Below are 288,358 nucleotides of genomic sequence, written 5' to 3' on the forward strand. Positions count from 1 at the left end.
AAAGCCTTGTGGTTATAAACCACACACTCTGATGGTATTTACAGAAACAGTATGTTACCGTAACACAAACACACAGTGTTCAGCTATGATCCCTTTCCTCACAAAATCATACACCACGCATCTGAAAACAAGTTGCCAACTGAGCTTGAATTGTACAGTTTCTCTTTGTCTCTTGTTTTGTTCGCCCTGTTGGTACACGCAACCCAAAGAACCGCTATTTTAAACAAAGAGCGAGCGAGAGAGAACAAGACAGGGCACCTGGACCGTCCACAAGTCGTGAGACACACGAGCCCCCCGTGTTCTGGCCCAGAAAGAGGCGCAGAGCCTACCCACGAAGGCCGACCGGGATCGGAGGGTGTGGGACGAGCCGCCGGAGTCCCACCCCGCGCACTTCCCTGTGAAACGGAGAGCGAGGCAATGCCATGCCCGTTTAACTAAGAGCCTGAAACGTTAAATTATTAATCCAGATATTTACCTTAGTTCTTCACCACCCTTTGAAACACCATGCAGGGGTCCCGAGCCTATCTTCCTTCTCGGTCCTAGACGGAGGACGGGGCGCGAGGAGGAGAAAGGCGTGGAAAGAGTAAGCGGTCCTGAGATTCTTCAGAAAGTGCAGCAGCCGGGTCCGCCCCGCAGCCCGGGATCGCGGAGAAACGGCCCGAGCCTCCCACGCAAAGCAAAACAGCAGAGTTTCAGAGAAAGTTCCCCGGGCCCCGCCCCCGGCCTGGGCCCCCAGGGCGGCGTCCCTCTCCGAAGCCCCCTAACTCACGGTGTCCTCGGGCAGGGCTAAGCGGGGCCGCCGGCACTGCCGCCCGGGAGCTCCCAGGCCGGGCCGGCGACGGTCGTGGCTTTCGCCCGAGCCAAAGGAGGTGGTGGCCCGCGGAATGGCTAGGCCCGGCTCCGGCTCCGGTTCCGGCCCGCGATCTGAACTCCGGGCTCGGCGGCCCGGGCGGAGCGACACGACAACAGGCAGGGGCAGCACGGAGGTGGGAGGTTGGGGGCAGTGGCAAGAAGCGGAAGACCAAAAAGTCGCCGAAAGAGCGGCGTCCAAAGCCCTGTCAGAAACACCCGGAAGACCGACGTGACCCCGGATGGGAACAGCGAGCAGGGAGCAAGAGGTCACACTTCCGGCAGCCGCCTCGCCCTCGCCTACGAGCTCTGTGCTCCAATGCGCAGGCGCACGACTGCTGCGCTCGCGGCTGGGTGGAGGTGTGCGGTCAGCCGCGGTGAGCGCGAGCCGCGGGGAAGGTCTGGGACTGCCCGAGACGAGGGGACTTGGGCAGTCGGCAGACGGCCGGCCGCGGAGGGCTGCTCTGGGCCCTGGCCCAAGCTCATGCGCTGCAGCTCTTGTTCTCATCCACATGTTTTACTCGTCCCTTGTGTCTCCGCCAGGTGACTGCTCAGAGAAGCTGTTCCAGACCCAGTTTTTCCTCACTCTTCTGCGCCGATCAGTATTGATGTTTTTCTTCTCCAGTGACTTGAGAGCTGCCCGAGGATAAAAATGCCTGTTTTATTTCTAAGGCCCAGACTCAGCACCCTGCCCATAATAATAGCTAACATTCCCTAATTCAACAAATGTTTAGTGTTTCTTCTTGAGCGAACTTTTTTTTGTTTGTTGGGGATTTTTTGGTGAGGAAGATTGACCCGGAGCTGACATCTGTGCCAGTCTTCCTCTATTTTGTATGTGGCATGTCCCGACAGCGTGGCTTGGTGAGCGGCGTGTAGGTCCGCCCCCCGCCCCCATCCCAATCAGCCGACCCTGGTCCACGGAGGCAGAGCTCAGGAACCTTAACCCCTAAGCCGCTCTATCGGCCCCTTGAGCGAACTTTATTAGTCGTGGAAAGATCTAAGTTGTTGACTTTATCGATGTAAATCTGTTAACAATACTCCTTTATTGTCCTTTTAGTATCTATAGAATCTCACCCTCTCATTCTTGAAATTGGTAATTTATCTCATCTTTTTTCCTGATCAATCTGGGGAGAGGCTTATCAACTTTACTGATCTCAAATCTCAAAGCCAGCTTTGCTGTCATAGATTTACTCCTGCTTTTGTTTTCTAATTCATTGATTTCTGCTCTTAGATTTATTGCCTTTTTTCTGCTTTTGTTTTAATTTTTTAAGTTTTTTAAAAATGATTTTCTGGTTTTCTTGGAAACCGAGGTCATTCATTTAAGATCGTTCTTCTTTTGTAATATAGGCATTTGGTGGGATGTGTCTCTCAAAGTACTGCTTTGGCTGCATCTCACACATTTTGATTTACTGTGTTTCATTTTCCTTCATTTCAAAATACTTTCTAATTTCCCTAAAGATTTTTCTCTTTGATCCATGGGTTATTTGTAAATATGCCATGTAGTCTCCAAATATTGAGGGATTTTCCAGAGATCTTTCTATTATTGATTTCTAATTTAATTCCATTATGATCAGATAGCATACTTTGTATAATTTGAATCATTTTAAATTTGAGACTTGTTCTGTGGCCCAGAGTATGATCTGTCTTGGCAAGTGTTCAGTGTGCATTTAAAATAAATGTGTATTCTGCAGTTGTTGGGTGAAATGTTCCACAAGTGTCAGTCACATCAAGTTGATTGATATTATGGTTCGAATCTTGTAAATCCTGGAGGATTTAGAACATACTGATTTCCTGTCTACTCATTCTATTAATTATTAACAGAGGAGTGTTGAAATCTCTGACTGTAATTATGGATTTTTCTAGTTCTCCTTGCTGTTCTATTACTGTTTGCTTCATGTATTTGGAAGCTCTGCTATTAGTTGCGTAAACATTTAGAATTGTTCTGTTATTTAGATGAATTTATCCTTAATGAAATTGATTGTGAAAATTATTTTATCATTATGAAGTGATTCGCTTTATAAATGACTCTCTTTTTTCCTGGTAATATTCTTTGCTCTAAAGTGTACTTTGTCTGATGGTAGTACAGCCACACTCCAGCTTTCTTTTATATAGTGTTAATCTGGTGAATTTTTAAGGAAAAAGTAATTCCAATTCTACAAAAGTCCTCCAGAAAATTGAAGAGGAAATATTTCCTAGCTCATTCTGTAAGGCCAGCATTACTCTAATACCCAAACCCAAGATGTTACAAGAAAAGAAAACTACAGACCAATATACTTAAAAACATAGATGTAAAAATTCTTAACAAAATTCTGTTTTTCTTCCACAATATGTAAAATAGATAATACATTGTGACCAAATGGGGGCTTGTCCCAGGAATGCTAGGTTGAATTAACATTGGAAAATCAAACAATGTAATTTACCATATTAACTAAGACTAAGGAAAAAAACCTGTATGATTGTTTCAATAGATGCAGCAAAAGCTTTGGACAAAATCCAATATCCATCCCTAGGAATACAAGGAAAATTACTCAGCTTAATAGAAAGTATCTATAAAAAGCAACATACTTAATGGTAAAGAACAGAATGATTTCACTCTAAGATCAGGAACAAGGCAAGGATTTCTGCACTCATAAATTCTTCAACATTGTACTGGGGGGTCTAGCCGGTGCAGTAGGGCAAGAAAAAGAAATAAAAATGCATCCAAATTGGAAAGGAAGAAGTAAAACTGGCTTTATTTGAAGATGACATGATCTATGGTGAAAATCCTACAGAATCTACAGAAAGCTACTGGAAATAATGAGATCAGTAAGACTACAGGATATAAAAATCAATATACAAAAGTCAATTGTATTTGTATTATACAAACAATGAACAATCTGAAATTGGATTTAAAAATACCATTTAAGATAACATCAAAAACATGAAATAATTAGAGATAAGTTTTATAAAAGCCATACAAGTTGTACACTGAAAACATATGCTGAAAGAAATTTAAGAAGATACAGAAAGATATACCATGTTCAAGGATCAGAAGACTCAATACTGTAAAAATGTCAATTCTCCCCCAAATTGATCTATAGATTCAACACAGTCCCAATCAAAATCCCAGCAGGCTTTCTTTAGTAATTGACAAAATGATTGTAAAATTTATATAGATATGCAAAGCTTCTAGAATAACCAAAAAAACTTTGAAACAGAAGAAAAAAGTTGGAGAACATATACTACACTACCTGATATTAATATTCATTATAAAGCTACATTAACCCAGATAGTATAGAGTTGGTATAAAGAGAAAGAAACAGATAGGTGAAACTGAAAAGAGTTCAGAAAAAATCCCCTATGTCTCTATGGTCAGTTGATCTTCAGCAAAGGACAAAGGCAATTCAGTGGAGAAAAGAAAGACTTTTCAGCTAATACTGCTGGAACATTTGGGTATTCTTAGGCAAAAATAAATCAATAAAATCTCATACTATATGTAAAAACACAAAATGGATCATAGATCTAAATATAAAACAAAACTTCTGGAAGAAAGCAGGAAAAAATATTTGTGACCTTAGGCTAGGCAAGATTTCTTGGATATGATACCTAAAGCACTATCCTTGAAAGAAAAAAATGATAAATAGAACTTCTTCAAAATTAAGTACTTCTTTTCAATAGACACTGTTAAGAAATGAAAAGACTAGCCCAAAACTGAAAAAGATATTTGCAAATCACGTATCTGATAAAGAACTTGTGTCCAGAATGTATATTTTAAAAAACTCTCATATCTCAATAATAAGAAAATAAGTAACCCAATAAACAAATGGGCATAAAGTTTAAATAGGCACTTCACCAAAGAAGCCATACAAATGGCAAATAAGCACGCAGAAAGATACCCAACATTGTGAGTTATTAGGGAAATACAAATTAAAACCACAATGAAATACCACTACCTACCTATTTAATGGTGAAATAAAAAGACTATCCATACCAAGTGTTGGTGAGAATGTGGAGTGACTGGAACGCTCATACACCACTATTGGGAATGTAAAATAGTACATCCTCTTTGGAAAATGCTTTGGCAGTTTCTTAAAAAGTTCAACACATATTGACCTGTGACCCAGGCTTTCTACTCCTAGGTATTTATCCAAACGAAATGAAAGCATGTGTTCACACAAAGACTTGTACACAAATGTTGGTAGCAACTGTGTTTGTAATAGGCAAAAACTGGAAACAACATGAACGTCCATCAACAGGTAAATGGATAAACGATTCACGATATGTCCATACAATGGAATACTACTCAGAATAAAAAGAAATTAACTGTTGATATACATGCGACATGCATGACTCTCAACATAATTATGATCAGTGAAAGAAATCAGACCAAAGTATAGTACATACTATATGATCCCATTTATATAAAATTCCAGAAAATGCAATCTAATCTTTAGTGAGAAAAAGGAAGTCATTGGTAGCCCAGAAAATGGGAGAGTGGAGGTGGAGGGTGAGAGGGGCAGAAGGGAGAGGTTGCAGAGGAGTATAAGGAAACTTCTGGGAGTGACATTCATGTCCATTATCTTGATTGTTGTAATAGTTTCATGTGTGTTCTCATGTGTAAAAACGTGTGCAGCTTATGTGTCAATTGTACCTGGAAAAAGCTGTTAAATTTAAAAAAGAAGAGAAAAATCTATTGGTCTTTGTTGTACTTTGAATGAATCTTTTAAACTATATATGATTTTAACATCCTACAGTGGTCACCTGGAAATATTGGTTCACTGAGTTACACAGATCTTCCAAGTGTTGATCTATGTCATCCCACACTGTCAAAAAATCACATTTGTTAATATCACTTCCAATCTCATCAGAAGAATCTTTAAGTATTTGGAAGCTGTCAAGGTCATTATGATGATGTAACTTTTTAAAAAATTCTTACTTTTTTCTTGAAAACTGAATTACGTTAATGACAAACACTATCAGTTGTTTTCCCTGAACTGATAGTTTCACTTCATTTACTTTTGAGAAAATATTTGCCAGATACCCAAGTCTAAATAACCAGTTTTTCTGTCAATAGATGTTTTAATAAAAATCATGTTCTATGATAAAATCGGCTAGTTCAGCTTGCAACTCAAGCAATCCCACAAGCGCTTTTCCTGGAGACAATTATAGTTCCTTGGTATGCAGCAAAAGTGCCTTACTTGTATTTTCTCATACAGAATATTTTAAAAGATGTGAATTCAAGAGTGAATAATTAATTGAATCAATAATTTTTACTGCTTCATTAAAAACATTCTGAAGTAAAATTGTAATTTTTTTTTTAACTGCAAGAGAATGGCAGTGAAGAATGCAAGGACTGTTGATTTGTGCCAGTGGTATTCAACGGGAGGCAATTTGACCTCCAGAGGACATTTAGCAACATCTGGAGACATTCTGGGTTGTCACAACTTGAGAGAGGAGGAGGTTGCTACCTGTATCTAAGGAGTAGAAGCCAGGGATGCTGCCAAACATCCTAGCAATGCACAGGACAACTCCTACAAAAGTATTATCCGGCCCAATATTCCGTTGTATGGATAGACCACATTTTGTTTATCCATTCATAAGGTTAAGAACATATGGGCTTTTTCCACTTTTTTAGCTATTATGAATAATGCTGCTATGAACATTCATGTATAAGTTTCTATTTAAGTATATGTCTTCAATTATCTTAGGTATGTACGTAGGAGGAAGTTGCTAGGTCAAATAGTAATTCTGTGTTTAATTTCTTAAGGAACCGCCAACTCTTTTCCAAATTGGTTGCACCATTTACATTCCCATCAGCAGTGTATAAGGGTTCCAGTCTCTCCACATACTGGCCAGTGCTTGTTACTGTCTTTGATTGTAGCCACCTTAGTAGGTATGAAGTGGTGTGCAGTGATTTGCTTTTGAACCATAAAAGCAAATGTTAGAACAATGAAAAAGGTAAACACATTTTTTAGTGTTATTATGGGAAAACTTTTGACCTCATGACTCCTGAAAGTGTCTATTGATCACAGTTTGAAAATGGCTGGAGCAGGGTATTTCAGAAGTCCTAGCAAGAATTAAGAATAGAGAGATTTATTGGGAGGTTAACTATAGAGTGCTACTTTCATTATCCTCACTGAACAGGTGAGAAAACTGAGTCTCAGTGAGGTCAAGCAACTTGCTCAATGTCCCACAAATAACGACAAAGACAAACTGAATCTGGACAGCCTGACTCCAGCACTCTCTGCCTCCTCCCCTAGCAGTGTAGGCCCCTCCCACACTCAACGCCCAGCTTTGGGGCAGAGTCATGGAAGAAGGGCAGTAGTAATGGACGTGGGAGCTTTTGATGATGTGGTTTCTGTGATTGTTAATTTTATATCTGGCATGTGATTGGCATCTTGAGCTCTTCTGTGATGTGGAGTCATCTACAACTTCTAGGTTCCTTCATCCTTGCTTTATTAACTTACATCCCCATTCTCATGTCCCTAACACTCTCTGCTGTATCTGATGAAAATTTTGCTTTCTGGAAAGTAGATGGTGGCAGGGAAACAGGTTATTTAGAGAGAAGCTGACATTCACCAGCCTACACGGCAGTCTTGGCCCAGAAGAGAGACTCTTCAGAATCTACCCACTGAAGAAATGGAAGAATTTTACAAAAAGATGCTGGGATCTCTGCTTTCCTTGTGCATAAATGTACTTGAGGATATTCAAAAATCAATCTTTAAAGCTTCACCACTTTTGATTAAGCTTTGATATATATTAAAAATAAAGATGCAACCTCTCCCTAAGACAAATAAAATGAAATAAACATGCTCCAGAGAAAATAATAGGAAGCTAAAATCTGCAATTTATACTGCAGTGTGAGACTGCAGTAGTTTGGTTTGGATGTGGTAATTTGTGGAATAGAATAGAGAGAGTGGGTAAAAATAATGACTACTATTGTATTTTGTACCTATTATATGCCATATCATCTGGTACATCTTGGGGATGCAGTGGTAAACAAGACTGACCCAGTCCCTACCCTCATGTAGCTTACGGTTCAGAGAGAATAACCTTTACAAATTTAGAAAACAAAAACTTTATTTTAATGGTGGTAACTGAGAAAAGGAAAATGCGTGTTTCTATAAGAGCAAATAACCAGGGGATCTAACCTATTATGGAGGGTGTGATGGCCATGGATGTGAACTACTCAGATCTCCCGCGTGAGGAGCACAGTTGACTGACAACCCCTGCTGCTGCCCCTCCGGATCTACCACCACGTTTGTAGCTGAGGCCATGCCTCTCCAGAGCTGTGACCAGCCAGTGACTGAGCACAGCAGAGATACTAATGGCAACCCATTCCTACAGGACACAAGACTCCTCTGAAGGGCAATTCCAGCTTGGAATTCCCCATTGGCCTAGCCAGAACTTCCTCAGAAGAGTGCTACTGTCTCTTTGTACTCAGTTCTCCTTCCTTCTTCCTCTCCTTCAGTAGATGTCAGACTTGCACTGGAGTCTGAAGCTTTCCTGCTTACTCTTGCTTCCTCCCCTTTATCTTCCACAGAGATCTCCTCTAATCAATCTTTTGCATGTCTAATCCTATCTTGGCATTCACTTCTTGGAGGACCTGAACTGATACGGAAGCTTTCCCTGAGAAAGTGCCATTTAAGCTGAGACCTAAAGTAGTAGACGTCAGATGAAAGTATGCGGAAAGAAAAAGAACAGTCTTGAGTTAGACAGGAGCTTGGCACAGTGCCTGGCACAGGGTCGGTGCTCAGTAAATATCGCCTGACTGAATGGAATGCAGAGTGCTTTCTGTACGGCATGTAATAATTCCTCATAAACAACTTTACAAAAGGAGTTCTATTATTATCCCTATTTTACAAATGACAAAACTGAGGATCAGAGCTGTAAAGTAACTTGCCCAAGGTCAGGAAGTAGTTGAAAAGTACAACTAGGATACAAACTTAGGTTTGTTTGTTTCCAAGCCTGTTGTTTTTAATTGCTTAACTACCCGCTTATACTGGCTCCTTCAGAGGAGTTGATAATAGGCTTTGAAAGGAAATGTCTCTAATATAATTTTTTTTAAATTCATAATCCATCCAAAAGCAACTGTCTCTTCAAAAACCCAAAGCACAGACATCCTGATTACCCTGGTGATATGTATGAAAGTCCTGAGGTAACTGGGTAAGACTGCATTAATGGAGTCTATGCTGTAAACACGGTTGTATAATTAGAGAAACAGAAGGTTGAAAGAAATTCTGGGAAGTTCCTGTTCTTTAAGTAATGCCACATGGAGATACACAGAGGTTTTTCAAATTAGGAAGGAATGACTGAAACCAGAGGTATAAGATAGAATTAGATGATTATTATAGTGTTAAAACCCGTCAGCCTTAGCAACTTCTCACTATCCAGCGTGATCCTTTACATGTCATGGGTACTTTCATGCATTGATCTGTGAGCAATCTGAGAACATATACTGGCTATTGAGTTAATAGTATTCTTGGGAATTCGAAATACACTACTCCATAATTCTCTCTCTAATGAATTCATTGTAGAACAATCTGAACGAATGACTATAGAGTATTAGAACTAGAATAATTAACCCTGCTCCTCATTTTACATGTAGGAAAACAATGCACGTATTAAGATAGAAAAGGAAAAAAGTAGTATGTGCTAAATCATTTTGAGTATATCAGCATATAATTTCAACTAAGATAGTGCCTGAGAATTGACAGCACAAAGAAGGCAATTGCAAATTCTACACAAATACACCGTGAATGTCATTCTCTATTCATTCACCTGGATAGAGCCCTTAGAAATTTCATGTTGAAATTACTGCCATCGGTTCTCGTGCCTTCAGAAATTACTATAATAAAATTGAGTACCAATTTGCTCAGAGTGATAAATGGCTGTTTTGGTGAGGAGAGGGGGTAATGGAATTTATCGCTTTCTATGATTATAAAAGTAGTGAAGGCTTATTGGAGAAATTTTGGAAACTATAGAAATGTATGAAGGAAATAAAAAATTAAAATTCACAGGATACAATATAATTAAAGTCTGTAAGCGTGAAAGTTGCCTTTTAAAAGTTTAATTTTATGAAGACAAAAATAAGAATTAAAATAAAGTCCAATCAATATTTCAATTTTTGTCATTGTGAATGTTTAACAGGCATGATTCAATATGGCCCAGATTAATATCGCAGTCTTTAACTTTTATTACTTTGAAAACTAAAAAATCATACAATGTAAGATAATATCCTAGGAGATTCAAAGTAAAAGATAAATTCTGTGAATGGAAAAGCAATTTACTCGGCGACAAGGATCTAAAAATCTTTCTTAGTGGCAGGTTCCAAGTCGCTGGATAGAGTAACAACTGCAATTAAATCGGTCGATTAGATAAAGAAACTAATTTTTTTCATTGACCCAATAGTCATTTTTAGAATAGCATTTGATTTTTCTAAGCTGAGTCCTGAAATTATATAGACATGTAGACTTTTCAAGATTATGTAAAGGTTATAACAAATTCTAGGAAAATATAAAAGATTAAAATCAATACCACAACACTTCTTTTCAAAGTTCATCAGTAAGGATTTATTTCACATCTGCTCTCCTTGATCTTCTTTCTCTCCTTCCTAACAAGATTTTCACTCACTAATTCATACGTTCATTCATTTAATCAATCATTCAGCCAATCAACAAATATTTACTGAGCATTCATTATTTGCCAGATTCTCTTCTAGGCAAATAGTTACAACAAGAATGTCACTATTTAGGAGGTGGAGGGTGGTTGTAATGAAAACCTGAATGGAAAAGACAGCTAGTTAGAAAAGGAGCCCACGGGGCTGGGCCAGTGGCCCAGCGGTTAAGTTCGCATGTTCCGCTTGGGGGGCCCGGGATTCACCAGTTCGGATCCCGGGGGGGGGGGACACATGGCACCGCTTGGCAAGCCATGCTGTGGTAGCTGTCCACGTATAAAGTGGAGGAAGATGGGCACGGATGTTAGCTTAGGGCCAGTCTTCCTCAACAAAAAGAGGAGGATTGGCAGCAGATGTTAGCTCAGAGATAATCTTCCTCAAAAAAAAAAATAAAAACAAAAGAAAAGGAGCCCAAAGTTCAAAACCAAAAGAGCAGTATGTGAACAAGATTAAACAGCAGCAAGAGCTAGAAAAGTGTTACCGAGAAACAGGATTTCATTCAAAAGAGACTTTCCTCAAAAGGAAAAGTAAAGAAAAGGGCTGGAAGGAAAGTGAATTTATTGTGCAGAAGGGTAATTCTCGTAAGTATCAGAAAGTGATACTTCAGTTTCTAAATTTTTCTATTTGTATTCTGCCCGGATTTATGCCACACCCTCTTCTCTTACAATTTCTTCTTAAGAAGCTCCACTCAGAGAAGAATTTTTCAGAGTAATGTTAACCAGATGGCTTTTTCTAATATTCCCCAGGAAAAAAAGGCCAAGTAGGGTTTGAAAGGAACACTGCCACCTACAAGTAAGTACTTTGAAAAAAACAATGACTGAAATTCCAGTCATCTAGACAGATGTCCAAGCTGCCAGAAATCTAAGAATAAGGATTTGGGGTGGGGCTTCTGGTTTACAGAAAATAGAAATATGAACAAAATAAAATGAAAAATAACTTCAAAGTCTTGGCATCCTTCAAAACCAAAAAGTCTATTTGCCTATGTATTTTGTCTCCATATTAGCTACATCTTTCCAGTCACATGAGATCCTTGGCCAAGTTACTTTAACATCTCTGCATCTCAGTTTCCTTGCACACAGGGATGTTATAATCGCATCTATCTCTTTGTTGTGAGGATCAAATTCTTAGTATTTATTAACAATGCATAAACTTCAATTCAGATCCCTGTCCGTTTCATCTTTACTACCATGTTTAGCCTCAACCACTACAAGAGCCAGGATTCCTTCTCTCCCAACACCACCTGCCTCCAAAGTTACCAGAACCTTTGTTTTCAGGTGAGGTTGAGAATACGAATGGGACGACTGAGTAAGGAGCATCCTCTGACTCACCCTGCAATATGCACCTGACCATCTTGGTTGCTCCCATAAGGAGAGGACTCTAAGTTGAACTTCAGCATTAGTAATAATAAACTAGGTCTATAAAAAATAGTCACTGAATTGAATTTTTAGATTTTAGTTTTAGCAGTCACAGAATTCAGCAGGTAGCTCCAAATTCTAAATGCATAACAGAGGCATATATCTTGGTATTAAAATTCCTCTCTGAACTTGAGAGGCCAGCTTCTTTCAGGGATTGCAGCATGGCAGTCATGTGAGCTTGATCCCCCAGGCAACAACTTGGTGTTTTGGGGAAGCGGATGGATGGAACGAAGGGAAAGAGGATAGAAGGGGTCCTGACTAAGAAGTAGTAATTATCTTGACATGTCAACTCAAACTTCCAGTACCTCAGCAAGATCCCTATCTCCAGAATGTATTTATTAGAATGTCAGATTTAATGATATTAGCCAACTCATTTTCCTTACTGTGATTCCATACTCCCTGAGCAAACTTGTGGTTATAATTCAACTTCTGGTATAGCTTCCCCAGAGGAAGAGACTGGACAGACCTACCAGCACGGTGCTGTATATTTTCCTTATGCCCTGCATATCCATTCCACACGGCCTTCCACCTGAAAGTCTGACCTATATAGACTCTATCACCTGGCTCCCTTACATCTCTTGGGCTTCTCGTTGAGTTTGGCCAACACAAAGCCTCAGGAGAAGATCAGAGGGATGGAGAAAAGAGAGGTTGGGTTATTTGTTCGCCAGGCTTCTCCCTGTGGTGTCATTGTAGGCTGGCTATGTCCATGACTGGAGGTCTCAGATAGCCTTTTTCACACAGCCCTCCCCGTCTCTGAGTTCCAGTACTGCGCCTTCCCCTCACTTCTTCAGGACATCAGGCCGTCAAAAAGTCTGACCCCATGACCCTGCACTTGCTCCCAGAATGTCTGGAAGAGTTATTGTATAAAATCTATCCCCAGAAAGAACAGTCCTCCAACTAACCAGTCATGGGCACAGTGTCCAGAGGATGGTGCAAAACATTTCTGGACTTTTTCCACGAGATTATCTCCATACAGAGACAGCATCAGGTGGATGCCAGGGTCCGTCTTCGCTCTCATCTGTTCTCTCTTTCCTTTTCTTCCCCTGTGCTCTATCCCCAGGATCCTCTCCATCCAGTCAGTGCCCTATATGATCAAGTCCGTGGAGCTTCCTGTCTGAGCACAATCCTAGAAAGACAATTGTGAGAACCCACAATCCTTCAGTTTAATTACTTAGGCCTTTCAGAGTCTTTAGAGTGAAGGACCTACAAAACAAACACAGAAACACATTTCAAAAACAAGACTTTTTTCATGCAAATATTGTTCTCCTCTCATAGTACATTATTTGGCTTGGGTACATTATTTTGCTAAAAGACTTTCTTCTTACCTGGTGTGAGAAAGGGAAAGAGTGCGGGGGGGGGGGGGGGGGGGGTACTGAGAGGGCAGGGAAGATGAGGAAAGAATGCATGGTAGCTGGAGACACGAGTCGTGTCCAGGGAGGAGAAGAAAAAGAAAGAGAGCATTTCAGAAATGGAAACAGCATATTGAAGGCCCAAAAGCTGGGAAACTGGGACATTTGGGGAACTAAAATAAAACCAGTATAATGGGAGCTTTGCTAGGGTGGGAGAGAATGGTTTGTGAAAGCTGGGAATCAGAGAAAGCAGAGCATTGTGGGTCACATTAAGGAGCTCAACCTTTATCCTCAGTAAACAAAAGAATGGGTTCTTTGGGAAAAACTGGTGGAAAGCAAGTTAAGTAAATATTATGAAAGTTTGGTTGAGAAAGATTGAGAAGCTGATCCATGTGATCTATTGTAGATCACTCTATTTCTTGGCTTTCTTGTACTTAAATTTCCTCAAATTTAAATCACCCAAATAATACATGAACATTCTCTTTATGTAAAAATTTTCAATGACACAAACTGAAAACCCACCCTGATTTACCGTCCTTAATAATTTTTGAAACTTCCTCTCAGTTAACTATTACATAGAAGGCATATGTACACATACAAATACCAAGAAAATCTGACTATCGATAACCTAAGCTAATTGGAGTTTATTTGCCAGGCAACTGCTAGTATTGGTTCAGTGATTCAGTGATGTAAAGACTCTCCCTCAAGATGTCGAGATGGCTGCCGTAGCTCCAGGCTTGGTATCTATCATTCACAAATTAGTGTATAGTTATAGATAATTAATTTTCACAATTGTGCGGAATTCCATTGTATGACTATACTACATTGTATCCATTCTCCTGTTAGTGGACACTTGGGTTATTTCCAGTTTAGGGGGTTTTGTTTTGTTCAATTTGTTTACATTTTCTGTTTTGCTATTAAAAACATGAGCTGTTAATAGTCTTATACAAGCCTTCTGGTTTACAAATTGAACAAATTTCTCTAGGGTACATACCTAAGGGTGGAATTGCTGGGTAAGAGAGTTTTCACATCTCAATTTTATTATGCCCTTTATATAAATGATGTATGTCATATAGTACATATTGTTTTGTATCTTATTTTAATTCATTACATGACCTCAAAGATTTTGTGTGTCTTTCTCACTACTCTATCTCCAGCATTATTTATTCATTTAACAAATATTTATTCGATATCTACTCTGTACCAGGCTCAAGTTGGAAACATTTACTTGAGTTTTCCTCTGAAGTCTCTTCCCTCCGTATCCTCCAGTGTGGCCCTCAGTTCTGATTCTGCAGTTTGCTAGTTTATAAGCTGGTATGATCCCAAGAATAAGGCCATTGCTACTTCACAAGTTGCCTTTAGGATAGTTGGAAAAAGGCACAGCCCTCCCACGGAACCCAATCACAGGCTGAGGCGGCACCTAGCAGGCACTACACGATGTTTGGTGAGCAGAGCTCAGCCTGAATTTCAGCCCTCACTCCCTCAGCAGATGCTTTTATGTTATTTTTTTTTAAAGATTGGCACCTGAGCTAACAACTGTTGCCAATCTTCTTCTTCTTTCTTTGTCTGTTTCCTTCTTTTTCTCCCCAAATCCCCTCAGTACCTAGTTGTATATTTTAGTTGTGAATCCTTCTAGTTGTGGCATGTGGGATGGCGCCTCAGCATGGCCTGATGAGCAGTGCCATGTCCATGCCCAGGATCTGAACCGGCGAAATCCTGGGCCGCCAAAGCAGAGTGCGTGAACTTGACTAGCCGGCCACGGGGCCAGGCCCCAGCAGATGCTTTTATGCATGTACAACCTGTTCAACTGTACAGAGCAGCCATGGCCTAGAGAGCTGGCTAATAGATGCAAACTTCTCCTTAACTTTCTTCAAACCCGGCTCTACTCAAAGATGTTCTTCCCTGACCTCTGCTATTCTCTCCTTTACCCGTTGTGCTAAATAGACTGCGGGAGGAGTCCACACTATTTGCCGTGAAGAAAAGCGGCCCCAATGAGATCTCTTAAACACAAGCTCTGTCGCTCAAAGAGCATGCTTTGTCAGTAAACCGAATCCATATATCCCAGCCATAACAGCTCGGCTTGGCTTGGACACAGAACTGGCGCGCGAGCCAGAAATGACCTTCTCTGGGTTGGGCATAGGAGACACGCCTCAGGTACCTCTGAAGTGGCTTTACCCGATTTCTGTCCAGTAGCCCAGTTTCTGTTGATGCCGAGTGACAGCAGACTAGCCAATCAAATTCTCTCTTGGAGAATTCTAAATGACAGATGAATAAAGAAAGGACAGATTACTCCAGTTTAAGTAGCCCCAGTCATAGAATTTATGATTTTTAGTGATGCTCAAAGTTGCACTAGGTCCCAATGTAGGGAAATTTGGGACCTGAGGCATCTTCCCTGTACAAAATCTCCAGCCCCCAGAGAATGACATCTGTGTGGCTCTTCCTTACCGGTACCTGTTTGGTACTCTAATCCATCATTTCCCCCGCAGTTAAGTATAAACTGTCTACATCATTTCCTAAGTTCCCCTTTTTCTCTCCAGCCAGATGCTGACTTCCTCGGGAGAACTTCCGTGTAAGTTCTTTAACCCCCAGCAGAGTGCTGAGCACACACATGACAAGAATTCAGTAAATATTTGAGAGGCTGAATAACTTTTTAAAAAATTGTTAATAAATCAACTTAAAACATTTAAGTATAAAGTAACGTGTAACCATTATAAAAATGTAAACAATGTAAGTTGGAGTTCATGTGCCTTTTTTCTCCCCTACTCTCAACTGTCTCTACCCAAGGATTATCAGTTAACAGTTTATGTGTTTCCCGAGACTTTTTTTTTTTTTTTGAGGAAGGTTAGCCCTGAGCTAACTTCTGCTGCCAATCCTCCTCTTTTTGCTGAGGAAGACTGGCCCTGAGCTAACATCCATGCCCATCTTCCTCTACTTTATATGTGAGACTCCTACCACAGCATGGCTTGCCAAGCAGTGCCATGTCTGCACCCAGGATCGAAACCAGCAAACCGCAGGCCACTGAAGAGGAACGTGCAAACTTACCCGCTGCACCATTGGGCTGCCCCCCGAGACTTTTTTATATGCACAGACATAGTCATTTGTAAGTTTTTTTCCTTTCATAAAAATGGAATCACATATTGTTCTGAAACTTGCTTTTTTTAATGAAACAAATTTTTTGTGTGTTCTTCATGCGACTGTGTCTCTGTGTACCTCATTGTGTTAGATGGTTGCTTAGTGTTGCCCCTGCCATAGTACGGGTATGTCATAACTTTTAAAATACCCTTCTATAGCTGAATATTCAGTAGTTTGCCTGAATAATGCTATAATGAACACCTTCGTGCATATATTCTTGCACATTTGAGGAGTATTTTTGTGGGCTTCAGACCCAGATGTGGAATTATTGGGGAAAGATATAGTGATATTTTGAAAAGGACACTCAGAAAGGCCTGAATTCTAGGCTTGACTTTGATACTTCTAATCTGTGTTGCTCTGAGCGAGTCACTTCCACTCCCTGAGATTCTGTTTCATCTGTGAGAGAAGGGAAAACTCAGTATGTTTCATAGGGTTGTTGTGAAAGTCAAATGGCAGAACCAAAGCACCATGGGTGATTAACATTAGGTTTCAGTTTAGTTTTAGCAGAATAGGAGTATTTCCTGTGCCTCTTTGTAATCTGCTAAATCTCATTAGCTGACCTGCCAATTTTTAGTAGTCAGCTGAAATGTTTCTCTTTTCAATATAGAATAGGGAACCAAGGAGAAGAACATTGTTGAAATCAAATAAACCAATCAATGTGTTCTGTGGAAATAAGTCTTATTCTCTGGAAGGATGAATTCAGGATCTGAGACTTGATTATCCTTAGAAAAACATGAAAGTGACCCATAATGACCTCCAAAAAGGAACACAAAGAAGACATCTGCTCTAAAATCCTATAAGGTCGTAGGATCTTATGAGAATCTACAAGGCCTTTATAATCAAAACAGTCTATTTTAAAATACTTTTAACCAGTTAGGAAAGGAGTTGTGCCACTAATCTTGTTATCAATGACCTGAGCTCAGATTCTGGCTTTACCACCCACTGGCCTGTGAGCAAGTGATAAGCTCTCAGAGTTTGGTTGGGTTTTGGTTTTGGTTGTGGTTTTGGTTTTGGTTTGGTTTTTTTGCAAAATGGAGATAACAAAGACATCTACAGTACTTTAAGAATTATATGAGGTACTGTATGCAAAGAAGCTCAGCAGAAATCCTTGCAAATTGAGACATTCAGTAAGTGCAATTGACACAAAGGGAGGAAAAAGAGAATTCCCATGGAAATTACATTTCAAGGAAGAAATAGCTCTGAGCCCTTGAGCCAAGAAACTCTGTTTTCCTCACCTGCAAAATGAAGGGATTAGATCACCTTTAAGGTCCCTTTCCTTCAAACAGTAATAAAAATTATAACAGTTACACATACATAGTGCTTGCTGTATGTCAGGCACTGTTGTAGTTGCCTTGCACTTAGTGATTCATTTCATCTTCACAGCAAACGTCTGAGGCAGGGATAGTATTATCATTACCATTTTGCAGATGAGGAAACTGAGGGGAGAGAGGTTAGGTGGATTAGGTGACTTGCCCAAGGTCACAAAGCTGGGGAGGACAGAGGCAGGCCTTTGAGCTGGGGTTGTCAGAGTTCATGCTCTTGACCTTCATTCTGTGACTCTCTGATGTCCTCAAACACTTGAGCTCTTTGCTTGGTGCTGATATTTGGAGGAAATGTCTTTCCTAATGGTTTCTTCCCACTTTGCTTTATTTTGAAGCTTTATTGACATAAGCTTAGTGAGAAGTACTTTTTTCTTTTTTGAGAAAAAATTTGAATACAGAGAGGAACTTATGTTAGTTATCTACTGCTACATAACAAATTACCCCAAAATTCAGCAGCTTTAAATAATAGGCATTTCTTATCGCACATAATTTCTGAGGGTCTGAGTGGCTCAGCTGCGTGGCTCTGGGTCAGGGTCTCTCATGAGAGAGAGCAGGTTGTTGGCCAGGGCTGCTGCCACCCGAAGGGGCTGAGAATCTGCTTCCGAGCTCACTCAGACGACTGTTGATAGGAAATTACAGCTCCTCATCACATGGGCCTCTCCCTAAGGCTGCTCGTGTAACTTGGCAGCTGATCCCCCAGGGCGAGAAATCAAAGAGAGAGAGAGAGAGAGGACTCACGATGGAGCTGAAGTCTTCTGTCCTAGCCACTCTCCTAATCTTAGAGGTGACCTTCCATCACTTCTGCCACATTCTATTTGGAAGAAGCAAGTCACCACATCCAGCCCAACCTCAAGGGGAGGGAAATTAGACTCCATCTCTTGAGGGGAGGAATATCAGAGAAAGGATGAACCACAATGGATACAAAGAAAAATGTAACGAAGACTGTGTACTCACTACCCCAAGTTGGCAATTATTATCGTATCACGTTTTTCTCAAGAACATTTTCAATTAAAAAACCATTAGAAATGAAATCTTCTTTGTTCCCATGCCCAGTCCCAATCTCTTTCCTGCTCTCCAGAGGCAAAAACTCTGAGATTGGGTGGCATATCTTTCCAGTCCTTTTTATTCTCTTATGTACATGTAAGTATAATGAAAACAATGTGTAGCATTGTTTTGCGGGTTTTTAAGTTTTTCATAAATGGTATCACACTTACATATTCACAACTTGCTTTTTTCACTCAACGTTGTTTTTGAGATTTATGTATGCTTATATATTTAGACCTAGCTCAATATTGCATTGTCTAAATAGACCGTTTTCAATTCATCTGTTTATGGAGATTGTTTCCTGAATTATAAGTCACAACTGCAATCAATGCTACGAGAAATAGCTATATTCATGTTTCCTCGTGCATACGTGCAAGAGTCCCCCTAGAGCAGTGTTTCTCACAGATTTTGAGCCCACCCCAGAATGAGCAATTTCTTATTGTGACCAGCCTAGGTCTCATGGTGACCAGTCATATATATGTAACCGAAAACAAAGTTTCCTGAGAAACTATACTTACCCTTCCTATGAATAATGATCTCTGATATTGCCTATTTTTAATCTATGTTCTTTTAAATTGCCAGCTGAGAGCCACTAAGTTGATTTCTGGATCCACTACTGGGTCTCCATCTGCAGTTTGAAAAACAATCTTCTAGGTCTCTACCTAGCCATTGTAGCACACACGGTTTATGGTAGTTTAAACTTTCCAAGACATTGCAAACTTGCTCTTCAGAGTAGTTGTACTAATTTATGCTCCCCCCAGCAGCATGTAAGAATTCCCTTTTGCCCACACTGACACCCACACTCAATATTGTCAGAGTTTTCATTTTTGCCAATCTCATTATCGGATCTCATTTAAGGGATGGATGAAAGTGGGCCTGCATAAATGTATTATTTCTTTTGTCTGGGAGGCACAGGTGTAATGGGAGAATTCTCCTCTGCTTGTCCTCTTGGCTGCTGTGCGTCATCACTGAGTCCCTTGGAAAATGTAATAATGAAAGGGAAAAAGGGAGCACTACGGGATGTCCCTCAGGAATCACAGGGGCCTCTGGAACAGAGTGAAACCCATCTGCCGTGGCTCCCTCTGGTTTTTCAAGGAAGCCACTCCAATCCGTTTACCACTTCCCCCAAGCCCTCTACTCTACAGGCTGTCTGTGATACTCAGCAACCACTTCTCCTTCTGCACAGAGAACATGAGCCCACATGAGCCCATCACAGGAAAACACTACTATATCCTATTCCTCATCTATAAACTTACCAATATCTGCTTCCATTCCCTCTGCTTCCATCCAATCCCAGAGCAAGTGGAAAGCTTCTTCCTGCCCAAGGCTAATTCTTCCTCCCCAGCACTGGGCTCTCTCCCCTCCCAACCTCTGAGGGCTCTTGCTTCATAAATGATCCTCTCCTTTGCCTCTCTCTTTAGCTTCCTCCCAGCGCCTCATCCATCCCTTCAGCACATAAGTAGGCTCAAGTCTCCCGTTCCCGAATAAGGTCTTCCCATGAGTCCTGTTCCTCTCTGTCTGACTGACTCTTAAGTATCCTCAGATGCAAACATCACTTCCTCAGAGAAGCACTTCCTTTCATCCATAGTGTCTATCTTTTCCCTTTATACACTTATTTGTGGGTCTGACTCCCCTACTTTTCAGTCAGCCACAAGAGGTCAGGGACCTTGTCTCCCCAGCACCTAAGACAGAATAGGCATTCACTGCATAGCTGTTGAGTAAATAAATGGTTTCCAGCCTACAGCCTCTTTTACTCTCTACTCCTACACCAGATAGATATTTCAAAATGAAAAGCCTGTCACATCCCTCCCCAGCTTGAAAAATGCCTTTGGCTCCTCAGCCTGGGGAGTAAAGTCCAGTCTCCTTAGCACAGCATAAAATGGTTCTGTGAAAACAACTCTCCCCTCCCCCAAAGCAAAGCAAAGCAAGACCACCTCTTCTAGCAAAGGAAGCAGCAGAGGAAAAGCTCACATCAGCTAATGTTATTGTTAGCTGACAGCCCTGGTAAAAGAAGTCGGGGAGGAAGAGCTGAGAATCCACAGATAAAGGAAGTTATGTAATTATTTATAGATTTCATCCTGTTGTTGTTGTTTCTGTGTCTTCCTCATGCTCTTTTCCTCTCATGAGAAAACTTTTCCCTATTGTTTCAAAGGGAAGGGAATCTGACATTTCATAGAGCAGTTAGGATAAGCCAGGCATTAGGCTAAATGCTTTATTTACTTTATCCTATTTAATGCAACTCTCTTCAAAACCCAGAGGATGTATCACCTCCCCTTTCAAAAATAAAATGACAGAGGCCAAAAATATCAAATACACCAAGCAAAATGAGATGTTCTGGTGATTTCCATATTACAAGAAAATGCAAAAGGCTGTACGATACGTAAGCGTTTTATTAGCTAGTACGAGGTCACGAGTCCTTTCTGGAGTCTGTGATAATCTTAATGTGCCATCTTCCACGTAAATGCCCATCTCTATTTCTCTCTTCTCTTTCTTGTTCTTCTCTTCCTCTTGGCTTGCTCTTCTTTCCCTTCCTCTCACTTAATTCCATCACCTTCTGTTTTTTTAGTTTTCTCTCTGCCTACCTCAAGACCATCAACAGCTTCCTTGTTCTTTTAGGCCAAAAATTTACTGACCACTTGGCTAAGCTGAAGAGAAAGCAAACAGAAAGAAAGGCGTCTTTTAATTCCTGGGCTAGAATTGCAACAAGGGATAATGATGTTGCAGTACAGTATGTGACCCAAAGAGATAAAGCCTATATTTCAGCCAGGCTTTCAGCTTCTAATATGCAGGGGCAAGTTGCCCACTGAGCTCTTTGTGAGGTTCTCAATCATTGCTGATGATACGGAGGTTCTTGTGTTTCCATTTTGAAAGAAAGAACCTGTAACCAGAGGACATTAGTATTTTATCAGCACGTGAGAAGTTGCAGAGGGAAGTTTTCCTGAGATTTGGAAGGTAAGAATGGTAGCAGATGACAGCTTTCCTTTAAAGGACAGAGACCTTAGGTAGTGGAAATCTGAAAGTAGCAGCATGCGGAAAATTCAACATGAGACTGGTGGTCTAAAATTCTGCCCATTCGTTAGGTCCTGAGAATGCAGAGGGTGCTTTGGAAAACCAAAATGAGATTACTAATCTGGGAGATTTTATACTCTGAGTGTTTAAATCAAGGCTGGCGCAATGGATGCCCTCCATTCTGATGCTTTCTGATTCTCCACTTTCAGGCAAATGAGAAGGAACCAAGGAGATAAATCATTCTTTTGGTTCAATTTCAAGAAAAAGATATTTATTTATTTGCAAAACTTTTCAAATGCTTTCTGAATACCAGACTCCATATTTAAACAAACCAAATCTTGGAGATCAAAGCAGATGCTATAAATCATCAAAATAGTTCCCCGTTGCCCCACCTCCCGGACAAACAAACAAGCATTAAAAGAAAATTAGTGCCGAAGAACAGAGCTAGCGGGTAGGTGGTTTATAGCTTGTGGGCTGATGATCTGACAACATTTTAGCAGAGAACTTTGCTGACTGGCAAAAAGGCAGTGAGTTGCTAAACACTGACGGATTATTGTGAATACTTAAGGGTAAGGGTATTGTTTCCCTGAAATATGGGCAGTGTTTGGAAACTATAGCCCTACAACTTTCATGATCTGCATCTCATGAGGAGATATCTTTCCTTGATAAACAGCGTTTAGATTCCTGCCAGGAACCACCCCCTCCTCTTCAACAGACTCCTACCACCCCGAATTAATCACATACCTTGTAGGCTCATTAAGTCTTGGTGTCGTTTTGACGTATATATTATTACAATGATACATACAAAGCTACAGTATTCAAATTCTGCTTTAAGGATTTTAAGCCTAAACTTTAGAGATGAGAAGCTTTGAATCACCCAATTGATTCAGGAAATGAGTTCGCTGGCCTATTGCAGAGTCATTGGAGAAAAGAAAAAGAAGAAGAGAGCGGAAACCCCTGGGGTTTAAATCTCAAAGGAACTCAGCTCTCCACTATACTTTTAGGAGTAAAATAGCAATGGCAGTCATAGGGAAGGTTTACAAATTGGCACACCAAAAATTTCTTTTTTGGCTAACTGCATGTAACTGATTAATTGAATGATCTGGACTCAGTCAGGGACAAAAAAAAAAAAAGCAACTTTACTCTTTTTCTCCACTGTGCTTTCAAACCTCCTCTGTCAAATTATTCTTCTTTATCCTTGGATGAAATCTTAGGCAGAGATCCTAGCTTTTCTGGTCATGTTGGGGTATTAAAAAGTTCAATATATCTAATATTAAAACATTATGCTCTCGCTTGATTCAAAGTTTCTCTTCATGCCCCCATCCCTCCTCTCTCCGTCCTCAGGCCTGAATGGAGCTTACAAGCCCGAAATGGAAAGGCCAAGGTGGGTTTGTGGCATGAGGGGTAAGTGGGGGAGTACTCTTTCTTCCTCAAACCACCTCCTGCTACACTTTATAGCAGCTCTTTGTGGCTATTCTACGTCTGATCAATGAAGGAGGTGGATTAGAGGATAAAGACACTGCCCTCTGGCTGGTGCAATGGCCTTTGAGGTCCCGGCGCTGAGGACCTCCCACCTCCTGTTTCCTTTCATAGAAAATTATCTCAGGCTGACTCCTACTTTCTCCACCACTTCCTACTCCAACCACCGCATCTCAGCTTGAAGATTTAGACGGCCCACCACCACCTTTTAGAAAGACTATTTTGATTGAGTCCTTTGGAAGATGACCAAAATCCAGCTCTTTTTTTTTTTTTTCAATAAATTTTATTTTTATTGAGTTATTGATAGGTTACAATCTTGTGAAATTTCAATTGTACATTAATGTTTGTCAGTCATGTTGTAGGTGCACCACTTCACCCTTTGTGCCCACCCCCCACCCCACCTTTCCCCTGGTATCCACTAAACTGTTCCTGGTCCATAGTTTTAAATTCCTCATATGAGTGGAGTCATACACAGATTATCTTTCTCTCGCTGGCTTATTTCACTTAACATAATTCTCTCAAGGTCCATCCATGTTATTGCAAATGGAATGATTTTGTTCTGTTTTGCAGCTGAGTAGTATTCCATTGTATATATGTACCACATCTTCTTTATCCATTCGTCTGTTGATGGGCATTTAGGCTGCTTCAACGTCTTGGCTATTGTAAACAGTGCTGCAATAAACATTGGGGTGCACAGGACTTTTGGGATTGCTGACTTCAGGCTCTTTGGATAAATACCCAGTAGTGGGATGGCTGGATCGTATGGTAGTTCTATTTTTAATTTTTTGAGGAATCTCCATACTGTTTTCCATAGTGGCTGCACCAGTTTGCATTCCCACCAGCAGTGTATGAGGGTTCCTTTTTCTCCGCAACCTCTCCAACATTTGTTGCTATTAGTTTTAGATATTTTTGTCATTCTAACGGGTGTAAGGTGATATCTTAGTGTAGTTTTGATTTGCATTTCCCTGATGATCAGCGATGATGAGCATCTTTTCATGTGCCTATTGGCCATCAGTATATCTTCTTTGGAGAAATGTCTGTTCATGTCTCCAGCCCATTTTTTGATTGGGTTGTTCGATGTTTTGTGGTTGAGTTGCAAGAGTTCTTTATATATTAAGGCAAAATCCAGCTCTTTTTATGTAATCCACATGCAGCCCAGAGGAAACCTGTATGTTTGCCCCCTCAGACCCTTATTTCCAACTGTATTAATCGGGGTGCTCCAGAGAAACAGAACCAATAGGATCCAGAGATAGAGATATAAACATAGATGTAGGTGTCGATATAGATACGGATGTAGACATATAAAGAGATTTATTGTAAGGAATTGGATCACATGATTATGGAGGCTGACCAGTCCCCAGATTTGCAGCCAACAAAGTGGAGACTGAGGAGAGCTGATGGCGTAGTTCTAGCCTGAAGGCCGGTGGGTTCAAGACTCAGGAAGAATAGATGTTTCAATTCGGAGTCCGAAGGAAGGAAAAAACTACAGTTCCAGGTCCAAGTTAGGCAGGAGAAATTCCCCCTTACTCATGAGAGCCTCAGCCTTTTTGTTCTTTCCAGGCCTTCAACTGACTGGATGGGGCCCACTCACATTAGGGAGGGCCTAATTCAAATGTTAATCTCATCCAGAGACACCCTCACACACACCCAGAATAATGTTTGACCAAACGTCTGGGCATCCTGTGGCCCAGTCAAGTTGACACATAAAATTAACTATCATACCAACTCTATTCACCCTGCCACCACAGTTCCCTTCACCAAGCCTCTTCCCACTTAGATGTTTTCAGATGTGGGACAGGTATTAATTCCTGATTCCTCCCAATCACATGCCAGCCTCTCCAGGTGGTTCTCTGGAGCCCTCCTCATCTACCGTGAGATGTGGATGTGAAGTGCACAAAACACTACACAAAACACCCCCAGCCCAATCTCCCCCCTGATGGGAGGCAAGTGTAAGACTCCATGGAGAACTTAGTTAAGCTCCAGACTGATGTGAAACCCTGAATCCGTGGTGGAGTAACCAGACTGCCTAAAAGGGCCTATAGTCAACCCAATCTCTTCAATGTCTTCAGGTCCAGGTATGACCCAGGGTTCCCCCAGAAACTCCCCTACTCCCCTCCCCACCCCGAGCCCTGCCCTCAGGAACAGATCCCCTTAAGTTCAAATCTGAACTCATTGATCTGACTAGAATGAAAGCAGCTCCAAAATCCTACTGCTCTAAATAAAATCTAACTCTCTATATGTGGATTTTTAGTCATCAGTACTGTGGGAAGGAAATGGGTTTTTGTTCTTTATGAATCTTGTGTTCATTCATTCAACTGATATTTATTAAGAGCTTAATGTGTTCAATGCTGGGGAAACAGGTTAAAAAACCATGCTGTCCACCTTCAAGGGGTCATATCCTGGTGGGTTACACAGATCCTCGTGCTACAAGTGTTTTATATGGTGTGAACATAAGTTCTGATTGACCAGGATTACTCTGCAAAAACCTTGAACTAGTAAGAACTGGATCAGTTAGGATGGTCCCACCTGACAGACTGCTTATTCCCACAGGACTGCGGCAGCCGAGAATTGATCAGGTTTTGTGAGGCCATAAACTTGCACAATTTGGGACCCTATGTTAAGAGAATGAATGCAAAAATTATGCCTTTGTATTTTACAAGATCATGAGACCCTGTGAGCACATGGCCAGGGTCCTTCTGGACCGTGCAAGTGAAGGGCCCTGAAGCTGAAGTTCCACTGGCCTCATGTAAATCTGTCTCAAGCCTCAGTCCATGTATGAAAGTATTAGGTCTTTAAGGTCTGCTCTAGATTGTATAATGGGAAACTTGGCTCTAAAATCAGACAGATTTATATTCGACTCAGCCTCTGCCAGATACTTCCCATATATTTTGGGAAAAGTTACTTAAACTCTCTAAGCCTCAATTTCCTATGTTGGTAGACCCACTTCATATGATACTTGCAAGGATTAAAATATTTAAGCAGTAAGACATTTTAGCACAGCTCATAATTTGTGCTTAATAAGTGTTAGCTATTATTAGTAGTATTAAAGTCTGAAGTATCTGAAAGCTGCTCCTATATTTGCCTTTTCAAAACTCATGAATCCTTGGTTCCTCACAACAGAAAATTCCAGGGAGCATCTGCAAGGAAATAAAATCTGGAAATTTCAAGACTGGAACTGTGGAGAACTTCCTGGTGAGAAAGTGCCGCTGGACCCCTACCCTCCGATCTAAGGTTCCTCTCCCAGTGAATCATCTTGCCAACATCCTGGGTGGCTGAGAAGGAGTTGCTCCTTTTTGAACACACTGAAACCAGACTGGACTGTGAAAAAAGAATTGACTAAAATTTAGGGGATAGTTTAAAAAAAGAATTAATCAAAATAAAGTTATCCAAAATAGAATCTTCTTTCTCACAGATATCTCCCTACTCCACACGAGGCCTTAGGAAAAGAAATTTTGCTTGGAATCCTTCTAGCTTCCAATGTTCCTCATCATGGTAAACACCATAGACAATTACCCACCACATCACTGTACAATCCCAGACACAGAACTAACATACAGTTATGCAGGTTGGGCACTGTACAAAGATATATCTTAGAAAGCGCCATTCTTATTGCAAATATCATAGATTTCCATATTTATTAAAATAATTTTCTGTCAAACGGCAGCTAAGTGCCTTGCTACATATTCAGTATATTATGATAATTTTACAATCATTGAAAGTAGAGTATCTTGAGGAAGACTTGGGGAGACGGGGCCCATCCCACTTTGTACACATTATCACATGGGCCGTGGAGCCCTGACTAGACGTCTAGAATATTCAAAGTCTGGATCAAGAGGAAGAGAGATGCAGCCCCCTCGCCTATTACCCCAGACTTGGAGCCTGCCCTCTCAGTTCCTATTTGCTGTCTAAGGTCCTACCTCTTCCCATAGGAATTGACACAAACAATTGCTCCACCCTTCAGCCAAGAGGTCTGGACTTTGCTTTTGCAGAGTTTAACAATATAACTAGATATTCATATAATGCAATAATGTACAATAAAAAATACACACATGGTAACAGGGAATACTTTCTTTATAAAGTTTCTAAAATACGCACACATCCAGTTGTTTATTTTAAGGCCACATTAACTTCAGCAAAAACAAATTTCAGCCACCCATATGGCTGAAGATGTACTAAATTATAGATTATATCTGCTGATCTTTTTGACAACTTCAGCTTTTATAAAATCATGCCTAAAACAAAAGGAAAAAATTACCACATTGATTTGGTTTTCAACGTAAGGCTCACCAGATATGGTGCTATATTTTCTGAAACATCCATGAACAGAGGATGTTTAGTTTTTCAAATGTGTTGGCCCAATGTAAATATAGCTATACTGTATATGCAACAACATCAGACCTGGCCATATTTAGCCTATCCATCCTTAGCGTAAGTGTATTTCTTAAAACATGGTCCTTATTGCACTATTTTGTACTGTGTTTAATTCTCAATATGTTCTGAGACATAAGTTAAAACCAAGCTTTAATTCTAAATGAAAGAGTTTTTAAGGTGTATCTTTGTAACTACAATATAGAATTTCCAAGTTAATTCAGAAAATATTAGCTTTTATTATTTAAACTTTCTTATTGTGAAATGTGTCACACCTCCACAAGAGCGTACATATCTATGTATTGTTTAAAGAAGGAGAATAGAAGAAGAGCTGCGTACCTGCCATCCATCTTATGAACTAGAACATTGCCAGTACCTCAGAAGGTTCCTTTGTTCCTCTCCTTGATGATGTCCCTCCCCATCCTCCCATAGGTAACCGTGTGTTGGAACTTTGTTAATCATTCCTTACTTCTATTAATTGCTTAATCATATATGTGTGTCCCTAAGCGATGTATTGTTTAATTTTGCCTGCTTTTGCAATTTATGTAAATGGAACCATACTTATGTACGCTTGAGTGATTTACTTTTTGTTCAACGCATTTTTGAGATTTGTCATCCATTGTTCCACAGGCTGTAATTCGTTCAGTTTGGTTCTCTGTTGGATTCCACTGTCTGAGTAGACCACAATGCAGTTATCCATTTTACTGCTGGTGGATATTTGGGCTGTTCTCCATTTTTCATCTCTTTATGAACAATGCTTCTGTGAACATTTTGATTCACGTGTCCTGGTGTACACGTGCACAAGTTTCTCTAGAATATAAACCTGGAAGTGGAGAGGTTTAGTATTCATCAAAATAGATTAAGAAATCAAAGCAATGCCAGCCCACAGTATTGCTAGAACATATATTTGGTGTTGATGATGATATGACGCTGATGATTTCCTTGCTGAATAATGATACAACAGGGAAAGCTCGTGCTTTGATCCCTAGTTCTGGCTTCAAAACATTACTTAATATCATCAATCTCCCAAGAAGAAATTCAAAGAAACCTAACACAAGTTTCCCGGTTTTTCCAGATAGGAGACAAGAGCTGAGAGGATGGAAAATTCAACGAAGTCGTCTACCAAGTGATGGTTAATGTTTGACAAGTGATATAGAAAGAACTGAAGTCTGACTACCATCACGAATATGGGCTGGACAGGAGCAAGAAGCTTGAGTTCTAAGCTACATCTATTAGCTGTGCGATCTTGGGAAAATCAGGTAATCCCACTGAGTCTCAGTTTTTACATCTATAGAATATGAAGTTTGAATTCACTGACCTTTGGGTCGCTCCCAACTCTTAAAATTCCTATTCAGTGATTTCAAAATACTTTAGGAAATGACATCTTTGCTCGCCCCCTAGTGGTTTCCTCTGGCCTTGCAACTAGAGAAACCGGCTTAAAATGGTGGCTATTGTCCTTCAAAACCGCCCCATGCACAACATATTTGAGGTTATTACAATTAAAAGACATGAAAATTAAGGGAAGCTTTTTGTGAGTTACTAAATTTTTTTAAATACATACTTAAATAGAAAGTTATTTTTCTCATTGACAAGACTTAACATTTGGTTTTAACAGTCATGTCCTTGAGCTATACACTTAGAATTTTTGCATTTATTGTCTGGAAATGCAACTCACTTTAAATACAAAGTAAGAATAAAATAGGTTCTATTTCCTTCCCCAAAGAAGGGAGAAAAAAATCAGTTAATGCTTTTCCTTTCTACTAAATTAATGCCGTTGATCATTACCAAAGTAGGTAGAAGACTGGAAAATTCCTGAGGATTGAACAAAATGACTTACATAGTACCCAGCCCATCGTAGGCATTCAATACAGGTTAAATGAGTGTAAATTTGAATCTGAAAAAACCCAACACCACATTTTTTTTCAGCCTGGGTTATCTAGTGGATTGAAAGTAAAAGAGAATGGCGGTGTCTATTTCGTAAAACTCTCAGGAACAGACCTAACCACTTTAAGACTGAGTTTCTCTGTTTGCAAGAAGGGAATAAAATTCCAGATGCCTGGTGAAATGACAGGGACATCAAAAAGATGAGTGAGTTGAATGTTGGTAAAGAATATCATGTTCCTCAGAAGAGCAGCATTATGTAAAGACTCAGGTCAGGATCCTCAGAAATTACCTACAAGGGCACTCGGAAATGCATTACATACCATTTTTGAAATAGAGTATAAAATCGCAACAAGAAAAATAACCTTGTTCACAAAACTATAAAATGTCATTTTTCTTCAAAGAGAGGGAAATAAGAAAAATGAAGACTGTCACCTTTGAATTTAAAAATGAAATCAATATATAAAAGGAAGGAATCAAGTTCAGAGTCCTGAAGGTTTTCATTCTTTCAGCATTTTAATAAACAAATGAAAAATAAATTTAATTGTCTAAAAATACTTTGACAGAAGTTTAACTCTTTCGTCTTTTTTTGTTCTTGCTGCTGCCTTTTCAACAGTAGAGCTGCCTTGAGAAGTCTTTTTCTGTGCTCTCTTATCTGTTCACCGGATTTTCATAGAGAACAGCCCGACTGAGGGGGAAGAATGGACTTCAAGTCAGAGAAACCCCATTTTAGCTCTGGCTCTGCCTCTCAAAGTACAACCGACCTTGGGCAAGCCTCTTCAGCTCTCTGAGCCTTATTGTTTTCTATAAAATGGGGGTTTTCATAACAGCAGTAGCTCTCTCACAGAGCTGTTCGATGATTAAGAGCGTGTAAATTCTCTTTAGAGACTGCAAAGTTATTTGCAAATGTTGATGATTGTTTTTCTCATCTTTATTCTCTTTTTCTATGCAAACTATCAATCTTGTCTTTATCAGTTATCAAGTCTTGATGATTTTACCCCAAAACTCTCGTATCCAGCTCTTCTTCTATATTTCCACCTCTTCTGCCCTGGATTCCACAAGAACCATGTCCATTCACCACCACCCCCAAACCCCACCTCTGACTGTGGTCTGGCTCCAACCAAAATGTTCCACCCTTAAGGTGAAATTTCTCGTGTGCAAATGTAATCACGTCTTTCTAGCGCTTGGTGTTCTTTGTGGCTCCTAATCGTCTATAGAATAAAAACTCAATTTCTTCAGCATCAAATCCTTGCTGTCTATTCAGCTTCAGCTTCTGCTGGTGCTTTCTTGCACTTCACAGACTCCTAATTCCATGACTGTGTTTTTTCCTGCCTCCATGCATTTGCACATTTATTCCGTCTGTCTAAAATGCCCTCCTCCTCCCACTTAGCAACTCTAGTACAATTTTTCTGCAGAATCTTCCCATTTATTGCTGGCAAAATTTGACTTCCTCTTCACATATTAGTTCAAAATGTCTCCTTTTCACATGCCCCCTTGCCACTTCCTCGTACTTGCTGTGTCTCTTTCAGACTGTGGATTCCCAAACAGGGCTGTCTGTGTCTCTTCATGTTGCTGTCTCCAGGGGCTAGCACAACGCCTGTATCTACTAAACACTTTATGGTTTTTGTTGCTTGGATGAATGCTTTCTGGTTTTCTTAGCCCCTGGACTGATCTCATTGTCTAAATCTTATTTTTCTATTTTGACAAGTTTTAACTGTTTCTGTATACCAGCTGAGCATCCTTCTTGTAGTATCATGTAAGTAGTTATAACAATCTTATCTTGGGACATCATTACTGTATCAAATACAACATTATTGCTTAAGTTACGGCTTTTGTAATGAGAAGGAACAGAGAATTGCTCAAGCTACCTCAAGGGAAGGGGTGGGACTGGGGGCTCTTTTAATTCACTGAGGTGATACTGTGGGGATCCACGCACAGGAAGCTTCATGGGAAATGAGGTTGGTACAGAGCAGAGTCTTGGTCTCTTGTCAGGTCTTGGCATCTTTCTATATATGTGCTCTATGCTCTCTCCCAGCTCCATCTGTTTTCAATTTCCTGATAACTTGCCCATGAATTTTGGCTACAATTCAAGTCCCTGACATCCTTTCACCCTTTGCCCCCACTACTTCCTCTCTTTTCTCAAATTTCACATCCACAAGAGAGGACTCTCATTAACACCGCTCATCTACTTGGGCCAAAGCCACACTCATTCATCAAATACTCATGGAACACCTAATATATGCCAAACACTTTTCTAGATGCTGGGGTAAAAGCATTAGAAGAGACAGATCAAAATGTCTGCTGTCACGGAGCTTACTGTTTATTAGCTACGGACAAGTCACTGAACCGGCAAACTCTAGACCAGACACCGCCTTTCAGTACCATCCCCTGTGCTTAGGGGAGGAAAGGCAGGGTCATGTGGTACAAAATGCGGCCATCTGGTCAGCACAAGTGAGCAGGGCCGATTCCCCAGAAGGAGGTGTGGGCTGCCATGGAGGAACTTCAGTGCAATTTTAGCTTGAGTCTTCTCTTTGTTACTCGTATTCCTTACTTTACTCTCCTTCGCTTCCTATATATCTCATATAGGGTTTAAAAAAACATGCTTTTGATCTTATCTTCTTCGGTCCATTCAAGGCCACCAGGATATTTGAACGTATTCTTCGATCTTCTAAGTATGTGTAATCTTGAAAGCAATTTGGAAAGATTTCGCCTTAAAGAAAATCTAGGGTTTGTAGTAGGGTTTTTTGGTTTTTTTGGTGAGGAAGATTGGCCCTGAGCTAACATCTGTTGCCAGTCTTCCTCTTTTTTTTCTTCTTTTCTCCCCAAAGCCTCAGTACATAGTTGTGTATCCTAGTTGTAGGTCATTCTAGCTCTTCTATGTGGGATGCCACTACAGCATGGCCTGATGAGCTGTGTGCAAGTCCACACCCAGGATCCAAACCAATGAACCTGGGCTGCGGAAGATCATTCTTCTGTCCCTAGATATCTCCCTCTCTATTCCCTCGCTGTTCCTCTTTCTCTCTCTCCTGCCTCTCCATCTTGTTCTCCGTCCTCTTCCCACAGCCCTGAGCGTTTGTGTCTCTTGACTAACCAAAATATAGAACTGGAGTCAATGTTTCATTACTGGTGCGGCCACTTTGTCGGGCTGGGATTGCAGATGAGCACCCTAGGACTGGATTACCCTTTGGTAGCAGGTCTAAGATGTAGTTAGCTGTCAACAGTTGAGAGGTAATGACTCAACCATGGCCCAGATTGGAGGGCTTCATACAAGAGTGAATAACTGCCACTAAGTGGTTCCTTTTCACTTAAAACAGTCACTAAAATGTATAATGCATTATGCAAAATTTATAATGATGATGGATGGATGTTTTTTACTAGAAAGTGGTTACAATGTATAGCAATGCAAGACAATCTAACATCCTTCTACGGTCAAGAACTTGCCCATTAGCCTTTAACATAACTATGGTAAGTACCCTATTCAATAGTCCTCTGCTGAAACTAACCAGGTTACTTCGGCACGTGCAGATTCAATTTGCCATAAATCTTCTCTTAGATGCCCTGGCTCCAGAACTATGGGACTTTAGAGCAATTTTTCATAAAGAAATTCTTATGGGCAGTTTCCACTCTACTTGTAAACCCTAAGTGGGTCTATAACTGTTTGCTTACAACTTACAGAAAGAAAGCGCTCAGCTCTTTTCTCTAACTCTCCCTATTTCTGACCTCATCTTTTCGGCCTCATTGCAAAAGAGGGGGAGGGGGAAGACAATGTTTCAGCATGACCCAGACATGAATGAAAATCCTAAGATGATCCTCTTTCAGTCAACAGGGAATTCTACATCTGTTGACTAACTTCATCCGCTTTCTCCCAGGCTCATAATTGATTTTACACCTACACTTGCCATCTATGTATTATTGACTCATTTCAAACAGCTATAGTAAAATTCCATCTTTTTTTAAATTTGCTTCTTAAAGAAACTCACTCCTAAAGTGATAGCAGATATCCCTCTCTTGTTCTCAAACATTTTTGCAACGTGTTAATATAACAAGAGTTTTTAAACAATTCATTCTTTTTTTTCAACAAACATTTATTGAGCCCCTATTAGGGCTAGGCACTGGGAATACAGCTGAATAAAACAGACAACAATCCTTGCCCTCATGGAATTTACATTGCAGCGGGAGTAGGGAGACAATAAACAAAGTAACCAACAATTTTGTTGTAGAGCAAAAGGGAAAATACAGTGGGAAAAGAATGAAGGAAGGCAGGCAGACAGGGAGTAGGGACTGCAGTATTAAATAAGGTGGTCAGGTAGCCTGAGTCTTTTGAAAGCAGTTTCATATTTTCTATCCTTGACTTAAAAAGCAAAGCAATGATAATTTATAATCCTCCCACTATAAAAAGATGAAACACTATTTCTAATTGCTTTTGAACTTATACACCCTCAATGAAGTATTTTTGTGTCACTCTGTCTTCTGCCAGAAAACAGAAAAAAAAATCCTAAACGAGAGCTTATGGTTTGTGGGTTATCTGCAGCTGCTTCAATTGATCACTTTATAGCAACATTTTGCTTTCTGAAATGAGTGGTGTCTACTGAAATAAAGAGTCTGAGTAAAGGTTAATTAAAGGAGTCTATTTGATAATCAAGGCGAGGAATTCAAATCCTGGGAAACAGTCCGACAGAGCATTCTGAGGACCTTCTCCGAGGTGTGTGGGTTTAAGTGCTACTTACATCTCTTTCACAAAACAGGGTACATGTGAGGAAGAGGGAAAAACTTACAACTAGATTTCACGTCTGTCAAAAAAGGGGTAGGGTAGACCCAATTTTCCTCTATATTCTACATTAAAGGTAACATAAACAAGAATTCCTTGGTTATACATCAAACAAGTTCATTAGGGTCAGCCCAGTGGCGTAATGGTTAAGTTCATGTACTCCACTTAGGTGTCATGGGGTTCACTGTTTTGGCTCCTGGGTGTGGACCTACATACGGCTCATCAAGCCATGCTGTGGCAGTGTCCCATATACAAAATGGAGGAAGACTGGCACAGATGTTACCTCAGTGACAATCTTCCTCGAGCAAAAAGAAGAAGATTGGCAACAGGTGTGTTAGCTCAGGGCCAATCTTCCTCATTAAAATTAATTAACTAATTAACTAATTAATTAATTAAAACAAATTCAGAGATGCTGTTATTTACGTGTGGAGGAAGGCAAGGACTAGGGACATTATTTATTTCCTTAATCTCCAAGAAATGCAGCTGTGGGTGTAGAAGCTGGGTACCCTTTGTCTTTTCCTGCTGCTGGTTTCTCCAGTTGGCGTCTTCAGTCTTGAGGTGTGGGGCTGCAAGGTCATTTTGACGCAGGGTGAAGATGGCCTGCCCGGCTGTGTCCCAGGACAGCATGGGTTTTTATGGTACTGACTTCAAACCTATGCAGTTTGCTTGGTAGATTCTCCTGTTAGACCTCAGAGAGGGGTCCCAAAAAATCTGTCCACACTGGCAATCTCGGGCATCAGAAGACATGTCCCTAACAGTCGACAATCTCACAAGAAGAGAGTGCTCTAAAATACCTGGGACCCAAAGCCTCTGGCAAAGCCATCTAATGGTAGTTATTTCTGACTAACACAGACAAATCTTGCACGCTGTTGCATTTCGTATACATCCAATAACAGTACTAACCTACTGTAAATATTTGTGTATTAGTGTAGCATGCAATTTTCATTGTTTTCCCACATAATAAAATGGGTTTAGGTTCTCTGTTTTGCTTTGCCGAGCTTCTCTTGAGCATCTGCCTACCAGCCACAGGGTAGCCATTCAGCTTCCCGTCAGCCAAACCAGGGCTTCTTAACCCTGGCTGTGCACTGGAATCATCTTCTAAAATTACAGACGCCTGGGACTCTGATTCCAGTTAAATCAGAATCTCTGTGGGTGGGGCCCAGGCATCAGTATTTTTTAAAATTTCAGTTGGCTCAGCCTGGGCCAAGAACCTCTGAGCTTAGCCTCTCAGCCCCGAGCAGCCTCCTACTTGGCACCTCTGTGGGTCTCCTAAGATAACTAGCGATTTCTGACCTCTAGAGAGACCTCAGCTTTCACTTCACTCTCTTTTTCTTTCAACTACTTTCCTCCTTTTCCTTTACTTCTTGTCCGCTTCTGCCTGAGGCCTGCCCGCAGTACCTGCTAAGGTTGTTTGGCCCTGTCAGCGGCCAGCATTGGGCTAGGTTTTCAGCCCTTTGATGCAGAACACCCAGCTCTGGTTACCTGGAGGTTGCCGGCTCATCACTTCTGCAGCTGCTTCTGTGGTTCTCTGGGGCCTCTCCACACCACGCCAGCCTGGCTGCCCTCCACGCTGGGGCTGCATGCAGGCCGGCCCTGGGGGCGGGCAGGCTTTGGGCCTCAGAATCCCCAAGGATGTATACTATCGTAGCATCCGAGTGTGCTATCATGTGGTATATAAGGCATTTCACCATCGGGCCCCTGTCTTTGTTCAGTCCTCACTTCCCTCTATCACTACCACAGTGCTCCCCCACCCCCCCACATACACACATATCCCCTTGCGTGTGTGATCACATTTCCCCACGTATACCTTTTTTTTAATCTGGAAACTTTCTTGCTCATTCTTCAGGCCCCCAACTCCCTTCTTGCTCCCCTGAGAAGCCTTCTCTAACCCCCTCAATTACAGTGTTGTTCACACCGTGTCATGATGGCTTATGTGTTTATGCTCCCAGTTCCCCCTCTAGACTCAAGGCAGAGGCTAAGTCTTTATTTTATGTATTTTAAAATAGATAATAGCTTCTCAGTAAATGTTGAGTGGAAAAAAGAATGAATGGACCCATAGAATGTGGATGGCAAGCTACAGCTAGCTTGTGGACCACATCTGGCCCATTGCCTGCTTTTGTAACTAGAGTTTTATTGCCACCAGCCACATCCATTTGTATGTATTGTATAAATACACCCATTTGTATGCATGTGTAAAGTTTTATTGAAACACAGGTACTCTCATATGTATTGTCTGTGGTTGCCTTCGTGCTGCAAGGACAGACGAGTAATTGGAACAGAGACCATATGGTCCCCAAAGCCTAAAGTATTTACTATCTGGCCTTTTGCAGAAAAAAGTTTGCTGACCCTTGACCTAAAAGAAACCTGAGAGGCCCATTGTAGTGCGTCTGGTAGAAAAGTAATGCAAACTATGTAGATAATTTTAAATTTGCCAGTAGCCACATTAAAAAGAAAAAAGGAAAAGAAATAGATAAAAGTAACTTGAGTAATATTTTATTTAACCCAACGTATCCAAAATGTTACCATCTCAACATGTAATTAACACAAAAATTGTCATGTAGTGAGATATTTTACATTCTTTTTGTAGTACTGAGTCTTTGGAATCGTATAGGTATTTTACACTTACAACTTAGAGTTGAAGAAATTGGCCCAGAGAGGTTAAGGGTGTAACCTGAAGTCAGAAAGTGGAAGAGTCAGTGCTGAGCCAGCTCCTTTGCTCCTAGCTGAGGACGCCTCCCAACACATCACACTGCCTTTGGCCTTTTGCTTATTCACTAGCAGCAATACGATAAGAAGACCTGGTTTCTAATTACTCACAAGCATCAATAAGTTGTGTGAATTGGGATATTCCTGAACTTCTGGGGATTTCCATTTCCTCACGGGGTAAAATCACTGGATTGGGTGGTACGACAATCAAACATGTCGTTTTGCCAGAAGACACCTCAGTCACTTTGCCCAAGAATTCACTGCCTAAGAAGCTGTGAGTAAATATGAATTCAGTACCATGTTGGCTGTCACCACAACTTAAAAAAATGCTTTTAGAGGCCAGAATTTCAGACAAGTTCATTCATTCAAATCTATATTTTAATCATCAGGACCAAGTCTAAAGCCTGACGCATTTGGCACAGAACCTTTCAGACCACCGATGTCACCTTCTCAAGAGACTTTGGAGACGATCTGAGAAGGCCACTGCTGAGCAGTGACAGAGCAAAGAAAGGACTTGTGTTAGGGTCCGTCGGGGAGCAGAGTGGTTGGTCTCCTCTCCCTGCTAACCAGCAGCAGGGTTTGTAACAGTGACAGGAGCCCAGGGCGGTGAGAGAAATGGAGCCGGCATAACACCCCGGGGAACCTAGGGGATAGGGAACTGTGACCACGATTAGATAATCAGATTTTATTCTGAAATAGCAAATTTCATAGTAGAATCAATGGCTTTATTAAACTTGCACTCCCAATCACAGAAGAAACCTAACGAGGGAAGAGAAAGGTACAGAAATGGAAGCTGGCAGGCACCAAAGACGGGTGCATTTTTTTAAACTTTGCCTACGACCAATTGTGTTCACTTTCAAACCCATTCACATCCTGCCCCTCCCTTACAACAGAGAAACGTTTCTGTCCTTCCAGAGACTGGGGAAGTTGCAGTCCAGGGCAAAAGGATGGGCTTTGGGCTCAGCCCAACCTTGGCGAGAGCCCCAGATCCTCCTTTGAAAGGTTACATGGCCTCGGCTATCCCTGCGTTTCCTCCTCTGTAAGATGTGCATGATAATAGTGCTCACCACATGGGACTGCAGATCCAATGAGGCAATATAGGAAAAGTGTTCAGCACAGTGACTATCACAGATTAGGTTCTAAATAATTCTTAACTGTTGTTCTTCTCCTGAAAATAGGATTCGAGGAGCAGGAGAGGAACCGGCAGGGTGCTCCACCCGCACCACTCCGCTCACACCGGGGGCACCACATTGATGGAAATACTCATACTCTGCACTAAACTGTGCACGTGTGAATCAGTGCAGCTCAAAAGCGTTTCACAGGAAATCTGACTGTGCCACCAAATCCTCTGTTATTAATGCCTCAAGATCAGCGACTGGCCAGCTGGACGTGATGGTAAGCAGGCCTCCAAGGAATCCTGGTAGGCGTTTTGCTTTCGTTACTTGATAGGTAGGTTCTTCAGAATTCTAAAATCGAGTTCTCTTCTTTGTGGCGGTATTTCAATTTGATAAGCTCGTGCATTGCTCACTGACTTTAGAATGGTTTCGTTTATCTTCCTTCTTTCGGAAGGAAGGATGGAAGATTCGGAGAAAATGATCTGAGAGTTTAAGTGGCTTCAAATTTACACCCTGTGTTGGAAAACTTGCCCTCCAGAACCAAGTGACTTTATAGAACAATTCTTCAGCATTTTTTCAGCCAGGAGTCAAGAGGTGGGTCCCCTCCCAGCTGACTGATTCACCACATTTCCTGCAGAATGAAGTCAATTCAGCATATTTGGAATCATTGGCCAGAGACCCAGGTGACAGCCCTGGAGGGTCCTGCCAGGAACATTTCTCAAGGAAAACTCAGCCCCTTAGATAAAACAGGAGGTTGGTTTTGAACAAACCACCAGCTACAGTTGAACTGGGAAGCTACCATTTACTTTGTAATTTAGAGTATTTAAAGAAATGTACTATAATAAAAACATCTAACATTCATGTAGCACTTACTGGGTGCCACAATTCTGAATGTTTTACTTTTATTAACTCATTTAATCTTGACAACAACTCTACGAAGCACGTACTACTACTATTATCGTCACCATTTTACAGACAAGGAAACAAGAACAGTGAGGTTGAGTAACTTGCCCAAGGTTACACAGCAAGTAAGAAGCAGAGCTTGAGATGAAACCTAAGCAGTCTGGCACCAGAGTCTCTGCCTTTATTTCCCTGTTCCACCTGTGTACAAGTTAAGAGGTGTTTTTTTATTTTTGACCAATTTTTTTTAAAGAATTGCAAATATGTAGACTGAAAAGTCTATTTTGTTTAATCAAAATGATTTGCCATAATTGATTTTGATATTATGGCAATTTCCATCTTTTGAGAACTTTTAAGTTATTATTAGTTCCTTGCAAAAATCATTATAGAATTATAATACATTTTATTTTGTGGCTAAAGAATGAGAAAAATGATAGGTAATCTTTCTAGATAGAAGTTTTTAAGAGTGATATGAAATCGTTGTGATTTGATTTTTTTTTCTTACTATTTCACTATTGTATCTTAAGGATTATAATTAAAAAATGTATCCTGGCTTTTTAATTTTGTTTTCTACGTGATTTAATTTTGTTTTCTCATGATTCTATAAGGAGAATGTCATTGTGCATGGTATAAAAATGTTTGCAAATATACAAACACCAGATTTTAGCTGAAGACACAAAGAGCACAATGCTGCAGCTCAGTTACACAGAGAAGCAAATACATTTATGCAACAGCTTAAATTTCCACCTGTTTTTTACAAGTATAAAAGCAAAGTAATTATGTTGCATAATCTTTGACTAAAACTAGTTGAAAACCAATAAAGCTCGAACATGTTATAACTCACCTAAAAGTCAGTATTATCAGTTTTTTAAAACCTCAAATTTATGTATTTTCTGCTATTAAATATAATATTTATTTAGCTTGCATTAAAGCAAAACAAGCTTATGCTACTTTCTGACTGGTTTCTTAAGTTTAAGAGTTCTTTTCACTTAAAATACTTTTGAATGAAAGTCTAGAGTTTATTTATACCATTCTAAAATGATTAAATATGGTTTCATATGTTCAAGTTATAAACATATTGGTGTTTGCAATATTTTTATTATGAGCATTATGGATCCTGGACCTCAAATTTCCTAAGGGGCTTTGAGAAACTTGTGATAAATATTTAATAGAGGATATGAGCTTTCTTTTCTTATTTTAATCTTTATTTCTACAGAAGCGAATATTATTTAATTCATCCATGTTTACTCTGTATTGTCATCAGATCATGCCACAGGAGACAGAGGGAACTTACAGAAACTAACTTCCAAATTCCAAAAAGCTTTTTGTAATGTGAATGTTTGCCTATAATGGGAGTCTGTTGAACAAGCTGAAACAATTACACAGTCACAGGATACCAAAAGAAGCATTTCCTTCCTCATGGTACATTTACAAGTCATTTTGAAGATTTCTGAGTCAATCTAGAACAAAACTATTTTTGCATATATAGTATTGAATGATTTTTTCCTTCAGGTGCATCCTCTAAGACGTAAAAGGAAGATGTAATTTTTGTGAAATCATCTTGTTTTTTTAAAATATGTTTTGTCTTTAAATGAGTGGCTCGCCCAGTTTTAAAATAATAATAATGGGATACTTTTCAAATCACCTACAACCTCACCATCCTCACAAACTGAGATTTTATTATTTTATGTGTCGCATAAGATTTGTTTTTGCATATTGCAAAATAGTCTGTAGCATTATAATTTTAATAACATCATAGTTTTCTCTAGATTCAGCCATTAACTAGGTATTTTAACAGGCACGAGATGGACAAATGAGGGAAAGTCAGTAAAGGAAAAGTAACCATTCATCTCTGAAATGGCCGAATCTTTTATCTATCTCCCTTCCCAAACAGTCCACACTCTTTGTGTTTTGCTCCTGACGGCAGATAGCAGAGCTAACCTGTCATAACCAGCACTTCCTCTTGTGCAAGTCCAAGTCGACCTTGTTCAACCTGTGTTCAAGCTACTTTAGTTGATTTCTCTCTGGGCCTTAGAGTGCATTCAACAAACACGTGGACCTTTGGTTTATTGGTCACAAACAAAAGCTAAAATTCTTACAAGAGGATAACACTCATCTTTGTCTCAGCTTATGTTAGCAGGAAGAGTTGTTTTAGCCCCATGGTGACTCTGAACCTTATTTTAAACTTATTGCCTGGTGCCTTAGGGCAGTGGGATCAATATTGTGAGGCTTTGTTTCAAGTCCCACAATTCCACATCAGCCTCAGCAAGTTGAATTAAATTCTATATAGCTTTAGCAATTCAAACTTTCAATATTTCTTTCAATATGTGATTGAAAGTCAGCACGTCTTCTCATTAATGTGTTTAGGTTTTTTTAAAACACAGGTCTTTTATTCATTCGTAAAAGCCTTGACTTTTTATGTTCATGAAAGCAATATAAGCTCAATATTTAAAAATTCAAACATTACAAAATTATTGTAGAAAGTTAAACTCTTGTGAATGGAGAGCATTGTTAATAGAGAAATAGCAGATATTCCTCAAGAATGCTTTCCAGTTTGCTAATAGATATTACTAAATAGAGAGTCTCTTTTTCAATGCTTCCTTGACAATTACATAGTTCTTAGAAATGTACTATTATATAATACATGCTATTTTGCACATTGTGTTTATCATTTGATGTCTCTTGGATATGTTTCCATGTTACTACTTATAAAGTCTACTTCATCCTTTTCTCTGGCTCTTTAGCATTCCATGATGTAAATGTACCATACTTTACTTAAGTAGATCCATAATGGCAGACACATGAGTTGCTTCTAGGTTGGTTTTGTTTGTTTCGTTTTGTTTTGTTTTGCCATACCAATGTAGCAGTGAAAATCCTTGTAAAACTATCTGTATACACTTGGAACACAGTAGTTTAAAGCATTCAAAAGAAGTAATGGAATAATACTGTTTTAATGTATTTCATTCTTGCTAGCACTTCAGATTATTGTTACCAGCATACCAAACTTGTAATAGATAATATTTGAAAAATTTGATTCAACACCTTTACTTCTTAAGAATAAGTGCATTTTTCTAGAATTTGAAAATATTGACCTACAAGTGGCCTTCCAACACAATCTTTTATGATTCATTGAATGATAATGATTCCTTGACCATTATATAGCTCTTCAGTTTACAAAACACCTTCACATAATTATCTCATCTGATGTCACATCAGTGTGATGTACGCAGGACAGGTTTACAGGGAAAATTGGTACTGACTTGGAAAGCTTTACTGCCCAAAATAGTTATACAGAGTATAAGTCCTTTGTTCTGCTAACTCGAGTCAAGGCGACAGTCATAATTGGAGTGTTATATCATGCTGGTACTTTAATGTGAAAAAAACACTTATATGTCACTTCAGTAACTGGTGTTGCTAATTTACTATCTAGTTTTCAGGCATTGTTATTTAATTCTGCAATATCCGGAGTTCAGATTCACCAGGCGTTTATTAGCTAAGTGCTCCAGTAATCGCTACTCCAAAACTGAGTGTTTAAAAGACATTTCTGCTGCACTTGTTAGCGGTGGGTGAGTTTCAGCGCCACTTTTCCTCATTTGGAATCGGGAAGACAGAGGTTAAAGGCAGAAGAGAAAAGCCACAGAATGCAGCACAAACAAGACCTTGGAACTTCCTGTCCCCACCCATTATTAGTTCTGTGTTCCTATGACCCTTCCTTTACCCAGTGCGCATGATGGTGGGGCTGGAAATGAATGGTGAAGCTTCTCTCATTTCCCACACTCCTGGTAGGAAGCAGGCTCCTGTGCAGGGAGAGGAAATTATTATGCTGCTTCCTGCTCTGGGAAAGGAAGCTATCTTGAATGACACTATTGTTGCCATAGCTGCAAACTTATGTTGCCTCATTAGTAAATCTATCTCCATCCTCAAGTTAGCTGAGAATGCGCTTCTGAACTTGCTCCCTTCCTACATCTACTGTAATGCTCACAGCACCTCAAAATCAGTTTCCAGATCCAAAATCTTATGAGATTCTGTCCAATTCAAGCCCCGCTTGTTGAACATGATAGTAAATTTTAACCAATTGTAATTCTATAGACTGGCTATCTCAATACTTAAATGTGAATTACATTACTTAAAGAGAAATCACATTTGCTGATGATACGTTGAAATTCCGGCACTCTGTTCTCTTTCATCAGCACAATCACAGGGAGCTGATCTGCTCCTATCCCGTCTGTCCAGTATTACCTTGTACTGTTCAAAGAGTACTTGGCCATGAAGTCAAGCAGTTTTCTTCATTGTCCTGTGTGTAATACCCAGCTCATTTCCACCTTTATGCCTATAGTTTCACTGTCCTCTTCTCTCGCCTATCTGAATCCCAATCAAATTTGAAAGCAAGCCCCCAAGTCCGGCATAAAGCCTTTCATGCTTTGATAGAGAACCCTACTGATGTCTGTACACAGGCAGAGAAACTTGACACCTCTCTTTATATTGTCTTTCTTTTCGCAAACTGTGGTTGAAATATCAAATTCGTACTCTTCACATCCAAGCTCTTAAAACAGTAACCTGTTTATTGGATTTCAGTAGTCATATTAGGCACCAGAGCATAGGGTATGCCCTTCCCATTCTCCCATCCCTGGGACCTTCTGAGCAAGGTTGGGGTTCAGCATATATCTCTGGGCCTATCAGAAGTTTTCCACTGAAGCTAAGAGTCAGTAGCAGGTAATCAGTTTCTTATTCTCGTAGTGTATGGGAATGGTGGATAGTTCTCAGAATGATGGTTGGAAAATGCCTTACCATTCTCTCTGTTTGACTAACAAATTCCCCTTACATACACCAGAATGACCTCTTGGCCCTCATGATGTTTATACAGCAGGTACCTTTGGACACATTTCACTTAGGATATTTCAAGCATGAGTATTCATGGCTGGTTAAAATTTCACTAATACTTTTTAGTTCAGAATAACCTACTTTATGCCCATTAAATAAAAATGTCTCCAATTCCGGAAGTAAAAAAATACAGGAAATGTGGCATATCTGGAGGGTAAGCATTTCCTACGATAATTTTATCTCATGTCACCTGACTAGTCCTATAAACTACCTAATTTGAGATTTAGAGTTCTATATCACATGTTACTTGTTTAATATATCAGTCATGGACTTTCTAACTAGATTATAAACTTCTCAAGGGCAAGAATCATGGAAAAATGACTCTTGCACCTCTCATAGCACTTAATACAATCCTGAGCATATCAAGATGCTCAATATATATTCATTGATTGACATCAATGTCATCTTTAGAACAAGGTACTTAAATTCCAATTCAATACGTTTTAGGTAAAAGATGGTGAATCAGTTGGTGTTCCAGGAAAGAAACAAAATTCACCCTAGGTGGTTCAAATGAAGAAAAATTAATGAAAAGACTATTCAAAGATATATAGGCAAGGTTAAGAAGAGAGACAAAGCATGGTGAGGTACCCAGTGACCAGCTACAGAAGGAGAGCCATTTTTCCCCTGGGCTGAAGAAACAAAGAAAGGAAACAGAGTTAGCAGAAGCCAGTGAAAGCTGGATTTGGGGAAGAAGACTGACCTGGCAGAAAATGTAGTTGGGGAGTGATGCAGCTACTGGAGAACTGGAGTGCCAAAGGAGGGACAGGGACAGACCCCGCTTTCCATCTTCAGATCTCCTATGAGTTCCAGCTCACAAGGAGTCATGGAGATGCAGTCAGAAAATTTCAGTCTTCTGAGGCATGGAGCAGGGCAGAGAAGGGTAGAGAGGACTTGGGCAGGACTAGGGGGAGACGCATGCAAAATAACCAGCCTAGAAGGTCTCCGTTATAAATGGAAACAAGAAAAAGGCTGAACTATTACGTATAAAAAAAGAGAAACCTAGAAACTCAAAAATTATCCGGGAAAAACTAATTCTGACTTAGTCAAATTTAGGCCCTGAGACTGTTCATTTTCTTCACTAGATACTCTAAATACAATCTGGGTAAAGAGAATAAATGGTCTGTTGCATTCAAACTTTCAATTATTGCAGTATCAAGTCAAAAAATGAACATGTATATCCATCACCCATGGCAATGAATAAAACTCTTTTACAGACGAAACTGACATCACACTCAAAAGTGAGGCTGTCCTGCTTAATGAGTGCCTCGGTTTTTTTAGCTGTAAAGTAAAATAATAGAACAAACATGTTCCTCCTGTATGGAGGAATTGTTATGAAGAATATCAAACTGTTCTCTTTAAATTTAAAAGAGAGGCATGTTGTAACATTTTTTGCTTTTGTCTGGTACCTATCCATGACTACATAAGGGTTAGCAAATATTTACGTAGATAGAATCGCAGAACTGGAAGATTTTAAAGGTCTTGCAATCTACTGTTGCATTTAACAGATAAAGAAACAGGCTCCCACAGGTTGAGTCGCCTGCCCTTGATCAAATAGCTGGTCGTGGTAAAGCCAGCTTGGAATGCAGATAGTCAATATCCTAATCTAGTCACCAGGATTCTGGAAATGCTTGACTTAGCTCCAGTTAAATGGCAAAAGAGCATAGGGGTTAAGGGCAAAGGTTTGGAATTAGGCAGCTCTGGGTTCAAATCCAGCTGGACCTCAGACAAACGACAAATTCTTGCTAAGTTTTCATTCCCTCCTCTGTAAAGCTGGGGCAAAGACAGAATACCCACCCCACTAGAGTTGTTATGGGTTGACTGAAAAATATACATAAAACGTTTAGCACAATGCTTGGCATGAGTAGACACCCAATAAATAAAAGCTATTATATGGTAGTTATAAAAATTTCCTGGTTTTCTTTGAAAATCAACTGATAATTTAGTTATAGATGATAGTCAAAAAGAATTTGAGAAGCTTTATGCAGGGAACTCTAAACCAAGAAAAGAACCTATAAATAAATCAGAAGAGTTAGAGAAAAATAAAATAAACTTCTTAATCGGGGTAGAAAGGAATGCACCACTCTGAACAGAGTAAATGAATTGGTTTTATTTTTTTTCCTCCATCTAGGAAGCATTTCTAAAAGTCCCACTTTCAGTTCTATTTTTTTAAATAATAGACTTTATTTTTAGAGTAGTTTTAGGTTTATAGAAAAAAATATCTTTTGATTAAAAATTTGAAATACTTGAAGAGCATAAAGCTCTATACAGATAGAAGGTGGTACTACTCTTATGAATAAATAGTGAGAAGTGCCCAGGACCTAGTCAACCCAGAAAGAGATGAATCAACAGAACTTGATCCACCCAAGTTTTTAAAGAACATCAAGGGTGAAATTGTGCAACTGCTGGCAAAGTTGTGTACCCTGTTACGGAAAACTTTCCAGGGGACTGATGGATTGCCTCTCCGAATTCTATCTAAATGAAGAATTGCAGGCATAGCTGTGGAAACTTACAGATAGTAAGTATCATACTATACTGGCTAAACTAGTCGAATCTGTAATTAAAGGGAAGGACCATTGAAAAATGTATCAACAACCTACTGGGGAAAAGGCACAATAATTTCTAAGGGAACTTCATGTAGAAATATCAGGAGGTCTTTGGAGAAATGAAGAATATTGTGCCAAAGGAAACACTAGTGGATGAAATTTATAAACACAAGACTTCCTAAAAAATGGCTATACGCAAAGACATTTCCTACTATTTAACAATAAATTTTGATTGGGTCATCATTGGATTGCCACTACTTTTTAAAGAAAAATAAGGATAGGGAGCTGGCTTAAAATGAAGAAATGGAGTACATGCATCAATAAGCACGTCTTAATTTGGAGATGCCTAAACAGCAGGGTTTCAGATATCCCTCTGTGCTGAGACAAACATATTTAAAATTTGTGTGAGTAATCTGGAAGACAGAATATCGGGTTCATAGATGATACAGAATTCTTCCAAGTAGAAAATGCCAATAATAGCAATGAAGGAAATGACAGGAGAATCTGAGAGTTTGGGTAGGTAGGCAGCAAGGTAGCCCCTCTTATTCTTCTAAATTTAATGCTCAGAAGTGTTGACCCCCTTTGTAGATGAGGGGGTCACAGAGACATGCTGTTGGTTAAAGAAGTGCCATGGACAAGAGGAAGGTTCCATGTAGCTGAAGCCTCAGTGTTCACTCTAAAGTGGGTTCTGGGTGAAGGATAGAGATGGCCCACATTCTCTCTGGGTCCAGACTGTGAGAGGTTCTGTCATTCCAGAGAAGTCTTCCTGTAGGAGTGAGAAGGGCAGGAGAACCATGAAAAGAGGCTTTCCCCTGAAGGACAAATGCTTGGCGGAGGTATAGCTAAAAATTGTAGTTGGGTACCCTAATGTACTCTGAAGGGCTCAGTCAACTCATGGGCAAGGTTTGAGGCCAACCATGACTGAGATCTCCAAAGGCCTTTGAAGGGTGACGTGAGCCTTTATGCAAGGAAAGGCATTCCCACAGGGCCAGGAGTTCACCCTAGCACCTCCGTGATAAATCCAAGTCAATGACACTCTGCACTCCAGTTCATAGATGGAAGAGACTAAGATGCAGTAGTTCAGAAGGATTCAGGGATCACTGGGCATGAAGTAGAAAAGATTTTGCATTTGTATGCTGGGGTCTCAGTTTTTGCTTTCCTTTTACACTTGATAAGATCACAGAGTTGGTTTGGTATGCCTCTGTGTAAAACTCTCAAAGGTTTTGGATGCTTTAAAGGAAAAGAACGCATTTTAGAAACAACTTTGAAGTTAGTTTCTCTAATTCTTACATAATCTAATGTTTCTTTCCCATTTATATAGCTCCTCTTAAATAGCCGATTATAAAAGGAGTAGGAGGAACACAATTAATTTTCACGTCAGTAAAAGAAACAAAAAACTGACAGTTGCCTTTCATGTATAAATGCATTTTCTAAGCATTTGCAATGTACCAGTATTTTATTCTTCAATTAATTATTACAGCAAGCCCTCCAGGTACTGTTATTATTCACATTTTAGAGACTGGGAAACTGAGGTTCGGAGATATTAAACAACTTATTCAGTGCCACCTGGCTGGGCCAAGAGAACTCAAACTCAAAGTCTGTCTGAGTCCAAAGCCCATATTCTTAATATCCCCGTATATGCAAGAACTTACTGATATTCTTAAAGCTCATGTTTGGATTTGATTGTAATTTGCATTAACGTAACAAAAAGTTTCATGAAAATACTTTCTCATTTTAATCTTTGATCACCTTTAATCTCCACTTTAAAAATCTTTTCATTTTATTCTACATGCAGCTTACCCTGTTATTAGAACATTCACCATTATAGATTATAAAAGCTATTTTTCAACAGGAGCATGTTGCTGAATGTCATGACTATTCATGTGCTGATTCTAGTGCTTTCAAACAAATTTGTTTTTTGGTGCCCACTCTATTGCATTTTTGAGTAGGTTGTAAATCTTGTTAAAACCAATAAAAATATAATTTCAGAATGTTTCAAAAGCAATCCTTCATGTCACTGGAGTCTCAAATGTTTTCTGTTTCTACTTTCTTCTTTGTACAGTACAAAAAAGATTCTGATAAAAAAATTTTATCTTTTTATCTTTTATTTTTTTAATTGAGTTCATAATAGTTTACATCATTGTGAAATTTCAGTTGTACATTATTTCGTCTGTCACCACATAAGTGCTCCCCTTCACCCGCCATGCCCATAAAAAAATTTTATTTTTAAGTATAACTTTTTCTTCTAATTACAAAAGGTAATATATGATGACTTGAAAGAATTTAGAATATGAATAAAGGTATAAAGAAAAAAGTATCCATAATTCCATTATCCACAGATAAAACATGATGAACCTTCTACTGTGCTGCCTTTAAATATATCTGGGATCAAAATATTAATTGTGGCTTATTTTGGAGGGTGAATGAAGAATTTCAAGTAGTAGTTTAGAATTATATATGTACACTTTTTTTTTTTTTTTGAGGAAGATTGGCCCTGAGCTGACATCTGTGCCCATCTTCCTCTATTTTATATGTGGGACACCTGCCACAGCATGGCTTAATAAGCAGTGAGTAAGTCTGCACCTGGGATCCGAACCAGCGGATCCCAGGCCACCGAAGTGGAACATGTGAACTTGACTGCTGCGCCACCAGGCTGGCCCCCGATATACATTTTTTACATATACCTATTTAATATATGTATGTATTCATCTAAGATATTCACTGAAGTTTTCAAATACTTTCTCTAAAGTTATTCCATTTCTCTATATGGTAACTATGAGAAGTGAGGATTATAAGGAAAATTTGGCCAATTTGTCCAGTTGAGAACTGAAAAAAATAAGTTAATGTGATTTATACATAATAAAAGTTTGAATTTCTCCATGTTTTAATTTTATTTTTTCTGTTTACAAAGATATGTGGTCACCGTGTACAAATAAAATAACACACATCAGTACTAAAAATAGTAACATATGTTGAGTGCTTTCTATGTGCCAGGCGCTGTTCTAAGGGTTTTGTTTATATTAACTCATGTAATCCTCACAAAAGCCTCCATGAAGTAGGGACTATTATTTATTGTTTTCATTTTACGAATGAGAGTACATAGGCATCAAGAGGCTAAGTAATTTGCTTGAAGTCTTGGTTTACCCAGAAAACAGTCATGCCAAACTAGCGTGGTTTTATTTGTTCACTGTTTGTTTTAGTGGGAAAATGAAGATGATGAATTAGGGCCCTGCCATGGACGTGTTATATCTTCATTTCAGGAAAGAAAATAATAGTTCCACGTGATGTTCTTGAAGATGAAGAAGGTAAAGGAGGGGAGTGGCGAATGCACATCTACGAGAATCTGGAGCTGGCTGAGACCTTGGACTTGGCAGACAGGTTAGTGGATCACTGTCAAGGACATGTAGCTACTAAATGATGGAACTGAGATCCAAACTCAGGCAGGACGTCCCCAGAGCCCACACGTAACCCTCTCTAAATTGCCTCTATAAAGAAGAAAGGCATCAAGAAGAAAGCTGAAAGTCCTCTGATTTCGTGACTCAGGGACAACAACTATCATCAATCTGGTAAACAATTTTCCAGACCCTTTTTGATGCAAAGCTTATCTGCAGCTAATCTAAGTTTTGGCAGAATGTCCTGTACTCTGTTGGAACATGAGACCATGGGAGGAACTACTTCAGGGCCATTTCTCACTTGTCTCCATATCTCTCCAGGAGGGTACCATGAGACAGTGTCTCATCATCATCTCCTAGGTGCTGAGGATGTATGAGGTTTTCTGCCTTCTCCTCTGCAATGCAGTCATGATGCTAAGTAACTGGAGTTAGGTCAAGTTTTACAGGTTAAGGGCACAGTTCCCCACAAGAATGCACTCACTTCACAAGAATGCACTAGGCCGCCAGCTCAGGGTTTGCCAGGCCACCCACACTTCTGACCAACCAGCTACAAATTCAGGAGTTCCCACTATCCTCTAAAGTTTGATAATTCACTAGAACAACTCACAGGACTCAGGAAAGCACTAGACTTATGATTATAGTTTTATTATAAATGTTACAAATCAGGATCAGCCAACTGAAGAGACACATAGGGCAAGTTCTAGGAAGCTCCCAAATGTGAAGCTTCCATGTCCTCATGATGTGTGACCCTCCCACACATCAATGTGTGGTTACCAACCGGGGAAGATCCCCTGAGCCTCTGCGTCCAGAGTTTTTATTGGGGTTTCTTTATGTAGGCATGATTGATTGAATCATTGGCCAAATGATTGAACTCAATCTCTAGTCCCTCTCTCCTCTGCAGAGGTTGGACTGATATCATCTGACTCAAAACCCCAACCCTCTAATCACCTGGTTGGTCTTTCTGGCATGGCCGGCCCCCATCTTGAGTTGTTTTATCAGCATAAACTCAGGCATGATCCAAAGTGCCCACCATGAATAACTGACACTCTTTTCTCCAGGGAAATTTCAAGGATTTAGAGGTTAACTCCCAGGAACCAGGAACAAAGGCCAGCCACTTTCTTTACGATACAACTTAGCGTACAATTGCAGCTGTAAAACTACTTAGCTGCAGCATGGAGTCTGCTTGTCAGCAACAGGGCATCCCACCACTCATGTTGCGTTGTCATCCAGGTCCTTTTGTTTCTGTGTTGTCTTGTGGAACAAGGCACACGGGGATCGGGCACCTTTGCTGTTCTTACTTTTGCTATCTATGTAAGTAATAAGCTGTCTGAATTTTTAAAAAGCTTGTTGTATTTTTTTAAACAGCCAAATGTGTTAGCCTTGCTTGACCTTTAAGGGGCAATTATGGGGGATTAAGGTATATAATTTGTTTTAGCCAATTTGATTTATAAGAACACACAGATGGAGCTATTCAGTAGCTAGATGTGAGATAGGAGTATGGAAGAGAGAGGATAAAATAAGTTTGTGTGGTGGCAATAAGTGACATGAGAGGAGAGGATGTTTTCTCTGAAGAAGACAATGTGGAGAAGCTAATGGTGAAGGACTGCTTTGATGTGAGCTCAGACTTGAGCAGCCATAAAATCTTTGAATAAAAAATGACTTTAGGTGTCTTATATCCAAACTCTTACCTGATACAGCATCTTTTCTACATCATGCTGACAATTGGTCATACAGCTAGTTTCTGCTTCAGTAGATATAGCGAGGAAGACTAGGCCAATGATTGTCAGGGCAACCAATTGTATTGATATAGATCTGATTGTTTTTGCATTCCTTCTCATATTGAGTTAAAACTTATCTTTAAATTTTTTTTTTTTTACCATTGATCCTTTATTACCTCACTGAGCACATATTCACATAGCTATTACTCATTCTTTGTGATAGACATGCTATGAAGTCAGCTATCATGTCTCCTCTTGGTTTTGTCTTTAGCAAAATTAACATATATCTTCACTCACACCTCACATGGCCTTGTCTTGGTTCTCACCAATTTGGTTATCTTGTTATCCCGTCAGCGTCTTTCTTAAAATAGAATATCCAGATGTGGTTGCATCAGTGGAGAGTACAATGGAATTACTATTTCCAATAAAATACCTTACTTCAATTTCTTCTCTTTTATAAATGTATTTTTAAACTTACACAATCTTCTTTAAAAAAAGATATGAAGGAGATAGGAAAATGAAATGTATATTAATGTCTTATTCTGTCCTGCAATTGAATTTTAAATGTATTCACGTGTTTTAAATAATATTTTAAAATAATTTGGTTTGGTTTTGTATTATGAAAATAGTAAATATTTGTGGTAAAAAAAATTCAAACAGTACAAATGGTAGAAGGAGAAAGTTAAAAAAAAATCACCCTCTCTAACTCTCAAATTTACAATCCCACTCCTTAAAGGTAACCACCGTTTAGTTTACAGTATTCATCCAGATTTTTTTCTAAATTAGGCATCCTTCCATATCAGCACTATGGACCTTTCTCATTCTTTTTAATAGCTGCATAGTATTTTATTATATGGTTATACCGTCATTCAATAACTGGTCCTCTATTGATGGACATACAGGTTGTTTCCTTTCCTTGTTTATTTTACGGGAGTACAAAAAAATCTTTGTATGTGTTTCTTTGTTTTTCCATATGCCAACCTTTAAAATAATTGCTAATCTAGTGGCTGATAAATGGAATATGATTTGGGATATGATTTGATTTTCTGTTTGCCCCTCTGGATCACCGCTGCACCCTTCTTTTCCCTGCTCTTTGCCCCAGGAAGACAATCTGTATGGACTACATCACTGGGATCCTGTGCCATCTAGCTTCCTGTATGTCAGGTTTAGGAGGAACACCAGGACGAGATGGAGGGTGGGGTAAGGAGGAGAGTGAGGTTGAGGTATTTATTTCCCAGGCTCCTTCCTTGTGGGGTCTCTGCGGGCTGGCTGTGACCCTTAAGCAAAGGGCACAGCTCTTCTCCACACAATCTTCTGTCTCCAGTTTCCAGCCACTGCTCCCTCCTCTTGTCCTTTCAGGCATAGAGGTAGCCTGACCTGCCAAGCCAGAGACTGCCCTCTGTCTTATGGTTTTCCTATACCATGCCCCACCTTTGTAAAGAGGAGTGTCGTTATTACGCACTCCTGGAAGTATCTAATTTGAATGTTCTGTCTGCTTCCTGCCCGTTCTTGTTCCTGGGAGCTCAGCCTGGAGAGACTCCCCAGCCCTCCCAGTGAGTCTCTGAGTTATGTATTCATTCTACTAAATACCTTTGTCCTAGTTAGAGCAGATTCCGTGGTTCATTCCAGCTAACTGCTCAAGAATACTGACTAATCAAGTAACTTCTACCTAAGGATAACTGAAAGTCCAACAATTCATTCATTCGATAAATATTTATTGAGTACCCACTATATGTTAGACACAATCTTGCTATCGTAGATGGGAAAGTGAGCAAGACAGACAGAGTTCCTCTTCATGGGGCTTTTAATCTATAAGCAAATTAACACACATATAACATTATTTTGGATATTGTTAAATACACTGTGAAGAAAATAAAGCAAATTAAGTGGAGGGTAAGTGGCCATGAATATCCAGATATTTTATAAGGAATGTCCAGGAGTTCTCTCTCAAGAGATGCAATTTGAGGATAGAACTGAATGATGAGGTGTGTGAAGATCTCAGGCATATGTGACCAGGTGGCAAAGGCCCTGCATTTGGAACAATCTTGTCGTATTTGAAGAGCAGCAGGAATACCAGAGTGGCTTTGGGCTGTGTGGCAAATATGTGGTGTGCTTGCTCAATAGCCATTACCTCTTCTTCCTTGCTGAGAGAGCTCTAATCTCGTTCAGACACAATATGCAGACTCAAGGGATGAACCGCCCTTTTTCTAAGTGAATCATGAAAACCCTATTCCAAACTGTCAGTGACTGATTTAGGGATGGGCATGAACCCAGTTCTGGACAATGAGACACAAGAGGGAATTTTCTGGGGGCCTCTTGTTGATTTTTCTCCCTGGTAAGAAACAGGCATAAAGGAGAAAATTCCTCAGTCTCTTTCCCTCCCTTTCTGCTTTGGACCTTCTTTGTGAGAATGTGATGCCTGGAAATGCAATAGTCTTCTAACAACCATGAGACAAGCCAGGCTTGAAAGACAACACATGAAAATAGCAAAGTGAAAGACTGGAAAGAACCTGCACCCTAATGACACCTCGCACCTTCCCAACCGACTGTAGGACCACCTGCCTCAGATTTCTTATTAAGGAAATAAGCAACAAAAAATAACCTTATAGCTTAAGTCACCAATAGGTGGGGTTTCCGTTCCTTGCAGTTGACATAAACTCACACATTAGCAATGGGGAAGGGGAATGTGGTAACCAAGGTAAGGAAGGGGGGCAGGGGCGATCATGCAGTGAGTGCCTCTTAAGGCAAGACATGCGTTTGGATTTTATTCTAGCAGATGACCCAGTGAATGCAGGCATATTATACAGGTCTTTCTATCTATATTTATATACACATTTATCATGGATATGGTCAAATATAATTCATTATTAAAATAATAGAATAGATATCGACTAAAGATATAGTTATCACTTTCACTGTAATTTTTAAAGAAATTACCACTTAGAACCAGATTTAAAGAAATAAAAAGGCTCACAAATAACTTGAGAAATACCCTGGCTGAAACTCCCAAAGGGTAAGAATCTTCATTTATGTCTGACCTCTTATGCTTGGGAAAACCTTGAACACAATTTCTAGGTATCGATTCCGCCTGCTTTAGCCAGGCCAGAGTTTTTACCAATGATGTTCTACTTCAAAGAGTTTCCAATTGCCATCTTAAACCCCCTATCTCTCTTTGAAATAGCCCCAAATTTTTGCCTCAGCCTTGTCTCTTTGAAAAGAAGGCAACTTCCTTTCATAAGCATGGCTGTCCTAAATATGTATCTTGGGTGTTATTTTTCTCCTAGCTGGCACCAAAAGAACCACAAAACAAGGTAGTTCATTTAAAACATTTTCCTCATGGTTGTCCTGTTCCCCCATTCAGGAAAAAGATTATTGGTTACCATGGCAATCAGCTTGCACAGCATTCCATTCTAAGTAACTGCACAGGTATAGCACAAGCTTTACTCCATTCTTTACTGGCGCTCTCTGCGGATCTGCATATTTTTCCAGCCTGCTCTCAGTAACTCCTAGAACAATCAACCAAGCAATAAAACAACCAAATAAACGAATGAACAATCTGAAGTTAAGCCAGATAATTTTTTCAAAGGCTCCATGTCCCTGTCTCTTCGGAATATCTTAAAAAATTTACATATATAGTTGTACAATGATTTTCTCACAGCACCAACTGAAATTTTTTTGGTATGTTCTTTCACAAGTCTGGGACTATATTTGTATCTCTTTAGAGATATTTAGAAAACATATAATGAATCTACAGTAAAAATCAGAGCAAGGGATAGTTCTATGAGATTATTTCCCATGTGTTCTATATCATACCTTTCCTTTTTTTTTTTTTGAGGAAGATCAGCCCTGAGCTAACACTTGCTGCCAACCCTCCCCCCCCCCCCCCTTTTTTTTTTTTTTGCTGAGGAAGACTGGCCCAGAGCTAACATCCGTGCCCATCTTCCTCTACTTTACATGTGGGACGCCTACCACAGTGTGGCTTGCCAAGCGGTGCCATGTCCACAATTGGGATCTGAACCGGCAAAGCCCGGGCCACTGAGAAGTGGAACGTGCACACTTAACTGCTGGCCCAATCATACCTTTCCTGAGGATAATTCCCTAACTTCCTTCCTTCCGCCACTCCCAAACCCTCTGATAAAATAGTGCAGACACTCAAGAGTAAAACTGTCCTCAAGCCATTGTCTTGGAGGCGCCAAATACTTCTACTCTCATCCTTGAAACTATTAACTACCCTGTTTCCGTTCAGAACATTATTGGTAACAATAAAAGATGGTTGTAAACAAGCCAAACACATTTTACTGGCACTCAGTGTCTGCTAGGCTGTGGAGGGAGTAGGGTGACTTTGGAGAATCAACTGGATAAATTGTTTCCCTACAAATCCTTCATTCTTTTCTTATCATCACTTTTAGTCTTTGCTGGTTATTTAGTTTCTTTGGAACTATGTGGCGTAAACTAGGAATCTTGAGCTTTCTATGTATGCAGAGATTTTTAAAATTTATTATTTCTACGTATGACTTTGAGGCAATAGTGGCATTTTGGTAATTAAAAAGAAGGAATTTGGAAAGGAGTTGCTATTATCTACTGTTAAACAATTAAAAATCAAATCTGGCTTTAACCCTGTTTCCTGCAAAGTTTTTCTATCTCCTAGATGCCTTTTCATTGAAAAAGACATACCTCATGACCAATCTATGAACACCCCATTGAACATTGCCATCTCCTATTAAGGGCATGGAAGTAAACTCTGTAACTAAAACAGATGCCTTCGCCCACAGATTCTAAAATCAGAGGATATTCATAAACCTCTCCACAAATTTTAAGAGTGTAGTGGGAAATAGGAACTGTTAAAAATTTGAAACTCTACTAAAGTACTTGCTGGCTCTTCCGGTAAAAGAAAATATATTACTTTCTAGGAAGCTCACTACTTTAAAAAACATACAAAGCAATCAGGGTTGGAAATTCATGGCTTGCATTTGGGTTACATCAGCTCAGTTTTAGGAGAAAAGATATTTACTTTTAGATGGAAAGTCATAGAATGGTTCTCTGACTCCTCTCAAAATTGTATTGGAATTGTTTCAAGAGAGGAGAAAAGGCACTTACTTTATTATTTTTTTTCTGAGTAGCTATTCCATGATACATAAAATATTTTATTTATTCCTTTGGGTACATGGACATATGTATTCCCTGATATACTATTCTCACACAAGCTAGAAAGAAATATTGACCAATTGGTAGATTAGATTAAGAGCAGAGGCTGAAGTTAAATAATCACATAAACTTTGAGTACTTATACCATAAACTACCATCAGAATTACATAGAAAAAAAGTTGCTCTCAACTTTCAGTTGACAAAAGAGCAGTTGAGCAGAGATCATATGGCTTTGAAAAGCAGAAACTCTAATGAACGATCACTGTGCTAAAAGCAGGGAGTCAGCTGACATGCTGTTTTGACAGCCTGGTAAAGGGGAGGGGGTATAAGATCGTAAACCAGAGGAAATCATGATGAAAGGGTAGAATGGAGTGTTTGAAAATGGTAAAGCAAAAGCTTTAATTAACATGGACGGAAAGAGCAGGAAAGAGAGAAAAGTGATTTAGTTCAGATAGGAAATAGTTTGTAGAGAAATTTTAATAGAGAAATAACTTAATTTGTATTTTAATTTGCAAGGGCCAATGATGACATTCCTTGAAAAATGAGAGTTTTATTGTTTTAATATTTTATACATAAGTAAGAAGTTCCATTTATCTGAAATATAAATTAGTACAAGTTTCTATTAATATGATAACATATTAGACAAATTGGCAAGCAGGGGGTTGCTTTTGATTAAACTTTGTTATAAGTTTAAAAAAACGACTTTCAATACTTCAAATTATAAGCAAGATCATGATTTTATAATGTGAAGATAACCAGAAACCCTGATTTAGTTGCAAATCGGTCTCTTTTGGCTAGTGTCCTTTAGTCTTGGGCTCCTAACTTGATCAAGAAAATGTAAATGCAGAAAGCTGCAAAACCGAAGTTCCTTAATTGGGACTCATGTGAGTAGTTTAACATTAAAAACACTTTTTTTAAAAAAAAAAAAAACACACATGGTATAAATTCTGTAAAGTTCAGCTTCTTTTATTTAAACTGCATTGATATCCATTTATAGCCCTCCTAACCATCATTTTATAGGTTGGTAATGTATGTCCTAGATTTTCCAGGTCACTTCAGATTTCAAATATTTGTCTCTTGTCAAATGATGTGTCTGGATTTTGGTTTGGGAAACCTGGTCACTGAATTTATAGACTAACTCTGAAATAGCAATAGCCTTTGGCATTATGTAGTAATTCTACTTCTGGGTCATGATTGTCAAATTAAATCAAATCAAAGTTCATTATTTGAGTCTACCTAATAATAACCTATTAAAATAATGAGGACATTTTAAAACTTTGTAGTAATTTGCAACTTGAAAAGCATTCATAATATGATTTATTACAAACACACACATAGCTAGTAAATCTATAAAAGGCTACTCACCCTTGCCACACGAGAAATGAAAAACAATGCACTTCAGAGATACTGTAATTATATAGTATATGGTCAAAACTAGGGAAGACAAAAATAATCTAAACGTGCTTGTGTTAATATTAAAGAAAGGATTTTGTAGTCTTTCTTATTTTTTATTTCCATAGACTGGAGCTCAAATTCTTGATAAACCGGAACTGAGAGGATATACACTGACATCTGCTATGCGTATAATGATGACTGAACTTTCTAAGTTAAGATTGATTTATTATCCTATGCCAAAGCATTGCTGTTTTGCAAGTGAAAACCTTTAGATCATTTGATGCCCCCCTGCCCCTCCCCAGTCAACTGCTATCCTTTACAACATCATAACATTTGTTCATGTCTCCGCTCTTTCTTCTTTCCTGATTTAGGTAACCACTAAGGGGGGGGAGGGCGCTTAAAGTTTACTGTGTCCAGAATGGCATTTAATAAGTCTTTCAAAAATTAAGTTGATTTTTCCCAAGTCTTGTTGGAAACCTATCCACCACTAGTGAGCAGGCTCTCCTCCCACATTTCCGTGCTAGCTGGGACTTGAGAAGCCCGGGGATGCTGCTGCAACAGAGGTGGGAGTGGGAGATTGGATATCACCCGCTTGACACTTCAGCACTGTTGCTATGAATGATTCATTTGTGTTTGGCACATTTGTTGCAAGGAAAATCTCCTCCTCCCGCCGCTTCCTTCGCCGAGCTCCTCTCGGGCTGTCTCCTGTGCTCTGGCCTTTAAGCAGAAGCGAGAGCAGGTGGGCACAGAGGAGCTCGCGGAGTCCTCCTCCCCCTGCTCCTTCCCTAATTTAGCAGTACTTCCGGCCGCGTGACATCATCCCCCGCACCCCGGTGACGTGAGCGGCGGGTGACGTGTGTGCGGAGAGAAGCGCGCTGACGTTGCTATTTAAAGGTCCTCCTGCCGGGAGGATGGAGACACAGCGCGAGCACCTGGTGTGGGGCGCGGAGGAGGCAGTGGCGGCCGGGAGCGGGGCTAGGAGCCAGCGGAGGAGCAGAGCGCGCGCGCCGCCCGCCGCCGGCCGCTAGGGGAGGGGGGAAGGAAGGAAGAAAGGACGGACGGACGGATAGACCTGCCGGCCGGACTCATTCCCCTTGAGGGCCGCCTCGGCCACTGACCACCAGCCTCCCCGCCGCCCGCAGGGGCCCCGCCCCCGTCCCCGACGCCCCCTCCCGCGAGCAGGGGGCGGGCCGGCCCCCGGCCGCGCTCTCCGCGCCCTTCCCCCCGCAGCCGCCCGGCCGCGGCGCTCGGCTCCCGCGGGCGGCGCTGACCGGGAAGCGGCCGGCGGAGGCGGACGCAGCGGCGGGCTCCAGGCCGCCCGGGTCGGCGCTGCTCTGCCGAGCGGGAGCCGGAGGCCCGCGGAGGCGGGCGGTGAGGGAGGTGTGAGGAGGCGGCGGGGCCCGGGGACTGAGGCGGCGCGTGGCGGCGGCGCGGAGCGGGGGGGCTCCCCGGCTTGGAGCCCCGCTCCCCTGCCTTCGACGCGAGGGTAGCCCCCGCCTCGGCTCGGGCGGGCGCCCGTCGACGCTTCCACCCGGTCCTCCGCCGCGGCTCGGCCCGCCCCGGAGCCGGGGGCCGGGGCCGCGCGGGCTCGGCTCTGATTCATTCATTCCCGGCCGACGGGAGCCTCGGACCTGCGGCGCTCCGGAGAGACGAGGGAAGCGGGCCGCGGCGAATGAAGGGCCGCGCGCGAGCCGGGCTCCATTGTGCTGGGCGGCGGGGGCCGGGCAGGGGCTGAGGGAGGGAGCGGGCGCCTGCCCCCCGCCCCCCGCTCCCCGCTCCCCGGCGGCGCGGCGCCCCCAGCCTGCTGCCTGCCTGGAAATGGCTCCGTCTGTGCTCGTCGGGAGAAGGAACCGGTCCTGCCCAGCCTGCTCTCCCGCCTCCCCCCCGCCTCCCTGCTCCGAGTCCTAGGAGGGGAGACGGTTCCCAGACAGAGTCCAATGTGGAGCGCCGTGCACGTCGCGAGCTGCCGGGGGTGCGCTTCGAGGAGATTTTTCTACCTAGCGTTTTCTCATGGGAGCGCAGGACAGCAGTGGCAGTTCTGCTTGTAGGATTTTCATTTTCTCGTAGGGCTCTCTCAAGTGCACGTCGCATTGGGTTGCACGCTCCACCCCCAGAGACCCGGGGTGGTAGAGAAATTTGAACCCGCAGCCTTAGTAGCACCGGAAAGGCCGAGTTACCTGGCTCTCCCTGAGTGTCGAGGAGGACATGAGCGAAAGGACCACCGAACTCCTTTTGTCCGGGACTCAGTGAAGCTGGATTCTGCGCTTTCCGACTCGTAGACTCATTTTGTGGAATAGAGTTGACCGCTGTCTCCTCCGCGCGGCATTTTAACTCTAATAAGCAAATGCCACCTCTGTTTGAACGATTTGCTATTTACGAGGGAGAAATCGTCTCACCTAAGGGAACTAATTGAATTGTCAGCATCACTGAAATACCTCCAGAAAAGGATCTCGGGGGGTGGAAAAGCAACTGCGAAACAGCAGACGGAGAAATTCCTTTGGAAGTTATTCCGTAGCATAAGAGCAGAAACTTCAGAGCAAGTTTCCACTGGGCAAAATGGGGTAAGGATTTTGTGTTTAACCCAGCTTCGAATCTGTTCATGTGTGTGTGTTACTGAGCGGTGGTGGCAATTGTCTGCGTTTTGTGTTTTCAAACAAATTTGCCACCATGCTAAGCTGGTCGTACTTGAAAAATGTAGGTGTGTTAACATTTTAACAAGTTGTTTTTGTAGAGTGGCACCGGAGGTCGTAATAAAGGAACTTAGGTGTATTGTTTGTAAGCAGAATATAGTTCTATTAGTAACATGTAAGAAGACAACACATGCTCCACTTTACTGGTTAAACTGCCGCATCAGGTCGTAATCAAAATCATGAGTCTTAGGTTTTGTTGTTGATATCTTTCAAAGAGAAGTCCTGCCTTCTCTCAGTTCTTGGAGAAGAATCAGTTGCACCGAGGAACAATTGTAGGGAGTGGTTAGACTACAGCCCTTGAAAATGATCCAGTGTAAACTGTTGCCCTTACTGTGCCCTCTGTTTTGTCCTTGAATAGCCAAAGCTAAAACGTGTAGAGCTGATTTATTGGAGCATTAAGACGAAAATCTGAACGTCTTGCTGGTGTGGTCTGCACACTGCTGGTGCGCCGGGTAGGAGATCAGAGCTTGAATAGGAAGCAGCTTTTTGTTGAAGGGACTTGCTCGCTTTTTCTGCTTTTTGCTTTGAAGTTCGAGTCTTCAGTTTGTGTTAGCAAGGTCAGATCTACACCTTCTTTCAGATCTAAAGTTAGCCAGGAGTGCTTTTGTCCAACCTTTTATTAACTCTTCACAGAGCAACTTGAACACGTGCTAGTGAGTCTGCCTAATTTAAACCAGAAACGCGTAATATTCCTAATTTAAACCAGAAACGCGTAATATATTAATGGAGTAATGATCTGGTCATTTCATTGACCGATTGTCGATGCTTTTTGCGGAGAGGAACTTCTAGAATTTTCTCTTTTTTGTGGTTGAACAAACATCTAAAGGGACGGGAATTGAAAGGATAGGCTGTGAAATTCACTGTGACTGTTTAGGGGTGTGCACACCTAAACTTACTTTCTTCAAACTTTCAGAGGAGGGTTCTCAGATAGTACTACCTTTTCTGTTGGAGTTAGAATTTGAAGTTTATTAAGTTAAACAAGTTGAAAATGTAGAAGATATATTGTGGGAGCCCTTCATCAGGAATTAATGAGAAAGAACAGTAATTGTTTTTAAACTTAAGTGACAAGTGATGAGAATATATATAATATGCATAATTTGGGGTGCTGCTGAGAGCAATTAAAATACCTCATTCTATTTCTAGCGCTGCCATTAGTAGCTTGGTGATCTGAGGCAATTACTTAACCTCTATGGACTCTGTTTTCTTATCTGTAAAATGAAGGACTTAGGTGAGTTTAACAAAATTTTCCAATCTGTAAAGGTGAATTCTTTTACTCCTCCTTCTTTCTATTTTAATGATTACTAGTTGGTTTCTTGAGGTAAATCTTTCAGATGCAGAGATTTTTTTCTCTAAGCAGTTTTTAAGCATGTAGGCTGGAAAATAACGGCATTTGAAAAATGTTTTGTATGAATTGCACCAATTTTAATGAGAGGATACTGAAAAATACTACTATTCATAATCTTTGAAATATGGCTTCCCTTAAGAATCTGCAGCTCTTCTCTTTAAAACATGTCAGAGCACACAAAAATCAGGTGGCAGTTTTTTGTGTTGAAGGCTGCATTCTCTCTAGTCAGTGGAATGGTAGCATCATGGAAGAAGATTGGTTTTCCACAACCTTTAAGCTGCATGAATGCCAATCATTTTACCAAGGGAAGCTTGGGATGAAGTTAATATCAAGGGAACTGGTATTCAAAATAAGAAAATAAGCCCCCAACACATAGCACACATTTTGGATACTTCAGGATAATGAAATTTGTTCATAAACTAATTTATTTGCCCTTAATAAAGTGGTAAAGGTGGACTGGAGAGGAAAAGGAGTGTTTGTGACATTTTTCTGAAAGTCTCTATTTGGGGCTATGACTTTCTCATTGATAGTGACGCTTCATCTGAGTTGTCAAGAGAGGGTGGATAGGTGGAAGTGGAAGAGAGGAGCATAAAGAGAAGGCATTTGTGGAAGTTTCCACCCTGGGTGGGTATTTATACCTAATAAGTGTTTGCAGAATAAGCAAAGCCTCCTGCACCCAGTTTTACCCGGACAATCCTAAATTACCATCCTCTGATGAGTATCTGAAATTTAATATTGTAGGTGAAGAGTTTCACATTTCATCAATATGTTTCTGACTGTTAGGTTATAATACGAATTTAGCTTTGCCTTAATTATGGATGTAATTGCAAGTCTAGGGAGAACTTTTAAGCAAAAGGAATTGTTTTTAAAGAAAATGAGTGATTAGGCAGAAAACAAATCTATGGCTCCTGTAATGGTAGTTTACGAAGTATTATGGAAACGGAAAAGAACAGCTGAAACTGACAGTTGGCAGAGTCTGTCAGAGGATCTTGGATGCTGCCTGAACTGTTTTTAATTCAGTGGAGGCAGCTGAAGTATTGGTTTGTGAAATAGGTGTTTCAGACCCCCTAAAAATCAGAGCATTCATGTATGTAAGATAAAGTTGGTGAAAAGCTTCAAAGCCCTGGTGAGGAGCCCATGATCCCCAGTCCTCCAAGCTGTGTCTCATAATGAGAGCAGTGAGTCAGTAGCTATTTCAGAACCACTAGAGTAGGCAACAGAAAGCAAGTTCATTCCATGGGTTGTTTCATCTACCCTTTGTTTTGTTTAGCTCGTATTGGCAACGTAGTGCCATCAATAAGGGAATAGAGAATCCTTCCCCCTCATTAAAAGTTAGTTATAAAATGTCATTCTCCCTGCCAATGAGGTCTGATAATACTGTCTCTGATTTATCTCACCTGCCTGTGGGGACCTCTGGAAACCCTCTTCTCTGCCTTTCCCCAGATAACTTCCTGAAGCGTGGAAGTGGCAGCTGCTGCATTGCAACCTATACTGAGTCTCTTTGCTGAGAGAGAAAGCTGACACCTCTTTCTGCCTCGGGTTACTGGGGGCTGTAGCAGAAAGGCGGAAATCTTGATCCAGCACTGTGATATGAATGGGTGTTTTGGCAAAAGCAACCGATAATCATTTCCAACATCAGAGAAGTTAGATGCAAGTCCTTAATTTTCTTTCTTTATTCATTTTACCATTTTTGAATCCCTGTTCATGTGGCAAGTACAGCAGCTTAGTGCTCCTGATACAGAGACTAGTAAGATGGGCTCCTTCCCTTAGGGAGTTGATAGTTTAGGAGTTGGTAAGACAGTAAGCCTAAAATTAAAAAGTACAGTGAAATGTCTAAGGCCTGCACTGTAGGGCTACAAAGTCTGTGGGTGTGTGGTGTGTGTGTGTAGCGTTAGCTGCTGAGAGAAGGATGAAAATGCTCTTGTGGAGGAGCTAATAGGTATTAAATAATGAAAGATGAGTACAGGTGGGCTTTGTAGACAAATGAGCAAGCATTCAAGACCCAGGGAACAGTGTGATTGACAGCACTAAGACAAGGAACTGCAAAAAAGTTTGGCATGACAGACTTGGCTCTAAGGGGTGTAGCAAGAGAGGGACCTAGGGCCTTATACAGGGGCCAGATTGGAGGGCCTTGTGGACCAAAGAAAAGCTGGTGTATTTCAAGCTTTTTTGGGGCAGTGACCCATTATGGTAAGGTACACATTTTTTTCCTCACAACCTAGTGCACGTGCATATAAATGATAAAATATCGCAAAATAGTACCCTTTGTGTGATCCACTCTGGTCTTTTCTATTCTGTTCTGTTCTATTTTTAAGAAAGAATGACGTTTGTGATCCAATAAATTGATTTAACAACCGAATAGTAGCAACTGGTAATTTGAGAAACACTGCTCTTGGCTGTGAGAATTGCTGAAGGGTTTTAAACAGAGTAATTACATCACAGGTCAGGGAAACAGGGTAAGAAAATGGTTTTAAAAGTCATTTAAAATTTCGTTTTGTATGTTGTATCCTGTGGAAACACCAAGCCAGAGCAGTGAAGCCTGGCTAGGGAGAAGAAGTGGATGGCTGGGCAGGCCCTGGAAAATTCCAAATGTATGGAGTGGAGAGGGTTGGCGATGAGTTATGTGTGGTTGTCTGAGTGGGACTTTTTCAGGATTAGGGCGTTTCATGTGCAGAGGTAAAAATGTAGGAAATGGTATGTTCCTAGCTGAGTCACTACTCGGATGGGCCATGAAATAGTCAATTTGGAAGTTTAAAAAGGACTTTCTAGCTGGCCTACAAACTGCATGGAAAGTAAGAGTGAGAACACTTTGAAATTCCCCCAAGCAGGTGATTAAAGGTACTTGGAGTTGCCAGTAAGGCTTGCCTTGTAAGCTTAAGAGTTATTTCACCTGTAACTAACGTAGAATTGTTATTCTGTATCTATTAACATATTAGGAAGATATTAACCATAAGGGTTTGCATATTTTGAGAATAGATTTTTGCCCCAGTTTTATTGAAATGTAATTGACATACAACATTGTGTTAGTTTAAGGTGTACAACATATTCGACACAGGTATGTTGGGAAATGGTCACCACAATAAGTCTGGTTAACATCCATCACCTCACATGGTTACAAATTTTTTTTCTTGTGATGAGAACTATCATGAGAATAGGTTTATTTTTGAATATGTTAATGGAATAATTGAGCCCACCCCACTCTTACTAAAATTTGAAAGACCTCATTTTTTGTTTTTAGGGCTTTTCGAGGTAACCTATTATACATGGGCAAGATCACCCTTGCTCTTTCCAAATGTCCTCTTCTCTCAGTCTACACCCTCTTGTTCCATTTAGTGAGGACTTTCAACTGGTTCCTTTTCGCTCTTCTTCCCTTTTATCCTTGTGACTCATCCCCTTTTCGGTTGTCTTGGCGACATAGGCAGGGAGAACAGCCGTGGTCTCTCAGGGCTTTTCCCCTGGCTACCATGTATTTACCCACACAAAGGTGGTGGAAAAAATTCAAGCCTCTCCCAGCCCCAAACCTGCTGTCTTCCTAACTTTGCTCCTGCAGTTTCCTCTCTATCTCCCAGCTTCTCTTTGCTTCCACGTTGGGATTGGCGATGCTCATCTGGGGCCTGCTGCCTCCCCCCAACCCAAAAAGACTGAAGGAGGAAGAGAAATTTTCTTTTCCAGAGTTGGTGGTGATGGATGGGTAGGCCATCCACTTTCAAGTGACAGGTAACACGATCTCTATATGGGATAGCAAGTTGTGTTATCATGCCAAGATGCAAGAATATTATTTAAATTTATAAATAAGATATTTTATAATGTCTTTTTAAAAAACTAGATCCTATTCTAGAGTTTTAAAAATGAAAATGAAACCTTTTTTGAATAGTTATGTATTCAGCAGGGCACAGGTTGAATGAGGGGGGAGAATCAAGATTATGGTACTTGGGTATTTGGGCAGAACTCTGAGTAAGACTGTGTAAACTACTCAAGGTTGGTTACTTTAAGTATCTATGTAAATTAACTTTGGGGAAGAGCTAATATTAGAGCTGGGATCATTTGGGAAACAGAATGGACGTGGTATATGATGTTTTTGGCTCTGGCCTGAGGTTTTTTATAAGAATGAAATAGTGATTGTGAGTAGCATGTTAAAAGGTGATTATGTAATTCTTGAAGCCAACATATGTCATTTTGATTGATCACATTATATAGACATTAATCCTTTTAAAAAAATCCTTATTGATACTATTTTATTTCTTTCACTTGTAATTTCATTTTCTTTATTTTGATATCCTGGCTCTAGAATAGAATTACTAAACTTTCACAACAAACTTGCAGATCTATCATGAACAAACAAGCATACACACAACAAAATCCTTTTGAAAATATCAATATTTAAAGGGTATGTTTAAGGGAATCTCTTAATTTTGATTCAGTACAGTAATTTATTAATAATAATTTTGAAATGAAGTCACAATATAAATCTGAGGAGTGTGACTTTTGTTTTTGGGGATTAGAGAATCATGAAAGTTGGTTTAGGGTAATTACCTGAAATGGTGTTCATGGCAGTTAAGGATTCGGCCAAAGAAACTGTCTTTCTACAGAGTTTGTAAACTCAGTTTCGCTTTGTGTGTGTGTGTGAGGAAGATTGTCGCTGAGCTAACATCTGTGCCACTCTTCCTCTATTTTATGTGGGAAGCCGCCACAGCATGGCTTGATGAGCTGTGCCAGGTCCACACTCAGGATCCAGACCTGGGAACCTGGGGCTCCTGAAGCAGAGCACACAAACCTAACACTACACCACCAGGCTGGCTGCTCAGTTTAGCTTTAAGCGGTTGAATGTCCCAGATGAGAAGGTGGTTAAAACTCACAAAGTCTCACCTCCTTATTGCCATGTGATTTTTATTCTTTTCGGGCCTCTGGTGTTTAGTTGAAATAGTTGTTTTTGGTTACTGGGTTGTTTTGTTATTTAGGATTAATCCAACTCACTGGACAGAAGAGTAGGGAAAATGTGTTCCAAATATTTAATATTTTCTGATGTAATTAAGTGACTGAATATAAGACCTTTTAAATAGCTTTATTTCTCAATTAGTTAGGATCTGCTAAGTTGAATGAATGTGCAGTTCCTTGTTTGTGTTCCACATTTGTAGTGCTTTATAACCAGAGGCTTATCCTACAGAAAAGTGACCCTGTAGTTTATGAGATTCATTATGTTTGTGGAATAAGTGAGATTTTCCTAGAGATCAGAAAGACTTCTCTCTTAAGTTTTGAAAAATTGAGTGCTTTTGAGGTATTATAAAAGTGTCAGGCTCATTAAGTATATTCATTTCAAAAGAATCTCCATGTGATAAGCAGTATTAATGTAGATTTTTAGCCCATCTACAAGAATTGAGATAGAATTTTCAGATCTTACTTGGCATTGCAAGAGTAGGTAAAACTTTTTAAAAGCCAATAATTCAACGATCTTCAACATGTGAATAAAATCGTATAGTTAGAATTTTAATTTTAGGCAAAAAAACCTTAATTTTTACAGCATACCTCTCTGTATACTATAGAGTTGGGATATCCATTATCACTTTCTGTTAAAAGAGACAGATTTATCAATGAACTTCTGCTAATTGTGGTTTGATGCTCTCTTCCCCATCCATCATAAATCTAACACATTGGTCATTTCTGTGCTCCCTAATCAAATATCTGAGAAAAAAAGATGAAACTGATAAGAATTAGTGCTGCTTATTTTAAGCAGCATTTTTGAGGGAAGAGGTTGAAAGTATTGACATGTATATGTTACCTTTCTTATGCTTTGCCTTTTCCCTCCACTTGTATTTTATTCTCATCTTGCTTTAAAAGTTTTAAAAAATCTGCTCTTTTCTCTGGTAAGTATAATTTAGAATTAATTTCATAGGGGCATTTTTTTAGTGACCTTGCAAAGGAAAAAAAACCCCAAACTTTTATTTTTCATGAGGTTTTTTCCCAAAAATGGATTGTGAATCCGGTATGGCTCTTGTGTAGCTAAAAGAATTTTACATATATAAAACTAATATTTGACTTAGTTAAGAATTGAATTTTATTTGCATGCAACTCTCTTTTCTCTTTTAAGGTAGGCTACTGAAGGAAGGCAAAAAGTCATTCTTTTCTTTCTTGTATCAGAAAATTATTTATAAAATTCAAAAAATAAACAATCTAGTCAATATTTTCTCTGCATGGTACAATTTGTCTTTGCACTTTCTCCAGCTTTTGAAAAATCACCGTAATCCCTTAACACCTAATATTAGCTTTAAGAAAAATGGCTTTGCTTTATGGACATTTCCTTTTAATATTCTAACCATGAAGTGTTTCTATGTTATCTTTGAAAAGGGTTGGCACCAGTTCCTCAAGGCAGAGCAGTGGTAAGAATTGAGAGCTTTTGTAAAATTACCAAAGAAGAGAGAGAAATTAAACACAAAAAACTGTGCTAAGGGACTACAGATACCAAAGCAGGCTTCCTTACTTTATGAGGTCATTTTAAGTCATGTTTATTATGTCCTGTCCTTTGGTACATCTGGATCAACGTGTTCACATGCCTCAGAGTCCAGAGGGCTGTAGAGGAGAGTGTTCCTGACTCCCCTCATAGGAGGGCTTGCTCCTAATTTGTCCCTGTCTTCAGTAGGAGATCCGTAATGAAGTGTGCTGAGCCACAGCTCTGCTGCGTCTCTCTATGGGTTTCCCACCTCCTGGTTCATAGTATAGCACACGTGTGCAGTGTAAGTTGAAAGGATCTGGGGTATTAGACCCCACTGTTGGTATATAGAAAATCCTGACTCCTGGCAATTGGGTACACAGTTGGATATACCAAGTACTTTTCTGATAATTTTTCTGGGAAAATTGTTGGATCCTTTCACTTTACGTTTAAGCATGCGTCAATCTTACTTAAGTAGTTATTGTCTTCTTTCTGTTTCATTTAAGTATTTATAACTAAGAAATTTAAGAGGGTTGTTCTGGGGCCACCCCGTGGCCAAGTGATTGAGTTCGTGAGCTCTGCTTCAGTGGCCCAGGGTTTCGCTGGTTCGGATCCTGGGCGCAGACCTAGCACTGCTCATCAGGCCATGCTGAGGTGGCGTCCCACATAGCAGAACCAGAAGGACCTACAACTAGAATGTACAACTGTGTACTGGGGGGCTTTGGGGAGAAGGAGAAGAAGAAAAGGAAGACTGGCAACAGATGTGAGCTCAGGTGCCAATCTTTAAAAAAAAATAAAAGAGTTATTCTGAATAAGGCTATTTTGTGAGTTGGGATATTCTGCCCTAGTTACTTTCAGCTTCCCCCATTAGGCTCCTATAACGGTCTCTAAAAAATTATCTGGGGTGGATTAGACTATCAAGGAGCTCAGAGGACTCATATCAGAACATTTCTGTCAGTTGGTCCTCCTTCCTGGCAGGGAAGTCTGTCTGTTGCAGTTACACAGGACCATCGTTGTGAACCTACTACAGTATCATCTAGGCCTATCCCTTTAGCTTTCAGTGCTTCCTTTTTGCTTATTCTGTTTTAAAACTGCCATTTTCTGTCCTACTCTGTAGTTATGAATCTCCGTCACATGGCTTTTCATGTTAAAATTCATGTGCTTGCTTAATCACCCTGCCAGCTCCCAAGATGTTTACCAAATGAGGATTCCACCTACTCTTGTTCACTCATTTTGCCAGGGATCTGTAGATGGTCAGCTGAATGGGAAGACTCCCAAGGCACCCTTGAACTCATCTTTCTTGAGATTCTGTTGATTTAAAAAAAATACTTTTAGATCTTGCAGGCTGCCTTTTTACTTACTCAACTGTTAATATGTAGAATTTTAATTGTCTGTTTTCTTTTAGTATTTTATTAATGCTAAATTGATATTCTGCCTATGTTAGTATGGGGGAAATAATAAGACATCAATGACTGTATTTCTACCGAGTTTTATTTGGTGGCATACTATACGCTGGGTAATTAGTATATGATCTATGGGTAAACTACAGGGTGTCTATATGGTAGGAAGCTAGCCTGAGGAATGTTTTCAAAGATGGTGCAGGGGTCAATTAGAAACTAGGATGCAAAATTGTATATTCTCTGTGACCTCACCTATAAAAAGTACATTCTGTATATGCATAAAGAGATGAGGAGGAAATGTTTTAAGGTGCTATACTATGTTTATATCTGGGAGGTATAATTGTGAAATTTTATTTTTTGAGTCTTTCTGAATCTTTTAGTTTCTCTATGATGAATATATTAAGTTTTAGAATTCTCTTGGGTTTTAAGGGGAAGGGGTATTTAAAAAATGCTAATAGCTACAGTACAAAGTTATCAGGATCAGTCACTGTTCCTACATATAGATACTTACGTGTTTGTATCAGTTTTAGTTTGCGTATCTCAAATTTTATTTCATGTTTCTTTTCAAAATTGGCTAAAGAAGTAGTTACTCTGATAGGAAAAATGGTTTCTTGTTTAAGTGTAAGGAGTGGTTCTGCTGTCAGTTATCAGAGGGTTCTTACCTACCCCACTTTTTATGGGTAAGGAGACAGACTCAAAGGGAAAATGTGACTTATGGGAGGTTATGCAGCTGTGAAATGGCAGAGCATGCGCTAGGTCTACATCCTCCAGCTCCTTGGGGAATTAGTTCAGGGGATCCTAAATGGATGCTCACATGTAGAGAGACTCACTTAGAGAGGGGTCTCTAACCCCTCATAGTTTTAAAAAAAAGTTCTAATTTAGTGCAAGCTTGGTATCTTAGTGGTGAATTCATTAAATGTATCTCGTTTTCCTTTTAGATGGTGCTGAAATAAACTGCATTCTAATTTTAGTGTAATTAAATCTCTGCTGAGTGCATTATATTTTGAATGCACTGAAGTCTTTCTCGTGATTTGATGTTATTACATGTGTTTGGTATAGAGTTTCCAAAGTTGATATTAAATGGTAAATTCCATCAGTCAAAGCCTTGTTAACTGCCCTTGTAGTTATTGGGCACGTTTAAGTAGATGGAGTCTACTTCTCTGAAGACTTCAGACCAGAAAAAGAAACTTGAGATGTTCTCTTGAAACACTTTTCCTAGGTCTTAATGCTAGACCAAGAGACCCGCAAGTGGAAGGAGGAGTTGTAGCATATTGCACAATTTCTGAATCATCATAAGATAGCAGTAAGTTACTTAATTCCCTAGAATTTATAAGAGAAGGGTGGACCATATTGTATCCAGATTTAAAATGGTTATTTCTGAATTCTTTTTCCCAGAATCCCCAAACTCTAATGCTATCATTGGCTGGGCAGAAAAATGTGTAAATGTATAGAGGAAGAAGTCAGTAAGGACTCGGGGGGGACTGTGGGAAAGTGAAGAGAACATGTTCTCCCTAAAGGCATTCACATCCGATGTGTTCTAAAAACCCTCTCGCAGAAGAAACACTTCTGAAGTCTAATTCCTTATTTAACAAACATTTTTTGAGCTCCTACAATGTGCTAGTGACTATGTTACTGTAATCTGGGTTAGATACAGTGAATTTGGAAGTGCTTAAACTGTAAAGAAGGAGACCAAGCATAGCACGGTAGTGGCAGCACTTAACCTTATATTAGTGGTTCTCAATTTTGAACCTGCATCACGTCACCTAGAATGCTTGTTAAAAACACAGATTGCTGGGCTTCACCCCGAATTTTTGATTCAGTGGTTCTGGGAGTGGGGCCCACGAATTTGCTGTTGTACCAAATTCCCAGGTGATGCTGATGCTGCCGGTCCAAGGACCTTACTTTGAGGCATTGCATATGATAAATAAAGCTTACACATGTGAGAGACTTTTGTCCATTTAAAACTTCATTGATTCTTGAAGCTTTTCTTTCTCTGCTTATAATTTGCAAAAATCATAGTTTTGAACTGAGAGGAAAACCCCGATTGAGCCTCTCATTTATTTTTTATAAGCTAAACGATCCAGGACAACTTGAAACTGATCTCTGTCTTTTTAAACCTGATTACTTTCAGCAGTACTTACCAGTTATGCCCATTTCTTATTCAGAGTTACTTCTGCTTTCTGGCATTTCTAAATGTATTATTTTTAAAACTGCCTGATGTTGCTTTGACTCCTGAAGTTTTATGCTTTTGGAGGAAGTATGATTTCCTTCTAAGTTGTTTATTCTGCTTACATATCCTTAAGGATATTTGTCCCCATGCCATAGTATTAGTTTTCTGTTGTGATGTGACAAATTACCACAATTTTAGTAGCTTGAAACAGCACCCATTTATGTCACAGTTTCTGAGTCAGGAGTCTGGACACCTTAATTGGGTCTTCTGCCCAGGGTCTCACAAGCAGTTGAGGTGGCAGCCAGGACTAGAGTCTCATCTGTGGATCAGCGTCATCTTCAAAGTTGTGCAGTTGTTGCCTGAATTCATTGCCTTGCAGCTATGGAACTCAAAAAGGCTGTGTTTTCAAGGCCAGCAGGAGGAGCCCCTTCTTGGTGCTTCATCTCCTTTTAAAGGCCTCATCTGATAAATCAGGGCTACCCGGGATAACCTCCCTTTTGATTAACTGAAAGTCAGCTCATCAGTGACCTAATCACCTGCGTCGTAGCCTATCCTCTTCAACCCTTCTACCCACCCTCAAGGGAGAGTTTTATGCAGAAAGTGTCCACCAGGGGACAGTAGTCTTGGACTCCTCTTAGAATTCTGCCTACTACACCATATCACATATCTCTGGATATTTTCCAAATGCTCAAATATCAAAATATCTGTCCTTTTTTTTCAACTTTAGAAAGTCTGTAGCCCTCTGCACTCCTGCTGCAATATGGACTGGTTACCCTTTAGCCGTATATGTAGGTCCCATGCTAGGCCTTCCCTTAAATAAATATATCTTTGGCCTTGTGTTTCCTGGACACTATGTTTCCTTTCTTGGCTTGTCCCTTTGTTTTACTGAAGCTCATTTTCCTGTAGTTACCTGAAAATGGCTAGGTAGGAGATAACTTTTTTGAGACATAATATATGTGAAAATGTCTCTCTCCTCCTCTTTCCTTGAGTCTGGATCTCTAGACAGGAAGTAATTTCCTCTCATTATGGTGAAGGCATTGATCTGTTGTCTGCTCCTTTCCAGTGTTCCTCTTGAAGCCTGCTTGTTTCCGATTCTTGCTCCTTCATGTATGACTTTCCCCCTCACTTTGGAAAGTTTTGGGGTTTTCTTTTTTTTCTTCTCTGCTGTTCAGAAATTTCGTGATGATATGGTATGGGGTTTTTTGTTTGTTATGTGTTTTTTATGTTTTTACCATTTGTTCTTTTGGTCACTGGTGGGCCCTTTCAGTCTGTTAACTGTCCTAAGTTTGGGAGATTTTCTTCTAATTTTAAAAAATATTCTTATACATTTTCTCTCTTTATGAACTATTAGTTGGATTTTTTTGGTCAACTCATAGCTTCCTTTTTGTCTTATGTACCATTTTTTTCTTTTTATTTTGCCTTCTAAGGAAATTTCCTTGACTTCATCTTCTAACACTTCTATTGGATTTTTAATTTCCACATATTTTTAAATTTCCAGGTCCTCTTTCTCAGTCTTATTTATTCGAGGACATTTATAGTGTTTTGAAGTTTTATTCTTTATTTTGTGTTCGTTCTTTGTTTGTTTAGTTTCTTCTTTCATGTTGGAAGCTTTCCTGGAATATCTGGTGATCCTCAGCCATGTGTAAGAGTGAGGCACTAATAAGCTGGCTAGAAGCTTGCTGTGACTCAATGAGGCCTGTCCCCCATGGGCTTCATGGAAAGCATTTAGGTGGTGAACTGGCCTTTTTCTTGGGTGGTCCCCAGGTGTCAGTAAGTAGAGATCTCTTCTCTCAGATTGTAGGTCTTTTCTCTGAGACTTCACTTTCTCTAGAGAATGATCTCCCAGTGTACGTACCTCTTGGCATTCTGAGAGCAAGTAAGTGTATTCTCCCATTATATAACTGTGTGCGTATTACCTGCTGTAATCTGAGTACCATGAAGGGGAGGATTTTTGAGGGGGCGTGGTTCAGTTTGCAGCCTTTCTCTTAATGCTCTTATTTTAGGACTCCCTGTACCCCCTTGTCTTCTGCTGTTGGGAAAGGTGGTTGCTTGACTACGTCAGGTGGGAGGGGAAGGAGACTCTCATTGCCCTGTTATTTAAACTTTTAATCAGCTCCCCAGTGTCACCCCCACACCTCACATCTTCTTCTGCAGTCTCTTTGCCTCTAAATTCTAGCCAGCAAGTTGTTCACTTATTAGTTCCCTCTTTGCAGGCACTTTATAGTTTCCTTGGCTTTGTCAAGTCAGCTGCTATTCATTCTTTCAAAACTACGTCTTTCAAAACTGAATTAAAAGTACTTATGCACTGGTGTCACTTCTGTTCTTTGGTGTTATGGGTTTATACCTTCTTTTTTCCTTCACTTCATTTTAGTGGAAATTCAGAAAAGGAAGACAAATATGTGCAATTAATTTGCCATGTTTGACCAGAATCACTGAGCCTTAGCTTTTGAATTTATATAAGGCATCTTTTACAATGTGTTGACACTGTTGATGGTTAATTGATTAGAATTTGGTAGATGACAAAGTGTTAGCTTTCTAAAAATCTCTCCCTGTTATGAACACCTGAAAACTCAATGCATGATGTAAGCACATCTTAAAATTAAAAAGTTAAAATTGATCATCAGCCCTAACCTCAGCAGACCAGAGCACTGAGTCTCTTAACTGTGTCGGGTAACTATGGTGTTGCTAGCTTATCCCCTAACACTGTGCCTCTTGAGCACTTGTAACAAACATTAAGCACTTAATTTGTATCATGAGTCATGCTAGGCACTGGCGATACAAAGATGAGTAAACAGCCATGTAAACGAGAAATTACATTACTGTGATTTGAGTGCTGTAATAGAGATGCACGTTGTGTTGGAGAGCACAGAGAAGGAAGTGCCCACCTCCACCTGGAAAGGTCAGAGAGAGCTTCACAGAGCCAGTTATGTTTGTTTGGAGCCTTAAAAACAAGCAAGAATTGATGGGGGGTGGGGGAGTGTGGAGAGGGAAAATGTGTGAAGGGGTTGTTGGAGAGGGGATTTCGGGCAGAGGGGTGGCATAGGTAAAGCTTCAAAGGTGACATACGCTAGTTAGAAAGTTAAGGTAGTTTGTCATAACTCAGCATAAAAGTAGATTTGACTAGAAAGTTAGTCCAGGACCAGATGATGGCTGTGTGTCTTGTTAGAGGACTGTACTTTTCCTCTAGATTAATGGTCTCCACATATTTTTGATGTGATACCCATATCAATGAAAGATTTTGAGGATATTCCTTCATATGTGTATATTTATAAATCACATGTCCTATTTGTGTGTATATACATATATAGTGTAAAACCTATATAAAAATAGAAATGAAAGAGGAGAAAACTAACTTCTTCCGGTACCTCACTTTAGAGGCCATTGCATTAAGTAATGGTGAGCAAAGAACAATTTTAATCTGGTGGAGTTATTACCATGCTTGTGTTTTCAGTTAACTACTCAGGCTGCAATATGGAGGACGTTTTGGACTTGGGGGAGGGATGTATGTGAGAAATGGGTGGGGGTTTTGGAGACACTCAAATTTAATTGTGTAATAGTTGAATTGCAGCAGTTTAGTCAGGAATAATGGCTTGGATTAAGATAAAGTAGAACAGGGACTGGATTTAAAGAGATTTAAGTAGTAGTATCTATAGCCGTTGACAGCTGTATAGATGGAGAGGGTAAGGAGATTGGCTTGGTCACCATTAGTTGAGATAGGGAACCAGAGAAGAGAAGCAAGTTAGCAGTGAGGTGAGATGACAAATTGAGGAAAAGCTGATGGATTTGTGGTCCTGTATGTCTAGGCGTGGTATTCAGGAAAAGAGAACTGGGCTGAGGATAGAGTTTTGGGCATCATTGGAATATGTAAGTGTTGGTTGAAACTATGAATGTGGATGAGCTCATTCAGGGTATTTATAGAAAAAAGCAGATCAGGCCTCTGGGAGGAATAGTCATTTAAGGGGCAGGCAAAAGAGCTGAGAGAGCTGTCAGGCTAAAACAGTGTGAGAACAGTGTCAATAAGACAAGGAAGGGAGTTTCAAGAGTTGAGTACCCTGGATCAAATGTAGCAGAAACATCAAATGAGGCAAAAATATCTATTAAATTGGGTAGGTGGTGGTCCTTTAATGACCTTACCTTGAGAAGTTTGAGCAGCCTGGGGTGGAAGCCAAATTGCCATGGGTGATGGTGCTAATGAAGCTTGAGGAAGCAGAGACGAGAAGTGTAGGCGTCTCCTTTAAGATCAAGCTTCTTTGAAATAGAGTGTAGCTTCAGCAAGCTCTAGAGTTCAGGAAGCTCTTTTGGTTTTGCTTCAAAATGGGATTAAGCATTCTTTTTTAGGCCCTGGGAAAGGAGTACATAGCTAGGAGAATTTAAAAAATTGCAGTGGAGAAGGATAATTACTGAGGAAAAGAGATGGGGGAGAATGCGATCTGGAGGACAGTTGGAGTAGTTAACCTTAAGTAGGAGGCTTGTTTTCCACATAGACTGGAGAGAAGAATATTAGGAAGGAAATGACTAGATTGAGTTTGTAGGTTAAAGGGCAGGAGGCTGGGAAGGAGTTCCTTAGCTGGGAGACTGTTTCCTCAGTCCATTCATTATTTCATTTAACAAATATTTATCAAGTACCTGGTACGTGTCAGGCACTGCTCTGAGTGAATGAGATACATCTGTGAACGAAGACCCCTGCCTTCATGGGTGTATGTTCTAGAAAATGATCAAAGGCAAGGCCGTCTGCTGAGAGTGTAGTGAGAAGGTTGGTCAGAGCTTTGGGAGAAGTGAAGAAGGAGAGTGAGCGACCGTGAGCAATGAGGAGCCCAGCTAAGGTTAACCACAAGTTGTGATGCCTTGTTGTTGAGGTGCTCTAAGTCTAGGTTGCTGTTGTACCTGAAGAGCAGAGGACTGTGTGTCAGAAGGGTTTTCATGGTCTCCATTCTGCTAAACATGAAGCACGAAAGAGGTACGTCCAATTTTTGCAGTGTTCTATTCAGTGTTATCTTAATGTGCCACTTTTTTCCCTTCAATTGCCCTTTTCCTTCTATAGAGAACGTTCTGTTATCTTGGGAAACCAACCTACTAAGTATTAAGTTTCCCAGAATACCACCGATTTCTTAATTTTGATGGGTTTTTTTGCCTGTGGAAAACATCCTGAAACCTAGTCCTGTGGAAAGTCACGGAGTTCTTCTGCGGTCTGAAACTCCATTTAATCTTACCTTCTCATCTCCCACTGGTGCCCTGTATACACACCCCACATGACACACATGCACTCATGGGGAGCCAGGGTGTAGAGGGGTTCTTCAGTAAGTTTTCTTTCCTACCCAGGAAAGTCACAGAAGTTAATTGATTGGGGTAAGCACTTGAAGATTGCTCTGATTCCTACCAAGAACTCAGTATATTACTATTTTGCAGCCAGTTTTGCAACTTGAACTTATCCTATCTTTCTTCCTCTTGATAAATGTAAATATTTTTAGTCTTTGTGAAAGGGTGGGCTTTTGTTTTCTCTCTAGTCACTCAAAGTACGTGTACCTCTTTGCAAATTCTGATCTTTTTTTTTTAAGATTGGCACCTGAGCTAACAACTGTTGCAAATCTTTTTTTTTCCTGCTTTTTCTCCCCCAAACCCCCCAGTACATAGTTGTATATATTTTAGTTGTGGGTCCTTCTAGTTGTGGCATGCCTACATGCCACCTCAGCGTGGCCTGACAAGTGGTGCCATATCCGTGCCCAGGATCCGAACCGGCAAAACCCTGGGCTGCCGGAGCAGAGTGTATGAACCTAATAACCAGTTGGCCACGGGGCTGGCCCCGTGCTGAAGGAATATGAAGGAATAATTAACTAGTTAATTAAGCAGTATTTTTATTTTTTATAGTAGCAAGCATCAGGTAAGAGAAAAAGGATTCAAAGTGAAGTAATTTTACTTTATCCTTTGTTCTATAAAATGTAGTTTCATCATCAAACTCTAAATTGATAGGACTTGTACCATTTTTTGGAAGTTTTTTTTAACCTTGGGAGGTGGATTTAGGCCACAGAAACCATAGCTGTGGTATAGCAGAGCATGGATAGTGCAGCACAGGCAGAGTGGATTAGCAGTCAAGTGAGATCTTTTGAGCCAGCTGGTGGCTGCATTTAAAGTATTGATCCTCTTAGCTCTGTGATCTTGGCAAGGTTAAGTTTTGTATGTCACAGTTTCCTCATCTGTAAAATGGGAATAGAACTGTAAAGATTAAAGAATAAAATACAAACAAGGTTGTTAAAACAGTGTTTATGACACATATAACTGCTCAATAAGTCACAGCTATTATTATGATTTTTATACAGTTCTATGTCTGGTACTCAACAGAATTTTATTTTTTTAACTTCTAAATAAAGAATATGAAAAAAAATTTAAGCTTTGGTACTACTGAAGGCCAAAAATAAATTTGTGGATTTTATCTGTTCCCCTCTAATCAAATACCTGTTAACCCCCTGCCCATATTTTATGTCCAAAGGACTTACCTGTTTAATGTTCTGATTTCAGTGATTCTCTTGAAATATTATTCTGATTTTGGGGGGCCTTGATGGAACCATGAAAATATTACTTCTCAGTAAGAAAGTCGAGGTTTAAATATTATATATGATAGGAATAATTACTAATTCTACTGTAATAAATTTTATGATACACTTAAATGATACTGTTTTTATGAAAGCCTTTGTGTAGTTAAGCCATCTTATTGATCATCTTAAATCTACGGAAAAATATTTAAATATCTGATTTGGTCTTATTTACTTAACATGTTCAGCAATTATGGGAATCTTCAAAGTCAGATATTTTTAAATTACTCAGATTGGGATTTAATATATGAAAAGTTAAATAAGAAACCAACAAAAATAATACATACTCATATTTATTACCTAAAAATTTGTTTCTAAATTCTTATGACAGCATTAGTTTAGGCTGTAAGTGTCATGAGGGCAGGAACCACCTTTTCTATTAATTTATTTCACAGATGTTAACTGAGCACCCACTGTGTGTCCAGTTCTCTTCCAGGTGCTGGGAATACAGCAGTGACGTAATAGACAAAAATCCCTGTCCTCATGAGATTACATTATACATTATTACATTATATGAGATTATACTCAGAGGCTGAGTGTAGACATGTGTCTAGACTACTTGCCTAGCCAGTTACTACTGGGGGCTTCATAGGTCCCCTCTGTGGGCCAGTCTCTATAGGTCATGGGAGTCCCTGGGGGATCTTAAGCAGCAGAGTGAAATTTCAGTCCACCTAAAAATGTTACATTTATGCAGTAGAAATGCTAGTGTTGACCCCAAAGGGGCTGTTTTTAGTAATTTTGAATGTTTGGTCTAACTTGAACATGAGTTAAAAATTATGGTGGTATATTAACTTTTACAAGTAGATTTTTCATGTAGATGGAGGAAAGAAACTTGGAGATAATATATTCTCCTTCTTTTTTTTTAAATTGATGTTTTATTTCCCTCTGTTTTCGGCTACAGAATTGACCTCTTGTAAATCAGTGCCTGTGTTATTTTTAAGGGAGGGCCACTGAGGGCTTTGCCCCAAATCCCGGTGCCAGCTGGTGGTGGAGCCTAGCCCTCGATTGCTTGGCCTTGTGTTCTTTCTGTCTAGAAAGAAAAATAACCACCACTTAGTACAAGCCAACCTAAAAATGGGTTGTTGGACGGGTATATATTTTTCTTTTTGAAATTTTGAAAGCTCTCCCTTTTCTGAATCCTCATAGCACTTTATATTATCTCTCCTGTGGAATTTTTCACTTTCCACTCTTACATAATTATCTTCTATTAAAACAATCTTTTTCTAGATGAAACCTCTTTGAGAATAAGATGTGTGTATTGTTCCTCTTTGTATATTCCCCACGGCTCTTAACAGAATGCCTGACATTCATTAGGTACTCAAATTATTAAATATGTACTCACAGAGATTGTATTTTGGGCTTGGTAACCATGCAAACCCACAAGAATCTATTTGGTCTACAACAATTTAAGAGGCTCTTTGGCTTAACCTCAGATCTAGATTTGAATTCTGGCTCCATCCTCAACTTGGCTGTGTGATCTTGAATAGGTCACTTTGCATCATTTTCCTCATCTGTAAAATGGAAATGATATGTGCCCCATCCAGTTTTAAGATTTAGGTGAAATATGTACAAATGGTCTAGTGCCTGATGTACTTATAGCCACTCAATGAATGGTAACTATTATTACATTTGTGATATGTGCATATTTTAGTAATAGTAGGTAGCTCTATTACTGTGTGAAGGGTGTGCAGTAACAGAGAAAGATCCACAGTGAAAAGTTGACAATACTTTGGTGTGATCATCAGATTGTAAAGTCTAGGCTTTTTAGTTTAGTAATTATTTATTTAGGATGTTTGATTTGGGGTCTATGGACTGATTTACCCTATGAAAACTCAAAAGACACTGATATATAAACTGGAATGGCACTTTATTCATAAGTCATTGAAAATACATTCTCACCCGTAGAAGAAAACGCCACAGTGGAAGCCAGGTTGCAATCAAAAGGTTGCTCGATGAGGAAGGGTAGTTGATTGGATGTCTGATGCTATGATAGTCTCATGCATGTCTCCACCTGCCACTCCTATAGGTCAGGGCCCCCTCCCCAGAGAATGCTAGAGGCACTGCCTAACCACCTCTCGTAAATCTCCTCTTCTAACTTACATAGTTATCTGCTTTCGTGTTGCATGTTCTTGAAAGAGAAAGCAAAACACTTGAGGAGGTTTTATACTTAGTCTCTAGACTGTCATTCCTGCCTGAGTTTGCAGCCTCGCCTTGGTTGGATTTGGGGAGCTTAGACAGACTCCTAATTTTTTTAAATGTAAACTTTGTATTATGAAAAGTTTTAAGCATACAAAAACCTAAGGAGAATTGTGTAATTCACCCCTATGCATCCATCACTCAGCTTCGACAATTATTAACATAGAGCACATTTTGTTTCATCTATATTGCCTGTCCCTCTCCAGATTATTTTAATGCAAATTCTAGACATCATATAATTTATCTCTAAAAACTGAATATGTATTGCTAAGAAATAAGGACTCTTTTTTTTAAAAAATAATCTTCAGGTTCAGCCACTATGGAAAACAGTATGGAGATTTCTCAAAAAGTTAAAAATAGAAATACCTTATGACCCAGCCATCCCACTACTGGGTATCTATCCTAAAAACCTGAAATCAGCAATTCCAAGAGTCCCATGCACCCCTATGTTCATCGCAGCATTGTTTACAATAGCCAAGACATGGAGCCAACCTAAGTGCCCAGCAACTGATGATTGGATAAAGAAGATATGGTATATATACACAATGGAATACTACTCAGCCATAAAAAAGGACAAAATCGTCCCATTCGCAACAACATGGATGGACCTTGAGGGTATTATGTTAAGCGAAATAAGCCAGACAGAGAAAGACGAACTCTGTATGACTCCACTCGTAGGTGGAAGTTAACATATAGACAAGGAGAACTGATCAGTGGTTACCAGGGGAAAGGGGGGCCTGGGGGAAGGGCACAAAGGGTGAAGTGGTGTACCCGCAACATGACTGACAATTATGTACAACTGAAATTTTACAAGGTCGTAAACTATCATAATCTTAATAAAAAAAAATCTTCAATACCGTTATCATACCAACAACAAAAAAACCCCTAATAATTGATTAACATTTAATCAATGATGAGAGCTCCCTAAATGCCTGATCGATGTCTTTTTTTATAATTGGATTGTTCAAATCAGCTTCCAAACATGGTCCATGCATTGCATTTGGTTGAAACGTTTCTTGAGTCTTAATCTATAACAGCTGCCCCTAACGCTTTCTTGCTGTTTAGCAAATTTGTCCTCTAGAATTTTCCACATTTTGGATTTTGCAGGCTGCATTCTCATGGTGTCATTCAACATGTTTCTGTGTTCTCCTATGTCTGGTAAACTTGTAGCTAGATCTAGGCTTGATCAGATTCAGGTTTGAAATTTTTTTCCCCTAAGAATGTGTTAGTGGTGTAGTATGCTTTCTGCATGATGCATTACACCAGAAGGCACATAACAATGTCTTGGCATTTCTCTTTTTGTATGTTAAAGTCCATCACGGGGCTCAGTGTTATTGGCTTGATCCATCCTTTATAAAGTATATTCTTTCATTGAAACCATTATATTTAGTTCTTCTAATTTTATTCTTGGGGATTACCTTGCTGTCAAACTTCATTGCCTTTCTTCTGATCTATTCTTCACATGTAGCCAGAATGATCTTTTAAATATAAACTGGATCACGTACTACCCTGCTTCAAACTTCAGTCATATCCTGTTACCTATAAACGAACATCTAAACTTCCTTCCTTTCATGATCTGAAAGGATTTGTGTAACCTGGACTTGATCTCCCTTTCTAAACCTCATTTTATGCCATTGTGTCCTTTGAGGAGCAGTATGGCATTCATAGCATAGGCTCTTGCACCAGACTGCCTGAGTGTGTGCTCTTGGGCAAGTCATTTAACTGTTCTGTGCCTCAGTTTCACCATATATAAATTGTGTTTTAAGATTATCTACCAGCAGGATTATTATAGTTAAATAATACATATAAATCACTTAGAACAATGCCTGTATAACATACAAATACCAAGTATTGGCTGTCGGTTGCTGCTGGTGTTATTTTTTTATCTCTGTGCTCCAGCCACACTGTACTTTTCAGTTTGTAGAACTGCCAAGCTCAAGATCTTTGCACGTTGTTCTGATAATCTCTTGCTATCTAGCAAACCACCCAAAATTTAGCATCTTAAAGTGACAGTAATCACTTATTCAGCTCATATATTTGCTACTTGGACAGGGCTTGGTGGGGATGGATCATCTCTGCTCTATAAGGCATTGGGTGGGGACACTTAACTGGGGGCTGCAAGATCTACTTTTAAATGGTTCATTCATATGGTTGGCAAGATAGTATTGGCTCTTGACTGAGAACTCAGCCAGGGCTGGGGGCCTTGGTTCCTCTCCATTGGCTGCTTGTCTTTCCTCACAGCACAGTGGCCAGGTTCTGAGTAAGTGCCCTAAGAGAACCAGGCTGAAGCTGAATGGCCTATGACAACCTAGACTGAAAAGTCATATGGTGTCATTTTTGTTCATTATTTTGGTCCAAGCAATCACAGAGGTCCACTGAAGTGTAAAGGGAATGAACATAGACTCCATCTCCTGACAGGGGGATGACAAGGTTCTAGAAGCAGGACAGGAGATATTGTTGCAGCCATCTTTGGAAAACACATTTTGCCACACACATGCTATTGTCTGAGCCTGAAACAATCTTATCGCTCCAATTCCCACTCTTTAGCTAACCAATCTAAATTAGGTCCCTCTTCCTCCATTCCCACTGTACACTCTCTTTCTTACAGCTCTTTATTTTCCTTGGCGACACTGATCACAGTTTGCATTTGTCCCTTTAAGTCCATGAGGACTAGAGCCTGTGATATACCCAGTACCTTCCATAGAACCTGTTAAAATGTGTTATTTGTAACTTACAAATCTAAACACCATATATCACAATTTCACTAGGGAAAGTGTATCCTAGCTTTGTACAGAGATGTAGAAACACCAGGAGCCAGTCCTTTAACTCCTCATATTTCATGTCCTACTGCTTAGCTTAGGGTGACAAAGGGGTACAGAGGAGAAACATGTATGTGTAAATTCTGTGGGAGAGAGGAAGTGGAGGAGTGAGCAGTTCGAATAGCTGAATTCCTACTTATTCTCTGTATACTTTTAAAACTCCAAACCCACAAATCCATTTTTCTCTTCCCGTTCCTCTAGTATTCAGTTCATGGCAAGAGGCTTCTAGCTGATCTGACAAAGAAGGGTGATAGCCTAAGAAATATTCAGAACTCTCAGGGAGTAGTCAAATGGATGTACTTGACTCAAGAAGAGCTCACCAGACCCTCACTCAGAACCAGTGTTCTTTTACTTTTGGCACAGATCTAACGAGACTGTTTATCAGGTTTCTCAGCCCCCAGGAAACTGGATAGGGAAAGAAACAGGCTTTTGGAAGTGGGGTACAGATAACAACAGGAATAACTGTTGATACCTCAGATATTGCAGGCTGGGAATAGTAATGTGGGGTAGAAGTTTCCACAGTTCTAAAGGCCTTTCATACTTAATAAATACTACCTGCCACCTTGCTGGGTGTTGGAGACACAGGGTGAACACCATGCACGTAGCCCCTGCCATCATGGAGCTTGCAGGCTGGGATTGGAAGCAGACCTTATGGTTAGTGTTTGCAAGGTCTGTCTTGTCCCTCCTCTTACTTTTGACCTACGTGTGTCTTCATATTGTAAATGATTTTTAAAATGATTTTCTTGTAAGCATCATGTAGTTGTGTTGCTTTATATCCAATCTGACAATCTCTGCCGTTTAGTTGGGGCGTTTAGACCGTATGCATTTTAATGTGATTATGGATATGATTGGGTTTAAGTCTACCATCTTACTTGTTTTCTGTTCGTCCCATCTGTTCTTTGTTCCCCTCCCTTCTCCCTCTTTTGCCTTGTTTTGGCATACTTATTTAAGTATTTTTTGTAATTAATTTTATTTACTTTGTTGGCTTACTGTACATACCTTGAATTTTTTTTTAAATGATTCTTTAGTGTTTATAGCATATATCTTTAACTTATCACGGTCTATCTTCAGGTTATATTATACCACTTAACATATAATAAGAACCTTAGAGCAATATATTATTATCCCCCACCTTTCTGCTATTGTTATACATTTTATCCCTACTAATATTATAAACCCCATAAGACACTATGATTTTTTTACTTAAACAGTTATTTTTGAAAGAGGTTTTTAAGATAAGAAAAAAATGGTATATGTCATTTCTGGATCTGTTTCTGTTGATTGATTTTTCTGCTCATTTTGGGTTGTATTTTACTTCTCTGAATGCTACTTAGAATTTTAGTTTATTGAGTGCTGAATATATTCGTATTCTTTTAAATATTCTTGTACAGGACCTAATGAAAGAAGTAGGATATTTTCTAATATTTATATGGAGGCAATAACTTGTATAGTTATGGTGCTTGTCTCAGAGAGAGTGAAGAAATAGAATGTATTTTGTTAGCATGACGGTAACAAAAGTTTATAACTTAGGAGATTTTGAATTGGTCACTCAGTTATTCAGAAGTAAAGAAAAAAGAAACTTAAGTCTAGTTTCATTACCAGACAGCGTTCTCGTCTTCAGGAATAGTGAAAAGTCATTCACTGTTTGGTTTTGGAGTTAATCTTGGGTTCAAACCCCAGAAATAACTGGCACTAACTCTGACCTCTGGCCAAGTATTTAAACTCCCCCATCCTCCAACAAGTCTTTTTTTTCTTTTAACCTAACTTCTTTAATCTCCTAGAGTTGTTTTGAGATGGAAATGAGAATATATATATGCCTGTGGAAGTTATTTATATATATATGCCTGTGGAAAATTATTTTCTCAGACACAAAAAAGCTGAAAGAATTCATCATCAGTGGACTTGCACTGTGAGACAAGATTAAAGGGAAGTTTTAGGTAGAAGAAAATGATACCATATATATATATATGCACTTCTATATATGGTATCATTTGGTGTATTTACGTGCACTAGGAATTCAACAAAATGTTAGTTTCTTCTTCCATCTTTTCCCCTACCCTTTAGCTGATCATTTTGGTAACAGTGCTATTTCTGGATCACGTGTTGGTTTGAAACTTAGTGAAATATGTAGAAAAACAAAATCACTACACAGCTACTTTTGTTATTCTTAAACAATGCTGTAACTTTTCCCATGGCAATAATTTGTTATTCTTGAGCTTTAATTTTTTATCAAATTACACTGCAGTTGAAGATACTCAGTTGGCAAACAAATTGCCTAAAATTGCTTTGAAAAATTCAAAGCTTCTGTTAAGATTTTATGCTGTTTTTCAGTAATTCTGTTCCTATTAAGTAAACATATTATTTGAGACATATGATTAGAAACTTATTTTTAATAGAGGTTAGGATAAACTAATTCTATGAATGGTGGAAGATTAATGGATTTTAACTGGATGAAGATTTGTATCATCTATTATTGTATTAGTGTGCTAGGCCTACTGTAACAGATTACCACACAGCTTGACTTGAAACAACATGCATTTATTCTCTTGCAGTTCTAGATGCCGTCAGTCCAAAAGCAGTTTCACTGGGGTTAGATCAAGGTGCCAGCAAGGCCGCACTCCCTCAGGAGGCCCTAGAGGAGAGTGGTTTCCTTGCCTTTACCAGCTTCAAGAGCTGCATTCCTTGCATTCATGGTTCATGGCCTCTTTCTTCATCTCCAAAGCCGGCAGGATAGCATCTTCCAGTCTCTCTCCATCCCTTTTCTCCCTTCATCACATCACCTTCTTCTGCAGTTAAATCTCTGCCACCCTCTTATTAGAACACTTGTGATTACGTTTAGGGGCCACCCAGATAATCCAGGAGAATCTCTCCATCTCAAGAGGCTTAACTTAATCACATCTGCAAAATCCCTTTTGCCAAAAAAGATAACATTCACATGTTCTAGGTATTAGCATGTAGATATTTGAGGAGACATTATTGAGCCTTCCACAGTCATTTAAAGAGAATAACAAGTGTTAGAATGTTTTTTATGCAGTCCTACGTTAAGGAGTCTGTCAGTTTCCTCAAGTCTTGTGTTGATCTCCCCTTTTCCATGACTGTTTACAGTTTCACCTGGTGAAGTATGTTTTCCTCCTAATTATGTCCATGTCACTATGTCCACAGAAATACTTAGTTGTGATGACTCACAAGAAAAAGACTGTCTTAAAAGCGTTTTCAAAGAGTTAATAAGTACTTTCTAAAATAGTTCATACACCCCATTTTATAAAACTTGTGTTTATGGAATCTACCCTTTCTGACTGTGTGCGTGTGTGTAGGAATCCTGTAATGGTTCAGAAGGCTTTTACAGAAAGTATACGCAACTTCCCCACAGGAGAACTAGTTAGAGAGTTACATTTTTAAAACTGAAGGGAAACATTTTCCTGGAAAAACTCCTTTATCAGAGGTGAAGTGTTAAATAAAATGCTGAAAAAAATAAATTCTTAGATGTTTCTGCCAGAAAGAAACCAGTTTAAGATAGCAGAAACAGCAGAGAGAAAATAGAAAGTATTTTCATACATGTAAAGCTCCTGTTTTTATCAAAATATGCATTTGCCTATGTATCATGTAATTCTTCTCAGAAATGCCATGTGTGATGAAATCTAGCCAATGTGTGAAGCAGACATGAGGTACTTTGCAATTAATAATCAACTTCTAGTCTCAAAGACCAATGCTTTCACCTCACACAGACTCACACTATTATTGTATTCTGTTATGGAAGTGGAATCATTATATCAAAACACAGACAGTTATCTTCTCTTGCAGAAGGAAAGCTCTAGTACTGTGGTAATTGGCATGACTAAAAATAAGTTTTTGGATGCCTCCTAACCACACTATTATTCCAAAGAAGTGTTGTCGTCCCAATTATTTTCAAAATACCGGTAAGGTGCGTGATACCAGTGCACATACGCACATCCCATGAAAGCATCGAAGTACCCTTAGCAGTACCTAACAGGTATAGTAACCATAGTTGTGTAGCTGGACTGTCACACTCTGTTGACAAAGTTCCAGGCAAGGGCCAGACAAGAGTTCGGTTATAGCAGTGAACTCAGGTTTACGTGACGAAAGAGTTCTTTTCCTATCCAGGGAGTCAGTATGGGATAAAGGTGTGGTCTAGAGCCAGACTGCTTGTGTGCTGGTTCTGCTGTGTGTCATCTTGACCAAATTATTTACCTTCTCTATGCCTCAGCTTACTCATCTTCCAAAGAGAGATAAGAGTAACTGCCCCACAGAGGGTGAGAGGATTAAATAACACAGGCATAGTGCTTAGGACAGTGTCTGACCATGTGGTAAGCTCTCAAAAATGTTAATTATAACCAAAGAATTTACTGCACATCCATTTTACAAGTTTAGGCTTTTGTTTTCAGCCTTAAGAGTGGCATGTTTGAATTTCTCAGTTTGAATGATTCGGTCTATGGTTTTCCTCCTTTGGCACAAATGATGGAAGTTGTTAATTTGTGTGCTCAATTTATAAAAGGGAAACTGTTAACATATCACATCATTCCAACTTTCACCTTTGTTCTGTCATTATTACTTTTTAAAATTCAACTAGTGTTTAAGCTCTTCAGTTTTTATTATATTGGATCTGTAATTTTTCAGTTTCTACAGAGAATTTGCAGTAATTTGTAAAATCAGGAAAAAGGTAAAACAGAATAGTTAAAAATATAGTGTTGAAAAAAAGGAGCGCACAGATACACCAGACACCTGAGATGAGATCGTTAGCTGAGTGGAAGACAGACATGGCTGAGTTTCTTGGCAAATGAGCAAGAAGTGTGTTGCGCTGTAGTCTTGTTTGGGTGTAACAGCAGAAGACAAGTGTTTTCCTAGCACTGTCATATGAGATACTGAGTAATATAGGGATCCAATGGGAGTTTCTTTTATCAATCTGTTAAAAGATTCAAGGGAGAACTTTAAATCTTAATTCAGTGAAGGCTTTCTTCTAGGAAATTGAGATAACAGAAATTTGTTTTCTGACTATATCACTAATATGGGGGGGTGGAGCTTTAGTCTTAGAGAATTTAGAATAGTTGACAGTTTCCTTAAATACTTTTGATATTTCTGCCAAAGTATCTTAATGGTAGAAAAGAGTACATGCACTTAGGATACTGGGAATAGGAAGGCGTCAATTTTTTTTAAAGTGTCATGGCTTATCTTATAAATTCATATAAACTTTGCATTCTTCTCCATAGTTTAGATGAATCCATTATCACTAGAGCTGTAATGTTTTAAACTGTCATTCACTTTTTTTAAAAAATAAGACATATATTTAGTAAAGTGCACAAATCTACAGCTCAATGAATGTTTACATATGGATTTATTTGTGATATCACCAAGATAACATTCTACTAGCTGTGTGTGTTTTTTTCTTTTTTTGTTTTGGTGAGGAAGATTGGCGCTGAGCTAACACCAGTTGCCAGTCTGCCTCTTTTTGCTTGAGGAAGAGTGGCCCTGAGCCGACATCTGTGCCTATCTTCTTCTATGTTTTGTATGTGGGATGTTGCCACAGCATGGTTTGAGGAGTAGTGTAGGTCAATTCCCGGGATCCGAACCTGTAAACCCTGCACTGTGGAGTGGAGCACAATGAACTTAACCACTACGTCACCGGGCCAGCCCCCCACTAGCTGTGTTTTTCAAAGCAAGCAAATACATTGCATTAAAATTGTTTACTTAAACATTTTTTCTTATTATAAATATAATACATGTTCACATATTAAAAAATTGAGATAAGAAAAAATAAGTCACTTGTAATCCCACTCTAAATATCTTGGTACATTATCATTCATTAATTTATTAAGTATTTTCCAAGTTCCTAGTATGTGCCAGGTATTTGAGTTGCTGGGGACACAGCAATGATTAAAAAAGACAAAATCCTTGCCCTTAAGGGGGTAACACTTTAGCCGGGGGAGAGGGACAGTAAATGAGAAAATACATTGTATGTCAAATGGAGATAAGCGCCATGGGGAAGTGTAAGAGAGGATTAGGGAGTCCTGGGAGAGGAGAGGAAGGGGCTACAGTTTTTATAGAGAATAACCAGAAACTGCCTCACTGAGAAGGTAACATTTGAGCAGACTAGTGGGGGAGGCAAAGGAAGACGCTAGACAGATCTGAGGGGGAAGTACCTCAGGCGAAGGCCCTGAGGTGGGGGGTGCCTGGCATGTTTGAGAAACCTCAGGAGGGCCAGTGTGGGTGGAGAGGGTGAGTGGCGCATGGGGCTGGAGAGGGAGCAGAGGCCGCATCCTGTAGTGGTTCTTCCTCCTGGCTGCACGTGACAGTCGCCCTGTACGCTGGGCTGCCCAGCCGGATCACTGGTTCTAGGGGTGGAGGCTGGCCGTGTCTAATGCAGCCAGGGCCAAGAAACACCAGTAGAAAACCTTTAGACCATTTTAAGGACTTGAGTTTTTACTATGAATGAGATGGGAAGCCATTGGAGGGTTTCGAGGAATGACCTACCTGATTTAGGTTTTATTACTTGAAAACTCTGTATTATGAAATTTTTCAGACAGAAAAAAAAAAATACTCTTTTTTACCACCATCAGTCCACCCACCTCAGTGCCATCTACGCTGGCCTTACTTGCTTCGTCTTGACCTTTCCCCCGCTTTTTGTCCTGGAATATTTTAATGCTAGGTTGAGTATTTAGAAGGATCACTCGGGTTTCTGTGTTGAGAGAACGGGCGGCAGAACAAGGGCTGAATATAAGTATATCCACCATGTATTTTTTTCTAGACACATAGATACATTTTTTTAAACAAAAAAAATTATACTGTATTCACTGTTTTAGAAACTATTTTCATTTACTATATTGGACGTCTTATGTCACTGAATATTCTACATCTTTGTTTTTTAATGGCTACATAGGATTCCACTATATGGATGTACCATAATTTATTTGATCTTACATTATTGGACATTTTAATTTAGAACCTTCGGTTGTCATAAACAGTGTGGTGATACATCCCTGTTGCTAAATCTCTGTGTATACCCGTAATTATTTCCTTAAGTAAGTTCCTAGAATAGAGTTGCTACGTCAGAGGATATGCACAAAAATGTAAAGACTTTTGTTATGTCTGTTAAAGTGTTTTCTAGAAAGACTTTACTAATTTGTACTCCCACCAGCTGCTTCTGAAAATGTAAGGTTTCTCAAAACATTGAATTTTTTCATTAAAAAAACAAGTTTCTTATTTTGACAGGTGAAAAAATGATAACTCATGGTTTTAATTTGCAGTTCTTTGATTTCTAGTAAGGTGGATTCCATTCCATTTGCATTTTTTAAAATATGCTTATATTACTTGCTAGCTCTGTGGCTTTGGGTGAGTCACTTAGGACCTGTGTTTTGTGCCGTGAAGTGGGTGTGGTATGCCTGCTTCACGGGGTTTTCATAAACGTTGATAAAAGCATTTTGTATGCCCAGGTTTTTAAACTTTTTGACCACGATCCAAGTAAAAAGTGTACCTTACCTTGTGACAAGCATTTTTAAGTATGTAGCCAAAAGTTTCATGGAACAATACATATACCCTTACCAAGTGTGTTGCACTCTGATATTTTACATTTTCATTCATTTTTTAAAATGCCCTTTGTTCACCGTTAAATTGACCATGACCCTCTGGGTTGGGACCCAGTGTTTGAGAAGCACTGCTGAGCTGTGGAGTGCTGTCTTGTTGGGTGCTCTTGTATCTGCAGTGACCCCCTCGTCTAGGTGCCTCAGAGGCCAGTCTCCCTCTGCCTCTGCTGAGATTCAACTCGCAGAAAAGCTGAGTAAGGAAAATGCCCCAAACCTAGCTTATTGTATTCCTGTATCAAATTTTTGGTCAGTGAGAAATGTTAAATACCTTCACAGGTACTCACAGTCAGAAAATGTATTTGTTTGGGCTTCTATGATACCATAAGGACTGAATTATTAACAGCGCTGTTGTGAACGTGTTGTGAAGTAGATCTGATACATTTGAACAAACTCACCACAACATTCTAGAGATTGTATTTGCAAAACTCCAAGCTGGGACACAGCATCTGACAAAGAGTTTTGTTTACAATTTTTGTTACCTGAAAAGTTGACAAAAATGGAAGACATGAATCACATTTAGTTATGTTTAATACAGCCCTTTTTGAATAGAAAGAATAAGATAATATGAAAGCTAGATAATCCTGAGAAACTGAGAGTGTGGCTACTATGCATAAAATACCAGGTGCTATTCATTGGTAGATTTATAGCTAAACTACTTGAGGACCACTCAGAAAGGAGTTAGCCAGATGTAATTATTAGTTATGACTAGAAGAAATTTGATCAGATGAAAGGGAGAATCATTTCCAAGTCTGAGGGATGTTGAAATGAAAATTGGATAGAGAAACAGAGTCGGAATGGAGTGGTGGTGGTTACTAGTTGAAAAACACCCAGGAGTTTAACCTGTTTGACAGTAGAAGTCTGTTACTTTTGACCTCTAGTTTAACATTAACTGTTCTATTTAAATTGCTTTTTGATGCTAAGTCAGGGAAATTTTAAGGAACTCTAAGTTAAAAGTTTGACTAATAAGCATTTGCCACTCTTTCACTCACCCCTCTGCAAAGGAAAAATTTTGAGGAATGTCAGAAACAATTTATAAAAATAAAAATTTATAAAAATAACTAAATTTTGTACCAAAGAACCGTAATTTACCTTGAAAAAGAACAGAATATATATGCTATATCTTTACTATATTGATTTTTAAGCATTAAATGTCGTCAGATTTAGAAAAATAAGCAGCTCTACCTTTTGCTACTTGTGTGTTGACCTTAGTTAAGTTTAAACATGTGATTAGAATTGTGTATATGAGATGTTCCGACGCGTATGGTTTGAGTGCTGAATTTTGGATTCTAGTCTTTTCACTCTCTGGAGCCAAAATAAGATTTTAAGCAAGCTCAGGAATAAGTGTAGAAATCTGTTGGGCTCAAATGGCTCAGAAATACATCAAGAGCTTCTCAACTTCACTAGTAATCAGGGATATGCAAATTAAAGCAACAATGAAATGCTATTTCATGCCCATCAAGTTGGCACAAATTAAAGATGTTTCTTGGACATTACCAAATATTGGGAGGAAAATATATAAGACTATTAAGAGTATAAATTGCTATGTGTGCTATGAAGAACAATTTCCATTTGAAATACAATGTGAACAACGTATGTAATTTTACTTTTAAAGTATTAAAAAGGTGAAATCAATTTTAATATAGTTTGACATAATATATCTAAAACCTTATCTTTTTAACATGTGATTAATATAAAAATTATTGAGATATTTTACATTCTCTTTTCATACTAAGTCTTTGGAATCCATTATATATTTTATACTTAGAGCATATCTCAGTTTGGATGCTAAAATTTTTATTGGAAATACTTGATCTGAATTTAAACTTCATAAAATTTACAGTTGAAATAGTAGACTCACATACCCAGGTTGTTCCATACATGCTTAAAAGTATTTCAATAACTGACTTGAGTATCGAATAACATTTGAACTAATTCACTTTCTCAGTTGCACTGGCCTTATTTCAGATGCTCAGTAGTCATGACCTAGCAGCAACCGTATCGGATTTTGCAGTTCTAGTTATAGCAAGGACTTGTGCACAGCAGTTAAAATACATGATTACATATGTATAAAATAAAATGTAGCTGATTATTCAAATTTCACAGTGTCTATAAGAATTCTAGAGAAATGATGTGGGATTTTATTGTCTATTTTGAGAAGCTTAAAATATTCGGAATAATATGAGGCATAATATAACATCCATGCAACCACTATTCAGATGTAGCAAATGTTAACATTTTGCCAGAGTACCTTCAGATTTTTCTCTTCAATCTTTGATTTATTTTTAAAAATGTTTACTTGTTCAGATGCTACATGGATTGAGTATCTACTTGATTAGTTTGTACCAGGTGAGAAGGAAAAGAGTACCTAAGGGTATTATTGTTCCTTGAAGTATTATTGATATTAGAACTTAAATAATCTTTTAACATTTAATTTATTTTAAAAGTTTTTAGGAACTGGATGTCTACTAGAAAATTACTTATTTTAGATTTTTAACAAAGCACCACCTATATTAACAAAAATTAAATTCTCATTAACAAGCGGCTATTTTCCTTAGATTTCCATAGTGTATATTGCCAGTTCTCAGAATTTGGCTTTATTTAGTGGAAATCATATGGGAAGAGAAGAATGTTTAATGTCTAATATAGTTGAAAATACGATACTAATTTTAAATGTAATTGAGTTAACAGACATACCTCTGGATATATTTTAAAACACCTAGTGTTTTATCCGAAATGGGTAAGATGTTAAATGGGGAGGAGAGGCAGAGATGATGTCACTTGGCAGTTATTTAATAAATAGGAAGCCGGGTTCTTTGGGCATTGAAGAAGTTGCTCTAATATATACACTGAGTCCGTTTGCTTGCTCTTTACTATAAATTTTGGCATATCTTTTGTTCTTTAAAAATAGCTACTGATTAAAGTGCCTGAGGTAAATAAGTATTGTAATCTCTTTTAATAACTAGTGCTGTGGCCTAATGAAAAGACTGAGATGGATAAAAACTACTCTTAAAGTGAAGGATGATATATAAGGAATATAAAACAGTGTTGTTATTGTGTAAGGATAGTTTTATAATTTAATAATCTTAAATTCTGAATAGAAAATTTTATTTGATTATATTTTATTCAGATATGCAAATTAAATAAAATACTTGATGTTATCAAAGTATTTCTGATGCTCTATTACTATGAGGCAGACAATGATTTTCTTTTTTTTTTTTTTTTAAAGATTGGCACCTGAGCTAACATCTGTTGCCAATCTTTTTTTTTCCTTCTTCTTCTCCCCAAAGCCCCCCAGTACATAGTTGTATTCTAGTTGTAGGTCCTTCTGGCTCAGCTTTGTGGGACACCACCTCAGCATGGCTTGATGAGTGGTGCTAGGTCTGTGCCCAGGATCCAAACCGGCAAAACCCTGGGCCGCCAAAGCAGAGCACGCGAACTTGACCACTTGGCCACGGGCTGGCTCCGACAATGATTTTCCAAAAACATCCTTCAATTGAATGTACAATTAACCAATTAAAAGTCCAAGGGATTCAGATCACACCGTTTAAAAAAATCCTACCAGAAAAGACGTTTCGTAGTTGTTGATGTCATATTTTAAGTCTGTATACCTCTTTGTAGCAATGTCACTTTACAATTTTGTATTTGCTGTACAGTAACTTGGAAGTTTTAAAAAGCCTGCTGTGTTTTTGGTTCATCACCAGAGGGAAGTCTTACAGTATGACTCTGTGTTGGAGAGCCATTAGTAGAGTCATCTACTTTCCTCAACTTAAGCATGTCTTTTAAAAAAAGAACATTCTAAGTGTATAGGCAATCAGCTGTTACACACATGACGTGGTATTGGGAATACATAGTTGGTAATATACAGTCATACTCTTTGAGCAGCATCAAACCAGCTCTTACAGTCAATAAAATTTTTCTTACAAGCGTATGCACGGCGGGGGAGCAGGGTGGAGTTAAACCGGTGCCCTGATACTCCAGTGGAATTACAATTTGTGTTATTAACTGTACAGGACAGTGCTTTAGAGGAAATTCCAGTGCTTGAACTCCAGCTTTTCTGAAGACATGCTGTGCCACCTCGATGGCGTTGAAACTGAATTCTTCAGGCATTCGATCTGAAGTTGAATGGTCATTAGTGTCTATCCACTCCTTGTCTTATCCTTGCCTGTGGCCTTTTGGCCTTAACAAGGATTGTCCAGCTTCTCTTGCCACTTCAAACTCTAAAAACTAAGCTGAAGGTAGCATGTGTTTGTCTTACTTGCTGTGTATTTACTTCTAATGCAGGAGGATGTTTTCACCGGGAAGTGGACAGGCCTTCAGCGCTTCTTGTCCTGCAGTTAGGTGTGTTTGGATTTCTGCTCCTCTCCTACTTTCCCTTTATTCCTCTGTGTGAATATAGGAACACTTTCGTACCACGGACTGTTAAGTCAGTTGAATTCCAAGCTATTAAAACTTGTGCTTATTCTGTGGTACTTTGGCCATCTTCAGAAGTGGCCCCTAAAGCATCCTTTTCTCAGTGTTAATTGTGATATAAGTGTGGTTTTCTCCACCATGCCATTTAGAAAAATCTTTCAGTACTGTACAAGGTTAAAAAATTAAATAGTACTTAAAATGTTATAAAGACAAGTACTAGTTCCCTGTTTCATCTCTTCCTTCATCTAGCCCCGTCCCCAGAGGCAACTGATTTTAAAAATTCCAATTTTTGTTCCTCTTCATGGTTGCCTCCATATCTCATAATATGCTATTATTATGCTATTTCTTGATTAAAAGCTTTGATATTAAATCTTCATAGCAGAAAGTCAATTGATAGTGAAGTTTCGCCACTTTCACATTTCTTCCTTCCACCCGTCTCAGTGCAGTTAGTCTTATAAATTTTTCTATTGATTAACTCTACAATTTTAAATGAGGCCCTAAAAATCTAATTGTGTATACTGGGGGATTGCATTATAAAGTTGATGAATGACCAGTGTGTAGCTAGCCAGCCAGGAGTTCTGGAAGACCAGCAATCACATTTTATTGGGAGACCTGTTACTGCAGAGTTTTTTTTATATGTAAATCTCTTTTACTTATCATTTGTGTAATTTTTAAAATGACGACTGCCTGGAACAATTAGGAAACTTGTTTTCTCACGTAAGAAGCCTGGAGGCTGAGTCATTGATTGAATGACATAATCAAGGAACCAGATTCTGTCTTTTCATCTGCTATTCTTAGCAAACAATGTTGGCTTTGTTCTCAGGTTAGCTGCCCTCACTACTAAGATGACTTCTTCAGATCCTGGTGTCACTGCAAATACATTATTTAAGAGAACATCTCCTCTTATGTGTGTCTACCTTTGTGAGTATACCCAGAAGCTTCCAGCAAATTTTCCCTGGTTATCTCATTGACCAGAATTGCTTCAGAGGTCCATTCCTAAACTGACTTTTGGCAAGGAGCATGGGTTTGCCACAGTTGTCTTAGTGAAGCTCCCAGTCGTGTGGAGGAGGGTAGAGTGCCAGAGCAATACCTGAGGTGTGTTAGGAAGGAGCAAAGAGGAATAGTTGGTGGATAATCAGCCACTGATTTCTGTTAACAGTGTCAGACTCTCAGTGGAAAGTATCATCTACCTTGGTTCTTACACTTGTGCCAGGCTACTTTCTTTTGAGAAATTAAGTAGAAAGTCAGAGAATTATTTGAAACCATAGCCTTCTTTATATCCCCTTTGCTGCAGTATCTAATTGTACTTATATTTCTGAAAAGGGTGTTTGTAAGCTCGGCATTGAAAGAAGACTAGGACATGTATAATTTCTCTTCCTTCCCTTGAGCTTGGTTAGATTTATTGGACCCATACCTTTGCACTTCATTGGAACAAAAATGTATTGAGTATTCACATAATGTTTGCAAAAATATAGACTTCAGTAGTAATTTTTAAAAAAGCATTATCATTGACTTTTTTTTTTAAAGATTTTATTTTTTTCCTTTTTTCTCCCCAAAGCCCCCTGGTACATAGTTGCACATTCTTCATTGTGGGTCCTTCTAGTTGTGGCATGTGGGACGCTGCCCCAGCTGGCTTGATGAGCAGTGCCACGCCCACGCCCAGGATTCGAACCAACGAAACACTGGGCCGCCTGCAGTAGAGTGCATGAACTTAACCACTCGGCCACGGGGCCAGCCTCTCATTGATTTTTTTTAAATTAAAGCTATCCAAACGACAAATTTTAACTTTGTGCTTTTTTTCTGGATCTAGAACTTACATATCTCTTGGCAAATAGTCTTTGTTTTGCTTTAGTTTTTCATGATCCCATTTCTTTCTTATTATACAGATGGCTCAGAGTTAAATATAGTAATCCTTTGTCAACTCTAATGAGTGAATAAACCTTATTTTTTTTATTATTTTTCAAGTAATTTTATTGAGATCATAATGGTTTATAACATTGTATAATTTTGGGTGTATTATTATTTATCAGTTTCTGAATACACTTCATCATGCTCACCCCCAGTAGTCTAATTTTTGTCCATCACCATACATGTGTGTTCCTTTCTCCCTTTCGCCCACCCCCAATCCCCTTCCCTTCTGGTAACCACTAAACTGTCCTCTTTGTCCATGTGTTTGTTATCTTCCACATATGAGTGAAATCATGCAGTGTTTGTCTTTCTCTGTCTGGCTTATTACGCTTAACATCATACCCTCAAGGGCCATTCATGTTGTTGCAAATGAGACGATTTTGTCTTTTTTTAATGACTGAGTAGTCTTCCATTGTATGTGTATATATATATACACACCACATCATCTTTATCCATTCATCTGTAGATGGACACTTGGGTTGCTTCCATCTCTTGGCTCTTTTGAATAATGCTGCAGTGAACATAGGGTTGCATAAATCTCTTTGGATCATTGATTTCAAGTTCTTTGGATAAATACCCAGTAGTGGGACAGCTGGATTGTATAAACCTTATTTTTAAAACAAAATTTTGATCTTACATTTTTCTCGGGATTGTCTTATACTTACATTCTTCCATTTTCCACATTCATATTAAGTCTTAGAGTCCATCACTGTATGTAGTACTTTCATAGAGTTTTAGCCCAAGATGAAGAACTTCAGAATTATTCTTATACTGGCTTCCTAGAATTATTTTATGAACCAACTGGAAAATACTCCAGTGAGCTTTTCTTATATCACTAAGGTCATTGTCATTGTCCTGATTATTGATGTAAGAAATTACAAGGTTGATGATTTTCTAAGATTAAAATGTGTGTATGTATGTGTATCTGTTTTATTTCTCTAAGCTAGTTTAAAGCATTTCATGCCAAAATTTATTTGCTTTTAAAGTTGATTTGTAGATTAATGTTTAATTTTTTACAAGAGTTACTTTGAGTATTGTTAACGAATATCTATTTAAGAAATGATACTCTACTCATTACCAAATAAGGTCTCAATTTTGTATTTTGTCTTTTATATATACTTTCTAATGGCAATTAATGTCAATAAAAGTGGTAGAATATCCAGGTCAGCTTTTGGTGAGATACATTACCTCAAAATTTGTCTTTTGATTCTCATGTTGTAGATATAAGTGTAAGTTACATGAAAAAGAATTCTGGGGTCAAATAATTTTGCTGCATGCTGGGTTATGTAGGGTTAAATGGGTTTAACTGCAGGACTTCTCAGAACTTTTAGTATAGTGATGTACATTACAAATATTTCAGAATGGAACATAACATAGTGTTTGCAGAACTTATTTAAACGTGGAACACTCATTTCTAGGACTGTTGTTCCACAGAACATACTTTGGGAAATGCTGGTATTTGATGCAGTCAGAATTTGTGTGAATTGTTGTAAAGGCAGTGTATCTAACCTTTATTTATGAGTACTGTCCAGTTTATTTGAAAAGTATTAACTTTAACACTCGGAGCAATCAGTTTCAAATGCTTTACAGGTCCTTTTAAGACGTAAGAGCTTTAAGATTTCAGTATAGCGTCTCTATTGCTTCTTCTACAGCTTTTCTCCAAAATGAATTTATCCACGTGCTTAGTGTTGAAATGTGTCTTAAACAGACTAGTGATAAGATCTCTTGATGATCCCCAAAACTTTTCACTCCAGCCTGGTTTTCTCTGCTGAGCACCGAGACTAATATTTTTCAGTTCTTCTCCTGACAGTTTTACATGCAAACCCTTGTAGGCATCTGAACTCGGTCAAAACTGAACTCAGCTTCTCCCTGTTCATCCCCTAATCCCGGACTTGACTTCTGTTTCCTGTCCTGGCTAATGGCTCTGTCTTCTTTTCAGTCACACAAACCAGAAACCCAGGAGACTCAGATTCCTCCTCCATCTCCTATGTCAGGGTTTGTCAGCCTTGGCACTATTGACGTTATTGGCTGGATAATTCTTTGTTGTAGGGGACTGTCCTGTGCATTGTACATGTTTAGCGACATCCCTGGCTTCTACCCACTGGATGCTGATAGCAATCTCCCTCAGTTGTGACACCAAAAATGTCTCCAGACAGTGTGAAATGTCCCCTGGGGGACAAATCTCCCTTGTTTGAGAACCACTGCTCTACATCCAGTCTGTTACTTAATCTTATTGATTCTATTTCTAAATTTACCTTTAATTGCTATTCATGTCTTTATCCCACTCCCTAACCTCCTATCCTCTTGCTTTTTTAGTACTTGGGATTCTTTCATAAGGTTCTGACTAGCCTCCTTATGTCCAATGTTGTTTTCCCTCCGACTCACCCCCTTTGGTGCTGCTAAATTTCTCATTCTAAAGTGCAGGGCTGTTCCCTATTTACCTTTCTCGGTAGCTTCCATAAGGGACCTTCATGAACTGGCTTCTCTCTTTATCTCTGGCTTCATTTTCAAAGGCACTCATGTTCGCTGCACAAGCCAGTATACTCTGCCCTCTTCCCACTGTGCATACTTTGTTTCAGACTCTCCATAGGCATCAATTTCTCCCTGGTAGCCCTCGTCACTTATTTTAGAGACTCTATCATGGTAAAAAGCATTTTATTTTTTAAAATTTCTGTCTTCCCTCACCAAATTGAGCTTTTCAAGGGCAGGGACCATTTCTCTCTCTGTTTATGGCATGTAGTAGATGTTTGATAAAAGTTTGAATCATTTATTTGTGTGCCCTGATAGATGTAGTAACATCCTCATTACTTCTAGGAATTCTCTTCCCTGTATCAGCAGTGAATTTGTCTCCTGCTCTTTATCATCCAGACTGTGATGGGTAGCTTTTGACCACAGAAATCTTGAACTATAACTTTCTTTAAGAAATCAGCTGTGAGCTATTCAAAAGAGAATCAAAGAAAGCAGTGTATTTGGTTGATATCAAATATTATTTGCTTGTAAAATAGCTAGTTTACCCTAAATATTTTTATTCAGAAGGGAATTAAATTGTGTGGGTTAATTGTGCAGATTAATTAAATTGTGTGAATTAATATGATGTGGAAAGTATTTACTGGAAGCAAAATATTGCATTTCCATTGCATAAAGATTTGATGATTGGTCATATAAGGCTTGCAAAAGCAATATCATTGTCTTAACTATGTTAGTTTTTTTGAGAATGCATTTATTAGAACACATTCCTATAATTACCAGCCTACACTATGTAGAAATGTACCCTTTGAAATGAAGAAACATTATCAAGTCAGTGAAGACCAGAGTGTCCCACTTCCCTTCCTTACATGCCTTAATAAATAGGATTTTGTGTGAATGGATTTCCCTGTGAATTAGAACTAGTCACAGTCAGTCTGACCAAGTACACTTATACCTAGAACCGTAATTAAAAGGTGAAAAAAGAAAAGTAGAGGTTACAGGGCTTTTGGATAACTCAAATGTAACACCTGAAAATCAACTATTGAGGATGGGGAAAGAGGGAATGATGGTAAGACCTACTGCTGATTCAGAAGAGTTCTCCATCCTGGTACGATGCCTTGCCACATCGTTAATAATTATTTATGGAATGAATCCATATATAATGGCAGTTAAGCCAGAAGTGATGATGTTCTGCTTCACCTTTTGGGGAGTGGCATTAAAATGTATCATTTCCTTTCAGAAGAGATTCTTTAATAAGAAAAACTGTTATGGAGGTTCCAGAAATAAAACTCAGAAGAGCCAGATTACCTACAGAGAAGGTCCCTCTTTTTCACACCAGCTCTCGAAGGGCTGAAGTAGATCGTGGAAGACACATGTGACACCCAGCCCATTATTATTAACCCGAAGAGCCATTTTGCCAAAGACCAAGATTTGCCTTGCCTGTTTTCTCTTTTCTCTCTTTTCCATTCTGTTGTTTCCTTTCTTTAAATTTAAAATTTTTTTAAAAAGTAACTTCTTTAAAAAATTTAGGGGCTTGCCCCAGGGGCACAGTGGTTAAGTTCATACATTCTGCTTCAGAGGACCGGGGTTTGCTGGTTCCAATCCTGAGTGCGGACCTATGCACTGCTTGTCAAGTCATGCTGTGGCAGGCATCCTACATAAAAGTAGAGGAAGATGGGCATGGATGTTAGCTCAGGGCCTGTCTTCCTCAGCAAAAAGAGGAGGATTGGCAGCAGATGTTAGCTCAGGGCTAATCTCCCTCAAAAATAAATAGATAAATTTTTTTAAAAAATTAAAGTTTATTTAATTTTAACACTTCATAATACTGGTCAAAATTATTTTTAAGGTCATAAGCTGCTTTAGGAAAGAAAGGTGCTTCTATTACATACACATTGTCTCATGCCTGTTTTTTTCAGACTGAAAAAAAAATCTGTAATGGTATTTTGAATATATATTTTTGAATAGTTTTGGTTCTTGAAATTGTAATTTTTAAAAGCTCTGTTGTGTATCTTTAAGGCCCTACTTGATCTAAGTAAAAGATACTGTGGTGATGAGCTACTTTGTTTTCCATATGCTTTTCAATATAGTAAAGATCATATTGAATGCAAACCTTCCCAGTAAATTATTTACCTGTTACCAGAATAATGTAGTTTTAAGTGGGTGAAAACTTTTAACCTAGGGAGGGTCAAATATAAGATACTTGTATTTTAACGGAGTATAGTCGCTTCTCATTATTCACAGTAGTTATGTTCTATGAAGGCTCCACGAACGCTAAGTTAGTGAATATGGAACCATTGCTCTCAGAGGGGAAATACAGGGTTAGGTTCCTGTGAGCCTCTGGTGACAACTTTTTCGTCAACTGATCAATACATAACCTTGTTTTATGTGTGTTTCTGTTTAAAGACACCTTACTTAATATATATTGTTGATTCATTACCATTGAACTCCCAGCCAGCAGCACTGTACCTCATGCCTGAACAAAGCTTATATAACGTATATTTCCTCCATAAGGCACATCACAGCCTTCCTGGGTTTGGGAACAGACAGCACTTGCAGCACTATGCTTGGGGGCCATTTTAAACAGTGAAAGCACTGACAGAAAGCACAAAAATGTGAAATATGTGGTGCTAAATAGATTGCAAAAAGGACACTTGTTTATAGTATGAGAGCTGAAACAAGAAGACAGATTGTTGCCTTGTTCCACCTCAGATGGAAACATTCATGTCAGGTGACTCGCTTTTTTCCACTGCAAAAGACCGAGAAAGTACCTCAAGTATTAGTTTTGGGATTACAAATACATTTTATTGAGTAGGCAAATTCACAAATACAGACTCTGAATAATGAGGATTGACTGTAATTGTTTTAAAGAAGCTTCTGATTGGATGCTTAGAATATTCCAATTTAAAAGAAAGTTTCTCTGATTTTCAGGGATATGGGAGTTGTTGGTTAAGTGGAAGCATCCTCACAGTTTTCTTGTTCTGTTGTCTGGTGGAATAAAATTGGCTGCTTTCAGTCAGTCATTTTATTTTCTCCCCTTCAGGGAACAGCCCATCTTCAGCACTCGAGCTCATGTCTTCCAGATCGACCCCAACACAAAGAAGAACTGGGTGCCCACCAGCAAGCATGCAGTTACTGTGTCTTATTTCTATGACAGCACAAGAAATGTGTACAGGATAATCAGTTTAGATGGCTCAAAGGTAGGTTACATTCACTTCAAATAATCTTGTTGTTTTGCTTTAAACAGTATAGCATTTCAGTTTTATTCAGCAGATTTTTATCTTCATTAAAATATTTCTGTTTGAGTTTTTAAAATTTAACTTTTAAAAAAACAAAACTGATCATTCTTAGGATAGCAGCATTTTTTGTTCACTAAATTACTTGGATTAACCACTTTACTTATATGGAGTTACATACCAAAATATGCTGCAAATTTAAGGTCAGTCTATTTAATAAATATTCATTGCATATATGTTATATGTCAGGCACTACGCCAGGTGCTAGGAATGCAGTGGTAAACAGAACGGACACCGTTTCTGCTCTTTTGGAGCATACGGCCTAGTGAGGGACTAGAATTCTTTTCAGATCACTTGTATAGACTAGTAGGGAGTTCAAAATCCCTAAATCGTTTGAAGTCTGCCAAGTCAGTATTAATCTGACATCCCTTATTCTGAAGAAAAGCATATGGATAAGACCTAAGTTTTTATTTCTTAGGAGAGGTAGATAGTGTCAAGTTTAAGAGCATGAAGTGCCTGGGTTCACATCTCGGCTCTACCATCTACTAAGTTTTGGACTTTGGCAAATTACTTCTCTGAACCTCATTATTCTCACCTGAGGACTGGTAGTTGTAAGAATTAAAGGGGTTAATATCTGCACAGCACCTAGATCAGTACCTGATGGATAGGATAGCCTTCAAAGAGGGGAAATGCCATTTTTTAATCACTGAATTTTGAATAACACACCTGGATAAAGAAATACCAAACATCGGCTTGTGGATATGAAGTGTGTAGAAAGATGAAGGCTCCACTCTTCTCCTTCAAGCTTTCTCTTCTCCTTCAAGCTTTCTTGATGCCGTGAGGCCTTTCTGCTCCCAGAAATTTAGCAGTTCAGTGTAGGGGTTCAAGCACAGACGCTAGAGCTGGACCGTGAGGCTTGATTTTTGCCCTGCTCCTTCCAGCCATGTGACCTAGAGCAAGATATTTAATGTCCTCGTGCCTCAGTTTTCTCATCTGTAAAAAGGAACTAATAAAAATACCTACTACGTCATTACAACATGGAATCGATTTGAAGATTAAATAAATTAATTTAGACAAAAGCACTTGATAGTAATCACCATACAAACACTTACTGCTATTGTTATTATTATTAGGCTATTAATTATGTAGTGTCTAGTGGTTTGGGGAGAATAAAAGGTAATTTAATTTAATGCTCAGCCTTCAGTCTGTTCTGTCTGTGTGCTAATTCCTTACCTCCTTAACTGGATGATAGCACCCAGGGGCTGTGTGCACTTTGACTTTTACGTAAGTGACTAACGTGTTCATTTGAATAAATGAGCCTCTTTTCATTTTCACTTGGAGGATTTAAAGGACTTGGGAAATAATAGTAGTTAATTTCTATGAATTTATTTAATGAAGAATAATTTTTGTCATATTTTGTATCTTTAGTGAAATTAGCAGATATTAATTATTATAATCTCAGACTCTAGTTGGTTTATTTCTTTCCCCTGACTCGAACCTTCATTTCTCTATAATCTGTACTTCTCTCTTGGCCCAAACCACAGATGAGATGTAATTTTATTAGACAGGAGAATTAAATGGTGTATAAAAGTGAAGTTCAGCTGAAGAAGTCCCATGTCCCGTGTGATTATGTAATCCTCGTGTGTTCTTCCTTCTGAAGCAATATGAATTATTGCTTCTGGCATTTCCATTTTTGAGCATACTTTGCAGCTTGTAATTATTAGGCTTTCTTAAATAACTCTTGTGAAAAAATTTTTGTTTGTTTCTTTTAACAAAATCTACCCTCTGTAACAGAGTTATATTTTCTATTACATTTTCCATTTGCTAGTTACTTTTCTAAACTGATGCTGTTAACTACTGCAGCTCCCTGCAGGAGTAGTTGGTTTTTGGTAAGGAGTAGTGGATTATTTGATGTGGCTAAATCTGTGTTTTTCTCCTCCCCACCCCCACTTCTGTTTCTGCACTATATGATGAGCTGGAAAGGCCTTGGGTGCCCCTGACCAGAAAATGTCCATTTGTTCTCACTTATTGCCTTGACTGTGTGCATAAAGTTTGCTTGAAGGTTTTTTAGTCCTGCTGCAGCGATATCAGCATGGCTGGGTGCCAGGATCAGGGCGCTGTATATATGATCTGTAATGACACAGCATTTCTACCTCTTTTCCTTGAAAGGACAAGAATCCCAGGATTGGGAGACATATTTGTTCTAAAGAGCTAAAATTTTTCTTTTAAATAAATTCATAATAGCATTCTATTCAAAAAATTCTAATAAGTAATTTTTTTTAAGTGTAGGATCATCTGTGATTTTAAAGTTTTTCTTCAGTGATTAAAGAATCTCAAAGCAGATAATACAGAGGCAAAGAAGATTCAGAATGGGGATTAAAATGGAACTCTTAAACTTAAAGCAGAAGTTAATTTGAAATAGCTAAAATGGAAGGTCAGTGAGCAACAGCACATGGGTCAGTTTTCTTAGATGCCTGTAACCCATTGCTGCTTCACTTTTTGAGAGTAATTAGGATCACATGTAAAATGCCCTGCTCTCCTTGAAAACACTCAGATTCTAGCTCAGATGTACCCTCCTCAGGGACAGTCAAGGACGACCTGATCTAAAGGAGTGCCTGCTGGTCCTCGCCTTCTAGCCTTTCAGGCTCTGTCACATCCTGGCCTCGTGGTTTTCACGGCACTTAGATTGGTCAACTGTTTATTTATTTGTTCATTGGCTGACTCTTTTTGCTCTAAAATGTAATCCACAATTACATTGCCTCTTATTGTTGTATCTCAAGTTTCTAGAGTTGTGTTTGGCATTTAATAGGTACTCAATACAAAAAGTTGAATAAGTAAATGATTCTTTACTATTTCTTAATATATTATTTTCCATTTAGTCTTTCATTTGATGACAACCCTGCAGGTTAGAGCAGTTAGTTGTTAGCCTCATTTTACAGGATCTAAAATGACGTACTGGGAAAAGCAGCTTTTAAACTGAAGGGTAAGGAGATATATGAGTATGTAAATTTTGTCAGAGGTAAAAATGCTTAGTAGAGGATAAGAGCTCTCATATCACAACAGATAACACATCTGCTGTCTGTGTCACGAGTAAGCAAGCAACCACTCTCTCTTTTACTGTTTTCTTTAGTAGGACCAATGTCATTCGTTCATTATTATAATTTCATCACCACCTGGTTAGCTCATAAGTATTTACATTTAGACTGTTCACGTGGTAATCAGATTTACCTTGTTCTCAAAATGCTTAATTTTCATGCCATATTTAATAGTTCACCAGATAACTGCTTATGGATTTGATAACATTTATTTTTATTATTGTTGTAATCACTTTGTAATCTCAGTTTTGGAGTGCGTTAGATTACTTAACTAAAACTGACTCTACACTTTTACAATACCAGCAGAGAGAATGAACTTAATATGTTAGAATAATTGAAATTTATCCTATTGATCACCAAAATTAATATTTAATAACATACTAAAATGCTAGTTTTCTAAGAAACTGTTAAATAGAAATGATATTGAGTCTCAATATCATGAATTTACGTACTTTATGAGAAAAGAATTAAAGAATATATTTAGGAGTTTGATTTCCCTTTGAGTAAAGGAAAAGTACTAAATGATTGAAAGTGTTTTCTGTATCATAATATATTTCAGGTAAGTCAGCTTTAAGAAAATTCTTGATTATGGATTTTGGAAAATTAGTGTACAAATAGAAAATCTATTCTATTGATATTCATTTTTGAAAGATTCTTTGGAGGGTGAGACCTTACTTTTAAATAAACAACTATTAAAACGTACGTACTTCCAGTGAGTATCATCCAAAATTCATAAATATTGATCCTAAATGTTCAAAGGGAAGAAACTGACCGTGCTTAAAAACCTCTTGAAATTTTTTTGCATCATAGAAAAACTTACGTTGATTGTAAGGTGTTGAAATTTTTGATAGAGTGCCATAATATTTATAGTTCTATTAGTTACCATATTTCCACACTATCACCTATAATGTTAAAAACTATTTCTGTAATTATCTTTATATATTTAACATTGTGACTCATTAGGAATCCTAAGTTTTTATGTAACTAAGTAGTCCTGTGTTTAAATGCCTGTTTGCTGATTTTTGGCTTGTTACTTGTACTTGTTTTATATTTCAGGCAATAATTAATAGCACCATCACCCCAAACATGACATTTACTAAAACATCTCAGAAGTTTGGCCAGTGGGCTGATAGTCGGGCAAACACTGTTTATGGCCTGGGATTCTCCTCTGAGCATCATCTTTCGAAAGTAAGTTAAATCCTGAGATCTGAGTGGAAATCTTCATCTTCAAGTCAGATGTCTTAAATACATAATAGCAACTGGAGAGTGTGAAATATAGGAGATATTTGTTTAATATTCTCAGAACAGCTGCAGTGACTTTAGAGCAAGAAGTGAGAGATCATTAGATTCCACTGTCAATTGGAAAATTTACTGTACACATTAAAAACAGTCACCATCGATTGAGAAGATTTTGTGTGGTTAACTGTCTGTATGATAGGAAATTACAGGTGGAGAGTATCGCTTCAGAATGGACTTTGCTCAGGGATTAGGACCTTTAGTTGGAGATGGTCTGCGAGATAGATGGACACCAAGCTCTTTTGAGTTTGAACACTCAAGCTAATAGTGATGAAGATTTCAGCTTTTTGACATGATAGCAGGCACATATAAATTACTGTGTTTAGGGAAGGTGATGCTTTATCTTGGTTAGAGTTACTCTTGAGCTCTCTGATGCAGTAGATTGAGATCTATAGATACTATGAGGAAATCTTGGAAGATACTGACCTAGTGAATTACTGTGGCCAGAAAGGTCAGTGAAATACAGAGCATCACCAGGCTAGATAGTGGAGATAAAACCGTTATCCTGCCCATAAGCAAAAGCACTGCATTGTTCACACCAGCAGCACCTTGAGTTCTGTGGCTGTCGTGCAGAACGGGTACCTAAGGATAAGGAAAGATTCTCAGGATAACAAGATGATCAAGGCGATGAGGATTACTCACTTTTGCTCTTTAAATTTTGCGCTCACCAGACCCAAAGATTTATGCTTAAAGCTTCTGTGTTTGAAGCATTCGTTAAAGAGGATAACCCTACGTTTGAAACACCTTACCTGTGATTTGGTATACACAGGATCTGATGGCTTGAGAGTTGAAACTGTTCGAGTGCAGGGTAGTTAGGATCTTGTAGATGCATACTGTTCCTATTTGTGTTAAACCATAAGCTGTTTATTATAGAAATCATTCAGATTCTTAAAAATGAGTTCTTTTAAAATATCTTATACTTTTGTGTATATTTATTGACAAAATTATAAGTAGATAGTTCACTAGTTGAAATAATCTTCGTTTCCTTTTGTCTGAGTTGCAATCATTCCATAATGCTGTTGTTTTCAAGTGTTTTTGTTATGTTTTTAATATAAATGATGGTTATAAGTCATTCTCTATAGAATTATTAAGATGAGTATTATTTGGTTTGGTTTCTCTTAAACCCACCTTAGTTCCTAAATGCATTTCTTGATCTGTGGTAAAGGTATGAGTTTTAATTTCAGAGTGTTTCAACTTAACAGAGACACAGGCCCCCGCTTGAGCATTGACCCTCCTTAAACAATCCCCTTAGGAAATAACACGTTGATTCTAATACTTTTGCCATTACTTGGAACCTTTTTGGAATTGTCTATTAAAGCCTATAGGAAAGAAAAATTAAAACTAATTATATTACACTTACTAAATTTCTTGACAACACAGGAACTAAATTGTGGATTAATTTCTCAACGAAATTTGCATGAAATGATTTTTGAGTTAAGTAATTTTGACTGTAAATTAAGTTTTTTGCTACGTCTTTCAGATTACTTGGAAGCTGGCTAATGTGGTAAAGGAACAGTTTCTTAAATTCTCCCCATCATACTGTCTCCTCTCATTTGATCTTTTTTCTGGGAATGGCTTTTATATTTCAAGAACTTGATTTTTTTCTCTTTAAAGTTAGCATATGCTTTTGACCAACCTTACTGGTAGTGAACCCCAGTATTTTGAGAGTGGATTGATCATTAGGAAACAACCTGTTAGCTCTTGGAGCCACCTGTAGTGTATTTATTCACTAGACTTGGATCCAAGAGCTTACGATCAGTCTCTTCAGAATGTTTTGGTTCAAAGATGACAAAGTCATGATTTATTTTCCAAGCTACCTTGAAGATTAATGTTGGCGTTTTTTAGACTGTAGACGACCTAGAGGAGTTTATAATCTTTTACATAAATGAAGCAAGCATGTAAATATTCTGACTTGTTTTATCATTAAAAACCATAAGTGAACCAAAGCTTTATAAGGATTTGGTGAAGGCTCTGAAGAAAATTCTAGACAAGGGTCTCTCAAAATAAGAGATAATAGCAGCATTAGAAGAAATGTGTGGTCTCCCAAGGTTGATGTATGAGGAAAATTCCGACTATGCCTGGATTGTTAGAGTGCTTACTAAGTTGTATTTTGTTATCATGGAAACGTAATCCTATAAAAATTAGCAGTAGTGTAGGTCTTTATGAAGTTGAGAAGGATTTTAAACATTAACTACTTTGGAATGCTAAATTAGTGTTAGAAAAACTTTGTGTACTACTTCAAATTACATAAGGATAAATTAATTATGGTTTTGTTTTTATTTCATTTCCACCCATGTGAGTGAGACCTTTTTAGCTTTGTATTCAGGTTTTTTTTTTACAGCAAAGAGATACTCTGTTCAATTAGAGAAGTGTACTAATACAGATTCCTTGATCTACAAGTTGTAGGTGGGGGTGGCAATGTTTAAGGTAAGAAGGAAAGTTGTAATAGTGACAACTTTGGTTTTGACCCTCCTGCATCTCCCAAGGCAGGTCAGGATATCATGAGCCTTTCCTTCCAAAGATTTCTTCCCCAGGATGCAAATGAAATCAGGCTTATGGGGCTTGAGGAGGGAACTGTAATTTCAGAGTTTTATTTTCAACTCTAACAGGTGTTTTTAAGTTGCAAAGAGGTTTTAAATTTGATTATTTTGTAACTCTTAACTTATTCTCTCTGAGAATAGTAGTAGACTAGCTTCCACTTCCAAAACATAGATAGACACTGTTTGTGGCCACGATGTTTTAGATTCCTATGGGTTCCTAAGAATTAGCATTTCATGTACAATGCTTTTTTTTAATTGTTACCAATCTTAAAGACCTTTGTGAAGTTATATTTCTTTCTGCTGCTGTACATTAGCTGTTTAGAAATCTTTGGAAATGAAGTTTTTTAGTAATGTCAGTTAGTGATAATAGTAAATGTTACTATTTGCATTGTTGAAAATAAAATGCCGTACATAATACAAGAGTTTATACCCTAGTAAAAGTTAAAAACACACCCCAAATACTGAGATGTTTAGGAGTGGATACTTAAGAGATTCCATTTTCTCTGTGATAAACATAGTATGCCCATCTTTACTGATTCCTCTCCCAACTTGTACCCCCCACCTTGGTCTTAGTAAAGTATATCTGAACAACCAAGGAGGGACATAAGTAAGCCAGCAGACACCAAATTCTAACTTAGTTATTTCATGATGTTTTTGAATGGGACTTGTCAGAGTGCTTTACAGCGTACAGACAAATGTTTGGTATTAGGTTTCTTTTTCCATGATTTTCATATTACACTTGTAATTGATTTGAGGTCTAGGTTGCTTGTGTAAGAGTCATTTATCCAGAAAATGAAAGAAAACTAAGGTAAAAGTGGTCATTGAGATCTGTTTTTATTTGGTTAACGCATATAGTCTTTATACATTCAGTTTGCAGAAAAGTTTCAGGAATTTAAGGAAGCTGCTCGACTGGCAAAAGAGAAATCACAAGAAAAGATGGAACTTACCAGTACCCCTTCACAGGTGGGTATTTAATTTCTATTTTTATTTATGAGCCTTGTTCATGTTAGATGGTATCCTTAATGCCAGAGTTAAATTTGGGAAAATAATGGCAAAATTAAGGTAATTTCCAAAGTGGACATAGAAACGCACCCTTCAGTTAATCTGTACTAGTGGAGAAAGGTTTTTTTTTTTCTTTCTGTATGCCGGTGTCTATAAGAATCTCAGGAGAAAAAAATACCAGTTTAGTAATTAAAACTCAGATTCTTTACTCTGCATGCAACTAAAAAATGACCATGCACAAAGAGCATAGATTGGCCTACTGCTGTGGTCTGTGGTCTGTGGTCTGTGATGGTCAGTCGGGTACAGCCGCAAGAAGAGACACAGAAAAGGCTCAGGAAAGCACAAGCTTATTATACTCATAGGGCCCAAAACCAGGAGGCACGGCACACCTCTGGGGGGCACGGGGGGAAACCTCGGGGTGGTCGGGCCAGAAGGCAGGAGCATAGGGAAAGCTGAGGCTAGAGCCAGTATGGGGGTTTCCTTGGGAATGGCAGAGCGGGGTAAACAGCTTAGGACTGGCTAGTTTGAACAATTTTGGTGGGCTCTAAACTATAGAGGTGGTCTCTAGTTGCCTGGTACCTGGCCCTGGGATGATTAAGGCAGAGGAATATGGTCTCCACGCTCAGGCCAGATAGAGGAGATCTCGCTCTCGATTGGTTAGTGTCATATCAGAGGCATACTCCCACCTTAGCCCTTGCCACCTCTAAGAATTGACTAGCCAGAAAGGCTTTTTAAGATGTCAGAACATCATAATATATAGAAAATAAAAAAAAATTAACAATACGGTTTGTTCTCCTTGATTTTAAGGTGTGCTTAAATCTGACAGTTGGGACATCTTACTTTATGCTCAGCACTGAGACCCAAAGGTTATAGGTTTTATGCAAATGTCAATTTTTCCTTTAACAAATGAGTAAATACCTGTTATTTGTCCATCATAATCTTTCTTCAGTTGGAAATTAATTATATCTCCAAGTAAAGTTCATTAAATAGTTACATTTCAGTACTTTTACAGAGGTTTTAATGTATGTATTATGATTCATGTAGAATGCCAATTATTTTCAGGTTTTCAATAACAGGCTCTTCTGAAATTTATTTCAATTGTCATCTTAAGAATGGGGTTCAGCTTTGTGCTGGGTTCTTCTCTATAGTAATTGTTTTCGAAGTGTAATCAGGAGCTTTTATGAAAAGGAGAGATCAAATGTTACAAAGGTTTCTCTGGAATAGTGTCAATAGTAGCAGATTTGCATAAAACTTTTTTGAGGAAATAAGTAGGAATTGCCTTGAATTTAGTGACTAGCCAAATGATTGGAACATTTTAGAAAATTTTTTGCTCTTTACCTTCCTCTCTACCCCTGGCACCCAACTCTATTTGGTAAACCCTACCTTTAGAAAGAGTTATGTTTTATTTTGTTTTACAGGAAAGGAGAGCTCTGTTAGTTATCCTTAAAGTACGTTTTTCCCCATAGACTAAAGGTGTGCTCTGGATTGAAGCCAACACTCCATTATACCTCCTGTGTCGCTTGCAGTGACCTGGAATAACGTAATCATTTTGAAACTTTCCTTGAATCTGTCTTCCATAAGTGCTATCATAGTGTAGTGCTACTCTTAAGCAAAAGCCTATTTATAATTTCGTACCAGTACATGTTAGGAGTTCCAATTCCTCAGGTGAATGATTCTAGTGTTACAAGAGTATGCTACAGCACATTCAGTAAGCGAATACTCAGAGGACTCCAATAAAACTGTAATGGGTTACACTTTGCCATTATACTTAGTTGCTTTTTCTCTAATTGTAACTTGTTTTTGTTTAATTGGCCATGAACTATTACAATGCTGCTGAAATACATGCTCCTCTTTGGTGAAGGGAATGTCTTTAAGTCTTTACTTTCATCAAAGGAATACATCCAAGATGTTTTTAGTTGGAAAATGCTGTGAAATGTAAGGTTATAATAAAGAAATGTCTTAACTTCATCAGTATTTGAGAGTCAGAATATACTGACCTTAATTTATCTTTTCAGAACATTTAAAGTGTGACTATTAATTTAATGTACAGCAGCCAGAGAAATAGTACCAAAAAAAATATTTCCCTTCATTTCTCTTTCCTCCCTTTCCCGTTTTTGTGGCAGTGCCTTACAGATATCTTTAATATTTCTGATTTAGCTTGAAATGCATGACTCCTGTAACCACTCCGATGCCACGCAGCTAGAGAGCAGAGCTTGATTCTCACTGGTTTAACCCATTCTGGTAAATTAACACTCTGCCTGAAGAATAGAATATTACTCAGGAAGTCAGCAAAGAGGATCAGGAGGTTAAATGGGATAATCGATAATAGCAGACACTCCATTGGTCATAGCTTTTGTTTTTAGCTGAGGAGGTATTACAAACTGTTAAGAGTATGGGCTTTTCACCACGTGATTTCACTCCTGTGGAAGATAAGCAAATACATGGACAAAGAAAACAGATTAGTGGTTACCAGAGGAGAAGGGGGTTGGGGGTGGGCATAAGGGGTAAAGGGGCACATTTATATGGTGACGGACAAATAATAATGTACAACTGAAATTTCACAATGTTATAAACTGTTATGACCTGAATAAAATTTTTTTTTAAAATTAGGAATAAGTTTAGAAAAATATCTGCACTACCTATATATTGAAAACTACAGAACTTTGTTGAGAGAAATTAAAGAAGCCCTAAATAAATGGAGAGATAGATAAAAAAAAGAGTATGGGTTTTCAAGTCAGACAAACTTAGACATAAGTCCTTTTTCTGTTACTGTGTGATCTTGGGAAAATTGCTTAACCCAAATCTGTCTATACATCTGTCACAGGAGCATTATATTACTTACCTCATAGGACTGTTGGAGGAGTAAGTATGATAATGGTAATGTCATTATTAACGTGACATTATGACAATGTAATATGCTAATGCCTATGATGTAGGTCTGGAGCCTGCCTTGGAATCTCGGCCACGAGAATAGAGAGAAGGGAATAGGCATAACAATGGTGAAATGGACTGAACTTGGAGGAAATGCAGAAAGTGAGGGAATAGTGAGGGTGAGAGACGGTAGTAAAGGAGGAGTTAGATGTTTTTGAAACTTCTGTTCTTGGCTTGTAGCATGGACTTCAGAAGAGGATTTCCACTTCAGATATTGAATTTGTATCCTAATGGTACATCCAGGTGGACGTGTCCTGTGGGTACTTAGGAATTTGGAATTGGAGCTAAGCCTCAAGAGCCATCAACAAATGAGTAGTCGTTAAAGCTGTAGGTGAGAAAGATATCATCCAGAAGGAAAATAGAATGGAAAGAGAGGAGAGACAAGGGTCAAAAATTTGCACTTAAAGATTGTCACTTGAGAAATTTGAGGGAGATATAGGGGAAGACAATGAGAGGAGGTAGGAAATGAACGAGCAGAGAAGGTTAGCTCAGAAGAGAAGAGCATTTTAAGTTGGAGACAATGATTTGGCCGTGTCAGAGACAGAGTTCCAAAGGGATGGGGGTTAAGAGGACTTTGAACCTAACAAACCGGAGTTCACTGGTAATTATAGGTGGATTCTTGGTGAAGGAAGGGCAACGTGAAGAGTTTTTGACTTTAGGCTACCTTGAGACCAAAATGTTTGGTAGTGAGAATAAGGTAACAATATTTGTTTCTCCTGTGTGAGGAGAAAAAGAGTTAGCATGATAATCTCAGGAGGATGTGGAGCTAAGAATTTTTCTTTTCTAGAATGTATGTGTGTGGGTGACTTGAACATGTTTCTAAATGTAAGGAAGGAGTCAGTGAAGGAAAGAGAAGACTAGAAGGGGAGCATTGTACAGAAGGTAATATTATGAGGGGGGAAGATGGAAACAAATTAGCCACTTATTCATCTGAGACAGGAGGAAAGGATAAAAATGGATTCAGATACAGATAGGAGAGAGATTGAGGAAGTGTATGCCAGTTTATTTCAATTTTCTCTGAAGGAAGAGTTAGGTATTCACTGGGAGGAAGGACAACTGGAGAGAGAGAAGGCTTGAACGGAGGTCTGGAGCAGCTGTTAGGCAAAGAAAAAGAGTCAAATGGGGGTAAGTAAAATAAAGATTACTGGGCACTTCAAGAGCATAATTGAAGTCAGAGCCCAAAATTATTTTCATGACACTAATCAGCATATTTAATGATATTTTCTCCCATAGTACTTGGTAGCTTGGGCACGTAAGAATAGAGAATGATGGTTTGATTGATACACAATTGGAAATTGGTAAGATGGGGTTTGTGGAAGGTCAGGAAGCCCCCAGACTGGGATGATGCTAGAGAGAATATAATTAAGGTGATTGGCTTTCTGGTGTAGGCTGAGCATGGAGAGAAATAAAGCCAGGTTGAGCGTGACAAAATAGCATAGTAGCAGAGGGCCCAGAGATTGTAAATATTGATGAAGTTGAAGAGCAGGTAGAAAGAGAGAGGGATAGGTTGGGAGGATAGGAGGTTGTACAGCACAAGCCCCCTTATTGTTGGAGGCAAAACTAGTAGCTGAAGAGTTAATCCAAAAAGTCAGGTAATGTAAAGAATTTTTTGAAAAAAGATTCTTTTCAATTTATAAATTAAAATTCAATGATACTATGTTTCATTTATTCACCAATATTTTGATTTAAAGCTGATGCCTTTTCTTTGAATTTGAATCTTTTGATTGGAATTCCATGTTATCTTTCTTACATAAGTCATACCAATAATTACTTGTCTGCAATTTCCTGGGTTTTTTTCCTTTAAGTAGAGCTAACCCTTGACATCCCACCCTCCTTCTGTATCACGTACACCTGAGAGTGGGTTGGTGATCGCACCCTGAAGGCCCGGCCTGGAGCGAGGGCCAAGCTCATTTCTTTTTCATATGATTCAGAATATTTCTGGGTTTTTTTTTTTTTTGCTTTCTTGCCACTTCATAAATGAGTAGAGAGAATTCTTAAGAAGCACTTCCTGAATCCTACATCTGTGCTCAGGCTCCTTTTTTATAATATTGTCGCATGTTAGTTTTGGCTTCCTTGATACATTCTCAGATTTTAATATGCAAAAAAAATTTTTTTTCAATTTGACTATCATTTTTCCTTTTAAAATTATTTTTTGGTTTGGGGCGAGTTTCCCAGAAAGGAAGTGAGATGTGAGTGGTTTTATTTTCTAAGAATAATGATGTAAGGGTGATGGAAGTTCATGAAATCTCAATTTTTATTTATATTTTGTTTTTCACTTTTCTTATCAATATTGTTATACATATCTACAGACACATATACACACACACACGTATCAAAGAAGGTACTACTTGATTTTTTTTCCTTAAGCATTTACTATAGAAATGGCTAGCCATATTAGCTTAGGAATCTTTTTCTAAAGAGAAATTATCCTTCTTTTTCAAAAGTTTGTAGTCTATTAGATATACCTCCATGCTTTTTATTTTAATGTTTGATTTAAAGATATAAATTATTGGTTTTATATGAGGTGGTTTTTCTTTTTAGGAATAGCTAAAGTTGAATGTTTAGAAAATAACACAAAATGTATGCCCTTTCAGGTTAACAGGGTAATTTGTTTCTGTTATCATTTCCACTGGATCGGGTCTTGCCCAACTTACTGTTTAGCTGATTGGACAGTCAACCGTGATTATTTTAGTTTATTTTGATCTTTCTTGGAGAATAATAGTGCTGATTTATTGGAACCACAGATGATAACTTCCTGGTTTCTTGCTGGCTGCTTAAACTTTTTCTGGCTAATTGATAAGGCCCATAGTTGACCTAGAAGTAGTCACTTTGAATACTGTTCCCATTATTCACTTAGTAGGATTTGACTTTGTTGTAAAACTGGTTTTTTTTCTTTTTCTTTTGTGAGGAAGATTGTTGCTGAGCTAACATCTGCAGCTATCTTCCTCTGTTTTATGTGGGATGCTGCCACAGTGTGGCTTGATGAGCCATGCGATGTCCACACCTGGGATCCAAACCTGCAAACCCTGGGCCACCAAAGTGCCGTGCACAAACTTAACCACTGTGCCACCGGGCCAGCCCCTAAAACAATCTTATGTTGTCACATTATACTATAACTGTATTCATGCATTGACTGTCAGTTAATAGAAACAAAGAGGATTTAGGAGAAAGATTTTAAAAGAATGAAATTAAAGGTCACATACAGGTTCCATTAATAATTGAAAAATAGTTAAGTGATAATGTGCCATCCAGAAAGTAGCCTTTTGATCTTTGATAGCTTGTATAATTTATAGTATTATAGTCTATTAGTTAAAATATTTAAATGTGAAATAAAATACATGCAGCTATGTAAAACCAGAAGCCCCAAAAAGAAAGTTAGTCTCACTATGTTATTTTCCACATTTCTTTATGTGCAGTATTTTTTATGTGAAGTATATAAATTATCATAATCTACATATCTCCTTATGTACTCTTTTTCCCTAACTATAAGCATTTTCCTGTATTACACATATTCATCTTGTTTTTTATTTGAGGAAATCTTGTTTTTTTTTTTTTTTGGAGGAAGATTAGCCCTCAGCTAACTACTGCCAGTCCTCCTCTTTTTGCTGAGAAAGCCTGGCTCTGAGCTAACATCTGTGCCCATCTTCCTCTAGTTTATACGTGGGACGCCTACCACAACATGGCTGCCAAGCAATGCCATGTCCGCACCCGGGATCCGAACCAGCGAACCCCGGGCCACCGAGAAGCGGAATGTGCGAACTTAACCGCTGCGCCACCGGGCTGGCCCCTATTCTTTTTTTTTTTTTTTTTTTGGTGAGGAAGATTCTGAGCTAACATCTGTTGCCAGTCTTCCACTTTTTTTTTTTCCACTTGAGGAAGATTAGCCTTGAGCCAGTCTTTGTCTATTTTGTGTGTGTGATGCCTCCACAGCAAGGCCAATGAGTGGAGCAGGTCTGTACCTGGGAGCCAAACCCACAAACCATGGGCCATCAAAGCAGAGCACGTGGAGCTTTTAACCACAAGGCTGTGGGGCTGGCCCCCGTGTATTCCTTTAAGTTGACAAATAATGACCATACCTAACCACTCCCATGTTGGACACTGATGTTTTCATTTTCTTCCCTCACATAGCCTAATACTTCAGTTGTGAAGTTCTGTTGCCCAGAGATCACAAGGAGTCCCCCAAGCTGCTCTGTAGCAGGCTGGTGCTGGATCTCCCTGGCTAACAGGTTTATCGAATGACTCCTCTTTCTGGTTTCTATAGCAAATTTAGATAATTCGATGATGGCAGTCGCAAGAATAAGTGTCAGGTTGGGCTTCATTTTCAGTTTCATTTATTTTCCAGAGGGATAAATTAAATTTACCTTGATAGAAGTAAGACCAGAAATTTTGTGAAGAAAAATAATTTTATTATGAGTAGCAGGTGAGAAAAGCTGAAATATACTAACGTCATTATGTATAATATGTTATGGAGGTATTTCTGGCTGCTTTGCAAATAACTCCAGGAAGTGAAAAATAGAGCAGATTAAAAAAATTAAGACTTGTTGAAGATTTCATTCTCCCCTTTGCCCTCCCAGCCTCCCAAACAGAATCACATCTTGCATTTTTATGCCATCTTTTTCTTCTCAAGTGATTCTTTGAATATCTTTTATTCTAACAAATTAATTGCTTATCTAAACCCAAAAGTTTTTCAGCTCTTTGAAACTACGTTTCTAAATTGTGTTATGTTTACATTTCTTTTTCTTTTCTTTTCTTTTTTTTTTAGGAATATTGGCCCTGAGCTAACATCTGTTGCCAATCTTCCTCTCTTTTTTGTTTTTCTCCTCTCCCCAAAGCCCCAGACATAGTTGTATATCCTAGTTGTAGGTCCTTCTAGTTCTTCTCTGTGGGACCCCACCTCAGCATGGCTTGATGAGCAGTATGTAGGTCTGTGCCCAGGATGTGAACTGGCAAACCCCTGGGCTGCCAAAGTGGAGCGCATGAACTTAACTGCTATGCCACGGGGCCGGCCCTTATGTTTACATTTCTAAATTGTATTGTTTCAGTTAGTTTTCTTATGAGTTGCTTTGCTTTAAAAAATTTTCTCCTTCAAACTTCATTTTTTAAGTCTTTGACTCAAATTTCAATTGAAATATAACCATAGTTCAAAAGTCAACATACATCAGAGTCAGTTTTAACTTTAAGGTGATCTTGTGTGTTTTAACAGGAGTATAACACTTTCTTTTTTTTTTTTATCTCCACCCCACTTTGTTTCTTAGGAATCAGCAGGTGGGGATCTTCAGTCACCTTTAACACCAGAAAGTATCAATGGGACGGATGATGAAAGAACACCTGATGTGACACAGAACTCAGAGCCAAGGGCTGAACCAACTCAGAATGCGTTGCCATTTTCACATAGGTACAGATTCAATTCAACCATCATGATTAAGTAAGATGTCTAAATGTGGAAACTTGTTTTCAGATAAATCTTGTAATGTTACAACTCTGAGTGAAAATTCTAGGTCAGACTTTTTTTTTAACTGTTTCTGTTAACCTCAGAAAAATTTTAGTAATTTATAGTTGATAGTTGCCTAGATGGACAGGAGTGACCATTTCCTTTATCTGTAGAAAAAGGGCTATTGAGCTAATTAAAGGACAAATCATTTTTTAGTGAAACAATATATTATTGTAAATCTCTTCTATTTATTTTTTAACACGGGCCCTAAAAGTCCCCCTTTGCTAAAGCTGGTTTCCATTTTCATGTATGTTCTTGAGGGTTATAAATTTTTTTAAAAAAATAGATTTCCTGTTCTGAAATTGAGCTTTCCCATACTCTTAGAGGTGATCTCACCTTAAGATTTCACAGAAGGAAACACGTTATTGGGGTAACTTGTAGCAAGAACCTATTAATGTTATTGTCAGATTTATTTTTGCACACCAGCTAACAGGAGATAAATCTTCACATGCTTCTGAATTTTAAAAGAATTTGATAGCTTAAAAAGATATAATTTATCCTTAAATGTGTTCCAACCAGTTGCCTTAATTATTGGCTGTGATATTTTTAGGATGTAAAGAGGTCTATTAAATTGCAGTATTGCAAATGTAAGCAAATACCTATCAGTCACTATCTTAAGTTTTAGCCTTCTTTGAAAACTTTTGACTAGGTGGTTTTAATTAAAATCATGAAAACAGTTTTTGTTTGTGCTTCTCTTTTTGGCACCAATTTTTAAAAAAATCAAATTCTTCAGTATATTCAGAAGAATTGTGAAGTGAGATATTGTAAACTCTTTTTCATGAGAATTTTAATTTTGATTGTGTTGGTTGGATGTTAGGGGCACAGGATTAAACATACTAGAGACTGATTCTGAGGGACCTGATGGTGAGGCTGAGGAAGAAGAAGTTAGTTGAGGTTTATTAGGCATGCATGAGGGAAAACTATTTGACTGTGAGGCTGTTCTAATTTGTTCCTAAAAGTGCTAATAATTTTGTGTAAAGTAGTAGACGTATTTGGAATTATCATGGAGATCAGGCTTTAACTATTGCTGTACAAGCATATTCTCGTTTCTATAGTTATAAAAATGACTGGCACGTGAAAATTTTAGTTCCTCTGATCTGAAGACTATATGTTCACATTGATTTGTAAAACATACATGTTTCTCAGCTATACAATTACAATTAAAGAGCAATGTGGTTACTATGCAGTTTTTAAAAATGTTATTCATGTTGAGGGAAGAAAAAAATTCCTTCCTATTAAATTATATTTAACATATCCATTTGATAGTCTTAACTGCACCAAACATAATCATAAACTTGATTTCTTTGGTTAACGCTGAAGTGAGCCGTGTCGTTGAATACTGCAGCATTTAGAAATGAGAACTTTTGGGGACCAGCCCCGTGGCCGAGTGGTTAAGTTTGCACGTTCCGCTTCAGCAGCCCAGGGTTTCATTGGTTCAAATCCTGGCCACAGACATGGCACCCCTCGTCAGGCCATGCTGAGGTGGCGTCTCACATAGCAGAACCAGAGGCACTCACAACTAGAATATACAGCTGTGTGTTGGGGGACTTTGGGGAGAAGAAGAAGAAAAATAAATAAATAAATTGGCAACAGTTGTTAGCTCAGTTGCCAATCTTTAAAAAAGAAAAAAAAAGAAAGAAGAACTTTTTTATTTAACATTTGTAGAAGCTACTTCTAGTTTACTTTATGCATCTAAAATTTTCTGAATGTTTATTGTTTTGCTAAACCTTAGTATCTAGAGTTACTAACTGGGATTGGTCATCTCCCTTGATTTTTTTCAGTTCTTGGGAGTCTAATAGGAGTTACTTACTTTGGTTTCAAGGTATTGCTTCTTTGACTACTGGTCAAAATCTAAATATAAAATGTAATCTAAATCTATAGGTTAGCCATAGAGATATTTGAGTTCTGAAAATAAAACTGAATAGATCAATTTAAGGTTTTAATTATGTTAAATGCATTACATAGTTGTATAGCTTTCTTATTTTACAAATACCAGAGCTACGGGGTTTCAGGAGACTTATTCTCTGAACTTGTTTTGATTTTACGTTAATCATTATTAATCACTATTCACCTGGTAACAACTGAAATCAAGACTTCTACCTGAGATAGAAGATTAAGTATTTTACAGCTAATGTTAGAATCCAAAAATATCAGGGTTAGAAGAGACCTCAAAGATGGTGTAATCCAGAATTTGCCAAACTGTAGTAGTTTGAAATCAGCTTAGGTTATTCATGGCATTCTGAAAAATGAAATGTAATAAAACCAAATAGGAAACGTGAAAGCAAAACTCACATTAAGAGTAGAAACTTCTTTTCAGTAATATCCGTATTTATGTGTGTGTATCCATATTATGGTGTAAAATGGCAGAGTTTGAAAGCATATGCCTTTGGCACATGGGGATACTAAATCCCAGAGGTTAGGTGAGTTGTCCTAGGTCACATATGCGATTCATTCCTAACAACTTGGGAACTAGAACTCAGCTCTTTTGACCCTAGTATGTTCTGCCATTTAGATAACAATGCATTTTAGTCAAATCCCCAACACGAGCATGTTATCGTGTTAGGAAGTTAATGAGTGTTCCTATCCTAGGAGACCTATGTAGAAATAAGATCAGTGTGTCATGCGTTAGAAACAGAGAGAATGTTAAAATAATCTTTATTTAAGTCTGGTACTCAGAAGTATTTAAACTTGATGCGCTATTATTTTTTCATGGCAAAGGAAGACAGCTAAAATCTGTTTTTAAAGGCTTATTTAGACTATTATTTTGTCTTTCTTCCTTAGTATTTATTTCAACAGAAAAGAATAAATAGCAACAAAATATTTTGCCAAATTTCTCTATTCTGGTTGATACCATTTTACTGCTAAATAAGGAGCAAAAATCACTAGAATGTGTATGTGTTTAAAAAAAAAAGATGGAAGGATACAGAACAGTGACCTAGTCAGTCAAGTTAATTAAGAGTTGATTGTAGTAATAGCTACTTAGCAAGCCAATTTGTGCTCTTCTTAAAATTCACATTTTATGCCTAAATCTCATGAATTCATTAATCAACATACCAAAAGAAGGCCCTGATTTTCATTTGGTCCCGAAAATTTTAGTAATGTGTGTTTGTTCTTTACTCTAAGTTTTGTTTATTTTTAAAAAGTATTACTTAACTTTAAAGAGAAGCAAGATTTTTTTGTTAGTCTCTGAACTTATACAATTTCCAGATGTATATGGGAAGGGAATACTCTAATGAACTCCCATGAACATGTGACCAGCTTCAACAGTTATGAAAAAGTGGCCAATCTTGTTTCATTTTTACCCACTCTTCCACTTTTGTATAATTTTTGAAGCAAATCCCAGGCATCAAAATGTCATCTACAAATAGTTTTTTAAAATTACTTTTGAACTTTTTAAAACCTGTCTACTAAACTAGTACAACTTTTTATATTTAATTCAGTGGCATTATAGAGTTACCTTGAATTACTTACTCTTTTCTTTGACTTTTAATTAATACTGCTGAACTAAATTTTAAAATATATGGGTTGCTCAATACTCCTTAATCAAGGGCTATAGTACCGTTTTATGTCCTTGACATAAACTACACAAAAACATTCTCATTGAATAGTTTCAATAAATTGATACTTTTTTAGTGTATTTATTTAAATGCTTTTAAAAGTTTAGGCATGTGTAAAATAGGGAGGAAATGTTTACTAATTTCTTTGGGGAAATTTATTAAGTTTTATTAAAATTGCTATTTTATCTTAAAAAATTATTTTTTAAGCGATAATATCCTTTTGGGACTGAGCAGGTGTACACTCTGACCCACTGAAGTGTTCAGGTTATCCTTTGAGCCCATAGTGTTAGATTAGCTATACGCTGAGTAAAGTACTATATACTAATACACTAGCTTATACATATGGGGGAAGGTTTTGTCCTGTCATTCCAAGGAGGAATTGTTTGCTTCATAGCATCAGCTGTATGGAATTCTGGGATTTACTTGTTATTTCTTAATAAATTCTAGGATTTTTTTTTAGGATTTAAAACTATTAAAATTCTATTGGAAATAGTTAATTTTATAGTACTCTGGTGCTGTAAGAATGTAATACTGAAATATAATACTGAAAACTAAAGCTTGTGTTCATTGTAAATTTATGATCCTTAGATAACAGTAAATATATTGATAAATAACTGCTGTTGTCATATTTTTGAGAGTTCAGAACATATATATACATTAGTAGTTCATGAAGCTATTTTTATGCCAATAAATTTTAATAGTTTGATTATCTTAACGGAATATAGGCTCTTTTGAGCACTGATTATATTTAAATTCTTCTAATGTTAGGTAATGTATTCTTATGGTGCTGCTAGAATTTATGCATTTTGGCGGTACTGCATGTATCTTCTGTACTGTTAAAGCGATGTTTCTGCCACTTCATGTGTTTCCAACAGATCTTCATTAAAGGATGTATGCAGAAACGTTACTCTTTAGTATACTGATTTTGCTTTAAATCACTGTAACTACAATTTTACCAAAATTTATGAAATCTAGGTGGCTTCATTCCATTTGTATTTTGTAGATTAACTTCTTCATTAGCAGAGTTTCAGAAAGCTACTACTTTAAAACCGAGTAGAGATTTTTGTACAATCTCAAAAATTAAATTTCATTGGTAATTTTATACACCGTTTTACTTACATGTTAAAATGCAAAAAACGAAAAGTTTTATCTTGAATCAAATACAGTTTGTACTTCAAAGATGGTACAAACAGGAAAAAAGTGAATGACTCTTAAGAGCTCTGCATACTACACTGTCCACAGCTGTGCCATCTGTCTCCCTTTTTTATAGACGGCAAGCAAAACTTGTGAGATTATAATTATGAACCAAAATAGAAATAATTTCTGTGGATAACTGTTGTTTGGATAAAACTGTGTGTATAACGCTGGGACTTGTTCTCACAGGAAGCGCTTTATCATTGATATAATTGCAGATGAAAAGTTCAAGTTGTAGAATTCCCTTTATTGTTACAGTTAAAATTGACTTAAATATTATCATTCTTCCACTGTTGATCCTCAGAAATTAGATTAGGTTTTAAAAATTAATTTGAGGGCCAAGACAGTTTGTGAGAGATTATAACACAACAATTTAGAGATGTCAGAATTTCTGATACCGTAATTGTGAACAGATAGCATTTTATAAGAAGTGCTACAGTAATTTGATAATATTTACAGTTCTGCATTCTCTGGCAAGTGAGAAGCAACTTACGTATTTTTAAATAAGATGCAATAAAAAATACAGTTTAGTGACTAGTAGTGTTTATTAGATTTCTAAATAACTACACTTAAATTTCCTATCTTGAATTTTTAAAGAACTAACCTTTATTTCCCTCTAATGTATTCTAAAAGATTTTCAAGAACGTGTAAAAATTTGCTGAAGCATTTTTTCAGGTATTATCACTTAATGTAGGTTATTTGCAGAAGAAACATGCTATTCATGAGATAAAGACATTGCTAACCTGCCTCCAGCAGGGATTAGTCGATTCTTCTCCCCCTCTGCCTTACCTTTGTGATTAATGGGAAAGAATGTTCACCAGTCCCTCCCTAGTGATTGTTAGCTTCTATTTTCAAGCTGGAGTTAGAAGTGTGGGCGTTCACAATGGAACAGATCCACCCTAGATTAATTATGATCTCTTCCCTCTAGAGGGCTTTTAAAAATTCCTTTTTTCCCTCCATTTCTGTTCTTATCAGACCGTAGTGGGGATTCCTTTGGAAGAGAGATGTGTGATATGGACAGTTCTGCTGTTGGACTTAGGGAAAAATGTTCTTCCTTTGGATTTGGCTTTTTATCCTCTTCTTAGAGTGGTAAGGGACAAGATCAAGGTGGAAATGTAGGCAGAGGTCAAGCAAACCACATAAATGTGTGGAATTTGCGGTTTAGGTGACAGTAAGGAATTGTGAGGTCTGTGGTAAAGTGGAGTGTGCAAGGTTCATCTGAAGGTAGTAAAGTTTTTAAAAAATAAGGCCAAACAGAGAGATGGGGACTAGATGACCCATCTGGTTTCTAGTCCAGACTTTCAAAAGGAATCTTTGTGATTAACATATGGTTTAGCCTAACATAAGGATTTTAAGCGAATTCCCAGCTAATGATATCTGTTGTTGTAATACCCTTATGAACTCTTCGAGTATTTGGGAGGATATGATTTGCAGATTTAGAATCCTGAATATTTCCTTTTTGGTGACATATTATTATGATAGGTGTTATTAGTTCTCTCAAACACAAAAATCTGACCACGTCACTTTCCTCCTTAAATTCGGTGGCATGTATGTAGACCGATCCATGGTCATCATATGAGCCCTCCCCAACCTCGTCACCTTGTGCTCCTGTAAGTTACTCCAGATGCTTTTAGTCCTCCACATACAACCAAGCAACCGTGCTATTGCTCATCTGCAAGTCTTTGCTGTCCTGTTTTTGGAGTGTTTTCCCTTCTCTTTGTGGCTGTGTACACATACACTCACTCACTCACTCCATACTTCCTCCCATCCCACCTCTGCCTCTCACTTGACCACCAACTGGTCACCCCCTCCATATCCTGTAATCTCCGGCATCCTCTCCTCCAGTGAGCTTTCTCTCATGCCTCAGACTGAATTCTCTGTCTTCTGTTAAGTCCCTGTTGCCTCCAAACTGATGTATAGAGGTTAACATTAACTTCTCAGTCTCTCCTGGGGCAGGGACTGTGTTTTATTTATTTATATCCCTGGTGCTTGCCATGATGGACTTTCAGAAACATATGAGTGAACCAGTTTCCCTCACAGAAATAGAGTTCATGTGCTGAGTGCCCTTGGTTTACTGCTTCAGTTAGCTAAAGTTACACCTACAGGTTCGTGAGACCTTAAAGCTAAAATATGAAACTTGTTATATTCATTGAACACCAGTCACTCTTGTCAAACTTTACTTGAGTTTAACTGATCTATTCTAATTTTCTTCAAAATTTCCTGGTTTGCATGAAGAAATTTTAAAGATAGTATTTAGTGAACAATGGGGGGCCGGCCCTGTTGCTGAGTGGTTAAGTTCGCACACTCTGCTTTGGTGGCCCAGGGTTTCACTGGTTCGCATCCTGGGCGTGGATATGGCACCACTAGTCAGGCCACACTGAGGCAGCGTCCCACATGCCACGACTAGAAGGACCCACAACTAAAATATACAGCTATGTACTGGGGGAATTTGGGGAGAAAAAGCAGAAGAAGAAAAAAAAGAAGATTGACAACAGTTGTTAGCTCAGGTGCCAATCTTTAAAAAAAATTTTTTTTAAAACCCAAAATACAATGTTCTTAAGCACCTAAATAATGTAAAAGATGCTAAAATGTGCATTTTCGTTGTAATAGAATAATTTATCCCTTACTTAAATAACAGTGCAGAGTGATTCAATGATGTATTTTCTGTGAAATTAGACAATAATTTATATTTTTTATTATTTTTTTTTTTTTAGGATTTTATTTTTCCTTTTTCTCCCCAAAGCCCCCCGGTACATAGTTGTGTATTTTTAATTGTGGGTCCTTCTAGTTGTGGCATGTGGGACGCTGCCTCAGCGTGGCTTGATGGGCAGTGCCATGTCCGCACCCAGATCCAAACCGACGAAACCCTGGGCCGCCAAAGCAGAGTGCACAAACTTAACCACTCGGCCACGGGGCCAGCCCCCTATATTTTCTATTTTTAAAACCAATATAAGCAAAATGTATTTTTGAAAATTTCATCTCTTTTGAAGGTCAGCCCAAGTGCTTATTATTGACTCAAAGAAATGAATTTAAAGACTATAGATTTTTTTAAATTGAGAATTCTGCTGTGTACAATTGGCAGAAGTAAAGATTGGGGCCAGCTCTTTGTTCCTGGGATGACACATTAGCCTCACACTTCATGTGGAAATGAGCTGACAATTAATTCACTGAAGTGTATTGAAAATACTCCAGCTTCAGTGACCACCTTCCTTGTAGAGTCTGTAAAAGGACTAAACAGTTGAAATGAATGTACATTTTACTTTTATTTGTTTGCTATAAGTTTCTTATTTTCCACTGACAGTTTAGCTTGGCCATATAGCCAGTGTTAGACAAAACAGTTAATTTTGATGACTCTGGCCTAAATTGAAGTGTAAACATTGATATTAGGGTTTTGGAGATAGAAGGAACTTTTGCTGTTACATAGTCCAGGCACTTCATTTTACAGAAGTGGAAGCAGGTCCAGAGAAGAGGTATTCAGCATTACTGCTTGCTAATGGCTCGATTAGATCAGAGAGGTCTCCAGAGGTGGTGATGATTGGAGTCCATCCTGGTTAAGGCAGCTCTCCAGCTAAACTCAAGAGTTTGTTTTCTGTATCATGTTTCAGATACTTATCGTATCAATTTGTATCATTGTTCAACACATATTTATCATTACTTGCTAAACTCCCCTCCTAGATTCTTAGCTTCTGGGCTAAGCCTGGTTGACTTGAATTGCTTGGTATCCCATATAGTTTCTAGCCATTTAGATATGTAATAGATAATGAATAAATTTTTGAGCCAATAAATGTATATGCTTTTGTTGTTACTGAGATGACAGAAAGGGGTAAATAAGTTGGTGCAACTTGATCATTAGCATCAAAAACATATACCATGTACTAGGCAGGGCTAACAAAGATACCAATAGGAAGAATAATTAGTTTACCTTTTTGATTCTAACAAGATCCACTTAGCTATTAATATTCCCATTAATATTTTTAATAACAGCTTTGTTGAGATATAATTCATGTACTAAACAATTCACCTATTTAAAGTGTGCAATTCAGTGGTTTTTAGTGTGTTCACATAGTTGTACAACCATCACCACAATCAGTTTTAGAATATTTCATCACCTCCCCAAAAACCCTGTCCTCATTAGCAGTCAATTCCCTTTCCCTTCACACACTGCCTGCCTCCTCCAATCCTAGGCAACCACTAATCTTTCTATCTCTGTAGATTTGCCTGTTCTGGACATTACATATAAATGGAACCATACAATATGTGGCCTTTTGTGACTGGATTCTTTCACTTAGCATGTGTTTTCAAGGTTCATCCATGCCATACAATGTATCAATAGTTCATTTCATTTTATGACCAAGTAATATTCCATTGTATGGATATACCACATTTTATTAATGCACTCGTCAGTTGATAGATATTTGGGTTGTTTCCAGTTTTTGAAAGCTCCACTGCTATTATGAATAATGCTGCTATGAACATTTGTGTATGAGTTTTTGTGTGGACATACGTTTTCAGTTCTCTAGGTATGTACCTAGGAGTGGAATTGCAGAGTCATATGGTAACTCTGTGTTTAACTTTTGGAGGAACTGCCAAACTGTTTTTGCGAAGCAGCTGCACTGTTTTACATTTCTACCAGCAGTGTATAACATCATCATCAACACTTGTTATTATCTGTCTTTTTGATTTTCCATATCATCATCAACACTTGTTATTATCTATCTTTTTGATTATAGCCATCCTAGTTGGTGTGAAGTGGTATCTCATTGAGATTTTGATTTAAATTTCTCTGATGGCTAATGATGTTGAGCATCTTTTCCTATGTTTCTTGGCCACCTGTATATCTTCTTTGAAGAAATGGCTACTCAGATCCTTTGCCCATTCTTAATTGGATTGTTTCTCTCTTTGCTGTTGTGTTGTAATTCTTTATACAGTCATGCACCGCATAACAATGTTTCAGTCAATGACAAACCGCATGTACACCAATGATCCCATAAGATTAGCACCATATAGCCCAGGTGTGTAGTAGGCTGTACCATCTAAGTTTGTGTAAGTACACTCTGATGTTCACAGATCTACAGAATTGCCTAACAATGCATTTCTCAAATCATATCCCTATCATTAAGAATACATGCATGTATATTCTGGATATAAACCCCTTATCAGATAAATGATTGGCAGATATTTTCTCCAATTCTGAGTTGCCTTTTCACCTTGATGGTGTCCTTTGCAACACAAAAGTTTTTAATTTTAATTAAGTCCAATTTAATCTTTTGAGAGTTTGATAGTTTTAGGTCTAACATTTAGGTCTGATCCATTTTGAGTTAATTTTTGTATATAATGTGAGATAGAGGCCTGACTTCATTCTTTTGCATGTGGATATCCAGCTGTCCTAGCACCATTTGTTGAAAAGACTGTTCTTTTCCTATGGACATCCTTGTCAAAAACCAGTTGGCTGTAACGGTGAGGGTTTATTTCTGAGCTCTTAATTCTATCCCACTGATCTGTCTTTCCTTATGCCAGTACCACACTGCCTTTATTATCACAGCTTTATAGTAAGTTTTGAAATTGGGGATGCGAGTCCTCCAACTTTGTTCTTCCTTTTCAAGGTTGTTTCAACTGTTCTGAGTCCCTAGAATTTCCACAATTGTAGGCTCAGCTTGTAAATTTCTGCAAAGAAGCCATTGGGGATTCTGATAGGGATTACATTGAATCTGTAGAACAATTTGGACGGCCATTTAACAATGTTAGATATATCAATCCAGGAACGTGGGATGTTTTCCCATTTATTTAGCTCTTCCTTAATTTCTTTCAACAGTGTTGTTTAGTTTTCAGAGTATGTTTTATAGTTCTTTTGTTGAATTTATTTCCAAGTATTTCTTTCTTTTTCATGCTGTTATTAATGGAATTGTTTTCTTATTCTTTATTGCTAGTATATAGAAATACAATTGATTTTTGCATAGCGATCTTATATCTTGTAAACTTGCTAAATTCATTTATCAGTTTTAATAATTTTTTAGTAGCTTCCTTAGGATTTTCTATATACAAAATTATGTCATCTGCAAATGGAGATAATTTTACTTCTTCCTTTCCAATCTGGATGCCTTTTGTTTCATTTTCTTGACTGATTGCCCTGTTTAGAATGTCCAGTACAATTCTGGATAGAAGTGACAAGCGTGGACATCATTATCTTGTTCCTGATCTTAGTAAGGAAAGCTTTCAGTCTTTCACTATTAAGTATGATATTAGCTGTGGGTTTTTGTGGATGCTCTTTATCAGGTTGAAAAAGTTCCCCTATATTCCTAGTTTTTTAGTGTTTTTTCCATTAATATTTATTCTGATTGGTTACTTAGTTCCTCCCTTTAATTGGTAGTTTTAGGAATCTGTGCTCTGACAAATATAGCAATATGCTTTCCTTATGTTTACTTCTTAAAAGGTAATTGATATTTATTTTAAAGGAAAAAAGAACTCAACTGAGAGGAAGAATTCTTCTTATAAAACTGTCACTATTTTTTAAAAGCTCACCACTAGGCCTCAGTTTTCCATTCTAAAAATGTGGAACCTTCCAGTTTTCTAACTTTTTATTTGTCCAAAATATGTGAAGCAGCTTTTAATAGACTGTGGGAATGGGGGTACATTTACTTCTTTATCTGATTTTGTAAGTGATGCAGTTAACTTTTTTATCAGTGTTTTTTTAATTAAAGGGAAATAATAAAAATATGCCCTTTTTAAAAAGAGAAAGCATGTAAATATTCTTTAAAGAATGATACTGGATTAATTGTAGCATTATTTCATTGACTATAAAGCATGTTCTTAGTAAATATGAATAAATATATACATATTAAAAGTTATTCAAGCCACGCTGAGGTGGCCTTCCACATAGCACAACCAGAGGCACTGACAACTAGAATATACAACTATGTACTGGGGGGCCTTGGGGAGAAGAAGAAGAAAAGAAAGAAAGAGAAGTTAGCAACAGATGTTAGCTCAGGTGCCAATCTTTAAAAAAAAAAGTTACTCATTTCACGTAACTGATTTCTAGTGTAATTATTACTCTAGAAAAGACTCATCATGTATTTTTACTTATAGCATTATAGAAATGTTAGCTGATGATTATCTTAAATGATCAATTATGTGATCAATACTTGTTTTATGTCAACGGGGTTCTACCTAGTTTATCACAGAGGGGTTGTGTTTGGGATGTGTATAGTCTAGAAGAGTTTTCAGCACTTGTACGTTAGCCTTTAAGCAATATAAGTCTGTTACAATCATGTTGTAGGACATTTTAAAGGCTGCCTCTGCATACAAAGTAGAAAACTAAGTTGCTAGCTAAATTAAGCCAGATTTTTTTAGTCTCATTTACCTGGGGCACCAAAGCTTTTTTTTTCTTTTTAATTTTTAATTTTCAACCATGAAAGTTCTCTGTGATACTTAATACGAAACCTTAGACATAGTTATAAAGAGAGATTTCCTTCATAGCTGCTTTGGAGTCTATAACATGAGGTTAATGGATAAGCATGTTAATAAAAGTGTCTTTAGGAAGTATATTCAATCCTTTGGCTTAATGGTTTTTTGTAATTGGATCCTTCTAGGATATGCTTTACTCACAAGCTAGGTTACTATTAAAGAGGCCGCCTAAGGCCTCTCTGGCAATAGGGTTTTTTTCTCTAGATATATAGAGAATGGATATTAGAAATTTGTTAAATTATGTGAAGAACCACATTATTGGGTGCTCTCTGAGTCCAGGAATGCTGCTATTGTATAGTAGTCATGCCTTTTCAGCTTCTTTTAAAAGAGGTAGCTAAGCTGTTCTGTCATTATTACAGATGGTCAGAAAGTCTTAGCTTCCATAGCGAGGAAGGGAGATGTGCTTTATCTAAGAGGTCTCACAACCCACAGGACCTACCAGGTGTCAAGCCTCAAACTAGTACTACACATATTGTCACATTTTGGGTGTTTTTGGAGAGAGAGCAGTATCTTGGGCAGAAATATTGAAGAAGGAAAATCACATACCTAAATAAACTCCCTTCCCTTTCTTCCACGTCCCACTTTAAAAAGCAATTCTACTCGGACAGTTTTTTCTTTTTGTGGAAAAGCTGGACTCCTTGCTTTCATACATCCTGATGCCTACCGGACAGTTTTTTTGAAAGTCAGTAAAGATCAGTTCTCCAAGTTGGATGTTTTTTCTTCTGCGAGACGGCCAGTTTTCCTTGGTATACGACTTCTGTGACCACCTTTAGTTTGGGGACCTAGCGGAGTCACCATTTCTCACGCAAGAAGAGGAGCTGCAGTTTATCTTAAGTGAAAAGATGCAAATAGCCCCTGAGTGAGAGGGAGTAACTGACATGGAAAAACATGACAGTTTAAAAAGACCCAGTCATCACAGTTTTAAGTTTGAAGAGTCGAGAGAAGTAGTACCTTTAAAGAAGGTCCTCACCTGTTTGAATTTCTGTGTATGCCTAGATAGCATTTCAGACATCTCCATGAGAGGAAGAAAACAATGGCTTGACTTGCCGTCCGGTGTTTTGTTCCTTTGGCAAAATGCTATTATACTTTCTCCACTTAATTTTCAGAAGACTTAAAAGTTCTTGATGAAGAAAAATTTTCTGTTTCTTGAGAATCAAATAGCTATTATTCCTGATAAAAAGGGTGAAAAATAAGCAACCTAATTTTCCTGGACTTCAAAGTAGAGCTGGTTCATAGATGCCGTTTCTTTTAAGACTAAACGAAGCCCTTTTCCTCCATGTAATCTGGTAGTCATATCTTGGTCCATTTCTTTTGTTGTCACATGAGATCACTTAACTCCCCACCTCACAGGGATGTTGTGAGGCAAATTTTAAATGTTCCTAAGAAGAGTTAGAATTAATGACTCTTGACTGTCTCTTTGTTGATAGGTTCTATAGTCATAAGCTTTTGTTTATTTTAGAATTTACAAGTGCTTTCCTATAGTTATGAATGGATATTAGGTGTATTAAAGTGGAAGATTAATGAAGTTGTATTTGATTTATCAATGAGCATCCTTGTATAAATAATTTAATTGCATGAAATGTTACATTGATTTCTTTTCAACCAAGAGCTTTTATACAATTATCATTAAAGAAAAACTAAAGTAAAAGTGTCTGGTTTCCCTTTTCATTTAGTTGAGATTTAAATTATTCATACTTCTTAGAGAGTGAAAAGGTAACCCATCTCATCAAATTCTAATGGATAGAAAATGAAAAATACAATGAAATAGGTAGAATTTAAAGAAAAAAATGAAAATCTTGGAACAAGGTTCAAGCATATCGAGATGCCCAGAATTTAGACTTTGATAAAAACTGAATAAAACTCTGTGTTATTAGGTAGAGGTGAAATCTCAGTGATAGTTTCATTAAAAATAGGATTACCGTAGGAATAGAAATTTGATAAGCACTTAATTTCATATTACAGCAAAAAGAATCAGAAAGAAAATTTGCATAAAGGAAAATGTTTAAGTGTGAGTTAAAATTCATGCATAGAAAAGTCTTGATAGCCTGCAGAATTTGGTTTCATTTGTACAATTTCATTTTCATAACATTCCAGGAAGTAATTGTATAGCATTTTCTATTTCACATAAATCAGCCAACCCAATTTTTGCAAGTGAAGGCTTAGATATAGCGCATGAATTGTCAGATGATGGCTCCCAGAGTGAGGCTTTAAAATTGCTATCAAATGTCTGCTTTCCACTGCTTTGTTCTCACTGTGTCGTAGTATCAAAAGATAAATCAATTCAAAGTGAATTTAGGGATTCAAGTTTATGATCTGGTATTCATAAACAAATAATTTAGAAATTCTTTTCTGAATTACCAAATTATTTAAATGTTTGTTTTATAACTTATTCTATATGCTCTAAAAAAGGGAATGGATATAGTCCTCGGTTAAGTGTGTTGGGATCAAGATGGCACTTAATCAGAATGTTGTGTTTGTGTATGCTTCACTTTTTAAGAAATTTATTGGTTTTACATGAGCCTTGCACACTTCCCTTCCCCAGAGGTCCTCCTGCTCCCTCCTGCCATATACACCACACAATTCACTTGCTTGTGTTGTTTAGCTTGTTAACCATTTACCTTGTGCAGGGGTGGGAACCATAGAAGAGTCCTTTCTTTGGCTCAGTTTGTCCCTGTTATTGCTCCTTCTTTTAAGAGTTTCATAATTTGCCCTCATTTAAGCATTTTATGCATACATTCATATCTACTATTGATATGAATGATATAAATTGATCCATAGGGTATCATTCTTTATCCAGTTTAATGCTGATATGTTTGATTCCTGCAGCAAGAATAGTATTTTGGATATTCTAACCTCATAATAATGAGAAAAACTATGTAAACAGTGAGCTAGTTTGAGGATAATTATTAAATTATTGATAAAATCTTACATATAAGCATTAGTAAAAATAAAACTCCTTTAAAAATAATTCTCAACCTGGTTTCCATCCCCTACTGTTTTTTTTTTCAAACACCAAAAATGGGATCTACTACTGAGAAGTTATTTTTGATTAAAAAATTTAGAGAAAGAGTACTTTCTTGTTCCCCCAAAATATGATAGCATCTAATATAATATGTGTGCTCTTCCAGCCAATCTATCATAGAAAGAAAGTATTACAGTTTGTGAACGTGTGCTTCAGAAATAATGAAATATAACGGTATTAGTCATTACCTTGACAGTATTGCTTTTCTGATCTTGAAAACTTAGAAGAACTGTCTTGTCTCAGTGCCCATTTTATTATGAGAACAGTTTATAGAATGCATCCTGAGCCTGATTTGATTCTGGAGATAATAATTTCCTGAGAGGAAATGTGAATAATATAATGGTTTTGTGATCATTTTGTTGGTCTCTAAAAATAAAATACATTCTTACCATCATATCCCTCTCAAAAATAAAGGGATGAACTTGGGTTATTCTGGCCGTGGCACCTGTAGTATTCATTTAGGCAAATTACTTCATCTCTGTGAGCTGGCTTCCTCATCTACTGAGTAAGAGAGGGGTGAGTAATGATTTCTGAGGCCCTTTCTCTTGATTAGCTTCAAGTGAGCCTACCTTTAGTCCAGGAAATGAATAAGATGTCCTGTTGTGGTCTCATGTGGCTGGGCGTGAGATTTAGTACTGAGTTTATCATCATTAAAAATGTTGATAATGTTACTGTGCTGCATAAAAGAACCTATTACATAAGTCAATTAGCCATCTCTATCTTTAAATAGAACGTTAGGAAGAAGTATCGTGTCTTGTGGTTTTGCATTATGTGCACTTGTAATTAAAATTATTCAAATTCCTTTCAGGTGGCACTATGGATTCAAAATAAGTAATCCATCAGCTATTACTTTTCAACAATAGATTCATTTAAAATGAGAGCACCAGCACAGGCAAGAGCAAAACATCCTATGTCCTGGAATGGATTATGACAATGGGATAAATTTCTGAACTATAATCCTATCTAACAACTGGACTTATAGATTGAAACCCATAAGGATATTTAAATCTTCTATACTTGGGACTGGATTTTAGCTGTATTAAATCATAAACAGCAGACAAAGAAACTTGCTGTGTGTAGTGGCTCACTTTGAAACATGGCATCAACCAGTGGAAACTGGTGAAGCCTGTGATGCTATCCTTTGGGAAAGTAAGATGTCAGAATTTAATAAGTAGTAGTTTGCTGTACCTGGAAATAATAGGGTAGGCATTTAGCGCTTCAGATAGTGTTGTTTGATGTCTCACCTGTGAGTCACACCTCACAGTCTAATACAAGTTCTAGACTAATTTATTGAAAGAAAGCTTTATACCCCAAAAGGCCAGGGAAGAATACTCCTTGCTTTTAATTCGCTGAAGTTCAGTGATACCAGTTGAGAAGAAGATCACCTTTGTTCTCCTTCCTTTATTTTTCTTCCTGAAGAAGTCATCTTGTAATAGTCAGTTTATTTCAGTTCAGAACTCTCAATGCTGGGCTATGCGCACCATCCTTGGTCCTTCTAAAGATTTGATTGTGTGGTGTATATGGAATTTTGTTCATTAAAGGGCCTAGATGGGTTTATATTTAAACCTCTGTTTTTATCATTTTTAATTTTTTTATAGTTTTATCTCAACTCATTTTGTTTTACAATTGTCTCAGGAGAAGCAGAACAAAAACAATTTCCCCATTTTTTGGGTAAAAAAATCTGAGATGTAAGGAGGTTAGGGAATTTTTCTAAAATCTGTAGATACCAGAATTAGAACTTGCCTCTAATCCTTTGCTTCTCCGTCCTGCTCTTTCCCTAATCTATCTTGAAGAAAATTTAAGTCTCCACGTGGAGACCAAACTTAAAAAAGATGATAATTGACAAAATTCCTTCATTATTTGGCACAAAAATAGATTATGAATCTTTGACTGTGTTGTTGAAATTCACCAATAAGTGGTAGGTCTGTAGGCATTTAATTCATTTGAGAATGTGTTCTGTATTTAAAGTCAACATGGTCATGTTCGTTTCATAGTTACTTACTTTGACAAATATCTTAACAGTCTTTAGTGCGTATGCTTCTGTGTGTGTGTGTATAGTCATAGTATTCTTGATTACATAGCTGCCAGCAAAGAAAGAGAATCTTAGATTTGGGTAATTTGTATGAGTATAGGACACAGTAACCTCATACATTATATATTTTCTTTGCTTTCTAGTCTATTGACCTAGTAATATAGTTAAGAATACAATCCATGTGTTTACCCAGTAGCTGGCTAATGGTTTTAATTCTTCTTAGAGCTAACCTTTATATTTCCAAAACCATGATGGCACAAGCAAACACTTGGAACATTTGTCTAAGGGTTCTCAGATTTGTATGTAAAGGTGTGGCAACTTAGCATCTAAAGGGGACTTCATAACAAAAATTCATTTCTTGGGAGCAGCAAGTTGAAACTTGCAAATAGCATCAAAAGTGTTTTGCAAAATATGGTCTAGGCCCTGAATAGTTTAAAAGTAGATTCTAAATTTTATTTGAAGGTAAAGAGGTTAGAAGTAGCTCTACTGTAAACCAGTGATTCTAAAAACATGTCCAGAGGCTGGGAGCATGTGCAAGGCACAGTGATCTTTTTTTTTTTTTTTTGTGGACTGTTTTTATATATGTGTGTATACATATATAATCACATGGATTAGAAATCATTTAACTAGCAAGTTATATTTGTAAAATCACTGTGAGCCACACACAAAAGCAGTCAGTGGTCAGACTAAGCATGACCAGCTGTTTCTGGCGGTTATCCATGTATAGGTCTGTTTTAATACTGATTTGTTCAAAATCATTTATTGAGCATGTCTCTGTGCCAGGACCAAGTGAGTAAGATTGCCGTCAAGGAGCTCTGGGAGGCGGTAGAATGTAGAAGCAGTATGGTAGTGATCCATGATGTTGCAGAGCTGGAATGAACCATGGGGTGCTTTGGAAGTCCCAGAGAGCCCAGCTATCTCCATGGCTCCTTAGCACTCTCTGATCTCATACTTCCCTTTACACTTTTTTGACATATTTGAGTGCCAGGCAGTGTGGATACATCAAGAACAAGAAAAAAGTCCCTGTTCTCATAATGTTTAAACTTAAGTGGAGAAGTAAGAAAAATAATTACTTAAGTAACTGTATAATTACTGATACAAGAAGTATCATGAAAGAAGAAATCATAGTGAGAGGGAGAGGGGAGGTGGTGGTATAGCTGGATCCGAAGAGGAGAGCTCTGTGAGGACCACACATCACTTGTTCTTCCAGAGAATAGAAGTCTGCCTAGGAGAGAGAGGAAGGAGCAGAGGGAGGGCCATGTCTTTGGCCTTGAAGCACTTAGGTGTTTAGTGCCCTCATGTGAGGTCATGGTAGTGACAATGTAAAGAATCTATAGAGAATGGCTGGAATGGAAGAAATGAGAGGACTATTCCCTATGTAGCTTAGAGAGCAAGGGAATAGGAAGAGATAAAAAGATATTTCTAGTCCACCAGCTTGTAAGCCTGTTGAGAACAATAGCCATGCTTATTCGTTCTTGAATTCACATTGTCTGGTGGAGTGCTTGACACATAGTAGGTGTGCAATAAATATTTGTTGAATCAGTTAATCAGACTGGTTCATTGTCCCTTGTATATTAGAGTTTTTCCTACGGTTAGGCTAGAATTTTCTTTGAGGATGAGAAAAATGTCATATACATCCATATCCCCCAAAATATTAGACACAGAAAAGGCAATAATTGTTGATCTATCACTGATTGCTTGAATTAAGTTCAGAAATTACACACACTGGTAGCTTGTTTAGTTATCCAATAAGCATTAAAATGCTAGCATCACATGACTAAATAAATTAGAAATGCAAATCTTAATGCATTGATAAAAAATGAACTCATACTTCTTTGATTATTTTATCTTTCTTCTCCAAATAGAACCCAAGAACCAAAATATGTAAATACCCAAATTTATAGAATTTGTCATATGGTTCTCAATTGCTAAAAATTTTAATGAGGAGGTACTTCTGACTGTGTAATAAATCTAGAATATCGTTTAGCACCGTCTGTTAAGATCTTCTGTGAATGTAGTGTTAAGTGATATCAGTAAGTGGAATCTAAACTTAAGTTGTTCTTGCTTCTTGAATTTCTTTATTCACTTTTACAAAATGCATCTGAAAGAGCAATTTAACTATACTCTCAAAAGATTAACATTTTTAAGTTGCATATGAAGTTAGTTGCTACAAGTCATGTCATTTTAATATAATTCTTGAAAAAACTCAGCATGGAAGCTAGCTTTCCATATCTACTTACGTAGAGTTTCTCCAAGGTCTTTATTATTTTTTTCCAGTTCTATTGAGATTTAATTGACATATAACATAGTATAAGTTTAAGGTGTACAGTGTGTTGATTTGATACATTTCTGTGTTGCAAAATGATTACCACCATAGCATTAACACCTGTGTCATGTCACATAATTACCATTTCTGTTTTGTGGTGAGAACATTTAAGATCTACTCTCTTAACAACTTTCAAGTATGTAATACAGTATTGTTAATTATAATTGTTGTGCTATACATTATATCCCCAGAATTTATTCATTGAATGGCTGGAAGTTTGTACTCTTTGACCAACATCTCAATCCCCTTTCTCCCACCCCCAGCCCCTGGTAACCACCATTCTAGTCTCTATTTCTATGCGTTAGGCTTTTTTAGATTCCACATATAAGTCATATCGTAGACTTTTTGTCTTTCTCTGTCTGAATTATTTCACTTAGCATAATGCCCTCAAGGTCCATCCATTTCATCACAAATGGCAAGATGTCCTTCTTTCTCGTGGCTGAATAATATTTCATCATGTATATATGCCACATCTTTATCCATTCATCCTTTGACAGACACTTAGGTTGTTTCTATGTGTTGGCTATGGTGAATAATGCTGCAGTGAACATCGCATCCTAAGTCTTCAATGCATTTTCTGTAAATCAGTAATAATCATAGATATACAGTTTAACTGGTTGAAAGGTGAGGAAAAAAATCACCAGTCATCACAGCTCATAAAATAAGACATTTTCATGAGAAGCTCACTAATATGGGTGAACATGATGTGTATGGTAACAGCTTCTCCCAAGCTTGGGTTTTCTAAAAGCTGTTATTAACCAAGTAAACCTCTCGAAGCATATTTAGTACTAAGAGCCTAGTTTTAGTAGAGTCTACATTCATTTGTAGAAAACAGCCTAGCAAATGTTAATAGGAAGGAATGAAGTAGTTCTACAGATATTCACGTTTATATGTTATAGAATTATTTACTTCTCATGTCAATATAAACAAAACATGAAGTCATTCATCTTCTTAATATAGTCTTTCAACTTTGAATATTTAGTGACATGCATGTCTGTTACTTTCATATCCTTGAAAAGAAATACAGAAATCCTACTTTATTTATATATCCAAATTTGTAACCATTTCTCCATTTTGAATTGCGTTTTGCAAACTTTGCTGTGATATCAAAGGCCTTTGGAACAATAACTTAGATTAGTTTAATTCATACTTTACCAGACTATCCAAGGATTTGATCCCAACTTCCACATTTTCATTTCTGATTAGCATAATTTGATTATCACTGACCTTTATTAATCCATATTCTAAGTTAGTTGAAATGTAGTCATTTATTTTTCAGTGATCTCTGCTTAGCATTCTCAGCACACTTACGTGTGACTGTAAATAGTCAGTTTTATCCATAAAGTAATAGAGCAGAGGAAGAGCACGTGTAGTTTAGTTGGAAAACCTTAGGGCAGTAGTCTTAATTCAAGTCCTAGCTCTGTTAGTGTTATATAGAGGACAGAAAGTCCCCATCCATTACAGCATTTGGACTTAATAACCTGGGTTAGTAAATTCAGTTGCATAAGTTTGGTATAAATGAAGCTCAAGTCAATGGTCTTGATATCGTATAGAATAGCTTCACACAGAGCAAAACTCTTTCAAAGTCACAGATTACAAAAGAGGGTGTTGGATCAGGGGAAACTTAAGTTTATGGGATAGATATGCTCAAATCTGTCAGTATTACTAGAAAAACAACACAAATCGAATATCCTGACAGATTTCAGTTGTATCCCCTTGCTGCAGCTAACACGTGACTGGCTGCGCTAATCTGGAGCTGGCGTACAGCCAGCCTTCATCTTCTTGCCTGGTAAAGTTGGCTCTCAGAGCTATACCAGACTTTTACCTCCATCCAGGCTGATCAAGCAGGCTTTAGAGGGAAAACCAAAAGACCTCTCTTGATAGTAGCCAATCAATCAGTATTGGACTAAGCTATTATTAATTCTGAGCTATATTCTCTTTTTACCATCTCCCCCTGCTTAAAGTTCTTTTGCATGATACTTTTGATCAGGGCCCTCACTTTCACGTATTATTTCCATAGCTCATATATGCATTAAATAAATGACATTAGTAGTGATGGTCTGCCTCAACCAACAGACAATAAGAGTTACAAGTAAAATTTTGTTCATGCTATTACTTGAATATTTAAGTAATTTGAAGTTAAGTCTTTTGATGCTGGCTTTCTTTAAAAACAAATTTAGGGGCCGGCCTGGTGCATAGTGGTTAAGTTCGTGCACTCCACTTTGGTCGCCCGGGGTTCATGGGTTCAGATCCCTGGCAGGGACCTAGCACTGCTTGTCAGGCCATGCTGTGCCAGCATCCCATGTAAAGTAGAGGAAGATTGGCGGCAGATGTTAGCTCAGGGCCAATCTTCCTCACAAAAAACAATATAAAAAATTGTAAAATTAAAAAAAAACAATTTTAGGGGCTGGCCCTGTGCCCTAGTGGTTGAGTTTGGCGTCCTCCACTTCAGTGACCTGAGTTTGGTTCCTGCGCACGGACCTATACCACTTGTCAGTGGTCATGTTGTGGCAGTGACCCACATTCAAAATAGAGGAAGATTGTCAACAGATATTAGCTCAGGGGGAATCTTCCTCAGCAAAAAACAAAACAAAAAACAAATTTAAACTAAAATCCAAAAATTCTCTGAGTATAAAATCGTGGTCAATTAAATTATTGATTAGAACTGATTTCTAAGAGAAAAGTTTTCATGACAAGAAATAGAAAACAAAGGTTTTGCTGTAAAATTATCCATGTATTTCCACCCAACTTTAGCTTGGCAGAATCTCTTTTAATAGCATCTTTTCCATTCTGCCAGTACTGAGAGTGGTTACTATGAGTTTATTTATAATGTTTTCTCCAACAATACTAAATAATGTGCTAAACAATTTTTAAGATGGATTTTCCTTAAATGACCTACTTTGCAAGTAAACAGGCATCTTAGCTTCCAAAACTAAATCAAATTATGAATGCACACATAAAAATACTCATTTCTCTCTTGAATAAAGTATAATGATTATAATACTATTACCCTATACATAAAAGGACGGGCTTAAAATTAATTGATCCCACTATTTTTTAAAACATAGATGTGTGTTCATAAGAGACGAGGGAAACATAATTCTTCACTTAGTATGTAAGGCTGTTTCCCGGAAGACATCTCTCTGATCGGATAATCTAACATCGTGCTCTGAATAAATTTCCAAAGAAAGTTTTTAGTCACTGATTGGTTTTTATAAAAGGGAAACCAACACAAATATTGACTCATATGAAGGTGGTACATGCATAATTCACAGTATCACTGAGTGAATTCTTTTCTCACTTATCAACTCGCAGTAGGGACACTGAAGAGGTTTTACTCCCTTCAGTTACATCCAGCACCCAACCCTCCAAGTTCACTGATGTAGGGAAAGTATGATTTACGTTAAAGTATTTAAAATGCCTGTAAAGTAGTTTGAGACTTTCACAAATAAATATCTTTGAGCAAAAAGCTGGAACCACACTTCCTACCTTAAAGAGAATAGGCTGCTTTAAATTTTCACAGGGTATCTCTTTAGAGGTTTTAGATCATCGTGGGTAGGGACTTACAGTCAAAGCAGAAAGCAGAAGTGGAATCAGGACCACCTGTGGCCCCTTCACCTTGTATCCATTCCTTAGCTACAGCTATCTGGAGGCACGTGGCTGAGACCACAGAAGGTGTGTGCCAGGCAGGCAGTGCGCGATGTTAGCGGATGTTACTGGAGCCATCTCCAGTGAGAGCTGCTCTAGCATGTACATAGGCTTCTCTTATTGCCAGAATGACAGACATGGGAGCCAGGGGATTTCTAAGGGCCTCTTTTTAGTGAGTTTATGGGTCCCTCCATTTTAGTGAATAAAAATGGAGGCAGAACTAGGCTTTTTGTGCCCTCTAAAATCAAGTGGAAACTCTGCCCTGAAGTACAGGATGTTTTCAGGAGGTAAACATAACATAGATCAGATTCAGATTTCGCCTTCCCTTCTCTCCTTTCACAATCAGAAATCAACCTTACTTCTTTATGAGAACCATTTCTGTTTACTTATTTTCTCACTCCTTCATTAGCTTGCTAAGTTTATTCTGAGGTCTACACCAAAGGTTTAAACTTACTATAAATAATGCATCTATAGTACCTAAGGATGACGACAGAAATCATTGAGTGCACACCTGGTGTGGGTTTGATTTAAATTACATCTATTTAAGTTATTTACATCATTAACCAAAAATATCTCTCTAAAATATTTAATGTTAAGTCTTTTTAGCTTTCTCATAGCTCCTTGAAGATTCCTTCAAGATTCTTTATTGCTTGTGCATATATGGAAGGTACTAACATTTGAGTGTCTCTTCTGTGCTTTCTTCAAGGGTACTTTTATATGGACTCATTCTTCGAGTCACCCAATGAGGATAGTTGGTAGTAATCCTAATTTTACAGTTGAGGAAACTGAGACCTACTGAGGTTAGGTGACATACCCAAGGTCGCATAACTAGCAAATGGCTGGAGCCGCGATTTGAACCAAGTCAGCAGAGTCCTAAGCCTGTGTTTTCTATTGAGTTATAATTGACATATAGCATTGTATTAGTTTTAGGTGTACCTGAGCCTATGCTTTTAATCACTGTTTCACAATGGTTCTTGCTTAATAGACAATCAACAAAAAGTATACAATTAACAAAATTCTTCACAACTCAGAAGTTTCTAATTAAAGTCTGATAAAGGCACACATTATACATTTTGAAGTAATTTGTTTCAGATTAATTTTTATAACTTCCTCAGAAAAGTCAGTGGTATTTATTTTCTTTACCAGAGCTAAGTTATATTGTATATTTTGTGATTTTCCGTTGTTCTGTTCCTTGTCCTCCTATTGGCACCTGCTCTACATGCCGCTGCCTCCGCCCCTGCTTTCAGTGTATGCCTTGATAATCCCCCAAGCCTTACTTTCCAGCTCAGATTCCTTCCCTGCCTTTGATGATGCTTTTGATTTCAGATGCCTTTGATGACTAGACACACCATTATTTTATATATTACCGAGAAAAAGCATTGTCAATTAAACTGACTATCTCAGCTCTTTCAGACTTAGACATAGACGTTAATATTTCTGTGGAACACTTTTGTCCATATGTAATATATGTGAAATAAATGGGTTAAATTGTCCCTATAATTTCATCATATTCAGAGTCCAGCTCTTCTGATTTACTTTTTCACTCTATCATTTATATCCATATTTTTCAACCCAATATCATCTTTTGGGTCTATCAATAACATTGGTGATACAGTGTTTCTTTAAAAACTACTTGGCTCATCTCAGATTTTCTTCCAAGCCACTGTTTATTAAAAGCTTTAATACTTAAATTCCATTTCAGTTCTAAACACCATGTTTCCCAGAGTATGACCAAGTGATTTCCAGTTCACTACAGGGGCTGTCTTTGCAAGTTTATCAGCAAACATATCTTCATCTGTTTACCAGTAGCCATCAGTTTCTGTGTTGTATGTTAACCCAGACACCCCAGGCTGCGTGCAGAGATGATGGATTGTGAGGCAGGGAAGGAATCTGAGCTGGAAAGTCAGGTTTGGGGGATTATCAAGGCATACATTGAAAGCAAGGGTCAGAGGCAGCGGCATGTAGAAGCAGGGGCCAACAGGAGGATAAGGAAGAGAACAACGGAACACTTGATAAAAGGACACAGGATAAGGAAGTTAATGAGTTGCTAAAATTACAGTAAACTTTGAGAGACACTTCATTAAGCGTTTAGGCAAATCAAGGCTTTCAGCTATCTCCAGTGGAAAAACCCTTTGTATGAGATCGTTTGCCTGGCAGGACCTAAAATTCCTACTCATCGAAGTCCTTTTGATAATAAATACTGTTTATAAACAATGCAGTTACTCCGTTTTCATTTAAGAAGCATTTCTTTCTTTTAAAAGGGTAACTTAAATTGAATTAAGAAAGACAAATTTGTGTCCTAAACCGTTCAAGAAAGCATTAGTTTCTAAGTGGAACTAGGTTAGGGTCAACAGGCTGAGGTGAGAGCAGCTCGCCCAGAATCTGGCACACAAGTAGGTTGAAGTCCATGTTGGTTGCTTCTGTGGTCACAAGCGTGGAGGGTGAGTGAGGAGAGAAAGCGACAGGCGGATCCTGAGACAAAGCAGTATTGTGGGGCACTCAAGTCAGCTCTCTTCCTTTCATAGTTAGGGAGTGACCTCCCCACCAATATTGAGAATAGTGTCAAGAAGTAAGCCTATTGCAACCTATTTTTAAATCCTCTTTTAAAAGCTTATCTGGATATTTTTCACAGTTCTGCATAATTAACGTGCTTAGGAAGTAGATGCAAGGGACTACCATTCTAGAGACTCTGGGGGCGGAGCCTGGCCCTGGAGGCATGGGAGCCAGGCAGCTTTCTTAAATTCTGCAACTGACCATTTGCATATAGTATCACCCCACAGGTTAAGTGCGTTGCTCATGCATTAAACTCTGATTTCGTTATATAGTTTATTTGTTAGATAGTACTTTTTCTTCTAGATTTTACATAACTAATTTCATGAAGTTTACTACTTTCTCCCAGAACTCTGACTTTAGATAAAGAAAAACTGTAAAATGCCAGTTCAAGGAACCTTTCAAATGATGTTTTTGGAGTGTTTTGTACTCCCTCATCAGACTTCTAGATCTGAAGCCAACAGGAAACCAGCTGGTCCTTTTTGAAGGGAAACCTTACCAAACAGTCACAAGAATAGAGTTATTTTCCCCTTATTCCAGCATTTAGACATGAGATCATAGTGGTATTTCAATATCTCTTCTGACTCACTGGTGTCTCCAGCTAAACAATTTAGTGGTTTCTTTGTGAACAGTTTATTTAATGTGAAACTGTCAAAACTGTGCCTGTAAGAAAGGACCAAATTAGCAGCCAGAGAACCCCAACCATTTTTTAAGAAGTATTTCTGGAATGTAAGATGCTAACTTAAAATTTTGGTATTAGAATTAATCCCAAGGTATTAATTACTGCTAAAAATCAGTCTGATGGGGAAGGCATGTGATATCTTACAGTTGTAGCTTAGAGAAAGGAACACTATTTTTTCAAAATTGCAAAAGTGTGCAAAGTATTTAAAATTATATATAAGGGGTAAACACATCTGAGATAACAGATGCCTCATGTGCAGAACTTCCTTCAGGATACTCTTTGGAATTCATTGTAAGCTGGAATTGTGCAGGGTGTTCTAACATACTAGATGGTGAAAGGATATATGAGGAAGCAATAAAGAGAAAACAGGGCAGATTTACAAAAACCAAAATCATTTTATTTCCTAAGTTGTATTTCACACTGTGCTCTGGAAAGGATTACTGAGGAAGCAGCTCATGAAGTAGAGGAGGCAAGGTTCAAATTTACCAACAAAGATAAAATTTTGGTTGATATTGCAAAATGACCTTAAAAACATGTATTTATTTACCTTGGAATCAAGAATAAGAAAATGCAGAAACACAGAAACGGCGTCAAACTGCTCTCCTGTAGTACTTTCAAGACTAAGTTTCAAATTGTTATGGTTTATCATACTCTTTGCAATATGCATAAAGGTATTTGATGTGACAGTTTTCTTCAACATTTATTTTCCTGTTTAAGTGCAGTCTGCAGTACTTTGGGGCTCTGCGGAGTAAAGAAGAAAAAGCTTAATGGGAATCCATTGGACGGCTTATCTGTGGCCAGATCTCACTACCTAATATATTAGAGGCTCAGGGCATGTTCATGGATGTGAAGTAAACAAGTTATAGTATATCAAGACTTTGTACGTTCATCTTTTTCTATCTTATTCCAGAGGCGGCATTTCAATTTTGTCCTGTCCAAAAGCAATTTTAAATACGCCTTGTCTATGTCCCATTGCTTTCTTTTGTGTATCCCTGCCTCTATAATCCTACCTCTCCTGTTTCCTATCACCATCCCCAGATGCCCTCACCTCCTTCCTTTTGATTTTTGACTCTTATTATGTGTCACAGCCATCCTGTTTCCTACCCACCCAGCCTCTTCCCTGCCAACAAATGCAAACATAAATGGAGCAGCTTAGAGACCATTCTTTCCAGTCAAAGAAGGCCTTACTTTCCAGCTCTTATTATTTGTAATCCTGCAGTCACAGGAAGAGTATCTAAAAGTGCTTAGAAAGCCTTTTTTTTTTTTTTTGGTGGTGTGATTTTTTTTTTTTTTTTTAAAGATTGGTCCTGAGCTAACATCTGTTGCCAGTCTTTTTTTCTTTTCTTTCTTCTACCCAAAGCCCCCCGGTATATAGTTGTATGTTCTAATTGTGAGTCCTTCTGGTTGTGCTATGTGGGATGCCACCCCAGCATGGCCTAATGAGCGGTGCCATGTCCATGCCCAGGATCCAAACTGGCAAAACCCCGGGCCGTCAAAGCGGAGTGTGTGAACTAAACCACTTGGCCATGGGGCCAGCCCCCTATTTTTTTAACTTACGTATAATTCATATACAGTAAAATTCACCCTTTCTACTGTACAGCTCTATGAGTTTTGACAAATTTGTGCAGTTGTGTAGCCACCAACACAATCAAGGTAAAGAAGAGTTCTGTCACCCCCAAAATTCTCTCCTGCTCTTTTATAGCAGCCTCTCTCCCTGCCCCCAGCCCCTGGCAACTAGCGATCTGTTTTCTGTCCCTATAGTTTTGCCTTTTTACTAATGTCATATAAATGCAATCATACAGTATGTAGCCTTTTTTTCCCTTTTTAAAAAAATTGTGGCAAAATATACATCATCTTAACTACTTTTTGGTGCACAGTTCAGTAGTGTTAAGTCTGTTCACACTGTGTGGAACCAATCTGTAGAACTCTATTCCTGTTGCAGAACTAAATTCTATACCCATTCAATAGAAGCTGTTCGTCTCTTCCCCCAGCACCTGGCAACCACCCTTCTACTTTTTGTCTCTATAAATTTGACTACTCTAGGTAGCTTACTTAAGTAGAATAGTATAATATTTGTCTTTTCGTGTTGAGGTTATTTCACTTAGCATAATGTCCTCAGGGTTCATCCATGTTGTAGCATGTGCTAGAATTTCTTTCCATTTTAAGGCTCAATGATATTCCATTGTATGTATGTACCACATTTTGTTTATCCATTCATCAGTGGATACTTGAGTTGCTTCTACCTTTTGAACTATTGAGAATATTACTGCTATGAACGTTGTTGTACAAACATCTTTTAGATATATTACTGAGAAGTAGAATTACTAGATCATATGGTAATTCCATTCTTAATTTTTTTGGAAACTGTCATTCTGTTTTCCACAGCAGCTGCACCATGTTACATTCCCACCAACAACGCACAAGGGTTCTAATTTCTCCACATCCTCACCAACATTTGATATTTTTGGTTTTTTGGTGGTAGCTATCCTAATGGGTGTGAAATGGTATCTCATTGTGAATTTGATTTGCGTTTCCCTAATGATGAGTGAGGTTGAGCACCTTTTCAAGTGCTTGTTGGCCATTTGTATGTCTCCTTTGGAGAAATGTCTGTTCAAGTCCTTTGCCCATGTTTAAACAGATTGTTTGGTTTTTGTTGTTGTTGAGTTGCAGGAGTTCTTTATATATTCTGCATATTAACTCCTTATCAGATATATGATTTGTAAATATATTCTCCCATTCTGTGGGTTGCCTTTTCACTCTTTTGATTGTGTCTTTTGATGCACAGAATTTTTAAATTTTGCTTTAGTCCAAATTTATCTATTTTTTCTTTTATTGCTTGTGCTTTTTGTGTTGTATTTAAGATATCACTGCAAGTCTAATGTCATGAAGCTTTTCTAGTGTGTTTTCTTCTTGTAAGTTTTATAGTTCTAGCTCTTCTCTTTAGGTCTTTGATCCATTTTTACTTAATTTTTGTATATGGTGTGAGACACAGGCCCGACTTCCTTCTTTTGTATGTGGATACCCAATTTTCCCAGCACCATTGGTTGAAAAGACTGTCTTTTCCCTATTGAATGGTCATGGTGATCATATATATGAAAATCATTTAACTGTATATGTGAGAGTTTATTTCTGGACTCTATTCCATTGACCTGTAAGGCTGTCTTTATGCAGGCTTAAGGTACCACACTGTTTTGATTACTATAGCTTTGTGATAAGTTTTGAAATCAGGAAATGTGAGACCTCCAACTTCGTTCTTTTTCAAGATTGTTTTGTCTGTTTGGAGTCTCTCGAGACACCATATGAATTTTAGGATGGATTTTTCCATTTCTCAAAAAAAACACCTTTGGAATTATGGTAGGGATTACATTGAATCTATAGATCACTTTGGGTTGTATTGACACCTTCACAATATTAAGTCTTTCAGTCCATGTACATGGTATTTCTTTCCATTCATTTGTGTTATCTTTAATTTCATTGAGCAACATTTTATAGTTTTCAGTGTACAAGTCTTTCACCTCCTTGGTTAACTTTATTCCTAAGTAGTTGATTATTTTTGGTGCTATTTTAAATGGAATTGTTTTCTTAAGTTCCTTTTGGGTTGTTCGATGTGTATAGAATCACAACTGAGTTTTGTGTGCTGATTTTTGTATCCTACAACTTTGCCAAACTCATTTGTTAGTTCTAACAGCTTTTTTTGTGGAATCTTTACAGTTTTCTACATATAAGATCATGTCATTTGCAAACAGATAATTTTACTTCTTCCTTTCCAATTTGGACACCTTTTATTTCTTTTTCTTGCCTAATTACTCTGGCTAAGACTTCCAGTACTATGTTGAATTTGAAGTGGCAAAAGCCAGCATCCTTGTCTTGCTTCTGATCTTAGAGGAAAAGTCTTCAGTCTTTCACCATTGAGTCTGATGTTGGCTGTGTGCTTTGCATATATGGCCTTTATTATGTCGGGGCAGTTTCCTTCTGTTTCTAGTGTATTTTTTTTGTCATGAAAGCAGATGTTGAATTTTGTCAGATGCTTTTTCTACATCATTTGAGATGATTATGTGTTTTTTTCTTTCATTCTGTTAAAGTAGTGTGTATTACATTGATTTTTGTATGTTGACCCATCCTTGCATTCCAGAATCTCTTTTCATTTTTTTAATAGTGTCTTTCAAAGAGAAGTTTTTAGTTTTTATGAAATCCCTTTTATCAGTTTTTTTAATGGATCATGCTTTTGGTGTTGTATCTGAGAAATATTTACCTAACCAAAGGTCACAAGATTTTCTCCTGTGGCTTCTTCTGGAAGTGTTATTTATTGAATTAATTTTTGTATAAGATAGGAGATATGAGTCAAGATTCTTTTTTGTGTGTGTGTGGTTATACAGTTGTTTCAGCATCATTTGTTTAAGAGACTATTCTTTCTCCTTTGAATTGCCTTGCATCTTTTATAATTATCTTCATTTTGATCATTTCCAGATACTTTTGTATCTTCACATGATCTTCCCTGTGTATGTCTGTGTCCTAATCTCATCTTCGTATAAGGACACCAGTTATATTGGATTAGGGCCCACCCTAATGACCCCATTCAACCTGACTTCTCCAGATATAGTCATATTCTGAGGTACTGGGAGTTAGGACTTCAGTGTATTAATGGGCAGAGCAGAGTGGGGGGAGGTGGGGCTGGGGCGGCACACAATTCAGCCCATAACACAGAATTAAAAAAACCAGTCAGAAATGTAGAGATCACCTAGGACAGCACTATCCAATAGAACGTTCTGTGACGATGGAAAGTTCTATATCTTTGCCGTCCGGTATGGTAGCCCCTAGCCACGTGTGGCTACTGAGTACATGAAATGTGCCTAATGGAACTGAGAAGCTGAATTTTCAACTTTATTTAATTCTGAGTAATTTAAATTTAAATGGCCACATGCAGCTAGTGGCTGACATTTGGACAGTGCAAATCCTGACTAATCTCCATTTGACATATGAAGAACTAAGGATCAGAGTGGTTGAAAAACTAGTCCAAGATCACACAAATAATTATTGAAATAATTGTGGTGTAGGCTGAGTTCTCAATGTTTTAATAGACTTTGCTACCTATATAGATTATAAAATAAAACCTAGAGAAATAAAATATAAAACACCCTCATTTTTGTTCTTTTTCCTGCTCTAAAGGCATTTGGTAATCTTACTTTATAATTATGAAACTTTCAACAAATCAATTTTGTAAATATTCAAAATCATTTTTTCTTTTTAATTTTTAAAGAGTTTGATATTTGCTTGTGTAAAGTGTTTAAATTTCTTTGTAGGATTTTTGTTGTCAGATTGAAGGGCCCGTTTAAGTAAAACTCATCTCTGTATCAGAAAAATCGGTAGGTGGTTTGAAAACAAAATCTAATTCTCTTAGAGCAAGTGAATTGGTGCCTGCTTTGCTCAGAAAATCTGCATCTGGAAAACCATCCACAAAAGAAATAGAAGGAGCTTTTTTTTAAAGATGGAAATGCGGTGTTAAGTTAATAGCTTAAACTTACTGTTTGATTCTGTCCTTTCATGTTTTAGTGAAATATTCTCGGTAAACTTTAGAAAATTTTTTAACTTTTCATTTTAAACTAAATTTATAGAGAAATTTATAATTTTAAATTTATAGAAAAATTACAAAAACTGTACAGAGAATCCTTGTATACCTCTCACCCAGCTTCCCTTGATGTTAACATCTTACATATCCATAGTATAATTATCAAAACCAGGAAATTAACATTCTTACAATACTACTAAGCTGCAGATCTTAGTTTTCACCAATGTCCCTTTTCTGTTCTAGGAACCTACCTAGGATCCCATATTTCATTTAATTATTTCTTTTTAGTCTCCTCCGTTCTGTTTCTCAGTCTTGTCTTTTTTGACACTTGTGAAGAGTACCAATCAATTATGTTGTAAAATGTTCCTGAGTTTGGGTTACATAATGTTTTCTCATAATTGGAATGAGGGTCATGCATTTTTGGCAAGAATACCACAGAAATGATCTTATGATGCTGATGTGTCTTACTACTGGTGATGAGCTTTAGAAATCTTGATGATAGAAACTAGACTTTCTTTTATGTGATATATATTAAAATTACCATAAAATGTCCTTCCATCAAAGTATTTGCTCTGTGATGCAAATGGCTTATTAAAATTAAAATACTGACTAAAGAAGGCTATTTCATCACAAGTTAGTTAATGGGATGAAGTTAGTAGAATTTCACTAATAGGAGTAAACTGTTGACTAATGAGACTTTAAATGAGGCAATTTTTTCTTCATTGGGAAGTAACAAAAGGAATTTTCAAGAGAGGGGTCTTCCTAACTAATAGAATTGTCCTTGTAATAGCAAGTTGTCTTGGTTGAGATACTTAACTCTGGGCAACTTATAGACTAGAACATTAAGTGAGGAAAAAGAGATTGCTTTAGTTTTGTTCTTAAGTGATACTGGAATTCTATCAGAAATTAAGTCATTATAACCAGTTTCTAGATGTAGGCTGTCATATGACCAGAAATCAATTTATTGCAGCAAATGTGTGTATTTTGGGCATTTTAAAATTCTGAATAAGATGAAATAATTTCAAAAGACATACTATATTACATGTTGTTATTGACATTGAAGTGCCCGCATATGTTTCATATGAAGGAATGAAATTGTACTTCAGGCTTTGATGCTTTTAAAAATATAGTACATTTTTAGGTTTTGTTTATAGATATTTTTCAGAATATAATATTTATTCCTCAAAAGAGAATGGATAGAAACTCTTCTGTAGGTTCCTGTATCTGTCATAATGAAGGGAACTATTCCACATTAAGCCTACTACTTTGGTACTTTTTATATTTCTACACTTGCTAGGTTTTCTTAACTAGGAACATTTCAATGAAATATTAGTGCTTTTATTCTTTTTGTGTTGTCTTTGAAACATTCATGGACTATAAAACAAATAATAGAACTGAGTACTGCTGTCCTTTTAAAGTAACAATATTCAGGGTAATGGATAGAATTTTCTTTTCTTTCATTTTAGTTCAGCAATCAGCAAACACTGGGAGGCTGAACTGGCCACCCTCAAAGGAAATAATGCCAAGCTCACTGCAGCCCTGTTGGAGTCCACTGCCAACGTGAAACAATGGAAGCAGCAACTCGCTGCATATCAAGAGGAAGCAGAACGTCTGCACAAGCGGGTAAGTTCAGTGCTGCTGTCCATAGGGATTTGTGGCTAACGGATCGTCTTCATCAGAGGAAACTGCAGCACAGACACATCTGGAGATTTTTGTTGGTTGTCAGAACATTTATAGGGGTTGTAGTGTATGTGGCTTTATTGGTTAAGTATTTTCCACAGTTTAGTGAGAATGAAGAATACACAGCTTTTGGAGTCGAAAGACCTGATTTCAAATTCCTATTCTGCCGCTTATTAGCTGTATGACCTTTGTAAGTAATTCCCCTCTTTCTGCTCAGTATTCTCATCTATATAGCAATAATAATATAAACTGTAAATTCCTGTGGAAATTGAGACACTGAATTGACATGTCATTGCACTGAGTTAATGATAATGCTTTTATTATTTTATTCTATTGTTTTCTAAAGAAAGAACAATTTGAACAATATAGATTTTTTATAAAAGTTGATAATAGAAATAAGGAGCAGAAAAAGAAAAATCAGAAATCCTAATATCAGAAGCCCAAACAATTACTTATAAAGAATTTTTTTTATTCAGAACATGTGCATTCACCCAGCAGGAAGCAGATGCCACTAATTTCCCTTTTAAAAAGGAATACCATAGAAGTGACTGCATAGACAATGGGCTTAGGACCAGAGCACAACTGGAGTGTAATAGGATCAGAGTGACAGGGGAAGTAAGGTAGAAATGGAATAGAGACAGGAGGGAAAGCAAGAAACCTGAGTAAATATTATTCTATCCTAAGTATAAAAGTTAACTTATAAGGGGGAAGAGGGAATTTGTTGTTAAATGAGTGTAGTTTCCATTTTGTGAGATGAAGAAGTTCTGGAGATCTATTTCACAGCAGCGTGAATATGCTTAACGCTGCTGAACTGTACACTCAAAACAGTTACGATGATAAATTTTACATTATGTGTTTTTTACTACAAAAAATAACCTTATGATAATTAACTCATAAGCCAGTAAATATTCGTTGAGGAGCTATCATATCTCCTTTTTGTGTAATCTCTGCCCTCAAGGAATTTTTTCTTTAAATAGTACATTGAATTTTAAAGAATTTAAGAAATGAATCTTTTTATTTACTCACATGTTTATAATTTCCAGTGCTCTTCTTCCCTTCCTGTAGATTTGAATTTTCATCATATGTCATTTCTCTTCAGCATGAATAACTTTCTTTAGTATTTAGTGGCATACTAGCAACAAATTCTCCCAGCTTTTCTGTATGGTTGTCTAGAGAGATTTTTGTCTTTACTGTAGGTTGCGTTTTTCCTATTCGTTCACCTCTACTCATTTTCAGCTGTATATGGACATTATAGATGAGATGATGGAGCCCATAGATTCTGTTATCTTCCTCTGAATAGTGTTGATTTTTCTTTCAGCAAGCAGTTAAACTGCTTGTAGATTACTTAGAGTTTGTGGAGGCATGGACTTATGCTTTACTAGTTGGTTTATTTTTATTTTGCCCTTAATCCTATGGTGAATCCCTTAGTCCTGGGAAATCTTATTTCTAAGCCATAACCCTTCTGGGGTTTCAGTGGGAAGCTTAGGGTGTTTACCAGGCATTCGATTTGGTGGGGCTCAAACTTCAAACTGTCTTTTCTCTGGTGAGCACTACCACAACTTAGCCCTTTCAGCCTTCCAGCTTTTTCCCACCCACCCGGACTCCTTGGCTTCTTACCCACACGTGTTCACTTCAGGGTTCAGCCTGAGATTTGAGGGAAGTCTGTATGCTTATTTGAAGGCTTTCTTTCATACAGTTCCCTCAATTTCTAGCTGTTTCAGCTGTTCTGAAGAATCCCCAAATTCTCAGGCTTCTCAGGGACATGAGACCACAGGTTTTTGCTTGAGGTCTGGTCAGCAATTCAGACAGACTCAGAGTGCCTTCAGGCAACGAGACGTTTAAATGTGAGTCTCACCCAGTGTGACTGCATTCTTTGTCTTTTGCCCAATTTGTTCACTCCCCAGGGCCTTCAAACAGTTGTTTTATACATTTTGCCCATGATTTGAATTGTTATCTGTGGGAATGTTAATCCAGTAAAAACTGCTCCATCATTATCAGAAGTGGAACTCCTCATAAGTAATTTATTATCTAATTGGACAAAGAAAACTAATATATGTTAAATAATAGGGAAATAATTCCCAAGGTTTTGGAAGAGATGTCCAGTTTTGTGGACAGAGGGTAGGGGAGTCTGGAGGGCTTGAGTAAATAGAAATGGCTTTCTGGAGAAAGTATGTGCTGAGCTGAGAGTTGAGGGTTTGGTAAAGTCTGAATGGTTTTCAGAGGTAAGAGAGGACGATCAGGTTAAGTCAACAAGATGGATGTGAACATGGTTTGTTCTTAGGACAAGGAAACTTGTGTGCTTTTAGTTGGAAGTACACAGTGAGTGTCTTGGGCAATGAGGATGCTTAAGTAGTTTGGGGCTAGTATATGGAGGAACTGAGGGTTTCTATTTGATTGTAGAAAAGAGGAGCAATTGAAAGCTTTGAATGGAGCCATCACACAATGAGAGATGAATGTTAGCAGTTGCAAAAGAGATAAAAATAGACAAAGGTTCTAATTAAGTCCTCTGGCCAGGCAGGCCATTGCTCTTTGTTTAGGCCTGGATGATAGGGGTCTGCACAAGGCTAGTAGTACATGAATAGAAAGGAAGAAAGTGATAGGAGAGGTGGAGTGACAGAAGGTGGAGGGTATTTAGATATTTGAAAAACGTGAGGGAGAGGGATTTGCTCTGTTTCTTTAATAGTCTAGAATTTACTGTATTTGAGTCAACTAAAACGTATGCGGTCCTGATGTGTGCAAAGAGCTGTGGTAGTGTATGTGTGTGTGTTTGTGTTGACTTCTGTCTGTTTGACTCTTTGGGGATGATATGACTTTAGGGACAATGTGCTTCTCTGTTTTCTCAAAAAATATCAAGTGCTTATTAAAAGTTGTTTTGCTCTTTGGGCCCTCAGTAAATTGTTATTGACTCAAGAACTGTTATCTTTTGCCATAACAGACCCAACTGTGTGAAGTCATTCTAGTATGTAATGATTTAAGTTGTGTTTTAAGTATATCTTTTCTTCCAGATTCTCTTACATTTTGGAAATGTATTTGAAAAACTACTCGCTTCTGCAAGGCCAGTTTTCAGAACTCATATGTAATTTGAAGGCTACAGATGGAGGGCAGATGGCTATATCTGATTTTGAATATGTTTTCAGAAGAAATTTTTAAAGAAGACTTTCATTACAGGATTCTCGATTGTCATTAACCGCTTAATTTAAGTTTTAATAAACTTTTCATGACCAAGCCACGTAAATAATTATTTCCTGTTGTCTTTTTTCTTTGTCATAAATTCATATCTTTAAAGAATCTATTCATTCTACCCTGAGTGTCTTAATATTTCTCAAAATTAATTTTCATATACGGATTCAAAGTTCATTATTCACCTATCAGGGGCTTATTATATCTTCAGCAAGAAGTCCTTTGAAATGGTCAAATAATTTGTGTTCTCATTTAATTTTAGGTGACCGAGCTTGAATGTGTTAGTAGCCAAGCAAATGCAGTGCACACCCATAAGTCAGAATTAAATCAGACGATACAGGAACTGGAAGAGACGCTGAAAGTGAAGGAGGAGGTATTTGCTACTACTCACTCGTCTTCACTCTAGTTACTAACGTGTATAAAGTGTTAGAGTCTGTGTCAGAGTTAAAGGCACTTTGTGGAATAAAGTGAGGTGGTGGGGGTTTTTTAGGATGAAATTTTTCTTGAGTGATATTAATCTGGTTCATATTTCCCATCTTTGTTTCTGTTGTTATGAATTATGGTGAGGCCATCAGACTGTGACACCGCCTGTTGTTGCCTTCTGGATGAGAGTTGCATTAACACAATCGACAGAAAACCATTAGAGGTTAAATGAATTTTACAAGCTGTTGCTTTCTCTGGTTTCCAGTCAAAAGATTTAATATACCAGGAAAGAATTATATCCACAAAGCGTGAAGCAACCTTAAAATGTTCAGATTGTTGTTTCTAAGCAGTGCTATATCAAAGCCACCAAGTTAGACTTGTTGCTTGTTTCTTAAGATCATTCTGTACTAGACAACATATGTGTAAAGATGAAGTCACCTCTCTAAAAGTCAGTATAAAGGGATGTTTTCTAAAGCTTTTATTTTTTTCAAACGACAGGGACAATAATTTCAGGGAAAAATGAGGCTTTCTCTTTCCTTGATGTAGTTTAAATGTTGTTAAAAGATTAATCTACTTTTTTTCTACTTTTTCTAGGAAATAGAAAGATTAAAACGAGAAATTGATAATGCCAGAGAGCTGCAGGAGCAGCGGGACTCCCTGACTCAGAAACTGCAGGTGAGCTGTGGGACCATTTGTGTTCATTTCTGCGTTGAGACGTATCAGGCATTCTTTCACATGGTAATGGCTTTTTTTCTGAAACTCCGCTTTGTAGGTTCTTGATCATTTTTCTTTTCCGGGACTTCTGATTCATGCCTGATCTTTGATTTTTCGAAAATTACTTGATAACTTCATCTAGGTAGCTTATGATCATCATAGGTGATCATTTTAAAATTGTCCTTGGTAAATTATTTTAGAAATTTCTACTGTTTAACATAAAAAAATACCTTGAATTTAAAGAAAATTTCTCAAATGGATTTTATTCAGTTTAGGAATTCTCTTTTTTTTTTTTTACCCTGAACTAAAGTATGGATTACAGCAGTAATTCATGAAATGAATGAAATCAAGTTAGTGCTCTTTTTATTTCTTCAGTCTAATTTTACTCACATTTTGATGCATAGTATACTTCCTGATTCTAGTCTACCTGCGAATATCCTGTGTCAGTGGTAGTCACCATAGTTAGGGATGACTTTTCAAAATTTGTTACCCAAGTTTCCTCCCGCCAGCTCAGGCACTTTTCTTACAGCCCCATGGCTAGCTGCCTCAAGAAGGGTGAGGACCACTTGAGGGTCTGGAGGAGAAACAAATGTACATGTGGAATGAAGAATTTGGGATCAGGGGTGATAAGTGGGACCTGAAAGCCCAGGATTGGATGCATTTAATCCATGTAACAGTCATATGAGGAAACTGAGGCTTGGATAGGTTCGCTTATCCAACCTGTATTTAAATGGAGACAGTCAAATTCTATGACAATAGAGATCCTTCATAAAGAAAACTTTCTTTATATGAAATGAAACGTGCTCTTCCATCACTCGCTTTCAGTAGCTTGGGAAAAATGAGGTCACTTATTTTGGTTTGCCCTATTAGATGTTGTTTCTACATTTTAATCATCTGCGTAAAATAGTGGTTCTCAACTGAGGGCAGGTTTGTGCCCCAGGGGACATTTAACAATGTTCAGAGACATTTTTGATTTTCACAACTAGGACTGTGCTACTGATATCTAGTAGGTCGAAGCCAGAGATGCTGCTAAATAGTGAATTGTCCAACCCAAAATGTCAGTCGTGCCAAGGTTGAGAAACCCTGCTGTAGAACTAAAATATGAAGCATGAAATCAGGGCTGGAAGAGGTGAGGGAAATTCACTCTAGTTTTGTCTTTTGTTTATTTGGTTTCGCTGCATTTTTTGAGTCTTGCTATGATTCAGGCATATGCTAAGCACTTACATAGGTTAGTTCTGATTCACACAGTAACAGGTGTGTTATCCCCATTTTCAAAGAGAAGGCAGCAGTTCAGAGGTGTTAACAAGTTTAATCAAGGCGCTTAGCTAGAAAGTAGTGAAAGCCTGGATTTGTTTCCATTCCAAAGTCTTTGTTCTTTCTGCATTACCACACTGCGTCCAAGCCATCCCTAACAATTCTTTAAAAAAATTTTTTGTTGTATATACATTTACATTGTCCCAGAGAAACCAAGAGATGATTTATTCATATTAAGCTTCTAAATGTGTTTCATCATTGATTCAGCAGTAATTGAGTTTTACAGCCCGCACTTGGAGTTGTGACTATCCATTCTTACCTGTTCTTTCACTGAATATCAAAAATACTTATCAAAACAACTTACCTGGAAAAGGACAAGGAATCTTTGAGAAAACCTAAAGATGAATTCTAAAAGGCCAAGCCAGAGAAATAACTTCTGTTTTTTTCCAATTGGAAGAAAGTTTCTCCTCTGTAGCCTGGTCCCTGCCACCTAAACATCTGTTTATCATAAGTCCTGACAGCCTGAACCTCCATTCATGAGTTCAGTCTAGAAAATTGAGATCATTAAATCCCTTGAATCGTAGAGGAACTTCTGTTATTGCACTGCATTGAATTGGGTTGTAGGTATGAACATGGATAGAAAATTCATAGTTATGGGTAAATTAAGAATAGTATGATATAATTTTTCTAATTTCCAAGGTGTTTTTTTTCCCATATACTCATTGTAAGAAATTTAGAAAAATATAATTTAGCAAGTTAAAAAAATGAACCATAATCCCATCATCCGAAGGCAAGGCAATTGGCATTTCCTTCCCCCAATGTTCATTTGGATAACTTTTCTTTACATGAGATGTATAGATACCATTTCTTTATCTTGCTTTCCTAACTTGACATGTGTCATACGGCTGCATAGCATTCTCCTAGGTAGATGTACCAAAGTCTTCTCCCCCCATTCCTACAGGGATAGCCACTTATGTTGTTTCCTGTGTTAGCTGTAATAAATAATGTCGTAATGAATCTTTTTACGTAAATCTTTGCCTTTCTGATTATTTCTTTAAGATGAACTTTCAAAAGAGAATTACTTGGTGTCCATGTTTTAAGATTTCTTATGCTGAGCAATTGGTATCTGGATAGGCAGGATACCCACTGGATATTGGTCTCCCTCCATCTCTTTGCTGTCTGATGGGGAACAAAGGGGTTGCTCACTGTTTTTATTATTTTTATTTTTTGATTACAGGTAGGACTGAATAGTTTTTGATATGTTTATGGTCATTTATTGTGTGTGTATCTTGAAGGCACCAAGCCTGTTTTCACCTTAGAACACATGGAATATCCTTGCCGGAGTTCTAAGCCCCCAGATCTTCAAATGGGCTGGTTCTACTTGTAATTTAGGTCTTGGCTCACATGTTAACTTCTCTGACTTCCCAATTTAAGCACTGCTCTGCTGGTCTCCAACCCCTACTCCTTGTACTCTTTGTAATATTACCATGTTTTATTTTCCTCTAGTACTTACTGTCCTATATGAAATGATCTTTTTCATGTTTATTTTATTTTATTTTATTTTTTTTTTTTTTTAAAGATTTTATTTTTTCCTTTTTCTCCCCAAAGCTCTCGGTACACAGTTGTGTATTCTTCGTTGTGGGTTCTTCTAGTTGTGGCATGTGGGACGCTGCCTCAGCGTGGTCTGATGAGCAGTGCCATGTCCACGCCCAGGATTCGAACTAACGAAACACTGGGCCGCCTGCAGCGGAGCGTGCGAACTTAACCACTCGGCCACGGGGCCAGCCCCATGTTTATTTTATTTTTAAACTATTTATTTTGAAGTAATTTGATTTACAGAAAAGTTGCAAAAATAATGCAAAGATTTTTCATATACCTTTCAGCCACAATCCCCCAAATGTTAACATTTTTGCCATATTTGTTTTGTGTTATCGTTCTTGAACTCTCTCTGTATACATACATATGTTTTCCCTGAAAGGTGTGAGAATAAGTTAAAGATATATCTCTTTACCTCTGAATACTTCAATGTGTATTTTCTAAGAATACGGACATTCTCTAACATAAACATCAAAATCAAGAAATTATCTATCTAAAGACTATTCAAATTCCCATAATTGTCCTAATAATCTCCTTTATAACAAAATTAAAGAATTGTTTTTCTGGTCTAGGATTCATTCCAGGGTCACATGTTACATTTAGTTGTCAGGTGCATTTATTTTGATGTTCGCTTTGTCCCAGATTTGGCCAGTGGAAACCCCTTCAGTCCAGCCTCTGTGTCCTTTGGATGTGACCCCATGATTCTTTAAAGAACTTCTTTATGTTTTAGCACAACTACGTGTTCCAGGCTCATCTTGTATTTTTTCAGCTCCAGCCTTGGAGTTCTCTATTTCTCCAAGGAGAAATTTCTTTTAGCAGAGTTTGGTATTTAGAAACCAAGATCTGGGCACTAGATGTACTTGTTGCTATTGAGATGTCATTGTTTCCAGGCCCTCTTAATAAACAGAGCTAGAAGTACACACATACCACATTATGTTCATTTTAATAGCTATATAAACATATATTTTTTTAACTGAATTCATACTTATACCTCCCATTGCATTCCAGTACTGTGGAGTTCATTCTAGCCATGCCCATTTTCATGTTTGTAACTGCTTTCCACAATGTTAAGAAGCCTGATTCCCATTATCCACAGTATATTACTGACTTGCTCAGTCCAAGAAAGCACAGAAAGTAGTTTCTGAATTGCTAATTCATACCACTGCAACAAAACAAAACAAAACAAAACAAAAAACCTACTATCTAGAGATCAGTGTAATTCCTTTTGTCCTCAGCCTATGTTCAAAAGTTAGTTGGGTTAGTTCTTCCACTCTCCTCTTCAATTGGTTAGGTTATTCATTTGAAATGCAATTATGTTAATTTGTGTCATATTGGATTCCGTTTTAGTTTCTTCTTTCCCATACAAATTTATTTTATGTATGTATGTATTTACTAAGTATAGGAAACATTAGCATGGTTCCAAAAGTTAGAACTATTCAGAAAGACATTTTCAGAGAAGTATCATCCCGTCCCATCCAGTCTACCGCACTTTCAGCCCCATCCTTCCCATTCCATTCCTGTCTGACCCCTGTAGGTAACCAATCTCTTTAGTTTCTAGTTTATCCTTTCTGTGTTTCTTTTTATGCAAATGAATAGATATATCTATTTTTTTATTCCCTCTCCTCTTTATTTTGTTACACAGATGGTGACATACTCTACATTACTCTTCTGCACTTTGCTTTTTTCACTTAAGATATATCCTAGAAATCACTCTGTTGGTTCACAGAGATCTTGTTCATTTTTCTTAGCTGCATAGTACTTCATTTGTGTGTGTGATAGATTATTCAACCACATTCCTATATATGCGTATTTAGGTTGTTTCCTGCATTCTGCAACAGTACTGCAATGAGTAATCTTGTGCATAGATATTTTGTTATTGTTGGAGGTGTATCTTCAGGGTAAATTCTTAGAATTGAGATTTCTAAGTGAGAAGGTAAACACATGTAGTTTTGTTAAATATTGTCAGATTCCACTCCATAATGGATTGTGCCAATTCTCCCTTGTACCAGCAGTGTAAGTGAGTGCCTGTTTCTCCACAGCCTTGCCAACAAAACGTATTCTCATACTTTTTCACTTTTGGCAATGTGATAAATGAGAAATGATAATTTTAATTGGTGTATTTCATATTATGAGTGAAATTAAACATCTTTCATAAGCTAAAGGCTATTTCTTTATCTTTTTGTACACGTGTGGATTGTATGTTCATGTCTTTTACTCTTTTTTCTATAGGGCTTTTGGTCCTTTTTCCAAAAATTTTCAAGAGTTCTTTGTATATCTGTGATTATGTGTTACAAATATTTTCTCCCAGTTTGTCATTGTTTTTTGACTTTGCTTAAGATGTTGTTGTTGTTTTATGTAGTAGTCAAATTCATCATTCTTTTCTTTCATTGCTTCTGGCTTGTGAATTGTAATTAGATAACTCTTTTCCAGACTCAGATTATATAGGAATCCATCCATATTTCCCTCTAGTACTTAGACGGTTTCATTTTTTGCATTTAGATCTCTGATTCATTTGGGGTTTATTCTTTTGTGTGTGGTGTGAGATAGGATCTAATTTTATCTTTTTCCAAATGCCTATCTAGTTATCTCATTACCATTAATTTAAAAGTTTATCCTTTTTCCCAGAGATTTGAGATACTCAATTTCCATATGTATTTGGGTCTATTTCTGGACTTCCTGTTCTGTTCCACTAGTCACTCTATCATCCATGCACCAGTACCACCCTGCTTTAATTGCAGAGGCTTTACAGTACGTCTTAATGTCTGGGAGGGCCAATCACTCCTCGTTTTTCTTTTTCATTGTTTTCTATGTATTCTTCCATGTTTATTTTTCCATATGAACTTTAGTATTAACTTTAGTACCAATTTTAGTGTCAACTAAAAATTTATCTCTGTAGAAAAAAATGTATTGGGTTTGCTTACACTTTATAACGTAACTTTAGGAGAAGTGATATCTTCATGAGGTTTCTGTCTATCCAAGAACAAGGGATGTCTTCTGATTTGTCCACATCTGCTTCTGTGTTTTTCAGAAGTGCTTTAGGGTTTTCATCATGTGGATTTCACTTGTTTCATGTTTATTTCCAAATACGTTATCTGTTTTTTTGCTATTACAAGTAGGTTTTTCTCTACCATTGTGTCTTTTAATTGATTATTGTTTGTATATATGAAAGCTGTTGAATTCTGTATGCTAATTTGTGTGTGTGTGTGTGTGTGTGTGAGAGGAAGATTGACCCTGAGCCAACATCTGTTGCCAGTCTTCCTCTTTTTGCTTGAGGAAGATTGTCCCTGAGCTAACATCTGTGCCAGTCTTCCTCTGTTTTATTTGTGGGATGCTGCCACAGCATGGCTTGATGAGCAGTACCCTGTGCCACCGAAGCGGAGCACATGAGCTTAACCACTGCACCACCCGGCTGGCCTCACTGTGTGCCAGTTTTGTATACTGCTACCTTACTAAATTATTTTATTGTTTGAGCTAGTTTTGTCATTTATTCCATTGATTCTTTAAGATTTTTGCAGGTATACTAACATAATCTGCAAACAGAGGTAATTTTACTTCTTTTTTTCCCAATTCCTTATGCTTCTGTTGATTTTTCTTGTCAAATTACGTGTTAAAAACACCAATACAGTGTTAAACGATAGTGGAGATGATGGAATTATTGTGTTTGTGATCTTAGGGAAAATACCTCTAGTATTTTTCCGTCAAGGGAAATTCGGGCTTTAACACTAAAATATATGTATTTTATCATGTTATGAGAGTCTTCTTCATTCCTGTTTTCTTCAGTGTACTGAGAATCAGTGTTGAATTTTGTTAATGGCTTTTTTAGTATCTGTGGAGATAATCATAATTTTTTCTCCCTGAATCTATGAATATGGTTTGTTGTATTAATGGGTTTTCTAATCCTGAACTACCTTTGCTTCTGGAATAAATCTCATTTAGCTATGGTGTATTATTTTCTTAATAATGTGTTAGATTTTTATTCCCTATTATTTGCAATTTTTACATGATATTCATTTGTGATGTCTGTAATTTTCATCTTTTCTGGGAGGGGAGTATATTTATAAGATTTAAATATCAAGGTTATACTTGCTTCATAAAATAATTTGGAAGATTTTCATCATTTTCTGTGCTGTGGAATAATTAATGTCATATTGGAACTATCTGGTCTTTGAAGGTTTAATGGAATTCCTCCTTGAAACCATCTGGACCTGGTGGTTTTTTGTGGAGTAATTCTTTGATTACTCTCTGTTTCTTCTGCAGATGGTGGTCTGTTTAAGCTTGCCATCTAGGTTTTCAAATATTCAATGGGAACTCTTATAATCTCTTATTTTATATGCTTGTTCTTTATCCTTTTCTTTCCTGATTAAGTGAAGTTAAGCAATAATATGTCTATTTTGTTGTTTTTAAAAAACAAGATTTTGGGTGCTGGCCTGGTGGCGAAGTGGTTAAGTTCATGTGCTCTGCTTTGGTGGCCCAGGGTTCACAGGTTTGGATCCCTGGTACAGACCTACACACCACTCATCAAGCCATGCTGAGGTGGTGTCCCACATACAAAATAGAGGAAGATTGGCACAGATGTTAGCTCAGGGCCAGTCTTCCTCAGCAAAAGAAACCCCCAAGACTGTGATTTATTGATCGGTATCACTGTTTTTTTATCCTTAACTTATGAATTTCTACTTTTATCTTTATTATTCCTGCCTTGTTCTTTGTTTTGGCTTTTTTGTTCTTTTTCTAGCACTTTTAGAGGGGAATTTAATTCCCTTATTTTTATTCTTTCTCTTTTATTTATATGTGTTTAAAGCTGTAGACTTTTCTCTGATCATTGCTTTAAGTGTACCCATAGATTCTGATATTTAGTGTTTTCATTATCATTATTTCTTGAAATTCTGTAATTTTGGTTTTATTTCCTTTTCATGCAAGAGATGTTTAAAAGGAGGTGTTTTAATTTCCTAGTGGAAGAGCCTCTTTATTTTTTTGATTTAGTTATTAATTTCTAGTTTTATTGCTTTATAAACAAAAGGGTTTGTGTAATTTCTACATTACGTAATTTACTGCAGGGTTTTTTGCATGACCTAATATATTGTCTGTTTTTGTGAATGCTCTTTATTGATTTTGTGATTTAGTTCTTCTGTATCCTTACCTTTTTTGGTTCCACTTGATCTGTCCTATATGAGAGTGGCATATTAAAGTCTCTCATCAGTGTATTTTTATCTGTGTCTCCTTACATCTCCTGTAGTTTCTACTATAAAAGTGGCTGCTGTGTTTCTTGGAACATAAACATAATTGTTATATCTTCATCGTGAGTTGTGGCTTTTAGCATTAAAACCTGCCTTCCTTTGCGACTTTTTCTACCAGTATCACACCTTTCATTATTTTGAGCTCATCTCATTGTTTTTGGTCTTTCTAAATGAATTTCTGGGTAGAAGGACCTTTTTACTTTATGATTCTGTTATCAGTTCCTAGTCTTATTGCATTGTGATCACAGAATGTTTTTGTAATTTTTTTTTTAAAGATTTTACTTTTCCTTTTTCTACACAAAGCCCCTAGTACATAGTTGCATATTTTTAGTTGTGGGTCCTTCTAGTTGTGGCATGTGGGACACCGCCTCAGCATGGCCTAATGAGCAGTGCCGTGTCCGTGCCTAGGATCCAAACCGGCCAGACCCTGGGCCACCAAAGCGGAACACGTGAACTTAACCACTTGGCCACAGGGGCGGCCCCCTTTTGTAATATTTATACTTAACTTACTGCTAACTTTTTGTGATCTACTGTATGATCAGTTTTTGTGAGTGTTTTTTGTGTGTCATGTACATTTAGTTGGGTAGTGCTTTGTGAGCCAAACTGAATTTTTTTTTTTTTTACTAGGTAACTCATTCATGTTTATTGATATGATTTTTATGTTTGGTCTCAACTTGTTATTTATGTTGTAATTTGTGTGTTATATTAATTTGATTTTTTTCTTTCTCTATGTGATGTGTTCATTGCTCTTTTTATTATATCTTTTGATATTTAAGATGGTCTTAACTTTGTCAAGTTGCCTTTGTCATAATGGTTGCCTTTGAACCTAGACCATTTTAGAATGCTGCTAGTCATCTGTCTTCATGTTTAAACTTTCATTATCTGGTTTGATAGGTTTTAAGATATCTTTTGACTTTGAACTATACATATTCAATAATAACAAGAAATGGGCAAAAAACCTGAAAAACAGGAGAGTTGATTAAACCATAGAAACAGAAGAAAAAAGCAAACTCATATCAGAAATGAAGACTGCATTGTAAGATGCCCAAGGAAAAATAGATTTGAAGAAAAATTACTTTGTGGTCAATTATTTTAAAAATCCAAGGGAGTGAAAGTGAGATAAAGAAAGAAGGGAAAAGAGTCAAAGTTTTTCGTGCTTGAATATCTGATTCAAGCTCTTTTTTGAATGCTTGTTTGAGAATATTTAATTCAGAGTGGAGGGTTCTGATAGAGTTTTCTTGTGCTTCATAGTTGGTTTTTCGGGGGAGATTTTTATTTTCATCCACTGAAGTGTTTGGAGTATCATTTTCTATTTTCTTTTTTTTTTTTTTTAAAGATTGGCACCTGAGCTAACAACTGTTGCCAATCTTTTTTTTTTTTCTGCTTTTTCTCCCCAAATTCCCCCAGTACATAGTTGCATATTCTATGCTGTGGGTCCCTCTAGTTGTGGCATGTGGGACGTTGCCGGCCTGATGAGCAGTGCCATGTCCACACCCTGGATGCGAGCCAGTGAAACCCTGGGCTGCCGAAGCGGAGCACGCAAACTTAACCATTCGGTCACAGGGCCGGCCCCCCTATTTTCATCTTACAACACTTAGGTGAAGATTGCTTGCACCTTTGTATTTAGTGGATAAAGTGGCAGTTTTGGGTGGTTTACCAATTCTTAGTTCAAAAATACCCTCTTTTGGGGAGAGGTGGTGTGCCCATCGAGATTTCAATTTTCTTTTGTCTTGGGAGATTTTAAGTTTCCCTGTGTTGCTTCTTTTCCCCTTTACCACACTCTTCCAACAGGTTCCTTTCTCTTCGTTTTACCCTTGTCGCCAGTGTTGCCTTGCCAAGGCTGCCTCCTTGTGTCTCGTGGACACTTGAGTTCCTTTCTTGGAGTCTGCTCCGGTCTGCTAGGATGGTTTTCCCTCCAGTATTTTGGTGCTTTCTCTTTCTCAGGGTTATTAGAGTTCAGTCTTAGGCCTTCGTTCTCTTCTTCCCTCTTCTGTGTGTTGCCCCCACAGCCTGCCTGCCCTCTGCAAAGGATTAGAATGAGAGCTTGAGAAATACCTCTGCTGGAAATTGATGCTTACGTTACCTAATTATAGGAAATTTGAAGTTTGTATTCCTCTCTTTCTTCTAATTACATTGAAGTCATGGAATTTGGGTGGTTGCATTTGTTCTTATTACTGGCTTATAGAGTTTGGGAGGATGGTTGGGAGATTCCTTTGTACATGGTTACCATTTCCTCAGCCACCCAGGTTATCTGTTCTGTTTCCTTCTTTGTTGCCAGTGTCTTCCTTCTACCAGGCATGCTCCATTAAAACAGGGACCATCTTTGTTTATTTACTGTCGTATCCTCAATGCCTGGTACATAAAAGATATTCAGTAAATAATTGTTGAATAACTCTTCTTCAAAATTTGTGTCTTTTACCCATTTTTCTGTTGAATTATTAAAACTTGTTTTGATGATTTATATATCCTGTTATATCTGAAGGTTAATGCTCTAATAGGGCAATAATATATCTTACTTGTAAGAACTTAAGATGAAAATCAGATGTCAAAAAAGACAATCTTTCTGTAGCTTTTATTTAGATTAAGTGATGCAGATTTAAATTTATAGAAAATGAACCTGATCTGGTCCCATTGGTGATGGTAATAATTGTTTAAGTTCTTTTTCATCACTCTAGTGTTGCAGGCTCCACAGCTAACAAATGCAGAGCATGACCTTCTGTCCACCAGGAATTTATACTTTTGGTTATTGCATTTTAGAGCACTTGTTTTAGCAAATTCTGGCTTCCACTGCTTTACCAGGGCTGCCCCGGGCCTCTAGGTACCCCTGGCACCTGCTTCCATATCAGTAAGGGAGAGAGGAAAGCAGTAGGACAAAAATGATAATAAACAGGAGAGTGAGTTAGGAGGGAGAATAAAAGGCAAGAAAGAGGCTGGGAAATATGGACAGAAGGTGGTTAACTGGAAAGTGCCACCAACCAGGGCTCCGGTTGCCTCCTGTTGGCCCCTGTACACTGGGTTATCTATTCTTGTACTAGGATCGTATTCTCTGCCTGAAAATAGACCAACACCGTCAGCATTGTATTGGATCCTCTTTGTTATCTGCCTAGGAAAATGCCTCCAGTCAGAAATGGCTTAGAGTACAAGACTCCTTCTAGAGAGAACAAAGCAATTTTAATAGCTGAGAGAATTTGGTGTTTTGCTTGCTTCCATTGAAATGTTAGGGTGTTTCATTGCTTGGAAAGGAGAACAAGGAAACCTTTCATTTTTAAGGAAGACTTAGAGGGCAAACTGGGTGGTGCCTGGCAAAGTGGGTGTTTCCTAGTGAATGACATTTGGTTTCTTTTTATAGTTGAAGACAGTCTACTCTTAAGCTTATTGTTTCACAGGCAAGAGAGCATGCTGGGCAATATGAGTGGAATTTTTACATTTGACCTCAGGGTCTGCTTTCTCCCTCAGAGTTTAGAGCCGCCATGAACTTGGCTTCTGAATTTATAAACATTTACTGGTTTCAGATTCTGCTCTCAGTTTACTTATCTTCACCTTGTAGATTATTCAAAGTAAAAAGATTAGAAACATACCTGGTAAAGAAATTAGAAACATACCCGTGAACATCTAACAATAAACACTTTAAGATAAGACTGGGATTTCTTAAATTCTTCATTTATAAATCATTGTAGCTGCTTTATTCCTTTATTTTCCCAGCTGTTGCAACTCATCTGTGGCATCCTTGCTTAAACCTTGCTCTTAGTTATTTCTGTCAAGGCATGCGAACATTTCTTGATGTTCAGAATCCTAAATCAATTGTTGCTTTCTAATATGTACTCAAGCTAATTTTCCAATTATTTTTCTCAAAAGCTGAATTTTTACACGTATTATAAGACACATTTTTAGGGGACAAATGCCCATAATCCAAACAACTTGAACTATTTCCTGTTTCCTATTTGTACCTTAATTCCCAGTGTTTGTCCTCATGCATACGGATTTTTGCCCAGTTGCAGTGTGCCGCTTCATGTTGTTATTTTCATTTAATATTTATCAGATTGTCTTCCAAAAATTTTTTAAATATTTGTTTCCACTATTCTTTAGACGATAGAATTTTTTTAGAGATTTATATTTAAATGATATACTAATGTTTGAAACATATTTTCTGAGGCTGATGCATATTGTGGTCCTAACACCAAGATGTTTTCATTGTCTCTCATAATTTACAGATGTGAATGGGATTCGTGTCAGTCACTTAATTCCTCTTAGATGTAAAAGTGAGCTTTCCAGGAAGAATATGTAACGTTCGATTAGTTGTTTTCCTGAATAGTTTGTTTAAAGTGTAATAGTTTGTTTTCTGCCTTTACTCTCAATTTGATTTTTTAACCAGAATTAAATCTTGAGCTCATATTATATCATTTTATTTTTTAGAATCACTTATTGTATTTGTCATACTTAGAAACATTTTTCAAGCAATAAAAACTTCTAAATAACTTTTAAGTATGCCAGAATTTATTCTATTTAAAAATTTTTTTTAAATTTTTGTCATGATGAACTTTTCTTTCCCTTTTGTCACTTTTCTCTTTCCTTGATTGGCAGTGTATTGGAAGTGTTAGCTTTATGGTCCTATTATATGTACACTTATTAACTCTCTTCACTGCAGGTTTTGGTAGTTGAGCCACAGTCTCTACCATGTGCATTCACTTGATATTGAGGCAAAACAAAGAATAATTAACATACTCAGAGGCTCCTAAAACCTCATTTTGGAGGGTCGTTTTCTTCTCTCAGTCTTTCTCCAGAATTGTCACTTAGGAGAAAAAAATTAATTTGTCTCTGTTTCTCTGCCTGCTTTCGCCTGAGATTGCACACAGTTGTGCATTAGAGAAATTACGTGGGCAGAAATAGAAATGAGATGTCGATCATCTGCAAAACAAGCCTTCACTTGTATCTCAGTATTTGATTTGAAGGCCTGGAGGGTTGCCTGGCGGGAAGTAAGCAGTCAGGGAGTTTTTGTGGGGTGAATGATGGATTCGTGAACAACCCACTCAGTGAAACCACATGGATTTCTCAGAGGTTGAAATCTGGCATCTCCTTCAGTTTTGTTCACTTGAGATTCAGAAGCTCGTCCTCTTTGTCAAACTATATTAACTGCTACAAAGTTAGTAATAACGAAAGTAATATTGTTTTCTAAGTCATGAACTGACGTATCTGTGTATCACACTTTTGTTTCTAAAGGAAGTAGAAATTCGGAACAAAGACCTGGAGGGACAACTGTCTGACTTAGAGCAACGTCTGGAGAAAAGTCAGAATGAACAAGAAGCTTTTCGCAATAACCTGAAGACACTCCTAGAAATTCTTGATGGAAAAATATTTGAACTAACAGAATTACGAGATAACTTGGCCAAGCTACTAGAATGCAGCTAAGGAAAGTGAAATTTCAGTGCCAATTGATTAAAAAAATACACTGTCTCTCTTCATAGGACTGTTTGGGCTCTGCATCAAGATTGCACAAAAAATTTGAATATCACTCCTGCAGGAAGAGGATCTTTTGAAAATTGGAATTGTATATTTCAGTGTAAATTTTAGAATTCAGCTTGTAGCTAGTTGGGGAAAAAAGAGATGAAAAACTTGAACTACAAATTACCTCCATGTATATTATTGGCCATAGTTAACTAGAAAGTTATAAATAGACACTTAATGCAATCTTTTTTTCCGATATTAGCCAATGGGAGAATTAACAATGTCTGGGTCACATCCCCTTTTTGTGTTCAACACAGTGAAGGTTATCTGCTTTTTAAATTAATTTATTTATGATATCTAAAGCTGTGTTTTGTGCAAAAACTTAGTGATGAAAGCCCTGTCTTTTGTTGTAATCTGAATAATTTCTCAGGATATTTTTGCACTGCCGAGAAGCAGTGCCATTACCAGTTAATTCTTGCCAGGAGTGAGAGAGCTGCATCTTTCATTGAAACATACTTGCTATGATTGGGTGTATAGAGTTCTTCCCTTCTTTACACTGGAAGAGATTTCACTCTGCTGACCACGCTGGTACACTCTGATGGTCTCTAACCTTGTCCGCTGTGGAGTTTACTTTTCCATGTTGATTCCATGTATTTATGAGAAGATGTTGTCTCCCATTTTATTACACATTTTAAAGCCAACTAACGAAGGCAGCTGAGTCCCTCAGAAATTTTTCTTTTTAAATTTCTAATAAATTTGACACACAGTACTGAAATATAGCAGCCGTCACTGACGGTCTGGTCTAGCAATGTTAAGTCTATTTACAGAATATGCAGTTACATTTATTTATATATTTTGCAAGAAATCTTTTCTGAATGATCAATGCATTTCAATTTACAAATAATAATGGTTATTGGGGAACTGTTTATTATAGATCATTTTAAGGTGTATAGCTATTTTAAAGGGGACCCATTTCCATCAAACAGCCGATCAGAGGACTATTGGGATTGGAGCTGTGTACTCTGTCTGGGTCTTCACGTCAGCCACATCTCTAGTCAAACCTCACAAGGCAATATTCTGAACTGTTAACTAGGCATTTCAAAACAGGAATTCAATTCAATAGGCTCTTCTCAGTAAACAGGTTTTAATGTTGTTTTGATGTAATTTTAAAGGACTTTCGGCAAACATGCATTTCTTTATATATTTCTTTTAAGAAGCTATTTTAAAAGTAAGCCAAGTGCTGTCTAGTCTGCATATGGAGTAGGAACTGCATCAGAGTCCATATATTCTTGCTGTGCGATGCCTGTGATGCTGAGGGAGTGTTTGACTCGAGGAAGTCTGCAAATGCACTGACTCTGTTTGTACCCCAAAAAGATTGAATTGTTCAATACAGAATTAAGGTAATTAATCAATTTGTAACCATTTTTTCACTCACAAACAGCTACTCAACACTAAACAGTTGTTTTATAAATGTATGTGTATGTATGTAAATACATACATATTAATTTATATTAGAGTGAAAAATAAATGGTTTGTTTCTAAAGTTAGTTTCTAAAGTGAGTTTTCAGGTGTCTCTGAAAAGTTTATATCAGACCCTTTATCATCGTGTATTATGTGTGCTATAACATCATATGAGTTACCTCCATCTAGTTTAGGATATCTTCCTCCCCTGTTTCTTACAGGGAAGATAATTTAGGTACACAGGCTCAGAGCTGAGAGGTCTCTCTGATAGATCAGGTACTACAATTTATTGGATTGATGAAATTAGGTAGATGTGCTTTTATCCATCAGTTTCTGAGTGACAGAGAGCACCAGATTTTAATTTAAATAGGGATTTAACACTAGGGATCAGGGAATTTAGTTTTGAAGAGTTAAAAATAAAAAAAAAAAAGTATAAACTGTTGAAATGGTAAGTGAATTATTTTAATGATGTGATAAGATATTTTTAAATTTTGACATAGTTGTCATTTAATGGGAAAATAACTCACCAAAATGTCTCCACTTGAATTGTATTGATATGTGAGACATGTGTGTAATTCAATATATACATATACCCATATGTATATACAGAAAATTATTTTTAATATTTTGCTACTGCTATGAAATTTAAAATTGGAAATTTTGTGAGTTTTTTCCTTGTGCAATAGAGCCTAGATTTTTCTTTTTTTAGTGATTTAACAATTTCTTGAGGGCTGCACCTTTAAATTCCCAGATTGTCATTAGACGTGTACAGTATATGGGAGAAGGTGGACACAAGTGCACATATAAATAAAATCTTCTGACTGACTATTTTAAACATTCATTTACAGTAGGAGAGTATCTCGAGTCGTCATCTACAAGTCATAATTAGGTCATGTGCCTACTGTAGTTTTCTCCATTTCTGTATTATATAAAGTTTGCATAATAAAATTTGATTTTTCCCAGAGACAGGTATTATATAATGTATCTATATTTAGATCAAACTGTGGTAATATATTTATCAGAAAATCACATGGGGAACTATAGCCTGAACATGTGGACTTGAAGTGACACAAAAAAGGAGAGCAGAGATTGATCCCATTGTGTATAAGTTATTCTATGATAACTATGAATTCTTGTACAAAAAGCAACTGAAAAAAAAAGAAAAACAAATACAGTTTTTATTTTGAAATACATTTGTTGTTCTCTGGAGAATGTACTTTATCTTTTTCCCTCAGTCTTTTACAGATATTTAAAAGCATTAAGTGATGGCAGCATTTACTTAAATCTTACAGGTGCTACTGGATTTTGCATTAGTGTGTTATGTTGTGAAATCCTAACTTTGACATAAAAGGTTTTATAAATATTTCCCTGCCTGGAAAATTAGTTTTTGTTTCTCCTCTCTTCTTCTCTCTCTTTCTCTCTTTCTCTCTTCTTCTCCCCCTTTCTTTCTGCAGATTAAAAAAAGTTCATGAAGTTGCATCCCCACTTGGCCCTATAGAAGAACTCCAGCACCATCATAGATTTAATGTTTTGCTGTCATTGAACCGTTGGGAAGCAGTTAGAGGAAAAAGTTACATTTTTTTTTCAAGTAGAACTAAAAGACACTCAAAATTAAAACCACTATCACCTTTTAAAACTCTTTTCTTTGCCATGTTAAAATTAAATTTATTTTTTAATGTATGTGCTACAGTCTTCCAAGCTCTCTCCTTGCAGACCTGCTTCTCTGTCAGTTCTGGAATGGGAGGCGGGCCAGAGGGAAAGTTTTTTTGTGGCAGTGTTTTTTTGAAAGAAATCCTTTTGTTTATTTGCTATCAAATAACTTGAAAATCATGAAATTCTGTGCTTGAAGTCATGAAATAGTCTTTATTGAATTTTTGTCTTCTGGATATTTAATAGCATTGTTCCTTTATCATTCATGAAGTAAATTAATTTATATAAAATCTTAAAAAAGAAAACTTTCAGGTAAGAAGTAGTTGAGAATGACATATTTTTAGAAATTTCTCAAGTAGGATACTGTCCTATAATAAGTATTTGTTGAGGATATAATTTTTATGTGAGAGAATATTTTTAAAATTACTAGAAAAGGATCGTTTTAGAATGGAAAAAATGTATCATTCACCTTACTCGAAATTGTGAAAGTGTATTTTTTCCTAATATTCATGTTAAATTGGACCTCAAATTTTTATGACAGTTTTTCTCTATGGGAAGCTGATATATAGATGTCACACAAATAGAAGCATAGTTATTGCATTAGAGAAATGAATGTTTTTCATTTTTTGTTTATATATTACCTAGTAGAATAGCTAACAGTTTTATCCAAAACAAAACACTCAAAGACTCAATCAGCACTACACTGCCTAGTGATTTCTGCTGGTACACTAGATAGAAAGGAAACATTGTAGGTCATTTTTATGAAAAACAGGTGACCCAGGGAGAGAAGTTAGATCTAGTCAATCCTCTGGGCTCTTTGAGGACACTTCTCTCCTTTAGATTAAAGGACACATTCCAGAGGACAGCAGGAGCACATCCGGTGGGAGAGGATATTTTTTGTGGAAAGAGCCAGCAAAAAGCAGGAGCACAGTGACTTCAGTTTTTATCTAAAAGTACATCAGGACAGCCAGAGACACATAAGTGCTACTTCCTACCTTGCTGCTGCTTTTAACTAAACGTGTTGGAATTGCCCTAATGAATTCCAAAGGCTTTCAAAAGATCCTGTCATTTGTCTTGTCGGGATTTATAACCTAATGTGAGACACCTAACATTCAGAACTCACCATTCTGTGGGATTCTGACCTACTTTTGTCAATTATTTTAACATCAAATCTACCCAGGGCCAGAAATATTACTTTGCTTTCTCCTGATAACACCAAATTAAGGTGATAATGGGTGCCTAATAAATGGAAAATTAAGCCCATTTCTGTGTAGAAAAATGTCTTTTGTGGGTATTTTTTTCTATCAACATTCCTGATTTTGTTATCTGTGTTTTTCAACTATGTTACTATATATGCGTATGTATAATAAGTCATATCTGTGTGACTTGCGTATATGACTTATTTGATTGTGATACCTTAGGTAGAATGACTATTTCAGAAAACATGGCTAGAAAGCAGATAGACTTGAAGTGAATGCTGTCCTGACCATTTCAGTATGAAACGGAACAGAAAGGGGTGTTTGTTGAGTATCTGCTGTATGACAGGCCCTGTACTGTTTGACATTTCATTTCTACGTGTAGGGGCCTTGCAGGGGTGTCCTCTGGAAGAGGGCGGGGGGGAGGAAGGAAGGCGGCTCGGATGTTTGCACTCGCTGTGTGCCCAGTGATCGGTCTGGTCAGCTGGTACCACAGTCAGAAGGGGGAGATCTTGCTTGTGTTTCTGGTACAGTTTTCCCTCCAGCTTGTCTGCCTTGCCTCTCGAATATCTCATTAGGGCACTTAACTAAATACTTTATACTCGCTCTTCTTGAACAACCTCTTCAGCCTCATTTGGTGTTTACATGCTTGTTATTGTTCAGTTATAAATCATACTTTGTTTGCAGGTGTCATATTTATGCGATATGTTTTAGTCTTAAATTTTTAAAAAAAATTTACAGCCTTCAGATAATCCAAGGAAGTTATATTTTATATGCAGAATTTCAGTTTATAAAATTTAAGTAGCAAACCATTTATAAAGGCCTTGGGAAGGTAATTCATCTCTTAAGTTTCCTAATGAAACAAGTTGTAAACCTGTAAAACTCATTCTCCAACATTATATAGTAGTTCAGTAGGATGCAGGTTTTGCAGTCAGTACTGGGTGACTTTGTGGTCAATTATGGTTCCACAGAAGTTAAGGCCTCTGCAGGCTATCTAGCCATTAGATCAACCCTAGAAGTAACTCATGGCCCTTGGATCTTTAGATGAGTGATACCCCTCATATAAGTGGAATCATACAATATTTGTCTTTTTGTGTCTGGCTTATTTCAATTAGCATGTTTTCAAGGTTTATCCATGTTGTGGCATATATTGGAATTTCATTCCGTTTCAATGCTGAATAATGTTCCATTGTGTGGATATACCACATTTGGCTTATCCGTTCATCTGTTGATGGACACTTGGGTCACTTCCACCTTTTGGCTCTTGTGGATAATTCTGCAGTGAACATTGCTGTATAAGCATTCGTTTGAGTCCCTGCTTTCATTTCTTTGGGTATATTCCTGGAAGTGGAATTACTAGATCTTATCTAATTCTATGTTATCCTTTTGAGGAGCCACCAAAGGATTGGGTTTGAATTGGGTTAATTTAAAAGATTCATAGAGCAAGGTGCCATCTCACTGGAAAATCACAGTCATGGGGTTATTGTTTTGTTAATAGACCTGTAAGTGATCCATTGGCCTCTAAATCATGCCTTTTACTCTCTTAGTTAAAACATTTATTGAGCACCTGCTATGTCCCAGGCCCCATCTGAAATAGAGACTGGAGGGAGAAGCTCACAATTTAGTACAAGACACGGACAGTTACTTTATAGTGCAAAGGTGCAACGGTAATGGAGAGTACTAGCGCAGGGGAGCCCCAAGGGAAGAAGAGTCAAGAAGTCTTTCCCAAAAGAGATGACACTCAACTGATTCTTGATGGAGGAGTGGGAGCCAGCTAGTTGAATAAGGACTGAAAGAGAATTGTAGAGGGTATGTCATGTGCTAGAGCTCAGAGGGATGAAAGAATTGAGACGTTTAGAAACTTAGAACGGGTTAGCACACTGAAACATAGGCTGTAGGGAAGGATATGGCAAAAGATGGTGACGGAGAAGTAGGCAAGCAGTAGATGAGGAAGGACTCTAAGTCATATGAAAGATTGGGGTTTTTATTTTGAAGGTAATGCAGAGATACTGAAGGATTTTTTGTAAAGAAGTGATGTGATAAAAAAAAAACTGTTTTACAAGTCTAGGTAGTTATGCAAATCACAATCCCTGTTGAGAGTCTGCTTTATGGCAGTGGCAATGGGAAAGGAGACGATGGAATGGATTCAGGGAATATTTAGGGGGTAGAATCAGTAGGACTTCTTTGCTAATGAAGATGGCGAGGAAAAGAGAAGAAAGCCAGATGACTCCTAAGTCTCTTGAGTTGGACAACAGGGTGAACAATCCCATTTACTGAGATAATGAATTCAAGAGGGGGAAGGGCTTAGTTTGGGTGGAGTCAAGGAGGTAAGACAAAGCAAAGGCAAAGGTGAGAATGATGAGTTAGTTCCATTTTGAGTTTAAGATGCCTATAGACTATCCAACTGGAGATGTGAGTCTAGATGGAGCTCAGGAGAAAAATATGAGCTGGAGGTATTTGGGAGATGTTAGCTTATGTAATGGTGGTTGAGGGCATGAGAAATGAAGAGAATGTCAAAGGGAAATGTCACTTTGGGCCAGGTGCGGGACAAGAGCTTATGAAAGAGACAGAAGGGATGGCCAAGAGGGATGAGTGGACAAGGAGTGGGGACTCATGGAAGCGTAGAGTGGAGGTTCAGAAAGCCAAATTTCATTCCAAAATAAATCAATCCACTCATGTCTTGAGGCAGTGATATTCAAACTGCCTTGAGATCCTTCCTTAATATTTGATTTTAGAAATATTTTAACTTCAAAAATTAAAAACCAACAAACTAAAATATGCTGTTTTTAACATATTAAAATGTTGAAATCCAGCAAACACGAGTACTAGGTTAACTTTTTGTGCAGAGGCCAGAATAAGGCCATCCGTGGTACATGAAAGAGCATCTTGGTATTTCAAGGTGAGCTCTGAAAGAGCGGCTACCATTTCTTAGGCTGAATCAGAGCTTTCTCAGTACTGTGCAACTGAAACAAAATACAGAGATGGGGTCACCTAAGAAAACCTCTGTCTTCTGTAAACCCAGTCTCAAATATTTATGAAAATCACTTTTCTTATTGACTTGTTACTTAAATTACGTTACATGCTGTTCCTTCTGTTAACATATTGGACTTCCATGTAGCTGTCATTTCTAAACGGTTGCGAGGGGGGGAAGCTACACCCAAAAAGAAGTTATAGAACTTGGCTTATTGATCTTTCTGTGGCTCACCTGACTCTCCAAGCCAAGTTCTAGAGGTTTAAGTATACTACATATGTCTTTTTAACTGTGTTATTTTGAACTGAATTCACCACTAGGACCAGGTGATTTTGTGTTTGCATTGCTGTAGAAAGTTTAGAGTTAACATTTCTGTTATCTTAAATGATCCTTACTCTTTTTTTCATATTGATTCATAAACAGATAACTGTATACAAATTATCTCTGGTATAAATTATCTCAAAGGATGACAACAACAATAACAAAATACTCTGTATTTGGTTTTAGACTGCTGTATGGTATTTGATTTTTATTTCTAGTTTAAGTTAAAAATTAGCTTGAATTCCTTGAGTAGACATGACTTGCGCTACTTGGGCAACAAATTAGAGCATGTTAGACATTCCAGAAAGAAAAGAGGAGCTACTGGTTCTCAAAGTTGGCTCCAAATAATCCATAAAATTTGCAAATCACTTGTGAATTGTCAAATAAACTCTACCTTTTAAACCACTTTTGTTCATATTTTTCTATTTAATGATTAATCTTGGTCTCCTTTAGCAGAGCATTGATGTTAGAGCACATTCTGTGCATTAAAATCCTGTGTTCCACATAATAGTATAAAATAGAACTTCACAGTCTATGGCGCATATCACAGTTCACAACAAATTTTCACAACAATGTCATGACCTAAGTGTTATTGTTATCCCCATTTTATAGATTTTAGAGAGGCTGAGATTCAGCAAGATTAAGTGGCTGGCCAAGTAAGAGGCAGAGCGAGGAGTAGGATGCAGGGGCTCTGCCTGCTAACCCTGTGCCCTCCCGCTCCATCGGGCCTGAACTAGGAACTGCAGACCTTTGTTGAGAAGTCAGGTACAAAAGTTTATCAATTCGCAATATTTAACAACCTATCAACGAGAAAAATCGTTTTCCATTCACAATGGTATTATGTTTTTGAATCTGTATCTCCTTGCTTCTCTCCTTTTTTTAGGGAAAAAAACCCTTTATTTTGATGATGCAGTGGTTCATATGTGCTTTCTTTTTACAAATGTTTTTAATAGTGCAGATAAAGCGAAAGTCACTCTTGACCTGTCAGTTCCATCCCTAGAAATTACTGCTGTAATCTATTTATGTCCTTTCAGGATTTTTATACGCATTTACATACAACATACATGTGCTGATGGAAATACCTTGTTGTTGTAGGGGGAAGGGAGTACATAAATTTTATCACATGGTATGTCTTACTCTACAGTTTGCCGTTTACTTAATCTTTTTGGAAGTTCTGTCCAAGTCAGTACATAGAGACTTACCTCATCCTTTTTAATCCTTCAGAGTATTCCATTTTATGGATTTATCATGGTTTATTTAAGAATTTCCATATTTTCTCTTTCCTGTTTTGCTCTGGCCGCTTCTTCCTGACCTTGAGGCTCCTTTGTTAAGTTTTAGGGGTATTCAGGATTGATTACTGCCCAGTTACCAAATGTCCCATAGTGCCTCTCATATCCCCAGTCGGAATGAACTCTGGATGAATAAATTTTCCCAAAAACTGATACTCAAAAAAAAAAAAAAAGTTTTAACTGATCTTGATGAAAACCTTTCTAAATTATACTACAAGCAACACCTAGCAACATGCCATGGATGTGGTAGTTGCTCAATAAATGTGCTGAATGACTGAACATGCCTTACTGCTTTAGAAAAGAGAAGACGCCCAATGTAAACTTCAGCCTCTGTTTAGTGACTTGGTCCACCAGCTGTTGCACAGTGCCACCAAGTGGAGATAACTGGGGGACCGCCAGGGGTATGAAGGACAGTTTAAAAACCAAAGCACTGTGCTTTATAGGCTTCAAAGTGGGGAAGAAGGGGACAGGGTTAAAGAGGAAAGGAGGAACAGAGAGATGCTGGAACTGTGGCGTTTCCAGACAGTGTCTCCCTCGTATGCCAGGAGGTCTTGGCACCTTTTTGATGGCTCTGCTTCTGGTAGCATCCCCTGCCAGTTGGCTGTTCATTCAATCAAACATTTTGTGGACTGGGAATGCAAAGATGCTCAGACACAGTCCCCACCCTCAAGAAGCTTATCGTCTAGTGAAGAAAGCCTGTGTTTTAACCAAGAGGTGCAGTAAGACATTAATGTTATAAAGGGAGCCAGAGCAGTGGCATTTGAGCTGAGATGTAAAGGGTGAATAGATATCTTCTTTGAAGACTCCGGTGATGGGCAGAGAGCCTGTGAGAGAGGGCACATCACAAGAGCAAAGAGCCATCCACTCAGATTCAGTCTGACACGCTGGTGGACCCATCAGGGACAGCTTGGGCACCAGAGCAAACGAGGCAGGTTCCAGCTTGTCTCGTGTCCTTGGCAGTTCTGACGTCCCAAAGGCAGTGGAAAGCCGCTGAAACCTTAAGGAGGGAAGTAACATGATTGGATTTACATTTTAGAGAAAGTAAATCATTCTGGCCTTGGTATCAAGAATGAATTCAAGGCTGTGTGAGGTGATAGCGGGGTTAACTAACCTTGTTGTGGTAATCATTTTGCAATATATAAGTATATCGAGTTGACACATTGCACACCTTAAGCTTACGCGGTGTTTATAGCTCAGTAAAGCTAAGGGGAAATATGGATTAAAGAAAGGTTCTGCAGGACCAGATTCAGGATGACCTTTTTTTAATTGTAGGAATCCAGGTAAGAGACCCAAAAGAACCTAAACATTGGTAATGATGCAAAAGCAGCAGAACTAAATATGAGAGATGTTCAAGAGGTAGGTGATGGGTGTTATTTTGAAATTTTTAATTTCTGCTTTTTTCCTAGCATTTATTGCTCCTTTCCCTTCCCCTGCCCCCAATTCAAACAACAGCGAAAGCGTTCTGTGCCATGGCCTTTGGGATTGGGTTGTTACTGCAGTAATTGACAAGGGAGTCAATTCTCTACTTGTGAATTTCTCCCCTCAAATGAAATTAAAAAAAAACAAAAAAATTACACCCTCATTTGAGAAAGAAGAGGAATTGAAGGGAAACAAGATGCAAGAGGGTGGCAGTATCTCTAAGAAGAGGCCCTGAGCTCTGCTTCCTTCCCCCAACTCACCAGCCTTAGGTCAGATTTGGGGGATAAATAAGTGGACCTCTGGACAGAATGGAGGATCGAATAGCAGGGGACACCCATGCCTCAGTTTCCAGGTTTGCCTACAGAAGAATTCCACTGAACCCGGACAATGCAGCAGCCACTGAGAAGAAATGGCAACATGGCGTGTCTCAGCTAAGATAGTCCCCAACAAGTTTCTTGGGTCCCCAGAGTGGCATAGGGCATAGGGAAGCATCTGGAAAGTTTCCCTGCCACACCCTCTCCAGCAGCTGTAGAAGTAATTGACAAAGGAGCCAATGAATGGGGACCTGCATGGATCTGAGACCAAAGACCAGATGGACATCTCCGTGGATGTTGGTGCAGAAAGGCGCCAGTAAGCGAGGCCAGAGGGAACCCAGCTGTCCAAGCAAATGCCAGCATCAACAGAGCCCACCACTCCCCCCGCCCTCCAAGTACTGACATTGCACAGAACTTAGCTGTAACCCCAGGGAGGAGGTGGTGGGAGGAAGCCTAGTTGGCTGAGTTTATCTTGAGTTGACCAAAACAATGTTTCTGCTGCTAGACAGAATGTATTTTAGAACAAAATTGAGAAGAACAAAATTATATTCTTTGCACACCCTCATTGTGACCTGTGAAAATGTACCCACCACCAACAGACTTTTCAGGACTTGGCAACTGTCTGGTGGACTTCTAGGGTTCCAGATTTGGTTTAGGGAAAGATAGTTCTGTTTTGGACATGTTGAGTTTGAGGTGCTTCTCCAGAAGTCTTATGAATCTGAAAGTTGGGAGAGAAGTGTAGGCTGGAGAAATGAATTTGGAAGTTACAGAAGTAGGTGCAGGCTGTTGGTGAGGCCGTGAGTAGATGAAATCAAATAGGGGGTGGAGAGGAGAGGACGGAGCCCAGGGAAGTCCTGACATTTAAACGGGCGAGCAGAGAACATGGAGACAGAAAAGAGCCTGTGAAGAAAGGTCCAAAATGACCTTGAAAAGAGTACCAGGTGACACCAGATAATCATATTGATAACTATCATTTAATTTCACACTAAATCAGGAGGATCCAGCTTCCAGGATAGTTCAGGGTTACAAACTAAAGTTCTTCGTCACATCTCTTCTTATTGACCAGGAAAATGCCTGTCTCATGTCCAAACTTGAGGCCACATCCTGGTTGCCTCGGGAGGCGGGATCCTGACTACAGGGCCTAATTTATGCTAATGTGGTGCAGCCTCACTTCCCTCCATCGTGTTCCTGCAGAGGAGACCCTGGTTCATGTACACAGGGGACACTTGTGCGTGTAAGGTCAAGGTGCTATCAGGACTTTTTTCCACTGTTACCCAAGTCCCCTTTTAAGGAAAGATCTCCATCGCAAATTATTTCCAGAGATTAAGACTACACAAATTTGTTCTTTTGGGTCTATGCTGCTTATTTCTAGGTGATGAGAACTGCTTAAATCCATCATTCCCTCATCACCCTGGATGCCAGGGAGCTAATACCAGGTTTGGGGCTTATGAGCTTGTTCCTCAGAGAGGAGTTCTTGTAATTCTAGTTTTTTCCTTCCTCTTTGCCCTTATTTGTTTCTGCTCCTACTTTCTGATCATGTTATACTGGTCTGATGGTATATTTCCATAATAACCCATTCACATATTTTTTGACTTTTGCAAGAAACAGAGTAGCTAATTAAAAAGTAAAGGCTATGTTGTCATAATTTTGCAGATTTTTAAACTGTATCTCTAAGGTTGACCATTGGTCTATGGTAGTACCTGCTGTCTTCGTTTATTAGTTACAAAGTTCATTCTGATAAATAATTTAGAGAAGTTTTTTCCCAATAGTCAATCTGTGTATCAATGACAATAACAAAAATTACACACTTGATTGATTGATGAAATAGAGCGTTTAAGGACACAAGGTGACCCCAGGGCGGTGAGATCAGGCAGTTTTCCTCTTTAGTCTGTTGGCTCTGCTGATCCATCACGGCCATGTTGCTTAGAGCTGTGGCCACTGCTCTTGTAAGTCGTCAGTATAAACTCTTCCCTCCTCTAATCCTATGTCAAATCCCGTAACAGGCTTCTTGCTTTGACAGTTGAATTACCATGAGCAAGAACTCAACAAAAATCAATAACGTACCTTCCCCTGCACTGTGCTGGGTTCCCAACTGTGGGCGTGCTTGCTTTCATCATTTTGGACTCAGATCTTTTTTAGGTGCCAGGATCTACTTTGACTGTCACCAGGCAGGAGGATACAGGCTTCTTCCAAGGTAAAGACTGAGTATTTGCCCAGGAGCCCTGCCAAAGATTGCCCCCGGGGTAGGGTGCAGCCTCCTTCAGAGAGTGGAGAACAGACCATACGATTGTCCTCTCTCTCGGCTGCCTACTAACTTACCCGTTAAGCCACCTGTGCCAGGTTGCGCTGCAGTTACCAGTTGCCGTTGCTTTAATTCTCCCAGCTTAGATGGCCCTGAGCCGCCCGAACTGAAAGTGCGATGAAACTCTCCTTTGAACAACGCTCATCGCAGAGCTGCACGCAGCTTGGGCCCTCGCCACTACCCACTAAATATTAGCTTGGGTCCCAACAAAGAGAAAAAGGTCCGAACTCTCCTTTTGGCTAATGATTTGCTCATCAAACCAAGATGTCTCAAACCTGTAATTCTAGTTGTAATTGCTTTCCCTATCGGTTTCATTCTATTTGAAAGAGCAATAGCCACAAAAGAGGGGAATAGGAACTTTCATTACCACATGGCGTGTGTCAGACACTCTGCATGCTGTGTCATTTGGTCCCAATAACAGCCTGAGAGGTAGGGGCTCTCCTTCACAGATAAACACCCAGAGACTCTGGGAAACCACTGGTCACCCAACGCTACACAGCAAAGGATGGAATCCAGTTTGCACTCAGACGGACTTAATTCCTATTTTTCTGTAAGAGGCATATTTTTCTATGCCAACCTCAGCATTGAGAGAAAGATAACAAGAAAAACGGAGTTGACTGCTTACTGAAGAGACTGTAACAAGCTTGGAGCTAGGTGGCTGTGGCTGGAGTTGCTAGGGCAGAGTCCTTGGGAAGATTCCTGAATTGTTGACCATGATTCATCCACTCCTTCCTGTTGCCTGGTTTGTTATCTGATCCCAAGACTGTGCTGTAACTTTGGGGGCGAGAAGACAGAGCTAAGAGTCCATGGAGTCCTCGTACCTCCCGCCCGAAGCCTCTGTTCTGATATGCCTACTTCATGCATCAGGAGAGAAATCCAGGCAAGAAAGTGGCAGCAATGATTGAACTACGCTCTAGATACAATTTCCTGCTGTGCCGGGGGCGCTAATTCATGTGGACTCAGAGGAACCTCAGGGACAGGTTTTTGGAAAATCAGACCCCAGGGTTCTGGAAGCTAAAAATGCTGGCAGTAATGCGGATAGCACTTGGTACTCCTGCTACGGAGCGCTGCACTCCTGTCTCCCTGCCCTCTGGAAAGAGTCCAGGGTTGCTGGAGTCGGGATCACATAAGAGGGGGTCGGTAGTGATAAAGGTGAGACACCCCATTCCTCCACCGAGGGAGCCTTGTTAGGCTTGCCCTATACCTTCTCTAGTAAAGAACCCCTTCCACTTTGGCCTCGTTGGGATCCCGGATTTCAGAGTGAAGATTCGGGTTCCACCTTGTCTGAATGCTGAGACCGTTTTTGTTGCGGACTGGGGGCTGGCAGGGTATCTTCAGAGCCAGAATACGGACGGGCTCCTTAAAAAGCTGCAGCTTGGTGCAGCGTGAAAACCACAGAACTGCTTTTGACATTCAACTTAATCTTCAGGCTATAATACCAGCTGCACTGCTGGACGGGGCTTGGCTATCTCCGCAGAGCCTGCTCTGCTTTTGAGAAAACTGACAAATTTGGAAATGTGATAAAGGTAACACTTTTCTGTAAGCGGTTATTTCTTCCTCTTTATTATTTGGTTCAAAGAATTTTTGAATTTCATTCCAATCTTTTCACTTTGTGTGTCAAGAAAAAGAGTCATACCAAGAAAGACTTGACCAATATAGTCTTTTCATATCATAAATTCTCTTCTCAAAGTTGTTTTTTCTGAGAGGAATGAAAGTAATTTTATTTGTTGTTGGGTGATGGTCAAATGCTTTCAAGTGACCTGTTTCTTCCTTTAAATGAGCATTTTCTGATCTACCTGAGTGCAACCCTTAAAATGTAATGCATCCAGCGGCATGCCCTCCGAAATAAGATTTGCTGTTAGTGCTAAAGATGATTTCACAAATATCCCTCCCAGGATCACACGAGTGTTGACAATAGAGAGCAAACATGAATTGATCTTTTTAAATTAGATTTTTGTTAGGCCTATGTTTTGGATTAAGAAAGAGATGTGGTCAATGGATTTTATTCCTTTCTGTGTGTGTGTGTGAGGAAGAGTGGCCCTGAACTAACAACTGTTGCCAATCTTCCTCTTTTTGCTTGAGGAAGACTGTCACTGGCTAACATCCGTGCCCATTTTCCTCTACTTTATGTGGGACGCTGTCACAGCACGGCCTGAGGAGCGGTGCTATGTCCGTGCCCAGGATCCAAACCTGTGAACCCCAGGCTGCGGAAGTGGAGTGCACGAACTTAACCACTACGCCACCAGGCCGGCCCCAATGGATGATTTTATTCCACTTTTATAGCGAACGGGAATGAAAAAGGGAACAAAATATTTCCACACTGGACTCCTCGTGAATGAATTCAAGCAAAGTTCATTACTGCTGGTTTCGCCTTTGGCTGGGTGTGAAGTGTGCCCGCAGAGGTGCTGACTTGCTCCCCGCACGAGGCAGCCCTCTGAGCGGGCAGGGCCGGCTCCGGAGAAGTGGAGGTCTCTGCACACGTCTGCTAAGTCCCAGGGGCTTCTGGGGCTTTGTCAGCTCGTGCTAAAAAACATTTTTTTCCCATCAGGTTCTAGGTGGAGAAGGCATGTCATCCAGTATAAGGGACGACTGGGTCATTTCTAACTGTGACAGGCCACGAGAATAACAGCGTGAGCCAGATCCCAGTGCGGGGCGGCTCTGCCTGACGTTTCCTTCCATGGACTCCACACACTCGCGTTTGCCATGCAGTGTACACACATGTGTGACCTGCCAGTATCTTGAACATGCCCAGCAGCCCTGTTTTCGGCAGGTCCCTTCATCTCCGCAGGCCCCAATTCCTCCTCTGCAAAGGAGGGAAATGGTCTATAACTCGTTCCAGTCTCTTCTTCTGTCTCTAGAATATTCAATACATCAAGAGAAGGAGGGGGTTAAGACTCAATGCCTCTAAAGAAACTCTAAGGTTTCTGTCATCCGAGGGCAGAGGTGTGCCCAGCAATCAGTTATGGTTGTCTCAAAATGCTGTGAACTTTCTTTCAACATATACCTACCATCTGATCCCGCCATTTACTCCTAGCTGTTTACACAAGAGAAATAAAAATCTGTCCACACAAAGACTTGCACGTGAATCTGGATTCCCAATAGCCCCGAACTAGAAATAACTCAAATGCTCATTAACAGATGAATGAACAGAGTACAGTCCATCCATACAATGGATTACTATTTAGCAGAACAAAGGAACATGCGACTGACACGCCAACAACGTGAATGAATCTCATTATGCCGCGTGAAAGCAGCCAGACGCGAGTCCAGGCCGTGTGGTTCCGTTTGTGTGAACTTCAAGAGAATGAAACGAGTCTGGTGGAGGAACAAAGAGCAGGTCGGCCCTTGCCTGCGGGGGTACCAGGGACCTTTTGGGGGTGACGGAAATGCTCTGTGTCTGGATCGTGGTGGGAGTTTCACAGGCGTGTGCAGCTGTCACCACTCTGTAAAGGGATACGGCTTACATGTAAATTACTTCTCGAAGTTACTGGGGAAAACTTCGTAAGCTCTTGACTGTTAAATCGGAGGCTTGAAGACAAGACATAATGGGCGGCAGTGTTGTGAGGCCGCGATATCAAAAAAGGGTTGATGAACCAGAGAGAGTCATCGTGAACCTTCTGAAAAGTGCCTTGGTTTCTGGGCAGCACATGTGAATTTGTAGAAGAAGAACTGATCTTCCACGTTTGGGCAAACCCAGATCAGAGAACCTCCTTGGGGACTAGGCAGGGGACAGGCTAGCTGGACTTCTGAGAGCCAGCCGGCTCGGCCAGGGCACGGTGGCAGGCAGCCTGCTGTCCTCTCAGCGTGTCAGGCTCCTCAGCACCAGGGGCCCCTCCTCTCCGCCTGAGGGGGTATGCGCTCCTCGGGAGGTGCCAGGCCACTTCTTGAATGTTCTATTCGGAAAGGAAGACACTGTTGGCACATCCTTCCTTTTCAGGCCATCTGGAGCAGCCTGCCTCAGCTGGCACCACTTGTAGAATCATAGGATGTGAGATCTGGGAGAAACCTCAGGGATTCTCCTGTCCAACTCCCCAAAGGAGGAAACTGGGGACCAGAGAAGGTCAGTGACTGGCCTAAGCTCACACAGCCAGAGCAGGACTAAAAATCAGTGCCCTCCTGGAGTCTCTCCACTTTATTATGCTCACTCACGACTCGCTAAAAAAGTGCAGCCTAACGTCTCCAGCTGTCAAAGCCAGGTCCCGAAGCCAAGCTCAGCCTGCTGCACTTTGTCTAAATGAAAGCTGTAAAGTGGCTGGATTCTGGCTGAGAGAAAGGCAGCAAGTCCTCAGCGCTGACCTCCTGTGAGGAGACGTAAGGATCAAACCTCAGCATGGGGATGAATGAGAGGCATTTATGATTATTGTAGAACTTGGCAGCAATTACCAAAGCCTGTTCCGTGGTGGAAATGACCATGTTAAATTTCCATTCTTATTTGCATTTGCAAAAATAGGATAAAATTATTTCTTGGGTAGGAACGTTCTCCGTGACTGGGAAATGCTTCTTGCTCATTACTGTTCATTTCACTCCTCGTATATTTTCCCTTGATGGCTATTGAAACAGCAGATATTTTATACATTCATCCCAGTGCATTCTTCATTGAAGTGGAATCAGACTCCTCCAACAAAGCAGCCGCTGCCAGGGAGTAAATTAGGCCTTTCTGGACGCTCTGCTCACACTCCGTCCAACACGGCTCTATCAAACTACGCTTTGGCAGGCCCACGTCTCAGCATCGTCCCCAACCTCCTCCACTCGACTCTGGCCCTTCAGAGCCTGGGCAGGGGCGGGGTGGCCCGGGGCGGAGGTGGCCCCTCTGGAGTCAGGATGTTCTTTCCCCCTGGTGTCAGGAAGGCTCCCGCGATGCTGGCACTGGTTTGGGGAGACAAAGATGGCAGTTGTGTGACTGAGCAGTGGTCTCGGCCCTTAGGAGGGTCTGCTGTGCTGGTGCCATGTTTTGCTTTTCACGCAGTTGCCCCAGAATATCAGCTGCAGAGTTTGCCAGAATGACTAGGACGGAGACTTCGGGAAGAAGGCTTAGGGTGTTGGAGAGAATCGCCGTCAGCCGGAGCAGCAGCCCCCGAGCCGTCTCCTTCCAGGAGGGGCTCCGAGGTGACCAACGACAGCGCTTCCCGGAGGCGTCGACAGCGGTGAGGCCCCACCCTTCCAGTGGTCTTGTGTTCTGTGCCGCTTTGTCTTGTCCTGATGGTCATGCTGTGTCGTGGCTGCAGCAAACGCCTTTAGTTGTCGGACACGGCGGGCACCGAGGGTGGGTCCCACGCTGGCGTCTAAGGCTTCCCCCCACCGAGCACTCAGGGCGGAGCCTCGGTCTTCTTCGCAAACTACGTCCACCCGCTCGCACTGCAGACACCTGTGTATCCACAAGGGCACTTGGTCGCTGTGTAGTAAATCCTGTTAAACGTTTAGATAACTTGTTGAGCAAGCGGATAATACAAGTACTGACCTTAAATGTGGACTCACCAGATCAGAGTACTAGTGATACAAAAAATCACTGAAAACACTGTGGGGGAAGAACTGATACTTTTTCTACAAGATTCACCGATGACCAGAATTGATCTACGGCTATTTTCAGCTGTACTGTGTAGTGTGGAGAGCTCAGCTGGGTACCAGAAAAAATCACATCCTTCCTGCCACCTCTAATCCTTTGAATTTAAATCATTCCCATCATTGAGGTCAAAGGTCTTTGGGGCGACTGAACTGGATAATTCATTTTCTTCTTATTAATTATAAACATAGTCTTTTGTTTACCTAAGAGACAGGAATACAATTGCTATTTCGAGTCACTTTTACTTTTTACTTACTATGTTTTTTATCGGCACACAAACATGCTCTAGTGTCTCTCACCTTTAAAAAAATGTCTGCCCTTAATCCTTAGAGCTATCTGTTGATGTCTCTCTTTTTCACTGAAAAACTTCTGAAAGAACCGTGCACTCACGAATTCTCTCCACTTCCTAACTTTCCATTCGCCCTCCAGACTTCTTCACTCTGGGTCTGCCCCACGCCTCCACCAAAAGTGCCCTCCCCAAGGGAGCCGGTGACCTCATGTTGCCCATTCCAGGGAGCATTTCTGAGGCCTCGTCATCCTGGAACTCTCCTCTGGGGACCGTCTGAGAATCCTTCGAGGGCACCTGACAGAAAACCCAACGCAGACTGTGGCAGAGAAAAGAGTAAGTTTCTGTGGTGTTTCTTTAATGATTTTCTCCCCTTTTCTTCTCCTTTCGGGCATCAATCAAATATTGGGTTAACTGAATTAATCCTCTGATGATCTGGTCTCTTGTTCACCTCCTTAGCTGTTGACGAGCTCTGAGAGTTCCCTGCCTCTGTCTTTTAAACCTTGTATTGAATTTGTGGTGTCAGCTCCCAGAGTTTTCCTCTCTAGGTATTGTTCCTTGCTCATGGAAATTCCTTTTTATTGCAACACATTCTTGTTTCACAGATGCAGTATTTTGCCTTATTTTTCTGATGAAAGTAATTTTAATTTTTGCTCTCCTAGTCTCTCGTTTTCTAAGAGCTGCTTTCTTTAGTTTGCTTTGGCCTTGCCCGTTGTGTGGACTTTCTGAAAATGTCCCTGTGATTCTAAGCAGGGACATTCTGCAGGGAGACCTGAGAGCCCTGGGCAGGGAGGGTGGGGCTGGCTGACTGGCCTTTGGGGTTAATGGGTCAGGCTGAGTGGGTGGGAGGCCAGCTTTGTCATTGGGTCAGTCTCCACCCCTCCCACCCGCAAACATCAACATGTGCTGGCCTTTTCTCTGGGGCCGTTTGGCTTCTCCAGAGAGGGAACTTGCAGGCTGCTCTGAGGGTTAGGGGCCCAGCTGAGGATTGTGCCCTAACGCTCCCGTGTTCAGCGTTACCTCTGTCCCCGTCTTGTACCTGCTACTGGAGTCCAGATCTTCTCTGGCTCATTTTATGCAGAGAATGAACCTCTAGTGTCTGGCCGGGGGCAGGCGGGCCTGGGAGTTGAGGGGTCTGTTGGTCCTGTTTGAGGACCTCCACTCTCCTCCTCCTTTTCACCCTTCTACCTTGTTCCCACCTTCCAAAGAACACGGTGCCTCCTAGCGAGCGCCAGGCCCCTCAGGACTTGGCCAGCTTCTCAGCAGCTCACTGCAGACTCTCAGCTCAGCTCCCTCCACTCGGGGAAGTCACCGGTCTCCCAGGCATCTTCCAAACGCAGAACATTTCCCGTCCATAGTTTTCTCCTCTTCTGCCCTTTCTTCCTTCACGGCCACATTAGGGCTTTAGGAGGGAGTAGTGATAACATTTCCAGCCACTATATTTAATGGAAAGTTCGTTGGCATTCTTTACATTTTTGGATTATATTTTGATTCTTTAGGATTCATTTCCACAGAAAGTCAGCCAGAAAAGAGAAATTCTGCACTTTTCAGCTGCACCCAATTCTTTCTACAAAGAGTAAACATGCAGGTAAAGTTTTGTCAATTTAAAATGTTGCCTATTGCATAATATTCATTTTGTGAGATGTGAATGAAATTATGTCCTATTAAAGAAGGAAATGTGTGCGATTATTGCTGCCTTTTCAGATTGTCCAGGAGCCTCTATTCTAGTCTCAGATGTTCTTCTAAATGACTCAGATCTTTGTGGTTCTTTGTGAAGAATTTTGCTACCTTAAGGAGACTGATAGCCAGGCCTCTTCCATGCGCTCATTTAATCTGAAACCCAGCAGTACGAAGCAGACCGTCACCATTGTCCCCACTTTACAGGTGAACAAACTGAAGCAGAGAAATAATTTGTCCAAATCCACACAGTTAGTAGGTGTCTCCAGAGTCCCCGATCTTAATCACTATGCCATGCTATGTTGCAACATCTTCTTCTTTTTATTTGATGAAATTTTTAAAGATTCTCCCATCTACTTCCCCAAAGGAAACTTACAATCTTAAAAGACCTAGAGGAGAGTACACACACACACGCACACAGCCAATTAAAAGGAGCAGAGACTGTTAAGTGCGGAAGTCTCAGATGAGCCGGTTCTTCCAGGAGAGCACTAAATTTGGCTCTGATTTCCGGCCAGCTAATGAAAACAAGTGAAACATGTTAGATTATATGGTTCTCACTGTTTTGTAGAGCAAACATGCAAATTATTTTGCAGAGCAAAAGGTTTTTGGCAACTGATTTCTAGAAACACTTTCTAGAATTCTAATGAAACAACTCTACCTTAAGGCTTTTTAAAAACTTTATTGTGAAATGTAATACTTACTCAGAAAAATACAAAAATATCAATGTACAGCTTACTGAATTACTGTAAAGTGAGGCCCCACCTACCATACCACCCGGTCAGGAAACCTGGCCAGCCCCACAGCTCTGCACACGGTCCTTCTAGTCGTAAAGCTCTCCTCTCTCTCAAACGCGGCCACGATCATGATTTTTACGGCAATCATCTCTTTGCTTTTATTTTTTTCCAGATTTATTACCTAAATAATATCCTAAACACTATATAATGTTATAATGAATAATGTTTCAGTCCACGATGGACCTCATATACGACAGAGGTCCCATGAGATTGGCACCACATGGCCTATGTGTGTATTAGGCTACACCATCTAGGTTTGTGTAAGTACACTCTATGATGTTCACACATGACAAAATCGCCTAACACATTTCTCAGAATGTATTGCCATTGTTAAGTGACATATGACTCTAGTTTTGCTTTGCCTGTTTACCTTTATACGACTGGAATCATATATTAGATATACTTTTTGGCTTCTTTTGCTCAACTTGATGTCACTGAGATTCATCCCAATTGTTGTGTGTAGCTGTACTCATTTTTCTTGTTCTAGAGTACTACACTGTATGACTATAGCACATTTTAGGAACATACCACAGTTTGTCCCTTCATCAGTGGATGGACATTTGGGTTATTTTGGTTGTTGGCTATTATAAAGAATGCTGCTATAAGCATTTTTGCATGCCTCTTGATTCAAGTATATACATATTTCAGCTGGATCACAGGGTAAGCATACGTCCAACTTTTGTAGATAATGCCTAGCAGTTTTCCAAAATAGTTGTACTATTCATACTACCCACCAGGAGTATATGAAAGTTGTTTTCTAAATCCTTGACAACACTCAAAATTTTCCATCTTTTAAATTTTAGCCATTCTTGAGGATTATGCTATCTCATTTTGGTTTTAGTTACATTCTTCTTGTTACTAATGAGGTTTGACTATTTTTGTATGCACACTGGCCATCTGAATTTCTTTTATGAACTGCCGATTCAAGTCTCATGTTCATTTTTCTACTGCATTGTCTGTCTTTTCATTGATTTGTCAGTGTTTTTAAATGATGACAACTTTTATAAATTTGATTTTTTTAACTGTTTGATACTAGTACAGTCATACCTTGAGATACTGTGAGCTTGGTTCCAGACCACAATGAAGCAAATATTGCAATAAAGCGAATCCCGTGAGGTTTTTGGTTTCTTAGTGCATATGAAAGTTGTGTTTACACTACACTGTAGTCTATTAAATGTGCAACAGCATCATGTCTAAGGAAACAACGTACATACCTCAATTAAAAAACACTTCATTGCTAAAAAATGCCAGCCATCATCTGAACCTTCAGTGAATCATAATCTTTTTGCTGGTGGAGGGTCTTGTAAAAAATGCAGTATCTGCAAAACACAATAAAACAAGGTATGCCTGTATATAGGAATTCTGTTGACATTCCAATATTGAATTTTATCAAGCCATTCTTACTAACCCTTTGAATTCTAGTATTTATCTATAGATATTTTTGGATTTTCTACATACATAACCATAGTATCTGCCCCAAAATGTTACTTTCTCTTTCTTTGCAATCCTTTACCTATTCTTTTTCTTGCCTAACTGCAATGTTAGTACCTCTGACACAATGGTGAAAGGAGTGGTGATAGCGGGCATCCTTGTCTTCTTCATGATCTCAGAGGAGGCTCCACACTCCGGTAGTGCAGGAGACTTCTCCCTTTGCCACTAGAGAAGAGAGAGACTGGAGCAATTTTTCCTGGACTGTTGACTGCTCTAGGCTGAAAGTGACACACATTACTGCTTCTAATTCATTGGACAGAACTAGTTATATGGCTCTTCTAACTGCAAGGGTGCTAGCAAATGTAGGGAAGTTTGATGGATTACCTGGTTAGCATGACTTTGCCACACAAGGGGCTGATAGAGGATAACGGGGACCAACTCAAGGAAGAGTGGGAAGTCCTCCATGAGGACACATCTTGGTGGAAACCTTAAGGATGACGTAGGAGTTTCCTGGGACTGCCATAACAAAGGACCACAGACAGGGCAGCTCAAAGAGAGAAATTTATTGTCGCATAGTTTTGGATGCCGGAGTCCAAAATCACGGTGCTGGCAGGGAGGGAAGGCCCTGTCCAGGCCTCTCTCCTTGACTTGTAGACAGCCATTCTCTACTTCCGTCTCTTCACATCATCTTCCCTCTATGTATGCCTATATTCAAATCCCCCCCCCCTCCCTTTTAAAGATACCAGTCATATTAGATCAGGGCCCACCCTTATGACCTTACCTTAACTTCACTATCTGTGTAAAGACCCTATCTCAAAATAAGGACACATTCTGAGGATTAGGATTGCAACATACAGATTTTGTGGGGACACAAAGAAGTTGGTCATTTCCAAAAAATGGGAGGGAGGATAACAGCTCTAGGAAGAGGCCAGTTTGTGCACAGGTCCTAAGGTCAGAAAAAGATTACACCTGTGGCTAGAGCTCAGCAGGCCATGGAACTGATAGGAAAGACCAAATCACATCCAGCCCTGTAGTCCGGGGGATGGAGATTTGAGATCTTATTCTAAGCACAATGGAAAGCAACTGGAGGGTTTTATGGAGGGGAGATGATCTCACCACTTTAACTGTGGGTGGAGAATAAGCTGTAGGCAACAAGAGTGGCAGTGGGAAGATCAGCTAGGAAGCAAGTGTGGTAGTCTAGGCGAGAGCCGAAGATGCTCCAGACCAGAGGGTGGTAAGGGACAGAGAAAGCAGTGGACGTGCCAGACGTGAATTCGAGTGGGTTTGGCAGGACTTGTGGGAGAACTGGATGAGGAGGGTGAAGGTGAAAAGGGCAGCAAAGGTAACTTCCAGGTTCTGAATTACAGAACTGGATAAATCGCAAAAGCTGGGTAAAACTAGGGAGGGTTGAGTTCAGGTTTTGCTTGGGGGGGGGCGGGGGAGGGGTGTCAAGAGACCCATTTTGGACATGTTATATTTGAGATACGTATGAGGTATCCAAATGAGGAGATCACTAGGAGCTGAATACGTACAGATCTAGTGCTCTAAGAAGAGACACAGACCAGAGAAAAATAAAATTGAGAATCACAATGACAGATGTCATTTAGAACCTTGGGGAAGAGTGAGACTAACTAGGAAGAGAGAGAAGAGAGTTATGAAGAAAGTCTAGAAATATTTAGAAATGGATATTTCTTCATCTCAACCATCCACCAAAGCCAAAGTATAAAACCATCATGCTTATAAATAATGCAGTGACAGTACTGCTGGAGTTGGTGAGATAATACGTGTGGCTGCTGCCTTCTACCCAATCTTAGATAACATGAGAGAGATTCATCATTGACATCAGAAGACGTTTCAGCAAGTGCTGGGTCACAGTCTATTTATGTTGCAATTTCTGATGGTTGTTGGAAGTGCTGACAGAACAGGCAATAGAGTTAAGATTCTCTTTCAAAAATTGTGAAATTGACTCATATACTTGCCCAGATAGGCTATCATATTTTTTTTTAAAAAAGATTGGCACCTGAGCTAATGACCATTCCAAATCTTTCTTTTGTAATTCTTCTCCCCAAAGCCCCCAGTACATAGTTGTATATTCCAGCTGTAGGTCCTTCTGGTTGTGCGATGTGGGATGCTGCCTCAGCATGGCTTGATGAGTGGTGCCATGTCTATGCCCCAGATCCAAACCAGTGAGACCCTGGGCCACTGAAGCAGAGCACGCGAACTTAACCATGGGGTCGGCTCTCATCTATTTCTTAAAAGAGGTGGGTCACAAAGTGGCCTGTAGAGAAAACCAAGGGTTTGTTTTTGTTTTTTGCTGAGGAAGATTTGCCCTGAACTAACATCTGTGCCAATCTTCCTCTATTTTTAGTATGTGGGTCACCAGCAAAGCGTGGCTGCTAACAGAGCGGTGTAGGTCCCCACCTGGGAGTCAAACCAGGGCTTCTGAAGCAGAGTGCACTGAACTTAACTGCTAGGCCACTGGGGCTGGCCCCCAAATAATTTTTAAAAGGAGATTTGAACTATGGGAACACTGGAACATTTAATCAAAGAAAATCCCAGAGGTTTAAGACTCTTTCTTTAAGCATGAAAAAGATCATTTTGGCCCAAAACATTTATGGGATGTTGTTGCCAACTGGACTGTTTCCACCACAGAACCGTAGTGTGGCTTTTGCATAATGTAATTCTGAATAAGATTATATCACGATATGCCCATGATGGCTACAGACGGCAACTTTCTTCCCCTCTTTGTACTCTTCTCCCAAGTCACTTAATGGTGTTAATTTATTCTTCTAGCTTAAATATAGATATTTACACACTATAGAATATCTGTAAAATGAAGGAATTCAGAGTACGGTTTCTTACTTTAAATCTTTCATACCAAGTTTTAGGAGTAACTGTATGATTGACGCCTGGTAGACTTCATTTTCTTTCCATTGAAAAATGGTCACATACAACATCCGGTTTCTTGCAGTTTGCCAGTCTCTCATCATCCTTGATCACACAAAACATGTTGATGGAGTTCAATGCCCTCGGGGGTAAATAACTTTTTAATTGTTCTTGGTAGTAAATTATTCTGATAGAAATTGGCCAGTAGGTTTAATTGCTTATGGCTTTTCTCAAAAAAAGCTTTCATACTCAGGAGTTGCAATGATTTGATAAAAGCCTTATTTAATATTACTTATCAAGGCAAAAGGGCTCCAGGTGACCAGGGAGATACAGCAGGACGCTTACTGAAGGCTGAAAGAACCCACACTGGCTGCCGTCGCTGGGCGCCCCAGCTCTAGAGGCATGTGAAAAGCACACTGCTGAGGCGAGGAGGCCCAGCGCCTGCAGCTGTGAGACATCACTGAAGGGGACAAGTTACCTGTCCAGGCATATCTAGAAATACATGTCCCTATGGCTCTCCTCGCAGCAAGTGTGTCGTGGGGAACAGGGTTCCTAGTCTACACTGCATATTAGCCTATGTTGAGCCCAAAGCACTGCACCGGAATTTGCTATAACTCATTCATATCTTAGGATAAGTTGCCTCTGAAGAGATTTGAACTTAATAGCCTTTTTTCTGTAACTGACTTTATTTGAAGTCACATCTTGATGCCTTCGATACTTTCATTTTTATCCTTCCTGAACTTTTTTTTTGAGCAAGATTAGCCCTGAGCCAACATCTGCTGCCAATCCTCCTGTTTTTGCTGAGGAAGACTGGCCCTGAGCTATCATCCGTGCCCATCTTCCTCTATTTTATGTGGGATGCCTACCACAGCTTGGCTTGCCAAGCAGTGCCATGTCCACACCCGGGATCCAAACCGGCGAACCCTGGGCCGCCGAAGCAGAATGTGCGAACTTAACCGCTGCGCCACGGGGCCAGCCCCTGAACACTTTTATTGACCAGCAGTTTCTCTAGCACATCTCAACACAGGAGACTCAAGTCTAGTTTTAACCTGGAATGAAGAGCTCAAGACAGTCTCAACTGGAAGCTGAGCGCTGGTCGGCCCTTACAGGGTAAAGTTGAAGATGCTGTGGGATAAAACGGAGGGGTTTTAAAGCAAAGCTCTCGGCCATGTAGGAGTCGTCACCTTGGATAATTTCCTGTCTAACCCCTTTTCTCGTGCTTTGATTGGTAATGTTTGTAGAACTGTGAAGATTAAAATCCGATTCTGTAATTCTCCCTTTCACATTGTAACTTTCTTATTCCTCTACTTTCAATGTTCTGATTAAGAATGTTGATACACAGAGAGTCAGACCACACATTGCCCACAGGCTTTCCAACTCAACACTCAACAGAGGGAATTCAGATGGTGTTGAGATAAGGAAGAGAGGCATTTTAGAAAGACACACGTGCAGGTGGAAAGGCATGAGATGAGCATGTAAAATGGAGATACTGGGGGTCCAGGCTTGGAAAGAAGACCAAAGGCTGCCCAGAGAAAGCCTTGTAGCGCTGGTGCATGCTTTCCTTAACCAGCGTGGAGGCAGGACGTCCAAAACTCTACTGAATGGCTTGGCCATCAAAATTATTGATAGGGAGGAACTTGAAATCAGGAAGATGCATAATGGCTTGAGTATATGGAGTCATTCACAGCAACAGCCAAGCGCAGAGGAGGCGGCAGGAGTGAGAGAAAGCAGGAGGAGGCGCCTGTGATTAGAGGATGGACCCATATGAACTCCGCAGGAGAATTAACGGGTCATCAGTCTGTTAGAGGTTAAGCAGTCTGCAAATACCCAAGTTCAAAGATGAGAGCACACAACTGGTGAGCAAGAGGATCTTGTGAACGGGCAAGTTTATTAGTGGAGAGGTCTGGAGAAAAGGTCAACAGTGAAGAACAAAGTTTCCGGTGAGCAACAAAGCTGTGGGGTCTCTGGAAAGATACCGGTATCCATGTACTAACTTGGCAGAGGGACAGAGTGCTTGGGAGATACGGTTAAACTTCGTTATCAATTAGTACCTGTCAGAATGTGATGGAATGCTGGTATTTTTGCACCAAAGAATTTTAAACCTTTCCCAGACAGCTTCTTGTAGCAAAGGCTTCATGAGGTTTTCAACCAGCTTATAGACCTCAGCAAGGTCAGGATGAACGACAGAGTCGCAAAGGACTAAGGACTTCTAGGTAGGTGTAGATTTCCAGGAGAGGTGTTCACCTGTGTTAGTGAAGATGGCTAACCCAATAAAGAGGTCATCCACTAAGCCCACTGCAAGCCAGCTGCACCGTGATTTTCACGAGGCTGAACTAGGTACTAGATTCTTCTGATGAACTATGATGTACTAAGCGGGTAGAGATGCAAACTGGAGCCCTTACTCAGGACTGGGCAGCATCTGGGACGCAAGTCCCTTAGAGCACGCGTGTCTCTGTGTGCAGGGGTGGCATCGAGTCAGCATCAGGTGAGGGCATCTCCCGGGCTCTCGTTAAGCTAGTCCTGTGTTTCGGTGGAAAGCCAATCATCTCCCCCAATTCAGATGATCACAAACTGACTGCTAAATGACAGGCATTTAAAGACCTTCCAATTTTGGAGGTCATCATTTCCAAACTATGTGGGCAGTTACGCAGACACAAATAAGGCTGTTACTAGCACAAGTAAAGTTGCCATTAAAATATCTCAGTACAAACAGTGGTCGGGAAGAGACAGAAGCAGAGGGGTGGATAGTTTCTGAATCCTGCTCAACATGTTATAACAAATGCACAACTTGCCATGCTCCTTCTGTCTGAAATGAAGTGACAGTATTACCACCAATGCTAGTGTAAACAAACGAAATTAAGTTAACTCAATAAATATCTTTTATTAAAGAAAAAAAGGAGTATCGTTAAGCACCAAAACTGTATGTTGTTACATTGCATGTACAAGAAGAGAAAGGTGATTGCAACACTTGGTGAACAAGTACTTAACTCTGAAGTCATGAGTGTAAAACATGAAATACAAAGCAAGACAAATTACAATGCAGAAAAGTTGCACTAAAGGGCAAAAGGCAACTGTCAAAACAATTGGAGATTTCAGAGTATTGCTATAAATGCCTGCCTAGTTTTTTCTTTGCACTTTTAATACTTTAGAATGTTAACTGAGCATATTAAGTATTGTAAATTTGCAAGAGTTGGCATTTACAATACACTGTGCACACTGTCCAACTGACGTCTCGGTGGTAAAGCCATCCTCACCAGCCAAGCAGTGTGCCAGTTAGTGTCTGCTTCTACCATTATAACATTGCACAAAGCTGGTAAATGGTGAGTCAGTTTGCCATTAAAAGTTTCATTTAACCAGAAAGGCTAAAAAACATGTCAGTTTCATTAGCCCTAATGGGCTTTATTATTCATGCAAAATGATCTGCAGCCTTCGATTTTTCATAAACTATATATTACGGTCTCACACTTGGCAAGACATACAGTACAATGAGAAATTCAATGAGACAGTGGGGATTCTGTCCAAGTCGAAGAAGTCAGAAGCCACCTATGGGCTGTATTGTCTACCCCTCTTGGTTCACAAATGAAGGGAAAAAGCCATCTTGTGATTATGGAGACTTCTTAAAACCAACATAATTAGTACTGGGAAAAGCTGGAATAACTTGTTACACTCTTTGATAGTTAACCATAGAACATGCAAGTTAAAAAAAAAACAAAAACCAAAACTTCCCTTGTTAAAATTGAACTCTAAACCAACACCCATACCTTTTGCATACACCTAAAGATCCCTTTCCAGGGTCTTTCCTTTCCATCCTTAACTCCCCAAATTGCGCCACACTTGGTTATACCTGACTTGAAAAGAAACAAACTTCCCCCTAACCCTCAAAACAAATAGCTGCTTTGAGATTCAGTGTGAAATAACATTGATAAAATATTTAATGTCAACCTCAGAGGTATTTTCTGTACATGCACCTTACAGCGGCATAATTAACATGTTTGCAGAAGGGGAGAAACATTTATAAATTTGGAATTCAATCAACTAAATTCCTCAAAATACCAAGCTGTACATTTACCATGGGCAGAACAGAAAATTTTAGAATGAACACGTCTTCGAAATAATGGGCAAACATTTCACACACACACACACACACACACGCAATCCAGACTCCCTCTCACCTTTAAAAAACCTCTGTTTACATATATGATAGTTTAGGCAGCAATATAAACTCATTTTGTAGGAAAAACTTTTAAATTAGACTATATTTACAGGATAAAAAATACCATTGCTTCATTTTACAAAGCTTAATTGAGCAGAGGCTCTTCCTCATGTGCTTTAACTACAGAGCGCTCTGCGGGAGAGTTCAGGGATAGCTACTGAAGGCTCAGGAGCCGGAAGAAACGCAACGTGCTCCAAAAGTAAGGTGCTTCAACTCGCTTACCTCTCTTCCATCTGAGATAAATCTTGTCGGTCAATCCTCTAGCTAGTACTAAGCACAGTTCTTCCATGCTAAGCAATAAATGGGAATAAAGTCTGTTTAAAATGCACGTTTAACTTTATCATTTAAATTCAGTGCAGGAATTAGATAAAACTTGTTAAGTTTTCTGCTTTCACTATCAAATGGCTGCATGTTAACAATGCATCTGCCATGGTTTTTAAATGTTTTACAGCTGTTCAAAAAGATTCTTTACAAATAACCCGGTAATATATATGAAATTTCAACTCCCTGATAAGGCCTTTAAGGACCCATTAGTACTTTACAGGTTGGTATCTGATGTTGAGTGCATAACAATTAAATTATAAGGCAAAAAACACCCTTGTATTTAGTGAAAGAAAAAAACTTCACCTAGGCTAAAAGCAGTGACTTAAATTCATACACATACTCAATGAATGTAGTTAAAAACTGGAGTCTAAGGGAATGCATAAAATTAAATTGTATACTGGTCCCGTTCCAAACAGAGGGGATGCTGCCCATTAATTTTGGCTCCACTGATATAGTAAGAGTTTTAATTCTTTAGTATCTGCTATGGCCAAAGTATGCTTTACAGGTGAACACATTTTATGACATCAAGTGGTCAGGCCATATGTTACCATGTATTGCTACACCCTGCAGCTTTGTAGAAACAAGGATTTTCCCCTCATTATACAGAGTACATGACAGGGCTGAGAATTTTCTACGGTTTCATGTCATGAGAAAATCCCCACATTCCCACTGTGGAAATACTACAGCTGATCGACTGTTACAGCTGTGCCTTGGAGCCCGTTTAGAAATGCATTTTATAGAAATGTGCCAGTTCCACAATGAAGAATTAAGGAATGATTGTTTTTATGCTGCTCACGAACTCCATAAGCTGATAAAATATCCACCGAGTAAGCAAGGTGGAAATCCTCGAGCCAGGCCTTTCCTCACTGCACCCTCCGGTGCCACGGGGAGTGTACGTCACTAACCACACCTTTTCTAAACAGGCCACACTGGTTATATATACATAATGTTGGTCGCATTAGTAGGGGAAATACTGAAAATTGACAGTCAAGTGAGCAGTAACATTAACCTCAAAACATCCCCAAGTCATCATCTACTTGTTTCCCGATTTTCAATATATTGCTGTTGAGACTAGACTGGTCAATTCACCTCTGAATTGACTCAACATCAGCAAGCAGCTGTTTGTGGATCTTAACACAGAAATGATACAATAACAGAAATAGAACTGTCAAATATTTTAAACCATATAAATAGTACAGGCAAGACTGGAACTGGAAACATGATCATCTGGAAGTACCATGATAAGTAAATATATACAAATTTAATACTAAGGCCAAATACTAAGACCAAAGATGCTCATTTTCTTAGGGACAAGAAAAAAAAAATTTAGCCATGTTTACATATAATTTTTGGTTCTGAAACTGCTTTAAAATTAACAAGAGGATTCAATTGGTAATCCCATCTTGACGGACAAGTGGACCGTAGTTATTTGAAATTTTAATATTATTTGCGAGAACTGCGCAGCTGATGACCTGCAGCTAAATAAAGTGTAATTTTGTGGAAGCAGGAACCTGAATCTTGAGGAAGAGAACAGGTGTGCTGGAGAACGTTATTTGCCAGAGAATGAGCACAGTGGCTGCCAACGAGGCTGTCCTTTCACCTACTCACTCTCAAGTGTGGGATAACCGCCACGGAGCGCTACAAAGGGACGTGCTGAGAGCCGTGAATGCGCCCTACAAGGGTCTCTAGGGCTCTCAGGAAGACAGACCACAGGACCCTTGTATAAGTGAGCCTGTCTTTAACATGGAATCCCAGCTGTAAGATTAAATGGGTAGTAATTCCCTCAACACAGGAAAGTCCCCATGCCTTTGTTGTTAATTTAACACTAGATTCTCCAGTATTTTTCTAAATGTCAGTAAGTGAAAACAAAAACCAAAAACAACTTATGTAATGAACAAGCATCCAAAGGCATAAAACTAATACATGATTTTTGCTAAAAAAACTTTTTTCAGACGTATTAACAATCAAACCAATCATTCTTTGGGTTAAAAGGCATACTTCAATGCTTTACTGAAGGTGTACAGGGGAAAAAAATCTACCCCCCCACCCCCATCACGGGGTGAAGATTTCTAATCTTCCCAGACAAGATGTGGGAATAATGCTAGAATACAACCAAGGTATCGTGAAAATGGTGTGCAAAAGCTCCTAGTCTCATCTATAAACATATTACCAACATTTAAGCAGAAAGATTTTGTTTTATATAACCTATTGCCAAAAAACTTTCCCCATAATTATTTTAAAGGAAATAACATTTTAAAGTGATAAAGGGGCGACCATTTCTTTTTTTCTCCAGGAACACCGATTCATATACTTTGGAGGGCTTTTACTCTGGGACTGCTTCTGGGTCCAGGCCAGAGAACCGCCTCATAAGAAAGAAAGTTCTTTTTGGTGCTTCAGTCCTTAACTCCTTTCTCATAAAGGCCAGCATCTGTCTCAAGCAGAATTACACTCGACAGCACACTGTAAACTGAGTTCCACATATCTACCTTCATTCAAGCCTACAACAGTCCTGCTGAGAATTCATGATGTCTCCATTCATATAAAGGCATCCTTCAGGACTCCATTACAGCAAAATCAGCACCTAGAGCTACACACACGTTGAAAAACTTAGTGACAATAACAAAGGCTCTCTCCCAAAATCCCACTCACAGCATGTGGAGATAGTGAAACGCCAGGCAAGCAGGCTTTTCTGCCTGTCTGCGTTCTGCATGCAGCCGTGCGCCGCATAACAAGGCTTCGGTCGACGACAGGCCGCGCACAGGACAGTGGTCCCCTAAGTTTAGCGCCACACAGCCTAGGTGGGAGTAGGCTGCACACTCTATGATGTTCACACAATGAGCAAATTGCCTAATAACACATTTCTCAGAACGCATACCTGTCGTTAAGTGCCACACAACTGCACACGGCACACTTTTTTCACTGTGGAGCATAAAAATAAAACTTAAAATGGTGCATGTTAAAAAGACTTAAGATCTGCATCCCTATTACTGAATCCTGATTTTGATTCTCAATAGGAAAGTCATGTCAAGTTACAGTAATCAAGCAATAGTTCAAACAAAAAGACTAAAGATAATTTGAAATATTATCAAATTACAAAGTATTGCTTCTCATAAACAAAGCTGCACATAAAATTCAAACTATTATAAATTCACAATTATGAAGAGCTAAGCATGGAAATTTGTACTTCGAAACCTTACAAAGTGTTAAGAGTGTGTGGTCTTCTAAAAATACGCCATGTTAAATGTATTGTGTTGTGGTAAACACATTAATAGGTGTATCTCCATGGTTATGTATCTTTTCAGATGTTGTCAAACATCTTTATGAAAATTCCTTTGGAGATGAGTAATGTGGAAATTTTCAGAGCCTTTCCATCTGATTTTCTTTCAATTCCTGTCCTATAGCTATCATGATAAACTTCTTTTTCGGAGTGTCGCACTACTTTATAGAAGCTGATATGGAAGCAGCTCTGTATTTAAGCAGATGACTTATTCAGTGCACTGAAAGATGGGTTTCAAAGCAGTCCCGATACAGCTCACAGTAGATCTGTCAACCCAGTGTTCTTCCAACTCACAGCAACCCCGAGCTCTACTGGCCACTACAAGGATGTAAATGCGTGGACAGGAGGGGAAGGTGCTTCAAAAGCCAGGAATCTCCGGAAGGCCTTTTCTTCACTGCTGTCAGGAACATTGCACATCTAAAACTCACGGTCTATTGGAATGACTGGAAAAGCGATCACTTGCCAATTGTGCTTCCTTTTTTCACACCACTGATCCCATACACTTGGGATCTAATGAAATCCAACTGAGGAACAAAGTGCTTAAAATTTTGTTTTCCGAAAGAATAAAAACCAATCTTCAACTGTAGGTATCTTTTTCTTTCTGTTGGGTCACCTGTTTACAAACAAAACAATACAGTGTATTAGAAAAAGGTGACCTATTAGATAGTGTGTAGGTATGCTTCCTCACCCCCTCTGCAAGATCCAGGTCAACACTGATGGTTTTTTTCTTCTAAGTGGCCATTATACAGATGGTGTACAGCAGACATGTTTTTTAAAAAAGGATATGCTTCTACTCTTTTTTTCTTTAAAGTTTTTTTTTTTTTAAGATTTTATTTTTTCCCTTTTTCTCCCCAAAGCCCCCCAGTACATAGTTGTATATTCTTCGCTGTGGGTCCTTCTAGTTGTGGCATGTGGGACGCTGCCTCAGCGTGCTTTGATGAGTGGTGCCATGTCCGCGCCCAGGATTCGAACCAACGAAACACTGGTCGCCTGCAGCAGAGGGCACGAACTTAACCACCTGGCCACGGGGCCAGCCCCTGCTTCTACTCTTAAAGCAATAAAAATGAAAACAAAATAATCTGAATATGGATTTTGAACACTGTTTAAAAAGTTGTATATTAGATTCGCTTTGACTTTCATTCCTTTTTGCTCTAACATGTATGTCAAAACTATATACTAAAAAGGAAAATACAAACTAAAATATTTGCCTCATAAACTCCCAGTATGCTAAGTACTATTAAAGAGTATCTCTAAAATTCACTAGAGTCAGTGTTTGTTACAGTGACATTTAGAGGTCAGGATTAGTACTAGTCTTTAAATGAACACTTTACCAGGACTTTTTAAAATTGAAAATAGCTGTGTTTGAGATCTAAGAGCTTACTCAGGGCACAGGAACATATATATAAAAACCAATCTGCCAGACAAAAGCTGACACACACATGAATAAAGTACTGACTTATTTCATTACAGTTCTGCATTACCTAATACATGTGGCTACTGAGCACTTGAAGCGTGGCTAGTGTGGCTGAGAAACTGAATTTTTCATTTGATTTAAATTAAATGAAGCAATATAAAAATCTGTCCATTAAATACAATTTTATTGTTTTAGTAGGACATTTCACTTTAACCACTGAATACTTAGCGTACAAATTGAGATGTGCTACTAGTAAGTGTAAAACACCCACTGGATTTTAAAGATTCAGTACCAAAAAAATACATAAACTACATTGTGAATTTTTTATACTGATATGTTGAAAGACTCTATTTTGGATATATCACGTAAAATAAAGTATTACTAAAATCAATTTCACCTGTTCCTTTTAACCGTTTTTAGTGTGACTTTTGGAACTTTTACAATTACACCTGTGACTCACAATGTATCTCTAGTGTATGGCGTCATTATAGTTACTTCCAAGTTTAAGAAGGACCCCAGAGGAAATAAATTAGAAACTCAAGAAAAAGATATATAATTACTTGTATTTCCTTATGTTTAGAAATCCCCTTCAAGGATATTATTACCTATGACTATCTCTGAGAAGAGTTTTTAGAGGAAGATTAGGCAGAACAAGGACCTTCACTTCTAATTTCATGACGTTTTGAGAAATTAGTTCTTCAAAAAACAAAAGTATGGGATTACATTAATGATTTAAAATCTCTAAGAAAGAAACCGATTAATAATAGGCAGTACAAATATAGCCTTTTCAGCCAATCGTAGAGAAGTATCTAAAAGTTCAGGGCCTTTAAAAATGATTTCCCAAGACCACACATAAAGCAGCGACACACAGCTCCTTCTCACTGCCTGCTCAGTGGGTGGGGAACACAACTACAGCCGTGTGCTTCATAACGCCTTTTGGTCAACGACAGACCCCACATACGACAGTGGGTCCGTAAGACTAGTACCCTAGAGCCCAGGTGTGTAGTAGGCTGCAGCATCTAGGTTTGTGTAAGTGCACTCTATGATGTTCACACAACAACAAAATCCCCTAACAACACATTTCTCAGAGCGTAGCCCCGTCGTTAAGCGGCGTCTAAGTACAGTCTGTGGTCTGCTTCCGGTGTAGGGTACATTCAGTCTTTTAAAAGCGACTTTGCAACATTCCAAGCTCATAAATTTTCTGGGAGTATTTCACCATTTCTCTCCACATTATACTACATACACCAGCCATAAACGATCACCCCAAAAAAGAAAAGTTTTAGGCAATTTTCAAAGTGGTATTCATCATTGACCATATTCTTAACATCTGATAGATGGCTAAACGAGCGGCCAAAAGCTATAAATAACATCCAGCCACTTGAATATACAAAATGCTGTTGCAATATCATGTGTTGGGCAGGATCTGGTGGGATGGGAGAAGACAAGCAGGGATGGGGTCATGTACCCTGGCTGGGCCATTGCAAGCAGGGATAACAAAAGGACTAAACACCCAATGAAGTGAAGGCCCAGCTGTGGGATTAACCAATCAGTACTAAGATGGTAGTTTTAGGCATAGGCTTAGCAGCTCAGCAGCTCACTGAGAAGCCACAAGCAAAAGGACACAAGAAAATAGGCAGCAAGCACTGTAAAGTGGGAGACGACTCAGTGTGGAAAAGATTCCCAGTCAGACACACCTGAGTCTCTAGACGCATTCACACACTGAGTAGACATACTAATATCTTTACATTCCTCTACAAAGCATAGTGTACTATGTACAAGCACAAATGGCTTAAAATTATTTTAGAATCCAAAAACACTAGGTCATACAAAGTAACTGATAATTAGAGTCTCTCTAAGTAACAGGAAAAAAGGATACCAAAAGCCCAAGACCCATGGCAGGACACTGGTGCTGTCGACTGTTGGCTGAAGCACATTAAAGGTAACACACAACCACGGATCAAGAGGAATGCGATTTTTCACTCTTTTTGTTAAGCCACTGACGGGTGCAGACACTGATGGCGGGGTGGGGCTGGGAGTGTAGTACAGGAACACTTTCCTGATGGACCAAGCCCAGAAGGAAAAGGTAAAACTGCTTTTAGAAATATTTTATTTGATATATCCAAAATAGCATCTTTCGACATATAATCAATATAAAAAATTAACGACATAACTTGCATTTTTTTGTATTAAGTCTCCCAAATCCAGACGTGCGCCCGTGCACGCATCACGTCTATTCAGTCAGCTCCTCGGGAGCGACGGCCAGGAATCTTCATTTTTAATCAGCTCCCCCAGTAATTCTAACGATAGGCATGTTTAAGAATTACTGTGCTAGTGAATAAGTTTATTATGCCTTTACCTACTTCCTCCAGGACTAGAGTCTTCCCATTTTTGGTGAATGTTCGGAAGCCCCCAGAAACATATTCCATCAAAAAAACATAATAACTAATAGAATATATTTTGCACAAATTGTAACATTTCAGTTATGATCATTACCAATCCTGTATCCTATTTAATCTATAGAATGTGTTATCTTTACTGATTCTATATATTTAGCATAATTTGTGCCACATTACTCTACCATTAGCTTATTAAAATGTAGTGGAGTACAACTCTCTGTTACCTTAGGAAAATGCCAAATGCGTAACCAATAGCCACAGGGGTACTCAGTAAGATATGTACACAATTTTTATATATTTATTATGTTAGCTGCAATTTTATCTAGACCATGCAGTAACTATGATAAGCCTTAAAATGATAAACCTTAGTTTTAAAGGCTTAGAAAGCTAAATAATCAAACAATACAACAATTTTTTTAGACTGATCTTAAAAACTTCCTTTGTGGGCAGCTAATGAGACATCAAAATTCAATATGCATTTTAACAGTTTGTAACCAAAATAGAAAAAGCCTTTCCTTTTTTAAAAAGTAGAATAAGACCGTCCCTTTACTAGAGTAAGACTGTCCTCTGTACTTGGGATATAGTTGTACTGCAGAAATTTTTAATGAGCAGGATATAAAAAACACAGCGTTTACATAGCAGTATCTTTGGAAAGTGCTTTTCTGTTAAGCTCCTTGAAACTACACAAGTAAAACCTGAAGTTTACAAATTTATGATCCATGCTATAACTGAGCTGTATAATAAATAATAAGCCTCAGACTCAAAACAGAACAGACTTCATCATCCACTATAAAACTGTATCGCTGAATGCTACCAAAAAAAGGAAGCCATACTTGTTAGTTTTCCCAGTCCGTGCAAGGCACAGCCTCCTCTTCATCCTCTGACTCAGGGGATGCTTCTTTGATTCTTCTGAGAGCTTCATGGATGCTCCGTGTTAGAGGGTCTGTGTCGGGCAGGAGCGTGAAGGATTCTCTTAAAACTTCCTTCTGTACCTTCTTCAATTTCACCCCTTTCCTTATTTGTGCCAAGATATTATTACTGTCATCTTCATCAGGAAAAGGAGGCAGAGTTCGCTGTTCAACCTTTTTCAGATGAAAACTACCACGCTTCAAGGAAGCTAGCACCTCATCCATGGGGGAGCTCACTTTAGAAAAACGAGAGAGAACAATTACAGTTAGGATGGCACTTCGAGTCAAAGTGTAGACCTGTAGACTTTAGGACAGTAATAGCCCAGGACACTGAAAACACCATCTACAAAATGGACCATGAAGCGTAAACAGAAGGTTGCCAGAGGACAGGAGAGCTTCACTATGCTTGTTTTAAAAAAAAAATCCCAAGACTCAAATTCCATGTCAGCTATTATTAGCATTTCTCTCATTTGCATGTGAGAGAGGTGAGCACTCGGCGGGCTAGGAGGGAGTCTTCAGTAAAACCATGGGTGAGACTCCCAGAGGATTCCCAAAACGCACCAGCCAACCTAAATTCAGATAGACATTGGGTTACACTCTTAATTTTAAAAAGTTAGATTGTGGTTCATTGTGGTGATTGTGCCATATTTTTCATCTTCTTGTTTCACATATGAAACTCTACTCAGGTTATAGTAGGAAATAGTTTACAGGATGGTGTCTTGGATTAAAAGGTAACATGCAAATTGTTTTACAGAATGTTTTCCCTATGGAAGCTAAAGTTCCTTAAGGGACAGGATTATTCTATCCTTTTCAAAAATAGCTGTATGAAGGCATATCTGACATTAATAAACTATACATATTACTCCTTCTTTTTTGCTTCTTTATACAAAGGGAATATCAAGGTCCTCGAAAATGTGACCAAATTTTCCACGGTCCTACTGATGTCATCCTAGTGTGACAGGCCTGACCAGACGGCTTACCTTTCTGATGTGAATACCTTTCTTGTATTTCCCAAGTTTAAAATCAGGTTTTCTTTCCATTACAAAAGGAGCCACCTACTATGTATTACCAAACAGATCCAGTATCACTTAAATGTTTTTAAAAACATGTCTAAGAGCTCAAGATGATACACATTTCTTGACGTGGGTTGGTAAGAATTCTGCCCCGCTGCAACCTTGAAAACATGTTTGCTATCATATAATGTCCAAAAATAAAATAATGTTTTAAGCTTTGTAAGGTCCTATGAAATAAAAAGTCCTCTGATTATGCCTCAGTTTATTCAACAGACGAACAGGAAAATATCTCTGTAACTTACCTCTCCTCCTCTGCAAACCTTCCGCAGTCTTTTTGAGCTTCTTCCTGGCACTGACCAGCTGGCTGCTGTCAAAGAGGTGTGCTGAGGGGGCACTTGCAGACTTCGGGATCCTCTTCTCATTTCCCTCCATTCTAGGCAGACCTTTCTCCAGTGTCTCTAGGGTGTTGTCCTTAGCAACTGGCAGAGGTGGTGGCGGTGGGGGAGGGGGAGGAGGTGGCGGTGGGGGAGGCGGTGTTGGAGGGAGAGGTGGTGGGAGTGGATCTATGGGAGCAGAACCTGGTTCAAGGTCAATGTTATTCAAAAGCGGAAGAGATCCAGTAGGAGGCAGTTCAGAGGTAAGACCACTGAGAGGTAATGAAGTGGCTTCAAGTTGTGCTAACGAAGTATCTTCAAGCTGTGGGAGGCTTTGGGGCTCTGTTGTCTGCGATGGCCCAAGCTTGGCGCCTCGTTCCTCCGCCTCTTCCGTCTTCTCTTCTACCGGCAGCGCTCCTGGCAGAGAGTCGCACTGGTCCTCGCAGGGCCCAGGACTGGCTGTGCTGCTGCTTCTCGCATGAGCCAGGCGCAATCTGGTTGATTTAAGTATAACTTGGCCAGGGTACCTCTAAAAAATCAGAAGTTACTATAACTGGTTAAATTATATTAAAACAGCTTATGAACAAATGGTTATTTATTTTCTCCCTCAAATGCAAGATGTTGTTTTGGAGCTTTTGTGATTTTCAGGGAAAATTCTTTAATAAAGTTATAGAGAAAACCAGAATACCAAAGCATAATACCTTTCCAATTTATCACCAAGCTCTATTATTTGCTTATAATTATACCCTGTATCCACTCTGTCCCCTCTTATCCACTTAAGAAATCACTGTTTAAAATTACATGATTTAAAAAAGATCTTTAATGAATAAAATTACTAATTTAGATGGGAAGATAATAATAGCAATGTAAAATACAAAAACTAAATGATGTCAAACAATGTTCTTTTTAAAAGGCTGCTTGACATTTAAAAAAGTTCTGAAAACAATATATGCATTTTATGTTAGAAGAAAAGGGAATTCAACGTTCTGGAGTACTGATACACAGAACTCTTGTTCTGTATCTTTTACTACAGTAAAACCTAGCATCAACACGCTCAGTAGACAACATTTACTTGAGACAAGACTGATCCTCGTGTTAAGGCCCCCCCCCACTATAATACTAAGAGGACTTGATCAAAGGCTTCCTTCCTCTATTAGGTGACCGCTCAGCACAGACAGTGGAAGTAAGGCTCCTTGCGCAATTGAACAACTAGAACCATTCAGCTTAAGCACAGATTCAAGGAAATGTTTAGCTGCTGTGTTATCAGTGTCCAGTGTCATGGGTTAGCCTGGCAAGAGGACAGCTGAAGCATTTCTCATGTACATTGATCCACCTTCTAATTTTGCCACTGGTCATCTCCCTAGATTATTACCATGCTGATGTATGTGGAATTAATAACAAGTTGATGCTTGAAAGGGATAGTCAGTTATGAACTAATTTTATAAAACTCAAGAGGAATCCAGGCTTCCCAGAGGCCCTGACCATTCCTCTTATACCACTGAAGTGGTAGGCCAAGGGTCACAAGAATATTAATTCTGGAAACAACCAGAGGAAAAGGAGCCATGCAATCAAAACATTAATAAAAAAATTTAAAAGGATTGCCATGATTATAATTATTTTCTAAATAACAAACAGAAAGGCAAGTTTTTCTCAAAGAAATCTTACAAGAGCAGTGTGGATGTAGCTCTGTTTAAAAAGCAGTGAAAATCAATAAATTGACCACACTTTTATTACCTGTTTGAAAGTTCGAAGTCTATCCAGTGTTCTCTGTCTTTCTTGGCTAACCCAGGCACTTTTTCTTTCTTCTTCATCATGTAATCTTTCTCTCTTCTGGTAAAAAAAATAGTAATTCCATTATGATGTGTCCCATTTATTTTTAACATTAATAGGAAAAACAAAACAAGAGTCCTTCCAATATGTAAACTGGATGACTCCGAAGAAGGATTGATGCATTAAATAAAATAGTTTACAGCACAAAATACTAGCAGTTTTTAAAAGAAATCATTTTAAAATTCACAATGATACGTGGACAAAAATAATGCTATTTCACTTTTCTTCATTTACTTCCAATTAAAGATGCTTATAAAGTAAAATAAAATCTCCCCTGAACTAAAAAAATGTTTCATTTTTGGGGTTCTGGCTTAAACAATTTTAGTAGGAAATACCTGTAGGTGCTGTATTCTGCTAACTCAAATAGTTGACCTTAAAAATAAAATCAGCAACCGCTTGGTCAGTAATTTAGATATTATACATTATTTCAACCAATATAACCAGGAATTCAAGAAAAAGAAAGTACTTCCAGCATTATACATGAAATCATTTGGTTTAACATCACACCTTATAGTTGGCAGTTATCTGCACAGAAATTTAAAATTTTTCCCGGGGCCAGCCTCGTGGCTGTGTGGTTAAGTTTGCGTGCTCCGCTTCAGCGGCCCAGGGTTTCGCTGGTTCAGATTCTGGGCACAGACATGGCACCACTCATCAAGCCACGCTGAGGCGGCGTCCCACATAGCACAACCAGAGGCACTCACAACTAGAATATACAACTATGTACTGGGGAGCTTTGGGAAGAAGAAAAAGAAAAAAAAAAAAAAAAGATTGGCAACAGTTGGTAGCTCAGGTGCCAATCTTTAAAAATAAAAAAAAAATTTCCCATGTTGTTGAATCATCTAAAAGCTGTCTAATTAAACCTCATTTGGCAGAACAAACAATAAATAAATGAAAAGACTTGCTAAATAGGTAATTGGGGTATGGCTTCATTTTCCTGCTTTGTTTTAAAAAACTGGAGATACCTCCCACAAGACCAGATAATTTCACATGGAGATGACAGGTCTCCAGTGTGTTATTAACCTGCTCTCTTCTATTGTCTGCTGTCCTTTTCAAATTCAATGCTCCACTGTTCTCTTAGATTCTATTACCTCTCTCTGTCACCAGCTGTTCCCTGGGCAACATAATTTCCAATGTGAGTTACTGCTATATTTGCCTTGGATGATTACATCAAAATCTAAACGACAACCTGGATCCTCAGACTGCAAGTGCACATCAAGTTTCAGGAAACCCTGATGCACAATGATCAGCTGGTAAAGTTACTAGACTTTACAATAAAGAAAGACTCTTTATGGGTATTCAGACAGAAACATCAAGTCTCCCAGGGAGGCGAGAGGAGGCAGGGGTGACTCCAAGCCTCTCCACTGCAACATCAAATGCTACACGACATTGCAGCAATGTCTCCAGAATTCTGATGGAGAGGAAATATGACAACATGACCCAGCCAACTATCCTTTACAAATAAAGGAAACAGACAAGCATTCCCAAAACATGCCAGAACTCAGAAAATACGGCAACCACGAAACTTTCCTGAAATAGTACCTTAATGAAATCTAATAACTCCAAGATGAATCAAAATAAACTCAGGAACAGACAAGTTGTGATAAGAGGACTGGCACTAAACAATGAATCCACTTTAATATACAACTAAACTTTACTCTAGGAATTAGGAGCATATGAAATAACCGAATTCTGACTATGTGAAATAAAGAATATGAAATAACCGAATTCTGACTATGTGAAATAAAGAATATGAAATAACCGAATTCTGACTATGTGAAATAAAGAATATGAAATAACTGAATTCTGACTATGTGAAATAAAGAATATGAAGTTATGTAATTATTTGGACATTGTGAAGGTTCATAACATTGGGAGTTGGAGGGAAATGGAGTTGGGAGAAAGCATAAGGGCAATAATTTCTTCATTTTCATAGCACGAGTCTAAAGTTGAAATAATTTTTAAAACTATGATCACAACACTCAATGTTTTTCTGAATCTTGTTGTGCTCAAGAAATTTATCTAAATTTCAGTAGTTCTTTCAAATTCACTCAAGTTATCCTGTTAAAAGTAAAATTTATTTTGGCATCGATTTTTTCTTTGTAACTTTTTCCTGTGTTGTTTTAATCTTTTATAATCATCATGTCTGTCTTTTTGTAAACACAATAAGGGCAGTAAGGGTTTCTTTTTAATGTCTAAGAATGGTTGAGAAACATTTTTGTAAGACACTAACTAAAACTGCTCACAATAGAAGGATTTTTAAAGTAGCAATGAAGAAAAGAAGTGTTTAGGATTTTTTTAAAATCTGGTAAGTCATCAAAATTTATACACAGACATCAAGATACTCAATTATTCAGGAAAGAATCACCTTGCTTAGATAACAGGACAAAATTAGAAAGTACTATGTAAAAAGCAAGAAAACTTTTTAAGATCACAGAGTAAAAAAAGTCATATAACATGTTAAGACACCATCTAAGACACTGACATGGCAGGAAAAAGGCTGCTTAAGAAATTCCATTCTTTCAACAAACATTTATTAAATATGTGCAAACCAGGCACCACATTGAGCCCTAGGAAAAGGCAGGGATGCAGTCGAAGTGGCGGTGAGGAGGAGCAGGCCTGGTAGAGAGACATGAGGCGTGGTGCTGGCAAGCACCAAGGAAGAAACGGACCCTGGTGGAGGTGGTAAGAATGAGAATTCACGTTCTCTAACCTAGCCAACCCTGGGTGGATGGTGGAACTGTTAATCCAGATTAGGAATACAAAACGAAAGAGGTCTGGGGTTGGGGAACCGGGAGGAAAAACAATCTAAAGTAGTAAGGCACATCTTAACTTAGATTTGCAGCAAGAAGGAAGTTTCATTAACAGCAGACACTATCTGCTGAACATCAAGCTTAACCCATATGTAATAGGTTTCTTGAGAAATTATGCAACCAGACCCTACAGGAAATTATGCTGAGAAGAGTGTGGAGGACTAACGTGGAATTCTTGTCAGGAGGACAAAGAGTAGAAGTAGTGGTTTTGATAACCGCACTGTTGGAGGACTGCACAGATCTGCAGTTACTGATTAGGGAATGCACTGAAGAGGGCCTCACATCCAACCTGCTGACCACCACACACAACAGAGATCAGTTACACTTCTTCTCTCTTGGTGAGGTGGGCTGGATCCTTTGCATGTAAATTAGCCCCTTAGATTTATGGGAGGCAGGGAGGTAAGGAGTTACTGGCTAAGTTAAGATGAACATTCTTCCATCACTTCCTCCTGCAGAAGGTCAGAAAGACCTTTTGCCTGTGCCTAGAGAGCTCTCACTGGGAAAGTCTTAAGAGTTCTCAAAGACCATTTATTAGTAGACTCAAAGTCAGGCATCTCTCAGCAATAGTGCCAGATGCCAGAAGACTTGCCATATACTCCTACAGGTTTCCAGATGGGAAAATAAAGAGAAGATATGACCGGAACTCTATAGTAAAAGTAGGCAGAAAGATCCCACGTGGACTCTCTCCTTTAGAAAGGAAAGCCCAGAACAGCTCAAGGACACAGTGAGGCAAGAACTTACCCCACCTCCTCGCCCCTACTCCGTGCGTACTTCTATTTCATGTAGCTAGAATGTGCAACTCTTCCAGCTGAGTCAGCAAAAGGAAGAAATAGAAAAAGATCTCATGTACATCTGGTGGCCACTTGGAATTGGGAGTGAGCTTGCACCTTCTCACGCCCAGATACATGCCACAGCCACCTGCAGACAGAGTCTTTCTAAGGCCTGTAGAGGAGCACTGACTCCAGAGGTGAAGACACTTTTCTATACTTAGAGAAAGTACACTATCCAACAGATACAGTTCCTAGTACTTGGGGGAGAAACATTAGTTATCTAAGAGGTACTTAGTTTGAGTTTTCAAACTGTGAACGTGCATCTCTAAACATAATCTATAAATAGTCAGATATGGACTTCAGAGATAAATTAACTGATTAATCATCTTGCTGGGCTGTTGGCTGGTATATACAAAGTCAAATCTTACTATAATTTAAAAGATCCTAGAGGAAGAGAGAAGGAGAAAGGTTCAGATTCCTGAGGCATGAACTGATGAGCTATATGGGGAAATAAAGCCCTTCTAGAGCATAGCATCAGAGTTATGTTCAAAAGCATAGCAAGTAACAGATAGGCCTGGGTTGAATACAAGGTGCCCCTTTACTAACTGGATGACTTTGGGAAAGTTATTTAAAGAGTCTGTAAAATGAACACAATTTACCTTTTATTTTGGCCGGAGGAGTACTTACTGGATGGTAACAGAAGGGACTTTGGGTTTCTGTTAACATTCTGCTTATCAATCTGGGTGCTGGTACATAGGTACGTTCAACTTGTGAAAATTCTTCAAGTTATACACTTGCGAGCTGGACACTTTTCTATATGTATATTATGCTTCAATAAAAGCGATAAAAGGTTTTCATAACAAAGTATTGTTTTAAGAAAATGAGACTAGACAATGATTTGGCAGGGCACATATTAGAGCATGGAGGAAGTAGGCAGAATTAAAAGGAGCCACTGTGAACAAAATAATCTAAAAAGCTCGGACGAGTTTCCATAAACTACAGTTTAAAAGTATTCCATGTGTTCTTTCCTGAAGTGAAATCCATAAGTTATGAATGTGGTTACATAAAACAAGAATGTATGTTTTAATGGGGAAAACTGACTTGTTTCCTGACCGCTATTTCCTTCTCTTACCTAATTTGTCTCTGAGCCAACAAAAAAAAAGAAGTAATAAGTAATTTTCATTTCTTTAACTATTCTGTTTTAGAGAGTTTACTAGCAAATATTAAAATTAATTCCTCTTATTTACATATTTAATTTGCAAGGATTTCCAGAAGAATTTTTCAAACAATAAGGTTAAAATCTAGGGATCAACATTTTAAATAATCCACCACCCGAGATTTTGATAAAGGTGGTTTAAAACTGGTTTTGAAAAACAATGATTTCTTTTGATGTAAGCCAACTTTCACGTTCCTCTAGCTATGCATGTTAAAGATGACTAGATGGTTAAGAGATTCATTCTCCTACAATGAGGTATTTCACCCAAAGCTGGCATTGGGCAAAATTGTAAGGTAGATGATATTTATCTTTGAGATTCCCTCTATTTCATTTTCAATTTCCTCATTTTTACTACTCTTTGTCCTGTAAAGTTCATTGAGAAGGGACTTGATAATCATTCTAAAAGTTAATTAGTTACTCCATCCACCAAAGTACTGGGTTTCATGAAGCTCAAATCTTCATGTAATAAGGAACAAATTCCAAGTGTAGAATCTCAGTAACAAGCTGACAGCACAGGTGCTGATGGTGACGGGAGAGGGCATTCTGACTCACCTAACCATTACGCTGGTCCATCGCTGAACCTTCCTTACAAAGCAGTTTCTGACCCATGAAAATAGGAATGAAAAATAAAACTGTGATAATTAATTTTGCTATTTCTAGCTTCTGGACAAAGAAAGATGAATCTTAGAGTTTATGGGTAGTTTGGCTACTTTTCTGTGTTTAAAATCAAGAGTAAGAGGCAGCTTTAGCTAACACGCCAAAATGAGCTTAAGGGATAAGAGAGACAAATTTAAGCCCTTTGGCCTTTAGTGTGACACTAAAGAAAGAAAAATTTTAAATAAGCATAGTGTTATGGTCACGCCAGCATTTCTCCTATTTAATGAAATATAAATTATTGATGTTGACTAATCTAAGACATATGTGCCTGAAAAGACTACTGTCAGGATAATATACTGCAGGAACGATGGGGTGCAGCAATACCAGGAGTGGAAGGTTTGTAATGTGATTTTTAAAAAAGTGAACTAATGATCTCAGCAAACTATAAATAGAGGGGTACTTCCTCAACTTGATAAAGAACATCTACAAAAAACCCTATAGCTAACATCATACTTACACAGTGAGAAACTGGAAGCTTTCCTGTTAAGATCAGGAAAAGACAAAGATGTCCCCTCTCACCACTCCTTTTAAACATCCTACTGGAAGTCCTATCTAATGCAGCAAGAAAAGCAAATAAAAGATATACAGATTGGGACAGAAGAAATAAAATTGTCTTTATTTACAGATGACATGATTGTCTATGGAGAAAATCTGACCAAAGAAGTAGATAAAAGAACCGACAAAAAAACCCTCCTGGAACTGATAAGTGATTAGAGAAAGGCTGCACGATACAAGGTTGACGTGTAAGTCAACTGCTTTCTAACAGGCTAGCAATGAACAACTGGAGTTTGAAATGAAAAACTATTTACATTACCACCAAAAAGAAAAGAAAAAAGACAGACAGATTTAGGTATAAATCTAATAAAATATGTACAAGATCTATATAAGGCAAACTACAAAACTTATGAAAGAAAATCAAAGAAGAACTAAACAAATGGAGAGAGATTCCTTGTTCACGGATAGGCAGCCTCAATATTGTTAAGGTGTCAATTATTCCCAAGCTGATCTCTAGATTCAAGGCAATCTAAATCAAAATCCCAGCCTCTTATTTTGCGGTTCTCATCAGGCTGATTCTAAAGTTTCTTTGGAGAGGCAAAAGACCTAGATCATGGAACAGAACGGAGAACCCCACAACAGACCCACAAACACAATCAACTGGTCTTTAACAATGGAGCAAAGGCAATTCAATGGAGAAAGCACAGTGCTGGAACAATGAGACATCCACATGCAGGAAAAAAAAGGGAAGAAGTTTAGCCACAGACTTTACACCCTTCACAAATACTAACTTAAAATGGACCACAGGCTTAAACGTAAAATGCAAAACTATAAAGCTCCTAGAATATAACATAGGAGAAAATCCAGATGACTCCAGGCTTGGTGATAACGTTTTAGATACAATACCAAGGTATAACCCATGAAAGAAAGAACTGATAAGGTGGACTTCATTAAAATTAAAAACTTCTGCTCTGTGAGAGAGACTGTCAAGAGAATGAAAAGACAAGCCACAGATGAGGAGGAAATATTTGCTGCAGACACAGTATCTGATAGAGGAGTGTTATCCAGAATAAAAGAATTCGTCAAACTCCACAGTAAGAAAACAAACAACTCAATTAAAAAATGAGCAAAAGATCTGAATAGACACCTCACTAAAGAAGATATACAGATGGAAAATAAGCATTATGAAAAGATGCTCAACATCATATGCCATTAGGGAAGTGCTAACTAAAACAACCATGAGATACCAAAACACACCTATCAGAATCACCAAAACCCAAAATACTGACAACACCAAATGCTGGTGAGGATGTGGAGCAACAGGAAAGGTCATCATTGCTGGTGGGAATGCAAAAATGGTACAGCCGTTTGGCAGTTTCTTACAAAACTAAACATACTCTTTCCATACGATCAATTGCACTCCCTGGTATTTAACCAAAGGAGTTGAAAACTTATGTCCACAAAAAAACTTGCACAGATGTTTATAGCAGCTTTATTCATAATTGCCAAAACTTGGAAGGAAGTAATCAAGATATCCTTCAGTGAGTGAATGGGTAAATAAACTGTGCTACATCCAGACAATGGAGTATTATTCAGCACCAAAAAGAAATGAGCTATCAAGCCCTGAAAAGACATGGAGGAACCTTAAATGCATATTACTAAGTTAAATAAGCCAATCTGAAAAGGCTACATACTGTATAGTTCCAATTAAACATTGTGGAAAAGGCAAAACTGGAGACAGTAAAAAGATCAGTGGTTACCAGGAGTTTGGGGAGAGAGAAGGATGAAGAGGTGGAGCACAGGGGACTGTTAGGGCAGCGAAAATAATCTGTATGGTCCTATAACGGTGGATTCATGTCATAACACATTTGTCAAAACCAACAGACCATACAGTACCAAGAACGAACTCTCATGTAAACTATGGACCTTGGACGATGATGATGTGTCACCGTTGGTTCGCTGATTGTAACAAATGTTCCACTCTTACGTGGGATTTGGTTGGTAGGGGAAGCTGTGCATGTGTGGAGGTATATGGGAACTGTGTCTATTTTCGACTTAATTTTGCCCAAAACAGCTCTAAATAATAAAGTATATATAGTGAACCAATGCTAACATTAGTTACAACACTTTTGTATTCTCTGTAGTTCTCATTCACTTTGAGACACGGAAAAACTGAAGTTTTGTTCTAATTCTCCGAGAGTCCAAACTTACTAGTTGTATTGTGTGATGGCTTCTATATTCATCTTCACTCCGAAGACGCTGTTGGAATTTTTCATTGTGTTTTGCAATACAAATTTCCTATAAATACATAAAATATGTTTTAATATAAGTGAAATCTGAAAGACAAAACACCACACCAGGGTTTACTTGATAAGTTAAATTTTAAACTTCACAATATACCCACATAGCAAAATACCAATGCTACCTCTGGCTTTTTGTCTGGAGTATTGAAGCAGCATAAGCCAAATAACCGGGGTCTTAAAAAGACTCTTCTATTGAACTATTAACTTCTCTAGAACTCCCATTTCTCTTTTTATGGAGGGAGACGGATGGGCCAACGTAGCGTGGAAGGAGGCGTCCTGAAATAATCTCAAAGGTCTCTTTCAGCTCTGAAGTCTGTGGCCAGAAGATTCTAAGTCATATTGTACACTTTAAACTAGTCTGGGAAAAAAAGGATACACAATTTTTGGCTTAAAGTCTGTATTCTTAAGCTGTCTCTGATGCGTTAAAGAATATAATTTTGACTGGACTGGTTTAAACATTTTCATAAAATCTGAATCTTCTGGTCAGAGACCTCAGAGTTAAAAGAGACCTTAAAGATTAGAAAATCAGAATTATAAAGAAAATATAGGTGTGCTTATTCTACTCACATGAAAATAAAAACATATTACTAAAATAGGAGATACATGCTTCTTCACAAAATAATGCACTATCTCTGGCACGGTTTTAGTGGTACCACGCTGTCTTCATTTTCCCTGGGTCCTTTGGGAGAAGTCCTCCAGATAAAAGGGTTAACATTCATTGCCAACACTCTCAAAGCTACACCAGAAGATCACTCTTCTAACTAGAGAAAGTCACACAATGAATGACCTTTTAAGCCAGTAAACTATATTTTAAAGCAATTGTTTCTATCATATTCTTCACCCACACTGGGTTGACTCTATTGCCTAACAAGTATTCATCATGAAATGAACCTGTCCCAGGCCGTCTCCAGGGGAAAACAAGGGTAGTAATACACAGCAACGTGATATAGTGATATACTGACTCAGCACTGAGCCACAGAGACTTGGGACAGAGCCCTCCCTCTGCCCCACACTGGCCACACTTCCTTGGGTGACTGATTTAACCACCGGAAGCCCTGGTTCCCTTGGTTATGAGGACACAGGCCCACGATCCCTTAACAAGAACAGAGGTCAGATGTGTTTTGAAATTAAAATTTTGTTCAGATTTTAGAAAGATGACATGCTGCATATATCATATATTACCCAGTAACTCCAAGAGGCTCTGAAGCAGCACCCCACAATAAGTAATACTAATATTTTTTCAGTGAAATAAATGAACAAAGTAAGTGGGACAAAGAAATAAGTAACTACTTCATATCAGTTCGGGTCTGGGTTTGCCACCAAATCAAGTATGAGAACGCTATCGGTTTTCGGAGCTTTCCAGATTTCAGGCAAAAAATTATCTCATTTGGCTATTGGGAGAATTAAAGAAGATAAAATACATAAAGAACAATGTTCTTTCTACTATTCTTCTTGAAAAGTTTAATCATGAAGCAGAGACTTCAGTTCCTCAGGGCACAGGCAGAGACCATCCTTGTCTTTGAAGAGGAGAGGCAGGGCTGACTCACTTACAATCAGAACCACCCTGGGGATGAAATCCTATTGTGGGTGCCAGATAAGCCAAGCAGCCAGTGAACCCGGGCACTGAACCCGGGCACGCTGACATGGAGACAACAAGGAAGACAAGACGATGCTACATCAAGAGGCATATTTTGATCTTTTGTATGGTATGGTTGTGTCACATTCTCTTTCTTTTTAGGACTTAGTGTTTCTAGTTTTCTCTTTCTAGCCTCCTCCTTCGGTCTACAATTCGGCCACCTCAGTTGGTGGGCTTGAGTGGCTGGGGGCAGGGAGGGGGGAGGGCAAAACCATTTAGAGCTCCTGACTCCGTGTGAGGTGATGGGTTGCAGCAGATCTGAGGCTGCTGGGGTCAATGGGCAGATTCCCTAGGGGTGAGCTTCCCCAGCTCTGACTTAGATTAAAATACGAATGAAGAGTGAAGACTGTGTGTTAAATTGATATGAGCCTCTATGTGTGTATATATAATTCCTTCAAGACTGAGATCAGCGCTCGGACTTAACTGCAGAACACCACTGGCCTCCTTAAATAACGAGGAGCAGGAGCTGCATCACATGGGATTCTGTAGTCATGCCTTTTAGCAGTCACCTTCAGGGTGGCTGAGGTGAAAAGCACATCTGGCTATTGTAATGTGTTTAAGAGGGCAATTCTTGGAGAACTACACATGTTTAATATAATGGCCTGAGGACTGAGAAGGGGTACTTCTCACTTAGTTTTAAAAGATATGCAGGTATTAGTGACAAACCGGATTAAAATTATTAGATATGGTCAAGGATTAATTAATAAAAACAAGATTTAAAACTAAGGCTACATATTCAATAAATACTTAACCTATTATACCTTTTTATTTCTGAGGTAGGCTTTCTTGGCCGAAACCCGTCCACGTCTTGCTTCCAGCTGGCGCGCCTTCTGCTGGAGTTTCTGGAGCTCTTCCCTCTGTAAGTGCACAGACGTGGCCGTCTCCTCCTTCTCCAGCATGGCCTCCATGCTTTCGTACGTGTCATAGTACACCACTTCGTCTCTCTTCTCTGTCACAGAAGAGCAACAAGGGCATGGGCTGTGAAGCCAGACAGAATGAGGTTCTAACCCACTCATGGGCTCTGTAACCTTGGGCAAAGCCATTACCTCTTGAGTTTCTTTGTAAAATAGTGATTATTAGGAAATACGCCTTATAAGGTGAATGTGTGCACAGTACTTAGCAGTGTCTAGCACACAGTTAAGTGCTCAATAAATGCTAAATATCATCCTCCTCCCTCATCCTCCAAATTCAACATTTTTGAGAATACACATTCTGGCTGAAATAACTTTTACCAAGGAGTATGATAACACATACTGGCACTGCGGAGTCTACTAAACCACTTGTTTGACTTTAGGAACTTCTTTTTTTCTTTTAGAGATTTTTTTTTTCCTTTTTCTCTCCATAGCCCCCCGGTATATAGTTGTATATTCTTCGTTGTGGGTCCTTCTAGTTGTGGCATGTGGGACGCCGCCTCAGCGTGGTTTGATGAGCAGTGCCATGTCCGCTCCCAGGATTCGAACCAACGAAACACTGGGCCACCTGCAGCGGAGCGCGTGAACTTAACCACTCGGCCACGGCGCCAGCCCCAGTTAGGAACTTCTTAAAAAGGTTTTACATTAAGACTTTATTTAATCTCAACAAAAGAAACGTAGCTGACCATGTCCTTGTCCATTTTTCCTACGTATTTAATCTGTTGTGGGTTTATGTGGTTAAACGTACCCGATATAAGTCTTTTGATGCTTTCCAGTTGTGCTGTCAACAGTAACTCTTCACACTTCAAGATTTCAAACTGTACTTCATACAACTGAAGTTGCAGATCATAATAATCAGCTTCTAACTGATCCAATCTGGCTATGGCTTCTGTACCACCCTGCAAACTCTGCATCTGCAACGAAAATAAAAATAAGAACATTAGTTGGTGGGGACAAGAAAAAAAATCAAGTTGTGATTAGAAAAGAACACTAATCAGACAGGATAATCCATGAAGCAACTGTTCTAAGATACTTGTAGGCAAGAAATGATGATTTTAAAAAAGACAAAAGCAGTAATAATCAAAACATATGGCTTTGGAAATAACTAGGCAAACATGGTAAAAATACAGTTTTTAAAGTTTATTTACATTACAGTTTATTCATATTTAGGATGATAATCTATTATTCTAATTGTCCTGACATAAATATTAATAGCGTCCCTTTTCACTCTCAAAAGTGCATGCTAAGTTATGCATTTATCCTTTTCATATAAGATGTATGACTACGATTAGGCCATAATGGGTGGGTTACAACAGAAGGGTAAAAGTTTGGTCAACTCCACACATCTGGGGCTGTGTTTTGCTCCATGGTCACAGCTTGGTAGCTTCTAGGATCTGTCGACTAGAGAGCAAGGTGAGTGAGTGTGAGTGGAGCAGCAAGACAGAACTCCTCTTCATGGAAATTCTTGCAATCTACTGCTAACGATCACTATTAGTACCTTTAAGTAAATGCAATAGCATCTTTAAGTAAATCCAGGGTCTGACACTGAACCTAAGGTGGGATTCAGAAATTTCTGGCCATGTCTCATGAAGTGGTGGGTGGTCCTGCATGAGGTTTGATGCAAATATTTTGAACTGCAAAGCAACAGTTAGGCTGCAGTCTAAATGTATAATGGCAGACATTAAAAAAAAAAACCACTGAATTAAACGCAGTGCTATTTAATAAACGTTATAAAAATTTTATAAGTAAATATTTACTAAATTATCTAAGTTGTAACCAATGATCCTGATGCATTAGGAAATATTTCATGGGTAACAAACAATAAATACAGAACAAACCCCAAGGTGTTTAATTACAGTGGTTCATGGAGGGGAATGCTGACAAAATGAAATTCTGCTGTTTTTGTCCTAGGTCACAAAATAGGAACTGTGGAGGGATTTCTTTCCTGAGACTCCCAGCCTCACTTTAAATTACAAACATCCCTTCACACACTGTCTTGGGGCTCTTGTCCAACTCTGGAGACCACAGCCTCAGGATGCATCTACCTCTGCCATCTGCACCCACACTCTCTGTGAGCACAGCACACTAACAGTTAAAATATATAATGTTAGAAGGCTTTAAGAAGGCTCTAAGTGGGGAATTATAATCAGTTAAGTTAAAACCTCAGTGTGCAAGAGTCTAAAAACCTTCCTCTAAGATCATTCCAGGGACACCCTTCAGGCCCAGGCTGTCAGTTCTGTCTTCACCGCCTCCAGTTCTCTTCAGCAGAAAAGTGACCATTACCTGCCACGTTTAGGACACTGAGCTAAGGCTTCCGCTAGCACTCTCCATGTCTGTCTCTCCTATCCACTCCTTTGGCTAAGGAAGGAAGTGGACAGGCCCCTGATGACACACCTTCACACTGTCAGCCACTCCAACTGCAAGCAGAGCAGTACTCTGATCCCTGCCCTGGGCCCATGTACTTTAAAAACACTTGAGACGCAGAGTGATCCAGAATACAGCAAATAGCAAATAGCAAACTGAGAAAGCAAGGGGGTATTTTTCTTACAAGAAGTGACCTCACCCCCAATCTTCTGGGTCAGTGAGTTCTATTCAGAGCCAGGGAGTCCAGAGGTTGATTTGCCGTGGCTGGGCTCAAAAGGACAAAACCCCATCAGAGACAGAGGTACAGATGAGGGATCTGTGAAATCCCAACCTCTGAGACAACAAGCAACAGGGCAGTGGGAGGCCTCAGGCAAAGGAAAAGGATGGCAGGACCAGAGCAGAGAGGACTTTTATCGGATAAGCTAAAGAGAAAGGAATGAGACAAGTCAGAGAAATCAGGGACGCCAAAATGGTGCTCTGAGGTTTATCTAAACTTCAATAGGGCAGCGAAATCCTCAGTGAAAGGCATGGAGAGGTATGAGGCTATGCTGCTCCAAATCCCTGCCCTATAACATCTGAAGTTTCCAGACTGGTTTGTTCCCGGTACCTGACTCAGCTGACAGCCACAGAACTAAGGGAACAGAAATCCAGAGTGGAAGGAGCACTGATTCCAGACAAAGGAGCAGTGCAGAGAAGGTGGGTGCCACAGCTGGGTGTCTTTGTTATATGTGGGGGCAGTGCTTCCCTGGGCAGGAAGGAAGTGTAAAATGTAGGTTAAGTGCTCAAAAAAGTAGACAATGGGGGCCAGCCCAGTGATGCAGTGGTTAAGTTCACACACTCCACTTCAGTGGCCTGGGTTTGTGGGTTCAAGTCCCAGGCACAGACCTATACACTGCTCATCAAGCCATGTGGTGGCGGCATCCCATATACAAAATAGAGGAAGTTTGGCACAGATGTTAGCTCAGGGACAATTTTCCTCAGCAAAAAAAAAAAGTAGACAATCAAGTGCCAACAAAAACTTTGCTACCTTGAAATTTTGTTCAGCTTCACTTTCATCCTTTTAAACAAACTGCTACTATCAGGATATCAAGACCCCAAAGCAAACTGTGACTTCTCAATGTAACCCAGGTAATACACCAGCAATGCTGGAGCCACACCCAATTCTCCCAATTCCTAGGAGAATGGCCTTTTCACTAGACAAAAGTAGGGAGCATCATTCTAATAAATATGCAAAAGAAACGAAGAAAAATGTTTTTACAATAACTGTAGCAAGGAAATGAAGTACCAGTGGATGTCCATATACCCGCATAAGTACACCATATACTACTGACCCCACAGATGAGCACTCCACCATGCACAATAATGACACAGGTTTCACGTGTACCTATTTTGACAACCATATCATGAAACCAGATATAAAGCAATTTATACACACTAATAACACCTCTGTCCTGCCTTTTACCCCACTGTGCTAGAAACAGAAAACCTCATGACAGGTGAGGGGCTGTGACAACAGAGCTTTCAGAGAATCTGTGGGTTCAGTCATTCATTCAACAAATACTCACTGAGCACCCACCTCTGTCTGAGATCAAGTACGCAGTAAACAAGAAGTGAGTGAGGGTTCAAAAAGTAGGCATAAAAACCATACACAGCCTGAGAGAAATAACAGTAAAGGCAAACTCTCAATCAATACTACCCCTTTTATGTGAAAAAGATGGAAAAAACATAAGACTTAGAACCAGACAAACCTGAATATAAATACAGGTCCCACCAATAACAGCTGCATAAATATGGATAATACATACAAGCTGACAGAATTATCTGGAATTTCACATTTCAGAAATCTTGGAAAACTAAAAATATCCACAATTTCTTTGCTATCAAAACCTAATCACATAATCCATTTGTAGGAAAACATAATCTGAATTGATATGAGTCTCTATTCCATTTAATGTAAATATCCATCTGTTTCATTATTGGAATAGTAACACACGTCTGGAAGTTATATGCTATAAATTACCTTTCTAAAATCTGAAAAATCTAGAATTCTGAAACATACCTGGCCTCCGGGGTTCAGATAATGGCTTAAGGGCTTACAGCATAAAGGGTTATAGTTGAGAATTAAATGAGATAGTATACCTAAAGCACTATGGACAGGACCTGAAATATTTAAAGCATTTCTATTATCTTTTTTTTGTAACCATGACCAAAATGTAATTTAGATAGCTAAAATAGAATTTCATAATTAAGTAATATAAATTAAAACTTTTAGAGTGGAACCTAGCTTTTTGAACTTAGAGACTTTAACATTTCTAGTGTGCAGATATGGAATAGACTTACAGATAAATAAATTAAAAACAAAAAACTAGCCTTCCTGCCTGAAGAAGCACCCCAGCTTCTCCACCTCTGTTCAGATTGTGTCCACATGCAAGCTCCTTGCTGTTGAAACTTTTTGACAAGGCCTATATGAAATTCCAGTAAATGTCTTAAGCATGGGAATTATATTTTTCTCATCTTTGTATTCCCTTCCATGATACTGGCATAATAACCTAACATAGATCAGAGTAATATCTAATATTTATTGGTTTCTTACTCTATGCCAGGCACTGTGCTAAATGCTTTATATACATTAACTCATGGAATCATAACCCTCCTAGAAGTTATATCATATTTTACAGAGAGGTTAAGTAATTCACCCACAGTTACATAAGCAGTTAGTTTGCAGAATCAGGATCTACAGAGTTGTTCTATCTGAAATAGTAGCCACAAGACACATGTGGCTATTTAAATTGAAATAAAATAAAAAAATTCTGTTCCTCTGTCACATCAGCCACATTTCAAGAGTTTGATACACATGTGTCTAGCAGGTACCCTATTGGAAAGTGCAGAAATAGAACATTGCCATCATTGCAGGAAGTTCTATCTAGATCCTAAACTTCTATCCACTATGGTATACTGCACATGCTCAATAAATACTTGATGACTTAAATAAAACTGACATAGGGGAATATAACCTTAATTAATCATAATCTAGCTTATGCTTTTAGGAGAAAGACAAAATTACGAAATATAAGGAACTAGCTTCAGGAGTGGTATATATTCAGCTCAATATTCTAGCAGTTTTTACGTTCACAGAGATGACCTCAAGGAATCACAAAGTTTTAAAAAGGAACGGATGGAGAACGGTTAAAATCCTCTGCCAAGACAAGAAAGCACATTGATGTATTGTTAGAACCTTCAACCACAAGGAGTGAAATCCAGAGTTTTCAGGTTAACTCCTGTTAGCCAGAGAACGTAGTTACAGAAGCTAACAGTCTACAAGTTTATTGAGAGATGTGTACTTTCTATGATTTGTTTCATGATGGCATCTTAATTTTAGTATCTCCTATTTCAGTTAATAACTACAAAGAGAATCCCCTTATTTCATTGATAAATTTTATTTTAATAACACCTCTAACACATCCTACTCCTAACCCTGCGTGATTATGTGTTTTTTAATCTTGTCCAACGGCTTAAAATATATCTGATGTGATCTGTGAAGAATGCAGATCTGAAAGCAAAAGTGTACGTGTGTGGTCAGATGGCGCTGTTATTTTTGAGTCTGGACTTGAGGGGGAGTATACTATTTAAAGGGTAATTTAAAGCAGCTACAACTAATTAAACTCATCCTGGATTCTTTCAAAAGTATTAGGCCAAAAATACACTGATATTTCAGGAGTTTCTGATGGGAAAATCTGAACACCAGAGGACAATCTGGAATCAGAGGGTCAGGTACAGATGATTTGGGAACCTACTCAACTTGTGGCAAAGCTGTGTGTATACATGTATTTCCCTGAGGTCAGTGTTCCTAGCTTTCAAATTCTGAATCGGCAGGAGTCTGTGACCTAGAAAGGACAAGAATGACTACACTCAAGACTCAGAAATAAATAAAAAGGAGATCGATTAAAAGGAATGGTACTTACTCCTAAGTGTAAGGAAAATTTAAAACTCAAATAGAATTTTGCTTGCCTCAGAGATATTTAACATTTCAGCATTTAGAAATTTTATTTCAAGTTCAGCATCATACTCCTGGCAAATATTACTAAATATTTTCAATTTAATTTCTAATTTTAATTTTGAAAGTGTTTTGTTTTGTCGCATCAGAAAGAAGTTTTTTGTTTTTAAAATAACGTAAGGAGACACAGCACACTGCCATTTTTGTAAAGAACAAAAGTCTCCTCCTAACTTAAATCACAGGGTCGCACTGGGTTAGACAGCCTCCACCGGCACAGCGTTTGTTTGGGACGGACTTAATCACTCACATTTGCCGCTTCTCATGAGTAATGCGGTCAGCTTGAATTTATGCTAATAAAACTGGTGCAGTACATCTTCACAGACATATGTATGTAAAGCACAATACATGTATTATATACACACAACAAGCATAAACCTGGCAAGAATGACTAACTGACAGTTTTACCAAATCCTTTGAAGAATTCAAACACAATCCAGAACATTAAAAAACCAACTATTAAAGTAATGGAATGGCCCCAGGGAAAATGACCCCACGGACAATCATCTCAGACTCTCGGGCCATCTCAGCCCCGCCCTTCCTCTACCACCCTAGATCAATTCCAGTACGAACAGTCTTCTTGGAACAGCAAGTAGTCAGATGTCACCCTCAGCAGCACTTTTAGGCACCTATGTCGTCACTACAACTCAATGTCAGCCTGGTTAGAACAACAAAGCTAGTGAATGTGATGAAGGCAGAGTACTACTCTACTTCTCAGGCAACGAAATGCTAGGAGTTTAAGTTTTAAAAGTTCTGGAACTTAAGAAAATTCCAGACAGCTAGTACCATGAAGGAGAAAGCTAACTAGAAAAGGAGAATGCAGTAGAAATGCCTCAGGGGAATGCAAGAGGGGGCTGAAATCCTTGGAAAGAGATTTTGAATATAAAGTGTGAAGAAGTTCCAGGACAAGACAAGTTCCAATTTTACCTTTAACAATAGTGGCAAATAAGAAAATGTAAGAGAAAAACAAAGTCACAACTTAAAATCCATTAACAAAAAGATTTCTTTCTAAATCACAGCCATGATACATTACAGGTTACCTCATATACTATTTTTTCAACAAGAGTACATAAGCATATACGCTTTTAAAATGTCAATGAGGACTATCTTGCTATATCTCCTAAGCCAAAAAGAGTTTCATAAAGCAATGAATTTTATATAAAGCTGCATTAATAAAAATGGAGACGACATTTTCTCCTCTAGAGACTAAAATATATTACTTTCACAAATATATAGTCAACATTTTAAAAACCAATATGGGAAAACCACAGAATGGGAGCAAATATTTGCAAGTCATATATTTGATAAAAGACTTCTATGTAGAATATGTAAAGAATTCTTTCAACTCAGTAATAAACAAAATAAGCCAATTTAAAAATGGGCAAAAGAGGGCCGGCCTGGCGGCGCAGTGCTTAAATTCGCACATTCCACTTCTTGGTGACCCTGGGTTCGCTGGTTCGGATCCCCGGTGCGGACATGGCACCGCTTGGCACACCAAGCTGTGGTAGGCGTCTCACATATAAAGTAGAGGAAGATGGGCACGGATGTTAGCTCAGGGCCAGGCTTCCTCAGCAAGAAAGAGGAGGACTGGTAGTAGTTAGCTCAGTGCTAATCTTCCTCAAAAAAAAAAAAAAAAAAAAAGGGCAAAAGATCTGCATAGACATTTCTCCAAAGAAGATACCTTTGTGGGCAACAAACACACAACACAAAGATATTCAACATCACATGCCATCAGGGAAACGCAAATCAAAACCACAGTGAGATACCACTTCACACACACCAAGACAGCTATAATTAAAAAACACAAATAATAAAAAGTATTAGTGATAATGTAGAGAGAGATGTGGAGAAATTCTAACCCTCATACACTGTAGTGGAAATGTAAACAAGTACAGCTGCTTTGGAAACAGTCTGGCACCTCCTCAAAAGGTTAAACAGCAGCTTTGCTCCTAAATATACACCAAGACAAATGGAAATCAATGTCCACATAAGAAGCTGCACCTGAATGTTCACAGCAGCATCATTCATAATAGCTCCCAAAGCAGAAGGAACCCAAATGTTCATCAACTGATGCATGCATAAAACGTGATATAACCACACAATGGAGGCTCACTCAGCAAAAAAACCTAAATTAAGCACTGATGCACGCCACAACGTGGGTGAACCTTGAAAACATCATGCTACGTGAAAACAACAGTAAAAACACTTACAGCTTTTATGATTCCATTTATATGCAATGTCCAGAATAGCAAATTTATGAAGCTAGAAAGTAGAATAGTGGTTTCCTAGGGCTGGGGAGGCTCTGAGGGGAGATGGGGGATGACTGCTAATGGGCATGGGTTTATTTTGGGGTGATGAAAACACTCTAAAGTAGACTGTGGTGATGGTTGCATGATTCTGTTAATACACACACAAAAAAAACGACTGAATTGCACACTTCAAATGGGTGACTTACATAGTTTGTGAATTATGTCTCAATGATGTGATTTAAAAAAACATTTTGGGCTACAAAGTACAACAAATCTAAGGATGAATTAAACGATTTTCTTCTTACCTAATCCTTCTGAAGCGTAATTGCCCTTTTTAAACAACATAACTTCAGTTGCCTCAGCCAGCTCATTCTGCTCTGCCCAACGAAACCCCTACTTTTCTTGCCTCCTTTACCAGTCTGTTCAAGACTGCGGTGCTCTGTGAACACAGGCACTGCCCACGTACATTCAGGGGCACAGGCACGTGCCATCTGCATCTGACCGTCACCAACCTGCCTTTACTCAGTGCTCAACTGCCCAGGAAAGTCCTGCAACAACCTGAGCAGTTTTGAAAGCAGCAATTTCAGGTTGCCAAAACATAACATAGGTTTAACTTTTCCCAATTCTGTTGCCTTTAACCTAAACTTCTTTCATTACTGAGCTAAGGGTCCAAATTCCTGATATTTACCCTCATTTGTGAGAAAAGCTTTGCTTTCTGTTGTCAGCAACAAACCTGTCTGAAAAGCAGAGTTTCCATGTAAGGAAATGGGCTCAGGTTTTAAGAATGGCCCTCCAACCAATCCGCTATAAACTGGCCAGAGTAACACTTCATAAGAACAAATTTGATCGTGGTACTCCTGGATTAAAATCTTACAGTGGCTCCATACTGTTTTGGGGTAAGATTCAAACTCCTTGGCAGGGCATGGAGGGCCAACCCCAAATTTCACTTACTTTTCCAACTTCATTTCTCACTACTCCTTCTCCAGATAACTGGGCTGACTGACCCTTCCTGTCCCCACTGGGACTCCTGGAACATGCAGCTGTCTGCACCTATGACCCTCTGGTCAAAGCTGAGCACTCCACCAGTGATCCACTTTGTATACAGTGATACCTGCCTACCTCACAGCTCATTTTCACACTGCACATGTCTTGCCCCACCATACTCTAAGAACTCTAAATACCACGACTGCATTTTATTCATGCTTTAAAAATATAGCTTTGAGGGGCTGGCCCCGTGGCTGAGTGGTTAAGTTCACAGGCTCTGCTGCGGTGGCCCAGGGTTTCACCAGTTCGGATCCTGGGTGTGGACATGGCACCACTCATCAGGCCATGCTGAGGCGACGTCCCACAGGTCACAACTAGAAGGACCCACAACTAAAATAAACAACTATGTACTGGGGGGATTTGAGGAGAAACAGCAATTAAAAAAAAAAAAGATTGACAACAGCTGTTAGCTCAGGTGTCAATCTTAAAAATATAAAAAAATGGCTTTGAAAAGTGGGCGGAGGAAGTAGGAAGCCAAGGGGTATTAAACATGTCTTTATTCCCATCACCCATTGTAATTCCTGGCAAAAACACTTAATGTTTGTTGAGTGAATAACTGACGAGGGACATCTGAGTTGCGCAGAATTCCAAAAGGTAGAAAAAGAAGGCAAAGGAAAGGGAAGAGTTAAAGGTGACCCTAAAGTTTGGGCCTGGAGTATGCTGAAGAAGCAGGGGCCTTAACAGAAAGGGGCGATCTGAGGAACACCTGCTATGGAGAAATAAAGGAGTTTGGTTTTAGAAATATTTTATGTATGGCATATAGGCAAAAAAGAATGTGATTTCATTTTTTTCCAAAAATGACTTAATAAAATAATGTATGATACAATTAATTATTAATTATCTCAAGTAAGACAGAAAATGAATAAATGAAATCAATGGGAAACAATCCAAAATTAACTTAATAATTCAAACACTTCATCTTTGAAGTATTTTGGGTTTAACTCTGGGTACAAAAGACAAACTGAAGAGTTGTGCCTAAACCATCAAGTCTTACTATACGCCATCTCGAACACCCTCCTGAGTTCATCCCTAACACTAGCTTTAATCTTCACTCACTATTAAAACTACATACTTTCCTTATTTTCAAAAGTCTCGTACTCCTAGACCCTAATGTTTGCTTCATCTAATACTTAGAAAAACTATCAGCAAATGACCAATGTAGATATTTAAGTATTTTAAATTTTCTGTATTTTTCTGATGGTTTTCATTACCTCTTCTTTCAGTGCATGTTTTCTCTGTTCCAAGCAGATCTCCTTAGCTCTCATCATCTGCAGAGTCTCCTTAGAAACTGCATACTGGAGTTTCTCCATACGTTCAGCAGCTGCTGCCCATGATGCTTTACCAAATTTCTTCTGATCAGCTCGCATTCGATCGTACACAGCTATTAATAATAATTTTTTAAAGAGACATTAAGACATAAAACCTAAAGCATTTGAAAGTCTTAGTTTTCAGTGACCACACACTCAAAGATAAACACACAAATCCTACCCCATGATAAATTATAGCTCTAAAATATAATTCAACAATATCTTCGATTCTCTCTACTGTCTTCAATAAGAATTTTAAATAATCATCCTCAGAAATAACTTTCTGAAGATAAAATTGAGTGGTCAGATTAATTTTAAAACTTTTTAAAATACTCTTTCACACGTCCAGGGTTACTAAATTTCAAAGTTTCTATAAAAACTTTATTCTGTGAGTGTCTATACTTTTTCCTGGGTATGTTAGTTGAAATGAGAGCCATAACTATTCAAGATTACTTAAAATTAATTAAATCCATGTGCTAAATTTTACCATTCTGAGTCCTCCAAAAGTACTATAATAATTTGATGTAGGGAGAAATAAATCCCAGATGTTAATGTCCAGGTGAGTTAGAGTGGTCCAACCAAGTCCCAAGAAAGACACTCAACCCCACCCCACAACACACACAAGAAAGGGAGGAAGAACTTTCTAGTTTGCCACAATAGAGGCCTAGTTCAAAAGGTATTTCTTGGCAATCAAACAGCTACTATCTTCCAGTTAAAGAACTTTGTCACCGACAGCAGTAAGTCAGTGGTTCATCAAGAGTCCTTATACAACTAACCCAACCATCCTTAGGCCCCAACACTTCAACAGCTCAGAGAGATGTTTTAATTATCATAAAGAGGCAGGCAATCTGATTAGTACCAATGTAATCTTTAAGTCAGGACCCCTTCCCTAGTAGTTTCTTTTATATGTTCAGAGCTAACTGATAATTTTGTGCTGCTACTATGTCCTAACTATGTCCTTCTTTGGCAAAGAAGTATATCTCAGTAAACTTTGCCTCAGAATTTTATAAAATCTTAATAATTTTTGCAATGACACATGTACACACTTAAAAATTAAAACCACAGACAGGCTTATAACAAAAAAAGAGCAGTTTCTCATGCTCAGCTCTCCCCTACCCTTAGTCCCAATGCCCAAATGCAACCAGCTTTTAATCGCTTCTGGTGGTTACTTCCATACAAGAAAATTGCTATTTCTTAATTTAGTCTTTAAAAAAATGATCTGTTGAGTTCCTATTATAACAGATGAAGAATTTGCTAACTTAGAATCTCCTCTAAATATATCAGTTCTTTTGGTTTCTCTGTGTTTTTCTGTGGCTTTTAAACGCTAACATATAGGAGGTAATATTTTCAATTCATAATCTTGCTCTGAACCTCAATTTTAGGGTTTCTAACAAATGAAATCTACTCATGTTGGTTGAATGTGAAATGATTCCACCATTTTTAATTTCTGTCAATCTTTCCAAACTGTGTTATAACATTTATGCAGCCATAAGATCAATATAGTAGCACACTGTAGGAAAAAAACAGCAGGGGATTTGGAGTCAAATTCCCAATTCCACCCATAGCTGGTGTGTAACTTTTGGCAAGAAACTGAAACTGTTCTTGGGCTCAATTCCCTCAAATAGAAAAGTAAAGAAATACAGTACCTAGTCGGAAGGCTTTGGAGGGAATTTAGAAAATGATAGGTCCTCAAATGTCTCTCCCACTTCACATGGTAAAAGTAATCGAATAGATGGTCTGTTCTGTTTCATTTCTTTTCTCTCTCATGCATACACCACCACAGTCACTCATATTCAGATGATATATTATTTTCAAAGCACTTTTTCCATATGTTATCTCTACTTATCTGCCCAGAATCCTATGGAATAGGTAAGGTATGCATTGTCAATACCTTCTATGTAGATACACAAAATCGAGGGGTTACACACCTATGGTAGGAGAGTTCAATCTAACACCCAAGTTGCTCACCCCCTAGTCTATTACCTCTACCATTTCTACCTGAGCTTGTAATCCCAGCACACAGTCGAACATTCTGCAGCCTCACAGCTGGGAGCCTTTTCTCTTGCTCCCCACTTCAGGACCACGTCTAGGGAGCAGATCCCTGTCCTAAATCAGGCTCAGGTTGTAATCTACTATGAGAGCTAGCCAATACTTTGTCTTCCAACATCTTTGGACAGAACGTTTTCTTACATCTAACTGCTGTTCATTTCACTTGGAATTACTTTCCAACAGTCTAGGAATATGAAGGTAATGAAGAAAATTATTTATGAACGTAGAATGCTTGGAATACTCCTAGAACAGAAAACCTCTAAATCAGAGTCTTCTCTTCCTCTGCTGCTAAGAATAAAGATTCTTGCTAAGCTGATCATTTACCTTATTGGGAAAATAACCCTGTAATAATATTCTATGATGATCATTATATGTTAAAAACCTCTGAAGGCAACAAAGTCCTGGTGTTTACAAGGAATCATGTTAAATCTACAAAAAAACTTAAATGTACTAACATATGTATCCTTGTCTGAAACAGGCCCATTTAAGATGTTTTTAAAAGCTAAGCAGTAATACATGAAAATTAGGTTACACCTGGAAAGAAATGAAGGTTATGCAAGGAAAGAAATAAAGGGGTCTGTTTTATTCCTCCTCTAAAAAGAGAAAGTAGAAAGTTACCTTCTGATTGGAAACATAAAGTAGGGCTATTACTTTCAGTAGCATAAATCCATACAGAGATCTTTGCTCTGTTTCTCTTACAGGGGAGGAGAGAAACATGCTTAGAAAAGGCAAATTAAAAGGTCAAGCAAACTAAATACTTCTCTCTCTGTATTTAGGCTCAAAGGCTACCTGCTAGGATAAATAAAGTCACCAGAAGTGAGATACAAAGAAGTCTAAAATGACTTTGATGAAGCACTTGGAACCCTAGAATGATGCTCATCACAAAGAAAAATGTTTTGCCTGAAATCAGAGAAGCAAAGTATAAAATAAGAGCAATAATCAAAACTGTATAGAATCAGAACCAACAAACTATGAACTATGCACGAAAATAAATACAGATTCATTGCATTTATGTAATAAATCATGTGTGGAGAAAAAGAACTGACAGATATACAAAGTAGCTGCAAAAGGTTGGCAGGATTACAGAGTTAGATTTGTTTTTCCTCTAATATTCTAACTTTTCTATAATGGTTATTTTTTTTAATCATAATGCAAAGACTATTTTTAAACATTAGAGAAGAGTGCATCTAGAAAGCAGACTAAACCAAGTTTAAGTACACAGTTATCATAAAAATAGTTCACAGTAGGGAAAGATCTTTAAACGTTCAAAGAAACATTAATATAATGCATTATTTTTTAATTTTTATTTTAAAAACTGTCATACTGCTCTAGGGCCAATACTCAGGAGGGGGATTGCTAGATCATACGGTAAGTATATCTTTATGAGAAATTGCAAAATTCTTTTCCAGAGAGACTATACAATTTTGCATTCCCACCAGCAAGGCAGGAAGAATTCCTGTTACTCTGTACCCTTGTCTGCACTTGGTATTGTCTGTATTTTTTATTTTAGCCATTCTAATAGGCATGCATTGGTACCTCATTGCATTGGTTTTCATTTGCATTATCCTAATGACTAATGACGTTGAACATCTGTTCAAGTGCTTATTTGCCTTCTTTATCCTCTGGAAAACTGCCCAAGTCCTTGCCCCACTTATTAATTGGATTGTTCGTTTTCTTACTGTTGAGTTTTAAGAGTCCTTGATATATTCTGGATATAAGTCCTTTGTCACAAATGTTATTTGCAAATATTTCTCTCAAATACTCTCATCTTTTCATTTTCTTGATAGTGCCTGGAAAAGTTTTTAACTTTAATAAAATTCATTGTATCAATTTTTTCTTTTACAGTTCACACTCTTTATCATTTTTATCTTTTACATTTTATCGTTTACAGTTATCTTTTACAGATTTTTCTCTTTTACAGTTTATCTCGTATTTGTGGTGTCATTGCTAAGAACTCTCTAACTCTAACTTAGAAAGATTTTTCTCATGTTTTCTTCTGGAAGTCTTATAGTTTTACATTTAGATCCATTTTGAGTTCACTTTTGTTTAAAGTGTGAGATTTAGATCAAGGTTCATTTTTCTGCATATGGATGACCAATTGTTTCAATACTATTTATTGTTTTCCATTGATCTGCTTTATCAAAGATTAAATAGCCATGCTTTGGGAGTTTATGTCTGTATTCTGTTCTCTCGCACTGATTTACGTGTCTATCCCTTCCACAATACCATGACACTGTAAGTCTACAGCAATTTGTAAAATTAGGTAGTGTGAGTCTTCCAATGTTGTTTTGGGTTTTTTTGAAAACTGTTTGGCTATTGTAGTTCCTTTGCCCTTCCACATAAATTAGAACCAGCCTGTTAATATCTACAAAACAATCCTGCTGGTATTTTGATAAGGATTGTGTTAAATATATAGATCACTTTGGGAAGAACTAACATCCTTACTATGTTAAGTATTCTAATCCATGAACAGAATGTGTCTATCCATTTACTTACGTCTGTGATGACTTTTACGAGTGTTTTGTAACTGTCAGCATACCAATCCTGTCTATGTTTTGTTAGATTTATACCTAAGTGTTTCATTTTGGGAAAAGTTAACACAAATGATTTTTTTTTCTTTTGAGGAAGACTTGCTTTGAGTTAACATCCACTGCCAATCCTCCTCTTTTTTCACTTGAGAAAGATTAGCCCAGAGCTAATATCTGTGCCAATCCTCCTCTATTTTTTTGTTATGTGGGACACCTCCACAGCGTGGCTAGTGAGTGGAGCAGGTTCACGTCCACGATCCGAACTTGTGACCCCAGGCTGCTGAAGTGGAGTGTACAGAACTTTAAACACTCGCCCATGTGGCCAGGCCTACTGGTATTATTTTTTAAATTTCAATTTCCAATTGTTCATTACTTGTACAGATAAATATGATTCACTTTTGTGTTGACCTTATTTCCTGTGACTTTGAGACAGTCATTTATTAGTTCCAAGAGTTTTAAAAAAGTAGATTCCATACCAATGTCTATAGTAACAATATTGTCATTCATGAAAAGGGAGAATTTTATTTCTTCCTTTCCAAACTATAAGCCTTTATTTCTTTCTCTTCCCTAAGAGATCTGGCTAAGATTTATTACATTCTCTTGAATAGGAGTGGTGAGAGTGGACATCCTTGACTTTTTACCTATTTTAAGGGAGGAAGCATTCAGCTTTTCACCATTAAATATGATGTTGGCTGTAGGGTTTCTGTAGATTCCTTTATTAGGTTAAGGAAGTTTCCTTCTATACCTAGTTTGTTGAGTATCTTCATCACACATAGATGTTGTATTTTGTCGAATGTTTTTCAGCATCTATTGATATGATTGATCATGCTTTTTATAAAAAACAAAACTAGGGTTTCTCAACTTCAGCATTTTTTTAATTGAAGTCGCAACAGTTGATGACGCTGTCAAATCTCCGTTGGAGAGCACTTTTGTGAGTCACCATATGCGTGTGCCCCTTCACTCCTTGTGTCCACTCCCTAACCCTCTTCCTTCCTTCCACATAAGTGAAATCAAGTGGTGTTTGTCTTTCTCTGGCTTATTTCACTTAACCTAATACCCTCAAGGTACATCCATGTTGTTGAGAATGGTATGATTTTGTCCCTTTTTTATAGCTGAGTAGCATTCCATTGTATACATAGACCACATCTTCTTTATCCAATGATCAGTCAATGGACACTTGGGTTGCTTCCACTTCTTAGCTATTGTGAATAATGCTGCAGTGAACATGGGGGTGCATATGCTACTTTGGAGTGTTGATTTCAAGTTCTTTGAAGAAATACCCAGTACTGGGATAGCTGGGTATTTTTTCAATTTTTAATTTTTTGAGGAATCTCCATACTGTTTTCCATAGTGACTGCACCAGTCTGCAAGCCCACCAGCAGTGTAGGAGGGTTCCCTTTTTTCCACATCCTCTCCAACATTTCTTATTTTTTGTCCTGGTGATTACAGCCATTCTAATGGGGGTAAGGTCATACCTAAGTGTAGTCTCCATGTACATTTCCCTGATGATTAGTGATGATGAACATCTTTTCATGTGCCTATTGGTGATCTGTATATCTTTCTTGGAAAAACGTCTGTTCATATTCTTTGCCTATTTTTTACTGGGTTTTTGGTTTTTTGTTGTTGAGTTGTGTGAGTTCTTCACATATTTTGGAGATTAACCATTGTTGGAAATACGATTTTAAAACTTTTTCTCCCGGTTGATGGGTTGTCTTTTTGTTTTTATTCTGGTTTCCTTTGCCTTACAGAAGCTCTTTAGTCTGATGAAGTCCCACTTGCTTACGTTTTTCCTTTTGTTTCCCTTGTCCAAGTAGCCATGGTATTCGAAAAGGGCCTTCGAAGACCAATGTCAAAGAGCGTCCTGCCTATATTTTCTTTTAGGAGTTTTATGGTTTCAGGTCTTATCTTCACGTCTTTGATCCACTTTAAGTTAATTTTTGTGTATGGCAAAAAATAATGGTCTACTTTCATTCTTTTGCATGTGACAGTCCAGTTTTCCCAACACCACTTACTGAAGAGACTTTCCTTTCTCCATTGTATGTTCTTAGCTCATCTGTCAAAGAGTAGCTGACCACAGATGTGTGGTTTTACTTCTGGGCTTTCAATTCTCTTCCCTTGATCTGCATGCCTGTTTTTGTACCAGTAACATGCTGTTTTGATTACTATAGATTTGTAGTCTATTTTGAAGTCAGGGATTGTGATGTCTCCAGCTTTGTTCTTTTTTCTCAGGATTGCTTTAGCTATTTGGGGTGTTTTGTTGCCCCATATGAGTTTTAGGATTCTTTATTCTATTTGCATGAAGAATGTCATTGGGATACTGATTGGGATTGCACTAAATCTACAGATTACTTTACATAGTATGGACATTTTAACTATATTTATTCTTCCAATCCATGTGCATGGAATATCTTTCCATTTCTTTATGTCATTATCGATTTTGTTCAATAATGTCTTATAGTTTTCATTGTATAGGTCTTTCACCTCCTTAGTTAAATTTATTCCTAGCTATTTTATTCTTTTTGTTGGGATTGTATTCTTGAGTTCTTTTTCTGTTAGTTCATTATTAGAGTACAAAAATGCAACAGATTTTTCTAGGTTGATTTTATACCCTGCAACTTTGCTGTAGTTGCTGATCATTTCTAACAGTTTTCTGATGGATTCTTTAGGGTTTTCTTTGAATAAAATCATGTTGTCTGAGAACAGTGAAAGTTTCACTTCTTCAATGTCTACTTGAATTCCTTTTATTTCTTTTTCTTGCCTAACTGCTCTGGGCAAAACATCCAGTACTATGTTGAATAGGATTAACAAGAGTGGGCACCCTTGTCTTGTTCTTGTTCTCAGAGGGATGGCTTTCAGTTTTACCCCATTCAGCATGATGTTGGCCGTGGGTTTGTCATACATGGCCTTTATTATGTTGAAGTACTTTCCTTCTGTACCCATTTTATTGAGAGTGTTTTTTATCATAAATGGATGTTAGATCTTGTCAGATGCTTTCTCTGCAACTACTGAGAGGATCATATGGTTTTTATTCCTCCTTTGTTAATGTGGTGTATCACACTGATTGATTTGCCAATGCTCAATCATCCCTGCATCCCTGGTATAAATCCCACTTGATCATGGTGCATGATCTTTTTAATGTATTGCTGTATTCAGTTTGCCAATATTTTGTTGAGGAGTTTTGCATCTAGGTTCATCAGCAATAATGGCCTGTAACTTTCCTTCTTTGTGTTGTCCTTGTCTGGCTTTGGTATCAGGGTGATGTTGGCCTTGTAGAATGTGTTATTAAGTGTTCCATCTTCCTCAATTTTTTGAATAGTGTGAGAAAGATAGGTAATAAATCTTCTTTGAATGTTTGGTAGAATTCTCCAGAGAAGCCTTCTGGTCCTGTACTTTTATATTTTGGGAGGTTTTTGATTGCTGTTTCAATCTCTTTACTTACAATTGGTCTCTTCAGATTACCTATTTCTTCTTGATTCAGTTTTGGGAGGTTGTATGAATCTAACAATTAATCCATGCCTTCTAGATTGTCCAATTTGTTGGCATATAGTTTTTCATAGTATTCTCTCATAATCTTTTATATTTCTGTGGTATCTGTTACAATTTTTCCTCCTTCATTTCTGATTTTATGTATTTGAGCCTTCTCTCTTTTTTCATAGTGAGTCTGGCTAAGAGTTTGTCAATTTTGTTTATCTTCTCAAAGAACCAGCTCTTTGATTCAATGATCCTTTCTGGGTTTTTTTTGTTTCAATTTCATTTATTTCTGCTCTGATTTTTATTATTTCCATCCTTTGGGGTTTGTTCTTCTCTTTCTAATTCTGTTAGGTGTAGTTTAAGATTGCTTATTTGAGATTTTTTGTGTTTGTTAAGGTGGGCCTGTATTGCTATGAATTTCCCTCTGAGAAACGCTTTTCTGCATCTGATATGAGTTGGTGTGGTGTATTTTCATTTTCATTTGTCTCCAGATATTTTTTGATTTCTCCTTTAATTTCTTCAATGATCCATTGGCTGTTTAGTAGCATGCTGTTTAGTGTCCACATCTTTGTCACTTTCCCACCTTCTTTCTTGTAGTTGATTTTTAGTTTCATAGCATTATGTTTGGAAAAGAAGCTTGATGTGATTTCAAACTTCCTAAGTTTATTGAGGCTTGCCTTGTTTCCCAACATATGGTCTACCTTGAGAATGCTCCATGTGCACTTGAGAAGAATGTGTATTCTACTGTTTTTGGATGCAGTGTTCTATACATATCTATTAAGTTCACCTGGTCTAGTTTTTTGTTTAAATCCACTATTTCCTTGTTGACTTTCTGTCTGGATGATCTATCCGTTGATTTAAGTGAGGTGTTAAGATCCCCTATTATTGTATGGTTGTTAATATCTCTTTTTAGGTTTGTTAGCAGTTGCTTTATGTAATTTGGTGCTCCTCTGTTGGGTGCATATATATTTTTAAGTGTTTTGTCTTCTTGGTGGAGTGTCCCTCTATCATTTATATACTGCCCCTCTTTGTCTCTCGTTACTCATCTTATCTTGAAGCCTACTTTGTCTGTTATAAGTATGGCAACACCTGCTTTCTTTTGTTTGCCATTAGCTTGGAGTATCATCTTTCATCCCATCACTGTGAGCCCGCGTTTGTCTTTGGAACTGAGATTTGTTTCCTGGAGGCAGTATATTGTTGGCTCTTGTTTTTTTTAAATCCATCCAGCCACTCTGTGTCTTTTGATTGGAGAATTCAATCCATTTACATAAGGAGTGATTACAGATATGTGAAGGCTTAATGCTCCCATTTTATCACTTGTTTTCCAGTTCTTCTGCATTTCCCTTGTTTCTCGTCCTGTGTATTTCAGACCACAATTCAGTTTGTAGGTTCTCTATGTTGTTTTTCTTAGCTTTCTCTTTATTTGTGATTGGTGTCTCTCTTCTGATTGTTTAGTGGTTACCATGAAGTTTGTATAAAAACACCTCGCAGATGAGATAGTCCATCTTCTGATAGACTCTTATTTCCTGAAACTAAGCCGATACCATCCCTTCTCCTTTTCCCCTTCTACATTATTGTCACAACTTATTCCATCTTGTGTTGTGATTTTGTGGTTTAAATGACAAGGCTATATTTATTTTTTTATGTTTCCCTTCCTTTTTTAATTGTTTGCTAAGCTGTTTTGATAGCTGCAACTTTCTGATTTTGTCTACTTATTCATGTGCTTGCTTGAGGCTTTGTAAATGCTTTTTTTTTCCCCTCTCATGCATGAGGACCTTCTTGAGTATTTCTTGTAATGGGGGGGGGGGGGGGGGTGGGTCTTGTGCCAATGAACCCCCTTAGCTTTTATTTATTTTCTGTTTATTTCTCCATCATATCTGAAGGATATTTTTGCTGGACAGAGTATTCTTGGCTGAAAGTTTTGTCTTTCAGAATTTTGAATATATCATTCCATTCTCTCCTAGCTTGTAAGGTTTCTGCGGAGGAATCTGCTGAAAGCCTGATAGGGGTTCCTTTCTATTTTCTCATCTTGCTGTCTTTAATATTTTTTCCTTGTCATTGACTTTTCCCAGCTTTACTATTATATGCTTTGGAGAAGATCTTTTGACAGTGATATAATTAGGAGTTCTATCGGCTTCTTTCAGTGGTATTTCCAGCTCCTAAACCAGGTTTGGAAATTCTCAGCTATTATTTTCTTGAACATGTTTTCCACTCCATTCTTTCTCTTCTTCCTCTAGAATACCTATAATCCTTATGTTGTATTTCCTAATTGAGTCAGACATTTCTCAAGAGAATTTCTTCATTTCTTTTCGGTTTTAGTTCTCTCTCCTCCTCCATCTAAAGAATTTTGATATTTCTGTCCTCTAGACTGCTAATCCTCCCCTTCATAATATCAGCTCTGTTATTCATGGAGTCCAGAGTTTCATCTCATCCACTGTGCTTTTCATCTCCAACATTTCTTATTGGTTTTTCTTTACAGTTTCAACCTCTTTTGTGAAGAATTTCCTAATTTCATTGAACTATCTGAATTTTCTTGTAACTTGTTGAGTTTTTTTATGATAGCTATTTTGAATTCTCTGTCATTTGGATTATAAATTTCAGGGTGCTTGTCATTTTCCTTCTGTCCTGGAGTACTAATATATATTTTTTCAATCTGTTTCATGGTGTGGATTTGTGCCTCCACATAGTGATAGTATCTGGTCGCAGATTCCACCTGCCACCACTGGGTGGTCGTCAAGACCTGTGTATTCTGAGCCCACGTGACCCCCAGCTCTCTTGCTCAAAGCTGCTGCTTTTCTGTGGTATGCATGAGTGTTCTGGCCAACAAGCTGAGATGGAGCACCGGGCAGGGGGAGGGGTGCTTCCTTTTGCCTGCAAGATGCCAGGGGCATTCTTACTCTGCTCTTGCTATCTGCTCTCCTGTGGTGCTGGCTTGATGAAGACAGGCCCACAATACCTTAGTCACCTCTGTATGGGGCTTTCCCACAGGCTTGAGGAAACTTGGAGAGTGAAGGTGTTCCTGCAGAGGGCCACCCCTCCCCCCCGCCACTCAGAGCTGCATGCAGTCCTGTGCCCTGGGTTGCTGCCATTAGGGGAGGGAGAGGAGATCCCCTTACCTCCTTCCACTTCTTCTAGGGGATCCAACACCACTGGCTGTGTGGGTCTCTCAGACGTCTTTTGTGTTGTGTGAAAGCCCTCTGTTGGTATATGAAGATCCTCTTCATCGTATCTTAGGTGAGAAGAGTCTAAGGGAAGAGCTCACTCTGCCATGATGCTGACTCAATCTCAGCATTTTTCACATTATGGGCCATAAAATTCTTTGATGCAGGGTGGGCTGCCACATGCAACATAGGATGTTTAACATAATCCTGGTCTCTATCTGCTAGATGCTAGTAACATGCTCTTTAGTTGCAACAACCAAAAATGTCTCCAGACATTGCTAAATGTCCTTTTGTGTGGCACAATCGACCCCAGTTCAAAAACACTGTTCCAGACTTTTAATATGGTGAATTATACTGATTGGTGTTCAAATACTGAACCAGGATAAACCCTGCCTTGGTCATGGTTGCTAATTTTTTAAAGCATTTTAAAAATATTTTAAAATTTGCTAATATTTCGCTTAGGATTTTTGTATCTATGTATGTGGGATACTGGTCCGTAGTTTTGGTTTTTTGTGCTGTCTTCGTACAGTTTTGGACTTAGGGTATTGCTGGTCTCATTTAATATAAATTGGAAGTCCTTCCTCTTCTGTTTTCTGGAAGAGATTGTGTAGAGCTGGTATTACTATTTGAATGTTTGGTAAAATTTGCCAGTGAAACCATTTGGGCCTGGAGAATTCTTTTTTGGAACATTTTAAACTACAAATCCAATTTCTTTAATGGTTATAGGGATACTCAGGTTATTTATTTCATCTTGTGTGAGTCATGGTAGCTTGTGTTTTTCAATGAATTGTTCCATTTTGCCTAGGTTGCTGAATTTGCATGCAGAGAGTTGTTTGCAGTATTCCCTTATTATTCTTTTAATGTCAGCAAGCTCTGTAGAAATATCCCATCTTAATATAATGTATTTTTAAATGAAAAATACTTTTGCATTTGATATGTACATGAAAGAATAGGAGATGAAGAATGGTGGCAGAGTAACAGAGTACACGTGATTTTCAAATTTCTTTAATGGCGTTATACTATCTTTCTAACAAAAATGAGGATGGGGAGGCAAATAGTATGGTTTACTTAAAACTTTCTAAGCTAATACTGACACCTGCTTAGCCAGAAATGCATATTTCAGGAACAGGAAAGTTGGCACACGTTAACGTTGATGGCTGAAACTATAAAAGGAGTTTAAAAAGTAATGATAAGCATCATGGGTGAGACACGTTTTCCAGCGTCTATGCACAAAATCACTCACATTAACATTAAAACAAAACGTATGGTTGACTAAAATATATCTTAAAAGAATGAAAGAAAGCACTTGTATCCAAATACTGTATTAACCATATTGCACCTATCTGAAGTATTTTATTAAATCTCAGAAACAAACCACATTTACTTTACTCTTCAACAAACAGAAATCACTAAGATGACTTGAAGATTAAAAAATAAAGCTCAAAACCTATTAAAAGGAATAACGTCCCTTTCACAACCATATTAACAAAAATAAAACATAAAATACCCAGAAGTGGGGGCTGGCCCGGTGGCGCAGGAGTTAAGTGTGCACATTCAGCTTCAGCACCCTGGGGTTTGTCGGTTCGAATCCCAGGTGCAGACATGGCATCACTTGGCAAGCCATGCTGTAGCAGGTGTTCCACATAAATAATAGAGGAAGATGGGCACGAATGTTGCTCAGGGCCAGTCTTCCTCAGCAAAATGAGGAGGATTAGTAGATGTTAGCTCAGGGCTAGTCTTCCTCAAAGAAAAAAAAAAAAAGTCTAGGGGCCAGCCCAGTGGTGCAGCAGTTAAGTGCGCATGTTCCACTTCAGTGGCCCAGGGTTCGCCGGTTCAGATCCCAGGTACAGACATAGCACTGCTTGGCACACCATGCTGTGGTAGGCATCCCACATATAAAGCAGAGGAAGACGGGCACAGATGTTAGCTCAGGGCCAGCCTTCCTTGGCAAAAAGAGGAGGATTGGCAGTAGTTAGCTCAGGGCTAACCTTCCTCAAATACAACCTAACAAAAAAACACATCCAGAAGTGAACTAAACAAGAAATGTGTAGAACCTAGATAAAAAACAAAAATGCTACAAAGCTTCCCTGAAGAAAACAGAGACAAACACATGGCAGGATATACCAACCACACAAATATTTTTCTCAAATTACCCTATCAACATAGAAATAAACCAAGAATTTACTCTTCTACATGAATATTAAAATCTTCTTGTCAAAGTCTAAGACATTGCAGTTCTGATCAGAATTACATTAGTTTGAAAAGAAATAATTTCAACTTTTAAAACAAAGATTACAATACTATCTTTGGAAAGAATAATTGAGCATAATCAAGAAAAATTTGAAAAGTAATGATGAGGGGTTATTTGATAAACTGGGTAATAAATTTTATTATAAAGCTACAATAATTACAGCACAAGGACAGAAGAAGCATATCATTAGAAAACAGTTCAGAAAGAAGTCCAGGTAGAGTAGGGTTTAACCATTTGGAGGAATACAGAAACTTACTTTAGAAAATGCAACAAGCTAAGTTAACATAAAGATTTAAAGAAAAATCATTCTTAAAAGCTGATGGTTTTTACAAATAAAATTTGTGTAATTAAAAGAAGTTAAAAGGAAATTTTGGAATAGATATTTGCAACAGATGTCAAAGAATTAATATATAACAATAATTTAAATATCAATGAATATAATATACAAAGCTCGTAGGGACACCAGAAAAAACCACCACCATGGAAAAACAGGCAAAAGATATTAACTGGAAAAAAAGAAGGGTATGAAAATACTAATTATTACATGAAAACAAAAAAGATCAACACTCAGTAATAACCAAAGAAATGCAAAATTTAAAAACATGATACTGTTCTTCACCTATCAAATTGTCAGTTTTATTTTTTTAATGACAATGCCAAATGATGCTAAGGAATCAAGGAAGGCATTCTCATTCAGCACTGGCATTCTGAAGGAATAAAGCGCTTCAAGTGAAATTTTTAAGGAACCATGGATTTGCTGAAAGAATAGCCTGAATGCTAAACTACATAAATGCCACGTAGATGGACACGTTATTAAAATAATGAATAGCAGTGATTTTTAAACTGCCTATCAAGGAGCCATGGAAGGATTTCTGTGGCCACCTATGGAAGGGAGCTGGAAGGAATGGACCTTCACTGACCTTGCCCTATGTGTCTCTTCATTCGGCTTGTCCTGATTTGTATCCTTTATAAACTGTAATCCTAAGTATGTGCTTTCCTAGGTTTTGCTAGTCACTGTGCGAATTATCGAACCTAAAAGGGCTATGGGAACTCCTAAATTTGTAGCCAGTTGGTTAGAAGTGCAGATGCCTGGGGACTCCCCCAAATTTGCAAGCAGTGTCTAAAGTGAGGGCAGCCTTATTGGTGACTGTGCCTTTAAGCTGTGGGGTCTGCAACTGTGAACGGTTAGTGTCAGAATTGAACTTTGCTATACCAATATCCCATTACTATTATTTTTTTTAAGTATGGGGTATATGTAAACATATATGCCTAGAAAAAGACTTAAAGGATATACTTTAATTTGTTAGTAGTGATCTTCTTCAACTGCTGGGATGTAAGTGGTCTTTATATGCTTTTCTATATAACTACTGCAAACATAAAATACTTAAAGCGCTCATTTTCAAAAATACCTAACAAGGACAATTTTACTTGGAAACTCACCTTTTTGAGCTTTAGCTGTTATTTCAAAATATTTGACAGTAAGATCTTGAATTGAGAGCACAGCCATGTGAGCTTTCCGCTGCCAGTCAGCATCTTCTTTTTGTAGACTTTCAATTCTTCGGGGACCCAGATAGTCATTCTCCATGGAAATCTTGAGAGAAGAGAAAGAAAAATTAAGAAGTTCGTTTCTTTCTTTTATTCATTCCTTAAATATTTACTGACTGTTTACGTATCATGCATTGTGCCTGGGGCTAAAACAAATATTTGTTTTCCCTGCTCTATAGTATAGCAATTAATTTACAAAACAAGTAAATGAACAATAACATTGAAGATAGCTGACACAGAAATTTGTTCCCCTTTCCTCCTCCTCTACCTTCTTTTTCATCCTTCTCTCCTCCATTCATATATACACAAAGGACACAGAGCAAAATGTTAAGACATTATTTTTAGGTACTGAAGTAAGAAGAAATTTATTTCCTCCTTTATGATAATTATATTTTCAGGTTAAGAATTATTTGTGCCAATAAAATATTTATTTACTAACTGACAAATAAATGCAATAATTGAAAATTCAGATTTTAAGACTGAAAATATATAAAAATCAGTTCAGCTACTTACTGAAGGACTTTGGATAAAAACAACAGAGAAAAATCAGCTATGTATTATTTACAAGAGTCACAACTAAAATAAAAGGACAAAGGAAAGTTGAAAATCAAACGATGGACAGGGGTATACCACGTGAACACTAAAATAAAATTCACAAAAGTGACACTAGTAATATAAAATATAAAAGCACCACACAGGTATGTTTAACACGTAAGAAAGGTCCAATCCAGCAAGAACAGCAATGGATCCTTTGCACACTCCAGCCTTCTTTACCATATACAAGACCGCTAAAAATTAAACGAGAAGTTAGTAACACCATATTAGGATGATGGAAAAAAACACTATAGCGAAAAATGTTAAGCCACACATGGCACACTTTTAAAAAACTGATCAAGTATTATAACCCACTAAAAAATTTGTAATAAACTTTAAAAGTAGAAATAATACAGACCATATTCTCTAAATGGTATAATAAATACAACTTAAAAGCACAGTCTAAAACTAAAATAAAATTTTAATCACCTGGAAATTTAACACTCAGAGGAAGGAAACGTTTGGTTTTAGTCTTGAAGCAACAATATACTGCTCCTTACTCAAATGAAGAGTCTTCCAGATAGAGGGAAAAATATATCAAAGAGTACTTAGCATAGTGTTCAGCACACAGTGAGCAATTTATTAGCAGTGTTAAGGGGGACAATGGCAAGGCAGAGAGAGGGGTCAAGTCAGAGAGTGACTCAGGTTATCAGGAAAAAATATGTACATGGAATTGCCATTTCCTCAAAAAGTAAACAATGAAGAAGAGCTGATTTTAAAGGGGAGAAGACCAAGGATTTCATTTTGCATATGGTAAGCTTGACTTTGCAAAGGTCGTGCCCAGAGATATAAATCTGGCTATCCTTGACACACAAAAGGCATTTAAAGCCATGAGAGTGAATGAGATCATCTAAGGAAGTCATGAGAAAAAGCTCATGACTGAATCCTAAGGAATTCCAACCCTTTGAAGTGGGTGAAGAAGAACCTACAGAAATCAAATGGGGGGTGCGGTGGGGGGAGTACCAGAAAAGCGTGGAATCACATAAGGAACAAGATTCAAAGGAGGAGAAATCAACTCTGTCATTTAAACACTCCCTAGGGGTCATAGAGGATGACAACTAGTATCCATGGACCTAACAGCATGAGGATCACTGAACTTAGCAACAGCAGTTCTGGAGGACAGGCCAACTCCCTTTGCTATTAACTCCCATCACATCTTCAGATCTCAGCTCAATTACTGGTTCCTGGAAGTCTTCCCTGACTCCCCATTACAAGCTCTTCAGTGCAATACATATACTTTTCCTTCCTAGCACTTACCACAATCATACTTGATAGCATTTTGTGAACTTAAAAATACTGACTGCTTCCCCCTCCAAAAGTTCCATGAGGGCAGAGAATGCATAGGTTTTTTGCTTTTCACGAGCACACTGCTTGGCATGAACTAGGCAATCCAAAATATTTCCTGAATGATTGAACGAATAAAAAATTCACTTCCAGACATGTTTTTAATGAGAGGAGAGAAATGTAGACACATGTATAAATAAATACTCTTGAGAAATTTGATTGAGTGAACAGAGAACAAAGGGTGGCGCTGAAAAAGGATAAGGCTTAAGAGGAGGCCTCTTGATTTTTGTTTTATTTTAATAGGAGATGGTGGAGCAGGCTGAGTGGTGGTAAGAAGTATCCAGCAGAGGGAGAATCTAAAGATGCAGGAAAGAGATGGGGCTAATCAGAGTAGGGAAGTCCTTGAGAAGAAAATGGGAGGGGACAGGGTGCAGAGTCCTGGTGTAGGGATGTGCTCTTGGTAAATGGAGGGACAATTCCTCCACGGGCACAAAGAAAGGGAGGTTTTGGATTTGGCAGAGGTAGGGTAAGGCGAACTCTCTTTTGATGATCTCTGTTTTCCCCTGTGAAGAAAGAACCTAGATAAGAATAGACTGGCTTAGGACAAGGAAGGAGAGAAGACACAAAATAGCCGCTTTTAGATGGTAGGATAACAAGCCATTTAGAAAGAGTCATTAAGTAAATATTAAAAATGAGACTTAACAAGGGTTAGTGTAGTCACGATGAAATAGGCAAACACTCATACACCACTAGTGGAATTATAAGTGGATTAAAATCTTTTCTGGGAGGTATTTTATGACATCATACTCTTTGAGGGTACTCAAGAAAATATCTTCAAATAATGATAACCAAAGATGTACACTGAAATGTTATTTGAAACAAAGGGAAAAAATGGATCCCAGATACCTAATAGTTATGTATGATATACCCATAAAATAACAATTCTGTGCTAAAAATAATGCTTATGAAGTTTTTAATAACCAAGGGCAATGATTATGCTATAATATTAAGTGAAGACACATCAAAATCATAGATACAATTTCAATTACATAAAAGAAGAATGTCCAGAAAAAAGACAAAACATAAAACGTATTATTATTAACAGCATCTTCTGGTGGTGGATTATGGGTGATTTTTTTTCTTCCTGTTTAAAATCTGCACCTTCCAAATCTTCTTTACTGTAAATATATTGCTTTATAGTCACGAACAAGAAAAAGTGCTTTCATCTCTTCTTGGGTTCAAAAGCCATACCAACTAGACAGGCTGAAGACACATTATCGCAGAGGTTTCCTGTTTCTAGTCAAGCAAACAATGAGCTCATGTTTTCACATACAAGGCCCAGCAAGAGGCAAAACTATGAGAGTTACCTCTTTTTTCCAGTGTGGGGGAGAGAGGGGAAGTGGAGATATGATGAGAACCTAAATGTCTTCCTTAATAGTTAGAAAACAGAATTGTGTGAGCTCCATTTCTGGGACTATACATACAATGCCAAGCAAAGACAATTAAGCCAGTAGCAGCAGCTTGGATTCTTGATATAGGATTCCCTGCTCATCTGGACGGGGATTTTTTTTTTTTAATTCTCAGAAGATGATTACTATATTTCTAGTCTCAGACCACAGGAGTCACACTTACATGATGCTACTAGATATGGTTGACTTTATTTCTCCTTTTAGACTTTCCCATGGCTAGTATTTGGAAATCACTTCAATTATATAATTTCAATAAACAGACCGCTGTACTAGGTGCTTCAGGGGATACACATATGAGTAAGACACATATTCTTCTCCCAAGAAACTTACAGTCTAATTGGGGGGTGGGGTGGGCAGAGATATCTGTGATGCAGAAATCTGTCTTGAAATTAGGAGACCTGGCTCTACTTAGTAACTGTGAAACCTTTGACAAATCTTTTAACACAATTATTCACCCAAAACGATGCTGTTTTACATCTGCTCAGGGCCAGTATTGCACTAGACACTAGGGACAGCAAGATATTCAGCCTAGCAAAGACAAAGACACCCAGACAAAGAATTACAACACAGTATGGAAAATGTCATGGCACACTACACCTAAGATACTATGGGGAGCACCAGCTATGGAGGTTGGGGTGCAAAGGCTGGGCAGACTTTCTAATGGAAATGATGAGTAAGTGGATTCTTAAAGAACAAGTAGAATTCTAGCCAGGTATTAAAGATGGTGGGAGTGTCTCCAGGTAAAAGGAATAAAGGTATTTAAGACGTTAAAGGAAAAGGAAAGGTTTGTGGGGAGAGAACACATTTGGCTGCTTAGATCAGGACAGACTTTAGTGAGGTTCATAAGTGAGGGGGGCGTTGAAGGAGGGGTGGGATTTTGACAGGTACATATGAAGTATACGGGAAAGAGAACCATCCAAAAGGCATAACAGAGGCAACAATTAACGTGAGCAAAAGCCTAGACGCAGGTAAGTTCAGTGCGTGGTAACACAGAGCAGTCCAGCATGGCTGGAGGTTAGGTAAAACAGATAAAGGTAACGGGAGATAAAATTAGAAAAGTAGGCTGTGACCATCACAAGGAGGCCTTTAAACGTCAGGCTGAGCAGTTTGCACTTAATTTGATAGGCAACAGGAAACCACTGTGGGATTCCTAGCAGTACGTGGCATATTTAGACTTTGGCTTAGATTTAAGGGTTCTGGAAGCCTTGTTTACTATTATAACAAAACCATCAGGGTTTGTGCTTTCTTTTGTCGTGATTACCTCTGATTTTAAAACACGTGCATCAAAAAGCCTTAGATTAGCATTCACTAGTATGCAATAGAAATTTAATAAACTCAACACTGCAGCCCAAATTTTAAACCCTTACTCAGCATACTATGATAAAAGTCCTTTTCAATGACATGATTAAACTTCGGCCCCTTTAAAGAACTTGTATGTTTATTGTCCTGAAGACCACAAGCTAGGTTACTACGTTGTTTTCCCTAACTTTAATAGTTTGAAGATGTACGTAAATTCTAGTCTATCGGCTCTAGGTTCAGCTTTCTGCCTTGCGATGCTAGGGTTCGGGCTCTGCAAACCCCATTAGGCTTTGCCAGTAGTAAGGGTTGGAGGTGATCTCAGAGCTGGAGGAGGGAGACGGGATTTGCTTCTTCCTATCTGCATCACTTGATTTTCCTGTTTGCTGCTCTTATCAGCGTCATCCCAGGCTCGCTTCTTCACCCCAGCATCTGCAATTCCTTCCTGAAGCGGTTAAGAGAATCCATTTCACAGTTTTCCACCTCTGTAGAACTAGACTGCCTGTGCGCCGCCCCCCAGACCAACCAGCAGCAGCCTGCTGGTGCCCCACCCCAGAGATCTGGGCCTCTCCACTGAGCTCAGACCCGGCAGCACAAGACGAGCAATGCTGTCTTCCTCAGAGGGCAACTCCCGAGGGCCCTCCTCTACACTACGCTTTTAATAATCACCATCTGTTTGTATTCTCAATCCTAGGAGTGGTGACTGTTGTTGCAATTGTTAATTCTGATATTTTAGAGCTTCCTTCCTGCCTTAACTATCTAGTTAACAACTCTATTCCTAATTAACAATTCTTTATACTAAATTCCCTCTGTTGAAGTAACTGGTTTGATTTTCCAAACAGACCCTAACAATGAAATAGAAATTTAATAAACCGAACAAGTAGTGTTCAAGATTCAAAAATCCCAAGTCAGAACACTAAGATAGAAATCTTTCTCACTTGCATGGCTAAACAATGTACAGAAGTGAGAAAAACTTGTATTATGGCTTTTTGAAAAGAAAAAGTAAAAAGTAAAAAAACTGCTGGTAATTATTTGAAGATAACTTGTACTTTCATGTTGCATTATCTTTACTTTCATTGTACATATTCAAATATACAGAACATAAACATGCTCTCTATGCTTTTTTAATGTTTTTTTTTTAACTGACTTGTGAAACTCAGCAGCTAATGCTACAGCCAACTGTTTAAAAATGTGTTTATAGTGTCTTGTACCTAAGACATTAAGCTAGGATCCTAAGTTCTTTTCCTAACTTGGCAAATTTGAAGATGTACAGCACTGGTCAGCTGGATCATGTGCTAAAACAATGACACTTCTGTTTTCAATTTCAGAGCTAGAAAGAAAACAGTGCCTGTTTTTAACATGGAAAAAACTATGTGTCAGTTTAGGTAGCTAGGATAGGGAGACTAGTTTATAAATACAAATTCTTGGCACGAAATTCTTATTATAAAGTACATCACTTGCTTGGATATTTGAGTTTTATGTGAGGAACTTAAGTGTTATTCCTGTCTATTGTTGGGATAGTGAAAAAGAAAAAAAGACAACTCAGATTTTTAGGTGAAACAAACGCCAAGATAAATTCGTGAATACACTGAGGTAGCAGTACCCTTACTGCAAATTTTCCAGGCCCAGGAGTCACTTGAAGGTGACTCTTGGTTAACATAGTAACATGATTAGATTCAGCACCATCTATTCACGTATTTTTATATTCAAAGCAAATAATAAAAGCAACACTCTCAGGAAAGAGTGTGATGAAATGAAAAGGTGAGGAAAACCAAAGGCAAGGAAACCAAAGAAAAAGTAGCTCAGATAAGAGAAAAGTACCTTAATGGATAGTGGTGGCACTATATAGTTCAGTGTGCATGCTATAGCATATAACGGTCCAATGGTGTAAAAACTCACTCTGCACAAAAGCACTCAACCAAGGGAGCAGAGTGGAGACTGATATCCAGCCTGAGCTTTGCCAAGCCATGTGTACTGCCGCATCTGCCCAGAAAGAGGCCCTTCTCTAACTTGTCTACTGGGGTAGGGAGTAGGGGTAGGTGTCTTTTTCTATTTCACACAAAGACAACTACAGATTTGCTTGGTCCTGGTGGGGGCAGGGGGAAGTGGAAGAAGAAGAGCACATTCAAGATTTAACTAAGAGATAATTGGCAAAATGAGGTGACTGGCTACAAAGGCAAGGGAAGAGTTGAGGGTGCCTTCTTCTATTTTCTAGCTTATTTACTTTCAGTAAAAATTAAAGGTATGTTGGACAGTATGTTTGAAGTTCTTATAATTGATCCAGGAAGATGATCAGTAGGACAACTCACTAACTGACCCTGACTCCTTAAGACATGGCTTTAAAAATCTAGAGGACCGGGGCTGGCCCTGTGGCTGAGTGGTTAAGTTTGCACGCTCCGCTTCAGCGGCCTGGGGTTTTGCTGGGCGAGAACATGGCACCCCTCTTCAGGTCACGCTGAGGCAGTGTCCCATATGCCACAACTAGAGCGACCAACAACTAAAAAATATACAACTACAACTATGTATTGGGGGGACTTAGGGAGGAAAAACAAAAAAAGAAAAGAAAAAGATTGGCAACAGTTGTTAGCTCAGGTGCCCATCTTTAAAAAAAAGAAAAATCTAGAGGGTCATCTAGTTTAAATCTCATTTTATGGATGAGAAAACTGAAGCCTGGAGACTGTAACTCAGAGTTTCAGTGTGCTCCATCCTTTAGCTGTTTCAAGATTTATCAGACTTGTGGTTCTCAATCTTTAGTGTGCAGCATATTCACCTGGAAGGCTTGTTAAAACCGATTGCTGAGCCCCATCCCTAGAGTTTCAGGAGAGGAGAGTGGAGGTGAAGCCTAAGAATCTGTTTCTAGCAAGGTTCCAGGTTCATCTGGTCACATTTTTGAGAACCAACATATTAGACTTAGAGTCTGAGTGCTGCTGTACATCTCAGAAAGATTTCCAGCCTAAAATAATGTTGGGTAGGGAGGAGTCGCTTAATGCTTATAGATAAGACAGAGGGTTAGTGAAAAATCTTTGTCAATTTCAATTTTTCTAAATATAAAATGAAGACTATTTAAAATATATTTAATATAAAACATCATGTGGTGGGCTGGCCCCCTCCCCTAGTGATTAACTTTGGCATGCTCTGCTTTGGCAGTTCGCTTCTTGGGCACAGACCTACACCACTCATTGGTGGTCATACTGTGGTGGTGACCCACATACAAAACGAGGAAGACTGGCACAGATGTTAGCTCAGGGTGAGTCTTCCTCAGCATGCATGCATAAATAAATAAATAGAATGTCATAGAGTAAGTTTATTAGGTATTAATGTGATAAAATATTAAATATATAAATACATTATACATTTGGGGTGCCAAGTTAACTTCTTTCCCATCATACTTCATATCTAGGTTAATGAAACTACTGGAAATTAAGTTCTTTTTTGAAGAGACTAAAGAATAAAAGTCCAACTCCATAGGATGCGATAGCATTCTAGCTCCTCACCACCCTTCCTCTCATCACCTACAAATCCTGAGACCCAAGGCATATCAAATAATTCATACCCTGTGGTGTAACCACAACAGTAGGCTTTGCACTCTAACAAACACACGTTTCAATTCCAACCATGCCAGTGACTGGCATCCACCAATGGTGCTGGGTGGGTGTGATGAGTCAGTAATTTGTTTCAGTAATTTATCGTGACTAAAAGCACCAAGTACTGTGCCTGTTCGCTATACCATTCCTATTTTTATATGTATCTCTATCTGGAAGATTCTCAATTCCAATCTCCAAGACAGACAGACATACTCACTTCCTGCTGAATTCTTATTCATTCTTCAACAGTCAGGCTCCCAATAATCTCTTTTTCCTTTTATCTTCAGGCAGTGTTGATAACCCCGTTTTGTGTGCTTCTACATAAACTTGCACTACTACTCATTTATTTTTCTTTTAAAAAAAAATCATCTTTAATTATAATTTACATACAACACATACCCATTTTAAGCGTAAATTTTGACAAATTTATATACCCATGTAACAACCACTATAATAAGATTTAGAGCCCATCAATCACCCCAAAGGATTCTGTTATAAATGCTACCTCCCTCTCAGTCTCCCCTGCCCCACCCCAGGCAACAACTGTTTAGCTTTCTGTCAGACTAGATCAGAGCAATCATTTCTAGAATTTCACGTAAATGGAATCATACAGTTTATACTCTGTGTCTGGTGTTTTTTGCTCAGCATAATTCTTTTTTTTTTTTTTTTTGAAAGATTTTATTTTTCCTTTTTCTCCCCAAAGCGCCCCCGGTACATAGTTGTATATTTTTAGTTCTGAGTCCTGCTAGTTGTGACATGTGGGATACCACCCCAACATGGCCTGATAAGTGGTGTCATGTCCACACCCAGGATCCAAACTGGCAAAACCCAAGCGGAGTGTGCGAACTTAACCACTCGGCCACAGGGCCAGCCCCAAGCATAATTTTTTGTAAGCTATTTTATTAGGGTTTAATTTACGTACAATTAAGTGAATCCATTTAAAGTGCTCAATTTGATAAGCTGTGATAGCTGTATCCATCCAAGAAACAACTACTACAACCAAGATGCATATTTCTATCACCTCCAAAGATTCCCTGTGCCCCTCTGCCATCCATCCCTTCACACAGTATCTACACTCTTTCGTACCTGGCTTCTTCGACTTAGCATGACTTTGAGATCTATCCATGTTGTCGTGTCTATCAGTAGTTAATTTCTTTGCATTGCCAAGTATTATTTTATTATATGGAAATACTACATTTTGTTTATCCATTCACCTCTTGATGTTATTTGTGTTGTTCCACTTTGGGGTTACTGTGAATAAAGGTGGCATGACCATTAGTGTGTAAGTCTTTTTTGTGAAAAGACAGTTTTGTTTCTCTTGTATAAATAACTAGGAGTTGAATAGTTGAATTGTAAATGTACGTACATGTTCAACTTTTGAAGGAACTACCAAACTGTTTTCCAGAGTGGTTGTACCACTTTAAAATTCTGCTGGCAATGTACGAGAATTCCAGTCATTCTACATCCTCACCAGCTCTTGGGAACAGACACTTTAATTATACTCATTCTCATGGATGTGCAGTAGTATCTCACTACAATTTTAACTTGAACTTCCCTGATGACAATGTTGAGCATGTTCCCACATACTTATTAGCCATTTAAGTGTCTTTAAATATTTAGCCCATTTTTTAATATTTTGGTTTTTGTCTTATTGAGCTGTAAAGCTCCTTTTTCAGATATATTACAAGTATTTTCTCTCAGTCTGTAGCTTGCTTTCTCATTTTCTTAACAAAGAGAAAAGTGTCTAATTTTAGTGAAGTCCAATTTATCAATTTTTAGTTTATGGCTCAAGTTTTCTGCATCCTATCTAAAAAAAACTTTGCCCTTCCCTCTCAAAGATGGTGAAAACCTTCTCCTCTGTTTTCTTACATAAGTTGTATAGGATGAGCTTTTATGTTTAGGTCTAAGATAGATTTCAAGATAGTTTTTGTGTATGGTATGAGATAAAAACTGAAGTTCATTTCTTCTATGTGGGTATGTAGTTGTTCTAGCACCATTTGTTGAAAAGATTATTCTTTTCCCCAGTGAAGCGCCTTGCCACCTCTGTGGAAAAACGAGCTGACCACATAACCATGGGTCTATTTCTGGATTCTATGGTGCTCTGTCGATTTCCGTGATTATCCTATGCCAATACCACATTGTCTGGATTGCTCTAGCTTTTTTCAGTACATTGTGAAATCAGGTAAGGTAAGTCCTCCGAATTTTGCCTTTTTCAAAATTGTTAAAGCTGTTCTAGGTCCTTTGCCCTTCCATATAAATTTTATAGTCAGCTTGTCAGTTTCTTAAAAAAAAAAAACAACCTTACAGGAATTTTCATTTGAATCTATAGATTAAGTGAGAACTGATATCTAAACATTATTGAGTCTCCCAATGTATCACCGTGGTCCGGTTCTCTGTTTATTGAGGTATACTTAATCTCTCTCAGCAAAGATGTGTAATTTTCAATATACAGGACTTTTATATATTTTAGTTAAGATCTATCCCTAAACATTTCATGTTCAGAGATGCTAATATAAATGATATTTTAAAAAACTTTAATTTTGTTTCATTTCTAGAAGACAGAAAATGCAAGTGAATTTTTAATATTGACCTTGTAGCTAAACTTACATATTATTTCCAGTAGCTTTTTTTTAGATTTCTTAGGATTTTCTATATACATGATAACGTGATCTACACAAATAAACAAAGTTTTACTTTCTCCTTTCCAATTTATATGCTTTTTAAATTTCTGTCCTGAATTACTGAACTATGAACTCCAAAAAAATACTGAATAAAGTGGTGAGAATACTTGGCATGCCATGCTGTGGCAGGCATCCCACATATAAAGTAGAGGAAGATGGGCACAAATGTTAGCCCAGGGCCAGTCTTCCTCAGCAAAAAGAGGAAGATTGGCAGCAGTTAGCTCAGGACTAATCTTCCTCACAAAAAAAAAAAGAAAAGAAAAGAAAAGAAAGGGAAAAAAAAAAGTGGTGAGAATAGACAATCTTGCCTTGTTCCCAATCTTAGGGGAAAGAATTCAGTCATCCACCATCATGTATGATGTTAGATAGGCTTTTCATACATGCCATTTATCAGGTGGAGGAAGTTCTCCTCCCTTCCTAGTTTGTTGAGTTTTTATCATGAATAGGTCATGAACTTTGTCAAATACTTTTCTGCATCTGTAGAAATAATATATTGGGTTTTTTTCCCTTTATTCTGATAATATGCTGAATTATGTTGATTTATTTTTGAACATTAAATCAACTTTGCATTTCTGAGATAAACTCTAATCACAGTATATCATCCTTTTTATGGATTACTGGATCTTACTTTTTAATACTATGTTAAGGATTATCACATTTAAGTTCATGAGGGATGTCTGTCTATAGTTTTCTTTTTTCAGTAATGTAATCTGATTTTGGTATCAGGATAATGCTGGCTGCAAAAATGAGTTGGGAAATATTCCCTCCTTTGTTTTCTGAAAGAGTTTGTGTAGGACTGGTATTATTTCTTCCTTAAATGTTTGATAAACCCTCCAAAGATGTCATCTGGACCTGGAGTTTTCTTTGTGGGAAGGTTTCAAATTATGAATTCAACTTTGTTAATATAGGGCTACCAAAATTTTTCTTTTTCTCCTTAAATACATTTGATAATTTGTATTTTTCTAAGAAATACATTCATTTTGTTTAAGTTGTAGAATTTTATTGGCACAAATTTATTCATATTCCCTGTTTAATATCTGTAGAATCTGTAGCAATATTTGCACTTTCCTAATATTGATACGTGGCTCTCTTTTTTTAAAACTCAATTTAGCTAGGTTTATAAAAATATATGGAGATTTTCTTCCAAATAACCAGATTTTGGTTTCACTAATTTTTTATCTATTGTTTATTTCCTTTTCATGGATTCCCACTCCTTTTTTTGTTTGTTTGTTTAACTTTGGGTTTAACTTGCTCTCCTTTTTTCTAGCTGCTTAAGGTGGAAGCTTGGATAATTGATTTTAGACCTTTCTTCTCTAAGAAGCACTTAAAGCTATAAACTTCTCTATAACGCAGCTTTAGCTTTATCCTCGGATATCTTGTCAAAGGTTCAGGTTGAAATTTTAGGGGCCAAAGGTTGTTCATTTCCCAGAAAGACATAGATAGGAAATAAGCAACAAAAAGAACATCCTTAAAAGAAAAATCTTAGAATGGAATAAGTCCTCCCAGAAATGGTAATGACTCCTGCCAGTGTGTATTAGGCTCCTCACGGGGCAGTCATTTCTGGGATCCGGCAGCACTAACAATTTGGAGTAATAAAAATCGCTGTAGGGTGATACTTAGAACAAGCATTTATAATACCATCAATTCAAGGCATTTCCTTCTTCGTGGCACTTAAGAAAATAATATACCACTAGAGTAAGTCTGAATATTAAAGATACTACAATAGATATAAATACACAATTGCTTTCCCTACCTTACTTTTTTTTTAATTGATGACTGATTAGCTCAGTGCATACAACACACATCACACCAATGGCACTGCTGTCAAGGTGAAATCTTACTCTATTTTAGGCACCCATTCTGTATCTTGATAATAGAAAAGCTACTAAATAGATCTTACTAAATTAAGATTCAAAGATTAATTTGAAAGTTTGTGCCAGAGAAATATTTTTATTAATTAAGCTAGCCTGATGATAACACAAATGGATTTTAAAACACAGAAACAAATGCTCCAATTATGAGTCAGCTGGCTGTAAATTATCTTCACAAAAACTAAAATATTTCTATGGCAGACATTCACACAGTAATACCACATAAAATAAGTAACACGTTTTTACTACTACGTGTAAGAAATACTTTATCGAATTGATTATAATTGATTTTTTACTGAGTATGAATTTTCTAACTTAAAAGTAACCACTAACCAGTAATGCAGTTAAAAAAAAATTCTTTAGGATCAGAGACCTGAATTTGAATACTGTATCAGCTCCACCCCTTATCAACTGTGAACAAGTTACAAAGATCATCCCAGTATTAGTTTGCTCATATGAAGTAGGGATAATAAGAGCACCAATTAAATGTAAGGATTTAATGAGCTATTTTCTGTAACAGCACCATTTAACCCACTTGTCTGACACACTATACTGTATAAGCTCGCAAAATGAATCTAGGTGTTTACTAACAAACACTTCTAATTTAAAAGTTGACAAGAGTAAAGAAAAAAGAATAGTTATAGCTGATGGGGCATTTGAAGGGCAATGTCACAGAAAAATGTAGTAAAATGCCATTTTTACCTTTAAAAAAGTTTTAAGTTTTAAAAATATATCGTCTGTTCCTCCTCACCTATACCCTACCTCCCAGGAAAAACGGAGCAAGAAATGATGCTAGTAGACACTACAGTCTGACAAGCAGGTTCAATCAATTTGCTAATGTTAATATTCAATACAAACCGTGGTATAAAGTAAAACTGCATATAGATTACAACAGTCAATACTGAGCTGTATAGATTATGTCTGCTAAACACTGCAGCCTGGTCTAGAAGTCGGTGGGGCCTCCACGTCATTCAGTTCATTCCCGGCCTTCCAATCGAGTTCTCAACAGACAAACATCTACAGCTCATTTTTTTAAATTTGGAAGAAATTCTAGCATTTAAAAATTCTTAGTTACAAATTACCATTTTAACAAAAATGTCAAGTTTATGATAAAATTGACTGACAACCCATTATTTTTCAAAAGTATTAATAAAGAAGTGTACGTCAATTTTGTTACTAAGTCTGTGCTGTTCTATATCCTGATTCATTAGCAAAGGGAAAAAAGACACACAGACATGCTTTACCTTCTTATAATTTTTCAAATATACTACTCATCCTTGTCCCCAAGCATAAAGTTCTCAGAATAACTGCTAATTTTTCTCAAATACACATTTCTTACATAACGTTGTTCTAATTTAACCCATTACGCAAAAACACAATTTTAATGTCCCAGTGCAGCAACATTTCCATGTGAATTAAACATAGTAACATTGATTTGAGGTCAGCCATAAAACCAAACCCTTAAACACTTGCCTCAAAAAATGTAATACCTACTTTATATACATGAAAATTAAATGTCATGAATTTTAAATCTCCACCATTAAATCTTCAGAACCTTCAAAACAAGGTCTTCCCAAAACAAATGTTCCCAAAGCTTCTGGTAAAGAAACCTAGGATTACACAGTACTCCAAACACTAAAAGGCAGACAAGAGTAGAGGGAGAGGAGAAGTATAAGAAAAATGGGAAAATGGGGATCTCACTGTATTTACAACTTTACTTTCTAGGCCGTTCTCAATCCTGGCTACTCAGCAGAATCGCCTTTTGAGATGCTTTAAAATGACGTGCTCAGGCTGTATGTAACGCAAACCTACTAAACTAGAATCTTTGGGGAGTCACAGACCAGATATCTGCATCTTTAAAGAGCTCCTCTAGTAATTAAGAGGCATGGCCAGTCAGGCTGAGAACTATGGAACAGGCAGTCTACTATTTAGGTTTAAAAATATATACAAACCTTGATCTGCTGTCGTCGTAGCATGGCAAGTTCCCTCATGTCTCGGAATGGCTGTAGTAAATACTGATAGAGTTCAGTTGTGGCTTCTGCAAGGCTGCTGTAGGCTTCATCTTCCATCTGATACAAGTCCAGAAGCTCCACCATGCTCTCTGTATTCTTGTGCTTATCCAAGAGCTGTAGAACAAGAAAGTTTCACTACAAAGAAATCTGCTAATAACCTATAAATACTTGATTTTAACTCCCTATCATCTCAGGACCTTGGAACCATGAAACCCAGAAGCAAGAGGGAACAAAGAGCACTGACTGGTTTTCATCACTCATCTCCATGCCTCAGGTGTCTTACTACTCAAGACCACTGCCTGCATCACCCTTTTCAAGCTGCTTTTACCGTTTTATTCCTGTTCTCTGGATTTTCTGGGACTCCATACTCTCTGCCTATCCTTAACTCGTTAAAAAAATTTTTCTACCATCTGGTAGCTTTCTATTTATAAAAAAATATTTTTCGAGGGGGGTGGAGCAAAATGGCGGGGTGAGCTGACCCGGGATTCTCTCCCCTCCAAAATACAACAAAAGATTGGAAGAACTGAATTTCAGAGAACAAAAATAGTGCCAGCTCGTTAGAGACCTACAATACCAAGAAGGCGGAGATCATAACCTTGCTTACACCCTTCGGAGGTGCTGGAACGGTAGGAGAGAACATCGCTCCCTCCCCCAGAGTCTGCGATTGCTGCGGCGCGGGTTGGGAAGGAGCGGGGGAGGGGCCGCGCAACCGGGGGACCATCCAGGACTCCTGCCGCTGATTTCAGTGGAGACCCGCTGATGGGGGGAAAGCTTCCGTCCGCGAGGACCCCATAAATCAAGGGCCTTGGGAGACAAGAGAACAGAACTGATCTGACCCAGACTGGCGGGTGTAACAGCCCCTCCCCCCCAGCGAAGCCAGTGGGCGCAGCCATCTTGCCCCTAAGGCGGAGAGCTAACACGCCGCTCTCGACCCCCATCTAGTGGCGACAGGCTGTAACTGCAACTGAATTCTACTACCATGAGAAAAAACCGCTCCTCTACCATCCAGCAATTTATAAAAGCCCCAGACCAGAAGGAAAACAATAAAAACACAGAATTAAGTCCTGAGGACTTGGAATTAGGTAAACTAAGTGATAATGAATTCAGAGCAGCTATAAGCAAAAAACTCAATGAGGTAGAGAGAAAGATAGAGAAACAAGCCGAGTTCTGGAGTTACTTCACAAAAGAGATTGAAATCATAAAGAAGAATCAAACAGAATTACTTGAGATGAAAAACACAATGGACCAGATAAAACAGAATACGGATTCCCTGAATGCCCGTGTAGACAACATAGAGGAGCAAATCAGCATAATCGAGGACAGACAGGCTGAATGGCACCGGACAGAGGAAGAAAGAGAACTAAGAATTAAAAAAAATGAGGAAAATCTCCGAGAGATAATGGATTCAATGAGGAGTAAGAACATAAGGATCATAGGAATTCCCGAGAATATGGAAAAGGAAAATGGAGCAGAAAGTGTGCTTAACGAAATTATTGAAGAGAACTTCCCAAATCTAGGGATTAACAGAGAAATGTGTGTAGAGGAGGGTTTTAGATCTCCTAGATTTGTCAATGTAAAAAGAGCTACCCCAAGGCACATAGTAGTAAAGTTGGCAAATAGGAATGATAAGGAGAGAATACTCAGGGAAGTAAGGAAAAAGAAGAGAATAACCTATAAAGGAGCCCCTATCAGACTGTCAGCGGATTTCTCTACAGAAACCCTACAAGCTAGGAGAGAATGGAGTGATATATTCAAAGCTTTAAAGGATAAAAACCTTCAGCCAAGAATACTCTATCCAGCAAGAATTTCCTTCAGATATGAGGGAGAAATTAAATCTTTTCCAGACAAACAAAAGTTAAGGGAATTTGTAACTAAAAGCCCTCCATTACAAGAAATCCTCAAGAAGGCTCTCATACTTGAAAAAAGAGAAAAGGGAGAAAGGGGACACAATCCACAGACTAGGGAGACCGATGGATAGAACCACAACAGGATAGCAAATATTCAATTATAGCATTAGGGTAAAAATAAGGAAACTACCAAAACAAGGACGATCTTAGCACTCTAACTACAAATGAATAAGACGAGTTGGAATAAAAAATGAAAATAATTATTTAGGAGGGGAAGAGCAAAGGGTCTAAATCAGTATTGGTCAAGTAGGTAAGAGACCACCAGAGAATAGACTATATTATACACGAGATTCTAAATACAAACTTCAAGGTAGACACTAAAATAAAGTACAGAACAGAGTCACAAATCATAAATAAGGAAAAATCTAAGAAACCCAGCATAAGATATTGCAGTATTAAATGGGTAGGATAAAGCACACAGGAAAAGAAACACAGGAAAACAAGATAATGAGCGACAGATTAACAGCATTAAGTCCACATGCATCAATAATCACTCTCAATGTGAACGGATTGAACTCTCCAATAAAAAGACACAGGGTGGCAAAATGGATTAAAGAACAAGATCCAACAATTTGTTGCCTCCAGGAAACACACCTCAGCCCCAAGGACAAACACAGACTCAGGGTGAAGGGCTGGAGGACAATACTTCAAGCAAATAGCAAGGAAAAAAAGGCAGGTGTTGCAATTCTCATATCAGACCAAGTGGATTTCAAAATAAGACAGGTAAAGAGAGACAAAGAGGGACAATATATAATGATCAAAGGGACACTTTATCAAGAAGAAATAACGCTTATAAATATCTATGCACCCAACACAGGAGCACCAAGATTCATAAAGCAACTATTAACAGACGTAAAGGAAGATGTTAAAAACAACACAATAATAGTAGGCGACCTCAACACCCCACTCACATCAATGGACAGATCATCCAGACAGAAAATCAACAAGGAAATAGTGGAGTTAAATGAAAAACTAAAACAATTGGACTTAATAGACATATATAGATCACTCCACCCTGAAGGAGCTGAATACACATTCTTCTCAAGTGCACATGGAACATTCTCTAGGATAGACCATATGTTGGGAAACAAGGCAAGCCTCTACAAATTTAAAAAAATTGAAACAATAACAAGCATCTTCTCAGATCATAGTGCTATAAGGCTAGAAATTAATTACAAGAAAAAAGCTGAGAAAGGCACAAAGATGTGGAGACTAAACAACACACTACTGAACAAGCAATGGATCATTGAAGAAATTAAAGAAGAAACAAAAAAATACTTGGAAACAAATGAAAATGATAGCATGCCATACCAACTCATATGGGATACAGCAAAAGCTGTATTAAGAGGAAAATTCATCGCAATACAGGCACATCTTAACAAACAAGAAAAATCCCAAATAAGCAACCTTAAAGCACACCTAACTGAACTAGAGAAAAAAGAACAAATGAAGCCCAAAGTCAGCAGAAGGAGAGAAATAATAAAAATCAGAGCAGAAATAAATACTATTGAAATGAAAAAAGCAGTAGAAAGGATCAATGAGACAAAGAGCTGGTTTTTTGAGAAGATAAATAAAATTGACAAACCACTAGCCAGACTTACAAGAAAAAAAGGGAGAAAGCTCAAATAAACAAAATCAGAAATCAGCAAGGAGAAATAACAACAGACTCTGCAGAAATACAACAAATTATAAGAGAATACTACAAAAAACTATATGCCGACAGAATGGATAACCTAGAGGAAATGGATAAATCCTTGGACTCCTACAATCTCCCAAAGCTCACTCAAGAAGAGGCAGACCATTTGAACAGACCAATCACAAGGAAAGAGATTGAAACAGCAATCAAAAACATCCCAAAGAATAAAACCCCAGGACCAGATGGCTTTCCTGGGGAATTCTACCAAACTTTCAGAGAGGATTTAATACCTATCCTTTTCAAGCTATTCCAAAAAATTAGGGAAGATGGAACACTTCCTAACACATTCTATGAGGCCAACATCACGCTGATCCCAAAACCTGAAAAGGACACCACGAATAAAGAGAACTACAGGCCAATATCACTGATGAACATAGATGGAAAAATTCTAAACAAAATTTTGGCAACCAGAATTCAGCAATTCATCAAAAGAATCATACATCAGGATCAGGTGGGATTCATACCAGGGACACAGGGATGGTTCAACATCCACAAATCAATCAACATGATACACCACATCAACAAACTGAGGAATAAAAACCACATGATCATCTCAATGGATGCAGAGAAGGCATTTGACAAGATCCAACAGCCATTTATGATAAGAACTCTGAACAAAATGGGCATAGAAGGAAACTACCTCAACATAATAAAGGCCATATACGACAAACCCATAGCCAACATCATACTCAATGGGCAAAAACTGAACCCCATCCCCCTGAAAACAGGAATGAGACAAGGATGCCCTCTATCACCACTCTTATTTAACATAGTACTGGAGGTCCTGGCCAGAGCAATCAGGCAAGAAAAGGGAATAAAAGGAATCCAAATAGGGAGGAAAGAAGTGAAACTCTCGCTGTTTGCAGACGACATGATCTTATATATAGAAAACCCCAAAGAATCCATTGGAAAACTGTTAGAAGTAATCAACAACTACAGCAAAGTTGCAGGGTATAAAATCAATTTGCATAAATCAGTAGCATTTCTATACTCCAGTAATGAGCCAACAGAAAAAGAACTCAAGAATACAATACCATTCACAATCGCAACAAAAAGAAGAAAATACCTTGGGGTAAACTTAACTAAGGAAGTGAAGGACCTATATAATGAAAATTACAAGGCCTTTCTGAGAGAATTGGATGACGACATAAGGAGATGGAAAGACATTCCATGTACATGGATTGGAAGAATAAACATAGTTAAAATGTCCATTCTACCTAAAGCAATCTACAGATTCAATGCCATCCCAATCAGAATCCCAATGACATTCTTTACAGAATTAGAACAAAGAATCCTAAAATTCATATGGGGCAACAAAAGACCCCGAATTGCTAAAGCAATCCTGAGAAAAAAGAACAAAATGGGAGGCATCACAATCCCTGACTTCAAAACATACTACAAAGCTACAGTAATCAAAACAGCATGGTACTGGTACAAAAACAGGTGCACAGATCAATGGAACAGAATTGAAAGCCCAGAAATAAAACCACACATCTATGGACAGCTTATCTTTGACAAAGGAGCTGAGGGCATACAATGGAGAAAAGAAAGTCTTTTCAACAAATGGTGCTGGGAAAACTGGAAAGCCACATGTAAAAGAATGAAAATTGACCATTCTTTTTCACCATTCACCAAAATAAACTCAAAATGGATCAAAGACCTAAAGGTGAGACCTGAAACCATAAGGCTTCTGGAAGAAAACGTAGGCAGTACACTCTTTGACATCAGTATTAAAAGGATCTTTTCGGACACCATGCCTTCTCAGAGAAGGGAAACAATAGAAAGAATAAACAAATGGGACTTCATCAGATTAAAGAGCTTCTTCAAGGCAAATGAAAACAGGATTGAAACAAAAAAACAACCCACTAACTAGGAAAAAATATTTTCAAGTCATATATCTGACAAAGGCTTAATATCCATAATATATAAAGAACTCTCGCAACTCAATCACAAAACATCAAACAACCCAATCAAAAAATGGGCTGGAGACATGAACAGACATTTCTCCAAAGAAGATATACTGATGGCCAATAGGCACATGAAAAGATGCTCATCATCGCTGATCATCAGGGAAATGCAAATCAAAACTACACTAAGATATCACCTTACACCCGTTAGAATGACAAAAATATCTAAAACTAATAGCAACAAATGTTGGAGGTTGCGGAGAAAAAGGAACCCTCATACACTGCTGGTGGGAATGCAAACTGGTGCAGCCACTATGGAAAACAGTATGGAGATTCCTCAAAAAATTAAAAATAGAACTACCATACGATCCAGCCATCCCACTACTGGGTATTTATCCAAAGAGCTTGAAGTCAGCAATCCCAAAAGTCCCATGCACCCCAATGTTTATTGCAGCACTGTTTACAATAGCCAAGACGTGGAAGCAACCTAAGTGTCCAGCAACAGACGAATGGATAAAGAAGATGTGGTACATATATACAATGGAATACTACTCAGCTGCAAAACAGAACAAAATCATTCCATTTGCAATAACATGGATGGACCTTGAGAGAATTATGTTAAGTGAAATAAGCCAGCGAGAGAAAGATAATCTGTGTATGACTCCACTCATACGAGGAATTTAAAATTATGGACTAAGAACAGTTTAGTGGATACCAGGGGAAAGGTGGGGTGGGGGGTGGGCACAAAGGGTGAAGTGGTGCACCTATAACACGACTGACAAACATTAATGTACAATTGAAATTTCACAAGATTGTAACCTATCAATAACTCAATAAAAAAAATATACATTTTTCATTCCTAACCTACAAAGTAGTTATCAATTCTCGCCACTATTATTTTACTAATTTCCCCAAATCTTGCCACTGCTTTCTTCCTCCCAATTTGGAGCATTCCCTCAATAACTTTTAACTCAGGCCTATCACTTCCTTCAAAATCTAGCTGAAAAAACAAAAGTCAACTCTACCAAAGAGTTTAAGACTGACTTGTAATAGATGTTGATAACTCTCTTACTTTGCATTCCTTGGTGCTTACGTATATATGCATCTATGTGTACATATACTCATTCATTCATTCCTCAACAAATATGGATTGAGCATCTAACACATGTTAGACACTGGGCTAGGACCTAGGCACACAAAAACATGGTCCCTGTCCTAACGGATCGTACAGTGTGATAAATAAACAGAAACTAAGTAAGTTTTTAAAAACTACAAGCTATGATAAATATTATGAAGATGATTTTAAAAGTTTTAAAAAGTAAAGAATAAAAGTAAGAATAAAACAATGGGTCCTATGAGAAAGAATAAGAGGTTGGGAGATCATGGTAAACTACAACCTAGTTTAGAATAGGAAGAGAGAAAAGGCTATCCAAGGAAGCTTAGCTGAAATTTAGAGAATCTTTGAAAGAACCATTTAGCAAGACAATATTTTATATACTTATTCTTGGTGTCCATTTACCTGGTGACATTCTCATCTCCCAAAAGGCACAGAATGTTGCTATTCTTTCTCATACCTAAAGTTTCCACTACTATCGTCCTCTCCAACTTCTTGCTTTACTTATCATATTGCGTTATTACATTATTATGCTGAATTTAGACTTCAGGTTCACTTCCTGCCCAGGATTTTGGCACAAAGCACAGGAGCACCCAGGCATTTACTATTCTGCCTATTGTATTGTTAGCAATCATAATAAATCAGATAATCTACACTAACGTGCCTTTATAACAAAGATGTACCATAGAAATATTACTTATCATTCTATTGTTTTAAGGCTAGTGTAATTCCAACTTTCATGGTTAACATGGAGAATTTCCACTTCTGGTATCAGCTGAGTAGTTCCTTAATTACACCAACTCTCCCACTGATAATAACTATAAACTTTGGACAAAATATTACAAAACAACTACCAGAAGGCAATGTAGTACCAAAAGAGGGTAAAAACTGGAGGGGGCATCAACACTTGAAGAAGGGAAGGCCCTCGGGGAGTTTCTAATTCATGGCTTTTGGCCAGAGGGCCGGCCCCAGCGGCTGCCAAAGCAAGAGAGGAGTGTGGCTGCAACACAGACAGAAATCCACAGTCTTGGCAGCTTGAAGAATCAGAGAACAGAGTTTGGAACAATCACAGCAACTAGAAAGTAAGGGGAAAATGCTGAAAAGGGGAAAGCCAAAGGAAGAAATCCCAAATTCTTAGATAAATTCTAATCTCTGGCTGGTCACTAGAACTATGGTATGCACAGGACAGGCTCTAAGCAGTGCAGCTAAGGATAAAAACTTAGTATTTTAGCTGCTGCCCTCCGCAAGGGAGGCAGAATTTGCAGTCTGAATCAATCAAACGAACTGTTTGCTAAAACAAAACTGTAAATATCAACACTCTCTCTCAAGGAATATAAGACAATCCAGAGGCTCTACAAGGTTTCATTTATAACATCCAGAATACAATCCAAATTTAGCAGATCTATAAAGTAATAGGAAAACAAAACTCAATACCCAAAAGGGAATCAATGGAGACCAGCTGCAAGATGAAACAGATCTGGACTTAGCAAAAATTTTAAAGCAGTTATAATGATGCTAATGGACACAAAGGAAATATGCTCATAAAGAATAAACATATAGAAAATCTCAAAAGAAAAAAAAACTTTTTTAAAAGGACATTCTAGAGCTGAAAAATATATCTGAAAAAAAATTTGCTGGGGGGCCAAGAGTGGTTAAGTTCATGTGCTCTGCTTTGGTGGCCCAGGGTTTGCAGGTTCAGACGCCAGGTGGGGACCTACACACTGCTCATCCAGCCATGCTGTGGTGGCATCCCATATACAAGGTAGAGAAGGACTGGCATAGATGTTGGCTCAGGGACCATCTTCCTCAAGCAAAAAGAGGAAGACTGGCAACAGATGTTAGTTCAGGGCCAATTTTCCTCACCAGAAAAAGAAAAAATTGCTGGATGATTCCAGACTATAGTAGTAAAGACAAAAAGAGTCAGTGAACTTGAAGATAGATTAAGAGAAACTATCCAATCCAAAAGAGAGAGAGGAAAAAAAAAGAACAAACCGTCAGGAACCCATGGTAAAATAATAAAAGGCCTTGATACATTTAACTGGAGTCCCGGAAGAAGAGACAAAAATGAAGCAGAAAAAATATTTCATGAAATAATAGCCAAAAAACTCCCCAAGTTTGGTGAAAGATATCAATTTACATATTCAAGAAGCTCTCAGAATCCCAAGCAGATAAATGCAAAGTAACCCAGCAGCCAGAGAAAAATAACACATCACATAAAGAACAAGAATACATATGAATACTGACTTCAAATCAGAAACAAGAGAGAAAAGAAGACAGTGATGTGACATCTTTAAAATGCTGAAAAGAAAACAAACACACCAGTCAACCCAGAATTCCATTCCCAAGAAAATACCTTTCAAGAACAAAGACGAATAAACATATTTCCAGATAAAAGAAAACTAAGAGAACTCCTCACCAACAGACTGACACTATAAAAAATGTTAAAAAAAGGTTGTTCAGGTAGAGGGGAAAAATAACACAGATGGAAACATGCATTTTCAGAAAAGAATAAAGAATATTGGAAATGATAAATGAGGAAACATAAAAGACTATTTTCCTCCTCAATTTCTATAAAATACAGATGAGTGTTTAAAGCAAAAATTATAATACTAGACTGTGAGGTTAATAACACATGTGACTACAATATATATGACACCTTATAACATAAAGGACAAGGGCAGAAATGGACCTATATGGACTCACATAGGTTCTGAGGTTTAACCTAACGTGATACAAAATTAGCCTTAAGTATAGTACAATCTCTATAGCAACCACTAAAAGAATAATAATGCAAGGAAGGAAGTATAGCTATAAACTCAACAGAGTAAGTTGAATTCTAAAAAAAGATTAAGAAAATTCGAAGGAAGGCAAGAAAGGAGGAAGAGAAAAATAAAGACCAGAGGATACAAACAGAAAACCGTCCTAAATCCAACCTTGACAAGAATTACATAAAATGTAAATTGAATAAACACTCTAAAGGTAAAGAGTGTCAGAATGGACAAAAAGCAAGACCTACAAGAGATGAATTTTACATATAAAGACAGGTTGAAGGCAACAGTAAAGCATACAAAGGCTGGAGTGACTATATTAACTTCAAATAAAGTAGATTTCAAGGTATAGCGTATTATCAGAGATGATGCAGAATATTCCATAATGACAAAAGGGTCAATTCATTGGGAAGACAACAATCATAAATGTGTGTACACCTAACAGAGCTTCAAAGTACATGAAGCAAAATGAACAAAATCAAAGAAAGAAGTAAACAAACTCACAGAGTTGGAGATTTAACACTCCTCTCAGCAATTGATAGAACTAGAAAAAGTTGAGCAAAAACAAAAATCTGAATCACAGCAACCATCTTAATCTAATTGACATTTACGAAAAACTGCATTCAACAATTGCAAAATACAAGTGTATATGACACGCTGTTCCAAGACAGACCATAAGCTAGGCCATAAAACAAGCTTCAAAAATTTAAAAGGATTGGAACACAGAGTACATTTTCTGACCACAATGGAATTAAAATAGCTGAAAAATCCTCACACATTTAAAAGTTAAACCACCTGCTTATAAAAAACCCACATGTCCGGGGCAGGCCAGTAGCATAGTGGTTAAGTTTGCATGCTCCACTTTGGTGGCCTGGGGTTCATGGGTTCAGATCCGAGGTGCAGACCTATGCACCACTCATCAAGCCATGCTGTTGCGGCACCCCACATACAAAAACAGAGGAAGGCTGGCACAGATGTTAGCTCAGCGACAATCTTCCTCAAGCAAAAAGAGGAAAACTGGTAACAGACGTTAGCTCAGGGGCAGTTCTCCTCACACATACACTCAAAAAAACACAACTCACGTCAAAAAACAAATCACAAGAGATAAAAGAAAATATTTTGAACTGATTAATTATAAAAATACAACCTGTCAAAATTCATAGGATAGTTTCCAGTCCAGCATGTAAGGAGCTTGGAAGTCATCACTCTCATCCACACAAGAACAAAGTTAAACAACCTGAAAACCAACAACTCTTCTTAGATCCATCAGAGAACTGAAGTCACAGGGCAAACCACTTCCCCCATAATTGGTCAGATACAGAGAATCACAACCTACTGGTGAAGAAGCCCAAGAACAGAAACCTCTCTGGGAAACAACACTGGGGTAGGAAAACTTCAACTGTGAGTGATGAATCCTTGAGTCTCAGTGTGCACAGGTCTGACAGTCAAGACTCTAGGGGGGCCCTGACAATTTTTTGAGTTTTACTTCCATGAGCTCTACCAGATTTTCACAGTGACAACTGGAGAAAAACTTCCTCATGCTTCTGGCAGAAAAAGGGATAAAGTAGCCATTTTGAAATATGCATGGAGCATTCTGTCTTATTAACAAGGCCTTCCCTCAAGAGAAACTATTTTACCAAAGCCTAACCTACTTCACCAGAACCTAACTAACCTAGGGGAAGAGAAATGTCCAACTCCAGACCTCTTTAGCTTTCCTGTCTTGCCCAAGGGAAGGGACTGAGAAGCACCTGTGATGGCGACAGCCCAAGGGCAAAGGCACACTAAAAGACTGACACCTAATCATAGGTCTGTGATCAGCAATTCTTCTCCCCTAATGCCTTACCACTGCATCAGCAGGGCTCCTGTATAACAGGGAAATACAGCTGAAAAAACTGCACGTCTTAGACCTTGTTTAAGTACCTAGGGAAACCCAAAACAACCAGGGAGACAAAAACAAAGACACTAGAGGAAATTTTAGCCCTCTGGCACCTACAGCTACTAGAGTAATGCACAGACTAACTTCTAGCCAGATAAGCATAACCTCATGCTAAAGGCATATTTGCCTCAGCTCCTTTTACCTAGTACATCATGTCCAGCTTTCAATAAAAACTTACAGGGCATATCAAAAACACAGTTTGAACAAAGAGAGCAAGCACCAGAACCAGACTCAGATACAGCAGGGATATGGGAATTGTCAGACCGGGAATTTTAAACAACTATGGTTCATATGCTAAAGGATGTAACAGAAATAGTAGACAACATGCAAGAACAGATGGGTAACATAAGCAGAGAGTTGGAAATACTAAGAAAGCAAAAAGAAATGTTAGAAATCAAAAACATTGTAACAAAAATGAAAAATGCCTTTGACAGACTTATCATTAGACCGGACATAACCAAAGAAAGAAAATCAACGAGCTTAAAGAAATGTCAATAGAAACTTCCAAAACTAATATGCAAAAAGAAAAAGAATTTAAAAAAGAAGAATAACTAAGAAGTACAAGACAATTACCTATAGAAGAGCAAGGATGAGAATTACATTGAACCTCTCTTCAGAAACCACGCAAGCAAGGAGAGCAGAGTGAAATAAAGAGTCCAAAAGAAAAAACCCCACCAACCCAGAATTCTGTATCCAGCAAGAATGCCTTCAAAATAAAGGAGAAATAAAGACTTCCTCAGGCAAACATAAATCAAGGGAATTTGTTGCCAAGAGACCTGTCTTGCAATAAATTTTAAAATAAATTGTCAGAAAGAAGGGAAATTATATAAGTCAGGAACTTGGATTTAGATAAAGAAAAAAGAATGTTAGAGAAGAAATAAATAAAGGTAAAATAACATTTTATTATTCTTAACTGATCTAACAGATAATAGTTTGTTCAAAATAGTATAATGTATTCACAGTTACAGGTTATAGGTTATGGATAAGTGAAATGAATGACAGCAATGTTAAAAGGGAAAGAAGGGAAGAATTAGGAATACTCTGTTATAAGTACGTACAGTACATGTGATGTGGTACAGCACTATTTGAACGGCAGCTTGGATTAGTCGCAAAGCTATACTGCAAACTCAAGGGCAACCACTAAAAACGTTTTAAAAGTGTCACTGATACACTGAGAAAAACAGAATAATATAGAATGCTCAATTAAAACCAAAGGGCATAAAAAGACTGGAAGACAAAAAAAAAGACAAAAACAGGGAGATGAATAGAAAATAGTAACAAATATGGTAGATATTAATCCAACTGTATTAATAATCGCTTTAAACGTCCATGGTTGAAATATACTAATTGAAACAGACTGTCAAGGTGGACATAAAAATAAGATCCAACTACATGTTGTCTAGAAGAAACTCACTTTAAAAATAAAGACACAGATAGATTAAAAGTAAAAGGATGGAGAAAAATACACCATGCTACCACTAATCAAAAGAAAGCTGGAGTTCACAGTGTATACAAATATCAAATCATTATGTTTTACCCGCGAAACTAATATTATACCTCAATAAAAATTGAAAAAAAAAGCTGGAGTAGCTATACCAATTTCAGACAAAATGGACTTTGGACAAGCAAAACTATCAGAATAAAGAGGAGTATTACGTAATAATAAACAAGTTAATTCTCCAAGAAGACATAATAGTTCTTAATGTACATGAGCCTAACAAGAGAGGATCAAAATACCTGAGGCAAAAACTGATAGAACTGCAAGGAGAAAAAGATGAATCCACTATTTTATCTGGAGACTTCAAGATCTCTCTCTCAGTAATGGACAGATCCAACAGGCAGGAAATCAGTTAGAATTCAACAGCACCATCAATTAACTGGATATAACTGACATCTATCAACAACTTCATTCAACAACAGCAGAATACATAGTCTTCTTGCGCTCACATGGACCATTTACCAAAAGAGACTACATTCTGGGCCTAAAACACAGCATAACAAAATTAAAAGAATAGAAATCATACAAAGTATGCTCTCAAACTGCAATGAAATTAAACTAGATATCAATAACAAAAAGACTGCTGGAAATCCCCAAAACACTTGGAGATTAAACAACACACTTTTAAATAATACATGCGTCAAATAAAAAGTTTCAAGAGAAATTTAAAAATATTTTCGGGGCTGGCCCTGTGGCCGAGTGGTTAAGTTCGCGTGCTACGCTGCAGGCGGCCCAGTGTTTCGTTGGTTCGAATCCTCGGCGCGGACATGGCAGTGCTCAGCAGACCACGCTGAGGCAGCATCCCACATGCCACAACTAGGAGGACCCACAATGAAGAATATACAACTATGTACCAGGGGGCTTTGGGAAGAAAAAGGAAAAGACAAAATCTTTAAAAAAATACATATATATATTTTCAACTAAATGAAAATGAAAAACAACTTAAAAACTCGGGGATGCAGCAAAAGCAGTGCTTAAAGGGAAATTTACAGCATTAAATGAATATGTTAAAAAAGAAAAGCCTAAAATCAATCAGCTAAATTTTCACCTTAGGAAACTAGAAGAAGAGGAGAAAATTAAATTCAAAGAATACAGAAGAAAAAGAAAAATTAGAGCATAAACCAGTGCAAGAGAAAAAAGGAAATCAATAGGGGAAAATCTATGAAACCAAAAGTCTGGTTCTTTGAAAAGATCAATAAAATTGATAAACCTCTAGTTAGGTTAACAAAGAAAAAGAGAGAAAAGACACATTACTAAGATGAGAAATGAAAAAAGGGACATCACTCTGATCCTACAGATATTAAAAGGATAATAAAAGAATATTATGAATAATTCTATGCCCACAAATTTGACAACCTCAGTGAAACGGACCAATTCCTTAAAAGATACAATCTAACAAAACTCACACAAGAGCACACAGATAATCTGAACAGGCCTATATCTATCTATTCAAGAAATTGAATCGATAATTAGTAACATTCCCAAATAGAAAGCATCAGGCCCAGATGGGTTCACTGGTGAATTCTGCCAAATATTTAAGGAAGAAACTATACCAATTCTCTACAATCTCTTCAAGAAAAGAGAAACAGAGGGAATACTTCTTAACTCATTCCATGAGGCCAGTATTAGACTAACACCAAAACCAAAGAAATTACAAGAAAGGAAAACTACAGATCAACATCTGTCATCTTCAACAAAATATTAGTAAATTACATCCAAAAGTGTATAAAAAGAATTATTTATCACGACAAAATGTTATTTATTTCAGGTATGCAAGACGGACTCAACACTCAAAAAAATCAATTAATGTGGGGCTGGCCCCGTGGCCGAGTGGTTAAGTTCGCGCGCTCCGCTGCAGGCGGCCCAGTGTTTCATTGGTTTGAATCCTGGGCGCGGACATGGCACTGCTCGTCAGACCACGCTGAGGCAGCATCCCACATACTACAACTAGAAGAACCCACAACAAAGAATACACAACTATGTACCGGGGGGCTTTGGGGAGAAAAAGGAAAAAATAAAATCTTTAAAAAAAAAAATCAATTAATGTAATCCATTACATCAGCAGGCAAAGAAGAAATATCATATGATCATATCAACAGATGCAGGAAAAGCATTTGACAAAACCCAACTCTCATTCATTGATAAATTCACAATAAAAACTTTCAGCAGGGCTGGCCCAGTGGCAGAGTGGTTAAGTTCAGCAACCTGGGGTTTCAACATTTCAGATCCTGGCTGTGGACATGGCACCACTCGTTAGGCCATGGTGAGGCAGCGTCCCACATAGCACAACTAGAAGGACCTACAACTAGAATATACAACTATGTACTGTGGGGCTTTGGGGAGAAGAGAAAAAAAAAGATTAGCAACAGAGTTAGCTCAGGTGTCAATCTTTAAAAAAAAAAAAATATCTTCGGCAAACTTATTCACAAAAAAACTGCCAGCAAACTAGGACTATAGGGGAACTTCCTTAACTTGATAAAGAACATCAACAAATAACCTAGAGCTAACTAGATGCTTTCCTGCTAAGATGAGGAACAAGGCAAGGATGTCCCCATTCCTATTTAACACCATACTGGAAGTCCTAGCTAATGCAATAATAAGACAAGAAAAGGAACAAGGATATGCAGATTGGGAAGGAAGAAATAAAACTGTCTTTGTTAACAGATGATACATTGTCTACATAGAAAATCCAAAAGAATAGACCAAAAAACCCTCCAAATACCATTTACACTAGAACACAAAAAACGAAATACTTAGGTATAAATCTAATATAGGTACAAGACCTATATGAGGAAAAGTACACAACTCTGATGAAAGAAATCAAAGAACATCTAAATAAATGCAGAGATATTCCATATATGTGGACTGGAAGACTCAATATTGTCAAGATGTCAGTTCTTCCCAACTTGATCTACAGACTCAATGCAATGCCAATCCAAGATCTCAGCAAGTTATTTTGTGGATATCGACAAATTGATTAGGGAGAGGCAAAGATCCAGAAGAGCCAACACAATATTAAAGAAAGAGGTCAGAGGACTGACACTATCCAACTTTACTAGTTACTATAAAGCTACAGTAATCAAGACAGTGTGATATTGATAAAAGAACAAACAGATCAATGGAACAGAGTCCAAAAATAAACACACACAAATGCATTCAAGTAATCTTTTGACAAAAGAGCAAAGGCAATTCACTGGAGAAAAGATAGTCTTCAACAAATGGTGCAGAAACAACTGGACATCTACAGGCAAAAAAAATGAAATCTAGACAGACCTTATACTTTTCACAAAAATTAACTGAACATGGATCACAGACCTAAATGTAAAATGCAAAACTATAAAACTCCTAGGAAAAAAGCATAGGAGAAAATCTAAGTGACCTAGAGTTTGATGATGACTTTTTAGACAAAACACCAAAAGCACAATGCATGAAAGAAAACATTGATAAGTGGGACTTCATTAAAATTAATAACTTCTACTCTGTAAAAGACACTTTCAAGAGAATGAAAAGACAAACTACAGACTGGGAGAAAACACTTGCAAAACACATTTCTGATAAAAGATGGTCACGCAAAATATAGAAACAACTCCTAAAACTCACTAAGAAAACAACCCAATTTAAAAATAGGCAAAAGATCTGAACAGATCTCACCAAAGAAGATATACAGATGGCAAGTAAGTATATGAGATGGTCAAAATCCTATTGTTATTTGGGAATTGCATTTTAAAACGATAAGGAGATAACACTACACACCTGATAAAACCAAATGATGGCAAGGATGTGGAACCGGAACTCCTTTTCATGCTGGAGGGAATGTACTCTAACACTGCATTGTTAGGCACATACATACACATCAAGGATTACTACGTCTTCTTAGAGAATTAACCCTTTTATTACTGTGTAATGCTCCTCTTTATCCTGGATAATTTTCCTTGCTCCAAAGTCTGCTTTGTCTGGAATTAATATAGCTACTTCAGCTTTCTTTTGATTAGTGTTAGCATATATATTTTTATTACAAAACTAAACATACCTTTACTATATAATTCAGCAATCATGCTCCTTAATATTTACTCAAATGAGCTGAAACCTATGTTCAAACAAAAACCTGCACACAAATATTATCGGAGCTTTAATCATAAATGCCAAAACTGTCCTCCAATAGATAAATGGATAAACAAACTGTGGTACATCCATACAAGGAATATTCAGCAATAAAAAAGAAATGAGCTATCAAACCACAAAAATGGTATGAAGGAACCTTAGTTGCATATTGCTAAGTGATAAGACAATATGAAAAGGCTACCTACTGTATGATTCCAACTATATGACATTCTAAAAAAGGCTAAATATGGAGGCAGTAAAAAAAAAAAAAATCACTGGTTAGCAGGGGTTGGAGAGAGGTGGCACTCTCCAATGAATGGGTGGCATACGAGATTTTGAGAGCAGTGAAATTGTTCTGTATGATACTGTACTGGTGCATGCAGACATTATCCATTTGTCAAAACTTTGTACAACACAAAGAATGAACCCTAATGTAAACTATGGACTTTAGTGATAATGTTTTAATATTGGTTCACCAATTGTACCAAATGTACCACTTCAATACAAGATGTTAATAAGAGGGGAGACTGTGGCAGGAGAGGGGGGTAAATGGGAACTCTGTATTTTCTGCTCCACTGTTCTGTAAACCTAAAACCAACATAAAACAAAGTCTATTAATTTTTAAATGACACAAACTTATTTAAAATCATAATTTTGTATTTCACTGTATGTGTGCTTAAATTATTTTTAAAGTAAAACAAAAAAGTGATTAGAAAATAAATCCATAATAAACAATTAACGCTCATGTTCATTCCCACTAAGCCCTACTGCTTCGTAAGGCGATCAGATCAATCTCTTCTGCTTTATTAACTAGTGGTTTTTGGTTTTGTTTGTTGGTTTTGTTTTAATAGAAGTTGACTAAAGCAAAAAGAATCAATTCAAACATCAGTGACTTTAGCAACTGATAATACATAAATGATTTACAGACATGGACAGAGACCAGGCCAAGTGGGATCTGCTTTATGGAGAAAGCAAAGCGACATCATTAAAGGTTTTCTGTTTTGTTTTTCAGTCAAAGCCCTCTCTGGTTACAGGGAAACATCAGGGAATACTTTCCCAAGTAAAAGAATCTTGTTTGACTTGTGCTCTGAAGGATAAAATGCATAAACTAGGCAAAGTGGGAAGAAAAGATTGGGTCAGAAAGACAGACAGGTATGTCCACAAAGATGATAAAATAAGGTTAACAAACTAGAGAGAGGGAACACAATGGGAGACACTAACAGACCACAATGGCCCTGATTTACACTATGGCTGTGAGAACAGTTTGGATGGGGGACCAGAGCGGACGCAGAGAGATCACTTCACAGGCTCCTGGGTCACTCCATCAAAGCTGGTGGTAGCTTAGATTGGAGGAGAGAAGCACAGATTCAAGAAATGCTTTGGAGATAAAATCAACAGGACTTGATGAAAGATTGGGTTTTAGGGCAGAAGTAATTATGGATGACCACTAGGTTTCTGGCATTCACTGAGGCAAAGAACACAGTAATACAAACAGGTTTTCAGAGGCAAAGATTACAGATTCAGAGACTCTGCACCAAATTGCTTTTTAGATATCCAAGTGGACAGGTCATATAGAGGCTGCAAAATGTCCAACAAAGACTTTATCTTTAAGAAGTCTACAATCTTACTAGAGAAACAAACCAATACACATAAAAGTAAAATATTGATTGTAAAAGACAGTAAAAGTTCAGAGAAAAGACAAATCAGAGCGGGCTAAAGCAGTTGAAAAAGGTGTTCTAAAACTAGGATTTGAACTGGGTCTTGAAGGATGAGAGGTGCTGGACTGTTGAAGGACAGCAATTTATACCTGAGAAATCACATGAATTAAAGCATCGCAGATGAGAAATCTGGGTAGGAGAAGGGAGTGGCAGTGTGTTATCATGCTCCCTGAAGTAGGGGGTGCACACTAGGGAGCAGGCATCACATGAGTCTGTAAATGCCGTGCATTCTAATAAGCAGTGAAACCATCTATGAGTAGGAAAAAAGAATGATGTATGTGGTCAATGCACCCTGTTTACCTCAGGGCCCGTTCCAGACCCACAGAACCCAAATCTGAATTTTAATAAGATTGCCATGTGATGAGTATACACTTCAAAGTTTGAGAAGCATTGCTTTTACTAAGTACCTTGATGTACTCATATTAACTATAATGTGAGGTTAAGTCTATGGAAAGTTATAGAAGTTATGTATTCAATTTCCAAATCTGTAGAATTCTGGTACATAACTTTTTTTCTTGGATCTAAAACCATTTTCTCCTCTCACTACATTTACTATTATTTTATATCAGATGAATCAGCACTATTTAAAGTAAAATTGAGTCAAAATTCTCATTTCTCACAGTTCAGTTAGCCAGCATTTTTTGCTATTCTAAGAAAAAACCACTGTTATTACTAAAGCCAATCACAGAATGATCATCTTTAAAGGACAGGTCTAGAATGACATCAGCCTGGTCTCATCTCCAACACTGACCAGCATCTTACCTCCAGTATATATATGCGCCAGTCAATGAAACTGGATGTTTAAAGGCAATGGCCATTAAAATCATCAAATTAACTCTCTTCATTCTGATGACATGCTTACCTTCCTTTTTTTTAAAATTATAATTTGGCCTTTTATGCCTACAAAGAAACAATGAAGAGATCATAAAGATATTCTGGGTCTTCTGACAGAATTCTGCCTATTAATTTAAAAACTGGCAATTTAGAATCCAATTTAGAATAAACAGAAAAAGGGCAACAGAAATAGTACTCAATAAGCTGTTAGAATTTATATACAGAAACCAATAGCCCTTTTATGGTAGACACAAACCACCAGCAAGGATTCCATTTACAAGAACCACCAAAAGAGAAAAATACATAGGAATAAACTTAAATCTATCAAGAGCCATGTGAATAAAATGTTAAAAGGCACCAAAAGGTGATGCAAATAAATGGAAGACTGATAATAAAAATATCATTAAATTATAAATTTCATGTGGTAATTGCCTCTTGACAGTTTTACGGCATAACAAAAGGCCAATTTTAAAACTCACATGGAAAAATACAAGGATAAAATAACAAAAAAAAATTTTATAAAGAACAGTAAATGTGGAGAGGAGCAATGGCCTTACCAGGTATTATAAACATTTGATATCAGGATCAAGCACAATGAAGTAGTAAGGAGTTCAGACATATGAAAATTTACTACACGGTAAGTGTGAATCACTGAAAAACTGTGGTAACTGTCACCTCATCAGGAAAAAAAATAAGTTGGATCCCTATCTCATTCCTTACACCAAAATAAATCCCAACTGAGTCAACAATTTAAATACAAATAAAATTATAAAAGTCAGAAGAGTTAAGGTTTGTTTTTGCTTTTTTCTTTAAATATTCTCTTCATGGGAGACTTTAAAGCACGACCCAAAATCCAGAAACTATCAAGAGAGTAATAAATTCTGCTGCAAAAATTTTAAACTGGCTACACAGACATAAAAAATAAAATCACGAAACAAATGACAAAGGAAAAATCACAACACACAATTTCTGTAGTCAAACAACACAATAAAAAAATAGGTAAAGAATGAAATGGGTTCACAGAAATGACTCCTGAGAAAATGAAGACTCACTCATTAGAGAACTGAAAAGTAAATTACAAACTAAAACTTTTCATGGATAAGATCAAAAAAGGCTTTCAAAACAGTCTTCTGTTGAAAAGGATACAGAAACAAAAGGGGGGAATGTTTTGTTTGAAGGAGTGTAAACTGGCACTTTCTCTATAGAAAGCAATTTAATCAAAATGCATATTCTCTTTGACCCACCAATTCTTTTCACAGAAATTTATCCTATACATACACTTGCACATGTGGGAAAAGATATGCTATTTTAACAGCAACAGTAAAGATCAGGAAAAAAAACCTACATTAAAACAAATCCATCCGATGGAATATTATTTAACATTAAAAGAAATACAGCCTGTTAAGAGAAAAAAACTGAAGATATGTAACAGAGTTTATAGTATGCTACCATTTGAGTTGTTATAAAGGTGGGGAGTGGGGCCAGCCCAGTGGTGTAGTGGTTGGGTTTGCACGCTCCACTTAGGTGGTCTAGGGTTCACAGGTTCAGATCCCAGGCATGGACCTACACACTGCTCATCAAGCCATGCTGTGGCACTGACCCACATACAAAATAGAGGAGGACTGGCACAGATGTTAGCTCAGGGCCAATCTTCCTCAAGCAAAAAGGGAAGATTGGCAACAGATGTTAGCTCAGGGCCAACCTTCCTCACAAGAAAAAAAAAAACGGTGGGGAGCATATATGGCCTATATATCTTTGCATGTGTGACTGAATCTGGAAGATGCACAAGAAACTCTTTTGGATGATTGCCTCTGAGAAGAGGAACCAGAGACAGGGTAATGGCAGGGGGAGGGGAGAAGATACAATCTATCAAGTTTTTTAAAGGAAGTTTTTTAAAGGAAGGTTTTATACTCACTCTATTCCTTCTCCACTTTCCCACCCCAAAGGTATTCCGGCTTATTCATCAAAAAAGGAAAATTAAATGATCCCCTTTGCCATGATATATAAAACTACAGATACAACTTTTCCAAAAGATGAAGTATGAGAAATATGAAAATGACACATGCTTCTCTTCCTGTGTCCATGTATTATTCATAAGTAGCTAAATCATTGTTGAATCATCTATTTTAAGCTACAATTGAAAAGCAGGATTTTGAAAGTAACAGCAGCTGCTGTGAATGATCAATTCTAATCACAGCACTCTTCTCAAGTCCCAGAATCAGTTCTAACTGGTGGCAAAGGTGCCTCCTCCACGGCTTACCACTGCCAGGCTGCAGCACATCAGAAACATAATAACCAGATTGAGAAAGACAGGACAAGAAAACTGAAAAGAAAAAAGTGAATGTGTAACAGCAACAAAACAATGATAGTCTTTACAATGAATTATAAACTATCCTTTTATAGTTTTAAAGGCAATAATTCTACATTCACAGAAGCTCTTTATCTTTTATTCCAGTTGAAAATGGAACACTTTCTTTAAGATAATGATTTTATACCAAGTTTGAGGAATAGCAAAACTGATAAAAGAATGAGGAATAAACCCAAAAGGGTAGCAACAACTCTCAATAATAAAGTTCCCCGGAGTCCTTACAAGTGATCAAATGCCACGATTCAATAGTAAGACAATCCTCAGACACTAGGCTTCTTTTGAGCTCTTCTTACAGAGACACAAAGTAAATGTAATGCACCAAACAGTTAGATACTATTTTCTGCCAACACAAAACATCAAATCACTATATACTTATTAATTAAGTCACAATACCACTCTGCACAGACATGTGCAATTGACAGGACAGAAAATCAGTTATTCTATTCAAATATTAACATATTTATATATCATGTTCCACATACCTTTTATCCCCAAACAGAACAGCACTTTACAAAGCTATTATGCAGCAACTAAACTTAATACTCTTGCACAGAAGCCCAAAGCATCTCACCTAACACTGCTAATTTATTAATTTGTCTTCTTTGTTATAAAGTTTCATGTTTTTCCAACAGTAGACTATCTTAAAACCAATTACAGCTTCAATTGGCAATCTATTTTAATCCAAGTATCTGAAAATAATCTCCAAGTAAAATGCATTCTAAAACTTCAAAAGATACAATTTACTAAGCATTAGACTTTTTAGTCTAAACCACTTCCCATAATTCATAATAATTCAACTAGTAAAAATATAATCACTAAACTGTTACAGTAACATAACTTAATTTTCTATTTTGCTAACCAAAACTGAGGAAATCCAAAGAATAAACTGAGCTGCAGACTTTTGCAGGTTATGAACTGTGAAATGTGTAAGGTGTTATAAATAAGGCACCCACAAAAAGAGGAGAAAGATACTGAAACCAGAGTCATATTATTTAGGATTAAGGATGTTTGGGATGTATAGGGAAGGCTTGAATTTAAAATGTGGAAAATGCAGGTTTGCTAAATCTGAAAAGATTCACTGATGGACACAAACTCAATCAGAATATAGACGGATCTGAATGACAAACATGCACGCAAAGGATGATCACAGAAGGGCTCAGGTACAATCAACACAATATAGAGATGCTCACAGCAGGATGCAGAGGAGAGGAGGGAGAGGCAGGGAAAAGGGGTCCAGAAAATAGAGTTGAATTATCTCTGCTTCAATATCTTACACACCTCACACGTAATTTTAGAAAGTTATTTTGCTCTATTGATTCACTTAAAAGAAATGAAGAATTGTATAAAGCATTAATTAAGTACATTAGCCTAATAAGTACAACACTTCTCCCTTTCCTTTCTTTCTAACTTCCCTAATGGATACCTTTCTTGCCTCCCCGATCTAATCCTGACAAGAACTAGGCTCTTCAACTAGGAGGTCTCAATTATCTGATATTTGAAACAAAACACTGTTTACTGCAAAATTTCTCTGGGGCAAGGATGCACAACTTTTATCAGATTCTTAAAGGAGTCAGCGACAATAGTTTAAAAAAATATTTTTTCAGGACTCCCTATAATCACTGAAACAGAGAAGACTGCAAAACAACTCTGTGCCACTACTTCTTTCCCCAGTCCTACTCGACCTGGTTTCTAACGCAGTGACCAATTACAAATAGAGGAGGAGAGAGGAAGAAGACACTTCCTGCCCTTAATTATGGAGTCTCCATCCTGTATTTTGCCAGTCAGAGTTCTAGGGTCATCTCTCTGACTTCAGGATCATAGGACTGCTAAAATCCTTGAAAATCTTGGCATAATTTTTACAGTTCTAGATATAAAATTTAGAACCTATACACTCCTATGCATAGTTTCATAACTTTCTTCCCTACTCTAATGTGTCAAACTCAAGACTGAGTGCCTCATTTTTTTTTAATTAGGAAGATGTTTAAGCAGCAACATAAAATCTATAAATAATATCTTAATCATTAAGGTATTATTAAGACATGCAAATAATTATTTGCTGGTGAAAAGGTGTGACTCAGGACTAGCATTGGGGTACTCAGATGGGAGAGGCCTATCCCAGCAATGAGACTGGATCTGTGGCCCTGGGAACTCCCCGAAGGCGTACTGGGTTTGCTTTCTCAACTGACAAGGACGGACCAAGGACACACACATTTTCCACATTCAGAAAACACACTGCCCAACTCTGTTCTTGTGTTGTAAAACTGCTGAATCATTTTCATGTGATTTCTATATTAATCATTGATTATTTGTCAACAACTGTTAAAGCTGAAGTCCAATTTTAGAAAGTGTAAGGGTTACTGACAGTAATGAC

The 288,358-nt window shown here is 38.3% G+C and overlaps 3 protein-coding genes across 8 annotated transcripts in view; 1 reads left to right on the top strand and 2 right to left on the bottom strand.

Moving 5' to 3' along the window:
• The window catches only part of TENT2 (terminal nucleotidyltransferase 2), a 61,765-nt gene extending 60,672 nt beyond the window's left edge, over positions 1-1,093 (bottom strand). For 2 of the 3 annotated variants that reach the window (XM_046666680.1, XM_046666677.1), the window contains exon 1: positions 476-1,093. The gene's annotated coding sequence lies outside the window, so the exon portion shown is untranslated. The remainder of the gene's footprint in view (positions 1-475) is intronic. The other variant, XM_046666679.1, reaches the window with a different exon arrangement.
• A 59,401-nt stretch (positions 1,094-60,494) lies between these two features.
• Positions 60,495-179,230, top strand: HOMER1 (homer scaffold protein 1). 3 transcript variants are annotated; one of them, XM_046666718.1, is made up of 10 exons: positions 74,925-74,994; positions 76,986-77,052; positions 103,117-103,273; positions 107,461-107,592; positions 111,111-111,203; positions 119,429-119,598; positions 153,169-153,325; positions 156,825-156,935; positions 157,580-157,660; positions 171,001-179,230. In XM_046666718.1, the coding sequence occupies exons 1-10, from the start codon at positions 74,940-74,942 to the stop codon at positions 171,187-171,189; spliced, it is 1,212 nt and encodes a 403-aa protein (XP_046522674.1). In that variant the 5' UTR covers positions 74,925-74,939; the 3' UTR covers positions 171,190-179,230. The 3 variants fall into 3 exon arrangements, with proteins under 3 accessions (XP_046522676.1, XP_046522674.1, XP_046522675.1); XM_046666719.1 differs by having other exon boundaries at positions 119,429-119,568; XM_046666720.1 differs by lacking the exons at positions 74,925-74,994; positions 76,986-77,052 and adding an exon at positions 60,495-60,627.
• A 20,408-nt stretch (positions 179,231-199,638) lies between these two features.
• Positions 199,639-288,358, bottom strand: part of JMY (junction mediating and regulatory protein, p53 cofactor) — a 103,992-nt gene continuing 15,272 nt past the window's right edge. Inside the window, exons 2-11 of one of the 2 annotated variants that reach the window (XM_046665836.1) lie at positions 264,081-264,254; positions 249,245-249,395; positions 234,249-234,418; positions 224,078-224,243; positions 223,180-223,367; positions 220,691-220,777; positions 212,436-212,531; positions 210,630-211,230; positions 209,240-209,550; positions 199,639-205,209 (exon numbers count right to left, since the gene is read on the bottom strand). In XM_046665836.1, coding sequence (XP_046521792.1) covers positions 209,243-209,550; positions 210,630-211,230; positions 212,436-212,531; positions 220,691-220,777; positions 223,180-223,367; positions 224,078-224,243; positions 234,249-234,418; positions 249,245-249,395; positions 264,081-264,254 — 1,941 coding nt within the window. In that variant the 3' untranslated portion in view covers positions 199,639-205,209; positions 209,240-209,242. Of the gene's footprint in view, positions 205,210-206,201; positions 208,067-209,239; positions 209,551-210,629; positions 211,231-212,435; positions 212,532-220,690; positions 220,778-223,179; positions 223,368-224,077; positions 224,244-234,248; positions 234,419-249,244; positions 249,396-264,080; positions 264,255-288,358 lie in introns of those variants that run through there. The other variant, XM_046665837.1, reaches the window with a different exon arrangement.

Source organism: Equus quagga, chromosome 7 (genome assembly GCF_021613505.1).
Source record: "Equus quagga isolate Etosha38 chromosome 7, UCLA_HA_Equagga_1.0, whole genome shotgun sequence".
NCBI classification, from domain to species: domain Eukaryota; kingdom Metazoa; phylum Chordata; class Mammalia; order Perissodactyla; family Equidae; genus Equus; species Equus quagga.

Coding starts and splice junctions, on each gene's coding strand:
- HOMER1 (XM_046666718.1), top strand. CDS start 74,940: ATGCACGTTGTGTTGGAGAGCACAGAGAAGGAAGTGCCCACCTCCACC. Junction 74,995..76,985: donor GCCCACCTCCACCTGGAAAG/GTCAGAGAGAGC, acceptor TTGTACCTGAAG/AGCAGAGGACTGTGTGTCAG. Junction 77,053..103,116: donor AAACATGAAGCACGAAAGAG/GTACGTCCAATT, acceptor TCTCCCCTTCAG/GGAACAGCCCATCTTCAGCA.